Here is a 288,358-nt window from a genome sequence, read left to right on the forward strand (position 1 = left end):
GAGTCATTTTCTAATAGATAAATGGTCAAAGGATTTGAATACACATTTCTAAAGGAAGAAATCCAAAATATCAACAATCACGTGAAAAAATGATCTAAATCATTAATAATTGGAGAAATGCAAATTATTAAGGCAACATTGAGGTTGCTTCTCATACCTATCAGATAGGCAAAAATGACAAATGTTGGAGGGGCTGTGGGAAAACAGGTATAATCATTCATTGTCTGGGGATCAGTGAATTAGTCCAGGTGTTCTAGAAAGCGTTTTGGAACTAAGGCCAGAAAGTTACTATACCACGTATACCTTTTGTTCTAGTTATGCCACTGTTAGACTTCTCCCGCCCAAAGAAGTCAAAGATTGAAAGAAAGGATCTTTATGTACAAAAATATTTATGGCAACTCTCTTCATGGTAGCCAAAAACTGGAAACTATGAAGATGCCCTATTGCGGAATGGCTAAACAAATTATGGTATATGAATATAATGGAATATTATTGTGACATAAGAAATGATGAAATAGTTTCAGAGTAAACTGGGAAGACTTCTATGAAATGATGCAGAGAGAAGGGAATAGAACTAGAACAATTTCTACATTATAGAGAAAAACAACTCTGAAAGACCTTAGAACTTGCAATGATAAATCAAGAGTACAAAAGAATGAAGATGTAACATGCTACTCATCTCCTGAGAGAAGTGATGAACTTAAAATGTAGGGCATGCTTTTCCAGAAATAGCTAACATGGGAATTTGTTTTTGCCGAACTATGTAGCTATGTATTAAGGACTTTGTTTTTCAGAATTTTAAAAAAATTTGCCTCATGGGAAGAGGGTCATATTAATTTTTAATGTGCTTATTAATTGAAAAAACAAAATATTAAAAAGCAAAAAAAAAAAAGCTTTTGACATTGTCAATCACCCTCTTCTCCCTGATCCTCTGTTTTCATGAAACTACTCTCTCAGTTCTCCTCCTTTGTGTCTGATTGATCCTTCTCTTACTCCATTACTGGATCTTCTTCATCCATGTTACACCCTTTAACTGCTAACTTGAGCATCCCCCAAAGCTCTGTTCTAGGTACTCTTCTCCCTTTTTCTTTTTCAGTTGGTGAGCTCATCAACTCTCATGATTTTGATTATTATTTCTCTGCAGATGACCCTCAGATCTACTTGCCCATATGTAACCCCTCTCCTAACCTTTGGTCTTAGGTCTCCAACTGCCTATTAAACTTCCTAAACAGGATGTCCCCTCGATATCTTAAACTCAACATGTCCAAAACTGTACTCATTATCTTCCCCCCACAAACTCTGCCCCCTTTTCTAACTTCTTTGTTACTGTCAAAGGTACCACCATTCCTCCTAGTCTCCTAGACTCACAATCTAGTTGTTGTCCTATACTCCTTACTCTTCCTTACCTTCCATATCCAAACTGCTGCCAAGGTCTATTGATCTACATTTGTAACACCTCTTGTACTATACCTCTTTCTTTCCTCTGACACTGCAGACTTGTCCAACCCTCATCTCCTCACACCTAGAATATTACAATAGTCCATCAGTTAATTGTCTCCCTGCCTCAAGTCCCTTCCCCATGTCAATACAACCGTCAAAATGATCTTCCTAAAATGCAGGACTGACAATGTTTCCCTCCTTCCATAAACTCCAGTGGCTTTCTGTTGTCTCCAGGATCAAATGTAACATCTGTCTGACTTTTTTTTTTTTGCTTTTTGGTGAGGCAATCAGGGTTAAATGACTTGCCCAGGGTCACACAGCCAGTAAGTGTTAAATGCCTGAGGTCAGATTTGAACTCAGGTCCTTCTGGTTCCAAGGCCAGAGCTCTATTCACTGTGCTACCTAGCTGCCCCAATCTGTTTGACTTCTAAAGCCTTTTCATAACCTTGTACCTTCCTACCTTTCCAATCTCCTTACACCTTACATCCACCCCACCTCCTCCAACTCTGTACTCTGCAATTCAGGGAAAATGATGTCCTTGCTATTCCTCAAACTAGACACTCCATCTCCTAACTGAAATTTTTTCACTGACTTGTCTCCTAGGCCTGGAGCACTCTTCCTCCTCCTCTCTAACTCGATGATGTAGCTTCCCTGGCTTCCTTCAAATCTTAGCTCAAGTCCTACTTTCTGTCAGAAGCCCTTCCCAGTTCTTCTTCATTATATTGCCTTCCCTCTGAAAATAATATCCTTTACTTTATCCCATATATATCTTGTTTATATGTAGTTGCTTGCATATTATCTTCCCCATTAGACTGAGATCCTTGAGAACAAGGGCTGTCTTTTGCCTTTCTTTGTTTCTTCAGTCCTTAACATATTAGGTACTTAATAAATGCTAGTTCACTGACTGATTGCACTGGGATTAGGGATACAAAGGCAAAGGAAAAGGAAATTAGGCCAAGTGAATGTCACTTAGGTAACATCTCTAACCTAGAGAAACAATGAATATCAGTGCCCTATGTACCTATAGAAACATCCTCAAAAAGAGTAAAAATCTTGTCATCTCTTTCAAGAATCCATAATTTCATAGATGTAGGTTCACTCACTCCACATAGATCACAATCCCTCTATGACTTAATAGGCAGTCTCCAACAGTTGCTGTGACCAAAAAATAAAAATCTCCCTGCAGCCAACATAATGGCTTTCTGGATTTAGTTTAGGCTTTGGACAATAGATGTACAATTCCATCATCAGGCCTGTACAGTACTTGAAGGCTTTTCAGTTGCAAAGTACCTGCCAGCGTCTGACACCACTGACGGAGCCTTCTAGAATTCAGGATTATCTCCATGCCACCATGAAGCATGTGGAAACAAAGTGGATATCCACTGATTAGGGAATGGTTAAACAAATTGTGGTATATGAGTGTGATGGAATATTAGTATATTATAAGAAATAATGATATGTGATGGTTTCAGAGAAACATGGAAAGACTTGTAAAGCAAAGTGAAACAAGAACCGGGGAAAAAAATTTATATAGTTTCTCTTTTGGGCTCCCTATCTTTAATCATACTCATAAGCTGGGTTCTACTTATTACCAACCCAGGTTCAGGTGTACCGTAGGTCAGCTCATAAGTCCCCACTGATGTGTTTATCTTCCAGTAGTCATCCAGAGGAAATAATAAAGTCAAAGCAAATACCTTTACTGAAATGACATAGTAAGAAAAATAGCAATAAAGCATCTTCTCCCACAAACCTACAAATACACTCAACATCAGCAAGGAGAATGGACTCACGAGTAGGGAACATGTGTGGCCAAGGCATGTTTAAGGAGGGGCAACTTACTTCTGAGGACTGCAGAAGAAGTGATGTCTTTGAGCTGCTTTTGCTGCTTTTGGTTTCATATTCTCCATCAAACTCTTCTCTGCCAGATGCCGCTCTACTGGTTGCTGTTCAGTTGCAGTCTCCACCGTTTTCAGTTCCTGGCTCAGCTGAAATCCTGGGCTAGATTATTGCTATCCTTTTTAGGAAACAGCAGATATCCTTATTCTAGTACCAGCCTCATCAATTCTGCTGTCTAAAGTTACCATCTCCAGAGCAGAGGGAAGAGCCATGAGTTAAGGCCCTTAAGCTTTTCTTTTGACTGCTTTTCCTGATGTTAGCCATTGTCAGAGATTTCACTCTAGTTTGTGGTTACCTTCCTATACACTTTACAATTAATTGTTCATCTCTCTAGGCTAGGCCATAAAATAGATAATAATAATTTGCCTAATAATTATTAAACAGGGCTCTGAAGTTTGGGGTTCCCAAGTTTTTCAATTCTAAGTCTTTCCTATTGGTGCATATAATACAGTTATTGGAGAAGAGATAGAAGGATAATCTATGCCCATCATCTTCTCTATGAATTGTTCAACTGAATTCTTGGCCTTTTCAAATGTAAATGTGGCCAAAGTCTAAAATGGCTGTTTGTCCCCAGGCTCTTAGAAAATGTACATTAATCACTGGAAGTCTGAAAAGGGTATGCCCTAAAATCCATGATAATGCAATGACAATGTAAATGAAAAGATCAGTCAGTCTATTAAGTGCCTACTTCTAGGCACTATGCTAAATCCTGAAGATAAAAAGAAAGGGAAAAGATAGTCCCTGCCCTCAAGGAGCTCACAGTCTAATGGTGGGGGGGAGACAATATACAAATAATTACATGCAAAGATGAATTGGAGATGATCAACAGAGGGAAATCACTGGAATTAAAAGGGATCTGATCTGGAAAGGCTTCCTATTAAAGGTGGGATTTGAGTTAATACTTGAAGGGAGCCAGGAGGTGGTGAGGAGGCTTGGGGGACAGCCAATGAAATTGCCCAGAGTGAGGAGATGAACCCTCTTCATGGAACAGCAAGGAGGCCAGCGCTGCCAATGAGTGGAGGGCAGTAAAATGTGAGAAGACTGGAGAGCTGGCAGTCAGGTCACTTCACTTCTGTTTTTTCTTTTCCAAAGCAGAGGTTGGAATGTTGGCCTCTCTCACTAAGGCCTTTTTGAAGATTAATGGCACCTCATTTATGAAAGTCCCCAAACCAGCCCAAGTCCATTACATAGGAGGGAGTTGGTTTTCATGGTAGTGCAAAACTATAAAAAACCCAAAACATAGACCACATCCTCAGTGCTAACCACTGATGGGCAGATAAATAAATAGTATATTTCTCCATTTTAAATGGCAGAATAAAATCAGTGATGGGGGAAAGACCTGCATTAGGAGTTAGGAGAACTAAGTTTGGGCCTCTGATTACTTATATGACCTTGAACTTGTCACTCCTCTTTCTGGGCCTTGGTTTTCTCATCTATAAAATGAAGGGATTGGGCTATTTCACTTATAGCTTTATGAGTCTGTGGTTCTCTGTCTTATTCTTAAGGTCTCATCCTTTGGAGCAACTTTAGGAAGATATTCATAAGTAGTATGGGAACCAAGCTAGAATCACACATTCCCAGAGATGGAAGGGACCTCAGATCTAATGAGGTCAACTCTTTATTTAATGTATGAATCGTTTCTATAATATCCCCCATAAGTGATCATTCAGCTTCTTTTCGAAGATTTTCACTGAAGGAGAATTCACTATGGGCATAATCCGTTCTATTTTGGGGAAGCTTTAATTCACTTCTTCCTGAGGCAAATTTTCACTGTCTACAGTGCCTGGAATTCTCTCCCTCCTTGTCTTTGCCTCCTGTATTCCTTGGCTTTTTCAGGCCTCAGCTAAAATCTCATCTTCTAGGACTCATTAATGCTAATAGCTTTCCTCTGAGATCATCTTCAATTGATCCTGTACATATCTTGTTTGTACATAGCTGTTTACATATTATCTCCCCTATTAGATTATATACTCTTTGAGAGCAGAGATTGTTTTTGTTTTTTAATAAATGTTTGTTGAGTTGACTCCTTTAGACTAAGCTGAAATCTGGCTCCCAGGAACATCAGTCCCTTATTCCTAAATCTTTCTAAAGTGGAGGAGAAAAATTCTAATCCCTCTTCTATGCAACAACCTTTCAAATTCTTGAAGATAGTAATCATATTCTCCCTAAATTTTCTCTTCTTCAGGCTAAACATTTCCACTTCTTTCAACTTATCCGGAAGAAAAGATGACATGATTTCTGGCTTCATCATTACGGTCACTCTCCTCTGCTCCAATTTGTCAATGTCATTCCTAAAATGGAGTGCCCAGGACTGAATACCACACTCAAGATTTGATCTTCCCAGGGCAAAGGACAGAGAAGCTATCACCTCCCTTCAACTGGATAACCTACTTCTATTAATGCAGCCCCAAACTGCAACCAGGTCTGAGGATTCTTATGAACTGAAATCCATCAAGTTCCCAGGTCTTCATATGAACTGTTATCTGGCTTTGTATCCTCATTCCCTCCTGGAGCAATTTATTCTCCTAAACTTGAGTGTAGGACTTTAAAGTTTCACGTTCTTAGATTCTACCCATTGTTCTAGCTTGTCCAAACTTTTCTAAGTCCCACTCTTATTAGCATCTCTTCCAGATTAGTATCATGTACAAATTTGATAAGCACATCATCGATGCTTTCATCCAGGTCATCGATTTTTTTTGGGGGGGCACTAGGCAATGGGGTTAAATGACTTGCTCAAGGTCACACAGCTAGTAAGTGTTATGTGTCTGAAGCCGGATTTGAAGCTCAGGTCCTCCTGAATCCAGCACTGGTGCTCTATCCACTGTGCCACCTAGCTGCCCCTAAGGTCATCTATTTTAAAAAATATACTGAACAGAAAGGACCAAGGATCCAGCTCTACCTGGGGTTCCATTTAGACCAGAAGTGGCATTGCAAGTAGAGACAGGGTTGTGACAGTTAGAAAGAAACTTTCTAGAAAAAATTTGTCTTGAAACAGCAGTATGGTTTAGTTGGAAGAATATTAGGTGGGATTTCTAATTCTGTCTCACCCAGTGAAGAACTGTGTTAACCTAGGGTCAATCATCTCCCCTCTCCAGACCTTCTTTGTAGGGCTTCATTTCTAAGGTCCCTTCCAGCTGTAACGTTCTTTGATTGGGCAGTAAGGCCAGTATGTTTTGCATGTGCAGGGAATCAGACAATACTCTTCTGATTCCAGGAGAGGGCAGTGGAACCCTTGCAATTCACACTCCATGACATCAGTGGTCAATTACACTAGAAGAAAAAAGACACAGTGTGCCACCAGGGATGATGTGAGTTACACACGTGATTCGATGAACAAACATCTTCCCCTCTGGCTGCAGAAGACAAGCCAACAAAGCAACAAACAATTAAGTAAATTATTCTGGCAAAACACCAGGTCCTCTTGCTCTTTGGCTATTCTCTGCACAAGGTAACTGAATTGGGAAGCCCATGTCTACGTCTTTTCTACTCCTCACAGTTTTCACTATTCTAAGTTCAGTATGATCACAGCAGAAAACTGGAATTAGGGTGCCAAAGAAAAGTCAGTGCCCCATTCTATAGGTGTTCTAGAATATCCTGGGAAGGAACTGAAAAGCAGTGTGTGTGAAGCACTGGGGAAGCAGATAGGAAACAGTCCCTGTTCTCAAGGAGCTCACATTTTAATTGGGAGAGACTAAACATAAAGTACAGTTCATACTTACGTTTATTTTATGACAGAAAGAACTTAGGCAGGGAAAGTAAGAGGTCAAATGAGAAGGCCCCTAGGAACCTTGAAGAGTCCTAATAGGAGCTGATGATTTCCTACAAAGATTATAGTGGACCCTGGGATAACTCTAGCAGAAATAGGCATGTGGGGAAGTCAGTGTCCCCCTGACAGTGGGCATCCTGTGCCTGGGGGTAGTCAGGCAATAGGAAAATGAAGGGGTTGGTTGGGAAAGGAGAAGTCTTAGGCTCTCTTCGGTGGCAGCAGGTGGTGCTGCTCTGTCTCCAGGCAAACTGGATGCTAGTGGGCTGGGGTGAGGGAGAGGAATGTCTCTAGCTCCTATGGCAATAGAGGTGGCTGGTCCCTGTATTCAGGCTGAGTCAATCATGAGGCCTGGGCTCTAGTTCCATCCTTACTCACTGACTTGCCATGTAATCCTGGACAAGTTCTCGACTGCTATTTCTTATCTGTGTGGTATAGAAACCACTGAACTTGAAGTCAGGAGACCTGCATTCAAATCCTGACTCTCACACTTACTACCTCTTTGACCTTGGGCAAATAAAGCTCTTTGAGTTTCAGTTTCCTTGTCTGTAAAATAGCTATAGTGATCCTTGAAAAACATTGGAATTGGAATGAGGAAAGAGGTTTATAAAACTTAGAGTACTTATATAAAGCTGTTATTATATTAAGCTAATATTTATGTAATGGAGCTTGGCTGATGAACTCCTCACATAGAAGAAACACAGACACTCTTTAACTACTAACCATGTGATGAAGAGACAGGCTATTGATTGACAGCTGAGCTAGAACTGGGGAGCATTCAAAAGGTACTAACCAGCCAAAGCAAGTCTCTTAGTTTGGCTCTTTCCTGCCCAGCTAGAGTTCAAGAAAGAGAAAGCCTCTGAGTACAACAAAGCTCAGAGGCCATCTCTCGTCTAGACTCTGTGTGAAGTCAAGGGTGCGTTGCCCTGCTGTTGCGTCTCTCTCTTTTGTATCTGGTCTTTCCCAATTTTAGGTGAGATAATATGGAGATGGCTACGACATTGTGAATTTTGAAAGTCAGGAGAGTAAGCCACCAGAAGACCAGAAACTGGAGTCCAAGCCAGGATTTTCCAGAAGGCAGTCAGTGAGGAATATATTATCTAGAGCCCCACTTGACCCATCCCAATAGTATCAGCTATATCATATTTATGGGTGAAGTAGGTGGGATGAATGCTACATAGAAACTGCTTTAAGTTTGGGCCTACTCTTCCTAAGGATAAAGATAGCATAAGGGGAGAGTGTGCCCCTAGGTGTTGGGGGCAGGGAGAAGGGAAGGATGCTTTTAAACTTTTGGTCTTATTATATCTTCGCAATAAGTTTTCTTTTGTAAAAGCTAACTGATGTTAATTGGATAATGGAAACTAGCATGCTAATCACAGGAAGTTGACACTGGAGAGAACACACCAGAATGGGGGCTCAAGCTAATAGACTTAGAGAAAAATCACTTCCATAGTCACCTCAGAGGTACCCCTAGAGCCTTCAGGGGAGAAAGTGTCACTATATACATTATTGTATATTACCCCCAAATCTCACATGGAAACAAAAGTCCATCTTTTATTGGTGGTGCTAGATGTCAGTGAGAGGTGGAACACTACCGTGAAGAATTAAAGATGAATGAGTATACCCAGAGGGCAATGGAAAAGCACATCATGTGCTGCAGGCTGCTACACGTGACCAAAAAGGAACTCTGCAGAACAAAAATTGTATGGTGGGAAGAGAAGATCAATAGGTCACATGGGAAAAGTAAGAGAGATGGAATATCAGAGGACTTGTGCCCTTGGGATATCCAGAGAAAGTGAGAAAGGCCGCTAGGATGATGGGTAGAGCCTCTAAGGTAAATGTTTGGGAGAACAAGGACAAGAATGACAGGGGCTGGTCGATGGATGGGATATTTCACTGGAGGACATTCCAAAATTTATGAGATCACAAATCCACTTGAATATTTGAATTGAGAGTATTATTATTTATAAAACGGTGGGGCTGAACTGGATATCCAATTTTTAAGGTTTAAGATTCAATCTTTAGGATTAGAAATAAACCAGCCAGGAAAAGATTGTACATGAAACTGAGACTTTCTATTATGTAAAACTTGCTCTTCTTTTAAAATCTATGATATATTTTATATAATCCCTCTGAATTCCCTTCTCATTTTTTGTTACCTTATTCCTACCCATCCTGTATCCTAACTTCCTCCCTTTAAAAAAAAAATAGAAAACTCCTTTAACAAATATGCCTAGTCAGGCAAAATAAAACCCCATGCTGATTATATTAAAAAATGTCATTGTGCATATCGAATTCATCATCACTCTGACACATGTTTCATCATCAAAAGTCTAGAATTGTGTTTGGTCATTTCATTGATCAGAATTCTTGTTTTTCTGAGTTATTTCTCTTTACGAAGTTGTGATGCCATAAAGTATTTTTCTGGTTTTGCTCACTTCATTCTGCACCAGTTTATACAAGTGCCCCCAGGTTTCTCTGATGTTGTCCCTTTCAATGTTTCTTATAGCACAATAATATTTCATTACATTCATACATCATAATTCATTTAATCATTTCCCTACTAATGGGAAGTTTCCACTTCTCTGCTACAAGAAAAAGAATGTTACAATAAATCTTTTTGTACAGATAAGTCCTGTTCCTCTTTCTTTAATCTCTTTGGGGTATGGGCCTAAGAGTGATACAACTAAATAATTTCAGTGACTTTTTGAGCATAGTTCCAAATCGGTTTCCAGTAGACTGATTCACCAATCTACAACACTTAATGTGCCTGCTTTTGCGTGTCATTTTCTTCTTCTCTCTCTTTTTTTTTTTTGGCTTATCCTGGCAGATGTAATAGGTATGAGAGTTGTCAGAGTTGAATGTCAGAGTTGCTTCAATTTTCAATTTTCTAATTATTAGTAATTTAGAGCATCTTTTCATGTTTGTTGATAGTTAATATTTCTTCTTTTGAAAACTGCCTGCTTATATCCTAGACCATTTGTCTATTGGGGAATGACTCTTGCTCTTATAAATTTGAATCAGTTCCTGATATATCTTGGAAATGAGTCCATTATCAGAGAAGTGCTGCAAAGCGCTACGTTTTTCCATTAAACCTTTCCTGACCTCCTACTCCCTTATACTCCACTGAGCCCTTCACACTCCCCAGCTTGAAAGTGATGTTTGTCACCTCAAATTTTTCACAGCACTTTCCTCTACTTTCAACTTATCTCACTTTCCTTCTACCATACTTAAGGAACAAAAATATAGATTTAGAGCTGGAAAATACATTGGACGTCATTGGATGTCCAACCCTTTCATTTTGCAAATGAGTCCCTCAGAGGCTAAGTGACTTGGCCAAGCACACAGAAGGCTGAAAAGCCAGTATTCAAACTCATCTTTTGACTATTTTCCCTTCCACTCCATCACATCTCATTTATAGATGAATATTTTCTCCCATTAGACTGTAAATTCCTCGAGAGCAGTGTTTGGATCACATCAATCAACAAACATTTGAAAAGCACCTACTAAGCTTAATTCTGCACTGTGCTAGGCACTGAGACTTATACAAAAAATTAAATTGTACATTTTTGGTGTCCCCAGTGTTGAGCGCAAAAGCTTAAAAGACGTTTGGTCTGAATAGGCCACGATTTACTGACAGATCTTAAAGTCTAAGCTGATAGATCTCCAAGCCAGTTTTCTATTGCTCTGGGCTCTTTTTTTGGTTTGACAGGATTCCTAGTTCAGAAAGGATGGCAGCTTCTACCAGCATATCTCATGGTACAGCAGAAAGAATATTGGACTTGGCATTAAAAGAAGGCCTGAGGGGCAGCTAAGTGGCACAGTAGAGAGAGCATGGGCCCTGGAGTTAAGAAGACTTGAGTTCAGATTCAGACTCGAGAGCATGGGCCCTGGAGTTAAGAAGACTTGAGTTCAGATTCAGACACAATAGATGTGTGAGCCTGGGTAAGTATTTAACCCCAATTGCCTCTAAAAAAAATGGTGGCCTGGGTTTGGAATCCTGGTCCCAACTAATAGGTGTTAGCTGTATGTCCTTTGATACGTCAGTTTCCATCTCTGACCTTGGACTCTTCATCTAGAAAAATATTAGATGACTGGAGTAGATCACCTCTGGGTCACTTTTTACTTCTAAAGTTCCATGCCTCTGTGATTTTCTTGGGGTCTTTAGCATCATCCCTTTTTCCCTAGGGACTTTCCTGTTAGTACCCACTCTTTTAACCCCTTACTCAGTCATTAAAAAGTTTTTTTGGCAAAATTTTTAAAAGCTCATAAAATATTGGAGGCTTCTGGTTTATCATATGGAATATGAGCCTTCAGTGTCATTTTAAATCTGATCTTTGAGTTTTCTTTTTGTTTCAAATGAGCGTTTCTCTCTCTGCCATGGACAGACATGAGCTAGATTTGAGTCCTATCTCTGCCACTTATTAGCTTATGCAATCTTGAGCAAGTCATAGCTCCTGTCTGAGCTTTATTTTCTTCATCTATAAAATAGAGGTAATTTTATTTGTCATAATGCTGTGGTGAGGAAAGTCTACAAAGGACTTGTGTGTATGTAAGCCTTCAAGCACTATAGAAATATAAGTTGTTATTATTGTTATTTTCTACCTCACAGGGCTGTTGTGAGGAAAGAACCTCGAAAGGCAGTGGATGTGCTAGGAGGAGCACAAGAGTGGGTGTTAGGAGACCCGTGTCTGCATTTCAGCTCAGACATTTAGCAGCTGTGTGGTCTTTACAAGCCATTCAGTGTATTTGAGCCTCATTTTCCTTCTCTGTAAAAAAAGATATCAATACTTGCGCTAAAGTACTACATCAGCATGATTTGTGGTGATAGTGATTTCCCCTTGAGAAGAACTGATGAAGTTCATCCAATCCTATCCAATCCAAGAAACATTTATTTAGTGTTTGCTAGTAGCTAGCAATGTGCTATGCACTGAGGTTACTGCCTTAATGGGAAATTCTGCCTGGCTTAGGGAGGGAGGGAGGGAGGAAAGAGATTCAATGTGTAAACAGATAGGTATATACATGATCATGAATCAGGCCAAGTTTAGTGTGGAAAGTTAAATGAATAGATGGAAGGTTTGGATTGACTCTGAAGTTGAATACTCATGTAAGCCTGAGAAAATTCTGTGCTTAAGCATGTGTGGGTTTTAGCCAAGGCTACTACTATGTAATATGCAGGAAAAATTGTGTTCTCAATATTCATATTTATAAACTTTAGCTCTAATGATGTTCTGAACTATTAAAGTTTAACATAATTGGATGAGGATGAATTGGGATGTGTGGCTTTGCTTAAACAGAATTTAAAGTGCCAGCTGTTTATCCTTTCATGACTCTAACTTAACCTCTTTTTAAATCTTAATCTATACTGTGGAAAGACCAGCTTTCTGTTCAGGTAAGGGTTTGACTAGATAACCTTTGAAAATTCTTTGAACTCAGGGATTCTTTGATTTTTGTGGAGCATTTTACATGGATTATTATCCATTTTAGAAAAAAAAAGCACCAAGTAGAGCTATAATTCTTCTCTCCCCAGCCTCTCACTGAAGCCCCAGGCCAACCCCCTTGAGGATCAATGACTATCTTGCTGCCCTAGGGCTAGCCTCTCCTACCCACCTTCCTTCACCTGTTGCCTCATCCTTCCCTCTCTTTTGCAGGTGAGAGTGTTGGGCTTCATCAGATCAGCCTTGAAGGCACAAACCAGACTCTTTGACCTTCTCTGACACAAATGAATTTAACTTATCAGGATTGTCCTCCATACCTTTAATGCATCTGATCACCAGCCTTAGAGACCCATACCAGATTTTCAATGGAGGGAATGAAGGGGCAGTAATTATAGTGATGACATTTTACCACTTGGGTTCAAATCCCTGCCTCAGATATATACTAGTTGTGTGACCCTGGGCAAGTCACTTATCTTTCCTGGGACTCAGTTTCCTCATCTGAAAATAAGAGGGTTGAATTCAATGACCTCTAAAATCCCTTCCAGCCCTACACTTATGATCAAATGATCCTCTGTATCCCCAGAGGCTCTCAATAAACACCATTGGTGTGACATTATCTTATCGGTTTTTACAGCATCCCTGGGAAGTAAGCATCTCATCTTCCACTGAGTTACAGCAAGCAGATAAACCATAAATTACAAGCTGGTTATTTCTATGATATTCTCAAGCACATAGCCTTTCAATGAAATATTTATTTATTGAAGAGAAGTAACAATGTTATATAAAGTTCACTAATTTTGGATTCCATCTATTCATATTATATGACCCCAGATGTTAACTTTTCACTATTTAGAAAGAAAAAGTGTATTAAGCAAATTAATGAAGAATGACTTTAGGCAAGGTACTTCCCTTCTCTGTATCTCAATCTCCTCATCTTTAAAATCAGGATAATACTTACTTATCTGATGAGGCTGTTGTGAGAAAATGCTTTGGAAAACTATATGTAGACTTAAGTTTTTATTTTTACTTACTGTGCTGAAAAGCATATTCTACCATAATATAGTAGGAGTGGACCTTGTATTATACAATAGCTGTCTTCCCGAAAAGTTGTGTAAATTGAATTTCTGTAATTAGAATCCTATTTTAAATGCAGTAAGGATACAGCAACATATTGAGCGGTAGCATAAAGTAGTGAACAGAGCAATGAACTTAGAAACAGGAGACACTTGGGTTCAAATCCCTGCTGTTTGGTCATTCAGTTACATTCGACTCTTCATGACCTCATGGATCATATCCTCCACTATCTCTTGAAGTCTGTCCAAATTAATTTTCATTATTTCCATGATACTATCTATCTATCCCATCCTTTGCTATTCCCTTTTCCATTTGCCTTCAATCTTTTACAACATCTAAGTCTTTTCCAATGAATCCAGCCTTCTTGTTATGTGACCAAAGTAATTAAGTTTTGGCTTCAGTTTTTGACCTTCCAGTGAACAGCCTGAATTAATTCCCTTAAGTATTGACTGATTTGACCTCCTTGCTGTCCAAGGGACTCTCAAAAGTCTCCTCTAGCACCATAATTAGAAAGCATCTATTCTTCGGCACTCAGCTTTCCTTTATAGTTCAACTGTCACAGCACATATTGCTATTGGAAAAACCAGAGCTTTGACTATACAGACCTTTGTTGGCAAGGTAATGTCTCTGCTTTTTATTATGCTGTCCAGATTTGCTATAGCTTGCATTCCAAAGAGCAATCGTCTTTTAACTTCATAGCTTCAGTCACTGTGTACAGTGATCTTTGAGTCCAAGAATATAAAATCTGACACTATTTCCATTTCTTCTCCCTCTACATTTGCTAGGAAGTGATGGGACCAGTTGCCAAGATCTTCGTTTATTTGATGTTAAGTGTCAAGCCAGCTGTTCCACTCTCCTCTCTCACCCTCATCAAGAAGCATCTTAATTCCTCTTCACTTTCTGCCATCAGAGTGGTATCATTTGCATATCTGAGATTATTGACATTTCTTTCAGCAACCTTAATTCTAATTTCTGATTCTTCTGATTCCCAATGTTAAACCAATCAGTTGTTCCATGCTCTTTTTTTTTTTTTAGGCAATTGGGATTAAGTGACTTGCCCAGGGTCACACAGCTAGTAAGTGCTGGTCTGAGGTCGGCCTTGAACTCACATCCTCTGACTTCAGGGCCAGTAGTTTATCCACTGCGCCACCTAGCTGCCCCTCATGTTCAATTCTAACTGTTGCTTCTTGGCCCGCATAGTGGTTCCTCGGGAGACAAAAAAAGATGATCTGGTACTTCCATCTCGTTGAAGACTTGCCAATTTTGTTGTGATCTATACAATCAAAGGTTTTGGTGTAGTCAATGAAGCAGAGGTAAATGTTTTTCTGGAACTCCCTTGCTTTCTCCATAATCCAACGAATGTTGGCAGTTTAGTCTCTAGTTCCTCTATGTCTTTGAAAACTACCTTGCTCTTCTGGTATTTCTTGGTTCTCATATTGTTGAAGCCTGGCTTGCAGAATCTTAAGCATAACCTTGCTGGTGCGTGAAATGAGTGCAATTGTTCGGTTATTTGAACATTCCTTGGCATTGTCCTTCTTTAGAATTGGGAAGTAAAGTGATCTAGCTTAGCTAGATTTCCATCACCTCCATTGGACTTATTGTTAGCAATACTTCCTAAGGCCCACTTGACTTCCGTCTCCAGGATGTCTGGCTCTAGATCTGTAACCATACCATTGTGGTTATCAGTGATGTTAAGATATTTCTTGTATAGTTCTTTTATGTATGCTTGCCACCTCTTCTTAATCTCTTCTGCTTCTGTTAAGTCTATTTTTGTCTTTTATCACACCCATTTTTGCATGACACTTTTCCTTGAGAGTTCTAAATTTCTTGAAAAGATCTTTTGTTTTTCCCAGTCTATTGTTTTCTTCCATTTCTTTGCATTGCTCTTTTAAGAAAACCTTATCTTTCCTTGCTATTCTCTGCAATTCTGTATTATTGGGTATATATTTCCCTTTTTCCTTTCCCTTTTGCTTTCCTTCTCTGAACTCAGCCATTTTCCTGACCATTAAAAGGAAAGATCGGGGCAGCTAGGTGGTGCAGTGGATGGAGCTGTGGTCTTGGAGTCGGGAAGACCTGAGTTCAAATATAGCCTCAGATACTTGACACTTTCTAGCTGTGTGACCCTGGGCAAATCACTTAACCTCAATTGCCTCACCCCCCCCCAAAAAAAAAAGAAAGATCGAGCTGTAGTGGAAAGAAGGCAGAATTTGGAATTAGGAGAACTTGTGTTCAAGTTTAGGTTTTGTTACTTATTAAATGTATGCACAAGTCATTTTGCTTTGGGGGAGCCTCGGTATCCTTACCCGTAAAAAAAGAGGTTTAGACTACACGATTTCTAAAGTTTTTTCCAGATCTAAAAAAACCCCAAACCAAAACTACCCACATCAGTGCTATGATCATTATGTTCACTTATTACTTCAAGCAAGTTTGGGTATTTCAAGGAAATTTTTTTGCAAAACAAAGGGTCTTGCTTCCTTGTCCACCTTCTGTATGTTCTGTTGGTTTGGATTTCGTACATCTGGTTTTCTTAAAGCGAGGCTGTCCCCTGATCTAACCTAAGGTCAGTGCCAGATTGTTGCATATGCTGCCATTTGGAATAAGTTACACCCATTTTCCAGAAGCTAAGACTCTTCAACCTAGCGTAGCTCAGAACAAATTTTGCGCCGGGAAGACTAAGTTTGTCAGAGCGCGGGCTCCTTTCGTCGTTTTGAAACGAGCAGAATTGGGAAGCCTGACTGCCCTTAAGTAACATGGCAGCCCCACATTGTCCGCGGCGGAATCTGCCCTCAGCTATGATGGCGGCTGCCCTAACCTTGCCTGGACCTCGGCCGCTTGCCCTCAGTCAATATGGCGCCCTCCGTGATTTCCTTGGGTCAGCCTCCATTGTGGCCCCGCCCCTTTGGCTTCATGGGAAGCGCGGGAGCCCCGCCTCATTTCCGGAGAAAGCCGTCAAAAAGAAAAAAAAAGATTGAAAAAAGGCCCAAGAAGATGGCGGTGCTGGCGGGGCGGGGGCGGTGGCTTGGGGTTTGAATTCTAGCGGCGCCAGAGGAGTCGGAACGATCGGCTCCGCGGGGCCGGAGAGGGGGAAGGTCCCTCCCGGCCCGGGGAGCTGCAGCCAGCCGCTGCCATCGCCATGGACTCGGTGCTGGGGGAGGACGCCACCCTGCCAGTGGGGCTCAACGGCAGCAGGTGGGCCTTGGCGGGCGGGGAGGGGGCGGCCTCCGGCCTGACCCGCTTCGGCCCGGGGCGCGAGCTTGGCGGCCACCCGGGGTCGGCTTGGGGCGGCCGGGGGCGCCGGCTTGGGGGTTACCCGCGTAAAGGGTGTGGGTTAGGGGCTTAGGACACAGAAGTACTCTGGGGTGAGCCGTTTTGGGAGGGTCCCTGGGGATGGTTTATAGGGAGGATGCGGGGTGCAGAATAGTTTGAATTGGGGGGCATGGAGGGGGATGGGGGTCGTTGATATGAGGGTAATTTTTGGGGTGGTTCATTTGGGGTGTAGGTTATGCAGTGGGGTGCAGGGGTGCTTTAGGGCCAGGTGACATTTGGAGGTGCTGAGATACTTTAGGGAAGGGGGTGTTTTGCGTATGTAGGTGTATTTTAAGGGGAGGAGGAATGATTTGGGGGTGTAGAGGTAGCTTTGTGTGAAGGAATGGTTTGGAAGGGTTCCAGGGTAATTGCAAGCGTGGAGATAGTTAAGGATGATGGGGTGATATGTGGGTGTACAGGTAATTTAGGACAAAAACATTGGTGTTTAGGAGTAGTATAGGGTGAAGGGATGATTTGGGGGATGGGATAGTCTAGGGTAAAGGAATGAATTGGAGATGTAGGGGTAATATGGGTTAAGGGGTGTTTGGTGGTGTAGTGGTAGTATAGGGTGAAGAGATTATTTAGGGGTGTAAGCAGTTTAGGGGTGATTTAGGGGTGTATGAGGTAGTTTGGGAAGAGGGGAGATACTTTGGGCGTGTAGGAGTTTATGGTGGAGTGATGAATCCAGGGTCTTAGGGGTAGTTTAGGGTGAGGAGGTGGTTTGAGTGCATGTGATAGCTTCTGGTTGGAGTGATTTGAGTAGGGGGTGTCCTTTAGGGCAAGGGATTTGTGTGTGTAATAGTACTCTAGGGCCAGGTGATGATTTTGAGGGGCAAATGTACTTTAGGAGGAGAGCAAATTACGGGTACAGAGATGAAGAGTTAGACTGTTCCTGGAAAACGAGCAGAGTGAGGAGATGGAGGGTCATCTGAGAAAAATCACAAGGAGGCCATGTCAGTGGATTGCAAGTGGTGGGTGTGTAAGATGTAAGAAGACTGGATAGATAGGAAGAGGCCAGGTTATGAGGCCTTTAAAAAGCCAAACAGGATTTTATATTTGATCCTGGAGGCAATAGAGAGATTATTGGGGGGGTGGGATGGGTGGGGGCTCTGCAGGAAGGTCACTGAGACAGTTGAGTGGTGTATTTGTGTGGGGAAGACTGGAGGCATGCAGCCAGCAGGCTATTGCAATAGTCGAGGCATGAATGAGGTCTTGAGATGGTAGGGATGTAGTTGGGGTATATGGGTAGTTGAGGTCAAAGGAATGTTTTAGGGATATTCAAGACTGAGTGATTAGGGTTTGTAGGGGTTAGCGTTTAGGGTGGAGTGAATTTGAGGGTATAGAAAAGTACTCTTAGTATGTGGGGGTATAGTGGGGTAAAGTGACTTGGAATTAAAGAATAGTTTGTGTATACAGTAGACTTTGGCAAAGTGATTTCGTGTGTAGGGATAATTTGAATGGGAGGATAGTTTATGTGAGGGTATGTTGGGAGATTCATGTAGGTATATAGTGGGATGTATAGAGGGGTGTTGGAAATAGTTTAAGGTACACTGAAAGGCAAGATATAGGAGTTGGTGTGGTTTAGGTCGAAGGAAATAGTTTTGGGTTCATTGTTATCACAAGGTGAGAGATGATGAGTACCAGAACTGAAGTGATAGTTACGTGAGTGGAGAGAGGGGTCTGATGTGAGAGATGTTTCTGAACGTAGAATGGCATAAAATGGCAACTGAATGAATGTTGGGTGAGGGGGGATAAGAGGGTGAGTTGAGGATGAACACAGGTTACAAATCTGGGAGATTAGAAGGATGGTGGTATCTTTGACAGAAATAGGGAAGTTTGGAAAAAGAAGATTTGGTGGGGGGGTAAAGACAATAAGTTCAGTTTTGGACTCAGTTGTTTGAGATATCTCAACTTATGTGGCACTGATGCTCAGAGACACGGGGGCTTGTTATATAGATCTGAGAGTAATTTGCAGAGGGATGATAGTTGTGGAAGATAAAGTGTAGAGGGGAAAAAAGTGATCCTACTTTAGGAAATACCTACAATTGGGGGGAAGCCGGAGTAGATGATAAATCACTAAATGAGACCAAGAAGGAGTGATCAGACAGAGAAAAACCAGGAGAAAGTGTCACAAAAAGACTGGAAAGATCATCACATTTGGCAATTGAAAGGTCATTGATGGAGCAGGTAGGTGGCACAGTGGATAGAGCACCAGCTCTAGAGTCAGAAGGACATCAGTTCAAATCTGGCCTCAGACACATAACACTTATTTAGATGTGTGCTGGGCCTGGAAACAGGAAGACTCATCTTTCTGAGTTTAAATTTGGCACTTCCTAGCTCTGTGAGTCTGGGCAAGTCGCTTAACCCTGTTTGCCTCAGTTTCCTCATCTGTAAAATGAGCTGGAGAAGGAAATGGCAAATTGTTCCTTTATCTTTGCCAAGAAAACCCCAGATAGGGTTTGTAGAGTTGGGCACAACTGAAAAACGACTTAACAAAAACAAACTTTTGAGGGGACATTTTTAATTGAATGATGAGGTTAGAAGCCAGAATACAAAGATTGAGGAGTAAGAGGAGAGGGAGAATTTGGCTGACAAATGGAGGAGATAAAGGACCGTAGCTTGGGGTGGGGTGGAGGGATTGGTAGGATCCAGTAAAAGTTTTTTTTAAGTGTAGAGGGAGAATTGGACATGTTTGCAGGCAGTGGAGAAGTAACTAATAGATAGGGAAAGGCTAAGGAGGGAGTTGACTAAAGGTTCACTGAGCTGGAGGAGACAAAGATGGGATGATATCAAGGGTTCACAGGTAGGAGGGTTGGCCTTGATAAACAATGAGGCTACATGTACGTGGGAGGGGAAGATGAGGTCAGATCTGTAGACTGAATATAAAAGACTGTGACAAAAAAAAAAATCAAGCAGAAAAATCTGATAACAGTGACTGAATTTGACAATGTATATAGTAGTCACTGCCAATTCCTGCTATACTGGAGGAGATATGTTTCATTATCCCTTCTCTAGGGTGTTTGTTGGTTTTTTCTATTATTTAGAGTTAACTTTTAGTTATCTTTTCATTTGTATTGTAATTGGATATATTATTCTTTTGCTTCTATTTATTTTTTTAAATTATTGTTTATTTTTAATTGTTTTCTCTTTAAATTTTTAGTTTCAGATTCTCTCTTCCTCTCATCCCTCCCCCACACACTGAGAAGGCAAACAATGTGATATCAATTATACGTGTGAAATAATGCAAAACATATTTCCACATTAGTCATATCATAAAAAAACCCCCAAAAATTAAAGCAAGAAAATTATATTTCACTTTGCACTCAGAATACATCAGTTCTGTCCCTGGAGGTGGGTAGCATTTTTTCATCTTGAGTACTTTGGAATTGTCTTGGATCACAGTATTGATCAGCGTAAACCATGTCTTTCACAGTTTATTGTCATTACAACATTGCATTTACTATGTACAGGATCTCCCAGTTCTTCTCACTTCACTTTGAGTCAGTTCATGTAGGTCTTGCTGTGATTTTCTGAAACTGCTCCCCCCATTTCTTATAGTATTCCATCACAATCATGTGCCACAACTTGTTCATCTGTTCCCCAATTGATGAGCATACCCTTTATTTCCAATTCTTTGCCACCACAAAAAGAACTGCTATAAATATTTTTGTACATAGAGTTCTTTTTTCCTTTTTCTTTAGAGTACAGAGCTAGTAGTGGTATTGCTGGATCAAAGGGTATGCAGTTTTATTGCCTTGTGGGCATAGTTTCAGATTATTTTCCAGAATGGTTGGACTTGTTCCCCACAGTGACTGTTCTGAACCTTTTTTCAGACAAGACAGTCTACTTATATCTGCTAAGTTTAGTGTCCTAATTCACTGAAAAGATGGCTATCATATAACATGAGATTACCCCTTCTGTTCCTTGAAACTTTTTGTCATCATTGCCCACTTTATCTTCTGTTCTGGTCACAGAAGGGGTATTTTTATTCTTGATTAAGACTCTCTACCTATTTTCTTGGTCCTATTTCCTCTTGCTTTCTTTAGGACCTTGTTCCAACAGTCTTTAAAATTTTCAGTTCTCTCTTTTATTTGATTCCTTTCCATATGTTAATACATATGCATTCTGCCTTCCAAGTCCTAATAAACATTTCCCTTAAAAATTTTATTCCATCTATATCCCCCCTTTTACAGTTAAACTTTTTAAATCAATTGCCTTAGCACACACTCTCTTAACCAGGTATCAGTTTAGCTTCTATACTCATCAATTTATCAGAAAGGCTTTCCATGGTCCCCAGTGACCTATTTGTGAAACATATTGACCTTTTTTTCCCCCTCTTTGTCTCTCTTGGCCTCTGCAGCATTTGGCACTGTTAGCTATCTCTACTGTTGAATATACTTTCCTCATTGGCCTCAGAGATACTATACTTTTTTAGATCTCTTATCTCTCAGCAATCCTAGGATCTTAGCTGTAGAGGTGGAAGGGTCCTAAGGGGTTAGCTAGTCTAGTCCCCTTATTTTATAGATGAGGGACCTAAAGTCCGGGGAACTCAAGTGACTTGCTGAATGTCACAGAAATCGTGAGCACCAGAGACAGGATTTAAGCTTAGGACAAGGGTTGTGAACCTGCGGCCTCGAGGCCATGTATGGCCTTCTAGGTACTTGGGTGTGGCCTTTTGACTGAGTCCAAGTTTTACAGAACAAATCCTTTTGTTCCCCACCCGTGGCTAGGACATCTGATTCTAAAGCCATTGTTTTTTATAATGGTACCATACTGTCTCCCCCATCCACTGGCTTGTCAGAAAATTGCTCTCAACAGACAGCCTGTCTTTGATGGAGCCCAGAATTGTCCCAGGGGCTCATACTATGAAGGGTTAACTATATTTCAGCTTTTTATACCTGTTAATTGAAATTGAAGCTACCAGTGCCCCAAGGAAACAGCCAGACATTATCTTACCTGGTTTCCAACTTGGATTTTCATTAATAGGTTGGTTATTACTTTTCTGAAATTTTATGAGAGCTTTGACCTTCATAGTGATTTGGCTTCTTGTTTCCTCTCACCTTGACTTTCCCCAAGTGACTTGCCATCTCCTTCCTACCATACTTGGTAAGGAAGATCACGATTCTACTCTAACACATGAAGGAAGCCTCTGTGGCACCCATGGTAGCTGCTTCAGTGAGATCTTTGGCTGGGGGGAGAGGGACAGGCGACTGAGCTCCTCAAACAACTTTGAGTGAAAGTTAGTAACTTTTGGCAGTCTATAAGAGCACCACCCATTTGAGAGGATAGGAGGAGGAAAGGACAGACTAGTCTTTGTCAGGATTTTAGTGGCAGAGGAGAGGAGATGGGGAAATGGTGACAGTCATAGCTCGTGAGCATAAGGTTTCTTTGTTCAAGGGAGACATATCTGAGTGTCCAGAGTGGTTTCTTCTGTTCATTTGAATTAGAGAGATTGAATCCAACCACTTCATTTTACAGATGAGGAGACTTTGGCCCGGGAAAAGAAAGTCTCTTGTCTGAATCACACAATAGTGGCAGAGCTTAGACAAGAACTCCAGCATTTAAGCCTGGCACATAGTAGGCACTTGATACATGCTTATTGACTGTGTGGCCTGCCCCTTATTACAACAGTGCTCTTGAACGTGGGGGCTATGGAATGACCATTATCCCAAGGGGTCCATGCCTTGACCCTAAGAAATGGCTGATCAGCTATTCAAAAAGTGGAAGATGGGTTGCATTTCACTCTGTTATCTGCTTCTTCACTCTACTCCTCCTCCCCCCCCTCCCCCTGGCCTTCACCATCTCCTTCAAAATTCCTCCGCTTTTAACTATGGCTGTATTTCAGGGCACTGGCCTCTTCTCTGTGTACTCTCTCATTGATGCCTTTATCAGTTCCTATGGTTTTATTGTCATTTCTAATGCTGTTAACTCTCAGATCTTTATATCTAGCCCTAATCTCTCTCCTCACCTCCAATCCACATCACCAACTGCCTACTGAGCATGTAGAACTAGGTGTCCCATAAAAGTCTCAAACTCATCCTGTCCAAAGCAGAACTCATCTCTTGTACCAAACTTATCTCTCTTTTGAACTTGTCTGTTTCTGCTTAGTGTGCCAACTTCCTTCTAGTAACCTTGGTGTTCTCCTCAACTCCTCATTTACCCTCAGCTCACATATTCAGCCTTGTCCTTTCTGCCTCCACAGTATCTCTTCAACATGTTCCATTCTGTCTGTTCACATGATCACCACCCTAGTTAAGGGCCTTAGCTGGACTTTTATAGTAGCCCCCAGTTGGGTTTTCTGCCTCTAACCTTCTCTGTCAAATCCATTTTCCACACAGCTGCCAAAGTGATTGTTCTAAAGCTCAGGTTTGGCCAGGTCTTGGCCAGGTCGCTGTTCTACTCAGTAAACTTCAATAGCTCCTTAGCTCTAAGTTCAAATATTATTTTATCTTTATCTCATTTTAAAAATTTGTTTTGTGTACATTTTTAAATTATGAAATTGTCACCATGATTCACAGTATAATTTATGAATAAAAAATTTAAAAACCGTCTGTTTTGGGAGTCTGTGTGTAAAAATGTTCTACTGTTGGGGCACAGGATAAAAAAAAGTTTGGCAACCACTGCACAGCACTACACTGCCCTTCTTTAATTTCTTTCAAACAAAACTGACGTGAAGGGAGCCAATTTTAAATGCTGAGAATTGATAAAGTTGGGAAGATATCCAATTTCTCCATGGTATCCTTCCCTGCCCCCAAAATCAGTTTTTCCCCAATACCTGCTCTGAATTGTTACTACTTTTTTTTTTGTTTTGTTTTTTGGTTTTAGGCAGTTGGGGTTAAGTGACTTGCCCAGGGTCACACAGCTAGTACGAGTCAAGTGTTTGGTCTGAGGGCAGATTTGAACTCAGGTCTTCCTGACTTCAGGGCCAGTGCTCTATCCACTGCGCCACCTAGCTGCCCCTATTGTTACTACTTTGAATGACCTTTCAGGCTGATGAAATTCAACCCAAGTAGAAGTGGCCCAGAGGGCTCGAGGTTAAATGTGTCTGCTTCATATAGCTTCTCTGCAGAGGGTGCTGGGGAGGGGACGAGCTAAATAGCAAGCAACAATAAACACGAGGTTCAGGTGTTAACCTGAGCTAATTAAGTGTAGTGAATGCTACCTGCCAAACTTGAAGATATAAGGCAGGAGTTAATTAACTATATGAGTTGGTAATAATAATAGTTGACATTTATATAGCTTCCATGTGTTATCTCATTTATTCATCAGGACAACCCAGTGAGGTAGTTAACATTTTTTATCCCCGCTTACAGATGAAGAAAAAGACTTGTCCATAGTTGCTCAGCTAGTAAAATGTTGGAGGTGGGATTCAACTCCACGTCTCTCCTGACTCCAAGCCCAGCTTGGTCAAAAGATATACTTACACACATTCTTTAAAATCTACCTCAGTTGCCACTTGTTGAAGGGGACTTCCTTGTTTCTTCCCATTTAACAGTCTTTCCTAGACCAACATCCAAAACTGAACACTGTGTAATTATGACACAAACATTAGCCCTTGAGAAGAGTCAAGATAATATATCTCTTTCCCCACTTTGCATTGGTGGGGGACTGTGGGTATAGAAGATTATACATATTGTTAGATAATTGGTTTTGCTGAATTGTTTTCTCCTTTTTTATGTTAGAAACAATAACTCTGGAAAATTGAGGGGGCAGTTATATATTTGGAAATAATATCAACAAAACTAAGCTAAGAAGACAAGAAAATTACCTTTTCTTTCTCATATAGTGTTTTGTACCTGTCTTAATTGCTTATATTTGATTGTTTTATATTGTATGCTTACTATATACTTGTGGATGTATCATGGCACTCCAGCTAGACTATAAACTCCATATGGACAGTCTGTCTTAACTATCTTTTTAGGTTTCCTCTCTCCCAATCTCCTACAGTGCTCTGCTGTGGAATGACCCCAAAGGGTTCATGGCTTGACTATAAGAAATTGTTGACTGATCATTTAGAGGGTTGGAAAATGGGCTGCATCTGCTTCCCCTCCCTCCCTTCTCCAGCTAGTCCTCTTCAACATTATAAAGTAGGCACTTTAACTGTTGAATGAATGATTGAATGGGTATTCTCACTAAACCTATAGGAAATAGTAAAGCTCTAGAGTCTAACTTGAAAATTAAACATTGTAACTGAGAATGTCACACAAAGAACCTGAGTTTAAGATATGGCTACCAAATAACAAAACAAAACAAAACAAAACTTGCTGCAGGGATTATATTTTGGTCCATATTAAATTATAGGAGGAAAACATTAAAGGCTGAGGACCAGTTTACTCCTTAATTCTTGATGCTGAAATCACTGTAGTTTCTTATATTCCTATTTCTCCATTTTGTAGCATCTTTTAGTGATTAGTTTACTTTTTTTTTTCCAATTTCTGGTGGGTATCAGGCCTTTTTGTTCTTAAACTCTCTTGACTTTTTTGTCTTTTCATTTTGGAGGCAGTTGGGGTTACACAGCTAGTATATGTCTGAGGCTGGGATTTGAACTCAAGTCCTCCTGACTCCAGGGCTGGTGTTTTCTCCACTGCACTAGCTGGCTGCCCGACTTTTCCAAGTCTTTCAGATATTTTTACCTTTAAATACCATCTCTGTCTCCTTTGCTATTTCCACATCCATTTCTGAATACTTGGTATTGTGGAGTCAGAGAACTTAGGTTCAGATCCCACTTGTGATACATATTCCTATATAACCTCAGGCTTGTCACTTAACCTCTCAGTATCTCATTGTCATCACCTGAAAAAAAGGGAGAGAGCTGGACTATATGGAAGAGGTGTCTTCCAACTTTTAGGTCTTTGATTCCTTAGTGAGGGTGTTTGTCAAGGTTTTGTCTTTGGCTCTTCTCTCTTTGCAATCTCATTCATTTACACATTTTAGCCACTGCCTCTCTAGACAACTCTTAAATATCTCTCTCTAGGCTTGACCTCTTCTTTTGCTCACTAGATCCATAACCCTTCAGCATCTTCCTCCTTCTTTCCCCTTTGCTTCAGTATCTGATATAAGGGTAGTTTTCCTTGACAAGGCCAAGCCACCATTCTAGTTGTACCTTGATTCCATCCCTTCTTTTCTCTTCTTGGAGCTTGTCTTCATTAACCTCTCTTTATTCCCTGACTTCTTCTCTGCTGCCTGTAAGCATACTTAAATCTCTCTCATCCTTAAAAAACCTTCACTTGACACTGTCATCCCCTCTCTCTGAAAGGCTGTCTCAGATTTCTCATATCCTAATAATGCCTTGTCTTCAAATCTGGTTTTTAATCCTGCCATTTCTCCAAGTTTACCATCTGTCTCTTAATTGTTGAATCCAATGGTCTTTTCTATATTGTCGTTCATCTTAGTCTCTGCTGTATTTGACATTGTAGACTATTGCTGTTTCCTGGATATTCTTTATTTCCTCAGTTGTTTTGTGACACTGTTTTCTTGTCTGCCGTAACATTTCTTTTCTTCATTACTGAATCATCATTCATGTACCATTCCATATATATATGTTGGTATACCTCATGCTCTACCCAGGTGATCTTGTTACATCTATGGGTTTAGTTAGTCAGTCAACACCATGTTTTAAGCTGAGAGTACAAAGAAAAGCAAAAGCAGTCTGTGCCTTTAAGGAACTCAAATTCTAATGGGGGAGACAAAACTGAAAAGAAATTGGTATGTATAAGCTATATAGAATACAAGAGGGGAAGACCCCTGAAGTTAGGGGTTGAAGGGTGGAGGGGGACCAGGAAAGGCCTCTTTCAGAAGTTGGAATTTGAACTGAGATGTAAAGGAAGACAGGGAAACTGAGGTGCAGAGGTGAGAAGGGAGAGTATTTTAGGAGTGGGGGAGAACCAGTTGAAAAATATGGAGGTAAGGGGATAAGAGTATCCTTTGTGATCCTTGTGACCTTGATGACTCTGGAAGAAAAAGTAAGGCTGATAACTTTGCCCAACTCTGCCTCACTTAAATCCAATTTACACAGTAGTCAAGACATCACCCTATGGTATCATTAGTCCTCTTCAAAAATGAAGGATGAACAACATTAACAACATTAACATTATACATTTTACTACCCATAACTGAGATGTGCCCCTTCTGTCTTAGGACTTCTTTTCTCCCTACATTCTGTCACCTCATGAGCTTCCAAGGGTTTAATTGTTATCTTATGCAGATGATTCCTAGATCCAGATATACAGCCTTAGTCTCTCTCCTGAACCCCAGACTCAAATCACCAGTGGTTTACTGGGCATTTCAGCTGGATGTCCCATAGGCATTTCAAAGTCAACATTTCCTAAACAGAACCCATTTTCCCCTCCCCAAACCCATCTCTTTTCTGTTAAAGGTACAACCAGGTTCTAGTTTTGTAACCTGAGAGGTATTGACTTTCACTTGCCAAACCTTGTCCATTCTGTCTCCATGACGTGTCTAGAATTGGTCACATCTTGACTCACATATCTACCACCCTATTTAAGGGTCTCATTATTTCTTATCTGTACTACAGCAATAGCCTCCTTATTGGCCTCACCATCCCATTTCTTCTCTGTCAAGGCCATCTTCCACACAGCTGCCCAGGTGATTTTCATCATAATAATGATAAACAGCATTTATGTAGAGTTTTATAGTGTGCAGAGTGCTTTATGTATGTTAACTCAGTTGATTCTCATGATATATCCTCTATGAGGTATGTGCTATTGTTATCCCCCATCTTACAGATGAGGAAACTGAGACACAGAGAAGTTATGTGACTTGCCCAGAGTCATGTAGCTAGTAAGTGGCTGAGGACTGATTTAAACTTTGCTCTCTCTGACTCCAAGTCTCATGCTGTATTCACTGTGCAAACTAGCTGCCCAGATTTGACCATTTCATTTGCCTGCTCAGTAAACTCTCATAGTTCTCTATTATCTCTAGGGTCAGATACAATTTTCTGTGTTTAGCATTTAAAGTCCTTTACAATTGAATTAGATTCTACCTTTCTAGGCTTATTATTTATTACTCTATTTCACATACTCTGTGGTCCAACCAAATTGGCCTTTTTACTCTTTTTCACAAATAATCCTCCATCACTATGCCTTTGTACAAGTTATCTCCCAACTTGGAATGCACTCTCTCTTTACCCCTGACTCTTAGAATCCCTAGTTTCCTTCAAAACTCAGTTTAAGGCTGATGCTACAGCTTCCATGAAAACTTTTCTGATCCAACTGGCTGCTTATATTCCTTCTTCCCCCCCATTGCTTTATATTTTATTTTGTGTTTGTATGTATCTATACAGAGATATAGATCCTCTGTCTGTCTGTCTCTCTATATATATACACACACACATATACATATATACATATTCATGTATATATGTACACACATTTCTCTTAATATGATATAATCTCCTTAAATACAAAGACTGTTTTATTTCTGTCTTTCAATGGCCAGTCCCAGCACTGTACCTGTCACATAATAGGTACTTGATAAATACTTATTGATTAATTTCTCCCCCCCAATGGAATTAATTCCTTACTTATGAATCTTCCACTGGGACATGCAAGTGACTACTTTTTTTTCCTCTTCTGTGGAATTCCTTCATGGGAATGCAGGCATCACTACTTCCCATTTCATGTTTCTTTGGATACATTATAGTCATATTTTTTCTGGTACAATAGTATTCAGTTACATTAATATACTATAATTTATTTAGCCATTTTCTGATCATTGGACATAGAGATTAGTTCCATTCTTGCTATTACAAATAAAATAGCCTTGAATATTTTTGTACAAGTAGGTCCTTTTATCCTTTTATGGTGTCTGTGGGATACTGTCCTTGCAATGGATTCACTGGGTCAAAAGGTATGATTGTTTAATGACTCTTATATTGCCCTCTAAAATATTTGTATGTGTTTTCAGCCCTACCCACAGTGTAATAAGGGCTTTTTCTGCTATCACTCTGCTAATATTGAAATTTTTACATTTTTTACTATCAATTTTTTCCATTTTGGTGGATGTGAGGTGGTATCTTAAGGTTGTCTTGATTTGTATTTCTCTGATTTTTTGAGGAATATAAGCATCTTTTCACATGATTATTAACAGTGTGATGCCCTCTGTGATGTCCACTTCAAAAGTCAGGAAAGTCCTTTGAGCGCTTCTAGTTTAATTTAGTAAGTCGTTACAGTTCTATTTGTGTGTATTTCTACCCCTTCTTCTCCAGCCTATTTCTTTTTTTTTCTTTTTGAGGCATTACAACCTCTTAGGATAATGAGTTCTCTGTGTTTATGTTTGGTCTTTATGATGTCCTTGAAGCACCTGAATTGACCATTATTTTCCCGAGTCACATTCTAAAGATTTGTTAGTAGTGTCATTCCCTAGTTGTATCATGGGCACATTTTCTTGATTTGTTGTTAGCTGAGGCTAGTGTTGTTTAATGTGTTATTAGTAGCCCTAGGCAGTCTTAGTATTGTCTGTTGTTAAAATTCTGTCTAATCTTTTGCTTTGTTGTGCATGTTTTCTCCTAGTGTTCTTATTTCACATTTACCGGATGGGTCAGACATTGATCCTAATTTTGGTCTGGTATGCACTGGTAAGTACAGCAAATGATGTGCTTTGTTCATTAAGAAGTACTCTAGATTGGCCGTTCTTAGGTTTATGGGGATGTCTAAGTGATAGGTCAGAAAATTAGGTTGAAATGGCCCTTGCTAAAGGGGTGGTTGGTGGCTCAGTAAAAACTGTGCCTTGGTTTTTTACTCTGCCAAATCCTTTTTGTGAAACTGCCTAACTCTTGTCTGCCAGCTGCATTCCAGTCACTTTGAGATGGGACACTTTGGATCATGTAGCAGACTAGACCACAGGGAATGGCTCTTAGTAAAAAATGACTGTGTCATGCCTAAACCAGATTATTTGGCACAAAATTCTTTTGCAGTTTGTGTTTTGCTGTCATTATCAGCAGTTTCAGTTTTGTGGAAAATAAATGTAATACCAGGAGAAAGAAAACTGATCTTGGGGTCAGAAGACTTGGGTTTGAATTCTCATTGTAGCCTATAGCAGTATGTGATCCTGGGCAAGTCATTAACCTTTCTGAGCCTCAGTTTCCTGATCTCTAAATTGTTGATGGTGATGCTTGCACTGTCCCCCTCATTCCACCCTGTGCGCCACCCAAAGTGGCCTACTTCTATTTCATGTAAATAGTATTTGATCTCCCATCTTTGTACATTTGCACAGGCCATTCCCCAAGTCTGAAATGCTTTCCCTTCTCATCTCCTCACTTTCAGCACTTGGAACTCTAAGTTTTCATCAAGCCTCATTGCTATTCCCCTTCAATTTATTTTGTATATACCCTTCGTTCACTTACTTATGAACGTGCTTAATCCCTCTCATAGGATGTAGTTCCTCAAAGGCAGGAACAATTTCACTTTCACATTTGAATTCCCAGCACCAAGCACAGTGCCTGCATGTATTAAATGCTTAATAAGTGCTTGTTGTTGAACTGTTGATTGAAAGGGTTGTTCTGAAGAAAGCACTTTGTAAACTTTAAAGTACTTTAGAAATGGGAGCTTTTATTTATGTGTCTTCTTTGGAAAAAAACAGTTTACTTTCTTGAAATATCTTACAATAACAACATGTTGGATTTGGAATTGCTTATGGAGATCACTTGGCCCAATCCCTTAATTTTTTTTTTTAAATTTTAATTTAAGACAATCAGGGTTTAGAGACTTGCCCAGGGTCACACAGCTAGTAAGTGTCAAGTGTCTGAGGCTGAATTTGCGCTCAGGTCATCCTGACTCCAAGGCCAGAGCTCTATCCACTGCACCACCTAGTTGTCCCTCCTTAATTTTATTAAGGAGGAAATAGGTCTAGAAAAGGTAAGTGACTTGCCCTAGATCATACAGTTCCTAACTAGAACATAACATCTAGAACTCCAGTTTCTTAATTTTCAGCTAGGTGCTGTTTGTACTTTACCAAACTCCCTAAAGAAGAGTTTTTAACCTGAGCTCCACAGACCCACAATAGATAGATTTAAAGGGGTCTGTGAACTCTTTTTTTTTTTTAACATTTTGGCAACTTCATTTCATTATTATTGGTTTCCTTTGTAATCCCATGTATTTTATTTTATGTATTTAAAAATGTTATTCTGAAAAGGGGTCCATAGATTTCCAAAGTGGTCCATGGCACAAAAAAAGGCTAAGAACCTTCTTGGCCTAAAGTTAATTTAGGCCTTGTGCCTTTAAATTTTTGTCTTTTGTACTTTGTCAGAATAGTGTATAATCACATATCTGAAATTTACTTGAACATGAATGCATCTGTAAAATTTTTATTTAGTAACGTTTCACTTCCTCTGATGGACGCTTATTTAGAAATTTCAACTATTTAGTGAAAAACTCACTAAATGAACAAAAGTCTCTGAGTAGTTGAAACAGACTACCCCTACCTCCACCAACAGGAGATCCCTAGAGACCCTCTTTTATCATCCATTTACTTTTACTTTTCACATTATTTTAACTAGCTTTGTTGTTTTCCTTATCAATTGGCAGCTGATTAGAAATATTATATTAGGAGAGTTAATTCTGAGTTGCTTGAAGCAAACTGTTGCCATGGCAATGGAAGAGATAGGATGAGTAGTAGACATAGGAACTTGAAAAGCAAAGTATTATGGGATTATTTAGTATGGAAGTGAACAGCCCTGTAGTGCTTCAGTAACTCCTTTGGGCAACATAGCATGTTGCAGTACAATAATTGATGTTCATAATGACCCTGAATCTTTAATGAAAGGTACAATGATTGGTTATATAGGTCAGAGAATTGGAAGGGACATTAGTGATTATAAATTTTTAAAGTTGAAACGGACCTCATAGGTGAACTGGTCTCACCTCATTTTACAGATATGGAAACTGAGGCCCAGGGAGATTAAGTGACCTGCCCAATATCATCCAGGTACTATGTTTTAAGCCTAACCCTTTTTCCATTTTCCCATTTGCCATTTTATGTAGGAGGAAAGTGAGGCCCAGAGAGGAATTTAGAGTTAGGTAGTAGAGTGATGAGAACCTTAGTCTCTTGTCAAGAAGTTAGTGCTCTGTGATATTGTGCTCCTTCTTTTCATCTGATCATTATGCTCTTTTTTTTTGGGGGGGGCTAGGCAATGGGATTAAGTGACTTGCCCAGGGTGACACAGCTGGTGATCATTATACTCTTGTTTAACAAGTCAGAAATGTATAATTAAAAAATACTGGAACCAGAAATAAGAGTTTCTGGATTCAAGTCTTGATTCTGTCATTTACTAGCTGTGTGATTTTGGGAGAAAGTCACAACCTCTGAGCCTTTGTTTCCTTATTTATGAAATGGGAATAATGATACTTGAATCACCTAAATAATTGGCATGTTGTGAGGAAGTATGTTGTAAATTTAAAAACACTGTATCAATGTGATTATTATACTACTATTATTTTATATTTCTGTGAGAAATGGTTAAAACACCCTCCTAAAGTTTTAGCATTTAGAAGGATAAGCTTCACTTATTTTGAAAACTATCCTTTTAGGTGCTTTATAAATGTCTATTTAATTGAATTGAATGTGGAACATTTTCTTCCAAAATGTATAGAACTTGGGGTACATATTTATTCAGCAGATGTTTACAATGTTCTGTGGACAATACAAAGATAAATAAAATATATTCCCTGTTCTCACTGATCTTATGGGAGGAAGAAATGAGACAGGCATATGGATAAATAGAATACAGATTAGAATATAAGTGCCCATAAAAGGAGCATAAAGTACAAACCTCTAATGCAAAATTGGGTTCTGTCATGTGCCTTCCTTTTTCCAATTTCCTAGTTCACAGTGAACAGTTCAGGAAGTAGTTTTCTCTCAGTGAGTCCATGAGATTTTTGTTGAGGAGGTAAAACTCATCAGTGTCAGATTGTTGGAAAGATACGAGCAATTAGGGTGGCACAATGGGTAGATCACTGGCTCTGGAGTCAGGAGGACCTGAGTTCAAATCCAGTTTCAGATACATAACACTCACTAGCTGTATGACTCTGGGCAAGTCACTTAATCCCAAATGCCTCACCAAAAAAAAAAAGAAAGAAAAGAAAAGAAAAAGATATGAGCAATTATCTGTAGGTAATTCTGGAATCCAACTATATCCCCATTATCTTCAGATCTCATTTGACATTATATACATTGACTGTATTTTCCAGCCAAACAGAAAGTGTGCTGTTTCCAAAACTTGACATCCTATCCCCTACCTCCATGAATTTATATCATCTGTCTCTCCTACCCTTCATGCTTAGAATGAATTTCCCCTCATCCTCACCTTTCAGAAACCTTGTCTTCCTTCAAATAGACTGGGTTTGAATCTTGGCTGTGTTTCTTACCACTTGTATGACCTTGTCCCTCTCTGGACTCTATTTCTTTACCTGCAAAATAGAGAGGTTGAACTAGCCTAGATTATCCTGAAAGGTTTCCTCTAGCCCTATGAGCCTAATTGCTACCATATTACCATGTGTATAGAACATTTTGTTTGGAGGTTGTTAGTTTGTGTTCTATCATCCGTTTACACTTGGGTTAAGTTTATACAGTTTAAAAATATTAAATATGATATTTTGGGGATTTAGTTAGATTCAAATTAGTAAATTTTAGCTAAAAAAAGTCATGGGGCTTAGCACAATGTGCATTTCTTTCCATTTTGTTTTCCTCAGGCCCTTTCCAATATGAATTTTGGGTAATTTGCATATTGTGCTTTTTTTCAAGTGTCTCTCTTCTAATTTTTAGTGTTCCCAAATGCTTCAGAAGAAACTGCGTCTCCCACCAGAGTTCGAAACATGAAAGACTTTGAAAATGTAAGTGGAGCTATCTCTGTTACCCTAGTTAACAAATCAAGCTTGTTACCTCCTGCAATCCAGAACCCAGAGGGAGCTGTATTTTCAGAGAACTATTAAGGCTAAATACCAGCAGAGAAGAAACATTTTCCTGGTGGTACCTTAAGATTGATGTTAAATCTTTTTGGCCTCTATTGTGAGACCGTAGTATGACATGTTTTGCGTTAACTGTCAGATAAGCGGGATGCTAAATGAGATTTGGAATTGCTAGTTTAAAAAAAATTATTGTTGCCTTTTTAAAATTATTGTTGTTGTAGTTCAATTGTTTTTAAATCGTGTCCCATTCTCTGTGACCCCATTTGGGGTTTTCTTGGCAAAGATAACTGGAGTGGTTTGCCATTTCCTTCTCCAGCTTATTGTACAGATGAGGAATTGAGGCAAACAGGGTTAAGTGACTTGGCTACGATCATACAACTAAGTGTCTGAGATTAGATTTGAATTTACAAAGATGAGTTTTCCTTACTCCAAGCCTGGCACTCTATCAACTGTATCATCTAGCTGCTCCCTCCCCCTTTTATATTACAGTAATTTCCCAATATCTCTCTCTTTCCCACATCCATCTTCCTCTCTTTCCATTGACCTTTTGCTTTTGTAACAAAGAAAAACTATCAAAGCCACCCTGCAAAGTAACAATATCTAACAGCAAATACAGGGTTTCATACCTATAGTCTCCCATTTCTCTAATGAGAGAGGGTGTTTTATTTCATCATCTAGCTGTCTTTTGCTGGTGTTTTATAGTGTAATCAGCATGGTATGGTGGATAGTGAACTAGCCTTGAAGCCAGGAAGAGCTGAGTTCAACTGTTATCTCTGACAGATACTGGCCACATGACCCTGGGCAAGTCAGTAGACCTCCCCTTTCTACAGGCCTCTCTCTATGACTAAAAATAGCAGAGAAGACCAACCTGCCTTAGTAGAAGTTGCTCACCAGGAGTTCCCTCACTGCTGAAAACCATAGGGCAGGGGTGGGGAACCTGTGGCCTTTTAGGTCCTCAAGTATGACCCTTTGACTGAATCCAAACTTCACAGAATGATTTGTTCTGTAAAACTTAGACTCAGTCAAAAGGCAGCAGGTTCCCTATCCCTGGCATAGGGAGTCTATTTAAAAACAAAAACCAGCTGGTTGTAATTGTGTCTATTGTTGTCCTAGTTTTGCTTACTTCCCTCTACATTTGTCTCTACAGGTATACCCATGTGCCTTTGAATTTTTACATTCATTCTTCTTCCACTGAAGAACAGTATTCTATTACAAAATAGCAGTTTAGCCATTCTCTAATTGACAGACACTCCACTTTGTTTGCAGGTTTTTGGCCACTATCCAAGGTGCTGCTATTCATCTTTTGTTATATATGGGGCTTTTCTTCCTGTGATTGAACTCCTTGGTGTATATGTTCGATAGTGGATAGCATTTATTTCATATCCTGTTTCTAATTAGTGTATTACAACTTTCAAGTTTGTATTTGAGGATTTTCCCCATTTAGTAGGGGAGGTCATGACTATATTGTAAGCTAACAGGAAAATAGGCCTTTTTTCCCCAACTCTAGTTCCTCTGAACAAGTTAACTGTAAGATTCACTCATTCATCACAGGATGAATTAGAACCTTCTTCATTTGTATCCAACTGAAATCCATAGTGTAGAAGATAGAATAGATATTTATCAAAGAAGGACTGGAGGAAACAAATGGGATAATGCTTTGCAATTATATTTCTTTATCCTTGATTGTCTTTCTGGAATGGAGCAGTGCTGTCTTTGGATTTAATTTAGAATACTCATTACCTCTAATAGTTATCTGCAAACCACCAGTGACCAATTGAAGAAATTACTTGTCAGATCTGTAATGGAAACAAGTAATTTCTGAGCTTTGAGCAGTGGTAATTTCAACTGTACAAACTATATGTTGTGGGGTTTGAGTCCTCAAATGGATAAGATTTGATTATCATGTGTTGCATATAATTAAAATGTGCTTTACTATTAAATGATCTTTCTTGTTTCTTGTTCATTTTTCATTTGACTCAAGTTTTCCTGAGTCAAAGTGGGCTTAAAGACCTAATAACTTGCAAGGCTAGTGAACTTATGAAGGCAGCCTACTGCCTATAGTGCCAATATCTTTAAAGATTTATGTTTTTTTCTTTATGACTGGAGTCCTTTGGCTGCTGTTAGGTTTTATGACATTAATGTTTTTTATTATAGCATTTGCAGGAGCAAATACCATAGTTGAAATTGAAATGGCCACTCTGTTTTAGATGTGCCCCTCACAGCTCTTTTTTGAAGCCACTCAAATATTTCTTTTGGGCTGAACCATTAAATGTTTGATTTCTTCCCCAAGATGGCTTCAGCATTTCCTTGGAAAGCTTGTAAACGATGCATTTTTTTGGTTTCTTGAATTGTACACATACTTCTGGATAGGGATGACTTCTTTTAATGGTAGCAATAGCTTCACATATTCTGTGTTCTACAGTTTGCAGTGGGCTTTCATGCACATTATGTCATTCTAAGAAAGATAGTTATAAACCCCATTTTGCAGTGGATGAAACTGAGTCTCAGAGAGGAGAAAGCTCATATAAACTGACAGATCTAGGATAAGAACTCAGTGTGTTTATCCTACTCATAGAATCATGGAATTTCAGATTTGGAAAGGATGTTGCACTGCTGAAGCTCTCATTTTGTAGAGGAGACACAGAGTGGCAAAAGGAGTTGCTCAAAGTTTGAAAAGATAGTCAATGGAAAAAACAGGAGTCAGTCTTGGGTCTTATGACTCAAAGCCTTATCCTTTCCCCTCTCCCCCTACTTTGCTTTCTGAGGGTCCCTAGATCATGGATTTAGAGCTGGGAAGCCTTAGAGGTGAGTGAGTTTAGGTCCCTCACTTTACACATTCCAGTGATTGATGTAATCATATAGGTGGCATATGCTTTTGGTTCAGCCAGGAATAGTTGTGCTTCTAAATGATGTCCAAATTAAACATACACATTTGTATTTAGGTGATTTACAATTATAAATGGCTCACTTTGGGATGAGAGCATATTTTCCTTTTAGGCCATTCTGTTCCTGGCAGCAGAGGTGTGTATCCAATTGTTGGATGAGCCTCCGATTCAGAAAGAAGTTGTTCATTCGGTCTTCCAGTCATTACAAGTCTTCCTGTTCAGCCCTTTAATGTTATTGCACTCTTCTGGGTGTCTTACAGTCATTTCTGCCGTTCTGTATAGCTGTATAATATATTAGAGGATATTATCCATTTCCTCAGTTCCTTGGGAATTGAGACAGAGATATTATACATTACTGAGTCATGTGATGCACTTGTTACAGAGCAAGAAAGTATTGGGTATTAGCTCATTTACAAGTTCATGTTCTTTTTGTAATGCAACCAGCCTTTTCATTAGTTTGGGTACAGGGGAATGTTACTTTAAGGCCTTATGAAGTGGAAGTTAGTATCAAGTGCAGATCTTTGGTATTTAATATGAGTTTGGTTCATTCTTAGGTGGGCACCCCTGGTAAGCCAGAGTTGTTAGCCTGTATTGGGAGGCAGTATTTTCTAGTGGAGAGAAATGAATGTAATGGTAGCCTTTTTTTTAATGCCCCTATACTTGCCTGCTTATCCATCTGTATACTACACTATATGAAGCCGTGAATGAATGTTAATTTACTTACTATACTTTCACAGCATTTTTTAAGGTTTAGAGATTAATTTGTTGAATTGTAGAATTAAATCATGCATTTTCTTGTTTATTCTGGTTTGTTTTGTTATTTGCCACCTTTCATATCTCAGTTAAGCCCCTTGTCTAAACTTTTGAGAAAGTAAAACTTGCTGGTAATGACTGTACAGGGCAGGGGGGTCCCCTCTAACCTTTGGGGATGTCCACATAAAGGGGTTTCCAAGGCTTTAGGCCCAAGGTCTGTGAAAACATGGAGTTAAATTGAAAAGTTAAATGGAAGCCTGGCCTCTGACCCCCTGAATCAAACATGGACTCTTGAAAGCAATAAGGTCTTAGGAACAGCATGGCCTATGTGGGGGAAGTGAAGTTTCTTCTTTATATAAGAGAATGCCAGGAGCTTCCATATTTGGATTGTTTCTTTCTTAATTGATCTGTATCCCATTTGTTGGTACTTACATTAGTGGGATCAGCAGATTGTTTTAAGCCTAGAACATTCCCTTCTTTCAGTTAGAAGTACCTTGAGGGCCTTTTCAGCAGCTGTCTTCCTGTACCTTGCCATGAGCCTAAAGGCTGCTGACTATACTCCATAATTTTAAAAATATTTTTGAGTATCATTTTTTTAAACAGCATCTTAATTTCTGGAAATATCCCCCTCTCTTTTCAGCAAGCCACTCCTTGAAACAAAGAATAAAAAAGGAGAGGAGAAAAAAAGAGCATTTGAGCAAAGCCTCCTTAACTACATCAACTGAGTCTGACCATGGATGCAGGTTTTTACATCCCTTATCCTTCATTGCTGCAAAGAAGGGTGGAATATATTCCATAATTTTATTCTAGTAAATTTTGTTTCAGATTCTTAAGTTTTGTGTATGGGCTGACTTTTTATTTTTCTCACATAGCCACTGACATACCAAAAAACCACTTATTTAGAAAGTATTCACTGCCTAGTGCTAGGGAAAACAGGAGAATCTGGTGATCATCTTTCATACCTTTAACAAACCCTTTAAATGCCAATTGCATAAACAAGTGGATTTGGAAACACAAAACTTAAGATTATGAGTCCCTGAGATAATGAGATAATACTTATAAAGCACTTAGCACAATGCCTTGCACATTTCAGTCATGTCCAACTCTTGGTGACCCCATTTGGGGTTTTCTTGGTGACCCCATTTGGGGTTTTCTTGGCAAAGATACTGGAGTGATTTGCCTTTTCCTTTTCCAGCTCATTTTACGGATAAGGAACTGAGGCAAACAGGGTTAAATGACTTGTCTAAGGTCACACAGATAGTGAATTGCTGAGGATAGATTTGAACTCAGGAAAATGAGACTTTCTGACTCCAGACCCAGCACTCTGTCTACTTCATCAACTAATTGCCCCACCTGGCACATAGTAGGTACTTAATAAATGCTTATTCCTTCCCCCCACTACATTACCTGGTTAAGTTACTTCCCCCCAAATGCAGAGAGTTTCTGTCCTATCTACCTTGCAAGTTTGTTAAAAGAAAACCACCTTGTGAAAGCTTTGGAGTTATAAATGTGAGCTACTTTATTCAGGACACTGGGAAGACAGTTTTTTACATGCTTGTTTGACTGTCGCTGGTTACCACAGACCCATTTAACATTAACCACACAAAACAGAAGGTCAGGAAATAGCGTAAGAACAGTTTTCTTAATGAATCATGGTGCACTGGAGTGAAGATTGAAACCTGTAGCTAGTCTTGACACTTTCCTTTTCATTAATGTTTCATTTAACTACCTTTAGCAAGACCCTGTTATTAGGTAGTGTCATTTATCAGAGATTAACCTGAGCCAACTGGCTTTCATCCATATCCGTACCTCAGTTAGAAGTTGGCATTTGTAATTTCTATATTGGGCATGCCTTAGGTGTTGAACATGAATACCATATAGTGAGCTGAAGGCTTTGACACTGTAGGTAGTCCTGTGATGTGGCATCACCCAGCCTTAGTCATTGGCCTTTTGAGTGTATGACTTGAATGTAATGGCTTAACAGCCTTTGGATGTTCTTTTATGTGGTCTTCTAAGATTGGATTTGAAGAGCAACTGTTTAGCCAGATGTCTGAGAGATTGTTTTTCTTAATGAATGGTGGCTCCCAGGGACTTCTCTGTATTCTAAATAGGGGCTTTAAATGGGTTAATGGGATTTTATGTTTGAATTTATTGAAAGTAGCTCAAGCCGTACCATCATCATCTGGTTTTGCCCAGGCCGTGATGATATTGTTTCCTGCTCCTAGATTTCATTTTTGATTATGTTGAGTGAGGGTCCCTCTGATGGGTAGGTACCATGGTACAGTAGAAAGATATGGAGTCACAGTTTGTAGGTTTGAGTCCTGGCTCAGATGTTTACTACCTCAGATATTAACTTCTTGGAGCCTCAAGCTCCTCATCTGTAAAATGAAGGAATTGGACTAGAAGATGTCTAAGGGCTTGTAAGTTCCAAATCTATAATCCTCTTCTTTACTTGTCTGCCTCTTTATACTTCCCCCTGACCTCATTCAGTCTCTCTCCATAGCAGTATAATGTAAGAGATATTTATGAAGCATCTACTTTGTGCATAAGCTCTTACTTTGATGGGATGGATCAGCTGGAAAGTAGAGGAGTCCGTGTTCTAGAGAATAGACAAAGGTTAATGAGACATTGTGCCTATTGGGAAGGAACAGTTGTGTAGGGGGTATGAGGTTCTAAGGAGAGGTAGCAGAGCATAATAGTTAAAGAGTGGTCCTTAACAAGAAGGGCTCAGTTCCTGCCTTTGAGACCTCCTAACTGTAAGATACTGGGTAAGTTATATAACCAGCCTCTGAGTGCTCTAGGGCATATATCAGGTTGAGACCCACAGTTTAAGAAGTGCCAAAAGGGTCACAAGTGGAAAAAGTTTAAGAAACCCTGCTCTAGGTAACTCTGAAGACTGTAAGTTGCAGAGGAAGTACCTACCTACATTGGTAGAGGGAGTTTCCTATACTTACGAAATTATACGTCTAGCCCCCAGTTAGACTGGATCCCAACAAGTTCACAGCAGAGACAGCTCTAGGATATAGTATTACCTGAGAAATACATTAGATAATTGGAAAACAAAATGTTTATGTGAGATCTGGAGTTTTGAGGAGGTGGCATTTGTGTTGGGCTTCAAGCAGGGTTTCTTTTTTTTAAAATAGTATTTAATTTTTTCCCAGTTAGTGTAAAGTTTTCAACATTCACTTTTATAAGATTTTGAGTTTCAAACTTTTTTCTCCCTCTTCCCTTGCTTCCTCTCCCCCCCAAGATAGCAAGCAATTTGATGTAGGATATACATATACAATCATATTAAACATTTCCACATTAGTCATGTTATGAAAGAAGAATCAGAGCAAAAAGGAAAAACCAAGAGAAAGAAAGAAACAAACAAACAAAAAAAGGTGAAAATAATATGCTTCGATCTGCATTCAGACTCCATAGTTCTTTCTCTGGATGTGGATAGCATTTTTCATCATGAGTGTTTTGGAATTGTCTTGGGATCATTGTACTGCTGAGAAGAGCCAAGTCTATCAAAGTTGATCATCCAAGCAGGGATTGTTTACTGTTCTTGGTGTCTGCCGTTTGATAGGCAGCTGAGGCCTACAGATATCTTCTCAGATTAATATTTGTAAATACACAAAATTCATAGGCTTATGTATAGAAAGGAAATCCAATTATATTGAAACAGTTAACAATATATTTTTAAAAAGTCGTGGACCTTGGATTAAGAATCCCTAGTTAAATTGTGGTTAGAGATTCATCAGGTTAATAGAGGGAAGGAAAACATTAAGGGACCTAGAGAAACAGCCTAGCAAAGTAAGGAAGTAACTGTTATATGAGTCCAGGAAGCAAGAGGTGCCCTTTGCATAGAGTTGTCTGGAGTCTAGGGTGCATGGAGGCGAGCAAAATGTGATGAGATTCTGCAGCTTTATTGAAAGCATTATAAAACAGATAAAGGAGCTGAAATATTATTTAGGAGAGAGTAGGGAGCTACCAGAACATTTCTAAACAGAGAAATGACAAGATCAAATTTATGTTTATTTTGAAGGACAGATTGAAGGGTAGAGAGAATGGAGGCAGGAAGACCTGTTAGGGGGCTGTTGTAATAGCCGAGGTGGGTGGTGTTGAAAGCCAGTATCAACTGTGAGTGGGTAATAGTATTACAGAGGAAGGGATGGAGATAAAATTGTTTAAGTTAGCAGGAAGATTGGTTTAACACAACTTTTGGCTGTGTGAGGTATATGGTAGAGAATGGCCATGGAATAGTTAGGCCAGTGATTAATTTCCTTACTGTTTGTCATGAAGGTAGAGTATTTTTTCTAGCCTTGATAAATATTCACCCATTTTAATTTTCTGATGTTCTTCATTCTAGGTGGTTGACATAAAAAAAAAATGAGCACTTGTACAAAGTGACATGAATTTAAAAACTTTAGCTATGACATTATCTTACTTTTCTATGTTAAATTCCTAAGTATAATGTAGTTTGCATGTTTTTGTGTGTGTGTGTCTGTGGAAAGCAATATGTTATAGTAGAAAGAACACTGTACTGAGGATCTGGAGCCCTGAATTTGATCCCATTAACTAGTTCTGTGACTGTGTGTGTGTGTGTGTGTGTGTGTGTGTGTGTGTGTGTGTGTGTGTGTAATGATTTCAACTCTGTTTTCTCATCTGTAAAATAGGGGTGATAATTCTTCAACTCCCTAGCTTACAGGAGTCTTGTGAGAAAAGTGTTTTGTAAACTGTGAAGAGATATAGAAATGTGAGCTATTGTCATTTTTACTGGTAGAGGAGGTACTCTCACTGATAAGATATTTTCAATTTTGTCAAAGTGTTTTGAGCACAACCTTTCTTTTTACAGAAATGGTGACAGTTGTCTTTATGGAACTTGATTGTCAGTTTATAGAGAAAAGCTAGTACCCATTTTTCTGAGTATTCACTGTGGTTTCACTTGAACAACTTGCAAAAAAAATGAGAATGTATTTGGTTTTTGGTGTCCCGTTTTATTGTGGTGACCAACCTAAATCTCTTTTAGCTTGAGGACATAAACTGAAGGCCTCCTGACTACTTTAGCTCAAATAGGACAAAGTCTTTGAAGTGTTGCTGAGAATTTTAACTCACCACACAAAACAACAGGCATTCTAAAGCAAACCTACATAAATATTTTATTGGTAGCTGAGTAATGTTTCTCTTTACAGCAAGCATCTGGCTGGGAACACGTTTTTATTTCGATAAATGTTTCATGCTCTGTCTCCTTAAAACATTTAAAAGGAGGTTCTTAATGAAGCCAACAAACATTTCCTTTACTATTCTTGTTACCCAGAAAATTGAAACAGCAAGTGTTAAAGGGAGGGCAAAATGCTGAGAGTTTGAAAAATACATTTAATGTGCTATACGTTTACTGGATTCTTCATAGTGACTAAGGGGAGTTGAATCATAAATTCATAGACTTACATAATGTTATAGCTAGAAGAGACTTTGAGATCATGTAGTCTAATTTCTCATTTTACGGATTAGGAAATTGAGGTCCAAAGTTATAAATAGCTGGCTAGTCAGTCAGTGGCAGAGAACCCAATCACCTCGACTCTGCTGCTGCTCTTTCTTTATATACCCCACTGAATTCTTTGGTCAGTTTGAAATGGAAATGGAATTGGTTAGAGCCATGTACAAATGGGAAACCAGTAAAAGAAAAGGAAGGGAAAGATAGTCAACAAGCCAGCCATTTGAGGTGGCCCAGAGAGCTATATAAACCAATATATTCTGGGTACCATTTAAATAATAATATGGTCCTGATCTTGGAGGAATTTTTTGTTGTACAAAAAAAGTTACAGAAGTACAAGAAATCAGCTTTTAGCATATTAACTGACATCTGTGCCACTGGAGGGGCATATTCCTTCTGTTTGGCAAGATCGTCTTGTAGGAGAAACAAACTAGATATTTTCAATTTAGTGTAAATATTGTGCCAAGTATTAAGTCAGTGTAAGTGAGTAGTCCCAGAGAGATCAAATGTTTCCCCAAATGTTTCTAGCTCTTTAGCTGAGGCTTTTTTGACGTTGTCTTAATCCACTTTCCCAGCCACCACATTCTTCCCCCTGAGGCCTTTTTACTGTCTCTGTTTCTGCTTACCTATCATTAAGTTATAAAGAAATGATGATGTTTTAACTTTCAGTCATAGTTTGGGCATCTGTCTGGACAAATTTATGTTCCTCACTTGAGTAGGCTTCAAATTTAAACCTATTAGTTTTCTTTTTTTCCTCTTCATATCATTTTATAGCAGAACTTGCAGCCCTTCATTATTAGAAGGATTCCCACCAACATACCTAGAAGTATTGGCCTTGGAGAATTTATCTTACCCTTGGTATTAATTGCCTAGGTGACTTTAGGCAAGAAATTCCCCTGCTCTGGGCCACAGTTTTCTTCTCAGTAAAATGAGAGAGGTTCGTTGGATTAATCTGGTCCCCAAGATCCTTTCCTAATAGAACATTTTGCAAGTCTGTTTTCTTAGCATTGACTCTTAGTAGTCTGAGAACCAGCTATTAGTGATTTATTTTAGTGATATAATAATATATTAGTATTATATAATGAGTAAGGTAAGAAGTTGAGAGAGGAGAGTTTAAATTTTCCTTTGTTGGGTGTCAGTGGCTCTTATAAAATGAGGCTTTTCGATTCTGTTCATTAGTGTTCTTCTAGCTCATTAATGTTTAGTTGACAGAACAAGAAGTGAAATTAAGAATGATGTACAAGTTATAAAGCTATAAACACTTAAAAAAGAATACAGGACCACCTCTCAGTCAGCCAGCATTTATTAAGTGCTTAGTATGTTTCAGGCTCTGTGCTGCCATTTTAGCTTTAAGTTCACAATCCTATGGGCTGGTTGTTAATTTTAAAAATTCTTTTATTATAAACTTATTTATCATCAGAGAGCCCCCCAAACATTCAAATAAAGTACAAAAAAGATTGTATGTAATGCCAAATTTCTGATTATTTATAATTTTTTAAAAGTATATAAACTTTAATAATCTGATTTGTTTCCTTCTGTTTAAGAACTTTTTTTTTTTTTGACTAGGCATTGGGGTTAAGTGACTTGCCCAGGGTCACAGAGCTAGTAAGTGTCAAGTGTCTGAGGCTGTATTTGATCTCAGATCCTCCTGACTCCAGGGCTGGTGTTCTATCCACTGTGCCACTTAACTGCCCCCAAGAACTGTCTTTTCTGTGTATTTCTTTCAAGTTTTGTTTCTACTATTATTTATTTTTAATACTAATAATATAGGTGTGTATTATATTGATTCTCTTTTTTCCCTTATGTATAGCTTCCATTATTTTTTGGTAGACTTTTTTAGGTGAGATGAGGAATTTGACCTGTAATTTTATTAAGGTGGGCAACCCCCTCAGAGGAGGAGGTGCCTCCTCTACCAGTGCAGATAGGCGACTGTTTTTTAATTTATAGGCTTAGAGTTGTTTGGAGGAAACTGAGAGGTTAAAAAATTTGAGGGTCACATGGTCAGTATGTATCAAAGACCAGAATGAGAATGTAGGTCTGGCTGGCTCTCTATCCAATACACCCTCTTTTGTGTACTTGATACACAATCCCTTCTCTTTTGGCAGTGGATTGTGGGGTGAGGGCGAGTGAGGAGTCAAGGATAAAACCAAGGTTGAGAACCTGGGTGACTGGGAGGATATTGGTATCTTTAGCAGAAATAGGTAAGCTTAGAATAGGGGAAGGATTGAGAGGAATGAATTCTATTTTGGACATGTTGAATTTGAGATGTCTATAGGGCATCTAGTTTGAGAGGTTTTAAACAGGCAGTTGGTTAATTGGAACTGGAGCTTCAGAGAAGAACTAAGGCTGTTTATTTCAATCTGGAAATCATCAGCATAGAACTGATTGTTGAAACCATGGGAACTGATGAGATCACAAAATGACATAGTGAAGAGCAGGGGATCTTAACCTTTTTTGTGTAGTCTGATGAAGCCTATAGACAGACCCCTTCTCAGAATGATATTTTTAAATGAATAAAATACAATATATAGAAATAGAAAGGAAGCTAGTAATATTAAAATAGTTATTTTTAAAAAATAGTTCATAAACACCAAGAATCCCTTGTATAGAGGGAAAAGAGAAGAGGACCCAGGATAGATTTTTGGAGAAACCCATGGTTAGTGGGCTTGACCTGGATGAAAAACTAGCACATAAGATTTAGGGGTAGTCATGTCATTAGTAGAAGAACCCAGAGAAAGCAGTGTCATGAAAAAATAGAGAGGAAAGAGTGGCCTGGAGAAGAGGATGATTGATAGTGTCAAAGGCTACAGAGAGCTCAGGAAGGATGAGGTTTGAGAAAAGTCTATTGGATTTGGCAATTAAGTGCTTATAGGTAACTTTAGAGAGTAGTTTCACTTGAATTGTGAAGTTGGAAGCCAGATTGCAAAGGGTTTAGAATTGAGTGAGAAGAGAAGTAAAGAGACACTTGGTGTAGTTAGTTTTCTCGAATTTAGCCAGGACAATAGCTAGCCTGGAATCTTCAGATAAAGGGAAGCTTTGTTAAGGATGGGGAGATAGGGGGCATGTTTGTAGGCATCAGGGAAGCAGCCAGTATATAAAGACTTTGGATTAGGATGAGATAGAATGAGAGATAGGATGTTAGAGGGGGCTGTCTGCTGGAGAAGATGAGATGGAATGGTATCAGCTACATGTAAAGGGGATTGTCTTGTCAAGGAGAAGGACTGTCTCTTCATGTGATTTAGGGGAAGGAGGAAATAGTAGAGGAAGAGCTCTGAGTGAGAACATGGGGAGGAGGGGAGAAGATGGAGCCCTCAATAAATAGCCTTAAGTGAAGGGAGAGGGTGCCATAGGAGGTTTGAGGAGGCATGAAAAGGTTGTTAATTGCTGTGGTGAGTGAGATAGTGAATTGTTTATGGAGGTGTAACAGGATTGGCTTGCTGCAGTGAGGGCCCAGTTAAGATTTCTTAACATAAATTTGTAATGGATCCATTCAGCTTAGTTTTGTGATTTTTCTTGAGGTCTATTTAGAAGTACATGAATAGTGGTAGACAGTGGGAATAATCCAAGGGTTTGGGATTTGACAGAGCATGATAGATAAAGGATCCTATTGTAAAGAGTAATATAGAGTTGAACTGGTTCAAAAAATGGTCAAGATAGGGAAGGGAGAAGAGTATACCCTGGGAAAGAATTGGGGGTAGAGTGATGGGAGGTTATTCTGAGAATGAAGAACAGGGTTAGGGATTGTAAGGCAGAGGGTAAGAGTATGATCATAGAAAGGAATTTTGGAGTTCAGAAGTGGGACACTTATGGGTAATTTAAAGCAAGGGTAAAATTATGTCTGGGTGTGGGTCAGGGTGAGATGGAGTGGAGGAGTAGTAGGTCATAGAAATTGAGTAGAATGACGGATCTGGAAGAGAGGAGAGGGGAGGGGTGGTGGTGGGAGAGATTCGGGTCACCTAGTTACCTCTTTTTTCCTTTATTTCTGTTAAAATAATTTCATAGTTGTCTTCCTATAAAGCTGGTTTGTGTTTTGGTAAGTTAAAGTTCTAGTATTTGAAATAATCTGTCATTGTAAATGCGGATTGAAGTTAAAACTACTTTTAAAAAATGTATCCATTTATTTATTTTTGCATTTTATTTTATTATATCCCCCCTCCCCCCACTGAACAATAAAACAAAACAAAACAAAACTCTCATAACAAACATACATAGTTCAGCAAAACCAGTTCCCACATTGGTCATATCCAAAAATGGTTGTCTCATTCTGTATTTTAGGTCAATTACCTTGCTGGCAGGAGGTAGGTGGTGTAGTTCATCTTCAGTCCTTTAGACTCATGGCTTATGATTGTATTAATCAGAGTTCTCAAGTCTTTCAAAGTTGTTTTTCTCTATGATGTTATTCTTTAAATTTGTCTTCTAGTCTTGCTTACTTTACTCTGTTTCAGATCTTCCCAGTTTCCTCTGAAACTGTCCATTTTGTCATTTTTATGCATAGTAATATTCCATCATATTCACATACCATGATTTGTTTAGCCATGCCCCAGTAGGTGGGCATTCTATTAGTTTCTAGTTTTTGGCTATTACAAAAAGAGCTGCTATATTTTTGTACACGCTCATATCTTATATGCTACCTAATTGTCTCAAAAAGGATCCAAGGTTTGTTAAATTGTCAGACATAATTTCAGATTGCTTTTCAGAATGGCTGGACCAGTTCACTGCTCCTCTATGTCTGTTTTCTTGTAATCCTTCTGATATTTGTAATTTTCTTCCTTCTTCCATTTTTGCTAGCTGATGGTTTTGAAGCGGAAACTAAGAGTTGCTTTAATTTGCATTTCTCTGAGTATTAGTGATTTGGAACATTTTTTCATATTGCTATTGATAGCTTGGATTTGTTCCTTTGAAAATTTCTTGTTTGTATCCTTTTACCATTTATTTATTGGGGAATGACTCTTAGCCTTATAAATTTGAATCAGTCCTTTATGTATCTTGGATATGAGGTCTTTATAAGAGAAATTTACTGCAAAGATATTTTTCAGTTTGTGTAAAATTTTTTCAATTTTATATTATCAGGATTTTCCATTTTATTTTCTGTGGTCTTCTGTTTAGTCACAAATTCGAACTCTTCTATCCATTTATCTAAAAGGTAATTTCTTCCTTTTTCCTTTAATTTGCTTCTGATGTCACTTCTAAATCTGTTTTGTATCCCTTTGAAGTTTATTGTGGTATGCAGATGAGATGTTGGTTTATACCAATTTCCACCAAACTGCTTTCCATAAAACTACTTTTGCAATATTGCAACACAAGACATTTCTATTAGTAAAACTTGATTCACAGAAAATGTACTCCTAATCTCTTCAGCTGGAGTGAATGGAACACTTATCCTTTGAACTGATTAGGCACCTTTTAAGCTGGATCTAATCATTTAACTATCTAATGCAGTCATCAGGACCTCCCCCTTCTCTCTCCCTTGATATAAATACCCTGCCTAGATTTACCTACCCAAGAAAAAAACATTTAAATTTCTGTTGCAGCAAATCACTGACTTGAAGAAAGAAAATTTCAACTTAAAGCTTCGCATCTATTTCCTTGAGGAACGGATACAGCAGAAATTTGACAGCCCCAATGAAGATGTCTATAAAATTGTAAGCATTTGAAATGGAGAATTCTTATCTGTTTTTTCTCATAGTTAATTTTAAGCAGACATTTCTGCTTGGTTAATATTTGTTCCCTGGATTAGTATGATTCATACAATGATTCTCATTTTATTTTAATTGATTATGGGCAGTTTGAAGAGATTAGCATGATCCTAATATTAAATAGCCATATGGAAGATTAATTTTAATTTAAGGAAGGCTTTTTGTGCAAAGTAAAATAAAACAAAGACTGGTAAGTTATAGAAGTGCCTTCTGATCCCAATTCCTTATCTAGTATGTCTTTCTCTAATTATTGTCTACATTTTATTGAGGCTTCCTGCAGAAGCCTGAAGTTAAGATTGTGACAGTGGCAGTTTTTCCATTATGCAACACTTCTCTATTCCTTGTGCACTTATAACTGTCGTAGAAATTGGCTCTTGTCTGAAAGTTTGACCCTGAGGTCTCTAGCTGAGGACAAACTTCTGTTATAGGATCTGAAAAAAAACTCTTGAAAAGAAACAAGTACAAACAGTATTTCAGGGTACATTTCTTTGTCTTTTTCTAGCAGAGTTAGCCTTATGTCTGGGAATTATTCCATCTTTTCACTGTAGAAGTTAGTATTGGTAGAAATTTTTGAAGGAGGAAAAAAACCCTATTATTGAGTTTCAGCCAATCAATTATAAATTGATCTCTTGAAGAGTGAGTACACTTACTATGGTTCTAGTCCTCCCCCCCCTTTTTTCTTTTTTAAAAGAATGAAAAGCACCCTTGTTTTTGACAGCCTTTCCACCCCTTCCTTATTATGGAGTTAGTAAGTAATGACTTTGCTTCTGTCTGGTAACTTTGTTAATACATTATAACTTAACCTCATTGTCATGGGCGTTAACAGTTATTTAGGGCAGTGTTATTTAGGGGCATCCTCAAATGTTTAAATGACTGTCTCCTGTAACATTTTGTCGCTATCCTGTTTTTGTGAAATAATAATAAATCAGATTTTTGAGGTACGTTAGGTTTACATGGCAATTTTCTCACAAGAGCTCTGTGAAATAGGGAGTGCAAATATTACTATCTTACTTTGACATGAATGATTGAAAAATAATTTATTAAGTGCTTTCTGTGTACTAAGTATTATGCAATGTGTTGGGGATATAGATATAAAAATACCCATATAAACCTACAGGGCCTTCCCCCAAGGAACTTACATTCTAATGAGGGAAGACAATGTGCATGAGGGGGGTGGTAGCTAGGGATGAGTGTTTTAGAAGGGAGAGTCTACAGGCATAGAGAGTGGAGCCATATTGATTGACATGTCTTTCAGGAATGGTAATGTTGATTTGATTATTATTCTGTGAACTAGATCTGGAAAGGGGTGAGGGTAGGATGAAGCTGGCCAGACAAACACATACTGTGGGATGTGTCTGGGTTTTGTAAGTTATAGGCAACTTTCATTATTAATCTGGAGCTTTGGACTCAGTATAGGTGTGGTGGGTCTGGGTTGATCTAATTATGGGGTCTTCTTATTATTCTGAAACTCCTGGCCCCAGGGTGGGAACTGGAGAGCCTGAGCTGGTGACAGGGTGTGAAGGTGTCTGGAGAGCAGCTAGCTCAGAGAGGGTATGACCTTCCAAATATCACAGAGTTAACATGTATCAGTTCCAGTACTTGAACCATCCTTTGAATTAAAGACCAACTCTTTATCCACTATATATTTAAAGCAGGTTAGGGCTGTAATAAAATTGTATTTTGAAGGAAAATAGTAATTTTAATAAATATAGAATAAAATGTCTGTTTTTTGACGTTGTTGAACTATACATCTTCTCAGTCAGTCATTAAACATTTATTAAGAACTTATTATGTAAGGGCAGCTAGGTGGTGCAGTGGATAGAGCACCAGCCCTGGATTCAGGAGGACCTAAGTTCAAATCCAGCCTCAGACAACATAACACTAGCTGTGTGACGCTGGGCAAGTCAGGTAACCCCATTGCCTAGCCCCCCCCCTCCAAAAAAGAACTTATTATGTGCTAGGTATCTCTGAGAATACAAAGAAAGGCAAAAGACAGTTGATGCTGTCAAGGTGGAGGAGACAACGTGGAAACGACTATGTTGTACAAACAAGATCTGTACAGGAAAATTTGGAGCTGATCAATATAAGGAAGGCTCTAGAATTAAGGGGAATTGGGAAAGATTTCCTGTAGAAGGTGGGATCTGAACTGGGACTTGAAGAAAGCCAGGAGTTAAAGATGCATTTCAGGCATGAGAGACAGCTAATGAAAATGCCTGGAGTCAGGAGATGGAGCATCTTTGTGCAAAGAACATCAAGGAGGCCAATGTCACCAGGTCAGAATATATGTGGTAGAGTGTAGGACTAAGAAGTTCATCCATTGGTGGTAGTGGAGCAGGTTGTGCAGAGTTTTGAATGCCAAAAAGATTTTATATTTGATCCTGGAGATGATAGGGAGCCACCAGAGTTTATTAAGGGAGGCGGGGCACACTGGACTGGGTGACATGGACCTGCACTTGAAGAAGATCGCTTTGACAGCTGAGTGAAGGACAGACAAGAATGTGCAGAGATGTGTGCCAGGGAGATCAACCAGCAGGCTTTTGTAATAATCTAGGAGTGAGGTGATGAGGGCCTATGGCAGTGTTGAAGGACAGGAGGAGGCATATGCAAGGGATATTATGAAGGTAAAATTGATAGCTAGATCTTGTCAAGAGTTTGGATATGGAGAATGAGAGAGAGTGAGAGATTGGGGATGACACCTAGGATTTGAGCCTGGGCGACTGGAATGTGGTAGCTTTGGCAGAATACAAGTTGGGGAAAGAAGGTTTAGGGGTGGGGGAAATAACAAGTTTATCTAGATTTAGCATGTTCTATTTCCGTGTTAAGCTAGAGCAGTGATTCACAGTGTGATCTGAGTCCCTGAGACCCTTTCAGAGAGTCCATGAGGTAAAAACAATTTTCATAATAATAGGTTTTAATTTCTAATGTCTTGTTGTTCAGTTGTTTCAGTCTTGTCTGACTTTTTGTGACCCCATTTGGGATTTTCTTGGCAAAGATACTGGAAGTCATTTGCCATTTCCTTCTCCAGCTCATTTTACAAATGAGGGGCAGAGGCAAACAGGGTCAAGTAACTTGCCCAGGGTCACACAGCAAATAAGTGTCTGAGGCCAGATTTGAATTCAGGAAGATGAGTCTTCCAATTTCTAATATGGTAAATATCAATAGATAAAACCTACACAAGCAAAACCCCTCCGGGGGGGGAGGGTTCCAGTACCAAAAACTTGGAGAATGGGTGAATTATAGCATCAGAAAGCAAAATACCTGCCATTATTATGTGAAAAGGTCTTCCTGTTTTATCTTCCTGGCTTTTCCTGAGTTATGATTTAATATTATGCTTTCTGCCTTTTTTAGAGGGTCAATACAAGAATCCGATCTTAAACAGTGTTTCTGTGTCATATAAAACTTTGTTGAAGATAATGACCACCATGCTCCTTAGTATTTTCTGTACAAGTACTACATGATAAATTCTTTTGAGTTAGGTTCCTGAGGAGAACAGGGACTTGCCCATGAGGGCAAGGATCATGTTGTATCTTTCCCAGGACCTAGGATAGTAGTTCTGTACATAGTTTTTACACAGATCACGCCTTAACCAGTATTTGAAAAGTTAAACATCAAACGAGGGCCTATATTGTATTATCCCTATGTGTCTTATTTTTCATTGTGTTTTAATATAAGTTACCTCGAATCCTCATGAGGGATATTCAGAGTCTAAATTGTAAGTCATTAGGACTGAATTAACTCAAAATTTTAAAACTGGAAGTGACCGTAGACATTATTCAGTACAGTCCCCTTATTTTACAGATGAGGGAACTGAGGCCCAGAGAAGGGAAGTAACTTGTCCAGTGTCCCAGTTTAGTGGTATACCTGAGACTGTGAGAGAGCTATGCAGATTCTTTTTTTTTTTTTAAGTTAGGCAGTGGGGTTAAGTGACTTGCCCAGGGTCACACAGCTAGTAAGTGTTACGTTGTCTGAGGCCAGATTTGAACTCAGGTCCTCCTGAATCCATGGCCAGTGCTCTATCCATTGTGCCCACCTAGCTGCCCCTGTGCAGATTCTTAATGTAGTATTCTGGTCATGCTACAGTCAGTGATTCCTAACTGCTAGAGAATCATGGCATTGTAGATTCTGCTTCTTGGGTTGTGTCTTACATCACCTGTGTGGTTCTCTCCAAAACTTTATTTATGAAATTGGGTGTTACTTAGCGGTGGAATTGGTTCAGCTTTACACAGCTTTACATAGTTCTTTGGAAAAAAAGGGTTGAATTTCTTCATTTGTTGGTATGAACTTATTTTCACCATTTCAAGTTGTAGCTATTTTTAGGTCATACCTTGGAAGTAAGTTCCATTTCAGTACTAAGAGTTGCATGTTCCTAAATGCTTAAATTTCAGATCACATCTACAGGGTCAGAAATTTATTTCTTCCGACCTCTTGAGCAGTTTGAAAAGATGTAGGCTCATAAGAACAAAGGCTATATAGAGTGAGATAACAAATGTAAAGTGCTTTGAAAACTTTAAAGCTGGCTATTGTTATTATGATATTATAATATAGAACTGGAAGAGACCTTAGGTAGGTCATGTGCTCCAGTCTCTTTATTTTATAGGTCAGGAAACTGAGGCCGAGAGAAGTTATCTGACTTCCATGGTCTTAGGAATTGTGAAGAATCAAATTTGAATTCCAGTCCTCTGACTTAAGAACCATGCTTCTCATAGGGACACTATGGCATTGTAGGAAAGTTCTGGAAGTTAGGACACTGTGATTCTAGTCCTAACCATTGTGGGACCTTGGGCAAGGCATTTAACTTTTAGTTTTCTGATCTTTAAAATGAAGGGGGCCAGATTAGGTGGTTTCAAGTTCATTTTCAACTTGAGGGTTTCATGTTCTAATATTATACATTTTAGGGCTCCTCCTCAATGTGATAGCCTTTGTTCTGTGATTCCTTTGTGCTATAGTATTCCATTTCCCAAGACTTGGTCATTGCCTTGGAGGTTGGACTTAAATCCTTTCACAAAGAAGCTTTTGTCTTTGACTCCAAGGACAGTGAAAGACACAAAACTTGTCATGTTCAACACCATGTCAGCTGTTGCTTTTCCAGTCATACTATCATTGATCTCTGCCACTTTCAGTCCATATCGTCCTCTTCAGTGTCTTGGGGTTTGCTTTTGGGCCTAATAGGATTTATTTTGCTCTTAAATCAATTCTTTTCTTCTATATCAAGGCAACTTTGGAAACTTTGCAGGTCAAGGTTGCCTTTCCCTATGCTTTTATCTCAGTCTGGAGCACTTTATAGGCCATCTCTCATTTGTACTTGTAGCTCATTTTACAGGTAGAGAAAATAGAAATGCTGAAGGGTGATGTAACTTACCTATGAAATCAGTGGCAGATCCAAGCATCACAAGTGCAAATTTCTTGTTTTTCCAAAATGTTCTCTGTCCAGTTGATAACACCATAATAATAGCCTACATTTACCTCTAGCTTTATAGTTTGCGAAGGAGTTTTCTCATGAAAGCTCTGTGAGGTGGGTGCTACAAATAGGAGTATTTTCATTTTACCACTTGAAAAATTAACTCATATCCATTAGCTAAACTTGCCTAAGTCACAAGACTGGTTAAGTGGCTGAGCTAGGCACTTGAGCACAGATTTGGGGATGGAGGGAAAGAGCGCTTAATTTTGGAGTCGAAGGATTTGGGTTTGAGTTCCAGTTCTGTAGCTTCTTGTTTGACTTGTTATTTTATTCCCCTCTCTGGGCCTCAGTTTCCTGGTAAAATAAAGGAAGTGGACTAGAGGATTCCTTCTTCCCTCCCTCCCTTCCTTCCCATGTTTCCTGATTATATGTAAATTTTTTTAAACATTCATTTAAAAAAATTTTGAGTTCCAAAGTCTCTTCCTCCTGCCTGCCCCTCCCCTCATACCTTGAGAAGGCTTAATTGTACATTATCACATATGAAGTCATGTAAAACATATTTCTGTGTTAGCCATTTTAAAAAAGAAAATGTACACACAAAAACAAGAAAAATAAAGTAAAAAAAAAGTATGTTTTAATCTGCAGTCAGAGATTATGAATTCTCTCTCTGGATAGCATTTTTCATCATGGGTCTTTTGGAATTGTCTTGGCTCATTGGACAAGATGATTTCTAAGGTTCCTTCCAACTCCAAATCTAATGTTTCTCTGATTCCAGATCAATGTTCTTTCCACTGAACAATACAGATATCCATATGTTTCTTGTAGTATCATGCTGTACTGGGGAAAAGAAAAAGAACTTTCAGATGCCCTTAAAGAGACTCTATTCCCCAAAAGTAAATGGCAACCAATATGCATATGTTAAGGGATATTCTTGAATTGTTCAAGATTTTCTTGAGTATTTCATTGTAGGCAGCTGCTTAAGACTTCTGGCACAAGACAAGGGGGAAGGAAGAACAAGCATTTATAAAGTGCCTGCTATGTAGCAGCTACTTTGCTGAGTGCTTTACAAATATTATCTCACTTGATCCTTGCAATAATCCTGAGAGGTAGGAAGAGAGAGAGAGGTTTAGGGAGATGGGAGGATGGTTGATAATTGTTTGAGGAATAAAAACCCCACAGGTGGAAGAGAGAGGGTAAGAAGAGGGTTCTGATGGAGGGAACAGAGAAAAAGCCCTTGAAACAAGGTGGCAAGGTGGCATGAAGTGGCAATCTTGTGAAAATTCTCTTTGGTAATTTTATGTCATCAAATTTACAAATAGATTGTATAATTATATAATATTATATATAATGTATTATGTAATATATTAATATAATACATAACATTACATAATAGAAACAAGATTACATAGTTGGATTGGGAATTATAGAGGTCTTTCAGGTCAGGGTTTGTTAATTAATCTATTAACGATGTTATAATGTGAATGGAGCAAAATAGTCATCTTTTTCCTAACAAGTCAAACCATTTTTTGGTGGGGAGAACTCACTAGAAGTGGATAAGGTTTAGATTTTTTTTTTCATTTAAAAAAAGTGTCAGCTATTCAGAGGAATTGTGCAATATGATAGCTACATAGAGTCTTAGAGTTAGAAGGAGACTTAATAGTCATCTAGTCCATTCCCACCTTGAAGCATGCTTCTCCTGTAACAGCATCCTTGCCAAGTGGCCACCTAGTTTACGTTTCTCTTGGTAAGGATCCCACTATCTCAAGAAGCCATTTTGTTAAGCCATCATTTTTAATGCTACAGGTGTGATACCTAAGGCTATATATATTATCAGTAGGGTACATTGCCATATTTCCTATTTGCCCAGCTTATTAAAATTTCCAGATATTCCTGTATTCATCTCATTTGCTGAGAGTTGTAGGTCTCATGCCACATTTGAATCAGGACATTTTGATTTACTAATGAGCAAGGAAAACTGGGTAGAGAGCTTGTGTTCCTTGCTGATGGATCATATTGTACCATTGTATCTTCTTGTGTTTGCATTGTGTAATGTGATTTGTTAAAAGTAGTAGTTAGAGTTCGCTATTTTTCTCCCCTCCTCCTGAATTTTTTTTAAAGCTTAAACACATTCCGGCTGTGACAACCATATGCAGGATTGTAAACAACCAGAAGTAATTGCTTCAGAATGGTAAAAACAAACTGCAGAATTGCCCATAAATTTGGTTGGCAAAGGGCAAACAATTTTTAAATCAACTTCACTTGAATGACATTTATATGGTGATGTTTAAATGCTTTGGTTTTTTAGAAGCTTGGAAAATTTACATGATTATTCTGAGACATGAGAAATTCCAATCTTCCTTTTTTCTCGATAGAATCTTTAATAAATTCCCTTTCTAGTGTGCCCTAAGGCTAATGAGGTTTTGAGTATACCTTCTGCCTACCATAAGCAAAGCATAGTGAATATGTACTTGAAACATCGCTTGGTGGATGGATTTTGTGTACTTTCTTGTATTTTTACAATGTACCCTTTCTTTCTGATATTTGACTTAAGAATATTGAGCTGAAGGTGGAGCTGGAAAGCCTGAAACGTGAACTGCTAGAGAGGGAGCATCTCCTCATCAAAGCCTCGTAAGTGGTGCCTCTTATATAAAGTTTTGTAACCTTTTCAAGTGATTTTGGCAATGAAGTCTTGGTCAAGCAGATGAATAAAGCCTCTTGTTTTGATAACTTTTTTCATGTAGCATATTAGCCACTGTGTATACATAAGCTTGTGTATATGAAAAGACATCATTTGCCTTTGAAATGCAATCCTCTCTGGTGTAAAATGTGGCAATTAATGGTGGAAAGCCCCCTTTAATAGAAGAGGCTAGAAGTTCTGAGTTAGTACTCTGTGGTGTCAAGAGTTGGCCCTGGGGTTTGATCTAGACTGGAACCAACTCCTCTTTGCTTTCAGAGGCGTGCTCCTTCGATGCCCGGGGTCCAAGTTTCCCCATTTTTGAAGTGAGGGGATGTATAGGGTAGTTGATCTCTAAGGTCCTATATGACCATAAAGTCTTGTTCTTCTATAATTTTAAAACTATCAGATCATATCAATTAATCAGTCAATCAGCAAGTATTTATTAAAAATACCTACCATGTGCCAGGTACTCTGAATGACTAGTAATGCAAAAGATGAATAGGCCCTGCTGTCAAGGAACTTCCATGCTCTGGGGTTAGGGAAGACAATTATAAAGAGGAAGACAGCGGTAAAGAAATAAAGAGTGGTGCAGATGGACCAGTATTTATAGAAGAAATGAAGGTATTCCTGCATTGGGTGCAGTTTGGATTAGATAACAATAGCTTATTTAATTAGTACTTTAAAGTTTACAAAACAGTGTATTCAAACATTGCTATTATGTCAGTGAACAAATATTTTTATTCTCATTTTATAGATGAGGAAACTAAGGGACTGGGTGGAATCAGTTGATTGTAGTTAACATGGCCAGTAATGACAGCCATGAGTAGTACTCATTTTCCTGATTTCCTGACTCCTAAGGTTGTATACTTCTGTGAGTTAAGATTATGTTTTTTTTTTAAATTCAGGCATTAGGGCATAGGAAACAGGCATCATAAAAAATTCAGATACATTTCTTTCATTATTATGTTTGCCATAAACCTAAGTTTTGGTGTGTGTGGGGGAATTTTTAAGAAATGTTCAGAATATATTTCTCATGTATTCATAATCAGTATCATTTTTCTTAAAAAGAAATAAGGATTTGGGTTTGGAATCACAGCAGCATGGCTTTGGTGCACAAGTCTCATTTGCTTTTAATCAAGCAGAGAACATACATTCCTAGTGTTCTAGAAGTAATAACTTTGGCATTTTGTATTTTGAATGACACGTAGCTATGGGGTGTGTAGGCAGAGACTGATTTTGTTTTGCTTGCACAATCTCCTATCTCAAATAGATCGATTGTGCTGTGTTTAAAATTCTTTTCCTATGAGTTGGCACAATATGCTGCATTAAACCTCCCTTAATTTCTCCGGATTTATTTTTATTAGTTTTGGCTCAGTCACCCTCTCTTCCAGTTACAAAAGAAGCTGTATCTCTGTTAGGTTGGAAAGGTGGTTGTCAATATGTCATGTCTTCAGTCTACTTGTTCATGGTCAGAATTAGACCCACCTTCTCCTCAATGTTCTTGCTTTCCCTACATCTCTGCAGCAAAGCAGTTGAAAGCCTGGCTGAAGGGGGTGGCTCAGAAATTCAGCGTGTGAAAGAAGATGCTCGAAAAAAGATGCAGCAAGTTGAAGACCATCTAACAAGGAAAATCTTCCATTTAGAAGAGGCAAGTGTAAACCCTGGAGGAATAATGGCAGCTTTCCCAGAGCCTTTGAGGAGGGGGAAAAGGCTAGGATTATTCTGTAACTTTTGCTTAGATGCTCATTTTTAGGCAATGGCTGGGACTTGAAGATGATCTGTAATGAGTTTCCTCATCTATGGGCTAGATTATTTCCAAAGGTTTCTTCCATCTGCAAATTCAGTTTTTATTATTTGATAGAAAATTACTGTGTCACAGACTTTTAAATATTTATTCCATTTTAAATAAAATGTTATACTATCAAGTTCTTGAAGTCATTTGTTTTTCCTATTGTTTACGCTGCCAGTCTCTTTTTAAGTGTGTGAGAAGACAGTACGGGTAATGATAATGGTTTATTTAGAATTATAATACATGTTCACATATGTCATCTCATTTGATCATTGAAATAATCTGCTTAGCTAGGAACGACAAATATTATTAAGCCTGTTTAATAGGAAACCAAGGCCCAGAGGGCAGAAGTGACTTGCTCAGTGTTATACAACTGGTAGGTGGCAAGAGCCTTGATTTACACACAAGTCCTCTGACTTCGGGTTTTAGATGCGTTCCACATGGCTTCTTAACAGTATAACCCAGTTAAAATACTGGGCTTGTACTGGAATGGGAGGAGGTAGTCCTTCTTTTTACTCAGAGTTAGCAGTATAGTTCTCAGTATAGATTTAAAAATGGTTTTACATAGGCATCATTGTCTTAATGATCATGAGGCAAAACCAAATTTGGGCAGACCGTAATGTGATATATTATAGAGAATAACACTACATCTTTCATTGTTGTATATATAGAAATAGCAAAGAACATTGCATAGAACTTTGCATAATCAGCTCTGAGATCTAATTCACTTCCAAGTCATTTTGATTAACACTGATGTGTATTCCCGTGTTATAGATTTAGGCTTAGAGTTTTTTCCTTTGGTGATACAAATAATTTCCCTATTGGCTTCCTTGAGCTTTCAGGGGGAATATGTTGCATTTATCACCACCTAAATCACTGCAGAGATTTAGAAAATGTGAGTTCAGATTTTCTAGTTCCTAGTTACTATGAGGGGATGAAATTTGTAGGTGAATTACTGTATGGTTCTTGTTTGGAATTTATTTATAAATATGCAGTATTGTAGGGAGCATTTCATTTTCATTGAAATTGTAAATATTGATTTGATTCAGAAAAAAATTAGGAAAAGAGCTCTTTGTGAGTTAATTGAGTCTTTTCCTTTGGAAATGCTTATAACTCTTCAATATATAAGAGGTAATGGAAAAAAATGACTGGCAAATGTATTTATTACCAATTCACACCATGTATATAGTACAATTCAGGGAGGGAGAACTGCTGGAGAAGAAGTCATAAATATTTATATTTTAATTCAATTTCCTTTCAAAATGTTCCCAATTGTATTGAAAAATCACATTGGATGCATTTAATTTAACTCCAGGACGTGAAAGCAGCCCAAGCAGAAGTGGAAAAGGCCTTTGCAATGGCAGAGAAGGAAAAGGTTCTCAGAATGAGTTTGGAAGAAAAACTTTCATCTCTCAAGATAGCGCAGCAGGGAGAACTGGAGGAGTCCTTAGATGAGGAAGAAAAAGACAGGTCTGACCTTTATCACTCTAATATAGTGACACTTCATTTATCCAGCATCAGTAGGGAAGGAGGCATCGTACACTAATGATTTCCCTGATAACTGATGCTTTCCGGTGCCAAAACTTTGTTATTTGTAACAGCTTTAGTTGGAAAGCTTTTGGAAGCAGATGCCATTTCCCTGGAGCATTCTTAAAGTACAGTGAGCATCCTTTACCTTTTATGGAGTCCTTATTCCTTCCAGTAATCGCATGGGGCTATAATTCTCTGATGCCTTGAGGGTTAGCAAGCTGCCAAGCAGTTCTAATAAAGCTTTGGCACTGGAAACTCTGGTTATCTTGGTAATTCATTTACATATAATGTCTCTTTCATTAAAATCTGCCTTTATGCTAGATGTTCTCAGATTGCTGTGCTTGGTGAGTTCTTGTCTGCTTTTTGTAGTTTATCTGTCTCTTCTGTTGCTGACATCTGTCATTTCTTTCTGACTTAAGTATATCTGCTTTTAGCAGCATCCACCTCCCTTTTAATTGCTGTTCCTAATCTGTGGGTTAGGAGACTATGTAACCAAGCTTATTTGAAATGTGTTATATTTTAGCCTAATAAGTTCTGAACGTCTTGTGGGCCTGAGGATTTTGTGTGTGAGCTGTGCTAAGTGGACTTTGTGATATCTGTATTAATTTCTCTCTCTCTCTCTCTCTCTCTCTCTCTTTGCTTCTGGGTTATTAACTGTTTTCTAGATATTTGGAATTGTGGTTGCTGAATATTAAAAGTAATTGATTACTATTAAGTAAAGAACTTCAGAAGCTTGGCTACTCTCATTTTTTATCATGGGGGTAGTTTTTGCTTCCTTCCAGTTTCTTTATATCCTTGCTGGTAAGGTGAGCAGTTCCAGCTTTCCTATGGCTAGAATATAATAATATTTTTTGGCATTTATATAGAGGACTTTACATTTAGAAAGTACTTTGCACATATCAGCTCATTTTATTCCCATGACATCCCTGTGAACTAAGTTGTATGAGTATTTTCCCCATTTTACAGATGAAAAAAACTGAGGGTCAAGGTGGTCGAAGGACCTTCTTCAAGGTCACCCAGTTAGAATATGGCAAAAGTAGGACTTGAATCCAGCTCTTCTGACTCCTTTCCCATTATATTTTGCTATTTTCCTGTGGTGGCCTTGTGTGACTAAGGAACAGCCAAATGTTGAACCAAAGGCAGGATGTTCAGATTGTGAACGTCGTGCCCATCCCTGTTCTAACATGCTTGTTCTGCATTTTTTTGAGGTTTATTTTAACTGCTTAATGTGGTGGCTTTCTTTTGTTCCATTTAAGAAATTCCATGTATGTATAAGGAGGTCAATCTTATGATTACTCTGGAAATGGAACCCTTTTGTGGAGCCTCTCCAGGTGCTTGTGGTGCCTGGCTTGTGATCTCTTCTTATTTGTGAATGTAGATGATGGTGCCCAAACTGGGGGAATTGTCCTTAATGAGATCCTTGAGCTTAATAGTCTGGGGATCTCAATAATAAGGCAAGCAGAGTGCTGCAACTTTGTTTTATTAGGAGTGCTTGATTAAGGTGTCAGAGCTATAACTTTTTGCATGCAAAGTAGTCCAAGGCTGCATGTACTATCCTGTAAACAAGAGATAGTTGCTTTGTAACCTTGAGTAAATCACTTCACCTCTGTGGGCCTTGGTTTTTTCATCTGCACAATATTGGGATTGGACTGAATATTACCTAAAAGTCCTTAGTGACTCTAGCATCCTGTGTTCTATAGGTCTCTTCCCGCTCTAATATTTTATATTCTGAAATTCTCTGTGGTATTTGTGAGAAAAGCAGTATGCCACAGTGGTAGAGAGCTTGCCTCTAAGCCAGGAAGGCCTGAGTTCAAGTCCTACTACTGACAAACACTGGCCATGTGACCCTGGGCAAGTCACTGAACCTCTCAGTTCTCTTAAGTTGCCAAGAAGATGCTGACCTGTATTGGCAGAAGGAGTTTTCTCACCTTGCCGTTCCCCATAGCAATGAAATCCGAGGTCTAGGCTCTGTCCTTTTCGAACATCATGGTAAAGAATGGGTGTCCTTTCTTTGCTGTTTAAAGATACAGTGTCATGGTTAACATGGGCTTTTGTGCCATCCTCTTTTCCCAGTGTATTTGTCCTAAATGGAGCATATTCCGGTTATTGACCTTGTTACTGTAGAAAATGATTCCTTTTGTTCTGGTGTATAAGGATTGTCCACTTGGAAGACTTTGTCTGGCCCTGTTTATTTCTTAGTTACTTTTGTCCCACTGGGCTGAGTATAATATAAAATTAATATTTACATCTTGTTCTGTTTTAGACTGATAGAGGACTTGAAGCTGACTTTGAAGAAAAAAGATGCTTTAATTCAGGAACTTGAAGAGGCGAAAACTCAAATGGGATCTCCTGATGAGAACTTATCATCTGGAAAACTCAGAGAACTTACTGCTGCTTTCAGGGAAGAAAAGGAATTAGAGATAGAGGTGAGGCAGTGGTCCACAAATGGAAACTTCAGTTAGTATTAGTGGTTCTTCTATGGAGGGTGCATATACATTTCCCATATTTTGTGTGTACACACAGATAAACATATATGGTATCTAACTACTCACAGCTACCTGTCAGCTGAAGGGTGGTTGAAATGGCCACTGTCATGGCATTCTGGGAATTGTTAAAAATAAAGTTTATTTGTATTACGTGTCTGTGAGAACAGGCAGCCTTAATATTAATTGTTGAATTACCTATTATTAATGAATTAACATGGAGAAGTTTTTCCAGTTTTCTCTCTTCCTTCTACTCTCTGATTTCCTATAATAAACATGTGGTCTGTTCTTGACTATTCCAAAATTACAGTTAGAAGCATATAGCCTTTATCTGAAGCTTTAGAAGTATTAGTACAAAAATAGCTCATAAAAAAGAGTGACTTGGAAAGTTCAAGTGTTAGCTGTGACCTTCCATTCTTGTACAATGGAGGCTCTTCATACAAGTTTCAATATATTGGATGACATTTAGAGTTGATTGATTATTTGTAATATTTATTTAGATTCTCTGTTTCTATATTAAGAAAGACCATTGACATAGCTAACAATTGTACATTTTTAGTATTATAGGTTAGGTTTAGTCTGGAATTTTAAAGGTTTAGAATATTGTTCCATGATTAGTTACTTTTAATTTTTTTCTTTTAACTCGCATTTCTCACAATCTTTCTTCTTTTTATTTATTTATTATTTATCTTCTGTCTTTTATTTATTCAACCCCTGTGGGGCTGAATAAGCCATGATCAATAATTGCTTCATGTCGTGCGTGGCTCTTTTTTCCCCTCACTTTTCCCCTGCTTTGTTTTTAAGCTTTGTTAACTTGACTGGGAGAACTGGGTATATTAGGGTGAGGAGAAACATACTTTTGTTTTAATGAATCCAAATAAAATGTTGTAAATTAAGTATATGAAGCTTTGTTCTAATTGATTATGATACTTAATGAGAGTACTTCTGGGGAAGTATTTTTAGTGCATTTTTCTTTGGAGTTAACATTTATTTTGTTTTGTTAGGCTATTCAAATGGAACTTAGAAATGAGAGAAATTGCTTTGAAAAGAGAATTCTGGTATGTTTAAATCATATTTTAATTAATCTAAGATTTATAAACTTGTTAGTGCCTTATTTCTCATTCTAAACATAAGTGACTGAGTTCAAATTTGACCAAACCCATTGTACTTTGCCATAGCCAGACTATATCTGGAGTGTTGTAGTTGTTTTTAGGTACTGTGTTTTAGAAGAGATATTGACAAGCTAGAGTATATCTAGGATTGTGGTGAGGGGATTTGAAATCTTGTCATAAGGATTGACTGAAGAAAATGAAGATGTTTTGTTAAAAGAAGACTGAGGTCGGGGATGGGAAAGAGGGACTTATTATGTGCCTAATATGTGCCAGGCAAAGTTTTGTGAATATTATCTCATTTGTTTCTCACAACAGCCCTGTGAGATTAAGTGACTTGCTCAGGTTCACATTGACAGTAAGCATCTGAGGCCATATTTGGATTCAGATCAGGCCTAAGCACTCTCTGCCTTCTAGCTGCCTTGATGATATGTTGTCCTTAAATATAATAAGGAGGATCATGGGATCAGAGATTTAGAGTTGAAAGAGACCTTAGAATTAAATCAGTAAACGAACATTTGTTAGCACCTATATGCTAGGCATTATGCTATGCACTGGAAATCAGTGGGCCAGTCCCCTCATGTTAGAGATGAGGAAACTTGAGGTCCAAAGAAATTTAGCAAACTTCTACAAGTAGTAGGGAGCCCAGATTTGAACCTACATCCATGCTTCCAAATCTAATACTCTTTGTACTATCCCCATAGACTTACATTCCACGGCTCCAGAGGGAAGAATCAGGCAGACAGAAGAGGTAGAAGGAGAGACAGGGAGGCAAATTTGAATTTATTATAAGAACTTCTTAAAAGTTTGAGCTGCTCAGTAGTGCGATGGAATGTCTGGGAGGCTGATTTTTTAGCATTTCAGGTATTCAGGTGGAAGCTGGATGACCATTTTATAGGCGTGTTGTGGAGAGCATTCATGTTTCAGAGAGGAGTTTTGCTGGATGCACTTGCTTCGAGATCCCTTCCAGCACAAGAGTCTAGCATCCTATGAAATCAAATCCTTTGGAAATTTCTGTGGCATTCCAGGATTCAATTGGCAGTATGCTTTCCACTGCTTGGATGTGACACATGCAAATTCAAGAAGGCGTTGGTGTTCTTCTCATGGGAATGACTACTTTTGTAGCAGGTCTCCTTTCCTTTCATTGTGTCCTTTTGCTGTGAGATGTAGTATTGTGACTGGAGCTGGTTCCTTTATGTTTATTTTCACGTGAAGCATTAAACACAGTTTGACATGAATAAAATAGCATTTAAATAAATAAAACAGCATTTAAATGTATATTTAAAGATGTATTAACAGTGCATTACAGTTAAGACTGGTCAACTTAGGAATCCTCTTATCTAATTTAGTCTTTTCAGGAGGACATAAAAGAAAAGGAAAAAGAAATTGCTCTTGAAAAGAAAAATGGTTTGAAGAGGGATAAAACAATTCAGGGTCTAACTATGGCCTTAAAAACAAAAGATAAAGAGGTATGTCTTTCTACTTTAATTTAGAGTTATTTAGGATAGATACTATAAGTTAAAATGATTGCTTTTAGCCTATTCCTTCTTGAATTTTCGGCCTTATATAAAAAGTGCATGACAGAACTAAAGTGTTGAGTATAGCGATATGAGAACTTTTGTCCATGGGTACCTTCTATACAAGTATGTGACTGGTTAAGCCATCAGGGGTCTGACATAAAGGAATTAGCATGTGGGCTAGGCCATATCTGTGTGATACTCATTGTGGTATGCTTGAAAACAGAAATTCATTTTATTTACCAGAGGATATTTCACTGCCTCTGGGGTTTAGGATGGTATATTGCTGGTGTCATTTTCTCTTCCCATTATGTGGGGCTTGATCTGTGGATTGTCTTTCTAATTCAAATCATTGATTACTCTTTGTGTAGCTTACGTTATAAAGGACCCATGTTGTAGATAGGGAAATTTTTAAGTTTCTTTAAAGAAATATAACTTATTATTTACCACTAAGTGCCATATTTTGGGGGTGTGACAGTCAACTTGGCTTACATAGAATAACATCTAATACAATCACAGAAGACTATTCAGGGAAGAATTTGTTGTAGGTAGAATATAATTGGATTCTTAGCTTAGTTTTTTTTTCTGTCTTGTTTTCTGAAAGACTGAAGAACTTAAATCCAGAATTGAAGAGTTGACTACTTCCTTGGCTAAAGCAAGAGAAGCTACCCACGGTACCCAGATAGAAAAAATCAAGGTAAGCCATTGAAGAAAGCTCTCTCACTGGTTGGGTTAGATTGATTTTCAATTTATACACAGGCAGGCAATATTTTGTAGCACAAGAGTTGTCAAAGCCGCTGCCTGAGGAGCTCACCACACCCCCCCATGCTGCCAGAACAAAATTAAAATGTAATTGGGAAATATTTAACAAAATTAAAATACAATAAACTATAGATAACATTACATTTTAAAAGTCATTGTGTGGCCCACAGGGATCCTTATATACAGATTTCTGGCCCATGTTTCTATTTGGTTTGACTGAGTTGTACTTGGAGCCAGTGGGGATGATAATATTTATACCACTTCATAAGAGTAATGAGACTCAAATTCAAATGAGAGAATGTATGTAAAACATCTTGCAAATTGTAAAGTGCTTTATTAATTAAAGCTATTTATGGTGTAGTGGAAAGAGCCCTGGGTTTACTGCCAGAGGACCTGGGTTTGAATTCTAGCTGTGTTTGCTTGTGTAACCTTAGCCAGGTTACTGCAAAAGGAAGAAGTCAGATTAGACGATAGCTAAGGTGATTTCTAGTTTGAAATCCTTTGATTCTTTGATTATTAATACCTGAGGTTTATCTTGCAAAGTTGTTGACATCTGTGCTTGCTCGTATTCCTTGGTACCACTGTCAGACAGACAGGTAACTTGAACCAGGCTAGTTCACACAAATATAGTATATTCTGTGTTCTTACCATCACTGAGACCAACTAGGTAGAGAAAGTGATTTCAGATATATATGAATACTTTTTAAAGCATTTGTATATTCCGAAAAGCAAATGAGGTACAGTCATTATAAGGTTAACAAAGTTGACTCTCTTCTGTATTTTTTTTTGAAACAAACTCCTTAAAAAGAGCTATTTGAAGTGTTTTAGAGACAGATTAATAATTGGTACAACACATTTCACGTAAGTTGCTTTCCTTTTACTAATAGTCTCCTCTAGTTTAGGCCATTATTACCTCTAATCTAGATTATTGGCAGCCTCCTAATTGGTCTCCACCCTGTCCCTCTCTGTGGTCTCCTATCCCTGCAGTCTCTCTTCTATACAATATACCGTTCACACAGCCACCAACTGATATTCCTAAAGAACAGATCTGATCCTTCCCTTCCCCCCTAAACAGTCTTTTATACCTCCCTGTTACCTCCATGATAAAGAACTGCTCAACCTTGTATTTAAAGCTCTCTGCAACTGAATCCCACCCACCTTTCTTAATTTTCTAAGTCTATTTTTTGTGCCTTATTGATTCCAGTCACACTGGCCTGCTAGCTATTACCCTTAGACCAGGGGGTGGGGAACCTGCGGTCTTGAGGCCACTGAATTGAAACTTCACAGAACAAATCCCCTTAATAAAAGGATTTGTTCTGTAAAACTTGGACTGAGTCAGAAGGCTTCACCCAAGGACCTAGAAGGTGACATGTGACTTCCAGGTCACAAGTTCCCCACTCCTGCCTTAGACCACATTCCATGCCTTGCCCCCCACTCTGCTTTCAGAAATGGTTCTCCTTGTCTAGGATATATTCCCTACCTTCCTTCAGAGTCCATCTTAGGTACCATCTTCTGTAGGAGATCTTTCCTTATCCTCTTAGCCCTCTCTCTTTTGAAATTACTTCATGTTTAACAACTTGTCAAGAGATTTTTTTTTTAAATTAAAAAAAATTTTTTTCCCCCCAACTTGTCTACTTGTATATTCCCCTGTCTCCTGGAATGTAAATTCCTTGAGGGCAAAGGTGGTTTTATTTTTTGGCTTATAAACACAGACACCTGTACATGTGTACATCCATATACGCCTGCAGATCTATATGTAAATATGTCTATGTGCATGTTTACAGGTGTCTGTATGAAATGTGAGTGCATAGTGCCTTGAATGGAGGAGAGACTGAATACCCAGTATAACCAGCAGATGTCTGAGGAGCTCCACTGTAGTTCATGATTGAGGATTAAGTCCCCCCAAAAAAGGGAAATATAATAATTGCTATTTAAAAAAATGATGAAATTAATAAACCTTTGTGACAAATCTCAGTAAGCATTCTCATTTATAGTCTTTTCCTTCTTCTACAACCCAATTTAAGAAGGAAAAAAAAACAGTCACAAGAATACCTCATCCCTTTCAGTTATAACTTTAACAAGTTGATTGTTTGCTTTCCTGTGCAAGGTGAAATATGCCGCTTCAGCCTTAAACATACTACATTTTGTCCAGAAAAAGTAAAATTCAAGTACTAAGTGTAATCAAAGCTTTCTGACCAATCTGTTTGAAAAAAAAAAAAAGGAAAAACAAGTCAGAGAATCCAAAGGTAAAATGGATTTACACTTCCAAAGCCCTGTGATCTTGACCCATTACTTTTAATATGAACTAAATTTGGAGGCTGGATTTCATTTTTACCTCTTAATATACACAGTAAAAATCATTGGATGAGTTGCAACGCAATTGTTCTCATAGCAAGGAATTATGTATTCATTTATAAAGTTAGTCTCCGTGCTACTCTCCTGCTCAACAAACTTCAGCAGCTCACTGGTGCTTCCTCAGGTAGGAACACCCCAATTAAGCATTTAGAGCCCTTCACAATCTAATTCAAGCCTATTTTTCCAGACTTGATAAGACTTCATTCTTCCTCACACAATTCTCCATTCCAGCAAACATAGACTATTTGATGTTTTCTATCATTCTATCTCTCATGTCTGTGCTTCCACACAAGGGATCTCTAATACCTGGGATGCTCGCCCTCCTTACCTCCATGTCTTGAAACCCCTAACTTCATTGCTGGTCTCCAGTGCCTCCTTCTAGAAGAGGCCTTTCCTGATGCCCCTAATTGTTACTGCCCCCTTCCCCACCCCCAATTACTCTGAATTATTTTATATTTACTTATTTGAGTCATCTGTGTTGCCCTTCCTCCCCTTATCCCCATTTCCCAAAGAAACTTTCTCATTTTTGTATTAGTATTTCCAGCATCTAGCCCAGAGTCTGGTACATAGGAAGAACTTAATAAATATAAATTTAACGAATGAGCTTGAACTTGTAGATAGACTATGTAGTTTTTTATAGATAGACTATGAATGTGAAATTATAACACTGCAGTTTACTTCCCTGTAAAATGGGAATACAACTATTTAATTCAATTCAACAAACATTTATTAAGCTTTAACTTTGTGCAAGGTACTATCCTAGATGGAATATGGTTTAAGGGCAATAATAGCTAGCTGGCCTAGTAACTAGACTTGAGTGCATGAAGGACAGATATGAAATTGGGAAAGGTAGGTGGGATTCAGCTTCAGAGGGCTTTAAATGCAAGGTTGAGCAGTTTATCTTTAGAGGATGAATGTGTGTGAGTGAGTGTGTTGTGACATTGATAGATGTATCTTGCCACAGATGCTTGCAGATGTTTCCATAAAACTTGGTATTCACCTTTAAAAGGGTTAATAAACTCTCCACTGATGCATTCTAAATTATGGCTCAAGTGAACATATGACAAGATTTTTGTGCCTGTTGATAGCAGGCCTGTACAGTAGATCTCCCTTTTTAGATTATAGTCCTTTAAAGAGTTAACTGTAAATTAACCTTTTTCTGGGGAAAACTGACAGCTTAATATTGATGGAGGCTGAGGTCAGCTACTCACATAGCCTGTGTATGTAGCCCAGACCACTGTCTTAGCTTTCCTGTCTGTCACCATAGTGACCCTGAGGTCTTGGTGCTTTTTCGTCTCCTATGAGTATATAGAATCCCAAGTGTCAGTCTGGTTTCTCAAGGACAGGTGTTCTTAGCACACTTAGCCCTCATACATACCTTCTTTGCTGAAGCTGTCATCTTTTCATTTCACTTAGGCCCTTTGATGTTGATAGCTGCTCTCTTCTGAACCTTTGACCTTTGCTGGCTTGCCCCAAGCTCATCACAAAGTGATCTTAATCCATCTCTACTCTTTGGAAGACAGTCATTTTATTTCCACTCTATGAATAACAATACATGGCGTTTTTGTTAGCACCTTTTGATTTACTTACAAAGTGCTTTATGTATTTCTTGATCCTTTCAACAATCAGCACAGTGTTTTGTATATAATAGGTACTTAATTTAATACATGTTAGTGAGATTGATTTGAAAATCCCCGTATAGTGGCCAGTATAAGGAGCATCCCTATTTTATAAACGTGGAGACTGGAGTGGAGAAAGTGGGTTGTTCAGGTCACATAGGGCTGCCTCACATGTGGAAGGGACTTGTGCAAATTTAGTACTTTTCCCACTCTTTCCGCTTAAACTCTGTGGAGGATAAAGCTAACCTTACAGCTCCTCTGTTCCCTTTTCCCTGCTAGACACTAGATTTGTAGTCAGAGGACCTAGCTTCAGATTTCTGCTCAGATACTTATAACTGCATCAGCTTAGGTGAGTCATTTACCTGTTCTGAGCCTCAGGTGGTAAAATTGAGGGTGTTGAACCAGATGTCTCTAAGTTTGTCCCTTTAATCCCTAAATCCTTTGAAATAACATAAAGTAGGAGCTTAGATTGGTTTGTCTAATACTGATTGTAGATATTTCTTTGCCTCTTTCAGGGGAGTGAAGATTTTGAGACCATTTTGCTGGAAAAAGAAACCCTTTTAGCACAGCTGCATGCTGAAAATCGGAGGAAAGATACTGAGAACCATAAATTACAAAGAACTATCGAAAAACTCACCCAAGACATAGACGATTTTCAGCATGAGAGGGAGAAATTGGAGAAGGAGTTGGATGAAGCCCGACGACAGAAGAGTCATGGAGACAAAACCATCAATGTGGTTATCACTCCTACTTGCCTTTTAGTGGGGTTTTTAGATGGGAGCGCAATCACGAGGGGGTTTTCATGTTGTTTCATGTTTGTACGTTATTTTAAAGAATCTCCTAACAGGCTTCTTGATCACCAACAAATGATAACTTCGTTGTTTTCTTTACAACAACCATTTGAGATAGGTAGTATAAGCAGTATTAATTTTTTACCCTGCAGATGAAGTTTCAGAGGCTTCAGGGCATGAAATGACTTGACCATGGTCACATAGCGAGAAATTGTTAGAGCGGATCGTTGAGCCATTTTAACTTCAGTGATTTTTCATATTGTCAAGTGGTATATGATTGCACTAAGAATTATCAGTAACATTGTCTTTTGTTGTATGTCTCTTCACTTCAGTGGCTCTTAAAAGGTGTGCTATAAAATTTTGGAAACATGTTATTGCAGATAAAAGGAAATTTGTAAAAAATTTAATATAAATTTTACTTACTGAGTATGTATAGTATGGTGAGTATAATATTAAAAAAAATATAAATGAAAAACCTTTTACACTTGAGCACCTAAAAATCCATCGCATCTTAAACTCATGAAGAGCTCAACAAAAGTTGCTATTATTATTGAAGGGAAGCTGTACCCATGCAAGTCTCCATACTCTGGTAGTGTGGCCAGCTTCACCATTTAGTGTGCATCCATTCCTTGTGGCTGCTATGTTAGAAGTTCTGGAGGGAATCAGTAAAGTGCAAATGGCTTGGTTGGCAGCTAGATGCTGTGAAAGAGCATGCCAGTAACATCTGGGAGACTTGAGGTTAAGTCTTGGATTTGACTGTAGAACCTTGAGCAAAAGCTGTGTTCTAAGTCTCAGTTTCCTCATTTGTGAAATGAATTGGTTGGACTAGATCGGGCTTCGGCAAATTATGGCAGCCAGTTTTTCTGTGGCTCACAAGCTAAGAATCGTTTTTGCATTTTAAAATACAGTAAGAGTATATTAAAATACATATTTCTCAGGCTGAACAAAAACAGGCCAAAGGCTGGATTTGGCTTATGGACTGTAGTTTACCGACCCCTGTACTCGATGTCTGCAGGCTATTTTGATCTCTCTTCTTTATGTTTGACTCTTTTGTATTCTGTGAACCTTTCCAGCTCTAGGAGTCTATAATTCTCAAGAATCAAAAAAGTACTAATAATTTCTGGTATTTTTTATTGGCAATGGTTCACATGTATCTAATTTGAAATAATGTCAGACCAAAAAAGAAACAATCTGAATGCAAATATCTACATCCTTTTAAAATGGTTATTCTTGATTATCTGTGTTTCAGTTAGTAGTTAAGCTCCCTGAGCCTCAGTTTCCTCGTCTATAAATTGAGTATTAGAATATTTACGCTCTCACTTAGAGGGATGTTGTAAGGGACAGATGAGAACACATGTGAAAGTGCTTTGTGATAAATAGAAAAATGCCACCTAAATTTCAGCTGTTATCAGGAGAGAGTTTGTGAGCCTGTGAGGTTAAGGGGCCCATTATTATTTGACTTTCTAAGGACAGGTGTATATGGTGCAAAACAGTGTGTAAAATAAAGTCATTATTTGGTGCTATAAAAGTTGAGAAAGGCAAGACCACTGTGGGCTAGAGTAGTTGGGGAATGTGTGTTCTGCACTAGTCCTAGGGGGTGGAAGACATTGGTACATATTGGTACATTGCTGGCCTAGGTAGAGAAATGCAAAAATACTTTATCAGAGCATCCAATAGTTGTTGCTTGACTTCTATATCGTATTGTTTTGGTGAAAGGCCTTCTGGTTTAGTGGAAAGAGTACTTGCCAGGAGCCAGGATAGCTGTTCTACACCTAGCTCTGCCATGAACGTGTGTAACTCTATGGGAAACACTTTTCTTTGGTTCTCAGTTCCCTTATCTGTAAAGTGAAGAATTGGGTTAGGTGGCTTCCAGGGTCTCTTTCAGCTGTAAGTTTTTGTCTTTTTGTTGTTCTAAAACTCTGTATTTTAAGGTTGCTTTAAGCAACGATTTCTGTATTCTAAGGTTCCTTCTAGCCCTACAAATCTGAAAGCTTTTTAGAATGCTGTTTTTACAGGAAGATGGAATTTGGCATTTTATTTTCCCTTTTGCATAAAGTTTTCTTACAGTGTAGGTTAATACTAAGATTTTTACTTAACTTCTGCTGACCTAGTATTTTCTGAATTTGCTCATGTCTAGAACAGTTCAGTATTTCATCCCATTTCAGCATTTCTGCATCTGTCTGCAGCATAACTGCTTAGCCTTTTTGTCAATCTGGTAAACCTTATGGACTCCTTCTCAGACTACTTTTAAATTCATAAAACAAAGGACATAAGATTACCAAGGAAACCAATTACATTGAACTAGTTATCGTATTAAAAGAACAAGTAAGTTCATGAACCTGAGGTTAAGAATCTCTGTAGTGTCCAGGAATCTTATGCTGACCAAGCTGAGAATTGAGGCCCAGCGATTTGTGCTTGGGAAGTGGTACAGAATCTTTCCATGTAGCCACGGTTTTTGTTTTGCATGCTGAATGCAGCAGGAGAACACAGTTCTTTAGATTTATCTGTTTTATCAGCTTGTTTCAGTTAACTAGGCACTTTAATTAACTAAAGAGCCTCCTACTCACCAGATGTTGCTGCATGTGGATTAAAGGCAAGACCTTTCAGTGACCTGTCCTGTTGTAGGCAAGGGAGAAGAGGGATTTGTTTCTTTCATATGCCAAGAAAGGCCTTATAGACTCTTCTTGGAGTGATGTCTGTGACTCTTGCACTGTAATGACATTCTTGTCTACTTGTCCACTAATATAGAAATAAGGAGAAAAGGAGAGGAGAGGCCCAATAATGCATGTATTCCTATGTTTACTTCAGTATAGGTTATGAGAACATCCAAAAGCTAGAATTAGAGCATAGGTCTCCTGATTTCCAGTGCTTCTTACTTTCCACTCCACCGTGCTGTTGCATATGATGCAGTAAGACCCTCTGTTAACAGTTTCTCTTCCTTGTAACACATTCCCACAGAGGCAAGTGATAAGGAAGCAAGTCAAATAGCAATTCCTTGAATGTGCCCTAGATTCAGTACACATGCATTGTCAGTGCACACAGCCATGGGCAGTGCACGTGTTTAGAAGTTAGGGAGCCCAGATTCTGGTGCTAGCTTTGCAACTAACTAGCTGTGCCCGTTACTTTTCTTTCATCTGTTAAATGAGGAGGTTGTATTCAGTAATTTTGAAGGACCCTTCTAAGTAGTCTATGTTCTAAGATCCTCCCCACTTTCACCACTTTCTGTGCTCTAACATTCAATGTTATGAGGTTTTTAATTCTAATGGTTTATATTCTTATATTCTAACATTCTGTGTTCAAAGGTCCCATCTAGATCTCACATTCTCTGATTCTCCTTTGATTTTTACATGTAGTCTTGGATATTGTGATCTAATTTTCATTACAGTGACCTTAGAGCTCCCCAATGTGTGTGCGGTGTTCAAGAAGAAAAATGAAGTTACGTGCTTTAGGATGATTTTCAGTAGCTCAAAGTTTAAAAAAAAAAACAAACCACAACAATAAAACTTGAACCAATTTATGTAAGGTAAATTTGATTTTATCAAGCTGGAGATTTCTAGCCATTAGGTCAATATATGATCATCTTTCCTTATGGTCTCTTTTTTGAACCAACCTGAAAAATAATATGGGAGTATCTCTCTATTGAAAACTTTTTTTTTTGTGCTTTTTGGTGAGGCTATCGGGGTTAAGTGACTTGCCCAGGGTTACACAGCTGACAAGTATTAAGTGTCTGAGTCTGGATTTGAACTCTGGTCCTCCTGACTCCAAGGCCAGAGCTCTATTCACTGTACCACCTAGCTGCCCCTAAATATTTTTTTTGTTTTCAAAACAAACAAACAAAAACAATCTTCTTAAAAAGAGAATTTAAAGCATTGTTGTTATGTTATTTTATACCACCAGAGGGACCCAAATCCCCATAAGCACGTTCAGGAGCCTTTTCATTCATTCATCCCAATCTGTTTCTTAGCTTCACTTAATGTCACAGCTTCTTTGTGCTGGAAATGGGGAGCTGACAGAAATCACACATCCTTGGCTCCCTCTGAAACTTCCACTTGCCTCTTTGCTCTGATGTCTGGAACGAGAGAGCAAGGACGAATGATGCTTATCCTGTGTGAGTGAAAGGGAGGGCCTCAGCTCTCTCAGATGTGTGATCTTTTACTGTGACTCTCAGTATTTGGTGCTGGATGGGAGCAAGTCACATTGTTTTTCTTCTTCCTTTTAAGCAGCATTTATTAGAAATAAGTTTAGAGAGTATTCCCTTGACTGTCTTATAATGCCCTCATCTGTCACTGGAGCTTTTGTCATCTTACCTGACAAGTGTGTTCTTCAATACTTGGCTGTTTTTGCTCTGGAGAGGCATATCTGCTGGCTGAAGACCAACAATCTAATTAAAGTTGTACCCTTCACCCGGCTGGCTAATCTAGTGTACTTTGACGGGGAGCAGTTTTAATTTTAGGGCAGTTAGACTCAGAACACCTCTAGTGTGCATTTCTCACACTCCTGCTGGTTGATGGATTTCTGGAAATAAGATCGTGACAACATTAGGAGCATCTTTTGGCAAATAATCATCTAAACATGCCACCTTAAAAAACGTTTTTGCATTTCTTTCAACTATGTATCAGACCACAAACCTGAGGAAATGAGCTTTAACAAAGGTTAAAATCTTACTTGGCTATTTGCATCAGGTGTGTACCTAGGGCAATCAGTATTTTTCTAGAATAAGGTGGTTTTTAATGATAAATTGGAGGAATTTCAGTCATAGCAAATCATAGCCTCTTTTAAGAGACACCCAGCCCCTTCTAAGTTTCTGGGTACCAGGTTAGGTAGTAGTTGCTAACTCAAAAACTACTACTACTACTACTACTACTACTACTACTACTACTACTACTACTACTACTACTACTACTACTACCACCAGCAACAACAATAATGATAGCAAGCAACATTTCTGTAGTGCTTTAATGTTTACAAAACATTTTCTTCACAATAGCCTCGTAATTTAGATACTGTATTATTATCCTTGTTTTTCAGGTGAGGAAATTGAGGGTCATAAAGGTGAAGTGCCTTGCTTGTGGTCATATGTACCATGAGAGTCAATGTCATAGCAGAAACTTGAATCTACTGTATCTCTTAAAGCCTAATTCCAGTGGAAGTGCAGAGTTGTCTTTCTTGTGTCAAGTCACCAGTCAGTCAATCAGTGCCATGCTCGGTGCTAAAAGCTGGAGTTACAAGGCAAAAGCATGAAACCAATTCCTGTTCTTAAGGAGGGCACCAGTCTACCATCATGTAGTCAGCACATCTAATTAATAAGTAAGATTTCCTGAGGTCCGCATTCACTAGTCAAGGCAAGAAAAAGTAAGTTTCCTGTCCCAGCATCCATAGTAACCTCTGTTTTTCACAAAAGGGACTGTCTGTGCCTTTCAGGCTGTTTTTTTTTTTTCCCTCCCAGACTGAGCTAGTCAAAAGCACTCTTCTCTGGAGTAATGCTGAAGTGTTTCATTGGCCTGTGAGAAGGAATCAGCAGGCACTTCAGATGCCAATAACATCTTTGAAGAGTCTCCCATCAGCTAATGCCATCTCAAGTTGGAACAGCATCTTTTGGGGTATAGAGGGACGCTGAAGGCTAGAATCTTGTGTTCTGTTTCAGGTTTTTGTTTCTGAATTTTTTATAATGGAGCTTCAGAATAACCAGTGTAGGTTTATTGGACTGTGGATTTTTTTTTAAAGTTAGAAGATACCTCAGAGACCATTTGTTCCAACCTTCTGCTTTTATAAATCAATAAACTGCGGTCCAGAAATGTTAAGTGACTTGCCTAGGGTCACACCGGTATTAGAGAATCTAAGAATTATAGGAGACCTCAGAATCTTTCTAGTCTAAACTTGATCCAGCATTCCCCCTTTATAGCATTGTTAACAATTGCTTATTTAGCCACTGCTTAAAGATCTCCATCAGAGGTAATAAGTAGTAGAGCCATGATTCAGGCCCATGTTAGTCTAGGGCACATTCCTTTACACCACTTTTCCTCTTTATCAGCCTTGCTGGTCTCCCTTTTCTCTACCTCTATCATATTTATGGTCTTTCTCATACAGTTGGTTTTGTTCTAGCCTGTGTACCACTGAAGTACTGGGATTTCTCATAGTGGTGTGCAGGTGGACTTACGTTTTAAGATGCTATCCAAGTGGAATAGAAGCTCTGGCAGGTTCTATAAACTGGAAGGGCTTTGGATATAGACCAGTGATGGGCTAATGGTCTATAAGTCACCTGAGTACCAGCTTAGCTCAGTTCAGAGCAGCTCATCACAAAGGTGGTTGCAGGATGATGAATTTTTCAATCATAGCTATTCTTGAAGTCATGCTACTACTACTAAGTCTACTAAGTCATAATGGGGTTGTAGTCTGTATTGGAGGACTTTTGGGGTTACTCACACTGAAGAAATCTTTTATCTTTGAAGAATTCTGTCTGTTTTTGTTTTTTTTGTGTTAGTCTTCTCTCCCAAATCACTTTGTAAGCTTCTTGAGGACAGGAGCCATATCTGACAGTTCTTCCCATGTAATAGTTCACATTTTAGTGCTGTCTGCAGATTGCTTTCTTCATTTCGGTTTTGTGTGGTCAGTGATGTTTTATTATTCCCATTTTACAAATGATGAAACTGAGGGTGGGGAGGGGGTTATAATTGGCCCACAGAAACATTGCTAGTAAGTGGCAGAATTGTGATTTGAACTCTAGGTCTATTGCTCTTTCCCTTTCACAGTTCTGCCTTTCCTTGTCTTCTACAGACCTAGTGCAGGGCCAGGTACTTAGGAGATGTTCACTTATGGACAGACTGATTTATTTCCTACTAGTTAGATGGGGATAATTTCAGAGAATATCTTAAAATTAATGATAGTTCTGCAGAGTGAATTTATGTGCAAATATTTGAAGGTACTCCCTGAGAAAAATGGCCAACTTTCTGACAAGAGAAACTTGATAAGATAAAATTTGATGGATGAAAAACTTTCTGTTCTTTACCTGACCAAAGATAAAGTTTAACAAATTCAGTTTAGAAAGAAATCAAGTATATGGCCTTTTATTTCTTATGTAAATATACAAAACTCCAGGATCCCATATGTAGGTATGGTCTCTTCAAATTCTGTCTACAGTGTTAATTTTGTTAAGAGACAGATGTAGCATTCAAAACTTTCCTCTCTTTTGGTCTAGAGTTTTCTAACAGTGTATTGAAATGGAATTTCTAGGACACATGGGAAATTTCAATTGTTCACTCAATGCTATTTTCCTGAACTCTTAGTATAACATGCGTTGCTCTACAGTGGAATTTAGGAATGAAATCCTCTTGGATAGGATCCAAAATAGGCCAGCTTTACATCAAAGTATCAGAAGGTCTTGTTTCATGTTGGATGGACCAATTTTCAAAGACCAGGCTAGTTTTCATTTATCTCCCAGAATTTCACTTTGTAAATCAAATAGGTATTTATTAACAACTTATTATGTACTCAGCCCTAAGTTTGCTGCTGTTGGGGTGAAGAGGATGACACATAGAAAAAGTGAAAGACATGCTCTTAGCCTTCAATTAAGCACAGCTGAAGAAGTAAAACTAAGAGACATTGAAACAGTGAACTATAGAAGACACTGTAATTAAGTATTGAAGAGCAGAAGTCCTGAAGAAAGGAAAATCAGTGAAAGGCAGAATAGTTAGAGAAAATTTCCTGGGAGAAGTGGGACATGAATTGGATCTTAAAGGATGATAAAGATTTGAATGGATAAGAAAAGAGGTGAGAGGGCATTCTGAGAAAAGAGAATGGATTATAAACGAAAGCACAGAGGTGGGAGGCACATCATGGTATGGCATTTGTGTTAATTTTATAGCCATTGTAGGAAAATATGTTGAGAGGAGTACTCATAACATTTCAGTGTTTTGGTATAACTAGAGTTTGTGAGAATAGTGGCTCACATTTTTCTAGTGCATTACAGTCACCATACAACTTTCTTGTCAGCACCTTTAGGAGATTGGCAGTACAAAAATTTTCCCCCCATTTTACTGGTAAGGCAACTGAGTCCCAAAGAGGTGAAGGGACTTTTCCAAGTTCACTTAGCTAGTAAGTGGTAGAAGTAAACCTTGGACCCAGGTGCTCAGACTTGCTATCCAGTGTGCTTAATTCAACATCGTGCTGCCTCTGATCATGAGAGCTGAAAGAGACTCTTGACATCATTTAACCTGTTTCTCCTTCCCCCCACCTATTTCATAGATTAGGAAACTCTAGTAGGAGAGGAAATAACTTGATTAGGGTCATAGATCTGGCAGAGCTTAGATTCAAATGTAGATTTCCTGCTTCCTAGTCCAGCTTTCTTTCCACTGTACCTCACGAAAGAGAACATTTGATAGTAATCTGGGATTATCACCTTTTGGGAGAAATGAGTCTGATTATTGCTTTACATTTATTGAATGTGATTTTTCTTTTCTTTATCCATTGAGCAAATACTTATTAAGTTCCTATTTTGTACAGAGCATTGTGTTAGCCATTGGAGGAGATACAGAGGTTAAATAAAAAATGATTCCTGTCTTAATGGAATGTATTGTCTAGTAAGGGATCCCATTTTAAAGGAATTCTTTCCTGTATTCAAAAATATTTATTAAGTATCTACTATATTTTTTCCCCAGTGATATCTTTTGTTTTTATATCACTTTTATATCTGAATCTGTCTCCTCCACTTTCATGTAGTGAGTCATCTCATGTAATTAAAAATAAAAAAAAGGGAAAAAAGAGTAGTTCAATAAAGTTTATCAACACATCAGCTGAGACTGACAGCACATGTAATATTCCATACCCCATGGTCCTAACCTGTGCAAAGAAGGGAAAGAAGAAGCACCTACTGTATTAATAATTTGGTGGGATACAAAGATAAAATAATTTGTTTTTAGGGGCAGCTGACAGTACAGTGGATGGAGGGCTCTTCTCAGAGTCAGGAAGCTGTGTGACCTTGGGCAAATCACTTTACCTTTACTTGTCTCAGTTTCCTTATCTGTAAAATGTGGATAATAGCAGCACCTACCTCCCAAAGGGTTGTTGTGAGGATCAAATGAAACAGTGCTTAGCACAATGCCTGGCATATAGTAAGCACTATTTAAATACATACCTTCCACTGACACATCACTTATTATAACTCCACTTGTGCAAAGTAGAAGAGGTGAGGCAAGGCAGGCAGTATTAGTGTTACCATGGTAGCTGTTCTTTCTCTTCTGAGGCAGTTTTCAGTGACATACTTAAGCCATATTTACCTTCTCTTTATCATGTCGATGGGTTGCTAGGCCCAAAGGAATTTGTAGAAAAAGCCTAGGTCTCAGGTTTGGCAGTCCAAACTTTTCTAATCTGCTTTTATATCAGGCCACTGTTGTACCCCTTTTTAAGCACAGATATTATGAAGCATAACGAAGATAAATCTATGAATGAAAAACAAAAGAAAACAATTGGACTTGATTTTAAACCTCTTTAGAAGAGGGGTCAAGAGAATAGTGACCAAACCATCTGAAGCACAAATGGTGTAGTGGAAGAACCCTGGATTTGGAGTCAGAAGACTTGAGTTCAAATGAGAGCTCTGTCAACTTCCTATATGAACTGGAGCAAGGTACTTAACTTCTGTGGGTTCCACTTTCCTCACCTATTAAATGAGGGGATTGGACATGAAATCTCAGTATGGTTTTGGGTATGGTTCTTGTGAGAAAATTATAATTTTTTTTGACATTGGTTATTCTTATTAGTCAATGAGCTCAGTTGTGATGGTGGTACTAATGAATCCAAGGTCATAGTAGGGAGGAATAAGAACTACAGTACATATCTAGCAATTTTTAAAAAATTAATTTATTTTTAATTTTCAACATTCACTTCCATAAACTTTTGAGTTTTAGATTTTCTTCCTTTCCCTTCCCTCCTTCTTCCCCAAGAGATGTAGGAATTATTTTAAAAACTTTTAATTATCCTTTTTTTTTTTTTGCTTATTGATAAAGTGGAATCTCTAGAATATCAATATTCACATTGATTACTAGGAGCCTCAGTTTAATTAAAAGTTTTTTATATAAAAAGTTTGAGATTGTGAAGACAGTATGGTATAATGGAAAGAATACTGACCGGGGAATCAGGAGACTTAAGTAGACATCTAGCTCTTTATTAATTTATGTGGCCTTGGATAAATCAGTTTTCCTCCGTGGGCCTTAGTTTTCCCATTTGTAATGAAGAGGTTAGTCTGTTAGATCTCAAAGACCTTTTCTAGCTCTAACATGCTGTGATTCTAGGTTTGATTAATTTTTCCCAGAAAAATCTTTTGTTAGACAATTATAGATTCCCCCTTTGACCTAGACAGCATTACTCATATAAATGTCTTTGTTCTATACATGTGACAGGAAAAGAAAACATGAATATCTCATTGTAGTCCACATTCTCATTACTAGAAACAGAAACTCAAAATGCAGTCTTTGTATCCAGTGGACAGTGTGTTGATCTATTATTAACAGCTGGAAGAAGAAAACTTGTATGTCTCTGTTTTGAAAATTCTGATGTTGTGTTAATGAGAAAAATGTAGCACTACATTAATGCATTTTATTTAAAATGGATGAAATTCCTTAATCTAAGTGGTTGAATTAAAATTTTAAAAATCAAATGAAAACGAAGGAGGAACAAATTGATGCTGAATACCCACACAATAGGAGTTGAACCAGCCATCTAAAATGAGGTACTGATGTAAGTTTGCATAAAGAAAGGAATCGAGTCCAGAAAATTATTTAAGTGGATTTGTAATTACTGCACACATGAAGAGCACACATTCTTTATTTAATGTGTTATATAAACATTTTTTAAAATTAAAAGGCAAAAATTGAATGATCTTTCAAGGACAGCATACAAATTTATTGCAAATATAAAGAGCAATGTAAATTGCTTAATAAAGTATTTTGCATTCCTTTCAGTTCTTCCTAACACCTTAGGTAGATGTGAATGATTTCCAGTCTATTGCTAAACAAATTGGGGTCATGCTGCAAGTTGGTGACACAATGAAGAATTGAACCCATACTCTTCTGACTTCTACCCTTTTAGGTTATTGAATCTATCTGCATTACTCTCTTGGTTTTCAGTCAGAACAGTGGCCATTGGGATATGGCATATTTTGAAGGGTTTGTGGTATTATGGATTTAAGAACGTATGTCCTAATTACAAAAGAATTTCTAGCTTAGACATTTTGAGCACTCATTACAGAGCATCCCTAGCTTTGAAGTATATGTATCAAAAAGACATCTGTTTATGGAAAGAAGTATATTTTTTTCAGTAGGAAAGAATTATTATTAGACAAATTTGTTCATGAATTCCTTGCTGTTCATTCAACATTTATTGAGCATCAAAACAACACCTTGTACTGTAGGTACTGAGGCTAACACAAAGATAAATACTCACCCTAGTGGGTAAAATAGACTACAGTCTTGTGTGCAAATGACTTGTGTGCAAAAAGTGACATAAAAGAGAGCATACCAAAAATGTCTGTTTGGAAAAGAAAATGGGCCATGTGGGGAGAGCGAGGAATAGCCAACAGCTTAATGCTTCTCAGCTTCTTGTAGAATGTTGAAGGATGTAGAGGAAAGCCTTCAGTGGTTTGGGTGGCTGCTTTAGAGGATGTGTGAAAGAGTATATGGGCAGGAATCTCACAGGAGGAGACAAGGTAGATGGATGGTGATCTACCTTTTGAGTGAGTGCTCGCATCAGGGACATTGTGGATATGCTTGCTGTAAAACTGCTAGATTCCAATGTTTGATTGATAGCCTTCCAAAATCGTTAGAGTGTTAGAGATACATGGTTTGCTGAGTATTGTGCTAGTTTTTTTTTCTTTTTAACCTTGCACATAACAAGTATTCTTTGGCCTTGTCGTTTTTAGGCCCTTTTGTAGCATAAATAGCATATGTGATGTAAAAACGTTTGAAAAAAAAAGCCTTTTTTTAAATATTTGACTAGGCAGTGGGGTTAAGTGACTTGCCCAGAGTCATACAGCTAATAAGTTTTATGTGTCTGAGGCTGAATTTGAACTCAGGTCCTCCTGAATCCAGGGCCGGTGCTCTATAAAAAAAAAACTTTTTGAGAAAAAAATATATGGTAATAAAATCTGGAGGTGGTCAAGAACAGAAATTTTCATGGTTAAATCAATAGGAAAAAATTTATTTGGCAGAGTTTCTCTTAACATTGCATAGATACCAGTCAAGCATGCATGCTAATATACTTACTATTTATCTCTTGCTCTTGCCACATAACCAGTCCACCTTCTTTTCCAATCACATATCTCTCTGATGACATCTTTTATGTTACTTATTTTGTATTGTTCTTAGTTGGTAATATTTTGGCCTATTCTCATCCACCTGGTGCCTCTCTGTTTCTCTTTACATTAACTTTTCAGTTTAATTCTTCAGAGACTATAGTATTTCATGATACACTGCTTTACAGTATCATGGGAAGAATATTGTTAAAGAATTGGGACTTTATTTTAGGGAGAAATTTGGAGTGATTAAAAGTGCATTACAATTTCCCAAAATTAATACAGCTCACTCTTCTGTTTAATTCTGGGCCTGTCTTGCTAAGCACAATGTCTGTTGGTTAAACTCACTGGGTTGCCCATCTATCTGAATATTGTAGACTAGACCTGTAGTGTCAAATTCAAATAGAAACAGAACCCTGAGGGCTGCATGTTGTAGTGTATTTTAATTTTTTTTTCTGGTTAAACATTTCCCAATTACATTTTAATGTGGTCCAGCCTTATTAGATTGACATCTCTGGTCTGGATAACAGGTCTTCTTCATCTACTTGGTTTTTTTTTTTTCAGTATGGAAGAACTATGTCCACTTCTTTTGAGAGAATATGGATTTCTGCAGTGTTCTAGGACTTGATACATCCAGTATCATGTCATTTGAAGACGAGTTTCTAGAGGACCTTGTCATCTATATGGAATCCTTCATTAATTTGGGCTCCATGTTTGGTCATGTCACTGGCACATACTTTTGGCATGTGCACATCTCTTGTTTTATGCCTCATTTGATTTGAATGATCAGAAGGTTGACGAACAAAGTGATCAGTGTTAAATTTTTAACAATTTTTTAAATTTTGATATATGCATGGGATGTAATTTGTTGGAGGAAGGCTGTGACTTTTCAACTCAAACACCTTTTAAAAATAGGCAATAAGCAGTAAGTGTAGTGGGCTTTTATATCCTCTACACTTCCGTTTCATTTATGTGACTACAGAACGTATGGCCACACATTGTAAAGAGAAGTAGAAGGTCCCTAGCATATTGCATTGATACCTTTCCCCCCCAGGATTTATGAGAAGATGTAAGATTCTAGCAGAATGAGGGTGTGTGGATGTGTTGTACTCTGCATTATTGGAGAGAGTACTCATATAGATGAGATCACAAATGCTTTGAAGTGTTGTATAATATACATTTCAAGAAACTGGGGATAACTTCATCAGCTAAGGTGAAAGTCAGCTTAGTAGTTTGGCACTGTTATTTTTTTCTTCATTTTTAAATTTTATTTTCAGTTCTAAATTCTCTGTTTTCCCCCTCCACACCTATTGAAAAGGCAAGAAAAACAAAGCCCCTTACAAATATGTATAGTCATACAAAATAAATCCATGCATTAGCCATGTTCCAAAAAACCCCAAAAACCAAAACAAAAAAAAGAAACCAAACCTCCCCCAAAATCCAAACCAAATGAAAAGATAGAAAGAAGAAAATGTGCTTCACTTTGCCCTCTGAGTTCATCAGTTCTCTTTGGAGTTGATCATCTGGACCATGATCATCCTGAGTCCTTCAGAATTGTGGTTGGTCATTATGTTGATCAGTTACTAAGTTTTTCAAAGTTTATTATCTTTACAATATTTGTTATTGTGTAGATTGTTCTTGTAGTTCTGCTCACTTCACTTTGCTTCAGTTCATGCAACTCTCATCAAGTTCTTCTGAAATCATCCTCTTCATTTCTTATATAGCACAGTAGTATCCCATCACAGTCATATACCATAACTTATGCAACCATTCCCCAATTTATGGACATCCTCTCCGTTTCCAATTCTTTGCCACAGCAAAAAGAGTTACTATAAATATTTTTATGCATATGGGTCCTTTTCCTCTTTTTTCCCTTCTGGTTTGTTTTTTTAATAGTATTTTATTTTTTCCCTCAGTTGCATGTCAAGAAAATTTTTGGCATTCATTTTTTACAAGATTTTGAATTCCAATTTTTTCTCCCTCTCTCTCCTCTCTCCCCTCCTCTGAAAATGGTAGGCAGTTTGATATAGTTTATACATGTGCTGTCATGTAAAAAATATTTCCATATTAGTCACAGTTGTGAAAGAAGAAACAGATTAAAAAATGTGAGAAAGAATAAAGTAAGTGGAAAAAAATGTGCTTTGATCTGCATTCAGAATCCATCGGCTCTGTATCTGGATATGGATAACATTTTCCTTTGTGAGTCCTTTGTGCTTGTCTTGGATCATTGTGTTGCTGAGAAGAGCCAAGTCATTCATAGTTGATCATCATACGATGTTGTGGTACAGTGTAAAGTGTTTTCTGAGTTCTGCTCATTTCACTTTGCAACAGTTCGTACAAATCTTTCCAGGATTTTCTGAAATCTGCCTGTTCATCATTTCTTATTGTGCAATAGTATTCCATTACATTCACATACCACAGCTTGTTCAGCCATTTCCCAATTGATGGGCATCCCTTCAATTTTTAGTATTTTACCACCATGAAAAGGGCTGCTATAAATATTTTTTGCACATGTAAGTCCTTTCCCCTTTTTTATGATCTCTTTGGGATACAGATCTACTAGTGGTATTTCTGGATCAAAGGGTATGCACATTTTGGTTGTCCTTTGGGCATAGTTCCCAATTGCTTTCCAGAATGGTTGGATCAGTTAACAACTCCACCAACAGTGAATCAGTGTCCCAGTTTTCCCATATCCCCTCCCACATTTATCCTCCCTTTTCTTTTTGATCTCTTTGGGTTATAGAGTATGCACAGTTTAATAACTTTTAGTGCATAGTTCCAAGAATAGTTAGAGTTGTTCATAGCTGCACCATTGCATTAGTGTAACTTTCCCTATAGCCCCTCTAACATTTGTCATTTTTCCTTTTTGTCATCTTAGTCAGTCTGATGGGTGTGTGGTACCACAGCGTTGTTTTAATTTACGTTTCTCTAATTATTAGTAATTTAGAAATTTTTTTTTCATGTGGCTATTGATAGCTTGTGCTTTTCCTCTGAAAACTGATAGGCAGTGTTTTTAACTGGTTAGTCTTCATTATGTGAAGGGTTCTAAGAATACTTTTGTAGAGGAAGATATTATTGCCCTTTGTTCTGTTTGCTAGATTGGGAATTTAGGCCTTGAGTATGCTCTGTTGTTAGTTTACTAATTCGTGGAAAGCTGATTTAACCTCTGTGGTTGTAGAGGGGTCAGATCTAGGATGAGAGTACATTGAGGTAGTGGCCTTCATTATATTGTATTGCTTTTGACATCGTTTGTGATTGTAAGACTGGGAGAGAACTATAATTGTGGGGTGAAGGAAGAGAGGAGAAGGAAGAAAGGTGAAGGGAGAAAGAGAGTGAGAGATTTTCCTTTGCTTCTTATTGCTTGTTATATTGTTCTCTGGGACTGATAGAACTCTAGTCCTAGAAGGAGTTGCAGAGTATGAATTGTGGGGGGTCACCATCCCCAGTTTCACCTCTTAGAGTGGGAGGGTAGAGAAGTAGATACCTTCATTCCAGTTTGAATGGGCATTTATTACGTATTTGCTGTGTATAAGGCACTATGCCAAGTGCTAGAGATACAAAGTCAAAAGTGAGGCATGATTCCTGCCCTTGAGGAGCTTACATTCTGTTGGGGAATACATCTTAGAAAGAATGAAGTAAATTCAAGATAATTTCAGGAGGTAGAAGACAGGGACTGTGGAGAATCAGGAAAGGCAGGGCTGGTTTCCAGCAGATAATACACATCCACTTATGAGAACTTATTTTGAGAAATGTTTTTTTTTTAGGCAGTTGGGGTTAAGTGACTTGCCCAAGGTCACATAGCTAGCAAGTATCAAGTGCTTGGTCTGAGGACAGATTTGAATTCAGGTCCTCCTGACTTCAGGGCTGGTGTTCTATCCACTGCGCCACCTAGCTGCCCCACTGCACCACCTAGATGCCCTGAGAAATGATTTTTAAGATGATTTGTGAAATAATATGACATTCATAGTGTTTTATATTTAGAAAGCACTTTCATCGATATTATATCATTTGATTCTTGTTACAGTTATTAATGCGATGTTCAGAAATTATGTTGCCCATTTTACATGGTCAGTATCAGTAATACATGTTGGACTGAGTGATCTCAAACTGTTGCAATATAAAATATGATGATGATGATGATGATGATGATGATAATGATGATGATACCTGGCATTTGTGTTATTTATGCCTGGTGCTTTATGGTTTGAAAACACTTTACAAATATCATCTCATCTTATCCTCACAACCACCCTGGGAGGGAGGTGCTATTATTATCCCCATTTTACAAATGAAGAAACTGAGGCTGAGACGTTAAGTGACTAGCCTAGTGTCATACAACTAATAAATGTCTGGAGGAAGGTTTGAACTCAAATCTTCTTGACTGTGGGCCCAGTGCTTTATCCATTATACCATCTATGGAAGCATTTTCTATTCATAGATGGAGAAAAATGTTAGGCCTAGAAGCAGACTTTAGCAATCATCTAATCTAGGTATCAGCATGGCTAAATCCAGCTACCGCTAAGAAGGGTTTTTTACATTAAAAAATACAATATAACTTTATTTAAAAATGAAAAAAAATGTTCTAGCTCACTGGTATATAAAAGCAGGCTTCAGGGTAGCAGTCCAAATTTGGCTGTCCTGGGAAAACCATTCTTAGCCCATTCTTAGTTCCTGGATCATCCATGCAAAAACATGTGGAAGGCCAAATTTGGCCCTTTCTAACTCCTGATCTTTTTTAATCCTTTAATTGTTTTTTTTTGTGTGTGTGTGAAGGCAGTCGGGCTTAAGTGACTTGTGCAGAGTCACATAACCAGTAAATTTCTGAGGCAGGCTTTGAACTCAGGCCCTCCTGACTCTAGGGCCAGAACTCTATTCACTGCTCCACCTAGTTGCCCCCAGTCCTTTTGTTTTATAGGCAATGAAACTGAGGCCCAGAAAGGGGAGATAACTGTTCATCATCACGTAACTGGCAGGTGGTAGGATAGTAACTCAAAGCCGACTCAAAACCCCTGGTCCAGTGGCACTTTCTGTTGTAGCGTGCTGCCTCCCATGAATACCTTGTAAGTATCAGGAGTATCAACAGTTCCTCCATGGAGGCAGTGTGACCTAGTAGGGAGAGAACTTTCCTTGGAATTAGGAAGACCTGAGTTCAAGGGATGCCTCTGACATACTGGCTGTATGACATTGGGCAAATTACTTAACCTCTGAGTCCTCCTCCTGCCCACTTTTCTTCTGAAACTCTTTAAAATGAAATTGTAGAACAGTTGTTGAACCAACCAGTGGTTGGTTGAAGAAGTTTGAGAGACAGGGGTGGTTCCTTCCACCAAAGAAATCACAGATCTAGAAAAAAGCAGTTCTTTGGTACTAGTATCAGTGAGTACTTTTTTCCTTGGAATTTGGTTCTAACATAATAAAGCCTTTTGACCCTAGTGTTGGGTTTCTGTTTATCAAATATGAGACATGTGTGACAAAGAGGTGGTAGTCGATGCATTTCTCCAGTTTGTTTTTAGTGGAAAGCGTTGATACTGATTTATTAACATTCTTTTTCTTAAAATTTTAAGTAAAAAAAAAGAACAATTTTCCAAATACATTCTTTAGACTGCTAATTGAAAGTGTAGAAAGTTAAACTAATGCAGATTGTCACCTTGAAATTTTTGTGAAGTTAATTCCAGTTTTTTTTTTTGATAGGACCTTAGAAATCAAGTAGAGAAATTACATGGTGAAATGACTGAGAAAGAGAAGTCAGTGGAGCAACGTTACAATATCCTTTTGAGTGAAAGTAATCAGAAATTGCAGAGCCAGGAACAAGTTATGAAATGCTTAACAGACAGTGTCAATCAGAAGGATATCTTGCTGCAGGTACAGTGATTTGCTTGTATATTTTATCTAATCTTTTTGTTTGTATAAGGAATGTATTTGAAGATCAGAGTACTGGGATGGGAGGTGAGATGGAGAAACTGTCCTTACTCTCTGTTTTCTTTAAGAGAAATAAGTTTTGATTTCTTTGGCCTCACATGGTACTTAGAAGAGTTTTCCATACACATATTTGTGTTTTGTTTTTTATGATAGTTATATATTTTGTCTATATGCCTTATTCTTGTTACTGTGGTTATGTTTCCTTGTATTGCCTCAACCACTGTTGTTGCAGTATTGTCTTTATCTCACTATACACAAACCTCACCATAACATCGGAAAACTGTACTATTCCGTCATTGAGCTGGTCTCAGACCCAAGTCAGAATATTTTTACCATGGATTTTTAGCCACTGTAAGATGGTATGGCTAATCAAAAATTTTTGACTTTTATAGTGTTGTTCCTTTGCCCTATAATGTAATTGTGCTTAATGATCTTTTCTTCTTGTTGAAGCAATTTGCAATGTCAGGATATATCTATAAATTATAAGATCCAAAATGGTAGGAACTGGATCATCTTTCTTTTTCTGTCACTCTCAGTGCCTAATCCAGTGCTGTGCAAAGTGCTTGTTTAATTAATACCTGTTTGCTGAATTTGAATTTAACATTTTACATTACATTATATTCCAAAGGGTTAGAGCCAGAAAGGGTTTCATCCGGTTGATTAAATCCATGTTCACATTAATGTAACTTTTTTTTGAATTCTGTTTTATGTGATGCATCTGTAAGAATCAGCTCACTCAAGGAACTAATTTTTGGGACCTAAGACATTTTGGGGCAGGGACAGAGGAAATTTATTGCACATGCTTACAAAGAATCATTCCTGCTATGACCAGAGTGATCTGTGCAACCTTGGGTTTTCCCAGCTGGATCTCAGATCTTCTCAGCAGATAGGGAAAAATTTAAGATAGTTTTTAATGTTCATAGACACATTTTTCTAGTTTGAGTCAGGGTTTGTAGTCTTCCAAAAGGACATTTGGATTTGCAGCTTGCAAGGAGTAAATCACAGATTTATCTTATGAGAAGCAGATATGACAGGGAATGAGTTTCTTGAAAACAGAGTAAGGCTGCATTGGTAATATGGTGCAAAGGAGGTTTATGTCTGTCACTCTGACCTTTTCTATAAGTTATGGCATACCACCATAGCCAGAGCTGTCCTTAGGGAAACCTTCACATAATTTGGTGAACATAATTTAGGTAAAATAGAATTATGTTCATGTAATCATCTCACATTATTTGGTGAAAGGGAATTATTTTTAGAAGTGTATCATTTAAAAAAGCAAAATATCATGTTCTTATGACAGTTGCTTCGTGTTTTTGCTGTGGTAAATACTTGAATTTGCATTCCTTGGTTTTCTTAGCGACTCGATGGGAAGATCAAAGAAAAAGATGTAGAACTTGAACAGCTTTTTAATAGGCTAAATCATCTTTTAAAAGCTAAGGAGGATCTTGAATTGAAGAACGGAGACTTAACAGAAAAGTATACTTCTCAACAGGTAGCATTCAAAGAGGCCCTATTCTCAGAGGTAAGCTCCGCTGAATTTTACTTCTGAATTTGTTCGTATTTTTGTAGGGAATGTGTGGAAGCCGCTGTGATCCAAGGAGATGTCTGAGTGCTTTCTTGCCACTAATTAAACTTTCCAATGTGGTAGTGAATTAGGTGGCATTATTTTCTCCGTACAGATTAATCAATCCAAGGCATTAGGACTTTGACTACATAACCTAAAAGCTGGAAAATCACCTCCTGATTAAAGAATGAGGATACTACTTGTTCTCCACAGGCACCCATCTTGAGAACTAAATAAACTTAAGGGTTAATGGGCCCTTAGGCCAAGTTTTTAAGCCATGGTGTGAAAGGGTACCTATACAAAGAATATTTAGGATGTATTGGTTACTCTGATAAATCACTGCAAAGGTTGTGATCCTATGTCTGAAGTCTATTTTAACTCAAATATGCATTTTTGTGCTTGTCTGTCGTTCCATAGTAATTTTAATATAACCTGGCTGGTTTTGATTAAATTGGGTCAAACTCCACAGAAAAGTATTAAGACATTTCTTGATTGGTATGGGCGAGTCTGCCTCCTTGAAATAAAAATGTAGCTGATGACAGTTTTCAAATGGCATGTCTTTTGGTCTAACAACAACCTGAATTTGATTCCTGGAACTAACACTGATTCTTCATTAAAAACAAAAACAGATATATGCAACCCAAAACAAATGTTTTATTGATGTCTTCTATTTTTACTTTATGGTCATTTCTGTATTTTCCCTATCCTGGAATTTGAAACCGTTCCTGTAACAAAGAAAAACAATAATTGCTAAATAATAATATATATAATAATAATAATTGCCAAAATAATTGCTAAAGTGACTTCTGAAAGCTTATGCTGCATTTTCTAGAGCTCTACCTTTCTGCAAAGGAAAGGGAGATAGGTATTTGGGGCCACACATTGGTCAATACAGTTATTCAGAATTGGGCTTCCTTTTAGTATTCTCTTCATTTACATTATTGTAGTCACTGTGATTGTTTTTCCGGTTCTGCTTACTTCACTCTGTAGCAGTTCATACAAGATGAATTCTTTATTTTGCAGGCTGGTTTGGATCAGAGGTGGAATCAGATTAAAATTTCATTGGGAATTGTTTAACAAAATAAATGAATATAATACACATGGATAATCTAAATTTGTGGTTTTCAAAGTCAGTGTGCCCCCCCCATTTCTGTTTGACACCGCTGTGGTAGAGGATTGCCAAGGTCTCTTTCAGCTAAAGCCCAGGATACTACTGGTGGGAGGGGAAAAGGGAAGTTGGAGGGGGACTTTGATTCTGGAGGCAGATGGAAGAATGAAATGGAGATGGCTTCAAAGTGGCATGGTGGGCCCATATCTGGACATGGATAAAGAGGGATGTTTACTATAGCCATCTTGAAACAAAATAAGTTTAATCACAAACTTGATGAACAATTTTGACTTATAGTTAATCCCATTTTTATTAGTTGTGTTTATGATGTCTGCAAAATTCTTTTAATTTTTGTGTGATTGTGCTACCTTCCCTCTGACAGCTACATTTCCTACATTGTGGAAGTGACCCTGCTTAATAGTTAATGCTAGCAGAGTGCTGGCTCTGGTGAACCCTAAGTTGGAAAGGCTTTAAGTGCAGACCTGGTAACAGACTGTGTCTCTTAGGCGAGAGCCAGACTCAACTAAATTCAGAGAGGCTCATCATTAGATGTTTGACTACCAGATGATCAATTGTTTTTGGCTGTAGCAACTCATGAACTGTTTGTCAAGTTGTAGAGTTGGAATATGAGAATGGAAAGGGAGTGCCCATCCCAGTGAAATTCACAGATCCTTGAAGTATTGAAGGAAGTTATGCTATGAGGTCTATATAACTAGTTTAATGTCATATTTTATGCTGTTCTATGTGAAACTTGGTGACATTTAGCTTTTTTGTCTTTTTCTTGTTTTTTGTTTCTATGTCACTCTAATTTCTATATATATATATTCCTTCCCCTAGCCTTACCCAATAACCTATCCCTTGTAACAAAAATTTTAAAAAATGGAAAAAAATTCTGCTAAACCAGCTAACACATTGACCATACCTAATAATCTATTCAGTATTGTATACTGTTAAACCTCGTTCCCAAACTCTGTAATGAGAGAGATGCATTAACTCTTCTTTGGGGCTGAGCTTGGTTATTAGTTACATAGTATACAGTTTTGTCTGACTGTTCTTTCATTTGATACTGTTCTAGACATCATGTATATTGTTTTTGTGATTCTGCGGTTATCTGCTTATGTTTTATGTTTCTCTGAATTCTTCATATTTGCTGTTTTTTTTATTAGTGCGGTAATATTCTGTTATGTTAATATGCCACACTTTGCCATTCGCAAATCTCTGTACACTTACTTTGTTTCCAGTTCTTTGCTACCACAAGAAGTATAGCTATGAATAGATTTGTGTATATGGAACCTTTCCTTTTGTCTTGCTCCTCCTTGGGATATGCATGTACCTAGCAGTAGGATCACTTGGGTCAAAGGGTACTTTACTAACTTTTTTTTCATAACTCTAGATTGCTTTCCAGAAGAGGTGGACCATTTCATGGCTTTATGAGCTATTTGTAATTATGCTTTTCTTTGTATTATCCCTCCAGTGTAGACTATTTTTCTCTTATCATATTTATTGATTTGCTGGTTGTGAGGTGAAACTGAATAGTTTTAATTTTTATTTCTATTATGTGATTTGGACCAGTCTTTCATATGACTTTTACTATATTGTTGTTGTTCAGGCATGTCTGATTCTTTATGATCCCCGTGATACTGGAGTGGTTTGCCATTTCCTTCTCCAGTAGATTAAGGCACAGGTTAAATGACTTGCCCAGGGTTCTAGAGCTAGTAGGTGTCTGAGCATGGTTTTGAACTCAGGTCTTCCTGACTCCAGGACCAGTGCTCTATCTGATGTTCTACCTAGATGCCTCCTGTTAACTTGATAGCAATTGTTTATTCATATCTATTGACCACATGTTTTCTGGGGTCATGACTCTTGGTCCATTTTATATTTGTGTTAATTCTCTTTTTGTCTTGAATTTCAGACCCTTATCAGAGATAATTGATGCAAACTTTTCCTAATCAACAGTTTCCCACCATGTCCTAGCTGTATTGATTTTATTTGTGTCAGAGCTTTCTCAATTTTATGAAATCCAAATTACATTTTTTTAATCTCTTCTAGCTCTTATTTGGTTAAGAACTTTTTCCCTAAAAATCATTATTGTGAAAGATACTTACATCTATAATCCTCTAGTTTTGTTTTTTTTTTTTGATATGATCTTTCATACTTGAGTTGAGTATTCATTTTGATGTTACTGTGTTTTATAATTTAAAGTCATGGTCTACCAGGGTAGGGAACCTGCAGCCTCAAGGCCACATGTGGCCCTCTAGGTCCTCAAGTGCAGCCCTTGATGACCTAGAGGGCCACATGTGGCCTTGAGGCCGAAGGTTCCCCACTGCTCTGGTTCTAGGCCTGTGTTTGGGAAAACTGCTTTTCAGTTTTCCTAACATTTCTTGTCATATAGGGATTTCCTTAAGTGGTATCTGTATATTCTTGGCCATATTTAATTTTTTTAAAATGTATGAAGTGTGTGAGATTTATAGTAAAAAATTCATGATCAGACTAATTTTTTTTCAAATTCTAATTTTACAGAATCCTGATTTGTTACATTGTAGGGTTTTTGTTTTTTTTTTGTGTATTTATTTTCCTTCCTCCAAAAACGTTTTATTTCAGCTTGTTACAGGGAATGTTTGATATCCTAAATGATATAAAATATAAGGCAATTTGCAAACCTTTAAGTGCCATATAAGTATTTCTTATTGTTTTTATTATCATTAGGAAGGACATCTATGCAGACTCAGGCCATATTATAATTAGTGTCATTTGTCCTTCGTTTATCTTTATGTTAATTATTGTAGAAGCTTGGGCAAATGTTGAGTGACAAGCAATTGAAGAACAAGGAGCAAATATTTTTGTGATATTTAATTTGTTGTAGTCAGAGTCATTGGTGCAGCAGTTGTTTTTATGGTTGAAACATTGTAGCTGATACATCCTCAGGAATGGAATTAATGCAGTTGTCACAAGGCTGCTTTAAATTTATTTTTTAAATTGATAACATTCTTACTTATTGACTGTCTTCACTTCTGGGAAGTAATTCCCCTTTCTACTTGAGCTTTGTTTTTTAAGATTATGGTGAACACATTGTAGTGGTTTCATTTGGGCCATTGAAGTTTGTGTTGATGACAGACACTTGTCTTTTGGACTGGTTCATTTCCTGATTTTGATGAGGTATAAATTCATCATCTCTTGTTCTTGCCTAAGCGTCTTGGCACTTGAATCCTATCGAGATGAGACCTTTGGTTTAATCAGCTGTTCTGAAGAAGCCAAGTGAATTTATTCTAATGGGGTATGATTTAGTGTGTTAAAATAGGGTAATTTATGAAATGGCATCCTAAATCTCTGCAGTTAATTTAGCTAACATGGGTGAGCAATTTTCTCCTAGCAAGAGGTTTACTCATTTTGGCTTACCTTAGGCTAGGCAGAATATTCTCAGGAATTCCTCTTGTAAGCTTTCATATCATCAATATTTTTTTAGACCAGACTTGTTATGAGATTTCATCAGTCTACTTATCTTCACAGTGAACAACTCCCTTTTTCAGTGCAGATCAACACCTACTCTCAAACTTGAAGTCTTAGAGAGTTATTCTTTGTAAGGCCTGAGGCCCAAGAGTGTAAAATGCTTATAGCCATGATGTCCTTGGGGGGTGGGAGTAGAGGGAATGGGACTCGAACCAATGTTTTCCTGACTTCAAGACCCACTTCTCTGTCTGTTTTGTATTGTTAATTTTCATATAATCAATTTATTCATAGAATCTGAATTTTAGACTTGGAAATAAACTTAGAAATCATTTAGCCTATTCTCTTCATTTTGCAAATGGAGAAATTGAGGCCTAGAAAGGGGAAATGACTTGCTTCTACATTTGTCTCTTTTAGTCACACAATTGCCATCTTTGGTTTGGACCCTCATCACCTCTTATCTGGACTATTGCAATAGACTCTTGTTTGGTCCCCCTTACTGAAATTACTCTTCCTCACTCCAGTCCATCCATTACTCAGGCACCTAACTGATTTTCCTAAAGCGTAAGTCTGACTGTGTCCACCCATTTCCCCCCAGTAAATGGCTCCCTTTTAGGTATCTAATGCTTTTTCAACATGACCTCTTTCTACTTTTCAGTCTTCTTATATATTACTCCCCTCTACACATTTGATGATCCCAGCCATTCCTATCTAATTAAGTTACTCTTCCTCAATTGTGGGATCCCATCTTCTTTCTTTACCTTTTCACTTCCTGTTCCTGAAGTCTGGAATGCTCCATCTCCTCACCTTTGCTTCTTGGAATCTCTGGTTTCTCTCAAAGATTCAACTTAAGTGCAGCTTGATAAGGGAAGCCTTTCCTGATCCCATGATCCTAGTGCTTTACTTTCCAAAATTACCTTGAATTTATTTTGTTTATATATGCTTATATATGTGCTAGGTTTTCCTAGTATTTGAGCCCTTAGAATTTTCTGAGGAGCACCATCCACTTTTTGTCTCCCTGAAGGCTTTAGATCACAGAGAATGATTGTTGATCGTCAAACCCTGGAGTGGATCAGGAGAGGGGACTCCAGGGCCAACTCTGGTTTTCTGCCTCTCCTTACAGATAACTTACAGATTGTGGAGAGGAAGGTGCAGTAGCAACAATCGATTTGGTCTACCTGGTCAGTCTTTAGGATCTGCTTATTGACTCTTGCCTTGGTTATGTATATGGTACACTAAAGCAGAAGTGTGCAGGTGGAAGATTGCAGAACACCATATGAAATGGAATTATTGAATGTAGAGGCGCTTAGAAGTACTGAATTCCAGTTAGGAACTCTGGCATTCAGCATGATTTCCATAAGACTGTGACGTTTCTAGTAGTTAGGTAAGTCACTTATTATGATGAAGCTGGTAGTTTAGCATTCTCAACACATAATTGGCAGCCAGTGCCTTCATTTTATCATGTAATCTTTTTGGACTAGAAATCAAATAGCATTTTCTCCTGGAATATCTTGATTCTAGAAAAGCAGTAGTTTAGCAGACATCCAAAGAGCATTTTCAGAGCTTTTCCCCCTAGCGAACTAATGCTTTACATAAGGCCCTCAAAAATACTTGTCTTGCCATATCACTTTGGTTGGGTCGTTAATTTCCACACTTTCAAGAGTGAGGGGGCTGATAAAAAGCACTTTTTGTACTGTTGTAAAAATGATGAACAACTGCTCAGATGGGTGAATGTTTCGTGACAGCCAAATAACAGAACTATTAGTCTTCTTTAATAACAGCTGTTTATACGTTGGATGAATAGCTTTCAGCTTCAGCTATGTACTAGATGATAGACAACTGTTCCTTACTCCTCCTGCAGATGGTGGTCTCTTACTGTTACTTAGTGAAAGATTGCCATAGTTGTTTTTCTAAATATGTATTTTTCAAATCCTACATCTATATATGTTTGCATGAATATTGTATACAGAGAAATACTTTTAATGATCCTACCTAATATCATATGTCCATTGTTTCCAGGAAAAGCAAGGATCTGAGTATGAAGAGCTGATTTGTGCTTTAAAGAAAGAGCAGCACATTTATTCTGATTTAGTAAAAGCCCTGAAAGACTCAGACAGGTAAGTATTTTAAAATCTCACACACAAAAGAATATCCTGGAAAAATCTTGTAGCTTTGGTAATAGCAGCAAATCTATACCATTTGACATAGAAAGAGGACATGGAAAGTGATGGAAGTGGTTGGACAATTACTACTTTTATCAGTTTATTTAGCAATCTGATTTATTCTCTTTCTACCAAGAAGACTGTGTTCTGAATAGGACATCTTGTAGCTTACAATAAAGCTATCATGCACTCTTAATTTTTACATGAGATTACTTCTTTCTCAGTTGTGGAATTTATACCTTTTAGTACAGTGTCAGGGCAGTTATACTGGCTCTGGAGTTGAGAGGCCCTGGTTCTCTGTCTCTCCCATTAATTAATGGTAGGCCCTTGGACAAGTTCCTTTTTGTCTGTTGGCCTCCTTAGAAATAGAAGGTTGAACTAGATTATTCTTTGGGTTCCAATATTCTGTGCTCTAAGGTTCCTTCCATCTCTGAAAAATTCTAGGGATTTATGTCTCCTAATCTATAGTAGAAGTACATTCTGGACAACTTTAAAACTTCAAGTTTGGAGGAAATGAAAATATGAAAATATTCAGTTTAAATTGTGTTCATGCTCAATGTGGTCAACATTAAGTATATCTTCCTGGATGGGGCCTCTCTTAAAAGCCTTGGATACCGTGGAGTTACCCCATCACAGATTAAGGCAGTCTTCAGGAATGTTAAGAGAAAGAGGACAAATTTGATTTTAATTGTACAGTTTTTTCAACTAGTAGTTCAAATATACTTTAGCGGGCTACCAGACCATATACACAGTTCTGTCCACTACTGTGCTTGATCAGAATCACTTAAGCTTTGGATTTTACTTCCAGTTTTATGAAAATAAAAAACAGGTCTAGGTTAGCTGGTGGGATTGTTTCTTAAATTGTAATTGAATGCTGCCAGGGTAATTTACCAGGGGAATAACTACCAAGGATTCTTAAAAGCTTTTATGTTTATTGAATGTGTGTCTTGTGGTGCAGTGTATAGTGTCTGCTGCAGTGCCCTATTATGCTTTATAGTTTATGCTTTATATCTTGAATCACAAATATGGATGGGTCCAGTTTGATAGAAACTACCTCAGTTATTTCTTCTTGGGCTATATAAAGAAGTGTAGAAGAATCTCTTCCTCAGCTTGGCACTGGTTCTCTTTGGGAAAACAACTGCTGAGAAAATGACTAATTTTTCAGTTCATGCCTTTTAGTAAAAAGAATATTACTAATAATAGCTAACATTTATATAGTGCTTTAACATTTGCAAAACACTTTACAGAGATCATTGTATTTGATCCTCAAAACAGTCTTGTGGAAGAGGCACTGTTGTTCTTGTTTTATAGCTGAGGAGATAGGAACTGAGAAAAGTTACATGATTTGCCCAGAATTAGACAGCCAGGGAGTGTCTGGGCTTCAGAACCAGATCTTCTGGACTCAGGGGTTTCTCTCTACTTACTACCAATCCTTATGCTTTTTAATTGAAGAAAAACTTTTCACCCTCTTAGGACTGAAGAAGTTCCTATCCCCTTAAGTCATCAAAATATGATCCTTTTAGAATAGAGTGAGCTTGAAGGGACTTTAGAATGTAGGATATTAGAAAAGAGAAGCTGTTAGAGCTCTTTCTTTTAGAGATCGTTTAGCTCACCCTCTTCATTTTCAAGTGAAAAAATAAGCCTGGAGAGGGGAGAGGTCTTGCCCCAGGTTTCATAACCAGTTAGTGGTCATGAAGAATCACTTTCCCTAGAGAAGAGAAAGGGGACCTTTGTATAACTTTCAAAAAAGCATTGCTCTTTTTGTTTGGGGGAACATTAATGTTAGATCCAGATGTGTATACTTTTCACTTGTCAAAAAGTAGAAGAGAGAATGAAGCAATTGTTTCTCCCAGTGCCTAATAGCAAGAGTTTAGCTAAAGCACTCTTTCTTTTTTTCTGGTAAAATTCCTCCTCAGTTCTGTGCTGTGACATGATGGTTAGATTTTCTCTCTGCCCTCCAAATTGATCATTATTATTGTCATGAGATGGAACCAGGGAAAAGTTCTGAAGAGTTCCTTCCCTTGTAGGGAAGACTGCTTTACAACATCCAGTTCTTCAAGCAGTCAGCATAGAAGATTAGATATAATGGTTTATTTTCATCTCAATAGACGTTGATTTATGTGTGTAACTATGGATGAAGAAGAGAGAAATGTCTGAAGGGGGAAGTAGCAATTGCTTCTGTGGAATGCATCCTTGAGAGAAACCTTCATGTCAGACTATGGGCTATGGCATAAGGGTAAATTCATTTTCTCTGTTTAGAAGGAAGACTTTCTAGGTCTTTTAATGTATAGTATATGTTATAATCATGAGGTAACAAAATGTGTTTGGTTTTATAATTTTTTGTATCTTGCTTTTGCAAAGTATCAACAGTGTGCAGGCCGAATTAAACAACATTTTTTCACTGCGAAAGCAGCTAGAAGATGATGTCCTGTCTTACCAGACTTTGCGCAAGACCCTAGAGGATCAAATTAATGAAATTAAGAGGCAAGAAGGTACAGTGACTTGTAAATTCATGCTTAATTAGATCTTTTCCTGTGCTCTGTCCCTTTCACTTTGACTGCTTTGCATGAACTTTGAGGTGGTGGGGACAGTTCAACACAGGATCTACGAAAATTTTATTAATAGCCCTTTCTGCTGGCCTCCATTTTATTTTTAGTACAAATACCCAGCTGCTTCAGCAGGCAAGGTACATGCACAGGGAGCCTCTTTTTTTTTTTTCCTCTTGCAGCAAATTTTAGTAATTCTGTGGCACTTCAGCTGCAGTGATGATTTCAAGCTGCCTACAGTTCCTATCATCAGAATTTACCCGTTTTCTGCATAAGTTAAGGATCCCTGGCTTGTTGTAATCTTGTGACTGGAGGGTCACTTTCCAGCTGGGGAATTTCATGTTTTTACTGTGATCTGATTGACAGCCCTTGTTGAGAGGCACAGACTCTGTATACCATGATACACACTTACAACAGCTGATAGAGCCATGTCAGGCAGATCTTTTGTCAGTTCAAATTAAGCACGTTGAAGACATTTCATGGTTCTTTTGCCTAAGAGCAGAGTGTCATCAGAGATTTAATTCTCTTGGGGTGGGGGGAGGATATGATTTGACTTTAATTAAAATTAAATTCCAAATGTAGCTGTGTTTGTCCACATTCCTTTAAGGGTTTGAGGTACCTGCTAGTTAGACTATAACCTATTTGGAACCAATAGTTATGCGATTGCTGCTGTGTATAGATTTACCTTAATCTTAAACTCATACTTAAGTCATTTGTGGTCTCACTCCTCTGGGAAAGTGTAAGTTCAGCAATGCAATTTAAGTGCTGTAACTTGGTTTACCTAGCATCTTCCCCTTGAGGTTTGCAGCTAATATTCTCATTATCTTAACTAAATTAGAATAACTTTAGGTCTTGGTTGTAGTGCATATTTCCAAGCACAACAATTATTATGTAAGTTATAATTCCATTAGAAAACTGGTAAGCCCAATAGAATATGGCAAATGCCCCAAAGTAAAAGAGGGAAAAACAATCTTCCACTCTAAAGGTAACAGTCTCTTTCAAAGTGCCTCTGCTTGCCTTTCCAGACTTAAGTCAAAGGTTGGCTTTGTTAGAAGGCTTAACTTTGTTTGTATCATTCATCAATAATATTTCTGACAATCTTTTTTTCTCTTTTGACAGAAGAATCCATTTCATTTTATAGTGATCAGACGTCCTATTTGAGTATTTGCATTGGTGATCATGATCGTTTCCAGACAGAACATTTGTCTCTAGAAGAACTTAAACAAAGGGTATTAACTAGTGGGCTAATTTGTTCCCTATTAGATCTAAGTTTTTTGATTATTATTTCTAGCAGCAGTCCCAGAAAAAAGGCCCTGGTTTTGGGAAATATTTTTACCTTTCCCCCTCCTATTAAATAATTTTACTAAAGCAGTAAAGGTTTACATCATCTTTAAACTGGAGGTAATCATGTTAGTTTGCCAATCAGTGTTAGTATTTCTGGAACTCCTTAATTGGAAATGCCCTCAAAGTCTGACATTAAATTGTACTATTAAATTGGCATGGTTTATGTGATTTCAGTGTTTTGGAATCCATAGGTAACTGGGGGTAAGTGTAAGTATATTGAGCACTGGTCTCAGTTGAGTTCATACTGTGACAGTCAGTTCCAGTAAACTAAAAACGTCCATATATAGTATATGTTTATTAAGTGCTGCTTGTATGCCCAGCACTGTGGTAGGTACTGTGGATAATATAAAAGAGATAGAAATACCACTCAGGCAGACAATGTGGGTAATACTTATGAGGAACTTAGTTTTGTTGGGATAGACAAGATGAACATACAACGCACAGAAGAACAGTGAAGAGTAGAAGCTAGTACTTGATAACTAGTGGTTCGTTCTGTGAGTTCATTGAGTTCAGCAAAAGGATAGATGAGTCCATTTCTCTTCTGAATAGTGAGACCAACCTCTTGCATTCCTGGATAACCTGGTATGTGTGACTGATTTTTATGCCCCTATAACTTCTTTTCTCTGGATCATTGTTTTTTTTTTCCTTCAAAATGCCAGAAAACAAAACAAAACAAGTTCTTAATGAAAATGTACAAAATGGAGGAAGGAACAGTTTCCCAATTCAAATGTACTTATTTTCCCAGACCCCTCACTTCTTTTGTGAAAGAAGGCTTTTCATTCTTGTTTGTTTCCATTTTCTAGATTTTGCCCATACCCTTTTCCTCAAGTTTCATGTCACTCTCATTTTCTACCTGTTGAGAAGCTGCTCATTCTTCAAGTCCTAATTTTAGTGCCATTTTGTCCATGAAGTGTCCTTGAACATTTTATTTTAGCCTTACAGTGAGCTTCCCTCTCTCTGACTTCCTTTAGCACTTATTGTTTAAGCCACTTATTGGCCCATCAGTGTCTAAAGATGTGATAAGGTAATGAGATTGAATTCTTAACAAGCAGATGAGAGGGAAGAAAGAGGAGGAAAGGAGAAAGGGAGGGCGGAATGGGGGGAGGGTTTGGGGAGAGACAAGAGACAGAGAGAAGTGGTGGGTGTGTTTCCAGAATCTCCTGTTCATCATCCACACTATTAATTCTTTCTGTTTAGTCATGGTAGAGGAAAGGCTCAATTCCCATTTCAGCATTCTTGGGGAGCTAGACAGGCCCCTGTTATTCCCTTTATTTTTCTGATTTTCCTGCCACTTGGTGGAGCAGGAAGATGAAGCAGTTATGTGATAGTTTGATGTGGTCTGAGTATATGAGGAAGATAAAGCAGCTCTTAATAATGATGGCACTGTATAACTCGTCCTACTTAAAAAAATTGATGTGTTAAAATGAAGTCTTTAGCTCTTCTTTCTTTCTGTGTATTTAGGTTAATGAACTAGTGATGGTTGTAAAGGCATTGCATTCGGATAACCAAGACCTCAGGAAAACCCTTTTTGAACGCTCCTGTTTGGGTGCACAGGAAAGTGGTACATTAGCCCAAAGTGAGGTAAGCAGTAAGGTCTTTGTGTGTTTAAAGTTAAAAACTTTTTTCATTTTTAAAAAAGTCTTGGTCTTTCTATCTGCCCCACCTGGGAGTTTTTCTCAGGCCCGATTCCAGTCAGCTCAGGAGCATTGATCTCCATTTTTCTGACCTGGGTGTGCTTACTCCTCCTTAAGTAGCCTGGTAGTTCTCTGTTCTTGGGGCTCACTATATAGGTGATAAACTTAGGGGGAACACTAGATAGGCTTAGCCCACTGCAGTTCAGAACTTCTGAGCTCAAGTGATCCACCAGTTTCAGCCTTTCAAGTAGTTGGGATTGCAGGTGTGAACCATTATTATCTGGTTATTAGAGCATTTGGTTTTTTTTCTTTTCAAAAGGCTGAATCTGTGTTGAGGGCTTCAGGAATTTAGCTCTTAAGTGGTAGTAGAATCAGCTTTTCAAACAGGCACTTTGCCTTTGAAGTTGTTCGATGAGCCTAGTTTTGTATTCCTGTGTCTCTTGCATAGAAACCAAAGCCCTCAGAATTTGAATCGTACTTATGTATGGTGGTCACAGAAATGAGGAATATCCACCTTCATAGCGCAGCCTTAGCAAAATGATATGGAGTTATTGAGATACTTTGGTAGTATGAATGTAGCCTTTATCAATTGCCAGTTAAAAATAAATAATTTATTTTTAGTTTTGGAATGAAGTCTTCGTTGAATCATTCATTTGAGCTTATTTACTTTGTGGGCTTATTTTCTCATTAAAGGCACTGAAGGCCATTCATCTCACCTCAGGTTTAGTGAATGAATGTCTCATTTACCTCTGGGACTCACCCTTATAAGATGTTGTCAATTTGAATGCTCATTCTGATGACCTTTTGTCTTTTTGATTTTTTTTTCCCTAGCATGTGATGAAGGTGGAGGTGAGGAAGACCATTAATTCCTTCCCTTTCATCTCTATACCTTAACCTAAGTTCCTACAGAAGTATTCTGTAGTATGAACCGGTTGTGTTGTTACAAATACAGCTGATCTGCAGAATGTGGCTGGCTCTTTTGTTAGCTGGTATTGTTACAGAAGACAGCTCTCTTCCCTGTAGAGTGTGTGACAGGATACAATAGGAACTTCTCTTACCCCTGTCCCTTGGGATGCTATAAAATCTGTTCAGTTTGATGTCACCTTTAAGCAAGTCTAGACTGGAAAATAAATGAATGTAGACCATGGCTGCATTGCCTCAAATTTTGCTTCTTTTCCTTGGCTACAAGATCAAGAGAAGCTCAAAGGTAGTTTATGTCACTCTTGACCATCTGCTTTCTTTGAGGAAGAGAACATTATTGATTCTAACCTCCAGGGCACCAGATAATTTTGAAAACTAAGCATATTCTCAGTTTGTGGAGGAAAAAAGCAGTCTCTAGGTTTGTTTCCTCCAAGGAAATGTTTTTAATAATGAGGTTATTCTCAGAGTTCATTTGATCTTGAAATTGTGGGATTTTATTTTTTTGGTTGTTGCCCTTTAAAAAAATAACTGTTAAATGTGATTCTGTCTCTCTTTAGAGAGCATCATCTTTCTCTTCCTGTTCTGAAATCTTACTACTAAAATAATTCAAATTAGAGAGATTTGTCATAATGCTATTTTAGGTCCTTATCACCTCTCACTGAGATTATTACAGTAGCTTAATTGGTTTCCTTACTTCTAGTTCCTACTCTCTCCCATTTGTCCTTCATAGAGATGTTAAATTAATATTCCTAAAGCACAGGTCTGACCATTGTGTTCCTCAACAAACTTCAGTGGCTCCCTCCTACTGCTAAGATAAAATACAAACTCTTTTGGCATCTAAATCCCTTCACAATTTGGCTTTATCCCATCTTTCCCGTCACATTTCACATTTATACTCCCTGTCATACCTTCTGTGTTCCACCCAAACTAGTCTATTTCCTATTTTCTGTTCTTAGCATTCCATTTTCTTTGTCTGTGTGCTTTTCCACTGGCCTGTGATGATGTGATCCTCTTCCTTGCCTTCATTAAGAATTCCAAGCTCTCTTTAGGGCTCAGCTTGAGTGCCTTTCCCGCACAAGACCTTTTTTGAAACCACTACTTGTTAGTGTTGTTCCCCAATCATCTTTTTATTTGCTTTGTACTTTCTCATCTACATTATAATATAAACTCTTTGAGGTCTGGAATTGTTTTATTTTTGTTTTTCTGTTCCAGCATCTAGTAAAATGCCAGGCACATTGCATTAATAAATGCTTGTTGAATTAAATTTTCAGTATATGCTTCAATTTGATATTCTTTGTGAATTGCTATGTCATTTGTAGCCCTACTTTCAAGTAGAAATCCCTTCGTTCCTCCAAAAATGGAATTTGAAGATTAGTGTGGAAAGGATGTGGCACCAGAGAGTGATGCCATATTGATGATTATCTTTGGGGGGGGGGAAGAAAAACTTCCATATACTTGCTTACCAGTATAAGAGAATTCTGTTTAGATGTGATGGTTACAGGCTAATCAGACTGGTAGAAACATACCTCTCAAGGGCTCAGTAGCATTTTTTTTTTAACTCAAGTGCTAACCACTTGAGCATTTTGAGAACCTGTGTACAATCCTTCCCTTCAGGTGACTTATAGTCAGAAACTTTTTTTAAGTTTTAGAAAGATTTTGAATAGCTAGCTATAAAGCAAAATGGAACCTGTTCCCAGAGGAGGCAACCAGTATGGTGACAATATTCCAAGTGTGATGCCATGAGAAATATTCAAGCAGAAGCTGAATGACCACCATCCCAAATATTTCAGAAGGAATTCCTACTTGGTTTGGACTGGATGATTCTTTCCATCCTGAGATGCTATAATTCTTTTGAGTTTGTGAACTGGCCAGATAGTTTAGTCCACTGGATTAGACTGCCTCCATGGATAAGCTAATCCATTACAAATTTTCATAAACATGAATGGGAAGGATACTTACATATGCCTATAGTTGAAAACCTCACTTAATCAGAATATCTTAGAAATGGCTTACCCTCTGTGAACCACGAACCTCAATTTGAAACATTCTTCTAAGAAACAAATGGAATTGGGGTACATGTGTCCACCATTTAATTTCTCTCAAGGTGGCTTAACATGCATTGCATGGGAGTTCAGTCCACAACTGGGCCCCCCTAAGAGGGCCAGTTCAGAACTGTCTCAGTTTGGGATTTTGGGGGTGCAGCTGTATATACTCTTTCAGCAGGGGCTCATGTCAACAGGCCATCATTGCAGACCACTCCCAGACTCTGTCAGGGCAGTAGTATCAGTCCCTACCCAAGCCTGAGTAGGATAAAATCAATTCAGGTTTGGGTTGGGTTTGACCAAGATAAGAAGATTTAATACAATCTCATTATCAGAGATGTCCTTCTGAACAACTTTGGACTGAAGGCTGGTAGGGTGGAACTCTGAGTCTCCAAAAAACAGATTACCAAGAAAAGTCATTTTTCACACCTAGCATATGGAGTATCATGGCCAACAATTATATTGAAAAACATTTTTGTTTAATAGCTCATATTTTTAGAGTGATTTAAAATATGTGATGAGTTTTCCTCTAAAACAGCTTTCTGGGGTAGCTAGTGCAAGTATAAGTATCTCTGTTTGATAAATAGGGTCACTGAGACTCAAAAGTTAAGTGACCAGTCCATAGTCATGTATCTGTTATGGGATAGAGCCATATCTTGAACCAGGTCTTCCTGCTTCAGGTCCAGTGTTCTTTTTTCTACTCCTTACTTTAAAAAAATTTTAAATTAAATTTAATTTCTTAAATTACACACTCTTCTGACCTAAAAGGTCAAAGGGTTTCCACATGAGTTGAGTTCTAGGTTGTCTAAGATTGCTTTGTACTGGTCCTGTCTAAAGTTCAAAATGTTGTATTCTGAGGTTTTACTTATCAGATGAGATTCACTTAATCTCACTGAGTCTCTCACTCTTTTTTCATCTGTGAAGTGGAAATAATACTCATTAACTGTAAAGTTGCTACTAATATGTCCTAAATATTAGTTTGTTTTCTTCTATCATGCCGCTTTTGGAAGTGGAATTCCAAAAACAAAATTCAATTCATTTGGGATTCCAGTGAGTTGCCTTCCAGTCAAGGTTTCTTCATGGTAAATAGGGAATAATATGTGGAAGATGAAAGCTGGATTTAGAGAATCATAGAAATGACTGACTGACCAATGGCAGGGTTTCACTAAGTAAATTGTAGGGGTATATTTGCAGAGCTCTGAAAGTCTGTCTTTCTCTGGGAATGGCCAATTCTATTTTTTACTTGGAAGAGCCAAGCCCAGGTAGCTTGTGAATACAACTGTAACTCCCTTGGAGAAGCCAAGAGATTACCACAGCCCTCTAAAGAATCATTTTCTAATCTCTTACATGATTAGCATAGAAACTTCCTAAATTTGACTTTTTAAAAAAGTATTAGACCTTACTACTGTCTTTTTAAATAAAATGCCCTTCATTCTAAAACTAGACATATTCTTCTGGTTTTTGTGCATTCATTAGTGATCATAAGTCTTTCTCAGCAAAGTGGCAGTATAACTGGTACTGTCCCTTTCTCCTTTTGGATGTATGACAGTTGAGAAAAGTGGTTTGTTTGTTCTCAATAAGTAGAAATGATGCATCCATTTGGCATGTTGTAAATTTCCTTTAATACCTTCTCAGGACTTTATGTTTTCAATTCCATCAGTAGTGATCTCCTTAATTCTCTATACTTTTGTGTAATTTGTGAGTGAATTTAGCCTGCATAGAGTGAAGAAATATCAGGAAAGCAAGAGACAAAATACTCAATTTCAGACAATTTGATGAAAACATAGAGAGGTGGTAAGAAAATGTTTCTGACTTATTTCCTAAGGAAAGGGGTCTCTAAATTATTCTTGGTTCTAGGTAGCCTTTTGTGGTTTTGTTGGAATTAATGAGTCTCACTTTGGTTAATTTTTATTTTAGCAGTTTGGCTTCTTTAAAACTTTGCTTTTTATATGCTATCAACTCAAAATTTTCATGCATCACAACTTCTTTTGTTTCATTTTCACATCATTTTATCCTCTATAGATCCTGGGGAATAAACAAGATGAGGACGATGCTACAAAAGCTGAAGATGTAGATGATGATGAGAAGAATTTACTGAGTAGTCCCCAGTCAGTGTGGAGCAGTGAGGTAGGGTTGTGTTTGCAAGTCTGAAAGTTAACACCCTCTCCCCTCCCTCCTCTTACCCTTCCAACATCTTTATTTATGGCAGTATTTTCCAGTTTTGGTTTGCCCATAAACTGTTATTATGTAGAATATTAGCAGTTGAGGAGAACTTAGAAATGGGGAAACTGAGACTCAGAGAAATGAAGAGATTTACCCAAAGTCACACAACACTGTTAAGTTGTTGAGTAGGGTCCAGATCCTTGCCCTCTGCCTCCTAGCCTTGGGTTCTTTTCCTTGGTCTCACTGCCTTCCTAAATGGAGCTTATTTCAGTGACAAAACTGGGCATCCCCAGGACTTTCACCAGAATGTATACTATTTGTAGGGTTAGAAAAGATAATTTTAATCACATGAAAGTTAGTCCTTCAGGATCACCATGAACTTCTAGGTACAGCATTTTTCTGTATTTCTTTGAAACAGAACCCAAAAGATATTTAGCTTTTCTGTGCCTGATCTCTGGAATGTTGGTTTTGAACTGGATCTTGAAAGTCCCTGCTAGTTCTAACATTCTACATTCTGAGGTTCCTTCCAAATGTTAGGTTCTTTGATTGTTCTACATTTGGAGCAACGGATAGAGGGATAGGGGAAGAGAAAGGCGAGCCTTTAGGTTTGTTTTTCATGGATGGTACAAATAAATGTACAATTTTATTGAAGAGGTGGAGGGAAGTGACATTAAAATTAAAATACTTGTGCTCAGCTAGAGTCTCTGGCTTCTGCTTTGTATTAACTTTCCTAATCAGGAGTCTTTAAAACTAGATAGTGATAAATAATTCATTATAAATAAGGGAATATGTTTCTGAGAGGCTTGTGTTCGATTAAAAAAAAACCCCTTAGTATCAGGAGCAGTGAAGTAGGAGGAAAATTATTTATAGGAAATTTACAACTTTACAATAGGAGAAAGAATATTAATTGCTGCACATCAAGGCATGCCTAGTATAAGTCTTAACTAGATTCAACTTCATGCATTTCCCAGGGGGACTCCAGTGACCTAGGAAGGTGGATTCATAAATAACATCTTCATGAGATTTATGAACTATCCACCTTCCAAATTAGACAAATCAAAGTGAAGTTAATTAGTATGTGTATGTAAGGAATGTAAAATAAGGGTGAATTATGAAATATAATGAAAGTCTAGATAAAATATTTAGTGGCTTAGTTATACTGCTCTCTTTTGTGGTTTTCATAATACCTATAAAAATCCAAAGCATATGCAGTCCCATTCATATAGAAAACACTTAATAAGTGCCTGCTGTATTCAGTGCACTGTACTGGATATTGGAGGGAAGATAGAAAGATTAGGAGACATTCTCTGTGTTTCAGGAGCATACCCTCCAGTAGGGGAAGTAAAATACTTATACAAATAAATATACAAATTAGAACACAGGAGTATAAAGTGCTCTCACCTGGAGCCTTTCCTGATCTAATTAGTTATTAGTACTCTCTTCTTTCTCAAATTAGCATGTGTGTATATATTCATTGATAGTATGGCTAAATCCCCCAGCAGAATGTAAGCCACTTGAGAAAGGGGACTATTTTTAAATTTTGTCTTTCTCCAGAGGGTAACATAGGACCTTGCGCTTATGGCCTTAGTGAATGTTTGTTGAATTAAATGAAATCAGATGAAGACAAAATCCCATTGGAGCTGATATCTTTAATTCACTGTCCCTGAGGTCTGCCTGGAATGGCCTTAAGTAAAATAACTGTTCTTTGTTCAACCTCCACAGAGATGTTAGTCACTCTGGATGAGGCTGACAAGGAACTTTTCCATGGTCACTGAGCCAATCTGTGAGAGAGTTGTTTGTGATAATATATGTAAGGAGCTATATTTGTAAAGTGGTATCATGTTTGTCAAGTGCTTTGAAAGCCTTAAAGTACTGGATAAATGTCAGCTATTATTGTTACTTCTCTTGTTAGAATTAGGAGACACACCAAGTCTCAGCACACCAGTTTGGGAGTCATCTAGTAGACAAAGGATTGGCATCTTCTCACAAGAGCTGTGCCAGAGCTGGGAGTTCTTTTCCTTCCAGGATCACGGAGTCAGTTTAGTGATAGAAGCAGACTTGAATGCATATGGAGATGCTGATGCTATTGGAAGGGAACACTAATTATGCTCTGAGAGCCCTTGTAGGTGGTCAGTCTAGAGATTCTCAAAATGAAAGCAACAGCTAAATGGTGCAGCCGTCAACCTTCATCATAATAAAAAGCCGTGCTTGGCACATGTGCTTGCAGGGTGCTGATATCTGTCAGTCAACTATGGAAGAATGTGTACTTTGGTTGATTGAATCATTTTTTCCCCTAGGTTACATTGGACTATTCTAAACCTTTCTATAAAAATGGATATTTAAGGAATCAGGATGCTTCCCAGCTAGATTTTGATGTAGTTGGTGACTCTTACAGCCCCAGAGACAAATGTCAACATGGAGGCGAGGAGATAAAGTTCTTCCCTTCACCTTTAAATGAAAATAGAACATTATTGCTGGAGCCCAGGTATGTATGAGGTTTGTGCTTTGCTTTTGACAGTGTTTCTAGTTGAAGGGAGAAAAAAGTAATTTTGTTGAAGTGAATTTAGATAATGGCACTGTCTAATTTACCTGAGAGAGAGACTGAAATGGTTCTGAAGGAATCTTGCCAATCATGCAATTAAGTAATTAGACTGCATGCTATCAGTTGTAAGGGAAAGACAAAAAACACATGTAAATCTATTACAGAGATAAAAAAAAAAAACCCCCTTCTCCTTGAGTATTGTCTAGCTTTTGGAGAGAAGAATTAGTAGTACTTAAATCTCTTTTTGCTTGTGGAACATCTTTTTAATTTAAAGCAGCTATGACTCTATGTTTAAAGTATGAATTGAACTATAAGTCTCTTCCTAGCAATTAGACCTGTCCAAGAATAGAATGTGCAGCCTCATAAGGTAGTGATGTCACCATAGGTATTCAAGTAGAGGCTGGGTAATCATGTGACAGAAGAAGACATTGTGGAGCTTATTAATGTGAAATGCTGTAGGGTGTTTTCTTCTAAATTTCAATAAGAAACATAATAAGCATATATTAAGTTTAAGGCACCCTGTTTAGGTGCTAGGGATACAAAGACAAAAACTGTAAGAGTCCTTGCCCTCAAGGAGCTTACATACCAGGAGGGGGATATAACATATATACAATTAAGGATAGTATAAGGATATCTGAGGAAGGAGAGAACAGTAGCTGGTGAAGGAAGGAATTAGGGAAGACTTCTGATAGGCCATGGCACCTGAGTTGAGCCTTGAAAGATGAGAAGGCTGCTGAGAAATGTAAATGAGGAAGGAATGAAGTACATTCTGGGCAAGAGGAGTGAGACTTCACAACTTTAGCAATATTTTGGAAGTTATCCCTTTAATACATGACTTAAAAAAATATTTCAGCATGACAACAGTAGCCAGGCAGTATTCTATCTCTTTTATAAATGTAGACAATGAGTACCTAGAAAATTGACTGAGGATACAAGGAAAATCACCCATGTCTCCTGGGATAAGGCAAACTGGGAATAGATCCCCAGAGTTTTCCTTGCTATTAGAGTGTGAAGATCTTCTTTCCTCTGTGGTTAATAAAGTCTTAGATTTTTGTGCATTAAGCAAAAATGTGATTCTGCTTTTTAGATTAGCATAAACATGAACTCATTTCAGTTTCCATCTTTTGGAGGGAGACCTCAGTCTTCCTCAGCTGTAAAATGAGCTGGTTGGATTGGATGAGACAGACAGCATGACATAGTAGATAGAGAACTGACCTCAGAGTCACAAAGACTTGAGCAAGTCGCGTCTCAGTGTTCGTGGGAAATCTAACAGTGCTAACCTGCATTGGTAGAAGGAGTTTCATCTGAGGGTTTTCTGTACCAATGAAGTCACAAGTCTAATCCCTTGTGTCTGTTTCCCTGATTTAGGTGACCTCTACAATCCCTTCTAATCTCTAGCATTCTGTGTTTCTAAAACCAAATCCCACACACTTACTATATCTTTTTGGTAAAAGATACATATTCTCAAGCATTGCCCCTATTGTTTTGTTAGAAGCCGATGACATGATTATATTTGTTAATTATTTTATAATTTGTAGTGTCTATCAAAACATGCCTGTTTTTCATTTATTTGAGAAAATAACTGTTAGGGCTGGAAAAAATGTCATTAACTTTATTCATAGTATAAATCTTTCTCATTTTTACCTTAAGAGTGTATATATTATGAAAAAAAATTCTGGCAAGTGATAATTTTTTTTTATTACAATAATCAGGAGCAACATCAGTAAATAGTGAAATATGTAATCAAACTGTATCTTAAAATGTATATTTTGCATAAGAGAGATATTCTTTGATCAATTATTGTTTGTGACTTTTGTGGTAACTGAAGCTAGTCTATTGCATGTCTCTTGAAGCTTTGTAGCTGAAACTGTTATAAGACTATTTCATCTTGTTGAATGAACATCTCCAGAATCTGTTAGTCACCCTGGGATCTTGGATATAAGGAGCTATCCAATGTCAAAAGTACATGCACAACCTTGGGGAAAACCAATGAAGTAACTAACTGAAATGAAGAATAAAGGGTAACTGAGCTTGGGATGCATTTGGATCCTATTAAAAACAAAATAGAAACAAAAACAAATCCTTTGTAGGAAAAACCTAGAACCTTGGAAACATAACTCTTAGAATTTGAAGGTACCTTTGCTGCTCACATTTGCACTTAAAGCAAGATTTTCTTCTTCTGTCACATGATCAGCCTTCACTTGAATACCTGAGGTGACATTACTACCTGATGAAACAGTGTGTTCCATTCTTGCATGGGTCTATTTGCTAGTGAATTTCTTATATAGATTTTCCTCTCTGGAATGTCTCTTCATTGGTCTGTTCTCTAGAACACAGCAGAATTAATCTAGTTCTTTGAAACACTGAATATGCTTCTTTCCTCCCTGCCCCTCCTCTCTTCCCCCTCCTCCCAGACTTTCACCGTCCTGATTGCCTTTCTGTGCACGCACACCAGTTTGTCAGCATTCCCCTTCAAATATGGTACCCAGAGAAGTGATCACAGTATTGCAGATTGGGTATGGCTAGGGCAGAATATAGTGAAATGATTTTTCCCGATGATTTAGCCACCATACTTAATTGTAGCCTAAGATTGTTAGTTTTTTTTTTAAGCATCCACATCACCCTGTTGGCTCATTCAATTTTGTGCCATTTCACTATATTTCCAGTTAGAAATATATCACCTAATTTTAGATCTGAAGCTAAGGATACCTGGCAGAAGGATAGGGTAAGCCAATTCCACACCTACTACAGAGAGCTCCCCGCTTTTGGATTCTTGAGCATGTTATCTTCCACCAAAGGCCGTGAGTGTGGTGTAGTGAAAAAGGGAATGCATTCCTAAACATAAAGGACCACTTGTGCAAAAACACACAGGGTCTGGAGATGACCGGTTTGATTAGAACAGAGAGTGGATGAAGGGGTTAATAATTTGAAATGATACTGCAATGGGAGATGGACGTCAGATTATAGGTGATTTTAAATATCAGGCTGAGGATTTTTTATTTTATCATAGAAGCAAATTGGAGGCATCGAATATTTTTGAATTGAGGTGTGACATGGTCAGATCTGTGTGGTAGGAATATCAATTTGGCAGCTATTTGGAGAAGATAGATTTGAAGGGGCTGAGACTGAGTGAGGGAAAAAAATAGGAGGCTGTTTCAGTGTTCAGATAAAATGTGATGAGGACCTGAAGGTAGAGTCTTGTGAAGACAGAGATGGGGATGGATGAGAGAAGTGTTATGGTTGAGTTTTACCACTCTGGCCATGGAGGTGGTATTTCCAGTATGGAACTATTACACATTTTATGTAGACCACAGTCCATCAAGCTTAATTTTTTCCCTATCTGTCCCTTGGAGTTGGCATGCTGCCTAAGCTTGTTATGCCCTCCTGCCTCATCTCCCTTTTTTCAGAATTTCCTAACATCAAGGCTTTTAACTCAAGGACCACCTTCTCCAGAAAGCTTTTTCTCAAACTTTCCCCAGAGAGCCTTGTTTGGCTCTCATTATTGTTTGTACCACATCTCACTTTGTGTCACACTTATTTTGTATAGCTTCTCCTTTCCCCCAGAAAAATGTAGCATCCTTGAGAACATAGGCTGTCATTGTAAAATCTATATCTGCAGTGTCTGGGACAGAACTATACATGAGGGGCTGTACAAACATTGGATAAATGAAGCATAGTCTAATGGCAAGAGTACTTACTAGTCTGGGAATCAGAAGACCTGGCTTTGAGTTCCCTCTGATCTAAATTAATTGTGTGACTTTAGGGAAGTCATTTTACTTGACTATAATATGAGTAGATGCTAGATCTCTGTGGTCCTTCCGGTTCTAAGGCTTATGTAGAAGAGGGATTAAATTTATTCTGTTTGGTCATAGGGCAGAACTAGGAGAAGTTCTGGATAGAAGTTACAGAGGCAGATTTCATTGGAAGGAAAACCTTCCTAGGAATGAAAGCTGTCAAAAATGGAATGGACTTTTTATAGGTGTTAGTGAGCACCCTATCACTGGAGCTGGAAAACATCATCTACATGCCTACTTTTTGGGGGTGTTGTGGAGGGAAGTCCTGTTCATGGATGAGTAAGAATAGGTGACTGCTGAGGTCCTCTGCGACTCTTCCATTCTGTGATCTGAACTTGAATCTCAGGCCCCTTCCATCTCTAGCTTTTTATGATTCTGTCACCACTGTAGAATATGTTGTGGCTGGAATGAGTGTACAGTACAATTTGTGTTCTAAAAAGCTAAACTCACCATTTTTCTCTCTTTTTGGCAATACAGACCAGAGCTTATGAAAGCTGTAAGTGAACTACTCCTGGAGCATCTGGGCATGACTGAACAGGAACTTTTTGGTTGTGATCTAGAGGATAAGAATGAAAAGGCTCTTAAGCAAATCATTATTCAGCTAAGAACTGAACTCCGACGTTTTAAACAGGTCAATACATTTTTAAGGCAGCGTGTAGACCTGAAATCGGTATTTGATGGAAAGGAAAGATTTTATCCTGCTGCAGCAGCACACCTTAATAAGGCAATTGAATTGTCCATGGTGGAAGTGAAAGATTCAGTTACACAAACAATGAACTTACAGGGCTATACCATGAAATTCAAACATGAAGAGAAGAAAGATGCTGCAGAAGAAAAACCAAAATATTCAGTCTTAAATGCAGAACATCAGCATGAACATGTGTATAAAATGTCAGAGCAGCAGAATGTTCTTCCTGTTCCAAGCATAATTCACAAAGTACGTTTTTCTTTACTTTCTTCTTCTTTTTTTTTTTTTAAGATACTCATTTGTATGTGTGTACCCACCTGGGGGTGGGTGGTGAAAATACATAAAGGGCCTCCCCTCCCCCCCAAAATGAATTTGAGCATTATTTGGTAGCACTTCCTGTTTTGGAATTGGATCTTCTGCGTGCAAAATCTCCTTAGGATCATTCAATTGGACGATTGAAATGAAATCAAATTTAAACATTGTGCCTTGGAAATGGTTTCATTACATGACATTCTCAATGTTGATTTTTAGTTAGTTCAGTACTAAGATGAATGGATGAGGATTTAGAATCCTGGGGTCCTATTCCTCCTGGGCTGGTTCTAGTCCTGGCTAAGCCATTAAAAAAACTCCCATGTGACTTTGGGTCTTTGACCTTTCCTTTTCTGAGCTTCATGGTCCTCATCTTTAAAATGATGGGGGTAGACTAGATCAGTGGCCCCCAATTCCAGTTGTTCATTTGTTTTTGGTTATATTACCAATCTGTTTTCAGTATTGCTATCTAATAACCATTTCTCTTTATAAGGATTTGTTAATAAAATTTCACACTCTTCTGACCTAAAAGGTCAAAGGGTTTTCCACTTGAGTTGAGTTCTAGGTTGTTTAAGATTGCTTTGCAGTGGTCCTATCTAAAGTTCAAAATGTTGTATTCTGAGGTTTTACTTATCAGATGAGATTCACTTAATCTCACTGAGTCTCTCCCTCTTTTTTCATCTGTGAAGTGGAAATAATGCTCATTAACTGTAGAGTTGTTGTAAGGACTTTGCTTTATAAAACTAAAGTACTAGAGAAACATAAACTCTTTTTTTGTAAAGGCCCCTCTCAGCCTTCAAGTTCTGATTATCTAAGTTGTATCAACAAGAGACTTTTATCCAAGTCCCAATTTTTACTAATTTTTTAATAGTGCAGAATGTAGCACTGTAGGAAGTTCTTGAATGCCTCCTGTTGGTTTAGTGTCACTACTTTCTGGTTTTCAAATTTTCCATTGTATTTTAAGAAAAAAGCTCATATGTAAGTCTTCCTGTGCAAGAGTGCTTATTTCTAAGTATGACGCTTTAGTGATGACTTTTCCTATTCTATCTCTGATGGCTGTTTTGGATCTGAAAAATGAACTGTAACAGTGCTTCATAACACAGAAATAGAGAATTAAGTTTATTTTCTGACCACCAAATTACTGCTTTTATCCATACCAAAGAGCGTTAGCTATATCATTAGCAAAATTGCTTTTGATTGTTTTAAATTATGCACCAAAACTATAATTTCTGGAAAAGGGTTTTCTAAAGATATCTGGGTAGACAATAAAAAGACATTGCTATGATATTAATGACAACTGAGATGAACATCTGTGTAATTTTGGCTGGTGCTTCAAATGTTCATTCTCGTTTATATAGGCAGCATGTATCCTTGGTTTCACACCTGTGTGTTAGGAAAAGTAATTCTTAACCCTATTTTTGAAGTATAACTTTTCCCCCAGCAAATGGAGCAGTAAGAGTATTACGCTTTCCCCCTCCCCCCAAGATACATAGTTCGGAATAATTTATGTTGTTGGTCATTTAAATGGGGAAAAAATGTCAACAAAGCTAGATCTCAGAATGCTCTTGATTTTATTTCAATCAAATTTGCCAGATAGAAAATTTGGAGGCCCATATAGATGTTGCAAAATTGTATATGGGCCAAAGGTGGTTGTTTTCTATTAAAAAAGAATGCATTCACAGTGGCAAAAGTAGAGTCACCTATTGGGAATGTGGATTCTAGACCAACCTGTGGGAAATGTTGGCATTCTGTGGCTACCTGGATCACCTGTGTGAGAGGGAAGGTTAGGAGAGTTTTGACCTTCTATTTGAATGTCTTTGTTATAATTACTAAGCTGTAATATGGTCATGCTTCCAGAAGCTATTTGTGTATACACTTGAGCTTTTGTCCCTTGTGCTTACTGGCCCCTTACTGCTACGGTTTGTGAGTTCTTATGTCTGTTTTCTTTGTTAGTCTCTTTTCTGTGTGTCTTTTCTTTGGTGTCAGCTCTCAGGTCTTCCTGCTGTCAGTGCACGTCTTGTAGCTCTCTGCCTTCTAATCTGCTTCCTCTAATCTCCTCTATTTCCTGGAAGAGCTTTTAGAAAGGGTGCTGGACTGCAATTTAGTAGAGATCTGAGTTTGAATCCTACCTCTTTCTTTATCCCCTGAGCTTCAGTTTCCTCATCTACAAAGTGAGGGTGATAATGCTATAGTACCTCAGAGTGATTTTGGGGGTCAAATGAAGTAATATATGTAAAGCACTTTGTAACTCTTTATAGCTTTATAAATGCTAGCTGTTATTAATATTAATATGATATGCTGCTGTTAGTAACTAGTGATATTACTAATATTAAGCAAACATTTCTAAAGCCTTCAGATTTAATAATATTAACAATAAGAGTAATAGAACTTAAGCAAGGGCCTGTGAACACAATGTTAGAGTTTTGATGTATTAATTTTATGATATCTCCTTGACTCCTCAGAGGCTTCCTCTGTTTAGTGTTGGATCCTAAATAATTGAGGTTTCCAGAGAAGTAATCTTCTAATAAGTGAGGCATGTGTTTTATATAGCTTCTTTTCCTTACTAAAGAATAAGTTCCTTGAAAGCAGGGATTTTGCCTTCTCTTTCCTTAGAAATGCCTCCTAATGCCTAATTAGGATAATACTGGGTATACAATGGTCATTTCATAAATGTTGACTGACAAAAGGAAATGATTTTAACTAGTATGTGTAAAATTTTACAATGTGTTTTTTTCAGAGCACTAAGAAATCCCGTTTACCCATTCCATTAAAATCATCTAGATCATTAGGAAGTGTAAACTTAAACTCTGCTACCCAGGAGACAGTGGTTTATCTGCAAAACCAGATAGCTGAGCTGCATGGAGATCTCAAGGAATGTAAAATTCAAAACAAACATCTTCAACAAAAGTTATCTTTGACTGAAGCTCTGAATGAAGAGAGACCAGTGCAAGACAAACTCTTGCTGAATGGTAAAATGAAAAAGAAAAATGTGTTTTAGAGAGCTAGGCAAATAACTGATAGAACTGATTGAAATGTCAGCTGTGTTGTTTAGAATTATAATAAGTTCACTTATAAATTCTCTGAATTGCCGTGATTAATCTTGATTCCTGCTTCTAACATGGTACAGAAAAGCACTAAGGGAAAACAAAATCTATTATTTTCATTTCCTTTGGAATTCTGTAAAGGGTGGGGTTGGTTTATGTCACACTAGCATTAAAATAAATGTCACTAGGATAGATGCCTTTTGGTGGGTAACTGGATAACCTTGGAAAACCTAATCAGACTTGGGTCTAGTTTACTTCCAGCTGGCCCCTTTTGAGCTCCAAGAACCTGCAGTTGGATATGGACTGAGGTGTGGTCTCAAGGGTTGAACTGTCCTGGTACTCTGCTCAATCCCCAGGAACAGTGTGGACTAGGTTCTGCCTGAGGAGAGCATAGTAGCCGACTGGAAGCCACAGTGCTTTCTGTCCCATATGACGTTTCCTAAGGATTTCAGGTGTCCCTCTGGGGGTTTTTACCCTTGGGCTGTGAAGGTGCCCTCTTTTTGATTTTGAGAGACTATGTGACCCAAAGAAAGTGTTAGTCCTGTGGTTCTCAGTCAAGAAGCCCATTAGAAGATTTCTCTTCTCATAGGAACAGTGGTCGTGACCCTGTAGAATTCATTTCCACGTGCTTCTTTTTTGAAAGCAGGGACTTAAACCATTTGAGACAAGCTGAAGTATATTTATGCTTTTTATTTTTTGTTATGGCAGTTCTGTAGATTAATTTTGTCGTATAAATTGCATCTTGCATCCCCAGCATTTTCATTTTCCCCATTGTGTCTTTGTGTTCTTCTCTGTTGCTTGGCTTGGTTTCAGTTTTGTGCTTTTATTTTTTCATTTTGTGGATTTCTCTAGCTGAGCCCTCATCGAAAGCAGTTTGCCAGGAGAGGAAGGTGGAATTAAAGGATCCTGAAGGTGATGCCGGTGGGAAGGAGGAAAGAAAGGAGGATGAGGATCAGAGAAAGAGTCCAGGTAGTTTGTGATTAGAAAATGAGAATGGGAGTGCTATAGCTTGAACATGAATTAATAATTAGAGAGAAGATTGTAAAAGTGATAAAGAAGAGTACAGTATGGTAAAGAAAGAACCCCAAATTGGCAGTTATGGAATCTTAGTTCTAGCCCCTTCTCTGAGCCTCAGTTTCCATATTTGTAAAACTCGAGGGCTTAGAATGTGTAATTTTAATGGGTCTTTCGGCTTTATCATTCTATTGTTAGATGATCATCACTAATGTCCTATAAGTCATTCACCTTCTCTGGGCCTCAATTTCCATATCTTTAAAGAGGGGAGGGTTGGACTAGATGATGTCTAATATCCAAGTCCTTTGAGTTACTTCTGTCTGTTATTCACACATTCAGGTGGCTTAAAGAAAGAGGAAGGGGTATACTTTATGATTTTTAAGTTCCCTTTTAGTTATAATATTTTGTGATCCTTTCTTTAAATGCTAATTATCCTTTGCAATCTAATTTAACTAGTGTAAACTTCAGTTAGTAAGAAGTGATTCTCCTCAGAAATCCCATGTTAGTATCCAGAGAAGCCCATTTTACAGAGGGACACAAGGATTTGTAAACACAGATCCTCATATGAATGGGTTGGGTGCTATCTTCTTTGTGCCAGAAACTTTGTTGGGGCCTCTGTGAAACTGGTCCTTTATCTGAATTGTGGAAAGGCATTTGACATGGTTTAAACTTAACTGAAGCATTGCTAAGAATGTAAATGATGCTGATAACAGGACAGCATGTGATTTCACATGCTTTATTGGTATTTGCAAGAAGGCTTAATGACTTCTGCCTTCTTGCTTATAGAATACTGAATAAATGTTTACTTTTTTCTTGAAGCAAGAGGTTCCAAATAAAGGCCCGAATATCCATGTGTACAAGCATGTACACCCACACCCACACACACACCCACACACACACACATGCAGATGTATTCAGCTTTTATCTCTGTGGCTAAAGACAAAATGTCAGGTAAGAGTTGCCTCAGGGATTCATAATTGTTCATGAATCATGCTTAAGTTTATATAGTTCTTTTTCCCTCATAATTATTTAACAAAGGGCTGCATGATTGCCTACGCTTGTGTGTCTCTACATTATGTGCTGTTACAAGAGGAGCTATGCTGGAAAGAGCATTGGCCTTGGGTTCAAGTCCTGGTCCTGTGACATCTGTGTGGTTTTGCTAAAGTCATTCTTCCTCCCTGGACCTCAGTTTTCTCCTGTGTGGAAGGAGCTGACTAGACCAGATGATTTTACTGTGCTTTCCAGCTATGGTACTATAAGTACAGTCTCACCAAAATTAACACAAGGATAACCCTTCCTAATGCTGTTACCAAGTTGCATGGAAACAGCATTATAGGGGGCCTTTAGTTCCATATAAATGATCAACTGACTGAATTATACTGTGTTGGAATTTACAGCTTTGCCACATGAGTCAGTGGTACTATTGTGGGACATTGGTCTGGGCAACCTTATGTAGAGTGTGGCTGTATATCTACAAACAGGTGAAGTGTGACAGAGCTGCTTCTCTTCAATTGAATGACTCACAGAAACCATCGCTTGTTGTTAGAATCTGGTTACAAAAGCCTGTCCCGTTACAGGGTTGTGCAAGTAGCAGTGGCTATTAATGACCTACCTGCCAAATCTAGTGGCCTTTTTTTAATCCTCATCCTTCTTGGCCTCTCTGCAGCATTTGACACTTTGGATTGCTCCCTACTGAACACTCCTTCCTATGTTTTCATACCACTGCCCTCCTGTTTCTTCTTATACCTATTAGCCCACTGCTATTCAGCCTTCTTTGCTGGATCATTATACATGCTGTCCCACACCCTGTTTGTGGCTGTGCCTAAGGCTCTGCCCCGTGCCCTCTTCTTATACTCTCTCTTGATCTCATCAGCCCCTAGGCACTCAGTTATTACCTCTATGTAGATGAATCTCAGGTCTGAATGTCCAGCTCCAATTCCAGTTTACCAGCTGCTTTTTGGATGTTTCCATTGACATGTCCTGTAGCCATCTCAGACTCAACAGAGCTAGTCTCCACTCTGTCCTCCAATTCTTCCTTCTCTTTTCTTTTTATGGCATCAGTGTTCTGGTTGCATGGGTTCAAAATTTTTGAGTTATCCTCAACTTTTCCTTCTCCCTCACCCTTCATCTTCATTCAGTTTCAGGTCTCGTCAAGTGTACCTCTACAGTATATCTCTTACCTATAGCCTACTTTCTACAGAGCCACACCATCCTAGCCCAGGCCCTCACTACTCCTTCTCCTGGACTAATACAGTAGCCTTTCAGTTCTCTTTATCTACATCAAGGATTTTTCCTCTCCAATTCATCCTCTAGTCAGCCACCATCTAGGTGGTGTAGTAGATAGAGCACAGAGTTCAAATATGACCTGAGATAACTTACTAGTTGTATGACTCTGGGAAAATCACTTAACCATTGCCTGCCTCAGTTTCCTCATCTGTAAAATGGGGATAATAGTAGCACCTATCTCCCAGGGTTGTTGTGAATTTATTTATTTATTTATAAAGCACCTTGCAAAACTTCAGTGGTATGCAAACGCTTCTTGTTATTCCCAAAACACTGATCACATGTTATTGTTTTGTTCAAAAACTTCTACAGGCCCATCTTGCCTCTAGTTTCTAATACAAACTTCTCTATTTGAAAAGTCCCTTACAACCTGGCTCCAGCATATATTTTGAGGCTTATTGAAAGTGACTCCCTTTTAGGCACTTATATGCCCTATTTACTATATCTCACATGTGACATTCCATCTCCTCTTTCCATGGCTGGCTGTCTCCCTTGCCTGTATTTATTGCACTCCTCACCTGTGCCTTCTAGATTTCCAGGCTTCCTTCAGAGCTCAGTATAGGTGTTAACTTTTGCAGGAATACTATCTTGATTTCCCCAGTTGCTAGTGCCTTCATCCCTGAAATTACTTTGTCTATATTTTGTACTTAGATATGTACCTCTTATTTCCCCTGCTAGAATGTTTGCCTCTTGAGGCTAGGTATTGTTTTGTTTTTGTCCTTTTATCTATCCTCAGTGCTTAGAACAGTGCTGGCACTTAGTAGATGCTCAGTAATGCTGTTTGAATGAATGAATGATGAATGAATGCTGTCTTGGGAATTTGGAGACCTTGGTTCAAGCCTTGGCTCTGGTACTTTACTAGTCCTGTATCCTTGGACAAATCACTTCGTCATCCTAAGTTTGAGTTTTTCTTCTGTAAAATAAGGGGGTTGGACTTAGATGATCTCTAAGGTACGTTCCAACCCCAAGAATTTGTGTTTCCAATTTCTTTTCACTGCTTCATGTGACAGTTCCTTAATAAAATGAAAGAATCTGATGTTAGGTTGTTTGTAATATAATCAAGGGAAGGATTGCTGGGTTTTTTTTGTTTCTTTTGTCCTAATTTCAGTTAGTAAAATGACCTTCGTATCTTTTTACCCATTCTTATTGCAGGTATATCAGCCACCTAAATCAAAGTGCATATAAATTCATACTCCAGCTGAGCACTATGTCAAAGTATCTACCACTCTGGAACCATGGCCTTGTTGCCTCATTTTTCCGGATCTCTATTTCCTCTGTTGTGAAATTGGGCTGTAGTCCTAAATGCTCCTTAAAATCTTTTCTTCCTGATCTAAAATTCTCTGTTGTATTCAATTCTGAACTAAGTGGATGAAAGGTGACTGGTGCTGTGTGTGTGGGTATGAGAGACATAGTCTTCCTTCCCTTCTTCTTTTCCTCTGGGCCTCCTTTCCTCCTAACTACTACATGCCACATATTTTGCTAAGTATGGGAAATAGAGTCAAAAATGAAACAGAACTATACTCAGTGTGTTTACGTGTATAATGATAAATATACACTCCCCCACTAGATTCAGTGCAATTGCTCATTCACTAATGATCTCCATTCCTGAAGACAACTAGCATTTCATTTTTAAAATTTTGAGAGTGTTTGATAAAAAAAAAAACTCATGAAAACAAATATGTACATAGGTAATATTTGTGACAGTTCAGACATTTATGATATGTTAATTTTTAAATTTCCTGGTGGCTTTAATCAATGCAAAGGGATTTTTCTAAAAAGTTTCCTATGTGAAGAGAAATGCATTGAAATCAGCATTGGTTTGTTTTTTTAGATCTAGACATATTACCAAGGGACTAAGATTTATCACTTTACTCATGTTCAGAGAGACATCTTAATATTTCTTTGTTGTAACAAGTTGGGGTTTTCAAGACAACCCTTTAATAGGTAGTTTATTTTCTTGTAATTGCTTGTATTTAGGGCATCCTATCATTAAATGGGAGACTTGACTTTGGTTATGACCTTGGAGTCTGAAAACTCAGGTTTTAATGTTTTGCTTAACTTGAGAGATAATTTAGAATAATTCTCCCCTTAGATTTATTAGTATTTTATTATTAATAGCAGGGGTAGGAACTAGACCTGTGATTTCAATGAAGTAGGACTACCAGTGCAGCTTGGCACCTTCTCTGCAAATTATAGTCTTAGAAGTTGCCTTGAGAGCTTAAATGCCTTGGTCAAGGTCACATAATTGGTATGTTTTAGAGATGAAACTTGAACCCACGTTTTCCTGATTCCAAATCTGGCTCTCCGTGCACACTGTCATGATATATCATTAATGATAATGGCAATAGATTAAAAAAAGAAGTGTTATGTAAATATGTATTTGTGTACATATATTTAGATAGATGCACATATATGTGCATATAGGTATCATATAGTTGGTGCCATTTTATCACACATTATTCATAGGTAAAGGTGAGCACTTAGATAAAAATAAAAGATTATTTAGCTCATCCTATTAAGGTAGGCCATATATTTCTTACTTTTCTGGTAATTTAAACTTATTATCTAAGTTAACTTCACCTGCCTCAGTTAATAAGAATAATACTTATGTCTCCCCATGCCCCTGGGCCTACAGGTATTATGAGGGTGATTATTGTTATCAACAACAGTAATAGTTCATTTCTGTAGTGTTTTTCACTTTGCAGAATGCTTTCCTCACAGTAACTCTATGAAGTAGATCATGCAAATAGTATTATTCACATCTTAAAGATGAGGAAACTGAACTTACATAAAGTGATATCTTCTTCTTGATCTTGAAGCAAGTAAATGGCATCAGGAGTTGAGGCCCAGCTTTCTGATTCTAAGTTGAGTGCTCTTTCCATAGGCTTTTGTTGCCTCTAAGATAATGTATGTGAAAATGCTTTGTAAATTGTCAAATGTTATTCAGATGTAATAGTTGTTTTTGTTACCTTGTGGGTAAGAGTATTGAGTACATGAACTCTCTTTTTGAAATTCTTGAAATTGGGCCATTAACTTAACCCAGCTTCTTCTGTTCTCCATCTCTGCTAAGACCTGAGCAGAAGCAAACAGATCAGAGATTTAGATTAGTTCTGAGAAAGTGCTTATTGACAGTGGTCACATTCTAGAACTACTTACTGAAGACCATGGTAGGGTCCCCTTCTGGAAATTTTGAAAAATGAGTGGGTTTTGACTGTTTCCGGGAGATTGGATAAAGTCTTGTCTTGAAGGAAAGGGGGATGTGTTAAAATAGATGATATATGAAGATCACTCATTTCAGTGATTCTGAAAAAAACAGATACTAATGTAAAAGCATTCAACTTTCAGAACCTGAACCTCAGCAGTTTAACAGCTTTGACATCTTGCCCTCAAACAAAGAGAGTCATTGGGAAGATTTTATAGATGCAGCTTCAACTACATCTTATGAAAGTTCCAAGAATCTTTCTCTTCAGGTAAATGGGACAGATCTTTCTGATGAATTTGACATGGATGACATTGAACATTTAAAACAACGAATTAAAGATTTGAAAACTGAACTTGAAGGATACCAGAGATTCATATTTCAGCTACGAGCTTCTCAGCAGTCCCAGTGCAGTAAGGCTGTTATCACAGTCTTGTGTGGGACTGAAGGGGTCCAGGAAGGACGGAGTAAATCAAATTATAGCACTAATGAAGAAGAAATGAAGACTTTCTCTAGTTTACATCAAGTTCATTATGTAAAACACACCAAAATCCTTCATCCATTGACTTCGGAGTTGGCTGATGGGATAGTGGAAGACCTAAAGCAACGACTGGAGGAGCAAGAATTTGAATTAAAGCGAGAGCAGCATGTGAATATGAACCTTCTTGAGGAAGTACATAATCTTCAAAACAAACTCAGAGAATCATCCCCTTCTAGGTGAGTTCTGCTATAGCTATAGCAGACCCTGCTTTTCATTACAGCACATTGCTGCTAACTGCAAACTGCGTGTCTCCTCCCCCCCCCGCCCCCGAACATTATTACTTTGTTCTGAGGAAATGCAGTGGTAGGCGAAAGAATGTTATATCAGAAAGTTAGTTCTATAGGGAAAGTGATATATAAACAAACTGACATGGTGTGAGGGTGGGGTTGTTCTAGGACTTTTAGATTTGATTTTAATGTATTTTAGAACTCACAGTTCCTACCCTACAGTTGCTAGGGACTTGAGAAGCCATCAGCTCCAATTCAGGGATAAATAAAAATCTCCTACAATATAACCCCAAAGTGGTCATCGAGCCATTTTTTGAAGATACCCATTGAGGCAGAATACACTGTTTCCAGAGGAAGGCTATTTTATTTTTATAAGATAGCTCTAAGCATTAGGAAATATTTCTTTATTTCAAGCATAAATTTGGTTCTTTGCGACTTTTACAGCTGTTGCTCCAACTTCTGCCCTTTGGGACAAAACAGAAAAAGTTGAATCCCTCTTTTTTTGTGGTAGCTCTGCAAATACTTGAACTTCTCTCAGGAGAGGTTTTGGAGAGGCGGTGACATTTGAATGTAGCATTTATAGAGCAGAATTTTGAAGAGCATTTTCTACACCCCAGGTTTGCCAGTAAAAACCTGCAATTACCCTCTCACACCATGAGTTGGTACTCACTCATTCCTTGAGTTCAGATGTTGATTTAACATTCTTCTATTTGTTCTCATGTTTCCAGACTAGTGGAAGTTGCTGAATCTTTTCAGCGATTTAGTAAATATTTATTTATTTATTTTTTGCTTAGGCAGTGGGGTTAAGTGACTTGCCCAGGGTCACACAGCTAGTAAGTGTTATGTGTCTGAGGTCGGATTTGAATTCAGGTCCTCCTGAATCCAGGGCCGGTACTCTATCCACTGCGCCACCTAGCTGCCCCTTAGTAAATATTTATTAACCCTCTAGTATATTCAGGGCACTGTGCAAGTACAAAAATGAAGAATAGTCTATATCTTCAAAGTGTTTGCATTCTATTTAGGATACAGTACAACATGCACACAGATGAGTAAATACCGGTTAATGTAATAGGGGAAGAGCACTGACAGCTATGTGTTTTAGGAAAGGTTTCTGTAAGAAGTAGAGCATAAGCTGAGCTCTGAAAAAAAAAGTTAAAGATTCTAAGAGGTAGAAATGTAATGGGTTAAGGCAGCAGGAAGTAAAGAATGGGTGTTTTTGAGATAGTCAGTTGACTGGGCAGAATCTGAAGTTCTCCAAATGGGAATTTTCTTTTAAACAATGATTAATGATCAGTAGTACCTCTTAAGAACCTTGTGGAGGAGATCTTCCTAGAACTTTGTCTTTTTCAAGTCCCATTTTGGTGACTGGAGAGTAAAAGTTATGGACTCCCCATCGAGTGAATTATGTCACTTTTACACGCCTGTGATGCTCACTTCCAGTCATGGTTGTTGGCCTTAGCATTTCTGTGTAAGCGGAAGTGATGGGAAAGTAGTGTAAGCATTTTCTGTGTCTATGCTTCAGGGTTGTTCTAGAAAAACTGGCTCATGTTGAAAGTGAAGAATTTCTGTTCACAGATGTTTTGTGAGTGTAAGTGTGCATAGTTTTGTTCTCTCAGATACATCAGAAATAGCAGTGATTATAAAGCGTTCTCTTCTTCGCTTGTCACTAATTGGTGATAACCCGTTGTTAACTTGATAGGGGCAGAATTGAATTTTCTGTGATTTCTCAAATGCTTGGATTATAGCTTTCAGGAAGTAGCATCACATCATTATGATAGGGTTTGTGCATTGGTTGAATTGTTTCAAATATTACCATCTTAAATGCATTCCAGTGTCACTTAAATCAAAAGATGACATGGCACAAGGAAGCATTAGAACTCATTGCTTATGCTGAGTACACATGAAATTGATTCCTATTTGAGATCTTTCATATTCAATTTTATTTTGAGTGGAATCTTGTGCCATCATCTGTATACCTTTGTACTGGGAATATAGCAGTGATATAATCCTGGATTTCAAGGAATTTACATTCAAGTAGGGAGAAGAAGGTATGGACACAAATGGCCATAATATCAAATAGAAATATGACTCGTGCAGAAGAGAGGTAACGTGTGAACTCTGTGGAAAGGCCTCAGTTGCCTCATCTATAAAATGGAAATAATGATCTCTTATACTTTTGTCCAGTGGGCTTAGCATATGCGTCCTTCTCTGCTCCCTGTAATGCTAGTGCTAAATGGGAGTGGGGGATGGGGTGGGGTGAGAGGGGAGGAGTAAGGCATCTTGCTTTTATATCCTTGCTTGCAAGTACAGGGCTATGACCCTGCTTTTTTTTTTTTTTTCTCCTAATTTTTACCATTTGTACTAATATTTGTGGATTAGCCTCCTCAGAACCACTCTTTTGAAAAGTACATGGGATAGTCATTTCCTTTAGTCTCTAATAATCTGTCTTTTAATAGGATATTTTGTAAGGATATATGAAAAATACTGCATGAAGTCCCTTGTTCCAGCATTTGTTAGCCATTTTGAAGTAGAAAAAAGTGACCTCGTATAGATGCCATTAAAAAATAGTATATATATACTTGTACAGCTTCAGGCTTTTGAAAAATGTGCTTGATCATATTTTCAATTAGTGTTAAGGTCAAAAAATTCAATTTGAAAATGATACCAGATTTTTTTCCCCCTTTTTTACCAGATACGATTCATTAGTTCAGTCCCAAGCTAGAGAGCTCTCCTCCCAACGGCAGCAGATTAAAGACAGCCACAGCATCTGTGTCATTTATCGTCAACATATGACCAGTCTTATTAAAGCTTTTGAGGAGTTGCTGCAGGCCAGTGATGTTGATTACTGTGTAGCTGAAGGCTTCCGGGAGCAGCTGAATCAAAGCATTCAGTTACTTGAGAAATTGGAAAAGATGTTTCTTAATGGTAAGTGGTAATATTTGCATTGTTTACTGTCTAAAATGTGTAAATATCTTAAGTCAGACTTTCTGAGTTGTGTGTGTCTTGGGAGACAGAGTGGAGGTGGAACAAAATGGCTTTCCCTTCCCCTGTTCTGACCTGATGTGGTTCACAGCAGGGCCCATCTTGCACCATTTTCATTTAGGAAGGCAGCCAGCAATTGTTGCCTCATGGCAGATTGGGTCCTGGTGTTTGGAAACTATCATAGAGCTACTTTTCTCTTTGTAGTGGCTGTGCCGCCAGCCATACCTGTGAGCTGTTCATTGCACATTGCTGTAAGAGCCCCTCAGACAGCTGGTTCAAGAGGACTTCCATGATGAACTATGTATATAGAGTGAGTTTGAAGTTGAAATGACCTGGTTTTTTTAGATCAGTGGAAAGGCCACTGGACCAAGAGCTGAGAGATGGAGGCTCTAGGCCTGGCTCTGATGTTTACTAATTGTGATCTTGGGTAAATCATTTCCTCTCTTTGCCTAGTGTCTTCTTCCTTAATAAAATGAGAGGCTTGGAGTTAATGACCCTCAAAGTACTTTCTAGCTGTGACATTTTGTGGTCAAGAGATGCTTATGACCTGTTTTTTGCCAGGCTTTTTAGAATCTTGTTTGACTCAGAATATAGTTGCAGCTTGTGAACAGAGCAGGAAGTGACGCATTACAGTTTACTTTTCAGCTTTTCTTTTTGGATGCATTTGTGGCAAGGTGGAAGTAGATGAAATATTTTCCCATTCCTTTTCTTATCCCAGAGTTATTGTTGGCTCAGTAGTGAGGTTTACAACATCTATCAGTCATCATTCTTTTATTTGAAGGATCAGCAATTTCATCACTATATGCTCCACAGATAATAGATTGCAACCCAATTCAGGCTTAGCATAGATGGTCTTTGAGAGTTGCTGTTGCCTAAAAATTCATAGAATCATGGTTATAGTGTTAAGGTTAGAGCTGGATGGGACATCAGAAGCCATCTAGTTCAGTTTCCTTCTTTTATTGATGAAGATCTGAGGGCAAAGAAAGTAAGTGATTTGCCCAAGTTCACCCATGTAGTGAGTAGCAGAGCTAAAATTAAAACCATGCCCTTGCGACTTCAGATCCAGTGTTCTCTCAGTTGCACTATGATGCCTCCATCCTTTGGCCAATTTGATTTTCATCCTTTCAGCTTAGCTAGACTTTTTCAGATAATTGGTGTATGGTCCATTTTCAAGGCCTGTCCAGTTTGTTGTGAGATCTGTTGTAGTTTGGAATCTGTTGGCATAGACTTTGAATATCTAGGGTAACATCTGTTTATGTCATTATGTGGCATTGGAGAAAGAATTTAATGGAGGAATTTTTAGTGTAATAATTAAAGGATTCAGTTCTGGAATAGATTTTATAAGTTTTTCTTCTTACTATTCTGTCCTTTCTTCTGCCTCTTCTCTTACTGTGGACTCAAGCTCAGTGAGGGGGACCTGGGATGAAAAAAGGGCCACTCATTCTAGTCATACCCTGTATCTTCTCAAGATGCCCACCTATAAGGACCTGTAAAGATCCCAAATCCTATTTTGTGTAGTTTTTTTCTGATCCTTTTCATTGACGACTGCCTGAACTTTAAATTATCTTGTATTTATTTTGTGTATACTTTTTTTTGTGTAATTAGAACCTGTTCTGGGGCTATACCCCAAATCACACTCTCAAGTTGGATAGAGACAACCACCCTCAGGTTCAACATACTCCATATGCGTGGCTCCATACTCTTAAAACTAAAGTGTACAAGCCCCTTCTAGTGCACTTACCTTTAATAGCTGGGAGATATAATTAACTGAAAGCAAATGCATTTACTAAGACAGCATCATGAGAACAATAGTAACAAAACATTCCATCCAGAAACCAGGTACACACATTCTCCCAGCCCACACATGGTATAAATAGGAAGAGCAGGGATTAGCACAAAAACACACACTTAGGGAAAACATTGGGTCAAGGCATCTCATACTTCCAATACTGACATCTTTTTTCTTCTCATGATTTCCTTATGCCGTGCTCCTTGGATGCAGTATCTCTGCTGGGCATATTTCTTATCTTGGCTTTCTAGACTCCTTTTCTTCTCTTCATCTCCTAGTGGTAAACTCCTGATGGCCAGGACTGGTTTTCTTCTAGACTCACAGAGGTCACATCTCAAATATTTCCTAATCTTTGACTGTCAGATACACTATCTCCTATTGGGTGATAGCCCTGCTGCAATTCATCATGACCAGTAATGGTGAAGAAGAAAGAGAAAATCTGCCCCCTCCCTTCCCCCCAAAGCAGAAATTATTCCTTCTCAAGGGCTAGGTTCTTTCATAGCTGGCACTCTTCTCTGCTTACCCCAGGGATTAGTTTCTCTCTTCAGACTTCTAGGTTGTTTGTCCTGATTGTTTTTTTTAAGGGCCGTCAATGGTGTAGCAGTTCCTTGGCCAGTCACTGATTATTTGCTGTCATTTTGATCAAAAAACATCATACTTTTTAAAAGGGTGATAGAATACAAACCCATATTTACATGTCATTTAAGACCATGATACCTTTTTTTTTTCTTTCTGTTATCTGCTCTTCTTTGATTTCATCAACTGGGCTGAGAAAATTATTGGATCAGGAGAGTCCTGATCAACCTAACCTCTTCTCCTCTCTTATCACATACATCTTGTCTCCCCAATAGAATGAAGTCTCCTTGAGGGCAGGGTCTAATTTTTTTGGGGGGTGAGGCAGGTGGGATTAAGTGACTTGCCCAGGGTCACACAGCTAGTATATGTTAAGTGTCTGAGGCCAGATTTGAACTCAGGTCCTCCTGACTCCAAGGCCAGAACTCTATCCACTGTGCTTAGCTGCCGCAGGGCACGGTCTATTTCATTTATGTCTTTTTATACTTGGCACCTGCTAATTTTATTAATGATTATTGATTAAATCATAGTCTCTCAGAAGGCATTCAGCAAACATTTATTAAGTGCCATTTATGTTCTATGCACCATAATAGGTTCTGGGGATACAAAGACAACACTAAAATAGCCCTTGCCCTTAAGGAAATTCCAGATGTGTCTATATCTGTATCTTATATTTGAATATATATAGCTTAAAACTGCACTAAGACTTTTGGATTTGTAGGTTTTTTTTTCTTTTTGGCAATTGGGGTTAAGTGACTTGCCCAGGGTCACACAGCTAGTATATGTTAAGTGTCTGAGGCCAGATTTGAACTCAGGTCCTCCTGACTCCAAGGCCAGAACTCTATCCACTGTGCTTAGCTGCCGCAGGGCACGGTCTATTTCATTTATGTCTTTTTATACTTGGCACCTGCTAATTTTATTAATGATTATTGATTAAATCATAGTCTCTCAGAAGGCATTCAGCAAACATTTATTAAGTGCTGTTTATGTTCTATGCACCATAATAGGTTCTGGGGATACAAAGACAACACTAAAATAGCCCTTGCCCTTAAGGAAATTCCAGATGTGTCTATATCTGTATCTTATATTTGAATATATATAGCTAAAAACTGCACTAAGACTTTTGGATTTGTAGGTTTTTTTTTCTTTTTGGCAACTGGGGTTAAGTGACTTGCCCAGGGTCACACAGCTAGTAAGTGTCAAGTGTTTGGTCTGAGGCTGGATTTGAACTCAGGTCCTCCCGACTTCAGGGCCGGTGCTCTATCCACTGCGCCACCTAGCTACCCCCAGCACTAAGACTTTTGGGATGGTGTGTGTTTGTGTGTGTGTGTAAATTGTGAAGAGTAGGAATAGGGCATTAATGGAAAGAGGAGGGAGAGGAGGAAAGAGAACTATGCCCCCAAAACCCAGAGAAGAGAGAGGGTATCTAGGAGGGAGGGTGTGGTTCACGGTTCAGATGTTACTTAGAGCTCAAGAAGAATGAGAATTAAGAAAGCCCATTATAGCTTATAATTACAAGCTCTTTGGTAACCTTGGAGAGAACAGTTTCAGTTGAGTGATGAGGTCAGAAGCCACACTGCAGAGTTTAGAAGTGAGTAAGATGAGGGGAAGTGGGTGCCACCAAGTGAAGGGGGCTTTTTCATGAAATCCCTCCCTTAGCTGAGGAAGGCAGGAGAGAAATAAGCCAATACCTTGCGAAGATGGTGTGATCTATTGAGAATTTTTAAGTACAGGAGAGACCTGCTGGTATGTGAAGGCCACAGAGAACCAGTAGATGAGAAAATATTGTAGAGTAGTAAAAGACAGGGAATAATAGTGGGGGCAAAGTCTGTTGGAAAAGATTGGGGAGAGGGGCAGCTAGGGGGCACAGTGGATAGAGTACTGGCCCTGAAGTCAGGAGGTCCTGAGTTCAAATCCGGCCTCAGACCAAACACTTGACACTAACTAGGTGTGTGACCCTGGGCAAGTCACTTAGCCCCAATTGCCTAAAAAACAAAACAAAACAAAAAAGAAAAGATTGGGGAGAGAGGATCACAATTACTTTAGTGTGAACAAGACAGTTTTCTAGGGGGTGTGGGGACCATAGAAGTATTAGAAATTGTTTCTCAAAGATTTTACAGTCTAATTCAGGGGATGAAGCTGCAAATTAACAATATTACTACTCAGAAATCTTCAGCAGCTCCCCACTGTTTACAGGATAGTCTAGATTCTTTATTCTGGCATTCATGACCCTCCTCCACAATCTTGTCATAACCTATCTCTTTCCAGGATCTTTCCAGGTTCACCTTCCACTGCTTCCTTTTAAATGGCAGCTGAGTGGCACAATGGATAGAACACTGGACCTAGAGTCAAGGAGACCTGAGTTCAAATTCTGCCTCAGATGCTGTCTAAGTAGGGCCCTGGGCAAGTCACTTAACTGTACTCTATTGTAAAACAGTGGTAATAAGAGCATCTTCTTTCCAGGGTTGTTGTGTGGAAAAAAATGAAATAATATTTGCGAACCTTAAAATACGATATTAAATTCAGGCTTTAATAGCCTGACTGAGAATTGAGAACAGGTAGGTAAAAGCATTTTGTAAACTATAAAATGCTACGTAGGTATCAAGTACTTTTATTAGTATTACATGAATCCACTATTCCAGGCAGATCAGTTGATGCCTTCTTTTGGGTCTATCTTGCATTTTCCTTATTCTAGATTGTAATTAATGATTTTTCCTTGCCTGAAAGATTCTCTTCGCCCTCTCCTCTTAAATTCTGCTTGTCCTAGCTCACATCCTACCTCTTCCATAAAGTCTTCCTTGTCTTTTGTTGTTCACAGGCCTTGATACAGTGATCTTTCCCTTCCTCTGAATAGCTATGACATTGTCTGCACTACTCATGATACTTAAAATGCTACCTTATATATTTTTTTCTTGTATGCATGGTTTATCTTCCCAACTACCATAGTGATTCAGTTATAGGCTGTCCTCTTTGAAAGGACAAAAGACAAGTATATGCTTAAAAATAATGGCAATTACAGGTGACATTTAGGTTTTAGTTAAATTAGATTTTTGGGGGGAATATGTATAAGAATTTATATAACGTTCTTGATAGGCAGACCATAATTTTTATTTCTTCTCAATGCTTTGCATGTAGTAAATACTCAAACTGTTGACAATACAAGGTAACTTGCCAAATTAATGGTAGATTATAGGATCATTCAGATGGGAAATCCTATAAAAACCTAGAGGAATTTCTCTCATGGAGCTAAAGGCTCCATGGATGAAGATAGGATTTGAGGTAGGCTCTGAAAGATAAAAAAATTCTGATATGCAGAGGAGAAATTTCAGTCAGGAGGGATGTATATGATATGTTTGTAATGTTGAGGAAATCATTTTGGCTGCTGGAGTATGTTAGGTTCAGATTGAGAAGAAGGTTGGAGTAAGACTGAATATGTATCACAGGTTATGGAGGACCTTGAATTCCAGCTAGGGAATTTGGATTTTGTCCTATAGAATTCAAAGTTTTCGTGGTTTTTTTAAATTCATGAAACTGATTTGATAAAAGTGGTGTTTTACTTTCTTAAATGGCAGCAGGATGCAGGATGGTTCAGAGGGTAAGGAAAGATACCATTTAGAAGTGTTCTGGTGTACTTGTGAGTGAAGCCAGAGAATCAGATATTTAAGAAAGACTTGGTTATATATATATTTTTAAACTTTTTGGGCTAGTATGACTTGCCTTGGTTCTGTAGCAGTTTAAATAGAGACTGAGTGGTTACAGAAATGCTTTTAATAGCTCATATCCTAACATGTTATAACAGCCCAGCAGATGGTAGCCTATCACCTGTGTGCAGGCAACTTCAACCAAAACAGTTCTGTTCATCAGTTGAAATGATCTTTTCCTTGAATAACGCTTTGTCACTTTGTTTTAAAGATCACTGTTATAGTAGAGAATTGGAATATAATTACTGCTAAATTATTGAAGTTCCTTCAAAGGCTTTTTACTAGAAGCAGTGGGAATAAACCAGTATAGTACCAAATTACCAAATTCATTGTGACATGGTTTCTTTGCTTTCTTGAACAGGGGACAACCTAACACCACCTTCTCCTTTTCAAAATCCCACCATATTATATATACTTGGGCCAGTCCTGTTATATATGTCTGCTAAACAGCATAGAGGTAGGCGCTTTGGTGTTTTCTTGCAAGTGGCAAGTTTTATGTTTTTCTTTGGCCAGTAGCCACTTAAAAAGAATTAATTCGTAGGTTGTTTTCTTAGCACCATCATCTTTCAATAAAACTTTGATGAAATATAACTTTGAACCTGATGCAAAATTCTCTCTCTCTTGGCTCTTAATTGGGTCGGGAGGAAAGATGTGGGAATAGGCCACATTACTATTTTGGAAATCATACAATCCAAGTCAGACTTGATAGTTTTTCCGTGAGGAAAGTGAAAAGGATACACCATAGCATAGGGGTCTCCTGACAGCAGATTAATTTACTTGTGGAATGGCATGCTCTGAAACTTTACTTGGTAGATAATGTAAGCTGTTTGTTGCCTGTAGTCAGTGGAAACTGCTTTAATTGTTCTTAACAATTTTCGGTGTCTAGCAGTAGAGTGTACTGCCTAGGGAAGTAGTGAATTTTCTCTTGGTGGAGGCTAGGTAGATTGTCATAAAGAGGATTCTAACTTTGGATAGAGCTTAGACTAGATGACCTGAGATACCTTTCAACTCTTTAGACTCTCGTAGGTTCTCACTAAATCCTCTTTGGTTGACTATGATGGACAGCTTACACAGTGGGTGGTCCCTCTCAGCTAACTTCATATGCTGCTGGTGGGTACTCATAGCAGTAAAGAAAACCTGACATCAGAGCATGTTCAACTCTTCAGGTTTTATTTCCACTCAGAAAAGTATGGAACACTTCCTTTTCTGAGTTTCATTAATTACCTTTGTGTGGGTGCTGTTTAGTCACAGTCCTGCTTACCAGTTATACCTCTAGATCTCTTTTTAAGGTTTTAAAGAACTCAGTTTGAATAGTTCTGAGTTATGCCAAAATAAAATATTGGTCTCTTTTAGATCTCACTACCTCAAAAATGGCAAATAAAAATATACAAAAAGAAAACAGCAAATCTTCCACCATTTTCATTTTAGAATCTCCTGCTACTGTCCTGCAGCCTGGACAAGATAAGCTTTAAAACCAACTCTAGAAATGCATTTTTTTGTGGATTTACCAATGCCATCCACCCCTGCAGGGAATAATTAAGAATTGGTAATAAAGCTGGCCCATCTGCAAGGGTTTTTGTTTTCTGTTGTATTTTTGGTAACTCTTAGATATATACATTAAAGACTTGAGATCTTAAAGAAAGAAGATTTTTAAATAAGTTGTTTAGCTTACTTAAAATTATCCACACGGGGAATGATTGTAGAACAGATGTTTTTATATGAAACATTTTTCTTCCACCTAATGGATTTTTTCTTCACAGGAAAATCATCTGATGCAGAAGTCAGTAAACATAATGAATTAATCAAAAGGTAAGCTTATAGCATTTATTAAAGAAAATCATTCAAAAACAGAAGCTTCATTTTAACTGTCAGCTTTTCAATGAATTGGTATATATGCCTTATTACCTTGTCCCAGGCAATGTCATTTCTTAATAGCAGCAGTAGTACATTCAAATGCAGCAAATGTTTAAGTATCTGTGTGCAGAATGCTGTGCTGTTTTGAAGGAGATATGACATGGTCCTTGTCCTCATGGGGCTTAGTCTAGTGGGAGATAGGATGGGATGGGGAGAATAGGAATAAGGGAAAAACATAGAGGTCACTTCCAAGATAGAGTGTTACATTGTACCTCTCTAACATATTTATCCACAAAACTCCACCGTTATGTTGTTAAAAACCCATCCTGATATTGTTCAACTAGTTGTGGAGATGCAGGTTGGATGAGAGGAGATGATCACACAACAAGCTCTTGGGCCCCAGTGGCTTTCACTCCTCTGAGGTCCAGACAACTTCCTGACTATCAGATACATGTTGCTTATCATATGTACATAAATCTGGAATCAAGATATGTAGATCTGTTAATTTATTTTGCTTGAAGGAATATTTTTGTAGAAGTTCATGGCATTAGGTGGTATGTGCCTGGTTTCCTGACATGCTTTTCCATGCTCAGAGTTAACTTTCATTTGGTAAATCAAGTGAAAAATAAAGTAGAAACTTAAACTAACATATCAAGAACAAAAGCCACACAACTTGTCTATCTGGTTCCCATTTTGTAGGCCCCTGTTTTTTCTCTATGATGAGTAATTATTTGGATTTCACATTCGTTATTTATCAACTTTCAGTGCAGTGGCCAATTGAAATTGCAAGATTTTCTTTTTCTATTTCTGAATGATTTTAGGAAAAGAGTGTTGAACTTTAAGTCAGGAGATCTTGATTCAAGTCCTGATTGTGTCACCCACTAGTTATGGGATTACTTATTTTGCTTCTTAATCTGGAAAATTGAGGAAAATAATACCTGCACTGTCTCCTTACAGGGTGCTTGTGTGAACAGTGCTTTAAAGCACTATAAAAATGTGGGTTGTTATTATAATAATTCCCCTGGTGTTCGCAGTACATTCCCTTTTTCTAATACATTGGATTGTATGATTGAGAATAGTTTGGTCTTTTCTAGCCTAGAGTTAGCCTGTATTCAGCCCTTTCTCTAAGCTGTATTTAGGTCTTTATTAGCTCAAGGGTTCTTAACCTGAGATCCATGAACTTGTTTAAAAGGTTTTTTTGATAACTGTATTTTGATATAAATTATTTCCTTTGAAATCCTATATATTTTATGCATTTAAAAATATTATTCTGAGAGGGGGTTAACAAGCTTCACCAGACTCCCCAAAAGTCTATGGCATATATAAGGTTAAGAACTCCTGCTAATTTAGCTAATTAAAGTGTTCCTTACCTTTACTGTATACCTCTGAAAACAAAAAACAAGCCTCAGTATTCAACGTACTTTTTTGGATATAACATTTATGTTATGCTAAGGAATGCAACACAACTTTATTCTGATCGCATAGGTAGTGACTGTCACTGTGAAGAGTAGTTTCAAGAAGATAATGGGGAGAGGTAAAGACTTAAGGAACTTCTCCCCAGGGGAGATTGTGATGGTCGTCTGATGTGGGCATGTCTCTTTACCTCTCTCAGTCCATTCTCTAGTGTCAAAAATGGGAATAGTTATATGTGATGTACCTATCTCACCACATTATTGTAAGGCTGTAGATGCTGGAGAAGCAGCAGTGTGCTGACCCCATAAGGAGACAAAACAAATATAAGTTGCTACTACTGTGATTAATCATAGTGAACTGAAACATTAAGAACCATGTTGTAAAATGTGATTTATCTGCTTCCAGTGAATGTTGATTTACATTTGAAATTATCTGATTAAAAAATTGGTATTTTTTAGTCACTAATCATTTTGTTTTTAATACTTAAGGGCTTCAGAGGATGCCTCAGTATACCCGAGTCTTGTTGATAAACCACTTATGCTACCAGCTAGTCAAGTGCTGTCAGATTATGAAATATCAGAAAAGTCCTCCTTTGATTCTGGAGAACATAAGCAAGATAGTGAAGATCTAGACAAGAGTTCTGTTGTGCCTAACAATTTTTCTCAAGGTAATTTTATTATGGTAAATTACATAATAATTTAAAGAAAAAATTGATTTTCAAGTATATTTTTGAGTAACAGACTCACAAGTATAAAAACACTTCATTTTGATGGGCTGTTGGCCTCTTTTCAGCCTGAAAACTTTTTTTGTTTTAGGTCTTTATTGTTGTAGTTATTTAAAAAAAGTATCTGTTTTACTTAGTATATTTACTTTATTATATTTTACATATATTAAGTATACTTTATTATATCCTAATATAATATATATTATATGCAATATAATTATGTTATTATAATAAATAAGATAATATAATTATAATAAACATATCATATTATAATAATGATATGATAAAGTATATTATAGAAATACTTTTAAGTATCTTATATAATGTACATTTTTGAGTATATTATACTTACTGCTTTAGTAAGTATAATTCATGAGTGAATGAGGTAAAGTGAACATAATTCTTTGGTCACTGAGTATCATTTAGTGTCTGAAGTTATCTATAGATACAGAAGTAGGAGATTATAACATCTATGTGTAGATACAGGGAGGTTCCCTTTAAAACTACAATTTAAAAGTCATAGCATTGGTTGGTGTTAATTTATTTTCTAAAAATGGAGTATCCTAAATCATTCTAGTTAGTTAAAATTTTTGATTATATGAGTTTGTGATGGATTCTTCAGGAACTGCAGAAGCCACTGTTTCCATATATGTATTTTGAGTTATGCAGTTGACCTGTCCGAGTAATCAGAGCCCAGGGCTATCAAATTCCTGTTCTCTCATCCATTGTCTTTTCAGCATAGACATAGTGGATAGAGAATGGTTTTTTCATATATGAAATGAAGAGGTTGGTCAAAATAAATGATTACAAAAGTTCTTTGGAGGCAGCTAGGTAATGTAGTGGATGGAATGTTAGGCCTTGAGTCAGAAAAACCAGGGTTAAAAGCCAGCCTTAGATACTTACTAGCTGTGTGATCCTCAGCAATCCACTTAATCTCTGTTTGCCTTAGTTTCCTCAACTGTAAAATTGGAATAATAATAATGGAATTTACTTCTAAGGGTTGTTGTGATGAACAAATGAAATAATATTTGTAAATTTTTAAGCACAATGCCTGGCACAAAGCAGGGTGCTCAGTAAATCCTCTCTCCCTCCCATTCTGTATTCTGAGGGTCCCTTCTGGCTCTTGCATTTTAAATTGTAATGTCCTTTTTGTGTCTTAACGTTGAATTCTTCTCATGATGGAGTCTTTTGCAAATCAAATGATAATAATAGGTAGCATTTATGTAGTACCTGCCACAATGCCATATATTTCATAGCATCCCCCAAATATTCAGTTTTTTGATGGTATTGAAATGTTTGGAGAATTTTGCCCTTCTGCCCCATCCTGTATTTTTATTTATTTATTTTTTTTTGTGGGGAGAGTTAAGTTCTTGTTTTATTTATAAAATGTTTGCTAGTGAAATTGGCCTTCACTACTCCTGTTTCACAAATATTATTTTATTCATTCAGCATTAACCTATTAGGTTCCTACTGTGTACTGGGCATTGGGGGAAATACAAAGACAAATTAGATACAGTTCCCACTCCCAAGGAACTAATAAGAGGCTATTTCAGTGCTCAGTGTTGCATCTTCATTCAGATCAGATTCTTATCTCTCAGTCGCTTTTTTTTTTTTAGATAATTGGGGTTAAGTGACTTTCTCAGGGTCACACAGCTAGTAAGTGTCAAGTGTTTGGTCTGAGGCCGGATTTGAACTGAGGTCCTCCTGACTTCAGGGCCAGTGTTCTATCCGCTGTGCCACCTAGCTGCCCCTCTCAATAGCATTTGTACAGTTTATGGACCAGAGGGATGAGGATGATCATAGTATTTCAGAGCTGGAAGAAACCTCAGATATCATCCACTCTGGCCTCCATTTTATAGCTGAAGAAGCAGAGAGGGAGAGTGACCTCCATCATTATGTGATATTAGTCCAGAGAATAGTGAAGCCAAAGCAGGACAGATTTTTCTCCTTTTCTAAAGTCCAGTGTAATCTTTCCCTCTCTGCTGTTAAGGCTACATAATTAATAAGTGGTGTCTAATTTGATCTAGAGAGCTTTTCCTTAAGGCCAAGGGATGATTACAATTCGTGGCTGAAAAGTCCCACTGGAAGGTGACTTATAGTAATGACTACCAAAAATGTATTACCCCCAAAGCCAGTGGTGTATGACATGGATAAACTGGCAGATAAAGTAGCAGTTAAAGCTGATAAGTTCCTGACTTGTGCTGAACTGAATAGCAGATGGAAGAAAAATTGTAGAGCGGCCAAGCAAGGAGGGAAAGGTATTGTACTGAGATGGAATTGGCCCTTTTATTAAAGGCAGAGTGCTTAGGTTTTGAACACATCACATCCTTATATATTTTGTACCAAATTGCTTGGAACTTTTCTAGTGTTAATGGAAGATGGTTGCAGATCTGGGAATTAAGTAATCTCGTGACCATTCAAATTCATATTAAAATTACTATTTAATTAGGAAAAGATATGTAACATTGTGCTACTTTTAAATGAAAGTAATTTTGAGAGAATTAAACTGGGTCATAACATTAGTGTAATACTTTAAAACAAACATTACTAAGACATACTGAATATAACCTAATGGATATATTAAATACATTAGTGCTTCTTTTGGATACTTAGTGTGATTGTACTTAAAAAAGTTGATTCCAGAAATCTACCTACAGACAACAATGTTCACTTTCTTAGGGTCTTTGGAAATATTTGACTTCATTATGAGAGTCCTGCAATCGACTGTGATGCATCCCAGGCCATCTTGAAGGTGAAATATTTCCTTCATCATCAGGAAAAATTCGAATTAATATTTGATATGTTAGAAGAATAAAAGGCTACATTAACATTTGCATTAAAAATGTAGCTAATATAATTTTTCCATATGGTGTTAAATGGCTTCCTGGTGGATTGCACTAGGGTACCATTAAAGAAACATGTCAATTGAAATATGCCAAGTATGGGATCTGCACAAAAGAACAGAGTAAATGCCAGTTGCTGACTGTCTTTAAGTTGTAGGATATTGTTTAGATTTTGAAGTTAGCACTTACTGCATAGTCCATAAATTATTCAATTTGTTAGGGTCTTCAGTCTTTAAATAAAAAATGCCCTTCCTTCCTTTAGACTTATTAATGGAACATCTGCAAGAAATTCGAACTTTGAGACGACGTTTAGAAGAGTCCATTAAAACAAATGACAGGCTGCGGAAACAGCTTGAACAGCAAGGGGGTGAACTTGAACAAGGTAAAGGAGGACGGTCTCACTTGGTAATGCTACTCTTCAGATGACTCTTTGGGGAAATAGTCTTAACAGAGAATTTAGGTACCGAGTCAGCAGGGTACAGTGCAAATGATACTGGACCAGGAGTCAATAAATTGGATGAATTTCTGGTTCATTCTCTGCTCCACATGCCATGTGACCAGAGGAAAATTGTCTCCTTCTCTTTGGGCCTCAGTGTCCTTACCTGTAAAATGATATGGTTTGATTTAATAATCTCTGACGACCCTTTTAGCTTCAGGAGTCTATGACTCTATTTTCTGAATTTCCCTATCCAGTTTTGGCTGGAGAAATTGGCAGACAAATAGGATCTTAAGTTATAGTTAGCTTAAAATTCTACATTTGAATCTAGACTAGGACAGATGAATTTTATTTCAAAAACAAATTAAATATTCTTAGACATCTGCCACAATGGATTGAAAAACCTCAGCACTACTCAGTGCCTTCAGAGTCTTCAGCCTTTACAGAGGCGAGGAGCAATTTTGGCTGACCTGCCAAATGGCGATAAGTATTCCACTCAAGCAAAATTATATCTGAGCAAGATGTTTTTCAGTGTTTTCCTCGCCAGTGGCCTTTCTTTAACTAGGTAGGTTTTAATAGCAGGGAGTGTTGTGCAACATGCAATTATTTATAATGTTTTCTTCTTAGGCCGCTCTGCAGTTTCTCTTTTGAGTGGTTGATTGATCTGTACTATTAGTCATAACAGACCTAGGAAATAAATATGTGTGTGCTCATTTATATTAATTTTCAATAATACCTGAATAAGATTCATCAAGTTTTATATATTTCTTTAAAATGTAGTTTTGGAGGGTGTAGTGGATAGAGCTCTGGACTTGGAGTCAGGAGGATCTGAGTTCAAATCTGGTCTCAGACACTTGACACTTACTAACTGTGTGACACTGGGCAAGTCACTAAATCCTGATTGCCTCACCAAAAAAGCAAAAAAAAAAGCAAAAAATCTAGTAATAGAAGTATTATTGTCATTATTATTCTTGGCCTAAGGAGCCACAAGCTTAAAATAGAGCTGACATGTTTTTGAGAGTAATTCATTATGTCCAAAAGATTGACGAAAGGCATTCATTTAGTATTTATCTTGGTGGAAGGACCTGCTAAAATTGTTGGGGGGCAGCTAGATGGCTCCATGGATAGAGTGCTGAGCCTAAAGTCAGGAAGACCTGAGTTCAGATTTGACCTTGGGCACTCAGTAGCTTGTGATCCTGGGCAAGTCACTTAGCCTCTGTTTGCCTTAATCCATTAGAGAAAGAAATGGCAAACTACTCCAGTGTCTTTTCCAAGAAAACTGCTTTGGACAGTACTAATCCGGGGTCACAAAAAGTTGGACATGACTATGTTGACTGAACAAAAAAATTTCTGGAGAGACAAAGAAATACAAATGCATATACATCCAGTGCAACTTCTTACCTTGAGTATAGGTTTGGCAAAGTCCTAGATCTCTCTAATGTTGATTAATAATAATAATAACAACACTGTTTATAGATGCTTTTACTTACCAAGGGAAAGTTTGGAAAGTCTGACTCCTATTTATGAGCTCTGCCCCAAAGTGGAATGAGCTGCCTGGGGAAGTCAGCAGGTCTTCCTCTTTTGGTTTTCAAGTAGAGATTGAATGACTCCTCAGGGATGTTGTAGAAGGGATTCTCTTTCAGACATAGGGTGGACCAGATAATAACCTCTGGCGGCTCTTCCAATGCTGATATCCTTTGATTCAGCGAACTAGTTGACTCCTTTAACATGCCTCCTTCAACTCTTTAATGCATAGATTCATTCTAACCTCTGTGGAACATGCCTGTGTGTCTAGCATAGCTCTAAGCAATGTGGGAAATGACAACTGTACTATATAATAATAATATCAGGGGACATTTGGATAGTGCTTTTGGTTTACAAAGTCATTTTACATGTAAAGCTCACTTGAGCCTCATAATAGTGCTGTGAGGTAAACAGTGCAAGAATTATCTAATGATATAATATATGTAAAGCACTTGGTAAGACATGAGGTACTATGTAAGTATTAGTAGTTATTGTCCTCATTTTATAGTTGAGGAAATCGAAGCTTGAGAAGGAGGTTGTGAGTTATGTAAGGTCCATTGTTGGGTTGGGGTGACTGGATATTTATTTACAAATAGAATGGCTACAAGGTGAATATGAACAAGACAAAATAATGTTTGCACGAAGCAGCACAAAACAGAATAATCAGATATTTGCTAAGTATGCTTTGTATGCCATGTCATGTACATTGGATGGTTTTCAGAGAAGCAAGCACAGGACATAATCTGCACCCTCAAGAAGCTAATAGTTTAATTGGGGGGATAAGACATACACATGTTGAAAGATAACATCAAGTTGATATATATGTTACCCTTACTTTGTAGTTCTTTATGTGTCTTATCTCTGCTACATGCACCCCATAACTAGACTATAAGCTACTTGAGATCATGTTGTTTTTCTGGATCTGCTATACACCAAGTGCCAAAGATGGTGGGTGACCATGTATTCTTGAGTAAGTCACTTTACTCTCTGAGCCTGTTTCACAATCCATAAAAGAAGGATAACAGTACTTATACTACCTACCTCGCTGGATTTTTGTAGGTAGTGATAGACCTTGAAAACTGTCAAGCAGGTATAATAATATGAGAAATGATGGTCATTATCATCTTCCCAAGGACCTATGTAGAACAAGACCTTGCACACAGTAGGGACTCAATCAATACTGAAAGGAATTTTAAGCAGTAAGTTCTATGGGAGTTGAGTATTATATATAGTGTCTTGTCTATAGGAGGTGATTAATAAATATTGAATTGAATTGTGAAGAGGGAGGGATCACTTAGAGATGAGGTCATTGGGAAAGGCTTTATTAAATAGAGCAGAACATCTGCTGAACTTTGAAGATAGGACTCAGGCATGGATAATGATGAATGAAAAAGCATTTGTTAGGCACTTTCTATGTGCCAAGCATTGTACTAGGTCTTGGAGGTACAAACTAAATTGAATTGGGATTGTTCCTGCTCTTAAGGAGCTCTTGGCCCTCTGATGGGGAGAAACAAAAGAAAATTCAGCTGTTGGACAAATGGAAAGTCCTGAAATTCTCAAGATAGTGGCAGTAGCAAGGGGGCAGATAGGAAAGCTCAAGAGTCCTTAGGTTTAGTCAGGTAGGTTAGATGACAGCATCAGGGTTCTGTATTGTGTAGAGGCAGGGTAGGTGGTAAGGTCAGGAGGACCTTAGTAGGCAACAGTAGGGTAAATGGATAAGGCCTGTTGGGTTTCCTCACTGTAAGGAATAGAGTTTGTAACTTCTGTCTCATCTAAACTATGGGAGCAGTGAAATAACCCAGATGGGATCTGGATGGCCCAGTGAAGACAAGTGAAGAAGGCACCTTTAGTGTTGGCAAATCTTCATGCCTCCCAGGATCTCAGATGGATTCTGGAGTCGCCAAGGCCAGTGAGGAGACAAAGGCTTGGATGGAGTAGTTTGGCAGTGGAATAGAGAGTGTACATGTGTGTTGAAAAGACATAGTATAAAAATTGTTCTATGCCAGGTCCATTAGCAGGAAGTAGATGCCTAATATGGTATACTGTATCTAAGATTTCAGTAGACTAAATTTCCTAGAAATGGGGATAGGGGTGAGAGATTGGGGATAATGAGTGCATCCCATTGAATATTTTAGAAATGAAAAAAATGGCCCTTATTTTAAGAATCTGTGGTGTGGTGTCCCAAACAGAACTCAGCCTAACTGCCTACTTCTCTAATTATTTTGCTGTCTTAGTTCTTAATGGTCAAGAGTATTGCCAGAGCCTTCATGAAGGTCATTAAAATCCACAATATTATCATATATTCAGTGTGGCATTTTTCATTTGACAGCTAACCTATTCCTTTCCAGGAGAGTGACTGACACGTTTGGGGAGACTGAAAGTGGCACCTAGGATTAGGCATAGGAGTAGGTGCAGTGTGTTGCAGCAGCACATTTATCCAGTCTGGAGAGGTAGCATTCAGGGCCCACTTAGCATATCTGCTTGTCAGTCACTGCTGAAGGTGGTACAGCCAGAATGTAGTGCATCTTGAATAAGCAAGCCTGACTGGTTTGTAAAGTAAGTATTAATCTAAAGAACAGTTTACAACACGATAATTTTCCAAGTGCTAGGGCAGTCATAGTCACACTTTGTCCTGTAGGATTCGTTGCTTATACTGCTGGTTGCCTTGTAGTTCTGTAAGATGTCAGTGCATAAATCTGTAGCTACTTTCTTCTCAATTCTAAGGGAGGCCATGGAGGAGCTTTAGGATTCCCATCAGCCTTCTGGTTGAAGTTTTCTTGAAATGTCCTTTGAACTGTAGGGATTATAACCTTCAGAATATACAGAAGATAAAATATATTTCAGAACATTATTTTTTTTCTCCCCCCGAATTGTTAAAATTATTCTTGTTTAGAAAGTTTAATCCTTACGGACCTGGGGATGATTCATAAATGACGATTTTATGTGTATATTTATAGGTTCTGCAAACATTTTTATCCATGGCTCAGAGCAACATAATTCCCTTACTTCAGAAATTCATTTCCTGAGGAAGCAAAATCAAGCCCTCAACATGATGCTTGCAAAAGGTTCACGAGGTAAAAATTAGACATTTTTCCTAAAGAAGTAATTGGTGGTCATGGACACCAATGTTTCTCTTGTATGTTGAACCGTATCATTTTATGAGTGAAAAAAAAACCCACTGGTATCTGAAGATAAGTAAGATGCTGCTCTGAGTAAGGCACACTGCTGGTATTTGAACACTTGGCTGATTCAGAATTGACTTGCCTTTCTGAACTGGAAGTTTGGCTGAGTTTGGATTCTGCCCCTGATAGAACATGTAAATGTGAGAAGAGTTTTCCTCATTTGCAATTGATTTTTGTTTCCCTTGATCTTGGTGTTTCTGTGGATTGTGAGCTTAATGTAAATTAACAGTGTGTCATGGCAGTCCAGAATCTGTTATCTTAGGCTGCTTTAGCAGAGACGTAATGGGTAGAATGATGGAAGTGCTGTTGTGCTGTCTTCTGCCCTGGTCAAACCATATCTTCAGTGTGGTGTTCAGCTCGAGGGGCCATATTTTAGGTTTAGGTTTGCTAAATCTAAAGAAAAGACTTCCTAATGATCAGAGTTCTCCAAAAATAAAGTGAGGTGAATCAGGAGGTAGTGGGTTCCCCTTGACTTGAAGTCTTCAGGTGGAAGCTGGATGACTTTTTGTTATGGATGCTTTAGAGGGGATTCTTGTTTTGATTAAATGACTGCTAAGCTTACCTTCAACTGTGGGAGGCATGGTCACATATCCAGGAGAGATTCTTAGTCTTGTTCATGTGAATTAGGGGATAGTTCTTTGCTTACATGTCTCTTATCAAAAGAAAGCATCATTGTTTTTCAGCTCAGTTGTCTTAAATTCACTAAAGTGACTTTACCATGGTTGTCATAAGTGATCAGTACTCAGTTTATCTATAAAATAACAAGTGAGAGTTCCTTTGGTTTAGTGGGAAGAGCCAGGGACACTGAGCCAGGAGTCCTGGATTTGAATCCCATCACTGCCACTAATGAGATACATGATGGACTCTTTGGGCTTCTGTTTCCTCCTCTGTAAAATGACAGAATTGGTCTTGGGACCCTTGCAGCTTTTAAATAAATGTGTGTGTGCATACGTGTGCTCTCTCTCTCTCTCTCTCTCTCTGTCTGTCTGTCTGTCTGTCTGTCTGTCTCTCTCTCTCTCTCTCTCTCTCTCTCTCTCTCTCTCTCTCTCTCTCTCTGTCTCTGTCTCTCTCTCGCTCTCTCTCTGTCTCTCTCTCTCTCTCTCTCTGTCTCTCTCTCTCTCTCTCTTCTCTCTCTCTCTCTCTCTCTCTCTCTCTTTTCTCTCTTCTGTCTCCTCTCTCCTCTCTTCTCTCTGTGTCTCACAGTGAGTATCTGAAGAAGGAATCTTGATTAGGTACAGGTTAGGCTGGCTGAAATATTTTCTTAATTCTGAAATTTCTTTGCTTCTCTTGACTTCAGCTAGAGCTCTTCTTGATCTTTTCTGGCCACTGAGGTCATTAGTCTCAAGCAGAGCAGCTTTGCAAGTCTGAGCTCTGCTGTCTTTGCAAGTCCCAGGTTTTTAAGTGGACACCATTCTGATAGCTCTAACCCTTAGCTCTAGCATCTTTTTTCTTCTCTATCTTAAACGTCAAATCTCTTTCCTCCTTATTGAACTGGGTCCCTAGCCCTCTTAAAGGAATCACTCCAATTTAATCACTCTGGAGAAATGACCTATACCAAACTGGTGCAGTATTTGCAAGAAAGCAATTTGCATAGAATGCTTGACGTAGACTTTTTTTTGTAGTGCAAAGGAGTATTCAAGAAAGGGCTTGGCTACACAAAGAGTTTAGCTGATACTATTACACCCAAATAAAAAGAGGAAATCACATCATAAAGGTCTGACTCTTCAGTTTCCCCATTTGGCCTAAGACTCTTGAATGTTAAGAGTCACAGCTAAGAAGATATAAAGCAAGCTGACTTATTTACCTCTCAGCTTTCCACAATGAATTTTAAATGTAGATGAGATCAATAACTTGTTTAATTCATGATGGCTGCTCTAAATCACATGAGTTAGACCCCTGTTGTATTTCTTCTTACTGACTTGTTTCTGCCACCTTTAAGCAGGAGGACTTGCTGCTTTCCCTGTTCTACTCTTCTATTCTGGAAATAGACTTCTTCACCTCCCAGGGTCCTCTGAAATGATCGAAAAATCAACTTTTAGCTGATCTGGACTTTTTTTTATCTCGTTCTCACTTCTCTGAAGTAATTGGGCTTAAGACCTGTCTTTAGAACCCTGATCCAAGGAAACATTTGTGTTCCCTACCCTCTTTATTACTGAACAGCACCTTTAAGAAGTGAACTCCTTCCTTGCCACAGGGTATCCTTTATGATGATAATATATTGCATTTCTGTAATGGGTTATAGTTTGTGAAGTACTTTTCTTACAACCCTAAGGGAGGGCTAGTATTTTTTATTCCCATTTTACAGAGGAGGAAATTGAGACTAAATGATATAGATCACTGGAAAAGGTAATTTATTGACCACTATCCTCATGGCCTTTGAAGAGGAAGCAAGCCAGCAGTTGTCAATGTAACAGTCTTCTAGAGTTGTTTGGGGTAAGCAGGCTTTCTGATCTCCATAGCATTGTCTTTTTCATGTAGCTGACTCTTTTAGTATACAGTCCATGTTCTCCAAATTTCTACTCATCATTTGCTTGTGAAGACAAGAAAATGAGATTTGCATGGCCCATTATTTAATAGAAAATTAAAAAGACCAATTTATTCCAGTAAAATTGAATCTGTAGGTTCGATGCTGACAGATTTATCTAGCCAAAATGCAGAAGATAATTAGAATACTAAAATCCTAAAAACCAGATTAAATTTCTCTCTATTTTTGCTCTTGGAGTACTTAAACTTAAGTGCTGTATTTGGGTAATTAGGTTTAAAAACAAATGGTCCCCATTATAAATGATATTGCTTGTGTTTGTAGATAAACAAAAGGAAAATGAAAAATTACGAGAATCCCTCTCCAGGAAGACCGTGATCATTGAACACCTTCAGAGGGATTATGAATGTGTCAAGCAAGATAATGAAAGGTTGCAGAAACAAGTCAGTGAGAAGGAAAAAGACAACAGGCATCTGACTCACGCGATTTACAGCAGCCACCATGAATTAAACAGGTATCGATTTCATCTCCACTTAAATTTTCATTGTGCAAAATTTAGGGGTAAATAAGTCGGCTTCCTCTGTATGTTTGTAGCTGAGAGTCTTCTGTTCCATGGAGACCAGACCCTTCCCTGAGTTCTCTACATGTTACAGTTCTCATTTAATTCAGGGATAATTGTAGACATGTCTAAGTGGTCCCATGAAATGGTAATTTGCATGTATTTTATCCTTGTGTTAAAATAAGCCAAATTTAACCATCTTTTAATTTAATCTACACTGAACTTTATAGGATTCAGGCAGAAATGAAGGTTCAGCAACGACAGTACGCAGAGAATGCCAAATTATTGCAGTCACTCCGAGTTGAACTCAAGGTATATGAAAAGCTGGAAGAAGCAAACAGAAGACAGATAGGTATTTGGAGCTATGAGCTCATCTGATTTTAAATTAAACCAGGTCATATTGGAAGCCGTACTGAGATGAGAGCCCACATAAGAGAAGGATGGCACTAATACCTTTTGGCATGAGATGCTGTAATAAAGCACTCTGATGCTGGTATTTAACTGTCTCTTTTAGGTAGCAAAAGAATGTCTTAAATTATTAATTTTCATTGGCCTCGCATGGTGCAGTATTTCATTTATTGTGGTTTTGTTTGTATCACGGTACTATCACAGGGTACACTGTTTTTACCCATTCCTCTAAAAGATACTAAATTGTTGAAATCACTGTCTAAGCCCTGATTCCCTCAGTTTAAAATTTGAGGTGTTGGGAATTTCCTAGAAAACTTCTTCCAGTTGAAAGTTTGTCTTACAGAGAGTCATATCATAATTGTCATTTTCTCCTACAGTTGCTTTCCTTACCCTCTCTGCTGTGACTTTTATGCTATACGGTGTCCTAAAAAATGTCTCTTTTGATTCACTAATTCTAGCCCACATAGATTTTATTACTACTAGACATAATTTCAGATTTTGGTGGGCAATTTGCTAGCTTTTATGGCATAAGTGAAAATTAATTTTCAGCTCTTATTAAGTGTTTGCAATAGCAGCAATTATATCTGCCAATATTTTTGGTTTTAAGTCAAGCCATTATTTTAGCTACAACTGGTTGTTAGTAAAGAGGATGTACAGGTAGCTATGTTCTTAACTATTACTGTTCCTGGAAGACTGACCTTTTAATTAGGAAAGATAAGTTTTTTTTCACAAAATTTCACAGAACCTGGACAAGATATGTCGGAGGAATGCAGAAAAGAGCAAAACCATCTTCTGGACTTGCATGAACTTCTAACAGAGATACAGAATTTGAGGGTTCAACTGGAAAGAAGCATCGAGACAAATAATGCGCTGAGGAACAAGTTAGAGGAGCAGCTTTCAAAGGGAGAGGACACTGTAGCTACAGTGTCTCCTACAGTCACTCCCAAAAAAGAGTGGCAGCTTTGTCCAGGAAACAAAGGTAGGGCATCATTTTTTTTAACCCATTTTTTAACCTATGAATGTTTGGGTCTAGTACTGTCTCTGCCATAAACTAGCCACTTGACCTCGGGAAAGCCCCATTACTTCTCTGATTCTTTGTTCATTAAGAGAGTTTTATTAGATTGTGTCTTCAGACCCCATTGGGTTATAACATTCTCCATTCTAATATTTTATGTTCTAAGGTTCTTACTTTTTTTTAGTTCCAACACTCTATGTTCTAAGGTCTTTATTTTACTCTAACATCATATGACTCATTAAGGTAGATAATAGAGCCTAAGAAAAGCATACTGAATCTAGGCTTAATCTTGTCGCTCTGACTTTGATCAAGTCATTCTAATCTCTCTGACTCCATTTCTTCATTTTAGAAAATTTGATTTCCAGTGAAGTTGAGCTTGGTTGTGTGATCAAAGCAAACAGTATAAATAAAGAAACTTTTAATAATCCCTTTCACTTATTAAGCGCTTTACATTTTTAAAAGTCCTTTGCCTCTGTTACCTCTTTTGATCTTCACAATCACTTTGTGTTATTACCCATCATTTTACAAATGAAGACACAGAGGCCTAGGGAGATTAAGTGACTAGTCGATTAGAACCCTCTCCTGATTACCAGGCAGCTGCTTTTCTTACTGTATCATGTTTGGAGTAAAGAATAATTTTAGAACAGAATTGTACAAATAGGGGAAAGTCCCTTGACCTCTCTCAGACTGGGATTCCTTAGTGAACTGTGCCTTGGCCAAGGGCCCGAATCTCTCTGTATCAGGTTTAATCTTCATGTGCTCTCAGTTTTGCCCTTTGGAAGTTGGCTTTCATGCTTTCTGCTCTCGCTATTTGAATTGGAGCGCTGGCAGTAGTGGGTTTCAGAGTTTCCAACTGTTAGCTGTGAAATACTACAAATTTTGCATGTGATGGAAACTAGGTTAAGCTTCCATAAATTTGGTTTAGCCAAAGGCTATTTACTCAAACATCTGTATATCAAGGGCAGCATTTGCTATAGTTGCCACTGTGTTTCCCAAGAACAATCAGTGAACACACTATGTAATCCATTTCTAGCCTTATGTCCTGGAGGCATATTTTATCTTTATTTGCATCACTGTCAGACAGTAATGGTGGAGCCATTCCAATTGGAGAGAAGTTTAGTAAATTGTTCACACACATACTGGGCCTATAGTACCCAACACACAGCTTTGTAGATTCCACATCAAACCCAGGGTTATATTCTTATGCCACTTAGTTGTCCTCTGTTATATGACAGGAGCTTTAAACTCAGATCTTATCTAGAGAAAGGCACCTTCTTAGCACTGCAGTTTTCTTGAACCAATATTAAGAATGGGAAGGGTTGGGCCACAGAATGTTAAAGGTGGCAGGAACCTTAGAACATGGAACACAATGTTAGAATATAGAATGTTAGAACTGAAAGAAAATCTAGAACACAACACTCCTAGAAAATAGCAGGCTAGTATTAGAAAGACAGTAGAGATCCTTTGTCTAACTTTTTTTTTTCCATAGAAGTACCTGAAGCCTAGAGTTAAATGGCCAGCTTTGTTATGCATTATTTGATTTTCATAGCAATCTTGGGAGGTAGATAGGACACATTATTTTCTCTTTTTCAAATGGCAAAATAAATTGAGAGAAGTAAGGTGATTTATTGAAGGTTGTATGACTGGTAATTGGTAGGGCAGGGTCGTCTTCTCTTTCTTATTAAAAGCTTTAGAGTTTTTTTTCTTGTTTTTGTTTTTGGGCAACACAGCCACTCACTATTTCACAGATCCCTTGATTATGACAGAGTCAGTTTAAGCAAAACTCACCCACACAGAGACTTATTTGTGACATTCTGAACACCTCAGTCTCCGTCTTCTATGAGGGAGGCAAGTGTATTTTGTCATTTGTCCTCTGGAACCAAGATTGGCTATTCCATTTAATAGGAGTTCAGAACCCTTTTAGTGTTGATTTAATTTATGCTTTTGTAGTCATTGTGCATTTTCTTCTTGTTCTGCTTTCCTCACTCTGCATTAGTTCATATAAGTCTTCTATGTTTTTCTCAATTCTTCATATTCATTTATTATGGCATAGTAATTTTCCATTATAGTCAGACAACATAATTAGTTTATCCACTTCTCAGTCAATGGGCATCTGCTTTGTTTTCTTTTCTTTTCTTTCTTTCTTTCTTTCTTTCTTTCTTTCTTTCTTTCTTTCTTTCTTTCTTTCTTTCTTTCTTTCTTTCTTTCTTTCTTTTTTTAATATCACAGTAAGTGCTGCTATGAGTATCTTGGTATCTATAAATATTAGATGAGTTGCTGGATCTGAATTGGCAGAAGGAAACCTGAGGCCTTGCAGACTACTTCCTTTTCCCACTCTTTACAATGAAATTAGAGTTCTGGACCAAAAAAATAAACCTCAGTCATTTTAATTTGGTTTTATTTTAATGATTTGGAGCATTTTTTAATGGTTGTTGTTAGTTTACATTTCTTTTTTTAAGCTGTTGGTATTACTTGACAACTTTGATGAATGGCTCTTTGGCCTTATAACTTTGTCTCAGTTCCCAGTATATCTTAGCTGTGAGGCTTTTATCAAAGATATTTCATGTAAAGATTTTATTTCTCCTACAGTTTCTCTTCTAGCTGTTTTCATTTTAGTTGTGCAAAAGCTTTTAAATTTTATACAAAATATTCCCAAAAACTTATTGCAGTTTTAAGCAATTAAAGCTTAAGACTGCACTAAGACTTTTGGCATACCTTGTATTTCATTATACGAGTAGTCTTTTTTTTTTTTTGGTCTTTTCTGATTAGAATTATGTATTCCTTTTTAGTTTGTGAATTCTTACCCAACCATATTTCTGAAAAGCACTTCCTTCTGTTCTCTTATAATTTTATTTTTTTGTGAAGTGACCTTTTATTTTTAGATTGCTCATCCATTTGGAGTATTATGCTGGTGTGTGGTATAAGATGTTGGCCTAAAGCTGTTTTCTGTCAGTCTACTTTCTAGTCTTCAGGGGATCATAGGTTTAGAGTTAGAAGGAATCTTAGAAGCCATCAAGTCCAAACCTTCATTTTACCGATGAAGAAACTGAGGCCCAGAGAGGTTAAATGACGTGCCCAGGGTCACACAACTAGTAAGTGTCTGAAGTGGGATTTGAACCCAGATCTTCTGACTCCAAATATAGTACTGCTTTCCATTGTACTGTGCTGGCGCTCAGTAATTCTTGTGGAATCAAGAAACTTTGTGACTTCTTGTTGGGCTATTCTGTTAGTTTGTTTCTATAGATCTTACTCATTTGGTCCTAAAATGCCTTCTCTTCTCATCCCTCTGCCTCTTCTCAAGGCTGAGTTAACCATTTTTGGAATCAGAGGTATTGATAAGCAGAACTTTTGATTCTTTCCTGCCTGTTTGCCTTTAAACAAGTTACTTCTTTGTCAGTCTCAGTATCCTCATCTGTAAAAATGAGAGGGGTATTTGTGAGATGATTGGTGAGCTCCTATATGTGATCATGAGGAAAATATCACCTACTTTTCAGTTTTGCTAAGGCCTGGATTTAGGCTTTACTAGTGAGAAATTTATTAAGAATATCTTTAAAAACCAATGTGACTAAGGTATCCTCCTTCTAAAACATGGAAGTAAAATTTGAGCAACTGTGGATTAGAATAATAGTATTGTCAGGCAGAGTGTTTCTTCTTTTAGAGATATTTTTGAGATCCATATTTAAGTATGCTGCTTTTTAAAGATCAAATTTAAAGGCAACTGACTGCCCAGCCTTCTCAACAGCTGCCATGTGTTTTCCAAAAAAGCAAATGACTTCTTTAAAAGGCTGGCACCATGTAATTCTGACATCTTAGTAAGGCTATTCAACTGGGGCAGTATAGCTCATTTTTAAAATTTTCTAATCAATCAGTCCTTCCACTCCTGAGCTAGAGTGGAAAGGGTGGGTGGCATCATACTAGGAGGCAGAATATTTGGGTTACAGATCCAAATTCTGCTACTTCATGGCTATCTACCTTCGTGCAAGTCATTTTACTTTTCTAGTCCTTAGTGTTTTCATCTTTAAAATGGGAATGAGAATAATGATCCCTATTTCCTAGAGTTGTTAGGAAGAACAAATGGATCAATGGCCTCTTCTCAGGCCTCCTCCTTGACATTTCTATAGCATTTGACACTGTGGATCATTATCTCCTCTGGAACACAGTCTTCTCATAGGTTCTTGTGTCTCTACTCTCTCTTAGTTTCATCCTACCTGTCTGACCCCTTTTGAATCTCCTTTGCTGAATCTTCATCCAGGTTATGCCTATTAATTATGGTATGCCCTAAAGCTCTTTCCGGGGTTCTCTTCTCTCTCTCTCCTCTATACTGTATTGCTTGGTAACCATATTAGTTTCCATGGGTTCATTTACCATGCAGAGGAATCTCAGATCTAAATATTCAGCCCTAATCTCTCTTCTAAGCTCTAGTCCCACATCAGTAAATACCTTTTGAACATCTAGAACTGGTTGTTCTGTAAGCTTATCAAATGAAACATGTCCAAAACAGACATCATTAATTTTCCTTCCAAATCTTTCCCTCTGTCAAACTTTCCTGTTATTGTTAGGGGTGCTACCATCCACACAAGCTTGCAGCCTTGGTCTCCTTATTCTCATTGAACCCACATATCCAGTGTGTTGCTAAATCTTGTTGTGTCTAACTTTGCAAAATCTTTTGTGTATGCCCCCTTCTTTCTGCTGACATAGCTATCACTCTAATGGTGACTCCTAATTACTTCTCGCCTGGACTATTGAAATAGCTTTTTAATTGGTCACCCCACTTCAAGTCTCTTCACTCTATATTTCTTACCTAGCTGCCAAAATGATTTTCTTTTAAAATGATTTTTTTTTCAAATAACAAACAGCAGTTCTCCTTTTTAGCTCTCTCTTTCTTTCAGACCCTTATAACAGATATGCACAGTCAAGCAAAACAAGTTCTCTTATTGGCCATGTCCAAAAATATATATATATTTCATTTTGCTTCTTGATTTCATCACATCTTTGTCAGGAAATGGGTAGCATGTTTCATAACAGATCTTCTGGGGTCATGCTTTATCATTGTGCTGATCAGAATTTTTAAGACTTTTAAAGTTGTTTGCCTTTCCAGGATTGTTGTTATTGTATATGTTGTTTTCCTGATTCTTCTGCTCACTTCACTTTGCATTAGGTCATACACTTCTTTCCAAGTTTCTCTGAAACTACCTCTTTCATCATTTCTTGTGGCACAGTAGTATTCATTACATTCATATGCATAATTTATTCACCTATTTCCCAGCTGGTAAACACTCCCGTAGTTTTCAGTTCTTTACTATAAAAATGAGCTGGCATAACTATTTTTGTACACATAGGTACTTTTCCTCTTTTATCTCTTTGTGGTGTAGGCCTAGCAATGGTACTGTCGGGCCAAAGGACATGCAAAGTTTGGTAACTTTTTGGGCATGGTTCCAGACTGTTTTCCAGAATGGCTGGACTAGTTCGTAGCTCCTTAAACAGTATGTTGATATGCCTGTTCCCTTCAGCATTTGTCAAAGCAGTTATCCTAAATCAGGTTTGACCATGTGCTTTAGGATATTCCATAAATTCCAGTGGCTTCCTGTTATCTCTAGATGTGGCTGCTGCCTTCCTACTTTCCTAGTCTTACTCCTTAGACACTACTGTATGTTAGACCCAGCACACAGTATACTTGCTAGTCCCCACACAGGATATTCCATCGCTGGTATTCATGCTTTTTCAAGGGTTGTCTTTTCTTCCTGGAATGCTTTCCTTCCTCTTCCCTGTCTCCTAGTTAGCCTGGGATCCTTCAAAACTCAGCTCAAATCCTTCCTGCTTTCGGGCCTTTCCCTGTTGCCTTATTGTTAGTGCATTCCATTTGAGATTGCTTTGCATATGCTTTACATATATTTTGTATATTACTGGTTATTGTCATGTTTGTCTCTATCTTCAGAATATGAGCTCCTTGAGAGCAAGGACAGGTTTTGTTTTCCTTTATTCCTAGTGCTTAGCAGTGTCTCACACACACACAGTAAGCACTTAAATTCTTGCTTATGAAAACTGCACTGTAAACTCGAAAGCCCAATATAAATGTTAAGTATTAGATTAAGTATTCGCACTTAAGTCTTACAGGTGGCTTGTTGGGATCAAAATGTCATCTTTGAATTTGTTTGTTTTCCCTCTTATTTTGGGCTTCACAGAAGACAAGGAACAATGTGAGCTGTCAGATCATAGTTTGGCACTGCTGCCAAAATCAGGTACTTCCCTAATTCACACATTTGTTGAGCACTTATTATGTTCAGGACCCTGTTTTAGGGAATATACACAGATGAATAATACACACTTCCTTCCCTCAAGGAGCCAATAGCCTAGTAGGGAAAATAAGATTTGTACACAAATAATTAAGGGCAGCTAGGTGGCACAGTGGACAGAGTACCAGGCCTGAATTTAGAAAGACTTATTTTCCTGAGTTCAAATCTGGCCTCAGACTCTTACTAGCTGTGCGACCCTGGGCAAGTCATTTAACCCTGTTTGCCTCAGTTCTTCATCTGTAAAATGAGTTGGAGAAGGAAATGGCAAACTGCTCTAGTATCTTTGTCAAGAAAACCCCAAATGGGGTCATGAAGAGTTGGACATGGCTGAAAAAATGACTAAAGAATAACAGCATAAATAATTATAAATACAAGGCAGAATAATAAATGTTGTGGGGATTGAGAAGAGAATGGTAGCACATTTAGCTGGAAAATCAAGAAGAACTTCATGGAGTTAGGTTCTGTTAGAGCCTGGTAGGATGTCAGCTAATGGACACAGGGAAAGGGAGTCATCCTAGAGAAATAGTATAATCAGAAGTTGAAAAGCACTGGGTTTTTTCATGTTCTGGTGGGAAACAAGCAAATCCTAAATCTCAGAATACCCAGAATTCCCTTTTTGCTCTAGGAGGTTAAAAGTGCTAGGTAAAGTCGTTGGCAAAAAATGTACACCTTCCTGAAGGCAAGATATTATAATAAACATTTCCCTATTTCAGAAAAGCCACAAGTGTCTTCTGGAGGGGATGTGGACAACTCTTCATGCTGTAGCAGCAGCTCAGCACACAGTATACAGTGCATTCCCCGTCTAGTTCCTGGGCATCGAATGTGGGCCAACAAGAGTGGACGTCACATTCTGGGGCTGATTGAGGATTATAATGCTTTACGTAAGCAAATTAGTGAAGGCCAGAAGCTACTTTCAGAAATGGAAGTTCATCTTCAAGCCATTTCTGGCCCCAAGAACCAGGAAGCTGGATTAAAGGTAAAAAAAAAAAATTAGATATGCTGGAGGGGAAAAAAAAACCCAACGCTCATTTGGTTAGATTTAGAACATTTATGGATTCTATATGAAATACCTAAGAAATCATAGTCACTGGCTCAGGATCAAAGTCTGATGCTAGATATGTGTAGACTTCCTTTTGAAATCTGTACACCAAATTACAGTAATCCTTTTTAACAGTACTCAAATGATTTGCCTTTTTAGCCATTGTGTTTATTGAATAGAACCTCATTGCATCAGACTGAATTTTTCTCCTCAAATCACCACAAACATTGCTCTGTGGCCTTAAAATCTTAATCTCTTCTGTTTCTTATTTCTTCTCTTGTAAGATGGGGTCAGTCCTGTTTGCCTCCAAGGGAGAAGTACATATGCCAGACGCATACTATGTAACTTGTGTTTCTGGAAGACAGACCCAGTATAAACCAGCCTTGCAGATAGATTAAAAACAAAACCTCTTAAGTGTTTACTGTGCTAACTGGAGGTGATAGACTTAATCTGTCTTTGTACAGCACTACTTCTAGCTTTACATTTTTGGTTGATGTTAGCAAATGATTTTTGTTGCTCATAATATAGGTTCTCAAGGGCTCTGGGCTAGTATTAATTTGCCTAGGTGATATAAATAGAGGCTGTTTCCTAAGGTTATAATATAATGCTTCAGTAGCTTAGTGATTTTTTTTTTTTGCCTGCCTGTTCTCTGGGTATGCAAGCCCATTCAATGACTTGCTTACCAAAACCCCCTTAAGAGAAGTTGCACTATCTTACTTGTTTTTATTTTGAGTATTCATAGCACTTAACAGTTTTTGAAACACCTTTCCATGAATTTGTGCAAATCTAGACAGGTTCATATGATTTAGATGTAGAAAGGACATTAGAGATAATCTGGTCTAAATCTGTCACTTTTATGGATGAGAAAACTGAGGCGGAGTGGAAATAAATTGCCCAAGATCATATATAGGTATTAAGTAGCCAAGCCAGGATTTGAACCCATTTTTTAAATCTCTAAATCCATTGCCTTTTCTTCCATAATCTACTGCTTCCCCATTTTATAGATGAAAAAAACAGGCCTAAAGAGGGGAAATGACTCACTTCACACAGTGAAAAGGCAGGACTTAAAGCCACTCATTTTCAGTTGGCAGAAGGCATCTGGTTAACAAGACCTGTCCTGCTAGTGCAGGAGGGCTTCCCTGTGTGTCTTTTGCTGTCTCTTGAGCCTATTCACATTGAGGCCATTTTTTTTCCTGTTCTTGTCAGCAGAAGGAAATATATTTTATGGGTCCCTGATAGTCATTCCAGTATTAAATAAAACAGTTTAAAAGGGTCTGCTAAAGGAGGATACATCTACATTGCTTAAATTGATGTCTGGCATCATTTGACTTTCAAATTGCCTGCCATGAAATGCAAATGAAGAAGGCAAGTCTTGCCAAGCATTTTCCTCATGTCCTAGTAAATACAGTAAATGCAACCAGTTATTAATCACAATTATTGATTTGGTTTAAATCCCCCCAAATTCTTCTATAATGTATAATTCAGTAGTCTTTAAAACCCATAAATTAGGGAGCTTCTCCTGGCTCTATACTGTTCTTCATCATATTAAACAGGGATATCACAGCACAAGGATTTATACCACTAATTAAAGCTTACGTTTTCATAATCTTTTCAGGACAAAATATAACATGTTTCTAATCCTACAATATAGGTTCCAGACCAGGCACCTCTGAATGGTTTTTCTGACAGCGTTAACACAGCACGGCAGATATTAGAAGAGGCAGCTCGTTTATTGAAGCTTCTCTGGAGAGTTTCCCTTCCCATAAATGGCCACTGCCCTGTTCACTCTAATCAGGTATGAAATTTTATGCAGTGACAAAGACATACATTTTTAAAGAGGAAAGTGTCTCTTTTGAAAATAAGTTGGTCATCTGTGAAAATGCTTGCAGGGACTGAGCTCTGGTCAAGTTTCAGACTCGCTTGGTGAATAACAGATAAGGCAGAGATCCCTATATTCATTTGTTCAACTCTTTGCTAAGCACCATTAATATTAGGCTTTTGAGAGTGTACAGAGAAATAAAAGGCATTCTCTGTTGTCAAGCAGTTTCCCCTCTAGGGGCCATTAGGCATGTGCACAAATAAGTGTTGTACAGGGCAGTATATTTTAAATAGTAGAAACAAAAAGTACTTGTTTCTGGTGTGGTTTCAGGGAGGAGGCACTAAGCTAAGTCTTAAAGGATGGCTAAAATTCAAATAGGTGGGAATAGTAGGGCATCCTTAATATTTCTCATGTTCTCTTTACTACTCACTTGCCAGCCAGCTTTGTCCAGGGATTCTTCATAATGGTTAACAGTGGGCCCCTTCCCATAGGAGAACATAATTATCCTTTAGAATGTCAACCTGAAGGGTTGTCCCTAAGAAAATCTTCCTGTGACATTTAAGACTCCCCGTAATTTGCCCACAGCCTACTTTCCAGCTTTACCTCCAACTTCCAAAGTCGTTATCTTCAGGCACATCGGTCTACACTTTCTCCTTTGGACATATCCCCTCTCCTACCCTCATCAGACCTCTTCTGATGGACACCTGTAGTTCCTTCTTGTACAGACTATCCTGCAGAGCACCTGTCTTAGAGGTAGTACTAGGCACACATTGGTGATTAAGGATTATTTGTGGCATCGTGTGGTGTGGACCATCCATACGATGCAAGTAGTAGTGTTGATGGAAGGCCTGTATTGCTCGTTTAGTACTTATTTGCTGCCTGTGGTTATCTGTTCATGTATATCTACCCTCTGTCCCTCTGAAAGCATAGACCGTATCTGAGTCATCTTTGTGGTACACATACTAGGTATTCAGTAAATACGTGTTTAATTGAGTGATTTTTCCATTAAATCTGTCATCTGTGGATTTATCAGTCCTGTGATCTGTTTACATACTCATCTTGTATCATCTTTTTCCATAATGAGTTATTTACTACTCATTCTGTGAAGTGGGATCTCCTTTTATTCATTTAAAATTTTAACTTTCTTACATTTTAAGGGGACTCTTTGGCTACACTGGAATTTGACAAACAAATACATGGTTGCTGTAATCCTAGGCCTTTAGCCTGTTCTTATCATATTAGAGTCCTAGTTCTTTTAGTGTATCTTCCTTTTGTATCCTGTCCTCTCTGTAATACTGTTGACCATTTGAGTTACCCTTCTCTGTATTTTTTTTCTTTTCTATTCTGCTTTTTTTGTTTAGAATACACAGAAAATATGGTCCTAGTGTTGTTGGGTGGGATGACCTAGTACCTTAGATGGTAGATCCCTCCTTTTGTTGGACAATTTTAATCCCCACACTTTAAAAAAAGGAAGCTTCCTGAAGGAGGGGAGCATTAACATGAGGAAGAAGTAAATAGCTATCAGCTTTGTTGTTGTGAAAGATTTTGTTAGTCTTCTTTCTCAGGTTTTTGGATCTAGCCAAATTCTAGACAGAGAAGAATTTTGCCATGTTCGTAAACTTTTAGTGTAAAAATCTTTGGCTATCCCTCATACTTCTAAAATGTAGCAAAAACTGTAGTGAAGAAGATAGTTTTTCAAGGTGAGAGTTATCTATGGAGCCTTTAGCCATTCCTGCTGTGGTCTTGAGATTTCCCTAATGTCTTTGGAATCCCTTTCAAGGAAATATGAACTCTTTGAATTCAGGGCAGTACATAAGTGAGACTGTCTCCTCTCACAGTGCAGTTGTGTCCTTCAACAGAAGCAAAGCAGCCCATATTTTAAGTGGGTAGGGATGGACCTTAGGATCACCTTACAATAAACATCTTATCTCCATCCTTTCAAAGCTCTGCAAGGTACTTTGTGTGATAGTGAGCCACTGAGGGATTAACCTGTAATATTTCTTTGGAACTTTTAGACAGCAGCTTGCTTCTAACTTACATTTTTTGAAACCTCATAAAATATCGGTTTCTAGACTGATTATGAAGGAAAAAATAATTCTTCAAATCCTCCTACCTTTAATGATTTATTTACTGTTCTCTTAAAGAATGTATATTTAATTTCTTCAAAAAAAGCTGTTTCTGTCATAAATAAGATCAGAGCATTCTAGGTTTGGAAGGAACTAGAGAGAGCACCCCCCAACTTCAATGAACAAATTCATTTAAAGCATTTTGCTTAGATGCCTCCTTCCTTTCTCCTGGCCTCCACCCTTCCGACCCTTGGTGGGGAGGAGGGGGGCGGGGTGGAGTTTCACAGTCTGGCATTCCCAGCCATTGAACTTTTCATTTTCATCTCCTGGGAGCATAGTTTCCATGGACCATTGATATTTTTCTATACTTAGTGAAGATACCACTCACCATGAATCTACAGCCCCATTGGTCTTTAATTATTCCTTGTAGGTATCATTTTTAATTCTAACATAATCTCTCCATTTTTCTTCCCTAGATGGGAAACCATTTGCAAATAAGAAAACTCTTTGTGCTTCATACTATAGGATCTTGGCATACTTAGACCCCATACTTTATATTAAATTGACTTCTAATAGTAATGTTAGAAGGGAGGAAATACTGAGGGAACACTGGCTAAAAATGTGAAGAGCTCTGGCTTGCACATTGAGTCCAATGCCCTCTTTGAATAGAGGAGGATCCTGAAGCTTGAGGGGTAAAGTGACTTGCCTGGGGCCACACATTTAGTTAATGATGAAGGCAGGAGCAGAACAAAAGTCTTTTTTTGATCCCAGTGCTGTCTATACATGATAACTACTCTTATAGCCCACTGTGCAGCATAAAGCAGTCACAGATTTTAGTTTTCTTAAGAAACCTGAATATTTTTTTTTTGGACTGTGTAATGTTACATCCAAATATAACTAATTAGGTCTTTGTTCTTGGTGCATCTTAATCTTTATTTTCATGTGGCAAAATCATCCTTAGGATTGTGGAGGACTGCCTAAAATCCAATTCAGAACACAGCCCATATTTCAAACTTTGGGTGCCAGACAGGTACCTGCTTCTACAAGGAGAAGTTGTGTCCCCATTGAATAGGCCCCATGTTGGAATATTGACTTTGAATGTCCTGGGCCATCATTCATAAATGGATACCATCTGAAAAGGTAGCCAGGATGGTCACTTCCCTGTGCTGTGTTCAGCCTTGGGAACCACAGAAGTGATCTGATAAGGACATTCAGAGGTTAATGTGAAAATCATGCTAGATAAGGAACTCATGTTGTCATGAGGAGGGCCAAAAAAGGATAATTGCTATTGTAGTTAATACTCCTCATCAGATATCTTGCGCCATGCTGATGTTAACAGACCATTGGACCCCCAAAAAGAGGCCAACATCAGTATGTCTTTATTTCCTCTCTAGATTGCTGAAATGAAAGCTGAAATCACCCGACTGCGCAAGAAAATTTCTGAGCAAGAGAAGAAGCTGTACAGTACAGCTAGACATTTACAGCTGAGGAAACACGAGGAAAAAGTTATCTTTGATCAACGTATGTAAAAGTTTACACTCAGATTTGTGGTCTTTTCTGTTTATGTACTGTGTCTGTTCTGTGTACTTTGGGGCTTGCTGTTTTTGACTCCCGCTTTTGTTGAAATTCTATGAAGGCCTTTTAATCATCAAATCTTATACATCATGGTATTTGTAAAAGATTAGGTGCCATGTCAGTGGCGTTTATTATATTCATTCCTGTTGTCAGCACAATGGCCTCCTCTTGAAGCTGCTCCGAATTAACTGTGCCATTTCCCCTATCTTAGGGGAGTGCTGACTAAGGCATCTCTTTCCCCCACCCCCCCAACATTCCCCTCAGGCCATTATTTCAGCATTTTTCTCTGTTAGAGGTGTGATCCTGCCTCAAGCCTGAGTCCTGATAAAGCTGAAAGTTTCTGGGCCATTTCTGAGGAGCAGAGAGCTAAGTTTTTTTTGCTGAGTAGGAGTATACCTTGGCTGCCTCTGGGAAGCTGGATAAAAAGAACAGTCCATGAGCCTGGCAGGATTTGAAGCAGAAAAGGGGGAAGTTTGTAAAATGCCCAATTGTCAGTGACCCTTGTGAATATAAACATCAAGCAGAACTTCTTGGAGCAACCTGAGCCAGTCATTTTAGGCTAATGGGACAGTATATCTACAAGGACTCTGCATTTCTGCAATCTTTTCTAATCTGTTGTTTCAAGAACACCAGTGTAGACAAGCAGGTTTAGTGACTGGCACACAGCTCATTAAAGACTAGAATATAGGACTCATGTTTACTAGTCTACTGCTTTTTCCCTGAAGCCATATTGTAGTTCATGCAAATAATCTGTCTAAATGATCCAAGCCAGAATCTCTTCATCAGCTGCAAAATAGCTGGAAGGAACCTTAGAAATTTTCTAGTCAAACTTCCTTGTTTTACAGGTGAAGAAATGTAAAGCTAAGAGATACGGAGTGACTTGCTCAAGGCCATATATAGGTACATATAGCCAGGATTTGACTCCAAACAGAGTCCTCTGCATTTTGCCACAGTGTACCCTGATTTGACATATGACAAAACTGAGACCCACAGAGAGAAGGTGATTATTCAGAGTCACAGAATGAATAGATATTCCCCAAATACCTTACCCAAATAAAGAGATTGTGATGTATTCAGAGTTTGCTTTTTAATTTCCAAATTTATTCCACAAATGCCTTATGATAGAAAATAATAAATGGCAAGATTTGGCAATGAATATAATTAGCTCCATTAGGATGGTATTGGGGTCTGTACATCTGTATTTTAAAATCTGGCTTCTGATGACTATCTAGTTGAGTCATTACTCAAGTATACCTTGGCAGTCTCAAGAAACAATTAATCTAGAAATGGAAAATTGATAGACCCTAGCACTTGGTATAAAATACTACAATCAATCAAATCAGTAAGCATTTATTAAGCCCTTGCTATGTGCCAGGCACTATGCTAAGCACTAAAAGGTAACCATGTGAAGAAGTGCAAGTGAGAGATGTTTGTCAGAGCTTAAATTACACTTAAAATGTGACTTATTTCATCAGTTGCTCTAATTCTGTAGATTTGGGGGGAGTTGAGCCAAGCCTTTTGGGAATATGACTGTGTTGTGGGAAAAGTGCTGTATTTTGAGTCCTCACATTACCACTTATGTGTATGATTTTGGACAAGTTATTTAATAAGACTTGACATTTATGGAGTATTTTAAGGTTTTCTTCATACTAATCTTTGAGGTAGGTAGGGCAAGTACATCTTGTAGATGAGGAAACAGGATGGAAGAGGTTGTGACTTGTCCTAAGTTATATGGGAAGAAATGACAAGGCTGATGGGAGCTCAAATCTTCAAATTTCCAAGTCCAGTGCTCATTTAATTAGGCCACATTGTTCTAATTAACTTCATCTATGAAATAAGGTAACAGTACTTGTAATAATGATCTTATAAGTTTCTTATGAAGAAATGCTTTCTTTGTAAGCTATAAAACGACATAAAAATATGAACTATATAAAAAAGTAGGAGTAAAACATTTCAATCCACATTTTTTTTCCTCTTCCTGAAGTGCTCAGGGTTATCTAGATGTTTTAATTCTTTCTCTCTAGTTTTGATCATATGGTTTCCTGGGAGTGGCAAATTTCTGCCCCTATTTTTCCTCATTAGGGTTTCCTTGGATATTTACTGACATACATTTTGTGGTTTGCTATAATTAATTTTAACCTCTTCTGCATGTTGGTAGAGGGGTGGAGGAAAGGAGTGGGAAGCTTATCAAAAATGACTTTATTGCATTAAAATCTTATCTTGCTCAGTGAAAAAATGCCTATACCTTCCTCAAACACAGAATTCAAACAGGCTTTGAAATCATCTGATGAAAAGTGCTGTCGGGCAAGAAATAGCCACTCATATTTGTTTATCAAACTCGACATTCTGCCCTTGTACTGAATAAGCCATTTAAGGGGTGGAATTTAATTTGGTGAGTTCATTCCAACCTTGGGCTTTGTTAGCAGAGCATACAGTTACATTTAAGCCATATTCTGTGCCATGTTCAGCAATTGGTGGAATTCAAAGCAACGAGAGTTTTCCCAGGCCTTACCCAGCAGTTTTTGGAATTGCCTGTAAACTGCATCTCTACTTAAAAACTTTTTGATGAGGCTTGTAGCAGGATCAGTGAAGCACAGGAAACTGTTAATTGTAACATTCATGCTGATCATTTAATTTTGTTTTGACAAAGAAATGGAAAAAAAAGATCATTTAATATCCTTTCTTCCTACAAAATTCTTGTAGGCCCAGAGACTTTATTGGAATCCAGCTAATGATCTACATACACTCAAGAATATAGGAAGGCTCTTTGAAATCATGTGGTCCAACCCCCTCATTTTACAGAGGAGGAAATAAAGGCTAAGGTACAAAGGTCCCAAAGCTAATGAGTGGTAGCCCTAGAACCAAAACCTAAGTCTGACTCTCTTCAATCCAGTGCTCGTACAAGGCAGGACCTCTCTGTTTCTGGAGATGCATCATGGAATACTAAAAAGAGCATTGTTACCTAAAGAGTCAGAGGACAAATCTTGCCTCAGATACTTAGGGTCATGTGTTTTAAAACCTGAAGGGAACGTAGAGGTCACCTATTCCAACCTTCTTAGTTTACAAGCCAACAAATTGAGGCCCAGGGAGGTTAAGTGATTTGCCTCAGGTCATACATGTAGAATGGCATTTGAATTTGGGACCCTCAGTTGAGGGTCCCAAACTTACAATCGTAAGTTCAATACTCTACCCACAGGCAAGTTACTTATACCCTCTGAGAGCCTTAGTTAATTCATTTGTAAGTGGATAAAATAATATTTGTACTAATTACTTCACAAAATTGTTCTGAGGAAAGTACTTTACAACACCAAATAAATGTATAGAGTCGTTGTGCCTGGACTTTTTTCCATACAAGCATGTCATCAGAGATTCCCTCATTTCCCATGAAGGACGAAATGGCTCCGTTCCACATTGTCCAAGAGGGAAGGGGGAAAAGGCATTCATTCCAGAACTTAATGTGGCCCTTTCTTGGGTGGCAAAGTCTAGAAGCATCTTTTCAACCAGCTACTCTTATCACATGGTTAGGAGAGGGAGGGGACGTTAAGGGCATTTCTGAATAAGTATAAAATTAATTTTCCATTTTTCTCTTTCTAGTGGTTTTAACCCATGAAATCCTCAGGAAGGCTAGAGGAAACCTTGAGGTAAAGTAAAATTTCCAAATTATCCTATAATTAAAAGAGAATAAAAATGATGTTTTAAAGTGTGTGTGTGTGTGTGTGTGTGTGTGTGTGTGTGTGTGTGTATATACACACACACACACACACACATACATCTATCTATCTATAAATTAAATTGCAGCCACTGATCCTCTCCCACTCCCTTGAAAAAAGGCAGAAGGCATTTTCGATGCTAGTTTCTTTCTCGGCCATCCTGTTCTGTGCTTCTTATTCCCAGTGATGCTCTCTCCTTAGATTCCCACTCAGGAGTGTCAGAGCTTGACCCAACTTCTTCCTCCGTAATACTTTCCATCTCCTTCCTTTTCCCTCATGTCTCTCCATGGTGGCCACTGCTTGGGAGCAGAATAAGTTCATTGTTTTTTAAGCCTAACTGATCATTTTAATTTGGGGGAAGCTGAGCCTCTTTCTATTTACTTTTGTTTCATTTGGAATATCTGGAATTGTATGTTAAGGAATCTATTATAATCATAAGAAACTATGAAATCTATCTGGGTTCTTAACTGACGCACACTCAAAAGTTTCCTTTTCTTTTCAGCTTAAACCAGGGGGGCAGTCTCTGGGAACAGCTAGTTCCTGTGCATCAGAATCCTGAAGGACCAGCTTCTGCTAATAAATGCATTGACTCCTCACTGTGATCATTTGCAGACTGCTTGTCTTTGTTTTAATATAAGATCTCCCATATCAATGGAGAGGGTTTGAACAGTCCCTGAGAAGCAGATGTGTATACACACACACACACACACACACACACACACAGACACACCTGGTGTAGTGCAAAAGCACTAGATTTGGAGTCTGAGGACTTGGATTTAAATCCTGACTCTGCTGTTTACTACCTGTGTGACCTTAAACCTTCACTGCCTTTGTCTAGGCCCTTTTCCTCTGTAAAATAAGGGGAGTAGTTGAGATGATCTCTGAAGTCTCTTCCAATTCATAGTCCTTCTTGTTTTATGTATTGTAAAAAGTATACTTGATTTGGGGGAATAATTCATCGTTGATGGTACTGTAGAGTTTTGAACAGCTTCACTAGCTGAGGTACATGGACATTTTTCAGGTATCATCTGCTGGAGAGTAGCCACGAACTTGTAAAGCAAGTTCAAATTTCCAATCTGACTTTGTGGAGTCACCATTCTGGTGTGGCTACAGCTAGCCAGGGGCTTCTGTTAAAGTTCATGCAATATGGTTTTTCACAAAGCTTTTCCATCTCCTCAGCAATTTTCCATTGATATTATTTGCAGATGCTAATTAAATAATACCTTTATTTAAACCTGTTTATGTAGTTATTTGATATGAAACATCAAAGCCTTAAGCCAAAATCTGAGTTGCATGGTGTCAAATAGTTGTGTAATTTCATTAAGATAATATTCTTCATCTCTGCCATGAAATCACTTTTAAAATCGCTGTTTGAATGAGTTCTCTCATCTACTGTTTTAGTTGGAGTAGCTTTTAAATCCTGGAGAGAAAAAATCTGCCTTGCCCTTTTCTGGTTTTAGAAAAGCTGCATGGTATTGGGGTGAGGGCCCTGATGGTGACTGGCCAGGTTTATACTACAAAACCTTCTTTGCTTAGGGTGAGCTGGGATCTTATTTTTCTAATACACTTGAGGGAGATTCACTGACAAAAAAACAAAATAAAACAAAAAAAACAACCTGGGTGAGTTATATCCCAGGTAGGAGCTTCTATTTCCTCATCTACAAAAAGACAAGGATTGGCTCTGTGATCTGAGAGGTCCCATCCAGCTCTCATAGCAGCATGATATAAAAGTAGGAATCTACTAAGTATACTTACTTTACTAAATAAATCTACTTCAAATCCCTTCTGACACTTGAGAGCCTTCACTGGAGAAGGTCAATTAACCTCTTTGAGCCTGTTTCCCCAATCCATAATGAGGAAAGTCATCTTTGTGTACTTCTGTCACAGGGTTGTTGTGGGGAAATCACTTATAAATCTCAAACCATTATAGAAATGTGATTTGTCACAGTATAAGTTTTTTTCCTGAGGTCCAGTAATCCTATATTCAGCATGTAACAAAGAGATATGTTTGTTTCCAGAGGGAGAGAGAGAAGGAATACACAGCCAAACCTTGTCCCAATAATGAGCAAAAGAGTAGGATGAACTCCATTACCTGCCATTTGGGTCTTGGCTGAGGAGGCTGTTGGTTCAAGTTGGGCTGTTGGGTGTCTTGGGGCTCTGTGTCACACATAGCAGTGATTATTAGAACATATTCCTGTTTCAGGGCTGGTAGGGCGGGGCTGTCATCCACCAGGAGGGTAGTGGTTTTCTCCTGTGCTAGTTCTAGATTTTTCAGGCACTACATTTCTGTAATGAGAAATGTGACTCCTCAGCGTCATCACAAAGCCTTCGATTTATTGAATGATAGAGCTAGGAAGGACCTTAGGGAGGGAACTTCCAAAACCAATCTGTCATTATTTCCTTTTCAGAAGGATTGGCTGCTCTATAGGAAACCTTCAGTGAATCCTTTGGCAAACAAGAGTTCCCTGTTTATAGAAGTTGGAGGATCTTGAAAAAAACCTAAAACTAAAGACAGCTCTGAGATAATAACATAGTTAAGGAAAATAGAATTCAATTGAATAGCCATGTTTCCACTATAGAAAGAGCAGAGGATTGGAATGTCTTAAGTTCTAGTTCTTGTTCAACCACTTATTCCCTCAGTTACCCTGGGCAAGTCATTTTCCCTCTTTGGGCCTCAGTTCCTTCCTTTGTAAAGTAATTGGACTAGATGATGTCTGAGGCTCCTTCCAGCTCTAACATTCTATCCTATTCAAATTTTTAGGAATGCATCTACAAGTGTACTTCCCTTTAAGCAAAACCAGCATCAGAAAGTTCATATTTACATGAAAGATGACAAGTGATTATTTACTTTTTCAACAGAGGATTCATAGTAGGATTTCTTTAAGTAGTGAACTCTTCTGTAGTTTTGAAAATGAGTGAATTTATAAATAGTTCTCTTGTATAACATGAATCACACATCTACTCCATTTTCCTCCTCCTCTAGACCCAAATTATGTAAAAGCAGAAGAGTTCAAAACTTTGGGTTGTCTAAGGCTCTTCATTTGCCGAAAGATGGAGAGAATTTGTTTGTGCTGGATTAGAGCTGAGAACAAACTCTGTAAATGAGGGAAATTCAGCACTTTACAAAAGCATCATTGTCCTCACAGCCACTAAAAATGTCAAGTTAATTTTGCTAAGCAGCCAAATTATAGACATTCAAAAGTGGTAATCAGAAATGTTGTACATTTCCAGTTTTGAAATTAATCACTGTATGTCTTTGAGCTATAACACCTGAAAGAAACAGCTGTACATCTATATATAGAGCTACCGAGTCTTACAGTCTTTCTCCATCTTTTCTGCACTGAATACAAGTTTCTGTGGTTTGCTTTCATTTTTCTGAAGATGATCTGCTGTTGATTTGCAAGGTTAGCCTGCGTTGGCTCATTTTTCTAGGCTGCGACTGTAGACTCAGACGTCTTATTCAAGAACAAGGGAGGTAAAATTGCTAAATGGCTAAGATAAGGCCAAACTGAATGGACATTAACAAGAGATTTCTTAATAGTCTTAATTACTCTTTGTTTCCGTTACTCACTCTTCTGTCTCCTACCCCACAAATAGAACTGTATTCCTTCCGTGTGTCTCAGCTGTCTCCCTCGGAGACCTCATCGCATGACTTCAGATATCACCTTTATGCATATGATCAGTCAGCCAATAAGCATTTATTAAATACCTTCTATGTGCTTGGCCCTGTGCTAGGCATTGGGGGATACAGATGAGGAAAATGTCTAAGGTTCATAAAATGAAGACAGTGTCTGCCTTCCCCCCCCCCCCAAGGAGTTCACATTTCTGTGGGGAGGAGGGCTCACAATATGTTCACAGGTAATAAAAATACAGGATGGGAGAAAGGTATGGGCGTAGAATTGGTTGTGGCTGCAGCAGGGAAGGTCTCTGGAAAAACCTAAAGAGGAGCCCTGATTACCATCTCAAACTCCACTCACAATTTCTGCTCCTTGCTAGATATCTCTACAGATATTTCAGACTCAGGTACCAAACTAATTGTCTCTTTTGTTTCTGCTCTTGATTTACTTGTTTTAGTTAATTGTATTACCATTCATTCAACTTTGTGACTTCCTGTATGAACTTGGTCATGTCATTTTACCTCACTGATCTTCAGTTTCCTCATATGCCAAAAGGAATGGGCTTGGACTAGGTTCATTCTAAGATCCCTTCTAATTCTAAGGCTGTGATCTAAGATTTTGTTGCCAACACATACCCTTCTATCTCTGACTTTCAAGATCCTAAATCCAATGGCTTAACAACCCTAATATGCTCTTTTGTTTTTATTCCCACCCCTATCACCCCAGTTTAGGCCTCATGACCTCTCCCCTAGGTTGTAACCTAACAGATCACCATACAAGCATGTACTGAATAAGTACAGCTTAAAGCAGATATAGGGAGAAGGGGACGTGGTCTAATTGACAAAGTATTGGACGAGAAGATCTGAGTCTGAATTTACTAGCTGTTAGATGATATTGGACAAGTCATTTTAGTTCTCTGAGCTACAGATTCCTAAGCTATAAAATGGATGGGTTTGAATGATATATTTAAAGTCCTTTGTAGTTCAAGCATTCAGTGAATTGTGGGTGAATTTGTTACCCTTTTTGGTTATAACATACCCTCTTCTGCTCTTGCTGCCAGATTCATTTTTAATTAATTTTTATTTTCTAAATATTTATTTTCTAAAGCAAGTATGGTTCTGATTTTGTCTCAGCCTAATTTGAAAGTCTTTATTAGCTCCCTATTGCATCCCAAATAATGGCCAGATTCCTTAGTCTATTATTGAAGGTGCTCAGTAATCGGGCCCTTCCCTATTATTGGGGTCTACGTCTTTACTACATGTTTACTACATGATCCCTATGCTCTCGTAAAACTGTAATGATGTTTCTTGAATATGGCTTGTGCCATCCTGCCTCAGCGCATTTGCTCACATCATTTAATGTGCTTTTAATTCCTTCCTCCACATCCTTTTTCTGCCTATTGACATCTTAACTCTCTTTCACTTACTTATTTTGTTGCTGTTTTTTCATCCCCAGCCCATCCCCTGTGCCAATGTGGCAGCTTGTCGCTGATGTAGATTAGCAAGCTGAATTTGTAGTCTAAAGGGTTTCCTGACACATTAAGACGTTAAGTAACTTGTCCATGGTTACTCAGCCAGTATGTTTTAAGGTTAAGACCTGAGATTAATCATTCTTGATTCCAAGACCAGCCCTTTATTTGGACTCACACTTGATATATTTGTTCATCTGGGGAACCTCTGAAGATTCTTGAGAATAAGTGACATGATAAAGAGATTTTCTAGGTCTGGCAGTAAATGCAGGATGGATGGGAGGGGAAAGAGTAGAATCAGTTGTATTAATTTAGATGGTTAGGCAATGAATGAATGAGAATGAAGGAGACGAGATATTCAAAAAACGTTTTGAAGTAAAAATCAACAGGACTGATCATTCTTTCTCCCAATCTATGAAATTTGTAGTATTTTTTTTTCTGGTCTACACAAATTGGTACTGGGTGCTTGACTGACATTTTCTATTTGTCTCATGCCTTTTGTTTCCATAACAAAATTGTGAACTACTTGAGGGCAGGTTCTATGTTTTATACCATGCATATTTTTGAGCATGTGGTCACCATACAGAATCACAGAATTTCAGAGTTGGAAAAGCCCTCAGGGGAGGGTCATCTAGTCTAATTGATGCCTTCCTGAGAATCCCTTCTACAGTATCACCAACAAGTCATCCATTATTGACTTGGTGACCTCTTGTGATGATGGTGATGATGATGATGAGGAGGAGGAGGAGGAACCAACCCACAACCTCCTGAGGCAGAAACATCTCACTTTTGGACAGATCTGATGTTTAAGAATTTGTCCTCATGTCAAGCTTAAATCTTCCTTTCTGCCGACCATTTCTCATTGCCCTACATTCTGTTCTCTGGACCCAAGCAATCAAACTGAAATATTTTTTCTTGCCATCTCATCTTGGAGAGGCCTCACAACCATGCTGAGACCCTGTCTGGCAGGGTAGCTATAGTTGTATGTTCTGCTCTATTCAACTGAGGAAATGAAATCAGGAAGCCATGTAACAGGTTGGCTGTGACAGAGGGAATCACAACTGGTATTTATGTAGTGCTTTAAGGTTTGTGAAATGCTTTACATACAGTTTCATGTGGTTTTACAGTAATACTTTTAAGCAGGCATTTCAAGTAGTCATATCCCTATTTCACAGGTGAAGAAAAGGAGGCTTGAAGAAATTGTGACTTAACCTGTGGTCACTCAACTAGAAGGTGTCTCATTCCTCAAGATCTGTCTTTATTCCAAGTCCAGTGTTCTTTCCAGTATACTATATTGACTCCCAGAGAATCTATGTCAAAAGGCAGCTTGGGGACTCTGAAATCCTTAACTCCTAATAATTTGCTCAGATTATAAAGATAAAATCTCAGAGACTAGAAGATTGAGGCCTATCTTGGCTACTGATTATCAGCATTTAAAAAAAAAATCACAACCTATTTTGACTTCCAGGATCCAAGATGGTGGAGTAAGCAGTTAGTCACTCTTACCCTCCCTTATTGACCTCGAAAAACCCAGAGAATCTTGCCCCAGGAAAAATCTTAAAGCAGTGGAGTACTGAGGTACATCAGTCTTTTAGCTCAGGAGGCTAGTGGGATTAATGGGAAAGGTCCCTCTTGCCGTGGCTGAAGGGAACCAGTATAGGATGGGAGGCATCGCAGCAAGCCAGCAGCAAGCCCCACCTCAACAAACCAGTGGGAGGTCCTAAGCCTTAGGGTGGTGGAGCAGGCAAGCACCAACACCAGGCATACACCAGCCACCAGCTCCAGCTCAGCACCAGGTAAGCTACCAGATGCCTCCAAGCTGCCAACACCTGAGGCCCCAGCACACAAAACCAGTAACCAGTCCCCTAGCCCCCAGCACAAGAAGCCTGGGACAGTGCCCCCTCTGTTCCAGAAGCAGAGATCAACTTTAAAAACGAGAAAAAAAGGCAAACGACATGAGCAAGAAGTAATAAGGAAAAACGGTGACCATAGAGAAGTATTTGGTAACAGGGAAGATCAAAACACAAATTCAGGAGAGGACAACATTGTCAATACACCCACATCTGAAACCTCAAGGGGGAGTATGAACTGGTCTCAAGGCAAAAAAGCCTCCTTGGAAGAGCTCAAGAAGGATTTTAATAGTCAAATAAGAGAGGTAGAAGAAAAAAATCACAACACTGTAGTTTCCCCTTTCATAAACATTCAAAAGGAAGGTAAGTGCCTATCATGTATCCCCATACTATCCTTGGTGAGTGGCTAGAAGAGAAGTGTGTCATCCCTGCTCTTGAGGAGATTTCAGGCTAACTAGGAAGACTAATACAGAAAATAATTAGAGACTGATTGTAATAAAATACATAAACAAGTATGACATGATGTTTATGCTGATTGGGCTACGAAGGCTTAGAGACAAGAAAGCATCACGTGGACTAGAGTGCTTAGAGAAGGATTCCTCTGCAGGAGTGGGGAACCTGCAGTCTCGACGCCATATGTGGACCTTTAGGTCCTCAAGTGCCACCTTTTGACTGAGTCCCAGTTTTACAGAACAAATCCTTTTATTAAGGGATTTGTCCTGTGAGGTTTGGATTCAGTCCAAGGCCACACCTGAGGACCTAGAGGGTCACATGTGGCCTCGGGGCTGCAGGTTCCCCACCCCTGCCTGGGGGTTGGAATTTGGTAGAGAGGAGAAAAAAAAAACCCCAAATAACTACGAATGATGTGTGCTAGACTGAAATACATTTGAAAACCTGACATCTTACTCACTGGCAGCATAATGGACAGTGTTGAATGTCCCTCTTTGTTTGGGTAAGCGCCTTCCCAGAACTGCCAAGAAGACATGATAGAACTACATCGAATCCTACATTTTGTTCATTTATATCTACAGCACATACCTGGTAGATTTCTTCAGGAGGAATTCAACAATTACACTTTCTATAGGACCTAGATACTAAATACTTGCTGTTTGTGTAGTTAAGTCAACAAATAACTTCATACAACTGTCAAATCTCAGAGGCCATCTTTTCTGATCTTAGTTGAACCAGGAATCCCTTCTACAACATGCCTGACAGGTGATTAACTTCTGCTAGAAAACCTCCAGGAGGAGGTACTCGCCACCTCTTAAGGGAGCTCATTCTGCTTTTGGACTTCAATTCTAACAAGTTCTTCCTTGTGTGGATCCTGCATCTGTGTCTCTACAAATTCTACTCTTTGCTCCTATTTCTGTTTCTTGGGGTCAACTCGATCAAACCTAATCCCTCGGACTTAAGTCTGTTATATTTATCCTCCTTTTCTTATGTGCCTGCTTCTTTCTTAAGTGATACAGGAGAGAAAATTGTTTCTACCCTTGGGAAGCTTGTGTTCCACTGGGGAGGCAAACCTTAAACTAGAAACAGAATGGTGTAAGCTGTTATGCAGTCTAGCACTGAGGTATGCAGTTAATGCTGAAATTCAGTGAATGAAAGATCAACTGAAGAGGTCGTGGAGAAAGTAGTCTCTGAGCTGGGCCAGATGTAGATAAGAGGAAAAGGGAAAAGTCATTCTGTGTGGGTAGAAGGCTAACAAATGCTGAAACAGCTTCCAGAGTATAATCAGAGCACTGTATACAAGTTGAGCTTGATAACTAATGTGTGTATTTATGCTTTTTTTTTTTATTAAGGGGGTTAATAAGGTTTAGCTCTTAGCATAATGTCAGGCTAGATGAAGAAAAAAGTTATTCAAAAAATGTGATTTGGTGAGATTGCGTATGCCAGCTGCAAATTTGAATTGATATTCTGCCGCATAAACCTGAACTGCTAAAATGATTCCATTATGTGTATTTACATATGCATAAGGTAAAAGGGCTATACACAGAGACATAAGTGGTATTATGGGCCTTTGATTGAAATCTTCCTTATTCCTGGAATGCCCTTCACATCTCTTGAATGCTTAGCTCTTCTTTAAGACACACATCAAATGCTAGTTCTCTGGTTCCCTCTCAAACTCCAACGCCAAGTTGCCTCTCATACTTTCTGTAGTGCTTTGTCCTATAAACTCTTGCCATATTCTGTTCTGACTTATAGTTATTGAATAGCTGCTAAATATTTGTACATATCCTATTCCCTCTGGCCTAGCAATAGTCATGAGCTATGCTTCTGCTGACATTCAGCTAACCTTGACTAGATGAAATGCAACTGAACTGGTTTCATCACCTTTAATTCTCTGATTTTTGAAAGTGGATATTAGCACAAAAGAAATATGCAGAAGTGGTTCTTAAAGAGCGCACTTAAGGGACTGTTAGAGATATTGCATTGGGCCACTTCTCAGTTGATAAATGGTCAAAGGACACGAATAGACAGTTTTATAAGGAAAAAAATATATGCCATCAAAAGCATATGAAAAAATGCTTCAAATCACTAATAATTTAGAGAAATGTAAATTAAACCAACTCTGAGGTTTTACTTTATCAGACTGACAGAAGTATCAAAAAAAAAGAAAATGACAAGATGTTGGAGGGACTATCAGAAAACAGATATGTTAATGTATTGTTGGAGCTATGAACAGGTTTTGCCATTCTGGAAAGCCATTTGGAACTGTGCCCCCCAGATTACTAAACTGCATATCCTTTGAGCCAGCAATGCCACTACTAGATCTGTATCATAAAGATATCATGAAAGAAGAGAGGGATATATGTAAAAATATAGCATATGTAAAAATTATGTTGTAGCTCTTTTTGTGGTGGCAAAGAACTAAGAGGGTACCTATTAATTTGGGAACGCCTGAACACATTTTGCTGTATGGATGTAATTGAATATCTTTTTGCTGTAAGAAATGACAAAAGGAACAGTTTGAGAGAAAACTGAGGAGAGTAGTACGAACTGATGCAGAGTGAAGTGAGTAAACCCCGGGAAACAATGTACTTAATAATAACAATATTGTAAAGACAAATAATTTTGAATGACATAAGAACACTTATCTGTGCATTTTGAAACCATGATTCCAGAGGACCTATGATGGAAAGTTAACCACTTCCTGACAGAGAAAGGCCACGGACTGAGGTGCAGAAGAACTTTATTTTTGTTATGGTACATATGGAAATTTGTTTTTGCTTGACTATTCATATTTATTACAAGGAATTTGTTTTTCATTTTTTTTAATGGGGGTGAGTGGGAAGGAAAGAAAATAGATTTTTATTAATTGAAAAAAATAAAATTAAACATTAATAAGAGATAGTGCCATGGTATGGGAGTAGTTAAACAATTTAAGGATCATTCAAGCTCATGGTGAAAGAGGATCAGTCTCAACGAAGGATAAAGTGCTTTAAAAAATGAAAACAACACCAAGACCTTAAATTATTAGTGCAAAATGGCCTAATTAATCTGTAGGGGGAAAAAAATCACAGAAGTTCAGAGATGCTTGGCAGCTGGAGGGGCTGTTATTTATTCCTTTACAGTGTGGGGTAAGCTTCTTGAAGTTGTAAGAAGAGTTAAAAAAAAAAAAGAATTGTCATCTTTTACTATGAAGGAAAAATACTTGTCATGGGCAAGAACATACAAAGACTAGAGTAGTGAAGATTAGGAAAAAGTAACTTATTGATGAATAGTTTAAACTTACCCAAGCCTATACTAAAAATGTAAGAAGTCTAAGTAAGTTTGTCAGATCTGAGCATCTTTATCAGACTGCAAAGCATCCACTCCAAAGAAAATGTTATGGGGGAAGGGAAGGAGAAAGGAACAAACATTAAATGCCTACTATGTGCCAGGCACTGTGCTAAGTGCTTTACAAATATTATCTTATTTTAGGGATTTTTTTTTTTTACTTTCAGTGGGCCTTGCAATCTTGTTCCCATTGGAGTGGTGATGAACTTTGGAAAACACAGTGATAGACTGAGAAGCAGAATTGTTTTAGAGTTACAGAAATTCTCAAGCGGAGAGTGAATGCTACAACACAATCTTAACTTTGTTCTTCCTATTTACATTGTTGCTACAGTTTTCTAGGTTCTGCTCACTTTCAGTCTGTATCAGTTTATAAAAGTCTTTCCATGTTTCTCTGAATTCTTTATGCTCATTGATCTTTTTTTAATTTTTTCCCTTTTACTTTTTATAACATTAATATGTATTTATGGAACAAAGCAAGCATTTCCATAACATAGTACAATAAAAAAAATTATACCTGAAACTGCAAATCTGCTATGCACAGCTTACTATTCCTTTCAGATATTATTTTTTCTCCTTTTTTTCTACCCTCCTCCCATCCCACTCTCAAGATGGCTATCATTAGATACAAATAGGTATGTGTTTATATATATATATATATATATATGTATATATGTGTGTATATATATATAATGTATGTATATAAACACACATATATGTAAAATTATTCTATACATACTCCTGTTTATTAGTTCTTTCTCTGGAAGCAGATAGTGTCTTCATACATTCTTTATAGTTAATTTGGGTATTTTTGATAGTTTTAACTATCAAATAATTTCTCTCAAAATCATTCTTAAAACAATATTGCTGTTACTGTATACAGTGTTCTCTTGGTTCTGTTCATTTTGCTCTTCTATATTTCATGCAGGTCTTTCCATATTTTTCTAAGATCATTGAGCTCATTATTTCTTATAGCACAGTAGTATTCCATCACAATCATATACCACAACTTGTTCAGCCATTCCCCAATTGATGGGCAATTTCCAATTCTTTGCCACCACAAAGAGGGCTGCTTTTTTCCCTAATCATCTTTGGAAATAGACTTAATAGTGGTATTATTGCTGGATTAAAGGGAATAGGTAGTTTAATAACTCTTTGGGCATAATTCTAGTACAGTAATATTCCATTACATTCATAATCCATGATTTGTTTAGACATTTGCCAACTGATGGGCATCTACCTTGTTTACATTTCTTTGTTAGTATAAAAAATACATCAGTACACTTGCTCAACTATTCTCTGGGACCATGGTGAAAAGGAGCTGGCATGATTCCTCCCTTAGCAACTCAGCACAACAGAAGACTAGTTGATATTTTTGTCTCCCAGACACTGGTTTCTTACCTGGCAGGGAGCTTTAATGGTGTATTCAGCTAAATGGTGTTAATGTGTTTTTATGGAACCCCTTAGGGCATTTGCAGTGATAAATGATGAAAAGCAGACCACAAACCTCTGGGTCTATTTTCTGGTTTGTCACAGGACAAGAATAACACATTCAGAATTGTAATTGTAAATGGAAATCCATGCTGCACAAATGGAATAGGAATGTGCCATTGCGACTGGCTTATAAAACATGCGTATTTTGATCGTTGAATAATTGACCACAGGAATCAAGGTGAAAGTAGATTTAAGTAAGAAGTGTGTGAATATGTTGGTTGTATGGCATTTGTGAGGATTCCATTCAGCACACATTTTTAAGTGCCTTTGAATGTGTATAAGGCCTTGAGGATAGTCCCCGTGCTTAAGGCCATTATAGTCCTTTACCTAGTAGTTGACTTACCAGGAAATTGATGAGGGGCTGAAGACTGATATCAGGATGTGACATCAGATAAGGAAAACCAAGAAGACCAGTAGCTTGGAGACAAAGATCTATTGATGTAGGCACCCATTCCACTGGTGTAGATTACAACCTATCCATTATTTCTCATTCCTTGTCATTCTTTGTCCATTTCTATAAATCCGCCATAGGGATCTATATAATCTTGAAGAGTGCTTCTTTTTCAGTATTTCACAGATACCAAGACAGTCCTACACAGCCCAGTGCAGATTGGCCATTTCTTATCCCTTGTTCTTAATTTACAGCCACCCTACCTACTTTTCCAGCCGTGTGTGTTTATGTCGTCTCTTAAGTCACTTCTTGCTTATGAGTTGTCACTGGTAATGTAGCAGCCTATTCACATGGATCACATACCATTCTGTTGCTCCTTAGGTCCAATTGGAGGAGTTATCTCCAAGGTCCCTTTTTCCCTCATATACTGAGGCCCAGAGTGGTGAAGTGCTTTATTTAACTTAACAGGTAGAAAGGTGCAAAGTTAGTTTTCTGCATCTGGACACTGGGATCTTCCAACTACAGCCAGGTCCCAATGAGTGCAAATAATGATCCTGTGAAGTAGTTAATTTATTCACATTTGTACTGCACATTTCCACTGGGAAATGACCAAATTTTACATAATTATAACTGAATAGTGCAAATTGAATACATGCGGCTACTTCACAAGATTCATTATTTGCACCAATTGAGACCCAGCTGTAGACCATGCAGGAACAGATGAGAATCATGGGGTTTGGTATGAAAGGTTACCTTTATAGGGAAATTGACAACTATGAGGTCATCCTTAAAAAAAGTGATAGAAAACTCACGCAAGAGGAACTAGAATAGAACAACACATGTTAGTATGTGCCTTAGATAGAAGATGACTTGCTGGCATGTGCAGGAGAACCCAGTAAATTTCTTGCACATTGTGTTGTCATAAGGGCTGTGACCTCATTGATCCACCATTTACGTGATACCAGCATGGTGTAAAGGATAGAAAGCTGAGCTTGAATCCAGAACACCCGAGCTCAAGTCTAGCCTCTGACACATATTGGCTCTGTGACTGGGCAAGTTAGTTGCTTCAACCTTACAGTGTCCCTGGCAATTTTCTAAGACTATCTTGGCATAAGAGTTGCTGATTGACGTCAGTAGAGGGAGTTTCCATATTTGGAGTTCCCTAACCAATCAGATAATAAGTCTGGACCAAAAAAGTATACATAGTGTGTTATGATATCAATTAGTTTCATGAATAGGCTTTTCCTAGTTGAAATGGATGATCCTACCCCAGTTAGGAAGTCCAACGATGATGTATGCTTAAGGCACTCATGGGAACACACCTGGGCCCATTTAGCTTTTGCAGAGAGCTTTATCATTTTAAAATAAGTTTTGGCAAAGTTTTTGAGTCTACTTGAGAGAATATTCCAGCGGTTGATGTATTGCGGTTCTGGCATGTAAGCTGCTGCCTCTGCCGGCTTTCAATTCTACCCACTTTCCCAGGCCTATTTCAGGTCCCGTGTCCCTAGGAAGATTTCCTCAACAGCAACTCTTCTGGAACTTACAATTTGTGTACATAGTTGAGCCTTGATTCCCATGATTTCATGATCAGGAATAACATCTGCCTTGATCAGGGGCTTTAGAACCAGAAAGGGATCTCAGAAGACATCTCATCTAACCTCCATATTTTACAGATGAGGAGGAAATAGATGTGCACAGAAGTTGTGACCTACCCAAGGTCACACTGGTAGGCGCAGAGCTGGGATTTGGACCCAGGTCTCTGTCACCAGACATCATATACTTTAAGTATGTGAGCTTGATCATTACAGCCAGACTGTGAGTTCCTTGATGGCAGAGACAGTGTTTTCTTTTGGGTTCTCTCCAGTGCCTAACATAGAGGTGCATAAGATGAAGCAAACACATAGAAATGAATCTTAATCTCGTAAGGACTATGCCAGCATAGGTTTTAAGTCCTTTTGTAGAGTCATGGAATTTCAGAATTGGAATGGATTACAGACATTATCTATTCCAACCCTTACTTAAATAAGTTCCTCATTTTATAGAATGCTTTATACTTTTCAAATCAGGTTGACCCCTGGTGTTTCATTTGATCCATTTGAAGGCCACAGGAATTGGGATTTTTATTTTCTTTTCACATAAGAGGAAGCCAAGGCCTAAAACAGGAAGTGACTTATCCAAGGTCACAATAAATAGCAGAGCCAGGACTAGAACTCAGGCTTTCTGACAAGTAGTCAAAGGTTCTTTCTTGGAGGATAATAGAAGAGGGAACTACATTTTGTTTTCTTTTTTTTTTTTTGTGGCAATTGGGGTTAAGTGACTTGCCCAGGGTTACGCAGCTAGTAAGTGTCAAGTGTTTGCTCTGAGGCCAGATTTGAACTCAGGTCCTCCTGACTTCAGGTCCTGTGCTCTATCCACTGTGCCACCTAGCTGCCCCTGGGAACCACATTTTGTGCGCAGGACCTGAGGTCAAATCCTGAGATCAAGTCACTGAACCTCTCCAGGCCTCAGTTTTTTTATCTGTAAAATTATGGATTTGGACCAGATGACTAATTAGGTCCCTTTCTGTCCTAAATCTTTGTCCCTCTTATCCAATTGTTGTCTGCCAATGTTGCTGCCTACTCCAAAGCAGTCGTGACTATGCCTGGTAGGGAAATTGTCACAGCTGCCTCTGCATTGATGCTCACCCACTACACAGACTAACCACTAGATGGCAGCACACTGCTTCCCTTTTGTAGCAGCTCCCCCCCCCCCCAACCCCCTTCTCAGCCACAATATTAATAAAACTACAAGGCCGTTACTAATTCATCCAACATATAAATTCCTCTTTGAAACACTTTAATCATATAATCATTAAAAGGTACTCAGACTAGTACTTAATTACATATTTTTGGTCTTAAAAATTCTCTATTTATATTAATGTCATTTCTTTGGACTGAATATAACAATGAAACTTCTCAACATAGGCATCAGGTTACAAACTACGATGAGAGAGATGTCTACCTTTGCCGTCTTATCCCCCCGCTTTCCTCTCTTCGTGGACCCTAGGTTGCAGTCATACTGGGCGCCTCCCTCATCTTAAGACATGTTCCCTTTTCCTCTGTCTGAAATGTTTACTTACACTATTTACTCATTCAATGCTTTCCACACACACTTTTCCTTCAAGGACCATTTCAGGGACCATCTCTTTCAGAAAGTCTTCCCTGATCTCAGATGCCACAAAGTAATGGAGATTCAGTATATTATAAAGGCAATACTGTATAGTTCAGATTCTGAGTTTCATAAGAAGGGAAGACTTCCTGGAAGAGGACAGAACTGAGCTGGGCCTCAATGATTAGGTAATAGATCAGGTCAATAGGTTTCATGAATAAGCTCCTAATCTAGAAGTGACTCCTCCTGCCCATGAATTCCTATGGCATTTTGTACTTTTCCTAGATTTTTACACCATCTTGTATTATCCCTATTTATATTTTAGTCTCTTTTTATGTGTTCCATGAGGTTAGGAACCAGGACTTTTTTCCCCCTAACCTTTGTAGCTCAGTAGAATAGACAATCAATAAATATTTGTTTAACTGAATATAATCTTTATTGTTGTTTGGCTGTTCAATCATGTCCATCTCTTTTCTTTGGGTCCCCATTTGGGGTTTTCTTGGCAAAGATACTGGAGTGGTTTGCCATTTCCTTCTCCAGCTCATTTTACATGTAACTCAGGTAAACAGGGTTAAGTGACTTGCCCAGGGTCACACAGCTAGTAAGAGTCTGAGGTTGGATTTGAACTCAGGAAGAGGAGTCTTTCTGACTCCAGCCCTGGCACTCTATCCACTGTGCCATCTAGCCAAATATCATAGTCCAAGCTTTTTCATAAGTTTTGTAGGAGTTAGAGCTTGAAGGGTTCTTAGCCTTATTTACAGAGGAAGAAAATGAAACCCAGAGAGAGCAATCAACTTTCCCAAGGGCACAGAAGTGGCTGAGATGGTAGCTAAGACTGGGGCTTTTGACTCCAAAGTCAGTGAACGTTTTGCTATGTCTTCTGCCCTGTGTCCCTATCTTATCTCCACAACATTCAGAGTCATAAGCTCCTAGGATTTAAAACTGGAAGGGACCTCAAGGGGCATCTAATGTAACCCCTTTATGATGCAGATGTGGAAACCAAACCCAGAAAGGGAAAGTAATTCCCCTGATTAGATTATGAAGTCCACGAGGACGGAACCAAGTTTTGTTCACCCCTTATGTTTCAAAACTTCATTGCCCAGCCTAGAAATGTGATAGGTCTTTAATAAATTTTTGCTTAATTGCATCAAAATCATTCCAGGCTCATTCACTCTGTGTTCTGGCTCTTCTTTAGAAAAGGAGACCTTAGTGGAACTGAATCGTATTTATTTCTAAGTTGACATCAGATTTTTAAAACTGCCTGTCCCTGATTGAATATTTCTTAAAGGGCACCTGCTTTATGAATAGAGATTTTTCATTTTAGAATTACAGGTTTTGGACCTAGAAGGAACTTAGAGATCATCTAATCCAACATGGTAGGGTAGAAAGAGTCTTGCATTGGGAATCAGAGGACCTGGGTTCTAACCCCACTTCTGCTCCTTACTACCTGGGTGACCTTGGATAAGTCACTTGACTTCTTTAGTCCCCAGTTTCTTGTTCTGCAAAATGAGGGAGTTGGACGAGATAATCTATAAGATACAAAGCCTATATGCCTTATGAGATTAGGAAACTAGCATCTTTGCCCAAGGTCACACCGTTTGTAAGCAGTAGAACCAGAATTTGAACCCAGATTTTCTGATTCCAAGTCCAGTATTCTCTCCACTGTGCCACATTCAGAGCAGGAAAGGATTGTCCTAAGCTCATACATTTAGAGCTAAAAGGAACCTTAGAAGCCACCTGTCCAATTCCCTCATTTTACAGAGGAGGAAACTGAGGCTCAGAGAGATAAATGACTTTCCCAAGGTGACACAGGTGGTGGGAACTGACTCCAAATCCTGTGTGCTTCCCACTCTACCACACTGCCTCGTTGATGTTCAATGCCTTGCCCAGGCTAAGTTGCAAAAGTGGAAATCAAACCTAAGTTCTCTGACTTTAAATTCAACGCTCTTCCGATAAAGTACGCTGCATTGTCACTATGTCTTCACCAGTTTCTGCCATGGCTTAGACAGAGGCTTCTCTATGTTATGTCCCCACACTGGGACATTATTCCATTTAGGAGTCTATCACCCCCTGTCCCCTGAATCTTACTTCTTCTCTATATCCCCCAAGCTGTTTATAGTTCATGTGCCCATAGTTATTTCAGGGTACTCGTCAGTACAAAATTCCCCTTCCAATCCTAGTTAAATGAGAGGTAATGCTAGGCTCAAAATCATTGAAAACTGAAGCTGGAAGAGACCTTAGACACCACCTAACAAAAGTCTGGAAAAGGGAAAGGACACCCAGAGTTGCCTGGCCAAGTCCTTGGCAAGCCTAGGGCTGGACCTCAGGACTCCTGGGTCCCTCTCTGGCTGGGCACCTTCCCCCATGCCAGGCTCAGCAGATGGGCAGGGAAGGAGGTTTCCTGGGTGGGTGGGGTAGAGCTTAAGCTGAGCTGCTTCTCCCCCGGATTTTCTCTAGGGCTTCATGTAGGTTTATGACAAGAGAGGACCCCGGCATATTTGCATATGGTTTGCATATTCCTTGCTTACAATATACATATGCCGCCATGGGATGGGCCATCTGTTTATTCTTCTGTTCCTTCTCTAGCAGCCACCCTGTTGCAGGTGCCCTATGCAGGTAGTAGGACTCCTGGGAATGGGGAACAGGATGCAGGGACCTAGAAAAGGATGGAAACTCACCAAGTTCCCCTCATCTCACCCTTGTATTCAGGGGATTTAGGGCTAGAAGGAACCTTAGAGGTTGTATAGTCACATGACCATAGATCTAGAGCTTAAGGGACCTCAGAGGTCATCTAGTCTAACCCCCTGATTTGACAAATGAGGAAACTGAGGCCCAAGCAGTTCAGTGACTTGCCTAGGGTCAGGCATCTGAAGTGCATTTTGACCCCAGATACTCTGACTCCAGAACAAGTACCTTTTTTAAATCTAAGCTTTAAATCTAAGATCCTATGATCTTCCTAGCTCTAGATCTATAGTCCCATGGTTCCAAGCTACCCCAAAATAGGCGACAGAGCTGAGCTCTGAATCTCTGTCTTTTGACTGTGAATGACTTCCTTTAATTTAGAAACCAGGTTCCTGGAGCCTGGCTGAGCCAGTGAGAGGCAGTATGGTATGGTATTCAATTCAATAATGAACAGTTATTAAGAACCAGCTATGGGCAAGGCACTAGGGATGCAAATATTAAAAAATGGAACAGTCCATGTCCTTAAGAAACACATGTTTTCCTACAGTTTATGACATGTACCCAGATAAATAGCTAAAGTGCTCTAGGAAAATTTGAGTAGGGAGAGAACACTTAGCATTAGACTGACAGTCTAGTCCAATACCAGGCAACTACTGGCTAAAAAGAGGGCTTTTGACTAGTTGACCTCTAAGGTTCTTTTGAGCTTTTTCTAAGTTATAGCAGCACCAGTAATATAGTATATATATTCATATCATATACCCCATGCTCAAGAACCACAGGTATGGCTTTATACAGACCATGTCCTGTCTCAGGGGCCTTCTCAATCATCATACTCTTTGCTGCATGCCATCACCAGAGTTTTTTCTGGGAACAACAGAATTCAGCTCATTTTAAGGTGGTTCACCACAAAAGGAAAAGGACCCTCAGTTCCTATGCAAGTACTCAGTTTAGCAAGGGAGTAAATATAAGGCAGGTTTTATTTTGCCTAATAGGAAAGAGTAAAGGATGCACACCTAGGCTCCTAACTGGTCTCCCAGCATAAGGCCACTCCCTATTTAGCTCGTCTTCCACACAGCCGTCAAATTGTTTTTCTTAAAGATCTGACCATGGAACTATCCTCCTCAAAAATCTTCAGTGTCCCCCAATTACATCAAGGATAAAATATAGCATCTTCAGCCTGGTATTTAAATCATTCCATGATATGGCTCCCAGCCACCCTTTGTGCTTTTATTTCATGTGTTACCCTTTCATGTACTCTCTGTCTCAGTCTGATCAGTCTACTAGCTGTTCCCTGTACATGATCTTCCCTGTCTGAAATGCACTGTCTCTTCACCTCTGCCTCCCAGAACACCCCTTTTCTTTCAAAGTACAGCTTTAGGTACTCTCCCTCTACTAACCCTTTTCTGACTCCCTCATTGTTAGTATTTGCTCTTTTTTGTTGTCTGTGCCTGTAATTTCATCTGTGCAGGAAAATTTCTTTACTGACGCAGAATGGCAGTTGTTTATACCTACGGGCGATGCCTTGTGCATTGAGGAAATAGTGACTTACCTATGGTCGCACAGCTAGTACATGTCTGAGGCAGAATTTGAACCTACATCTTCTCAGCTTCAAGGTTAGCTCCCTCTCTGCTATGCCTCTCTGCCTCTACCTCTTAAGATTGCTTTGTATTCCTTTTTGTGTGCTTTGTCTTCACTTGTCTGGGTACACATGGAAACTCCTACTCTGATTAATATAACCCCAGAGGATACAGATTCAATTGAATCAGTTGAGCAATCAAAAGTATAAACTTGGTATGAACATGCACTTGATCAATATGATCATTAGGTAAAGAGAAATGATACCACATAGGAAACATTTTGTGATTGGATAAAGCAATCAGTCATACCTGTGGGTTTAGCTATAAAACAGCAAACCAGTTCAGAATCGTTAAGTGCAGTGACATGCCAGTCTTGTCGAGGAGGAACTCCAGCCAAGCCTTTGCCAGAGAATCACTTGGGGAAGGAGAAAGAGAGTTTCTCCCCAGAGAACTGTGTGAGTTCAGGAAAGCAGTGGTCAGTGACAGAGAAAAGGTCTGCAGATAGATGTGGAAACAAAGTCACCCATGAACAATGGCAACTTTTATTTATTTATTTATTTGTTTTTGAGGCAATTGGGATTAAGTGATTTTGCCCAGAGTCACACAGCTAGTAAGTGTTATGTGTTTGAGGCTGGATTTGAATTCAGGTCCTCTTGCCTCCAGGGCCAGTGCTATCTATAATGGCAACTTTTAAGATTGTGATTCCTTGTGATGGAGGAGAATGCTGGCTAGAAACTCTACAAAACCACTAAATTTCAGAGCCTATCAGAGCAATGACTGAGGGGAACCTTAGGAGAACTCTAGAAAGGGAGAAAAAGACTTCCAGTAACCAGGAGCTTTGAGGCAACCCTTTGCCACACATGTTCTTTAAACCTGCGCCTCATTACCATTTTACAAGTTTGAACTTACTCTCCCCAGGGACCTTGGGTGTGAAAGGGGGAGAATCTGCCCCAGTTTGGGAGGAATTACTTACATCCACTATTCTTGTAATACTACCTGCTTTGTAAATGCCCTTTGCTAAAAGCTAAACGAGGCTACTGGATGATTATCAGTGGGAAGTACACCAGTAGGGGCTCATGAATGGTGACTGGGCAATTTAGGGTTATCTCTGGAATCTCAAGGAGAAAGAATCATTACCCTCTGGGGTCCCATTCTACCAGTGTGAGTGCCAGTTCGGGGAATGACCCCAGAGGGGGTTTTACTCATGTTTTCTATCTTTGCAAAATTTTTATAAGAATACTCTACACATGCAGTGAGAGCATCTTTGACGAGGTTACAAGAAAAGGACAAGCAGGCTTTTACAAACTATATCCTGTAGTTTACAGTCACACAAAGGCCCCATCTTTTCAACATCATTATTCTCCCAGTGACGTTGTAAGCCTACAGGCCACTGGAATACCGTAGTCTCCAAAGAATCAAAGCTGAGGCTTGCCCCAAAGAGCCATAGAGAGGTGCATGCTGGGAATGCACTGACTGCAGCACATCACAAATGAAGGATAGTGCAGGAGAAGCAAAGCAAAAGATGTCATCAGAAAAAGACAGGTCAGTCCACGTGTAGTGAGAGCGAGGGATGACCAGTTGCTAACTCTCATGCTTCAACATTATTCAGAAGAAAATAAAAGGAAGGCCATATGAATATTTGTGTAGATCCCCTTGATCCTATTTACAGGAGGCTATTGACAAGAGTCATAGAGGAGGCAGAGGTACGAATAGAAGAGAGGGAATAAGCATTTATTAAGTGCTTACTATGTGCCAGGCAGCGTGCTAAGTACTTTACAAATACTGTCTCATTTGATCTTCACAACAGGTGTAGGTAGGTGCTGTAATCACCCACATCTGACAGGTGAGGAAACTGAAGCAAACAGTGATTAAGTGACTTGTCACACAGCTAGTAAGAGTCTGGATCTGGATTTGAATTCAGGTCTTCTGGACTCTGGGCCCAGTGCTCTATGTACAGAGCCACCTAACTGCCTTACCAGTTAAGATTTACATTGTTCGAAAGTATTCCCACATGAATGAGAGAACAGCTCTACGTTATCAGAGCATGAATTTTGTATCCTGGACGGCATGGATTATTTTTCTTTTGGGCATCTTAGTACCTAATATAGTGCCTGGCATTTGGTCAGAGCTTCATAAATGTTTGTTGAATTGAGATATTTTGGAGGCAGAGATCTTCCTGTTCCCCTAGGAATCACACTAACTACTCTCTGCATATTATCATTCAAGGACGGAAAAAGTATTGAGTTGCCCTTCCCCTACTTCTCACTCTTTCATGTCCTGTGGTGAAGGCAACAGGTGGGTTTTAGGACTATTGAAAGAAATGACTTCCAAGAAGTAAGCCCTAATCCAGGGTCTGCAGCTCCCTTTAAATCCAAGCCTTAGTCCCTTCCTTTGGGGAAGGTATGTCTGTAATGCTTCCCTGCCCCAGGGAAGGACTCTTAGAATTTATTGAGGTGGTTTGCCAGGGATGTATTATTCATCAGCTCACTCTCTCTCTGTCTCTCTCTGTCTCTCTCTGTCTCTCTCTCTCTCCTCTTCTCCCTCTCTGTCTCCCTCTCTCTCTCTTTCTCCCTCCCTCCCTTCCTTCCTCCCTCTCCCCCACACTCAGCTGGTGCCTATGCTAAAGAAGGGATGGAGTAGGGGGAATACTTAGTATCACAAAAATCTGTGCTGTGTTTGTTGTTTTTTTTTTTTATTTAAAGGAAGGAAGAGCAAAAAGTTGACAAGGCCAACTAGTCTTTGGAGGATTAATTCCACAAACTCCCAGGCTTCTCGAGGACATCAAAAGGTCATCAGGTCATAGGAACATAACATTCAGAGCTGGGAGAGACCTGAGAAGTCCAATTACCTTTGAGTCTAACCCTGTCATTTAAGATGTAGAGAGATTGAAGCTGGGAGAGAGAGGAAATAATTTGCTCAAGGTCACACAGGGAATAAGAAGCAGTGCTGGGATTCAAACCCAGGTTGCCTAAATCCCTAATGCTCTACTCTTTCCACAGCCTCTGTCCCTTCTACAGCTTGTCCTCTCTCTCTCCCCCTCTCCCTCTTCACCCCAAACCATCAGTCCAGAGCGGATTACTAAGGCCAGTGGACATTCCTGACCCTCCCTGTTCTATGAGCACCTGCTCCCTGGTTGTGGGAATCAGCAGGAATTGGCCTCTTTCAGTCTCCTGGGAGCCTTTAGTAAAACTACCAACTACGTACCTAAAAGGCAAGGCCAAAGCAGCAAACAGCACATTCTGCTGAATGATCCCCAGTCACTTGTTTTAAGCCAGCTATCTCTCTTCCCTGAGCCTCTTTTTTTCCTAACTATATAATAAGGATAACCTTGCAGTTCCTCATCTTTGCAGGCGGATTGTAGGGTGTTAATGTCAGAGCTTAGCTTGGCCAGCATTAGTTGTGCTGAGGGCCAGCTTGGCCGGGGCTCTAGTTATGAAGATGATCTTGATGGCGATAAGAGTAATATTTGCATTCATTTAATGCTTTGGGGTTTACAGAATAATTTCCTCACAACAGCCCTGTGAGGTAGGTAGTACAAATATCATTATCTTCATTTCAAAGATGAAGAAATTGAAGCCCACACAGCTAGCAAGGATTTGCTAATAATCACACAGCTAATAAGTATTAATGCTGGGATCTCTTTCTTGGCCCTGGTTCCATCTCTGTAGATGACAGGGACCATGGGCTTAGGCTGTGAGCCCTTAGTCCATCTAAGTGAAGGCAAAGCCAATTGAAACTTTCCTTGGATCCCTAGGAGTGGGGCAAAGGTAGAGATAGGGCAGTGCTGGCTAAAGGATGTACAGGGCAGAGGGGCAAGACCTGAACATTCAGGACACCAGACTTAGAAGACAGATAGACAAAGCATTTATTAAGTGCTGACTCTGTGGCAGGCATTTTAGTAAGCACAACAACAACGAAAACCAAAATGAGACAGTTCTTGCCCATAAGTAGTTTACATTCTAACGGGGAACACAATACATGAAAGGAAGCTGAAAAGTTGGCGGGGGCTTGGAGGGTGGAGGGGAAAGGTCTCTGGTGGCAAGGTGGAAAAGTCCAGGAGAGTGAGGAATGGACCCAAGAGAGGAGTCAGTGTAATTGGCTTGGGAACTTTCTCAAATAGAGGATTCAGGAAGGAACTCACCAACTGGAGGAGGGGGCTACAAGAGTGGGGGGCACCTTCCAGGGTGAGAAGGGAAAAGAACAGACATGGATGGGAAGCAAATATTATTTTACAATTCATCCGTCAAGCTATTTGGATTTTGAGACAAGGTAATAGGGACTTGGAACTTGGCTTTACAAAAAGCCAGATTGTTCAGGAAAGGGAGGCTAGCTGCCCCTGGACCTTGATAGCATTTCCTGGACCAACAGAGGTTTGTGGATGGGGAAAGAAGGTGGGGAGTCCTACACATAACAGGTAGGGTATGGAGAGCCTTGACTATGACCTCTAGAGCTGGAACAGTCACCAAAAACCCACAGAGACTCAGAGTTTGAAGGGATCTCTGAGTTCTTGTCCAATGTATGCTTGAACAAGGATTCCCCTGCCTCCCTTCCTTCCTCTCCTCCCTCCCTCCCTTCCTTCCTTCTTCCCTCTCTTCTTGCACTTGGCATTAAGTGACTTGCCCAGTGTCACACAGCTAGTAAGTGTCTGATGCCAGATTTGAACTCAAGTTCTCCTGACAACAGGGCCAGTGCTCTCTATGCAGCACCAGCTGCCCTAGGGATCCTTTTTTACAACATTATCATTAAGCTATCACTGGGCCTCTGCTGGAAGATTTCTAATAAAGGGGAATGTGTTACCTTTAAAAAAAAGTGATTGATGCTCTTTTTTTTTATCAGGCATACCTCCGCCATCCTTCCTGAAGCATCATAGTTAAATAAAAAGACTGACCCAGCGAAATGATCTGACAGCATATGAAACACTCCACCCCCATAGTCCTCCACTTCTATTCTCAGAGGAGGGAATCCCTACATTTACAATCAGCTTATTCCCCTTGGGGAAGGCAACTTCTTCCCATGGCTCCTGGTTTTCCCCTCAGGATCAAGCAGAGACACGCTCATTTCTCTTTCCCTCTTTCACATGATAGCTTTGCAAATGCTTGAAAGACAACTCAGCAGCATCCTATTGCCTTATATCTTAATCTTACCATTTATTCATTTGTTCGTTCATTTGTTCCACCATCAGACATTTATGAGTTTTATTCACCTAACTCTGCACTCTGTATTGTGGGGGATAAAATTATCCAACCCTTGCTCTTAGGAGGGAGCTAAGATATGGCTATAATACGAGGTAGGGTGTGAGAACTGCATAGGAGAAATATAGATATCATGAGTGACCTGAGGGAGAGATCACTTCTGGCTTTGGGGTAAGGGGTGGGATGAGGAGGAGGATGATCAGGAATGCTACATGGAAGAAGTTGGCTTGAGTAATATTTGGAGAGGCAAAGAAGGGGTAGGCAAACGGAGGGAATGGCATGAGCAGGAATTACCATCATAAGCATTTTCCAGCTGAAGAAACTGAGAAGGCCCTGGAAGGGGAAGTCACTTGCCCAAGGTCGCAAAAGAGGTCCAAGCAAAGACTAGAATTCAGGGCACCTCATAGTTAGCTCAACTCTTTCTTTATGTTCTACCTCTCTCCGTTCTGTCCACAAAGAAAATTTTCTGTTCTTGATAAAAGATCAAAACTCTGTCTCCTCCTTGGCCTCCTCCCATTCCAGCAGATGGGCATATTCTCAGGATGCCAGGCCACTGACGAGAGTCTTAAGGCAATGAGGCTTCCATCTATCAAGAGTAAGGAAAGGAAACAGAATTTAGAGGCAGCCTGCTGCTCCTATTTCATAGTGCCCTTCTTGGAAAAAGCAGAAACAGCCCTCAGTTCTCTGGGTAAGCATTCTTGCTCCCTCCTTAGAGATGGACTTTGAAGCCTAGACAGTGACTTGCTCAAAGTCACCCAGAGCAAGCCAGTTGGCAGAGCTCTCCTCCATCCTGGTCCAGTGCTTTTCCTGCCACACTGAACGGCTTCAGCTCCTCCGCCCTCTGCTGTGTAAAAAATATCACAAATGACTGCAATGGGTTTCTTTAAAAAACGGGAGCCAATTTCTCTCGGTGATCAGATGTGTAATAGCCAGAATGGAGGAGAGCCTCAGCGCTAGCTGCGATTTCACTTTGGGGAGATAGACATTGAAATGCACTCCAGAGTCTGTATTTATTGAAGGCAAGAGGCAAAAACTCAAAAGGAAAAAGGGAAGAGAGAAAGGGGGAGGGGAGAATGGTAAGGCGAGAGAGAAGGGGGGTGACAGGGGGAAGGGAGGGAGGGGGAGGAGGGAGACAGGGGAGAGGAGGGGGGGGAGAGGGAAGGAGAGAGAGAACAGAGTGAATTTTTTTCCCCGAGTTATTTCCCCGTCTCCAGCACAATCTTTTATGGTTATTGAACTCAGCAGGTTGGAGGACCCAGGTGGGCAGGCCCGATAAAGACAAAGCTTTTTAATATATTTTGTCGTGGACAATTATGTTCTCTCTCAGTATGTATTGCCAAGGTCTATATTGTTGCTTTCTGTGTGGAAGAGAAGAAAAGATGGCAAGGAGGAGACAGTGGGATGGATGAGATGACCTCCTTTAGTCCCTCCTGTGCCTTTTGAGGAATAAAGAACAGTGAAATGTTCTAGAAAGATTTGTTTAAATCTCAGGCCTTTGGTAGGGCTCATCTTAGTCTCTGGTTCAAGTTTTCAACACCTCCAAGAAGCCTCCCCTGATTAACTCTGCCCCACACTGATACACACCTTACACTGGCAATGTGGTGTAAGTGGAATACCACTAGTGGAGTCAGGAGAGGTGTGGGTTCAAACCCTCTCATACTCACTACTTAAGTGGGCATATTGCTTAGTTTCTCTGAACTCTAGGTTCCTTATCTGTAAATTGGAGTAATAATAATACCTGTAGAACCTATATGACAGGGTTATTGTGAGTATCAAATGAGATAATATATGTAAATCATTTAAAAATTTTAAATCACATCCTGCCTGAGGCCAGTTGGATTTTTTTTGGAGGGGGAAGGTTCATTCCATGTGTGTGGGAGAATCTTAAATCATTATACAAATTACAGTTATTATTGTCGCTGCCATGTTTTTTATTTTCGGGGGTGTGGAGATTGGACCTATGATTTTGTTAGTGTAAGGAACTCCTGCCAATGCAAATCAGCTTCTGCTACAACTTACAGTTCAAGAGAATTGCTGGGGGCACTGAGCATTTGAATGACGTGCCCAGGATCCAGAAGCATAGGTATGTGTTTGCCGTAAGGCATTCTTGACTCTGAGACTGACTAGCCACCTTGCCACCCTCTTGCCTTCTTTTTGTCCTTGCTTTTGTTCTGTAAAATGGGAAGAGCGAGGTTGATTGGACTAGATAGACCCTAAGCTTCCTCTAAGTTTTGGCAGTGAGGCAGTGTGGTACAGTGGGTAATGTTGTATTGGGAGTCAGGAAGACCTAGATTTACACCCACCTTCTGTGCTTACTAGCCTTTGGACTGTGGGTGTGTCACTTTGCCTTTCTGGGTCTTGGTATCTCATATATAAAATGGGTGAGTTGAACTTGATAACCTTTCCAGCTCTCAATTTATGCTCCAGGGAGCCTGCGAGCCTGTAACATTCTGGGATTTGTGTGATGTGGTAGAAGGAACACTAGACTCTGAGACAGAGGACTTGGAATGGGGTCCTGGCTCTGATACTACCTGTTTGACCAAGACTGCTTGTTTGGTCTTATTTGACCAAGAACTAACTACCTTTCTGGGCTTTAGTCTCCCCATCTATAAAAGGGGGGATAATGGTATTTTTATTTCCTACCTAGAGAAGAAGGGAATTATATGAAGAAATTGCTTTGTGAACTGCAGGATTCTGTAACTATGAGTTATTATTACTCTTGTGGCAGCTGGTGGCGCAGTGGATAGAGTTCTGGGCCTGGAGTCAGAAAGACTCTTCTGAGTTCAAATCTGGCCTTAGATACTTTCTAGCTGTGTGACCCTGGGCAAGTTGCTTAACCCTGTTTGCCTCAGTTTTCTCATCTGTAAAACGAGCTGGAGAAGAAAATGGCAAACCACTACTGTATCTTTGCCAAGAAGAGTTGGACATGACTGAAAAATGACTGAACAACAATTATTATTCTGCTTTGGCATCTCCCCCAAAGAATAGGAGATGGGTTTATGTCGCCTTCCTGCTCAGAAACCTTCAATTCCCTAGTAACCTATAGAATCAAGTCTAAACTTTCTAGCCTAGAATTCAAAGCCTTACATAACCTGGCTGCACATTTCCTTGACATCCTATGTCTTATTTTTCCTCTACAGACACCTGAGGCTCCAGACAGGCTGGTTTCATAGATCTTTGCACAAACTCTGTTCCCATCCTGCCCCCATTTTGCTCATAATCTTCCTCTTCACCATAAAGACAACAGGAATATTACTATCATTTGGCTTTTGCCCTCCTCAATCCAGGAAACCTCTAAATGGTGCCTTTATTGACACCACTCTTTTTAATTTTATGACTTTTTTAGCTGTCATCATTAAAGGATGACTAGTTTATTCAATGGGGTATTTAATCCTCCCCCCCCAACAATTAGCTGGGTAATCAGAAAAATACACATAAATACAGTAATCATTCACTTTGCAGGCTGAGGCACCGAGGCACACAGAGATGGTAACGGCTTGCAAAGAACAGGGGAACCATCAGTTAAACAAATAATGGTGGTAACATGTGCATTGCATCTTTTTTCAAGGGCCAAGCTCAAAAGATGCGTTCTCCAGTATCCCTGGATATTAAATGGTGCCTTTATTATCTCTCCTTTTCCTTGCCCCCACAGCCCTGATGGCCCTGCACCTGGTGACTCAGAAAGCAGAACAGGGATGGCTTCTCCAAAGAAAGACTCCTTCAGAGGCCATCTGGGAATTTTCTCAGGACTTTTCCTATGGGGAAAGTAAAGCCATATCCAGCTGCCAAACTCAGCTTCTGTATTGTATCCAACCACTCCCCGTTTCTCCCTACCTCTATCCCCCAGGAAAAAGCACATAGGATAGTCTCAATGTGCAGACATCTGTCCCCTGGTAAAATGCACCGCGTCTGTCTACCTAACGTAGAATCACAGAGTTGGAAAGGACGTCAGAGGTCGTTCAGTCCAATCAATACTTGAATAGGAATTGCTGCCACAATGAGTACAATCTTTATTTGAAGACCTTCCCAATGAGGTGAACTTGCTATTTTCTGAGGAAGCCTGCTTCATTTGGGACTACTCTTATTGTTCAAAAGTTTTACTTTGTGTGAAGCTGAAACTTGTCTCTTTGCTACCCTCTTTCCCTCTCCTGTAGCTGCTAGTTATGCCCTCCGGAGTCATAGTTTGTCCTATCTTTTTCAGCTCAACTTCTTACCTGGCAAAGTCTCTCAAGGTGAGTAGATGACACCTTCCAGGATAGATGAAGGAAATAGCCAATTGTGGTAGCGTCCAAGAAGAGGTCTTGGACCTGCTCGTTTGGCACTGGGGTCATAGGCTAAAGTCAAGCACACCACCATTGAACCATGTAGCCAAGTGGACTCTCATGAGTTAATGCCCAACACACAGAGATCAGAGTCTAGGCAGGAAGGAGATATGGAAAAGAGGTCTTAATGGTCAGTATAGGCTTCTTGACACAGGCAAGAGTTGCCCTCTAAACTCTAGGGTTATGTGATTTTGTGAAAGCTAGAGGAAAAAGCCAGGAGGGGAGATTGCATGAGAGAGTCTCATGGCTGCTACATGGCAAGGACAGGGCAAAATCTCATTCAGGGAAGGAGGAGGATCTTACATCCCCAGCTTAAAAGCTCTCCTGCTTCCTGTAAGTAACAAGTAGTAACATAGGATTGAGGATCTGGGATGATGGCTATCCTGTCCCCATTTCTAAATGTATAATGCCTTAATGCTATCCTATGGATGCTCTGGCCCTGCCATCACTGTGATTCCCCATGTTTGTATGGGGAACAATGTATACAAAGGCACCAACTGAGAATATATATGGCATGTCATGGATAGGGTAGGATTGTATCGTATATGAGGAGGTGTAAGGTAAACTAAGTCTGGAAAGAGAGGTTGGATTGTAATGGGCTTTATTGCCAAAGAGAAGTGTTTATATTTTATCTTAGATGCACCCTTCAAAATATATCTCTTCTTTGACTCATTCTTTCAGGGTCCTGTTCTTTGTTAGTGATAATCTAATAAACTAATTCAAACCATGGCATTAATGGGTGTGATAGGATAACTTTTACATTTTAAAAGGGGGTTTCAGTCCTGAATGAGGAGAATTCTAGACACTGTGCCAGGCTGGCAATGGAGGTAATTTAGGGCAAGGCAAGCCTTTCCATGTTTATTGTAAGGCTAGTCATATAGGAGAGGTTGATTAGATGTTTACCTGTGGAATGAAGATGCCATAAGATCTAGGGAAACATAGTAAAGACTTATTCCCTTCGCCAAGTATCAAAATTAGGGCAATACCAACATATTCAAAGGCAGACGTGTTAAGATGAGTTAAAAGCTTTGCCAATTTGCCCAAATGGGAGTAGCCAGAGCTGTGAGTAGTGGAAAGAATACTGGCCTGGGAATCAGAAGACTTAGGAACTATACTTGGCATTGACATTAACAAGCCACATGACCTGGAAAAGTCACTTCTACTCAATAGACCTCAGTTTTTTTTTTTTTGTCAAGTGAAGAGTTTTGAGGATGGTGCTTCCCCTTCTTATATGGCATTTTATTTGCTGAAGCCTGGGTAGGTAGGTGGCACAGAAGATAGAGCATCAGGCCTGGAATCAGGAAGACCTGAATTCAAATTTGGCCTCAGACACTTAGTAGTTGTGACTCTGGGTAAGTCATCTAACCCTGTTTGCCTCAGCTTCCTCATCTATAAAATGAGCTGGGGAAGGAAATGGCAAACCACTCTAGTATCCTTGCCAAGAAAACCCTAAATGGGGTCATGAGGAGTCAGACACAACTGAAATGACTGAACAACAAATTTGCTGAAGGGGACAGAAAAAGAACGTTGTCATGAGAAACACAGAGAAAAGCAACTTGAAAAGAAATAAAGACAATTCTGAGTACCTGACAGCAAGCCTCTCAGATAAAAATGCTGAGAGAACTTGAGAGAAAGCTGCACCTTTCAGAGATAAAAGTATTGACTGATGGCTGCAGTGTACTGTTTCCCAGAAGCTAATTGGAATGTGGCTGTTTTCAGGACATTAGAGTTTATTGCTTGGAAACCGCATCAAAGAGCCGTTTTGGGACTATGGGGCTATTGTATAATAACTATTTGTGTCATATCTGACAGAAATGTGGATTTGGGTTGATCAACTTAAATTAGAAATGGGTCACTACACATAAGGAAGATCTGATTTCAGTCAGGGGAGATAGTGAGAAGTTATACATCAGAAGGTTAAGAGTCATTAACCAAAGAAGCCAAGATGTCAGAAGCTGAAAGCCAGAGCACAGAGCTTCAGAGCTGAGAAGCTAAGGGGATGACACAAACTGAGATCAGCTGACTCCAGACAAGTTATTCAGTTGATGAAGGAACTAATCTGATTACAGCAGGACTCTGCTGGTTTGAAAGAGCAGATGGAAGGAAAGGAGAATTCTGTGCTGTGGATGAAGAACAGGCTGAGGGAAAGCCTGTCCTACTCTCCTGTATTGTCTACTGCTTAGGAGAGAAGAACCCATCAAAGGCTTAGCTATATTACCTGTTATTGTTCTCTCCCGATCAAGAGGGGAAAATTCCTCAAAATCTAAAGAGAGCAAAATTTAAACAACTTTGAAGATCCCAAGATTATAGAGAATTGCTTTTCACTAAATGGATGTCATACTGTTTCAATGCTTAGCCAAGGGAGCAGATCTGAGACTTAAGGCTGCTGTTAGATAAAAGAGATTGACATTGGCCCAAGGGTTAACATTAGTCCAAGAATAGCAGAGAAAAAGCTTTGTCCAGTAGGAAAGGCTCAGAAGAGGAACAATTTTACTCATTAAGTGCTGTGTGTGTGGTGCAGACCATTCCCTAAAGAGGCCACAGACATCCAGGTTTGAAGTCCAGAATTGTGAGTTGGCCCAGATACTTGAGTTTCCCTACTCAGGTTTAGACTCTCTTTCCTATGGACACTGTGTATTGGTGGGAGAATGTGACCCAAAGTTTATCAGTGGACTATTATGTTTTGATTATTCTTGCCTTTGCCTACTATTTAGCAAATGTTTCATGTTTAACAATTAATGATGTCATTGTAAATGATTTATGCAAATGTAAAACACACTGGTGGGGGCTTAGGAGCTATAGTTTTGAGCATAAGTACATGTTTTCTTGTTGAAAAAAAATTTTATTTTTTTTTCAATTAAAAACATTTATTTTCACTCCCTTTTACTTTTCCCCCACTTACAAGCAAAGCAAACAAGCAAAAAACAAAACAAACAAAAAACCCAAGACAAAACAAAACAAAAAAACTATGCCAAAACCCAAAACTGAAACCTCACAATGAATATGCGTGGTTAAATGATGAAATTTCCCTTATTGACCATTTACAAAAACCATGCCTCATTCTGAATTTAAAGTCTATCACCTCTCTGTCAGGAGGTGGATATCATGGTTCACCTCTAGTCCACTAGAATTGTGGTTTGTTATTAGAATTCTAACTCTTTTAAAATTGTCTTTCTTTATAAAAAGTTGTTGCCATTATATAGTATGTTCTCCTGGTTCTGGCCACTTCATTCTGCATCAGTTCTTTCAGGCCTTTCATTTTCTCTGAAACTTTCTATTTCATTATTTCTTGTGGTGAAATAATATTCTTGTAAATTCATATATCTTAATTTGTTCAGTCATTCCCCAATATATGAACGCCTTCTTGGTTTCTACAATTTTTCAACTACAGAAGGAACTGCTATAAGTATTTTGTATATATGGGTCCTTTTCTTCTTTCTTTGATCTCTTTGGGTTGTAGGCCTAGTAATGATACTGCTGGGTCAAAGGATATGCACATTTTAGTGACTTTGGGAACATAGTCCTAAATTGCTTTCCAAAATGGCTATTATTTCACATCTCCACTAAGAATGCATTGATATGTGTGTTTTCTCAGAGCCTCTCCAAGATTTGTTACTTTCATCTTTCTGGGGTCAATTTTGCCAGTCTGATGGGAATGAAGTAGAAATTCAGAATTGATTTAATTAATAGTGATTTGTAATATTTATTTTAAAAAGTTAGTTGATAGTTTGGATTTCTTTCTTTGAAATCTACCTACTATATATTACTATCAGCAGCAAGAGATAGAAAGAAAAATTCCACTTAAAATAGCTGTAGACAATATAAAATATTTGGGAGTTTACCAGCCAAGACAAATACAGGAACTATATGAACACAATTACAATTACAATGAACACTTTTCACACAAATAAAGTCAGATCTAAACAGCTAGAAAAATATCAATTGCTCATGAGTAGGCCAAACTAACATAATAAAGATAACAATTGTACCTAAATTAGTTTACTTAGTCAGTGTCAATTTTATAGAGCTAGAAAAATAATAATAAAATTAATCTAGAAGAAGAAAAAAAGGTCAAGAATATCAAGGGAATTAATAGAAAAAATGCAAAGGAAGGTGGCCTAGCCGTATTATATCTAAAGCTATATTATAAAGTAGAAATCATCAAAATGATTTGGTACTGGCTAAGAAATAGAGTAGTAGAGCAGTGGGGTAGGTTAGGTACACAGCACACAGTAGTCAATGACTATAGTAATCTACTGTTTGATAAACCCAAAACTCTCACTTCTGGGATAAGAACTCACTATTTGACAAAAACTGCTGGGAAAACTGGAAAAGAGTATGGCAGAAACTAGGCATAGACTAACATCTCACACCCTATACCAAGATAAGTTTGAAATGGGCATATGATTTAGACATAAGGAATGATACCATAAGCAAATTAGGAAAGCAAGGAACGGTTTACCTGTCAGATCTATGGAGGAGGGAAGAATTTATGATGAAACAAAAGATAGAGAACATTATGAAATGCAAAATGGATAATTTTGATTACATTAAATTAAAAGGGTTTTTTTGCACAAACAAAACCAATGCAACCAAGATCAGAAGAAAAGCAGAAAGCTGGGAAACAATTTTTACAACCAATGTTTCTGATAAAAGCCTCATTTCTTTTCTTTTCTTTTTTTTTTTAACTAGGCAGTGGGGTTAAGTGACTTGCCCAGGGTCACACAGCTAGTAAGTGTTATGTGTCTGAGGCCAGATTTGAACTCAGGTCCTCCTGAATCCAGGCCCAGTTCTCTATCCACTGTGCCACCTAGCTGCCCCACATTTCTAAAATATATAGATAACTAAGTCAAATTTATAAGAATACAAGTCATTCCCCAATTGACAAATGGTTAAAGGATATGAACAGGCAGTTTTTAGATGAAGAAATGAAAGCTATATATAATCATATGAAAAAATGCTCTAAATCACTATTGATTAGTGAAATGCAAATTAAAACAACTCTGAGGTAGCCCCTCACACATATAAGATTGGCTAATATGACAGAAAAGAAAAATGACAAATGTTGGAGAAGATGTGGGAAAATTGGAAACACTAATGCATTGCTGGTGGTGTTGTGAAGTGATCCAACCATTCTGGAGAGCAATTTGTAACTATGCCCGAAGGGCAACCAAACTATACATACCCTTTGATCCAGCAATACTTGCAACTAAGTCTGCATCCCAAAAAGATCATAAAAAAGGGAAAAGGACCCACATGTATAAAAAAATTTATAGCAGCTCTTTTTGTGGTGGGAAAAAAATTGGGGGATGCCCATCAATAGGGGAATGGCTGAACAAGTTGTGGTATATAAATGTGATGGAATATTATCGTGCTGTAAGAAATGATGAGCAAGCGGACTTCAGAAAAACCTGGAAAGATTTACATGAACTTATGCTGAGTGAAGTGAGCAGAACCAAGAGAATATTGTACACAGCAACAGTGACACTGTGCGATGATTAACTGTGATAAACTTAGCTCTTCTCAGCAATACAATGATCCAAAACAGTTCCAAGACTCGTGATGGAAAATGCTAACCACATCCAAAGAAAGAATTATAGAGTCTGAATGCAAATTGAAGCATACTATTTTCACTTTTTTTGTTTTTTCTTTGTCGTGATTTGTCCCTTTTGTTCTGATTCTTCTTTTACAACATGACTAATGTGGAAATATGTTTAACATGATTGTACATGTATAACCTATATTAGATTGCTTGCTGTCTTGGGGAGGGGATGGAAGGAGGGAGAAAAATTTGGAACTCAGAATTTCACAGAAATGAATGTTGAAAACTATCTTTACATGTAATTGGAAAAAAAAATACTATTAAGGAAAACTACCTGCTTATGTCTTTCTACTTTTATCTACAGGGGACTGCCTCTAATTCTAATAAATTTAAATCAGTTCCCTATACATCTTGGATATGAAATCTTTATCAGAGAAAATATCTGCAAATGTTCTTCACTTCTTATTTTAGCTGAATTAGTTTTGTTTGTGCAAAACCTTCAAAATTTTATATAACCAAATTGTCCATATTACTTTGTAGGATTCTTTCAATCCCTTGTTTGGTCATTAATAACAACAATAATAACAATAATAATGAGCAAAGCTTTCAAAAGTACTTTTAAAATATCATCTCATTTGATCCTCACAACAACCCTGAGAGGTAGGGGCTATTATTATCATCCCCATTTTAGACTGAGGAAACTGAGATAGATAACAGTTAAGTAGCTTGCTTAGGGTCACACAGGTAGTAAATGTCAGAGGCAAGATTTGAACTTGAGTCTTTCTGACTCTACATCCAGTGGTCTATTCAGTGTACCACTGAACTCTTTCCCTATCCAAAGTCGCAAAAAGTAATTTCTACCTTACTCCTCTAATTTGCTTATGATGTTACATTTTATGTCTAAGTCATGTATCTATTTGCTGTTTATTTTGGTATACAATGTGAGATGTTAGCCTATACCTAATTTTTGCCAGACCATTTTGTTTACCTAGCAATTTTGGCCAAACGGTGAGTGTAGGTGTATATTTCCACAACATTAGATTTCTCCTACTAGGACTATTCTACCCCCTGCCCCCAGTGGATGTTAGCTATGTTGTGCCTGTCCATACCCAGTCCTTCTTTGAAATCTCCCTACCCTGACCTGCCAAAGTGAGTTCGGGCTGGGATGAATGAGTCAGTGCAGAGAGAAAAAAGAAGTAGATCATAGGTACTATGTCAATTTTGCCATGCCGAATATACCTGTTGCTATGTGATCATTCAGGTGCCTTCCAGCTCTAATGTTTGATAGTCTAAAGTCCCTCCTATCTCTAACATTATATAGTTTATTAATCAGTCACAGACAGTTATTAAACATCTACTATGTGCTCAGGCAACATGCTAGGTATTCAAAGACAAAAATGAAATAGTCCCTGCCTGTGAGGCAGGTAGTGAGGAGAGACAATGTGCACACACAAGCACTTACACAATAGATATGGGCTAAGTTTTGGGAGGAAGTTACTGCTAAAAAGAGAATCAGGAAAGGCTTCACGTACCAGGTAGCAACCAGGGCATCTAAGAAGCAGAGGTGAGGAACACATCATAGGCATGGAGGATAGCAGTACAAAGGCATGGAAAGAGAGATGGAGGGTCATGTCTGACCAGCAGCAAGAAGGCAAGTGTGGGTAGATGAGAGAATGCTGGAGTGGGACGAATGTGTGATGAAGCTGGAAAGGTGAAAGAGGGCCAAGTTGTGAGGGACTTCAAGTGCCAGAGCTCCCTACAAACTCTAAAACTCTGAATCTCTGCGATCTGGTCTACCTGATGAAAAGTCTAGTGTGACTGTCATAGCTTAGTTCTGCATACTGGGACTTAATTTAAGTCTAAGATCACATTGGCTTTTTGACTGCTATGTCACATTATTGAGCTGGCAGTCAATTAAAGCCCTAGTCTTTCACATGAACTGGACATCTTCCTCTTTCTGAACCGTGCAGTTGATTTTTTTTTAAAACTTAAAATGCAAGACTTTATTTATATCCTTATTACATTCCATCTCATTATATTCAGCCCATCCTTCCAGCCTGTCAAAATCTTTTTGAACACTGATTCTCACATCTAGCATATTAGCTCTTTCTCCCAGCTTTGTGCCATCCGCAAATTTGATAAAGCGTTCCATCTATGCCTTCAGCTAAGCCATTGATAAAAATGTTATACAGAACAAGGCTGATGGCAGAGCCCTGTAACATGTACTAGAGACCTTCTTCCAGGTTGAAATTGTTCCATTAACCAGCTCTTTGTAGGTTTGGTTGTTTGAACAGCAATGAATCTACCTAACTCTACAAACTTTGGGCCCACACCTTCCCAGCTTAGACCTAAAAGGAGAGCATGAGAGACTTTGCCAATGTACCTGAAACCCCAATATTCTGTTTTTTCAGTATTCTCCTAAGTGATTTGTTCTTCTCTAGTTTTTCATGGGTTGCTCTGGTTGAACATATTACCACCCTATTGCCAACCTTGTAATGTGCCTCTGTAGCTAAGTTGGTCATCCGATGATAGACTCAGTCTGTTACTAGACCCAAGCTCCCCTTCACATTACTCATCCTCACACAGTCTATGTTCCAGAAAAAGTGGCCTACATACTGTTCCTAATACTTGACATTCAATCTCCAGTCCCTCAACCTTCACAGATGCTATGCCTCATTCCTGAACTCTCTCTCTATTCTCTGAATCCCTCTACTCTCCTCTGCCTCATGAATCATTATCTCCCTTCAAGGCCTAACTCAGGTACCACATCCTACTTGAGGCCTTTCTCCATCCCCCACCCCCAGTTATTAGTATTCAAAAATCCAGGGTTACTTCAGTGCCACAAGATGGCATCAAAGAAAGACATCAGAAATACTAATTTAGTAACCCTACTTAAGAAAAGAAAATGAGTTTAGTTTGGTACATTGCCATAAGATTAGCCTTCCTAAAGCCTGGCTCATATCAATCTAATCTCCTTTTCAGAAACTTTCAATAGCTTCCTGTTGCCCAATGGGACAATCTTAATCTGAGAAGAGGATGTGCATCATCTGGCTTCAGCTGACCTTTAGAGCCTTATCACACAGAATTCAATCTAACAAGAATTTATTAAGTATTTACTGAGTGTAAGGTACTATCCTAGGTGCTGAAGACACAAAACCAAAAATGAAACAATCCTTTCCCTCATGGAGCTTATAGATCTATGGGGTTGGGGGTGGGATGGGTAACAACACTACAAAGATAAGTAAATCCAAATTAAGCACATATCAAATACGGAGTAATTTTGGGGAGGAGAATACTAATAACTGGGGGTGGGGGATGGAGAAAGGCCTCAAGTAGGATGTGGTACCTGAGTTAAGCCTTGAAGGGAGATAATGATTCAAGAGGCAGAGGAGAGTAGAGGGATTCAGAGAATAGAGAGAGAGTTCAGGAATGAGGTATAGCATCTGTGAAGGTTGAGGGACTGGAGATGGAATGTCAAGTATTAGGAACAGTATGTAGGCCACTTTTTCTGGAACACAGACTGTGTGAGGAGGAGTAATGTGAAATCATTTTGGATAGATAGGTTGGAGTTTGATTTTGAAGAGATTTAAATGCCAAGGGAATTTATAATTGATTCTAGATGTAATTGGGGCTGCTAAAGCTTTTTTTTTTTTTCAGAAAGTAAGTGAAATAGTTATATCTGTGCTATAAGAATATCATCAATTTGGAATCTGTACAGATAAGAGATGAAGAGGGGAAGGGTTGAAGGCATAGAGATCAATTAAGAAGATATTTCAATAGTCTGGGAAGGGGTGATAAAGGCCTCAACTAAAATAGAGAATTTGTGAATAGAGAGAAGGGGATGGGAATAAGAGATGTTGTGGAGGTAATACCGACAAAAGTTGGTAATTGTTTAGATATAGAGGGTGAAATGGATAGAAGGCTCAAGGATGACTCTGGGTTTATTAACTTGATTGACTGGAAGGATGGTAGTGTTTTCAACAGAAATCAGAAAGTTTATAGGATGAATTTTGTGGAAATACAATGATCTTTGTTTTGAACATGTTGAGTTGGAGATAACTAAAGAATATCTGGGCAGAAATATTCAGAAGGCATCTGAGACTGGAATTTAGGAAAAGATCAGGACTGTGTATATAGAGTAGGATTCATCTGTATAAAAGATATTCTTAGAACCCATGGGAACTGAGGAGTTAACCAAGGTAGAGTGGATCTATATGCATATATATGTATATGGAGGGGGGGGCTAGCAAAGGATGGTCAGACACGTAGGTAGACACCAGAATAAGGCAGTTTCATGGAAGCCAGGTGGAAGGAGTATCCTGGAAGAAGTGCTAATCAGCAGAGATCAAATAAGATGATATTTGTAAAGTGTTTAGCATGCCTCACACATAGTAGGCTCTTACTAAATGCCCATTCCTTTCTGCTCCCTCAATAGTGTCAAAAGCTAGAGAAGAGAAGTAAAATTAGGGCTAAAAATTTGATTTTATACTTTTTTTTGAGAGGGGAGGAAGAGGTCTTAATGGTCAATAGATGACAGATTAGTTAGTATTTATAAAACTATCTAAGTTTTACTGTCCCCTTCCAAAAAAAAGAGAAAATGCAACCAATTTAGAATGATAGCTAAATCCATAAGAAAGGAAACAACCTGGAAAAGGGTAAAATTATTATGAATGGATGTCTGAAAACTCTTAATACTTGGAGAACTCACTTCACAGCCCTCTCCCACCAGCCTCTGGGTACCCATAGCAGAGAAGAAAGGCAAACTCACAGGATTCTGCCTGGGGACCCATGTCTTGGATCCTACAGCTTCTGAAATATGACTCTGGTCAAATCCAACCTCACCTCCATCCTATAAGAAGGCAAAGATGCTGATTATATAATATATTCTGATACAGTATAAGGGAAGGAAAAGAAGAGAGTAGAAATAGGAATTGGGAAGGATGCCCGCGAAGGTTTATCTGCTGTGCTTGAAGGAAAGGTGACAAACTCAGCTGGGAAAAGTCCTGTTTACAAGTGATCACTGAGGACAATCAGGTAAACCCTCTATCCTCCAACAAAAGGAAGCTGAGGCAGCCTTGGGAAATCTGCTCACCAGCAAAGGGGAAGGGACCTGAAAGTGAAAGATAGGAAATATAAGAAAAAAGTAGAAGTGCCAAAAATACTGAGAGAGAAACACCTATGAAAGCCCAGAGCACAAGCAAATGTTAAATCAACAGAGAGGATCTGAAAAGCAAAAGAGAGAATGAGTAAAACTTCAAATAGAATATAGAATTGTTTTAGAAAATATTAGAGTGTAAAGAAAAGTGAGGCAATAATAGTGCCTGAGGAAAGGCAGAATTCTATGGACTCCCAGGAGAACATTAAACATCAAGAAACTACAGAATGGTTCAAAAGAGAAATCAATCAATCCAATATTTATTAAGTATGCACTATGTGCCAGGCTCTGGGACTGGGGATACAAATAATGAAACAATACTTACTTTTAAGGACTTTATATTCTATTGGAATTAATAAAAGAGAAAATTAGGAATGAGTGTAGGTCAGAAATTAAAGCTCTGAAAATAGAATTAAAATGCAAAATTAGAGACTTTAAGACATTGAATCCATGACAGAGAATTTCTATAAAGAAATAAGAGATTCCTCTTCCAGATTTGCTTTCAATTCTCCAGATTTTGATGCCACGTCTCAGTTGCCTTCTCACCCTGGAAGTTCCTTCAGCCCTTTGACCTTCTCATCTTGAAACACCCCTCTGCCCTTTTAGCCCACTTCTCGCATTGGTGAGTTCCTCCCAGAACTTCTATTTTGAGGGAGAACCCAGGCATTCCTTTCCTAACTCTGTTTCTGACTCCTTAAACTTTGTCATCATGGTTCTTTCCCTCCCCTCTTCCTTTTCAGCTTCTTTTTTATGTGTTGTCTTCCCCCATTAAAATGTAATGTTCTTGAGGGTAGGAACTTTTTTTTTTGGTATTTATTTCTATTTATATTTGTATCCCCAGTGCTTAGCACAGTGCTTGGTACACAGTTAAATAGTAAATGCTTGTTGATTTGACTTGAATAGTAGAGTTGGAACACAAAAATATTAGAGCAGAGGAAAATATGGCAGGAGCGAAATGGAAGACAATATCCTGAAAAGAGCATATGCATTCTATATAAGCCCAAACAACTGGCCTTGAAGGTAGAATGCACAGAGATAATTTAAGAATTATAGGTCTCAGACAAGCATGGCAAATTAAAAAAATCAACTCTGTATATAATAATGCAGAAAATAATATAAGACAGCTGTCCAGAACTTCTGAACATAGGTCACAAACATAAATCAGGAGAATTCGTAGACCACTTGCAGAAAAAAAAATCGTCATGATCTAAATTCCAACATATATAGTAATCAAATTTAACAATTTCAGTAACAAAAACAAGTTTTGTAAGCGGTTTAGTGAAAGACCTCTAAACATGAAAGTAAGAAAATTAAAATGGGATTATTCCACAGTCAAGAGAAATTGCAGAAAGGAATGGAATAGTGTATTGCAAAAAAGTAAAGGAGTTGCAACAGAAAATGACATAACCTGAAAAAAAACAATGAAAAATATGAATGTTCAACAAAAGAGAAACATCCCTTAAACAAAAACAATCTGAGCAGAATATTTGACTTCCAAGCATCCGAGACAGAAACACAAGAAAAGTAAATACATACAGCAATCAAGAAAATAATAAATAATGAAGTCATTTATCTCATGTTTTGTAGTTATTGTTTTAAAAAATGAAGATTGATTTATGGGATAAAAATAAAAAACAGAGATAGACCAAAAGATTAAAAAGGGACATAAGGTAATACAGTTTTAATTAAAATTTAAAGAATCAGAAGTAGCTAAGGTAGAACTCAAGTATCTTTGACTAAATGCCTTGACCCCCTGTAAGTGAATTACTTTCTTTTATGGAAAGAAGTTGCAAAGAGGAGGTTGCCTAAATGGGGAGGGGAGAGGTGAGAAACAAGAAACCACCTAACACGTCTTTGAGCAGACACTGAAAGGATGCTGATTTTATAACCTCCCAACCAAAGGGAGGCTGTGGGAAAATGATAGAGGCAGCATAAGGAAAAGGGTGGGGAGAGGAGAAAAAAGTCTGACTTTGGGGATGTATACCTATTATGGAATATAGGGACCTCATGTTGTGTTTTGACTGAATTTATGCATTGGGAGGCCACCTTCTCTGAAAAAGTGTAATGCCTATGGGCAGCATCCCAACCCACAAGAAAGGAAATGTGAATTCCTAGGGACAGGAGACACTCAGAATTGTTGAGGGGATAGTGAGCTAGATATGAGATAGTACTACTAATGAGGGTAGGGGTTGGGATTGGGACACATAATTCAAAACACGGGTTAACTTCTGCCACATAGTGCTATTCAACATTATTCTCACACCAACTGATATTTCTAAGATCGAACTATAGCAGGAATAAAAGGGGAAGATGGGGCAAGCTCTACAAAGGCAATAATACCAAAATTAGTTGGAATAGAGAACTTTTAAACCTCATTCTTCAAAAGCTTTAACCCCACGAGGGACCCAGAGAGCCTAAAGCAAGAAATAAAGGTATCACTTACAAAAACAAAATTTTAAAAAAATTTTTATTAATTTATTTTGATTTATCAACAATCACTTCCATATGCTTTTGAGTTAAAAATTTTTCTCCCCCCTACCCTCCCCCCAGGTGGCGCACAATCTGATATAGGCTTTACGTTTACATTCCTATTAAACATATTTTCACATTAATGAAGTTGTAAGTAAAAATTAAAACCAATAGGAGGAACCATCAGAAAGATGAAACAAAACTCAACAGAAGGTAAAAATAAGTGATAGCAATTTGACTTCCATAGTTCTTTCTTTGGATGTGGACAGCATTTTCCATCCCGAGGCCTCTGGAGCTGTCTTAGATCCGTGTAATGCTGAGAAGTGTTCAGTTTAACAATATTAGTCATTGCATAATGTGGCTGTTATTGTGTACAAAGTCCTCTTGGTTCTGCTCAATTCACTCAGCATCAGACCATGTAAGTCTTTCCAGGTTTTTCTGAAGTCAGCCTGTTCATCATTTCTTATAGCACAATAGTATTCCATTACATTCATACACCACAACTTGCTCAGCCATCCTCCAATTGATGGGCATCCTCTCAATTTCCAACTCCTTGCCACCACAAAAAGAGCTGCTATGAATATTTTTGTACATGTGGGTCCTTTTCCCATTTGTTTGATCTCTTTGGGATATAGCCCTAGAAGTGCTATTGCTGGATCAAAGGGCATGCACATTTTTGTAGCCCTTTGGGCATAGTTCCAAACTGTTCTCCAAAATGGTTGGATCATTTCACAACTCCACCAACAATGTATTAGTGTTCCAATTTTCCCACATCTTCTCCAACATTTATCATTTTCCTTTTTTGTCATGTTGGCCAATCTGATAGGTGTGATGTGGTACCTCAGAGTTGTTTTGATTTGCATTTCTCTAATTAATAAAGATTTAGAGCATTTTTTCATATGACTATAGATGGCTTTAACTACAAAAACAAAATTGAGAACAGACTAGAAAGATTAAAAAAAGATAATGAGAACAAAGTAAAAACAAACTTTTTTGATAAAGGAACAATAAAAGAAAATAAAAATAAGAGGTCAAATGTGAGGGGAAGGTTTTGAAGTAAATTTTTAACTGAATGGGGAAAAAGAACAAAAGTATGGAAGAAATAGCTAACTAAATAAAAAATTAAAAAATTCGTTATTTAAGCAAATTTGAAGAACTTGAGGAATGATAGGCAAATGAGAGTGGGGGAGGGGGAGAGAGCCTATAGAATCATATTACCATCAAAGTAGTTTAAGCAAGATTGTTGGGAGAAAGTATTAGCTTAAGAGAGAATGAAAATTAAAAAAAAAACATTAAAGAAATAAGTGGAAGAAAACACATGCCTGACAGCCATAACTTTAAAAGCAAATGGTTTAAACCATCTAAGAAAAAAGTGACAGACTAAATAAGAAAACAAAACCCATCAATCTGATACACACACACACACACACACACACACACACACGAGAGACACATATAAAAATTAAAGACATATGTAGAATGAAAATGAGATACTTGAACAAAATTCATGATTCAACAAGTGAAAAAACCACACCAGAAATTGCAATCTTGCTATAAGCCAAAGCAAAAAAAAAAAAAAGTTTGCAATATTGCTAGAGATAAATGGAAAACCATTATATTTTAAAGAATTATAAACAATGAACTGGTATCAATATTAAACAAATATGCATAAAATAGTTTAATTTTTAAATTAAAAAAAGAAAAATGATTCATCTACTGTATATGCATATATACATATATATGTGTGTATTTGTGTATATATGTAAAGAATACATGCAATAGTAGTAGGAGACTTTAATGTTTCTCTCTCAGAGTTGAACAAATTTAAAAGAAAGAAATAAAAGGGAAACCGCAGGATGGAGCAATTATCAGATAATTTATCCTGAAAGAATTAAGAGAATGTTGGTAAACCTGAAGAAAACAGTTTCAGTTGAGTGATAGGGTCACAAACTAGATTGCAAGGGATTGAGAAGAGACCAAATTAAAGAAACAAGTACCGACAATGAATTTGGTTGTGAAAGAAAAGAGATATAGGGCAACAGCTTGAGAGGATGGCAGGGCCAAATGAAGGACTTGCTTTTTTAAACATAGGTAAGACCTGGGCCTATTTGTAGGTACCAGGAAAAGAACCAGTGGATGAAGACTATTAAAGTAAGAAAAAGGAAGGAGTTAATAAAGGTAAAGTTCTTAGAGGAGATTGGATGAGATCAAATGAGAAGCACAGGGGGACTCCACTTTGCTACACTCAGGATGAGCTCATCACATCTAAACTCACTACTATGTTGTTGACTGAACACTTGATTGACTCCACCTCCCTTAGCCTTCCCTTCCCACTGACTGAAGGGCTAGAGGGCAGAGTATCAAAATCCTCCCAATTCCTTTTTTTATAGAGGGCAGAAATTGGACTTTCAGATCACCCCACTTTGCATCTGCTATCCTGTCTGGTTTCAATCATATGGAATAAGATACCCTCATGCCAGTTACTCCCTGGTATTCTGCCCCCTTCCCCTTTCCTACATCCTTTTGTATATTGTCTCTCCTTTTAGATTGTAAACTCATTGAGGGCAGAGACTGTTTTTATTAATTGTATCCTCTGCACTTAGCACAGTGTCTGGCACATCTTAGGCACTTAATAAATGTTTATTGGATCAGATTGATTGGTCTTAGCAAAGAGAAGGCCTACCTCTCCCTTAGAGACTGAAGCAAAATAAAAGAGAATGAGGGATAAACAAGAGAGGTTTTGAAGAATGGAGTTGGGGAATAGAGGGTCATCTGCAGAGAGGAGAGTTGGGGGGTGGGGAGTAAGTAATCCAGGACTTCTGAGGAGAAAGGAGGTAATTTTGCTGTGGAAAATCAGGGAAGAAGAAAAAGGATTGGCATGTAGCAGTGTGGGCTTCGTTGAGATTAGATAATAAATTTGTAACAAACATAGTAAGTCTGATTGTATGGCTTTGTCCAGGAATTTTAGCAACATGTGAGTAGAAACAGAGGAGAAGGGTGGTAATCTAAGTTTAGGGTTTGGTGAGGTGTGATTTCAATGGGATAAAGGGACAAAAGTTGTTGAACTGGCCATTCATAGTATCAAGACTAAAGGGAAGGAAGTGACATAAAAGTAGACTTTTTCCTTTTCAAGTGAGAACAGGAAAGATGGAAGGTTTGTAGGTCATCGAAAGAACAACTCTTCTTATGAGGAATGATTGAGAAGAGATTGAAAAATAAAAGGTTGTGACTGGAAAAAAACATTCTCCAAAACTATTGTTCTGGAGTATGGAAGTTTGGGGGTGATGATTGGATCAAGGATATCGCTGTCTTTTCCCCTCCTGGCCTTGTTCCTGGCTCAAGGACTTCCAAACCATCCTAGCTTATCCTGAAACTTCCCTTAGTGCATGGAGTTTCATTCTAGAACATCCATCTACTTCTGCAACCTTCTCAATTTGGAATATCCCTCAATAAAGCCTGTCCTCTTCTCCCGTTAGCGAATTTTTTTTTTCTTTTGGAGTCTCCATTTTGTGGAGGAGCCCAAGCTGATCTCCTTCCAGCACTGTTCTTGGCTCTCAGACTTAAAAACTATGTTTCTGTGCCAAGTTTCTTCACTCCAGTCCACCCCCTTTTCAGCTCCCTTCTCTGTGTTATGTTCCCCTATTAGATTGTAAGGCAGTTCTGTCTTTATGTTTGTATCCCCAGTGGTTAGTATAATACCTAGCACATAGCAAGTACTTCATAAGTCCATCTGTCCATCTTTCCTTCTTTCCTTCCTTCCTTCTCTTCTTCTCTACCTCCCTCCTTTCCCTTTCTCCTTCCTTCCTTCCTTCCTTCCTTCCTTCCTTCCTTCCTTCCTTCCTTCCTTCCTTCCTTCCTTCCTTCCTTCCTTCCTTCCTTCCTTCCTCCTTCCTTCCTTCCTTCCTTCCTTCTTTCCTTCCTTCCTTCCTTTCTTCCTTCTCTTCTTCTCTACCTCCCTTCTTTCCCTCCTTCCTTCTTCCCTCCTTTCCTCCTTTTTTCCTTCTTTTCATCTTTCCTTCCTTCACTGGTAGAGGTTGTTGTTTGTCCTTCATTCTTGAAGAGGACCATGATATCAGGAGCTGATGCCATGATATGCAAGTGAATTGGATTTAAGAAAGGGAATGCTGTGCAAAGTCACCAGCCTCACTTTCTCCCCTGGAGCCATATGGGTCCAGTGTCCAGATATAGATCAGGACAACTGAAGATGGCCCTCTGTGGTAGAGGTGGAGTGGAGATGAAATTCATGGGAGTTTACACATAGCCTAACTACAAGGCAAGCTCATCTGGCTAAGCTGCTCACCTACTAGGTTCATTCCTACCTTTGCATACACTTTGACTTTGAGTCTATCCCTTTTTTTCTCATTCTCTGGGAAGATGAAAATAAAATTTCACCGAGCCCTTAAGACCAGACTCAAATTCTTCTATGAAGCCCTTATTGATCACCCCAGCCCACATGGATCTCCTGCTTGGAACACCAATTCATTTGACTTTTATTATATGCCAAGTTACATTACTGGCTTCCTTGTCATGTGTCTATGTCTCAACTCCCCTACTCAACAATCAAGTTTATAGAGAAAGAGACTTATTCATTATTTTTTATAACCTCTCTTCCACCCACCCCTCTCCCCATAATCCTTTGCACATAAGCAGATGCTCTATGAACCTATTTGGCCATTCAAAGCCATTTTTTGAGGCACCAGTGTTTATTGGGCCCTGGGTTATAAAGAATAAATAAAATACAATCCCTGCTCTCAAGTTGCTTACAATCTAGCAGGGGAGATGAAACATGTATAAAAATAACCAATACAAAGCAAGATGTGATTTACTACCATAAAAGAAGTATAAACAAACATGGATTAAAATGAAAGACATCTGGGTTTTTAGCTGCAGCTTTCCAAGAAATCCTCAGCATCTCCAAGTATTCATTTCAGTAAACTTCAACATGGTTTAGTAGAAAGAGTACTGGAATTAGAATCAAGGTCTTAGGCTGAGATACTGGCTCTATTGATTATGTGGGAAGCCACTCTGTGGGCTACAGCTTCCTCATTAAAATAGACATAGGACTGGCTGACCTTTATGGCTCTTTCTAGGACTAGAGTCCATGACTCCATTGATATAAGGCACATTATGAAATGTGGTCCAACCAGTATAGAATACAATGGAACTATTGTTTCCCTTCCAATGGACATTATGATGAATTTGAGAATTTTGTTGTTGGAAAGGACTTTAAAACACAGAATGTCAGAGCACAGAATATCACAGCAGGAAGAACTCTTAGGGATCTAGTCCAGCATTTTCCAAATTAATTTGGCCATAGAATACATTGATTAATGTTATTATTAATGCAATCCAACATTACATTAGCTCTTTTGGCTTACACTTTACACTACTGACCCAAGTTGAGCTTGTAGTCTATAAAACCCTCAGTTCTTTTCTATTTGAATTGTCTTTATGCCCTATGATTCTCACATTCTATACTTGCACAGTTGTTTTTCTCCACTATATTATCCCACTGGGAGTCAGGAGACTGACTTGAACCAGCTTCAGAGGTTTGATGTGAGGAGCAAAAATATATAGTGCAAGGAGCAAAGAATTTAATTTAATTATAACATATTATATGTTGTGAAGGATAGCTAGGTGCTGTAGTAGATAGAGTGCCAGGCTTGGAGTCAGGAAGACCCAACTTCAAATCTGGCGGCACATAGCTGTGTGACTCTGGGTAAGTCACTTAATCCTGTTTGCCTCAGTTTCCTCATCTATAAGATGAGCTGCAAAAAAATGACAACCACTCTAGTATCTTTGCCAAGAAAACCCAAATGGGATGATAAAGAGTCAGACTCCACCAAAACAATTGAATGACAAAAATATATTGTGAAAATGAAATAAGATTACATGTAAAATGCTTTGTGAACTACAAAGTATTACATAAACATAAGCTATCATGATAGCTTATTATATTATTATTATGATAATGATTTTTATAGGAAAATTGTTTTATAAACTTTAAAGCACTAAATAAATGTCAATAAGTATTTACTAAGTCAGGATTTATTAAGCAACTACTATGGCCCAGGCACTGTGGTAGGACTTTGGTAGACTGGTTCCACCCAAGTAGAAAGTACTGTCTGATCTTGGGCAAGTTTCTTCCCTTCTGCTTTCAAACAGTAAGCTTCTTTATCAGTGAAAAAAGGGGGATTGGACTGAAAGGCCTGTCAGACAGCTTCCAGCTCTTATAGGGAGATGTCAGGGAAAAGAAGGCAAGCAAGAGAGAGGGGTGTTGGTGGGAGAATGGCAAGGCAAGGATGCATAGGAAAAATTTCCCAATTTTTATCTTCAAATTCATTCTCATAGTAGGTAAACTTTGGGGTTTTCATTTCCTTTAAACTCTGGCAGAGGGACTGATGGCAAGAGATAAATTTAGGTTCCAGATCAGATGGGGGCAAACAGCAAGAACTACCAGACTGTGAAATAGCTTCCCCAAGGGAAGTGGCGGCCACTTAAATCAAAGTCTAAAACATTCCCTCACCTATTATTTCATCTGTTAACTTCCCGCTGGGCCACCTCTGACCCATCCAGGCAAGGCTGCTTTTTCCTCATAGAAATAGTTATGCCTTTGCTGTCTCAATAAGGGCTAGGCCACCATCCCCAAACAACAAACCGGTCTTGCTTCAATGAGAAATTAATTCCTCATATAGGCTGGCCTAATGGAAAGAACATTGGATTTAAAGTCAGCAGCCTTCTGTTTAAATACCAGCTCTGCTATTTACTAGTTATATGACCCTGAATATGTTATTTCTTCTTTCTGAGCCTCACTTTCCTCATCTGTAAAATGAAGGAGTTGGATTAAACTGTCTGTAGAGTCACTCCTTTTTCCAAATTCCATGATTCTGTGTTTAGTCTAGGAAAGATGGGTGGAGGTAGAAAGAACAGATGGGTGTAGTCAGAAAGGGAATCAGTCAGACGAAGTATTTTAGTGCCTTCCATTTGTGATTTTCTCCAATTTATCTTATGTACATTTTCTTTGTATGTAGTTGTCTGAACTGTCATCTTCCCCATTAGACTGTGAGCTCCTTGAGGGCAGGGACTGGTCTTTGCCTTTCTTTGTGTCCTCAGTGCTTAGCTCAGTGCCTGGCACAGAGTGGTTTCTTAATAAATGCTTACTGACATTTATACAGTGCTTTATAGTTTATAAAATACTTTTCCCATAACAACCTTGTTACTATTATAATACTAGTAATAGCTTATGTTTGAATAATGCTTTGTAATTCATAAAACATATTTTTTTGCTTTAATTGGTATTTCATTTTTTCCAATTACATGTTAAGACAATTTTAACATTCATTTTTAGAATAAGATTTTGCGTTCCAAATTTTTCTCCCTTCCTCCTTCCCCTCTTTCTTCCTAAGATAGTAAATAAGCGATTTGATATAGGTTATAGATGTACAATCATGTAAAACGTTTTCCATCATAAAGCATCTTATATATGATCTTATTTCATTCTCACAATATGTAATATTTCATAAATATGTCATATTCATTGCACCTTATGCCATATTCTTTGTTCCTCAAATTCAGTCTCTGAAGCTAGTTCAGAGATGATTATCCCATTTTTACAGAGGAGGAAACTGAGGTCCCTAGAGGGTAAAATGACCTGCCCAAGTTTTCATAGATAACAAGTGGCACAACCAGGACTGAGCCCCAAATTTACAACTTCAAATAGCAGCTCTACTTACTCCACACTCCTTATATCACTGTCTTCAGGCCAAGATTCCTCAAGACATTTAGAACCATTGAATTCTAGAGTTCAAAGAGCCTTTAGAGATCATAGGATCTTAGAATCAAAAACTGAGAGCTGGGCATAACATGGGATCATAGACCTAGGGCTGGAAGGGACCTAAGAGACCACCTAGTCAATCCTCTCAATTTTACAAATAAAGAAACTAAGTCCCAGAGAGGCTGTGACTTGTCTAAGGAAGTATTAGAGGTGAGGTCTGAACCCAGGTCATCTGCCTCCAGAACTGGTGTCCTTTCCACTCTTCTTTGAGATCCTTCAGTCCATTTTACAGATGAGGGAACCAAGGCCTAGAGAAGGCTGATGAATTCCTCAAGATCAAGGTCAGAGTCAATGGCAGAGCCTGGACTAGAGCCTGACCTTAACACCAGGGCTTTTTCCACATTCTCCACTGGATGTGTGGGCAAGTCACTAAGCAGGAACGGATCTGCTGCCCTTTTGTTGTTTCCACCTTCACACCATTCCTGTGATACATTTTCTTCTTTCCCCTTACACAGCCACCATGCTGGCAGCTCATCCTCTCTTACCTGGACTGTTCCAATGGCCTGCTGGTGGGTCTGCCTGCCAGAAGTCTCTCCTTACTCCAACCCATCCTCCACTTAGTTGCCTAAGTGATTTTTCTAAAGCGTAGGTTTGACCACGTCACCCCTCCTATACAGTAAACTTCAATAGCTCCCTATTACTTCCAGGATCAGGTATAAAATGCTCTGCTTGGCATTAAATTCCTTTACTAGTTGTCCCCTCCTTACTCTTCCAGTCATTTTACACCTTACTCCTCTCCAAATACTCTATAATCTAGCAGTGTTAGCCTATGTGCTGTTCCTCAGGCAGAACGCTCTATTTCACTCTATATGCCTTTTCACTAGCTGTCCCCCAGAGCTGGCATGCTCTTCTTCACCTCTGCCACGTGGCTCCCTTGCTCTCCAAGACCCAATTCAAATCCCATCTTCTTCAAGAAATCCCACCCCAAACTGCTAGTGCCTTCCCCAAGATTACATTCTATTTACACTGCATGTATATATCTATCTTGTATGGACATAGTTATTTGAATGTTATCTCCCTTATTAGAATGCGAGTACCTTGAGGACAGGGGCACTGTTTTTGTTTTTCCTTGTGTCCTCAGTGCTTGGCATGGGGCGTGGTACATAATTAGTACTTCATAAATGCTTATTGGCTGACAGATTTCCAGACTTGCCTTGGTAACCAAGAGTATACCCAAGCAGGTGCTCTTAGGAAATATTGTAAGTGAAACAGTTTGGGGGGGGTGGGCCTGAGGTATTACTGAGAAACAGATCCAGGAAATATTAAGCAGATCAAAACATTTTCAATCATGGAAAGGAATCTTGGCAACCATATTGGACTAGACTAGCAGTTTGTTCCTACCGGGTCCAAATAGTGCCTGCCCACCTCTGCCGGGAAGCCCTCCTGAGCCTTCCACAGCTGGTGACTTCTAAACCACATTCAAAATAATGCCAGAATCAGGAGTCTGCAATCTTTAAATTATATTCCAAAAAGCTGCTCAAAGCATAGATCACTGAATTATGAACAACTCTGGCGTCTTTATTGATGATGTGGAATCTGGCTGACAGATACATTTACACTGCATAAGCATTTGAGATGCTAGAGTAATTGCTTATTAGTCCTGTTGTGAGGCAAAACACCAGATTGAAATAAATAGGAACTCATGAGCGCAGGATTCTGCTGCCTCTTGGATTAGCTGTTCATGCTAACCATCTGCTGAGCATCTGGGACCCTTAGATTCCAAAATCCGTGTCCCTGCAGTACAGGTGGGAATAAGAAAAAAATAGAAATACTGTTTTTAAAACACAACCATAATCTACCCATGAAATAATTTAAGAGATGGAAGGCATTTACTCCATAATTTATTGCTGAAAACTGCTCTTTAAAGGTACCTGCAATGCCAATTGTTTTAAATGTCACAGCTCCATTGACTATTTGAGCTGGAAAGGACTTAAAACCCTACAATATTAGAACACAGAACAGGGAGTTTTAGAAGTGGGAAGGACCTTTGGTCCCAGGATGCTGGAGCTAGAGATAAGCTGTACAGCTGATCTAGTTGAACCTCTTCATTTTCCAGAGAAGTAAACTGAGACTCACAGGAGAATAGGGACTTGCCCAAGGATTCATAATTACTTCCAGAGCAGAGTCTTCTGATCGCTTGTTTGGGGCTCTTTATACTGCACTGTCCAAAGTTAACCTAACAAGGATCATAATCAGGACCAAATAGACAGGCGATGTGGGGCAGGTCCTGCAGACCTAACTCTTTGGGAGTCTCTTATTTCTTTTAGAGTATTTCCCCTCCCCCTTCCCATCTTCTTTTTTTTGGGTGAGACTCAGGAAGAAGAACAAGCAGTGATTAATTGTGTGCAGCAAACCTATTAATAATGCTAAATACTTTGTGGCTATTTACATCTTTTAAGATGCAAACATTAACTAAACCAATCTGGTTGAACATCAAGGCAAATTAGTTGGGGATGAGGCAGTGATAGCAATAGTCAGGGAGGGGACTTACTTTCCCTTCTTAGCTCTGTCTTAGGCATTATGGAACAATCACAAAGGGATGGATGGATAGAAGGAAGGAAGAAAACAAGCATTTATATGGCACCTACTACACTGTACTAAGTGCTTTACAAATATCATCTTGTTTTACCCTCAAAAATAATCATGGGATATAGGTACTATTATTACCCTTATTTTATGGATGAGGAAACAGAGGTTAAGTGACTTGTCCAAGGTTACATGGCTACTAAGTTTCTGAGGCTAGATTTGAACTCAGATCTTCCTGACTCCAGGCCAAGTGCTTTATCCACTGTGCAATCTAGCTACCTTAGGTATTTGAGTTTTTCTAATTTTATTTGACTCCTTGTAAGGAGTATATAGAAGGGCTTCATGCTATACTTTCTGGAGAAAAACAAATTAAGGGCAGTGTAATTTTAATCAAATTTAGAACACTATGGAAGACCCCTTGAAGTTACCTTAAATCTTATTGATGGGGCAGTTCCTCATCTGGGAACAAGATGGCAGACAATTTTTAAATGGCAGTATTTCTGTACTTGTTCAGTGATTTTGGTCAAGTTTGGCCAATGAAGAGGCATTGCAAAGATGTGACTACTTTGAAGGATGGGCTGTAGGTTCTAGAACCCCTATCATCATCACCATCATCAGATTGTTCCTTTAATTAATTTGGTCTTCCTAATTTGTAACTGCAGTATAGGCACTAGCCAAATACCCATCATATTGAAAGAAACATTTTATTATTTTAACAGGTTACTCCTTACGACCTTTGGGTTGAGTGTTCCAATTTGGATTGGCTCCTAGGACAAGCATAGTCTTTGTAATGTCTGGGCTCCAAGATGCCTTCCATCACAGAAGATTCCCACCTAATTCTAAAATTTTAGGATTCTAAATATTGAGCATATATCATGTTCCCAGCCCTGTGGGTAAGGCAAGAGAAGGAGAAGTGCAGGGCAGTGGCCCTAGATATATTGTTGGAGTTCAACCCAAACTCTTCACGTTTCTAAAGAGCTTTAGAGTTCACAGAGCAGTTTCCTCACATTTCAACTCTTTCCATGCCATTCCCTTCCTCAATCTATTCTTTGTCCTTATCATGATTTCTAGTCCTTCCACTCCTCAGTGCTTTTCTAGGCTTACCTTTGTTTGGCTTCACTGTCCTTCCCAATCTTGACCCTACAGCACCATCCTCTTCCTTGTATATATATGCCATCCTCTTTCTTTTGAATCCATTGTTTCAAGCATTCCTTGACAAACCTCAGTCCTAGATTACTCCTACCGACTACAGTTACCCCTTCCATATCATGGAGGTTAGAGGTACAGCACTCTCGTGACCTGGAAAATCCATGTAAAATTTTTTGGCCCTCCCTTTGTACCAGTAAAGAAGTCTGAATTTTTCTTTTTCTTTTATGGGGTGTTTATAGTACCTTTGTGTAAAATTTGGGTTAAGTATTTTTCTTTGTTGTCTTCAAGCTTTCATATGTCGTCTGTGGCTTGCACAAAACTCCCCTCAAATTCCCATTTAATTTCTTATGCCAACCTGCGATATATTGAAACTGCAGCGGGGAAAGCCATGATGTAAAGGTACAGTTGTACCTTCTTCACTCCTACTCACATGCTGCTGAACAGTGTTGGAGGAAGTCATGTAACTGTGCTGAATTACTTAATCTCACATGTACTTAATCTCAACTGTGCCCTCATTGCTGCAAGGCGATCTTTTTATTTTTCTCTGATTGACTCTCTGTCTTACCACAGAGGTTATGATGAACTTTCCTTTCTCTCCACAAATCTTGCGTACCAACCCTCTCTTCCCCATCTCTCAGGTAAGGACTTTGCTTCATACTTTACTGTGAAAATAGAGGCCATTTCTGTGGTCTTTCTCTTTGTCCCTTCTCTACATTTCAAAATCCTTTTCCTTTATCTATTATTGTCTCTCCTTCTTTACTCCAACCTGTGAAGAAAGGGCCTTTCTCCTCACCAAGGCCAACTCCTCTACTTTGACGCTTGATTCCATACCTCTGTGTCTTCAGACAGATTGCTCACACAATTATCTCTGTTTTAAAAATGTCTGTCTCTGTCTCCTAGATCCTTCTTTGCTGTCTACCAATATACCTGGTCTCCCCATCCTTAAAAAGTCCCTCCCTTGGGCTATATTTATTATGGGGATAGTAGGAGAGACGTTAATTTAAAAAAGAAACACAAGAAAATGAAGAAGAGGACAAAGTCAGCCAAATTTATTAATATAAACCTGACAATATTATTTGCAAATCTTTTTTTTTTGAGCACTTTAAAAATTCCAGGTCACCATTACTTTAAAAAATATCATTGGGGGTAAAAACTAACAAAAAATTCTCTTCTGACTTAACTGTCTCCATAAGTTATTGTCTTATAATCTCTCCCCCCTTTCACAGCCAAATACCTAGGAAAAAATATCTGCTCTCATTGCCTCAATTTCCTCTCATTCACTTCTGAATACTCTGTATTCTGGTTTTCAGCCTGCTAGCTCAACCCCAAGTCACCAAAGATCTTGACTGCCAATTCTAGTGGCATTTCTGGGGCCCTCTTTTTTCTTGACCTCTGGAGCAATCGACACTGCTAGCCACCCTCTCCTTCCAGGCACTCTCTTCCTTCTGAACATTGCTTTTCATGATACTGCTTGCTCCTGCTTCTCCTATCTGTCTGACTGCTCTTTCTCAATATTCTTTGCTGGATCATCATTCATGTTCTGAAGCCTAGCTGTGGATTTAACTTCCATACCTCTGTCCTGGAGCCCTGGTCTTCTTTATCTATACTTGCTCAGGGACCTCTTTAACCTCCATGGATTCAGTGATCTCTATGAAGATTATTCTCAGCTATCCAGGTCACAGAGTTGGTAAGTGTCAGAACTAGGCCATGAACTCAGATTTTCTGACTTCATTATCATCAAAATATGATCTTGCACATAAAAGATATAATTTAAGAAGATCCAGCACAAGTCTCTTTGCTGAGTTCTAGACCTCCATCACCAACTACCTATTAGATATTTTCAGCTGGGTGTCCCATAGACAACAGGTAGGGTACAGGTAGGCTTTTGTAATCAATATTCAGCAATGGGTCATGTCTTTGTCTTTACAATTTTAATAATAATAGCTAGTATTTACATAGGGACTTAAAATTTGCAAAGTGCTTTACAAATACCTCCTTTGATCTTCACAACAATCCTGTAAGGTGGGTGTTATTATTATCCCTGTTTTACCAATGACGAAACTGAGACAGAGAGGTTAAGTGACTTGCCAAGGGTGTCTGGGGCAGGATTTGAACTCAGCTCTTCCTGACTCTACCCACTGTGCCACCTAGCTCCCTCCATTTCACGATTAATGGAAATCTGTGGAAAATATAAGGTTTCACTGCCCTTGTTGTTTGTTGATTCCTTTAGGAGATGGGGAATTTGGGGAAGACATTGTATAGCAAGGCAGGGTGAACAAAGGTTTTTTTCTTGGTTCTAGCTGTCTGATCATGTCCTGAGGAATTATATGGAACACCTGCTGAGCCAGGTAGTGACCTCAGTGTGAATTTGGCTAGTTTGAAACCACCTGCCTGGAAGAAACCTACCGTATCTCTCATTGTGCTTTCTACCTACAGGCTGTCTGAATGAAACGAGCCACCATAATTGGCTTTTTACAACGTCCAGACCAAGTTAGCTTGGATTAAGCTTCCCATAACAACCAAGGCCCATCTTTTTAACACAAACATTTTGGTGGTGTTGCTAGATGGCATAAAAGCACAGCTGACCACTGCCTCTGAGGAGCTAAGGGCAAGTCCCAAACAGAGGGTGGGGGAAAGATACATGGTGAGTGAGAGCAGCAACATGGGACCAATGAGGCAGTCTGAGAAAGAGTAGCGAAGGGCATTACCGAGGAAGGGTATTAAAGGAGGAGAGGATGGGCCAGTCGTGTGCAAGAGCGAGAGATGACAGTACTCCCCAGTGCTCTTGGAATGTCAGGAGAAAGAAGGGAAAGCCTCCAGCATATGGGGTTGATGCAACGAGGCCAGCTTTTGGGGAGGCCGTGGGTGAGAGTCACAAAGGCTGGGCTGCATGGATAGACTGCAATCTGCATCACTGGACAGAATATCCAAGTGAATGAGATCATAGAGACCCACGGTGTCCCAAACTCCACACATCTAAAAAGAGATTCGATGATTTGTCCTACTCCCAACCCACCCACTTCTCTTCCTAACCTCCCTATTTTTGATAAGGGCAGCATCATTCTTTTAGTTTCCCAGACTTGTAACCCATCATTCTTTACTTCTCACTTTCACCTTCTAAAGCTAATCATTTGCTGAATCATGTTGATTTTTACCTCAACAAAGTTTCTTGTGTTCACCTCTTTTCTCTATATTCATGTAGCCTTGACCCTTGTTCAGGCTTTCCTACCTCTCACCTAGCCGGAGGCAAAGTCCTCTTAATTGGGTCTCCCTGAATCAAGCCTCTCACTTCTCCAACTCATCTCCCACATAGCTGCCAAAGTGGTATTCCTAAAAGACAGGCCTGACCATGTCCCTTCCCTGTTCCACCCTGCTTCAACCCCTCCTCCCACCAAAAGAAAGTACTACACATTTTTCTGTTTAGCATTGAAGGCCCTTCAATGTCTGATTCCAACTTACTTTTCCAGGTACTCACACACACACACACACACACACACACACACACACACACACACACACGTATATATGTATATATAAATGTATATATGTATGTATACATGAATATGTATATATACAGATGTGTGTGTGTTAATCATTTTTAAGCACTCTCTAGTTCAGTCAAATTGATCTCCTCCTTATCCCTCACACATAACACTCTATTTCCAAGCTTTTGCATTGTCTGTTTCCTGTGCCTGGAATGCTTTTCACCCTCATCTCTGGAGCTTCCTTTAAAACTTAAGTCAAAGGGCATCTCCTATATTGAGGTCTCTTCTGATCTTCCCAGTTGATATTACCTCATCCTATCCCACAAATTACTTTGTATTTACTCTGAATACATTTCGTATTTGCTTATTGTGTATATATTTTTCCTCTATAAGATCTGTGATTGTGGGATGATTTCATTTCTGTCTTTGAATCCTCAGCACCTAATGGTGCCTGGTATGTAGTAGATATTAAATAGATACTTGTTGATTGATTCAACAACTTTGTAGGCAATACAGTTAATATTGTCCCCATTTTACAGATGGGGAAACTGAGGCTCAGATAGATTGTCAAACTTTTTAGTCCCAGGACTCTGTTAGACTCTTAAAAATTATTGAAGACCCCAAAGAATGTTTATGTGTGTGTGTATGTAAAGGGTTATATTCAGAGGTGTGCTGTTAATGTTTAACAACTCATGGTACACCTTTAAGTTTAATCTACATTGTTAACACATTCTCCATTACTTTCTTAAGTCTAAACAATCAACAATAAATAAAGGTCTGACTTGTAGTGTTTACCAATTTCTCAGATGTAAATGCTCATACTGAAAGTTGCACAATTGGTTCTCTGAGTCAGCACAATCTAGTTCCTGAATACTTTTGTGTATCTATAAATATTTACCATATTAGAAACTAAAATGTGAATGGGGGCAGAGCCAAGATGAGAGAAGAAAAGCTGAGAAAAGCAGAGAAAAGTCAGGGACTCACTTGTGCTCTCCCAAATTCCTCTCCAAACAACTTTAAATAATGCTTCAAAATGAATTCTGGAGCATCAGAACCTACAAAAGGACAGGGTGAAATAAATTTTTAGCCCAAGACAACTTAGAAGGTTATCAAGAAATATTTGTTGCACCAAGGTGAGAGTAGAGGGAAGTCCAATACTGGCAATATCCCAGCAAGCCAGCAGCAGGCCTTGGGGGCAACTGAATTGGCAGCAGGGACTTCCACAGCTCTAAGCCCGCACATGGTAATGGGCTTGGACAACTGGTCAGAAGGAGATTACAGGGGTCTCTTTGCTGGCACAGGGTGCAGGACTTTCTTGCATTGCTCATACTCAGATTTGGGTCACCATCATAAATTACAATATGAGGGCAAGGAGGAGCACTAGCACACCGGAACTTGCAGCCTTATGGGAACAGGGACTCTACTCACAGTTTCAGGGTGGAAAAGAGTGCTTGTGGTCATTCACAGTACAGGCCAGAAGAGTAGTAAACATACTTTTTAGATCATACCACCATGGAAGAACTGAAAACTTACAGATCCCCAGAACTAGCTGTGAAAAAAGCTACATGAAAATTAAGACTCTTGGGACAGTTTCTCTTCCACCTTGTGAGTAAAACCCAACTTTAACCTAAAGTTAAAAGTCAAGAAATAGGCTGGAAAAATGAGCAAACAACAACAAAAAAGAATTTGACCATAGAAAGTTACTATGATGACAGGGAAGATCAAAACAAACTCAGAAAAAGACAACAAAGTCAAAAGCATTACATCCAAATGTGAATTGATCTCAAACCTAAGAAGAGTTCCTAGACATGCTCAAAAAAGATTTTAAAAATCAAATAAGAGAGGTAGAAGAAAAATTGGGAAAAGAAATGAGAGTGATGCAAGAAAATAATGAAAAAAAGTTACTGGTTTGTTAAAAGTGGCACAAAAATACTGAAGAAAACAACATCTTAAGAAACAGAATAGGCCAAATGGTAAAATAGGCACAAAAATTCAATGAAGAAAAGAATTCCTTAAAAAGTAGAATTGACCAAATGGAAAAGGAGGGACAAAAGCTCACTGAAGAAAATAATTTTCTTTTCTTTTCTTTTCTTTTCTTTTCTTTTCTTTTCTTTTCTTTTCTTTTCTTTTCTTTTCTTTTCTTTTCTTTTCTTTTCTTTTCTTTTCTTTTCTTTTCTGGCTAGGCAAGGGGGTTAAGTGACTTACCCAGGGTCACACAGCTAGTAAGTGTCATGTGTCTGAGGCCAGATTTGAACTCAGGTCCTCCTGAATCCAGGGCCGGTACTCTATCCACTGCGCCACCTAGTTGCCCCCTGAAGAAAATAATTCTTAAAAAAATTAGAAGTGGGCAAGTGGAAGCTAATGACTCCATGAGACATCAAGAAACAATAAACAAAATTAAAAGAAAGAAACATTAGAAGAAAATATGAACTATCTCATCGGAAAAACAACTGACTTGGAAAATAGATTAAGGAGAGATAATTTTAAAATAATTGGACCACCTGAAAGCCATGATCCAAAAAAAGAGCTTAGATATCATCTTCAAGAAATTCTCAAAGAAAATTGCCCAGATATTCTAGAACCAGATGGCAAAATGGGAGTTGAAAGAATCCACTGATCACCTCCTTAAAGAGATCCCCAAATGAAAACTGCTAGGAACATTACAGCCAAATTCCAGAGCTCCCAAGTCAAGGAGAAAATATTGCAACTAGCCAGAATGAAAAAAATCAAATATTATGGAGCCACAGTCAGGATTATATAAGATTTAGCAGATTCCTCATTAAAGGATCAGAGGGTTTGTAGTATGATATTCTGGAGGGCAAAGGAACTAGGATTACAACCAAGAATTACCTACACAGCAAAACTAAGTATAATCCTTCAGGGGCAAAGTGTATATTCAATGAAATAGAGGACTTTCAAGCATTCCTGATGAAAAGACCATAGCTGAATAGAAAATTTGACTTTCAAATATGAGACTCAAGAAGAGAATAAAAAAGTAAACAGGAAAAAAATCATAAGAGATTCAATAAGGTTAAAGTATTTATATTTCTAAATGGGAAGATGATTCTTGTAACTTCTGAGAATTTTCTCATTCTTAAGGCAGTTAGAAGGACTATACATAGAGGGCATGAGTGTAACTTTAATATGATGCTATGATACCTAAAAACATAAAATTAAGGGTGAAAAAAAGGAATGCACTGGAAGAAGGAGAAAGAGAGAAGTAGAATGGGGTAGATTATCTCACATAAAAAATCATGGAAGAGCTTGCAGAGTGGAGAAAATGGGGGAGGTGGTGGAGAGCACTTGAACCTTACTCTTGTGAGAACTGGCTCAAGGAGGGAATAATATACGTACTCTTTTTGGTATAGAACTCTATCTTAACCTTCAGGAAAGTAGGAAGGGAAAAGGATACATGAAGATGAGAGGGAGCTGATAGAAGGGAGAGAGGATTAGGGGAGGTGGTAGTCAGAAGTTAAAACACTGTTGAGGATGGACAGGGTGAAAGGAGAGTGTAGGATGAACAGGGAGAACATAGGATGTAGGGAAATATATAGTAATCATAACTGTGAAAAAATTTACAGCAAGTTTCTCTGATAAAGGCCTCATTTCTCGAATACATAGAAAACTCAGTCAAATTTATAAAAATAAGAGCCATTTCCCAATTGACAAATAGTCAAAGGATATGAACAGGCAGTAATCAAAGCTACCTACAGTCATATGAAAAAATGCTCTAAATCACTATTGATTAGATAAATTCAAATTAAAACGTGTCTGAGGTACTACTTCGTACCTATGAGACTGGCTAATATGACAGAAAGGGATAAATGTTGGAAGGGATGTGGGAAAATTGAGAAACTAATGCACTGTTGGAGGAATTGTGAACTGATTTAACCATTCTGGTGAGCAATTTGGAATTGTGCCCAAAGGCCTATAAAATCATGCATACCCTTTGACCCAGCAATACACCACTAGGTCTGTATCCCAAAGAGATAAAAACAAAAAGGAAAAGGACCTATACATACAAAAAATTTATAGCAGTTCTTTTATGGTGACAAAGAATTGTAAATTGAGAGGATGTCCATCAATTGGGGAATGACTGAACAAGTTGTGGCATATAATTGTAATGGAATACTTTTGTACCGTAAAAAATGATGAGCAAGATGCTCTCAGAAAACCCTGGAAAGATTTACATGAATTGGTGCAAAGTGGAATGAGCAAGACCGGGAGAGCATTGTACACAGTAATAGCAATGTTGTACAATAATCAACTGTGAATAACTGAGCTATTCTCAGCAATACAAAGATCCAGGACAATTGAAGGATTTCTGAAAAATGCTATCCACTTCCAGAGAAAGAACTGATGGAGTCTGAAGGCAGATTAAGGCATACTTCTTAAAAACTTTATTTTTCTTGCTTTTGTTTTTGTGGTTTGGGTCTGTGTTTTGTTTACAACATGACTAACTTGGAAATAACCAGTTCTCTTCATTAGACTACCCACCTCAGAGGATTGCTGTGAGAAGTATATTTTGTAAATGTTAAAGTGTTACATTTATACAAATAAAAATAATAATCCTTAACAGCCCACCTTTAGGTTACATTTTAAGGCTCACAAAGCCCTTTACCCAACTGTGAGTTAGGCTTTCCAACTGCCTTTTCCTGAGCTCTAGTTTCTTCATCTATAAAATAAGGGAGTGGTTCTAAATGATCTCTGATGCACCTATGATTCTTGGAATGAAAAATAAAACACCTTAATTGCATAACATAAGCATTATTATATTCCAACTATGTGCAGCATTATATTATAATGGACAGGTAATCCAAAGACTTAATCTCATGGTCTGGCTCTAATGCTTATTAGTTGTATGATTTTGGGCAAATCAGTTAACCCGTTCGTTCTCAAACTATGGTCTGAGTACTCCTGGCCCCTCCTAGACCTTTTCCTGAGGACTCTCTCAGAAGGGTCAAAGCTATTTTCATAATAATAGTAAGATATCATTTGCCTATTAAAATGTTCTTCCCTTTCTAACTACATATCTACATAAGGCCAGATTTTCTTCATCTACTTCAACCAAAACAACAACTCATAACAGATTTAATGCAGAAGCAAATATGAGAATCTAGCTGTCTTCTATTATGCCAGATATTAAAAGAGTTTTACAAAAATATGTAAACCAATGCCACTCTTTTCACTGTGTTGTCCTGGAAAATACAGTTTTCATCTAAAATGCTCTTTATGTTAATATGTGATGGGTTTTTTATTATTATTTTAATGACTTAATAAATATTTTAAAGTTTACACATTCTAATTTCTTTTTTTAATATTTTATTTTTCCCAATTAGATGTAAAAACAACTTCCTATGTCTGTTCAGGGCACCTCTATTCTCAGAGTCTCCCAGACTTGTAACCTTGGGGTCATGCTCAGCTCTTCCCTCTCTCTCATGTGCCATGCACATTTAGTTGCCAAGATTTGTTTATTCTTTCTACACATCTTTTGTATCCATCTACTTCAATCTACTTAACACAACCACCGAACTAGTTTAAGTCCTCATCACATCTTCTCTGAGCTCCTGGAATGACCTTATAATTCATCTCCCTGTTTTTTGTCTTCCTTCTCTAATCCATCTTTCACACAACAGTTAAAATAATGTTCCAACAGGGCGTAGGTCTGACCATGTCCCTGTCTTGCACTGGTAACTTCCTGTTACTCCTAGGACAAAATGCAAATAGCTCAGGCTGGAATTTGAAGCCTTCCACAAACTGATTCTCAAATGAATCATTTTTATATTACATATGAGGTATATGGGTGTCAGGGAAGACTAGTATCTTTGGTATGAGGGCTGCTTTCCATCTTTGCTGTCTACCTGACACCCAACCTGTGGCTCTAAGAAACTGTGGCATGTGCAGCAGCCACACCTGTTAAACTGCTTTGGCAGATGGGCTAAACCAGGTTGAAAGTAACCATTGGACCTTAAATCCATCAGTGAGTTAGGGGGTGCATATCCCAAGTGATGTGAACAGTTTATTCCAATGGGCAGGGAAGGTGGTGGAAGTAGATGCTGTGGAATGCTTAGAACTTGGTCAGACATGGAGGACTCCAAGGTCATCCACTGCATCTCAAGCCATTGCCAGTCATCTTGACTTTTGTCTTGCTCTGGGCTCCAGTGACTCTGGAATAGAGAGTGAAGCCAATGACTTCACACAATTTTGCCTCACTTAAATCCAATTTATGGGTGAGTCAAAAGACATCACCTATACCATTTTACTATTTCCAGAGCTAGCTCAGTGTTTGGGAGGCTCTGAAGGAAAATGTGGGAGAGAAGAGGATTAGACTCCCAACCAAACTGAAGTTCTAAAGAGCTGTTTTGCTGACTTCACTGTTTTATGTCTCTGAAACACGGACAGTATACCAGCACCATGCCAGGAAACTAAATCACTTCTATTTGAATTGTTTTAGGAAGATTCTGAAGATCACCTGGCAGGATAAGGTACCAGATACAGAGATCCTTTCTTGAGCTGAACTGCCAAGCAGAAAGCGCAACTCTAGTGGGATGGCCACATTGTTCAAATGCCAAACACAGACTATTTTACAGACAACTCCCATAAGGCGAGTCCTCATGATAGATGTCAAAAGAAATGATACAAGGGTACTCCCAAAGTCTCTCTGAAGAACTCAATTGTGAGACATGGAAGATATTGGTACGGGACCACTCAGCATGATGTGCCTGCATCAAAGAAGGTGCTGTACTTTATGAGCAAAGCAGAATTGCAGTAGCCCAAAAGACATGTGAGATGCACAGATTTTGAGACATTTTCACCCCAAATGTTCATATAGACTATTTGTGCCCAACCTGTGGTAGATTCTTCTGAGCTTGCATTGGTCAGATATGCCACAGTTGGACACATTGTACCTTGACCATGATTCACACAGTGATGCCATTTTGGTCCTCTTCAAACAGGAAGGACAACAACCAATAATCACATATATTAATATATAATGAATGGATGTGAAAGGATGGGCAAGTGGTGTGGATGTCATTCCTTACATGGAAATGCCTTACTCCCTGATTTGCAGTATGCACAGAAATTGTAAACGTGGTTTTGGTCTGCTAGCCATGTGATGAAGAGCAGCCTTTTTGATCGACTGCATAGCCAGAGCAAAAGTTTCTAGCCAGCCAGGGTAAGGCCCTTAGTCTGCATCTTCCTTCCCTAGCTGCCTTCCAATAAGAGAGATGTGCTATAAGCTTCTGGATAAGGTTCTAGGGATACCCATTAGGGTTTGGGGTATCTTTCTCTAATGTTATTGGCTCAATCCTCCATTCTGATGTGTTCCCTGATCCTTCCTCCACCTGTCAATTGCAAATAATTAATGCCCCAGTTCCATTTAACCAATAACCATCAGTTAACTTTCACAAAGGGATATTTACTATAAAGATGTAACAAGAATAGAAGGATAACCATTTTCTCCTGTATACCTGGGGCACACACTCTTCCCCATTCTACATTGGTCCATGGAGAGAGTAGGCTCAGACTTAATGAAATTTCTTTGTAGTGTTTACCTCACCAAGTTCACTTCCAAATATGGTATGGCTGATAAAGAAATTTATATCTTTGCTACTGCTGGGCCAGGTCAAGCAAATCATTTAGGCCTTACCTTCTTACTCTGTTTTTTTTTTTTTTGCAAATTCCACTGTGGATTTTAGCTCCCATACCCTGGTGGTCCACCCTCCTGACTTTTTGAAGGCCACAAGGAAATAGCCATCTCTAATCTTTTTTATACAAAACATGGAAGAGAATAAATACAAAGAAGCAAATAAACTCTAGGGCAGGGGTGGGGCATTTGTAAGCCTTGTGTGGGTAGGGCATGAAGCCCCATCCAGAGCCTAAAGCATTCCTCTCTTACCAAAAGTCAGCCATGGAGGGAAGAGCCAGAGCAGGGGCGAGGCCCTGGCTCACTAATGACTTTTGAATTCACCCCAATTCTGATTATGAAGCCAATCAAAAAGCTTGATCTTCATCATATAGCCAGCGGTTTGGGAGGAGTTTCAGAATGTCTGCGTGTGCTCCAAATCAGAGAGTTGGGCATTTCCATTATGTCATCATGCCTTCCCAGAAGCATGATCCCCCACCTCTTCTGTGTGGGTAATTGCATCAGCCCTGTCCACTCTCCCCCATCCTCACATTCCCCTTTACGCAATCTTCTTTCTAGCAAAGCTGGACTCAGCTATTTCCTGAGCATGGTGTTCCTTCTTCTCCATTTACGTGGATCATCTCTCATGCCTAGAAAGCATTTTCTCCTTTCTTTTCTCCACCTCTCAGTCCCCCTATCTTCCTTTGGCACCCAGATCACGTATTTCCACCTCTTTGAAGCTTTCTTTGATTCCAGCTACTCCTCATCCTCACTTACTAGTTTCTTCCCATTTCAGTTACCTTGAATTATATTCATCTGTGTACAATGCTATGTTCCTGATTGACAATAAATTCTTTGAGAACAGGGATAAACTTTTTTGCACGTATATGTGTTTTGATATCCCTTAGTGCTTTGCATAGTACCTTCCAAATAAGTGGTATTTGATAATTTATTTTTGTTAGATGTAATTTGACTATGCTCATTATACAGATGAGGAGACTGAGACTCATGTAAGAGTGATGATTTGCTGGCAGTCACACAGTTATTAAACATCAGAGGACTCACACCCAGATCTTTTAGCTCTAAAGCTGATACTCTCTCTACTTTAACAATTGTACTATATAGCAAGTATTTATATTGTAAATCAATTTACAAGACTTTATGATGACTCTGCTTCTTATTAACTATGCAAAATTGGGCAAGTCACTTCCCTTATAACATCCCCATTGTACCCTTCATTGTAAAAAGAAAAACATTTAAGCAAAGCCAACCAAAGAGGCAACTGAATCTGATGGGATATTCCACACCGGGAGCCTTTTCCTGTCTCTTCTGAAGAGGAAAGTGTCTTTCCTTCTCACTTCAAGGTTGTTCTGTGGGCTATTTTATTAATGTAGATGATGATTGCTTATATATTATCCTGCTCAAAGTTGTATCTAGAAGTTGCATCCTGATATGTTTACATACAATCTTTCTTTTTCTTAAAAAAATAGAGGTGGGGGAGGGAATTTCACTTGCTCAGTGAAATGTCTAAGAGTCAGACTTAAAAAAAAACATGCACAAAGATAGGAGGATAGAGAGGAAGGTCGTCTTTTGAAACATGGAACAAAAAGGTGCTATTGACTTAGCAGGAGCCGCAAGATGCTGCTTTAATATGTACACAACTGGCCTGGGAATTTTAATTTTAATTTCTGCAGCTGCTAATGTGCTTGTCGCTGGAAGAAGAGACACTAATTGACAACCAACTAAATAAATATGTGGAAAATGAAAGCAAACACAGTCATAAAAGGAAAATCCGTAAAAAAAATAAATTATGAATGTGGGAAGAAGAATTTCTTCTCCCTTCCCGTCATCGTTCCTCTTTTCCATCCCCCCACTCCCAATAAAAGTGCAATCCCAAAGATTTTCAAAATATTTGTTTTATGAGGAAGTTACAGTTTAGAAACACAGAAGCTCTCCTCTCCTCCTGTTTGTCTGAGCAGGTACCAGGGACAGAGACGAAGAGGCTTTCACAGAAAGAAAGGAGCACAGCGTGTCGTTGGGAGCTCTCCCAGAGCCCGCGGCAATGGCGTTGCTAGTATTTATGCCCCTCTCCCTCCCCACCCCCAAGGGAGCTTCTGTGACCAACTGAGAGAAAGCAGGCTCCCCTACAAAGTGAAATTGCTTATCAGAGAAATCATATTACACGCAAAATAAATTAGAATCCGCACTGACGCCGTAATTTTAAAAATTAATTAAGGATAAAAAGAAGATGCATCTCAGAGGATGGGGGTGAGGAGTCTAATTTCGACAGGCAGTAATTAATTCCTCCGTTCAGAAATTCATTAACATGTCATAAGTACAAATTACTCCTTTGCTCAGCCTGAAATCCCCCTGAGCCATTGGCTCTACAGCCAGGGTGATATAGGGTGCCTGGGTGAAGGAACACTCACTAGACAGTGTTCTAGCAGCCAGACTTTTATTCTGTTTTCTGCTGATGAGAAACTGCTTGATTAACTCCGGTCATGTGATGTGGTCTGGCTGTAGGAGGAGATGCCTATAGGATAATCCATGTTTCTGCTGCATTTTAAGATACATCAAGTTCTTTCCTCACAATAACGTTGGGATATGGGGATGGGATGGGGTACAATTAATATGATCCTCCTTTTATAGGCAGAAAACTGGTGCTCAAGAAGTTTAATTAATCTCGTGTACCCAGGGTCACACATTTAAATCTAGGCATTCTAACTTCAAATTTGGCCCAAATTCCGTGAAATGCTATGTATAATGCATGGTACATTGAGTTATTCAGCGATTGCTTATGTATGAGCCATTACAGTTGACTCTTTTGTGTGTGCCTACATAGTGTGATGTCAGTGACACCAGGCACTTCTCTACTTTACCTACACAATACCTGAGCATCATCCCTTTGTATCTTATTTTTGTGCTTCCCCTTAAAGTGTGCCCATTCATGGGAAAGGTTGCACTTCATTTTATTTTTTTATTTTTATTTTTTGGTAAGGCAATCGGGGTTAAGTGACTTGCCCAGGGTCACACAGCTAGTAAGTGTCTGAGGCTGGATTTGAACTCAGGTCCTCCTGACTCCAGGGCTGGCACTCTATGTACTGTGCCACCTAGCTGCCCCAAAGGTTGCATTTTAAAGCAGGGTACTGTATGTGTGGATGGTGGTGGTGGTGGTGGTGGGTGGGTAGGAGCATTGGAATGACAATGTTAAGAAGAAGGGCTTTGCAAGAGAATAGTAAGTTATAAGATTTAGAACAGCAGGTGACTTTTAGAGTTTATAGAGTCCAACCCCTTCACTTTACAAATGAGGAACCTGAAACTCAAAGGGTTTAAGTGACTTGTCCAAAGTATGAGTTGTAAGGCTGGACTTTGAACCCAGGTCCTTGACTTGAAACCTAGTGTTCTCTCCCCTGTACTATGCTGTCTCATGTGAGGGTAGATGCTGAACCAAATTTCACTGACTACACTTAAGCAGAAGATTTACTCTGGGCAAGGATGTCTCTGCTGCTTACCTAAGTAATTCACCTAGTCTTTGGAGACTTTGGTTTCCTCACTTGTAAAAATGAGGGTGTTGAACTAGATCATCTCTAAGGTGCTATCCAGTAGGATTCCAAGGGGCACAGAGCTTTGCGAACACTCTGGAAGTCGGGATGTCAGAACCAGGTTACGAGCATAATGGGATACCTGTTGGATCTTATTATGCCTTGCCAGCTGAGAAAGGCGAATCTTGACCATGGATGAGCGAACACAAGGTGCACGAAACAGCCCCTAAGAGGCGATAGATGCTGATGATAGAAACAAGGTTAAGGGGGTAGCTCCATGGATGGCAGACTTGTCGTTAAGAGGAAGTCAAGGACTCTCAGCCTTTGAATATGACCCCACCGAACAGCAACACACAGATTTACCTGTACACTAGATCTGGAGCTGGAAGAGACCTGAGGGATATTCTTGTTCAACTCCCTCATCTTATAGATTTTAGAATGGGCCTAAGTGACTTAAGTTCTCACAGGTAGTAAGTAGCAAAACTTGTATTTGAACTCAGGTCCTCAACAAACATTTATTACGCACCTACAATATGCACAGCAACAGGTAATGGGGAAACAAAGATGAAACACAGATGTTTCTGACTTTCTTCCTTCTGGCCCCCTGTTATTTGTTGTTTACTCCCATTGGAACATAAGCTCTTTGAGGGTAACCACTATCTTGCCTGCTTGTATTTGTATCCCCAGCACTAAACATAGTGCCAGGCATCTATCAGGGCCTTAGTAAATGCTTCATAAGGCAGCTAGGAGGCAGAGTGGGTAGAACACCAGCCCTGGAGTCAAGAAGACCTGAGTTCAAATCCGGCATCAGACACTCACTAGTTGTGTGACCCTGGGCCAGTCACTTAACTCTGTTTGCCTCAGTTTCTTCCTCTGTAAAATGATCTGGAGAAGGAAATGGCAAACCATTTCAATATCTTTGCCAAGAAAACCCCATATGGGTCACAAAGGTTTGGACATGACTGAACAACAACATGTTTTATAATTTATCTATGTACCTATTTATCTAGCTACTCACATCAGAAGCACTCACATGCTACTGGGAACAAACAACATATGCTAAAACTCTGATGGATCAGTTAATTTGATGTGCATGTCTTCCCATCTTATGTAAATCTTGTTCATATCCTCCCCCCATATGCACCCCACGAGTTCATCTGGCACTACAGAGGCCTTCCTCAAGCTCTCTCACCATCATGCCATGCTATTACCGTGTGACCAGCCCATGTTTTTCCCCTGGTCATTTATTTCTCTGATGACATCATTTACACCACTTCTCCTGAATAATCCTCCTTTTGTAATGGTTCACAGCTTTCTTACTGCCCACTCTGCACCTCTCCATTTTCCTTTCATCCTTCAGAGACTGTAGCATTCCATGGCTCACAGCTATGCAACACCACCAGGACACTGTAGATGTTAAAGAAATGGGCCTTTCTTTCTGGGAGAAGCCTGGGGTGACCCAAGAAACTGGGCAATTTCACAAAAGCAATCCAGCCTGTTCTCTTTCTCCCATCCAAAATTGGGCCCTAGGTCCTTCTCCATTGTACTACAGATATGTGTAGGACAAATTCTATGGTTTGTCTCCCAAACCATATGTCATAATCTGGTCAAGAGGGCATTCTCCAGCCACTTGTTTTTTCCTGTTTGGATAATTAAGCCAAACTCTTTTGAGTGTTCATGGCCCTCATTTAGGAGGCTCTGAAATGCCCTGGTGCTTGTTATGCTGAACACAACACCCTTCACAAATAAGAGACTCTGTCAAATTTCACCAGATATAGGAATGCCTTTTTGATTTTTTACTCTACCCTGGACATCCTTAGTGACAGTGGCAAACATCTTTGTTTAGCATATATCTCCTTGTTTTCTGCTTTGCCAAATATGAATAAATAGAAGGTTGAACAAGGTAATTTCTTTTGCTATGTTTTTCAAGGAATCTTGTATCTTGTATGATTTTAATGTATGCCTGGGAGAAACCTTGTTAGATGAGAGTAAGGTGATGTTTTGCTCTCCTCAATCAACTTTTTTTAAAAAAAAGTCCATAAATAATTAGCACAGAAAAAGCTTGAATTCTTGACACCTTTTAGTCAGTTTCATGATTGTAAAAATGTGGTCTAATTTCTCCATAAGTCTTCATCAAGGATGCCAGTGACCTATATGTAAATATTTTCTCATAAAAATTTACATGGTGGACTGGTGCTGAGTGAAGCGAGCAGAACCAGAAGAACGTTATACACAGTAACAGCCACATTGTGCAATGACTAACTTTGATAGACTTAGCTCTTTTCAGCAAAGTAATGATCTAAGACATCTCCAAAAGACTCATGATGGAAAATGCTATCCACATCCAGAGAAAGAACTCTGGAGTCTGAATGCAAATCAAAGCATACTATTTGCTCTTTTTTTTCTCCTGTTTTGTTTCTTCTTTCTTGTTTCTGCTGTTGGTCCTAATTCTTCTTTACAACATCACTAATGTGAAAATATGTTTAATAAGAATGTATATGTACAGCCTGTATCAGATTGCATGCTGTCTTGGGGAGGGAGGAGGAGAGAGAGGGGGAGAAAACTGAAAACTCAAAAGCTTATGAAAATGAATGTTGAAAACTAAAAATAAATTAATTAAAAGATTATATGAATAGGAAAGTAGACATATAAGTTGGCAGTTATTGCTATTACTCTCTTGGTTGTCTTCTTTTATATTTGCCAGTAATGAAATTCAGGATTCTTTCTACACATTTAGTATCCTTCCCTTTTTAGGTACGTTGAGAGTTTATCCCTTAATACCTTCAAAATTATTTCACGTCCAGAATGGATCTTCTCTAGGTGTACTTGACTTAATCCAATTATTTTTCCTCATCCCTTTCAATTGCTGTTATTCAGTCACTTCATTTGTATCCAACTCTTTGTGACCCCATTTGGAGTTTTCTTGGCAAAGATACTAGAGTGGTTTGCCATTTTCTTCTCCAGCTCATTTTGCAGGGGAAGAAACTGAGGCAAACTGGGCTAAGTGGGTCACACAGCCAGTAAGTGTTTGAGGCCAGATTTGAGCTCAGGTCTTCCTGACTCAAGGCCCAGTGCTCTATCCACTGTGCCACCTAGCTACCCCTTTTCAATACCATTTGCATTTCTCCATGCAGCACACCTGGGCCTGTGATATTAGAATTGAAATGTGGTGGCTCCCCTGTCCTTGGTGGTAAAAAGTTTGTTATAAAAATCTTGACAGATCTTTTCTATTTTTCATCTGTTTGTGGTCCTTCCCTGTTTATCCTTAATGTCCTCAGGGTAACTTTACTTAGTTGGGTATTTTACAAACTTTCTCTATTTTTCCTTCCATTGCTTCTTGTTTTATGAGATGGTACTTTCTGCAGTATTCCAACATTCCTCTCAATTAGATTTTACAAATGAGTTTCTATTGCAAATTGGTATTACCCTTGGCTGTCATCTCTCTCTGCTTAGAAAGGAGAACAAGTGTTTTGTAGTTATCTAGGCTCTTTTGGCTTTCTTATTATCACAATTGATTTACAAGGATTTTTTCAGAAATGGCTACAATCTGTCATTATTTGTTCCTCCATCTATCCCCCCCTTTTGTTACTGATCACTCTTTTAAAGAGGCAAGATTGACATTTTAATTTCATACCATATCTTATTATCATTTTTATTTTCTTCTAGCATTGTATTAATTTTGATCTTTGCTCTGAGTTGGTGGTCTGACAATTTATTGAAAGGCCAATTTAGGAATGATGCACCTATCAATCAATGAACATTTATTAAGTCCCTACCGTGTGCCAGGCAATGTGATATGAACAAGGGATACACAGCTAATAATCAAATAGCCCTTGCTCTCAAGTAACTTACAATCTAACAGGGAAGATGACATGTATATAGATATATAGATAAATTGTTCTCCCTTTCCCTCTCCCCTTTTTTCTATCTCTCTCTGTCTCCCTGTCTCTTTCTCCTTTTTCCACCTCTCCCTCTCCATACATACATATATACAGACATATACAAAACAGGCCCAAAGTAACCTTGTATGGGAATATACTAGCAGTCGAGGGAACCAGAAGAGGTCTCCTATGGAAGCTAGTGCTTGAACTGAGTCCTAAAGGAGGCTAAGGACTCTAAGAGTAAGAAGTAAGGAGGGAGAGAATTCCAGGAATAGAGAACAGCCATTGCAAAGGCATGGCTATGAGAGATGGACCGTAAAATATGAGAAGCAGCAGGTAGGCCAGCATGGCTACACCACAGTGTACCAGGAGGGGAGTAATGTGTAAGGAGACTGGAGAGATAGGAAAAGGTCAGGTAGGTTGTGAAGGGCTTTAAATGCCAGGGGAGTTTCTATTTGATCCTTGAGGTAACAGGAAGGCATTGGAGGCAACATGGTCAGTTACACTTTTGTAGAATCACTTTGGAGGCTATGTGGTGGAGATATCTACATCTGTATCTATATCTATATGTATATATCTTTTTCTATCTATATATATTTATGGAGAGAGAGAGAGAGAGAGAGAGAGAGAGAGAGAGAGAGAGAGAGAGAGAGAGAGAGAGAGAGAGAGAGAGAGAGAGAGAGAGAGAGAGAAGAGATTTCAAGGAGGGAGATCAATTAGGATCATATTACAATATAGCCCAGGAGACAGGTGATGAGGGCTTGAACTGAGTGTGTGATATGAGAAAAGGGGACTATGTGATTAATGTCAAGACTGAAATAATGAGATTTTACAACTGGTTGGATGTTTAGGGTGAGGTGAGAATGAGGAGTTGAGGATGATTCCAAAGTTGTGAACCTGGATGACTGGAAGGTTGGTGTCGCTCCTGTCTATAAAAAAAAAAAAACCAAAAACAAAAACAAACAATGTGACATTATTTAGTCCTTGCCTAGAACTACACTTCCTGATTCTTTCTTGAAGAAAGAATTAAGGATATTTAGGTATGAGGCATCTCTATTTATAATAAGCTTTTGGTCCCCTCTTATTTCTTATACAAGAACCATATTTTCTAATTTTTTTTTTGGTTGTTGCTCTCTCCTATGACTCCATTTGCATTGAAATCACTGTCAACATGCTGATTGTTGATTTAACTTGGAAGGTCTTGAATATTTTGTAGAATCTTTTTACCTTCTCATCCTCTGCAACATATATTGATTCATGAGCTGTGATTATTTTCGCAGTCATATTTGTGCAAATGCTTATGAACCCTGCAATATGACATCACCAAATGTCCCATGAAATTGTGTTTCTCCTTACCTTTGGAGACCCAGTTAAACCACCTTCTTTATTTGCCTCTCCAGGGAGGAACTGTGAGCCATCCTTCCATTTAGCTCTAACTCTTTTTTTAGTTTCATCTGTAGTGGGAATGTTAAAATTGATATGATTTTTTTCTCTAGTACTGCGTTCACTCATTGGTCATTGTATAAAAATTTTACATTTAGAGTACTAATAGCTTAGTTAATGTCTACAGAAGATATAGAAATGGTATGATTCTTAGTATTCTCTGCTGCCTCTTTTGCCACCGGTATTGCATGTTCACAAATTTTTACAACATGTATACAAATACAAGGTAATCTGAGGAGAGAGGGAAGGCTAACAACTTAGGAGTTGGAGCAGAGAAGATTTCATGGAGAATGTGGGAATTGAGTTGAGCTTTGAAGGAAGGTATGGAGTCAGAGAGGTAGAGTTGTAGGCATGGAAATGCACAAAGGTGGGTTATAGTTTGTTTGGAAATGGAAAGGGAATAATGTGAAATCAGGCTGGTACGGTAGGTTGGAGTCAGATTGGGGTGAGGAGGCTATATTTCTTTCTGGAATTAATAGGGAGCCATTGAAGGTTTTTGATTGGGGGAGTTACACCAATACCTTAGGAAGATTATTGCAACAGTTCTACGAAGGACAGATTGGAGAGGGGAGATACTGGTGACAGATCAATTTTGAGGCTATAATAGTAGTTTAGGCAAGAGGTGATTAAGTTCCAGACTAAGTTAGTGGCCTTTTAAACTAGAGAAGAGGAGGACGATAGGGAAGATATAGTGGAGGGAGAATTGACAAGACTCGAAAATTGATTTAATGTGAGGGATGAGAGGGAAGAGTCAGAGATGATGCTGAGGTTGTGAACCTGGGTGCTTGGAGGATAGAGGTGTCCTCAAAAGTAATAAGGGAATTTAGAGGATGTAAAAGTGTAGAGGAAAGGCATGAGTAGTTCAGTTTTAGAGATGTTGAGTTTGAGATGCCAACAGGATACTCCCTAATGACTGATGTTTTATATATAACTTCTCTTTTTATAATGCACTTTTTCCAAAAGAACACTGCAGAAATGGATAGAAAAATTATCATTATCTCTGTATCAGAGGTGAGGAAACTGATGCTCAGAGAGGTTCAATGACTTGTTCACTGTTATATCACCAGAAAGTATAAGAGCAGGGCTTTTAACTCAGGGCTTTTTCCTGCCCATGTCTAGGTAATTTCCTAAATTTAGACCATGTGGTTGTTAGAGATGGAAAGTACCTTAAACTCACATGTCCACCCAAATGTCCCTTAGAGTTATGGATCTTCTTGGCTGGGACCACATACAGCCTGGTTTGAATCTCAGGTCCTTTAATTCAATATTATTTCCCTCAGCACACCAACATATACTTGGCACTCTACTCAGTCAGGGTGGACTATCCACTGTCTCATGGTCAATCATCCCGTCCCACTCTTACTCGAAGCAGGAATCCTTTCTCTACTATCCCTTATAAGTACGCATGCAGCCTGCACTTGAAGACCATTCCTACCTTTGCCCACAATATGCTTTTCAACTAGAATGCTCTTCCCTTGGCCCATGCCGTGTGAGGAGAGGGCCTTTGAATCACAGTTATATGGCTGCATTTTACAAACCTCTTCCCCAATCCAAAATCAATTTCCCCATTCCTAAGGGATAGTGGGCAGGAATAGTTTCAATAATTGTACACTTAGCCTAAAAGACTGATACACACAGTGTATAAGGGCTGGAAAGGACCTTAGAACATAGAACACAGCATTTCACAGCTAAAGGGGATCTTAGGTCATAGATTAAAAGAAAATTGATGTCTTTGTTTTTACATCACAGTTATTGCTAGACAGGCCTCTTTCCCAAGTAAAGTTTCTCTTTTAAAACAAAAAATAGATATGCAAAACCAAGTGATTCATTCCGTACCGGTCAGATTGGCAAAGATGACAAAACCTGAAAATGACAATTGATGAAGGGATTGTGGGAGTACAGGAACACTAATATACTATTCATGGAGCTGGAAAATAATTTGAAAAAATAACCAAAAAGTCACTAAATTGTACATAATGGGAATGCCTGATTATAAATCTATTTAGATATAAAAGAAAGTGGAAAAGGGCTTATATGTACATATGTATTTCTAGCTGCACTTTTTTTTTGTTGTAGCAAAGAGCTATAAATAAAATGAATGTTCAGTACCTGGGGAATGGCTGAACAAACTGTGGTATATGAATGCAATGCAATATTATTGTGCTATATGAAATGATGAACATGAAGGATTCTGAGAAATTTTGGAAGATTTATATGAACTGATGTGGAGTGAAGTGAGTGGAACCAGGAGAGTAATTTATATAATGACCAATAATTTAAGGAAAAAAAACTTTGAAAGATTTCAGAATTCTGATGGATATAATCATTACTTTGGAAGACTGATGATGAAATGGGACTCCTGCTTCTTGGCAGCAGAGGGAGGGACCAGAGACACAAGAAGAGACATACATTTTCAACATGGCTGATGGGTTGATCTATTTTTGCTTGACACTACTTATTTGTTACAGGAGGAGGGGTCACTTTTGTTGGAGGAAACATTTAATAGGTATTAATAAAGACATACAAAAAAGAGAGAAAAATCAATAAGACATTTTAAAAATACACAGAAGAAAAAGAATTCTAGAACTCGACAGAAACAGGGTAATTTAAATGTGATATACACTTAAAAAGCAAACTGTGACAAAAGATCACAGACCCATATACAGTCCTATTTTTTGTTCTTCTTATATTGAAATGTTTATGTTTGTTGATTATTGTCAATAGTAAAAAAAATTTTTAAAGGACACATCCACTATGTCTGACAACGTATGCATCATTCGACACCAATAGCTCCCCATCTCTCCAAGGAAAGCATCTCTTCTTCCAGTTCTCTCTGATCTGTTCCATATCCACCCCCCTGACTTGCTAGACTAAAGATGACTCCACCCTCAGGTGTATGTCTCTAGCCCAGGGTTGAGAAGCCCCAGCCTTGTTGCTCACTTCCCTCTCTGGTCTCCTCTCTTTTATGCATGCCTCCCATCTCAGCTCCCTACTATGTTTTATTGACCTTTATTAGAATATAAGCTCTTTGAGAGCAGGAACTGTTGTGTTGTTTTTGTATCACCCACATTTAGCAGGGTGCTGGGCACACAGTAAGTGTTTAAAAAGTTCTCCCCTTTTTTCTCTCCTCTCTCAGCAAGGGGCCAACATTTGCCATGATTACATAGCACTTTGTGTATGTCATTTTCTTGGTTCTGTTTATTTCACTCTGCAACATTTCATATAAATCTTCTCATATTTCTCAGAGTTCCTCATAGTCATGCTTTCTTATAGCAGAGTAATATTCCATTTTGGTGTTATAATGCAACCTTTTTAGCCATTCCCCAATCAATAAGCGTCCACTTTGTTTCCAGTTCTGTGCTGCCTCTCAAACTGTTGTTGTGAATATTTTTTTTTATTTGGGACTTTACTTTTTGCCTATGACTTTTTCATGGTAAATGCTTAGCTTTTCTCTGAGTGAAATGATATTGACAATTTGGTGATTTTTCTCATGTAATTCCAAATTGTAGGACATAGAACAATAGTGCTACAAGGAACCTTAGTAGATAAAATATTGGTGCTCAGAGACCTGCAGGAACATCATAGGACAATAGATTTATAGATGGAAGGAACTTAGAAGTTACCTAGTGTAACCCTAAATTTATAGGTGAAGAAATTGAGGACCAGAGAGTTTAAATGACATTGAGATCATCTAGTCTAATACTTTTAATTCATAGATGAGGAAACTGAGGTCGAGAGGCTAATCAACTTCTCCAAAGTTAGCCAGTGAGAATAGCAGAGCCAAGAGTAGAACCAAGGTTTCTCAATGCCCATCCTACTTTTCAAGGTAGTAGCAAAGCATTACTGTAGGCAGGAACGTATGAATGGACTTTAAGGGATGGGGGATAAAAAGCAAATGCACCTGCTATTCTGCTATGTGAGTTCTCCCAGGAGAGGGCTAGGGGTGAGGTTGAGATGTGTATTTAATTGGGTACTTTGGGTCAGGATGAGGTGGGTTCCCTCCCCTCCTACAAAAAGCTTCCTGTTTTAATTCACTTCAAGCTGGGCATGAGAGGTCATTGGCTGACAACAAGGTAAGTAAACAAAATTAGCAACTGCTTTCAGACTGTATTCCCTTCTGTGGAAATTAGTGTAGAAATGAGTCAGGCTTTCAGTTCCTATGTGAAAGAGACCCTGGTGTTTGTGTCCAACTAGAAAAGCTCATGGTTTATTCATTTTGGTATCTCTACACCGGCCCCTCCTGCTGATATGATAGGAGGGGGCTGAAACCAGCAGGAGTGGGAGCTAAGTGGTAGTATTCTGGTATTTCTCTGGGAAGAATAGTGGCTGAAAGTCCTTGGTTTCAGGAGAGAAGGAGGAATGGGGGAGGGAGGGAAAAAGGGAAGGAAAGAGGGAGAGGGAGAATGAAAGAGAGAGGGACTGAGAGATTGTCCTATTTTCTGGGGCAAGCACTAGGTTATCATCCAGGGTTGTGGTGAGCAGATAGCAGAGATGGCTGGTTTGCTCCATCCACATACTCCTGCCTGCATCCTATTGAGCCCAATAACATACAACAGAAGTAAGGAAACACAAGGAACAAGGGTCAGGAAGAGCCTCCAGCAGTTAACTGCAGAATATTTCAGATTGGTAATAAAACAGTGTAACTAGTCAGTGCTTGGTGCCAGTTGGAAGAATTCCTTCATGATGCCTTTTCCAGTTGGACTTCTGTTAGAGCTAGAAGGAACCTTAGAGGCAAGCTTATTGTGAGCAGAGATTGTTTCATTCGTTTCACTTGTATCTCCACTGTCTAGCACAGTGCCTGGCACATGGTAGGTGCTTAATAAATATTTGTTGGTTGATTGATTGCACTTCATTTTTGCATTTTACAGATAAGGAAATTGAGGTCCGAAGAAAGGAGATTACTTGCCCAAGCAGGAGGGCTGGGTTACAGTCCTGGATCTTCCACTAATTAACTGTGTGACCTTTGGCAACTCATTTCCCCTCTCTCCTCCTCAGTTTTTTCATTTATAAAATAAGGGGAGTTGGACTTGATGGTCTCTAATGAATCTTCGAGCTCTAACATACAATAGATATTAGACATAGCATGGGCAAAGGCAGGAAAGCAAAAGGACAGTGAGCTAGTCTAGTTTAGCTTAAGGAGGTCAGTAAATTATACATACCCCAGCAATGCCCCTCCTAGGCATGTGCCTTAAAGATGCCAAAGAAAGTAGGAAAGGACTTATATGTACATATGAGTGAGGGAGGGGGAAATAATGCCCCCAAGGCAGGTAGGAGCCAGATCACGTGTTCCTGAATGCAAGCCTACGATACTTGGGCTTCATTCTGAAGGGAAGGAAGAATCATCAGAGATGGTCATGCCTGGATTGTCAATCTCTGCATTGTCTGCACCAAGGGATGTCTCCCCATTTGGCAAGCTTGTTCTGTGGAAAGTACTTTGTAAATCATAAAGTGCTCTATTAATTTGAATTATTATTATTGTTCCTGTCAAAATCCTAACTATCAAGGTCACCCCAATGGATGTAATCTCTCCTTCCCCTAAAGAACTTCCCTTGATATTTCTCATTGCATTTGTCAGTCTTGGATTAATTATTTTCTTGTCTGCCTTCTCTTCCTTAATAGATAATTAATTTCTATAGTGCAAGAACTGTGCTACATCATCTGCATCTTCCCATAGAGCTTTACACATAGTAGATATGTGTCCATAGACATTTGTTGAAGGAGAGAATAGTTGAATGGTGAGTGCTTAACGAATACATGTTGATGTGATGTATCGATTTCTCAAACAAGACTACCTCTCCTACTTAACTAATTCCTCTAGTGGCAATAGGACATATGTTGCTTTTTTCGAGGTTGTACTTCTAGGAATGATAATATGCTTGGTGTTTACACTGCCTCTTTCTCCAAGACAATCAGAGGATTGTGCATATATTAGGGCTAAATCAAACATTGGCTACTATAGCAGGGAAGGAATAATTAGCTAACTTGTTACTGCTGCAGAGTTGGAAAATTTGTGCAGCAGTGTCCATTACAAGTGTCCTGGCACTCCACAGTTTATGAACCGCTTTCTATATGGCAAACCAGTGAGGGAGGTAGACCAAGTATTGTCTCTGTCTTCCAGATGGAGAAAACTGTGGTTCACAAGGCCATGTAGTGTATGTAACAGAAAGAGGACCAGAGTCTCAGTTTTCTGATTCCATATCTAGAGACTGTGCTTTCCCACATTGGCATGAAGTTAATTGTGGGTAAGGGACAGAGTTCAATCCCTCAGTGTTGAGGAAGACCTAGGTTCTAGTCTTACCTATGACACATACTAACAATATGACCCTGGGCGAGTTGCTTGACCAATCTCACAGTGCCACCAGGCATCACTCTAATGTACTTTCCACACACACTATATGATATAGTGACCATATGATATATGATACAACCTGAGGCACAATATATAGCATATTTTAAGATGCGCACACACGCACGCACGCACACACACACACACACACACACACACACAAGTTAGTTGCTATATTATAAAACCTAAAGCTTTCTCTGTTGGTGGGCAAAATTGTTGTCAGAGTTTGTATTGCATTGAAACGTGGAATCTGCCATCTCTGAAGGGATTGAAGATGACCCCTAGGTAGGGTAGCTGAAAAGAGGATTCCTTTATTGGTTGAGAAACTGGATCAGCTAGCTTCTAAGGTCTTTTCTGTTACTTGAAATTTAAAAAAAAATTTTTTGGGGGGATATATTTGGAAGTGAAGGTGATATAAAATATAAATATGAATTTAAAAAAATACAAAAGTGGAAAAAAAGAAGTTCCATAAAACTAATCAACACATCAATTATTTATGACAGTATATGCAAAGGTCCATGCTTATCGTCCCCCACCTCTGAAAAGCAAGGAGGGAGGTACATTTTCTCGTCTCTTTGAAGCTGTGCTTGGTCATTATACTTACATAGCCTCAATTTATTCTCTTTTTGGGTTGTTATTCTCTTCATTTCCATTGTTGGAGTTGTGTGTATGTTTCTATTTGCTTCACTCTGCATCAGTTTGTACAAGTCTTCCTGCGCTTCTCTGAATTTTTCATATTCGGCATTTCTTATGAACTGTAATATTCCACTCACATTTATGTGGTCCAACTTTTCATCTATCACTAATCCCTGAGCACATACTTTATCGCCAGCTGTTTCCTACTATAAAAAGTGCTAACATGAATATTTTGGTGTATGTGGTATATATCTATGTCTAAGAGGCTATGTACCATGCACCATGCTAACATGGGCTTATGTAAAGCTTTTATACACATCCTTAGGTCTTCTCTCTCCTTAGTTAGGTTCTTTCCTCAGCAGTACAGAACTATTCAGACAATGAACATTTAGCCACTGTGGCTGATTAGCGAGGTTTCTACCATTTGTTTCCCATGACCAAGGACTGGTCTTGAGCAGGCAACTTGGTGATGCTTCAAAAGCACCAGGTGTGGAAGGAGAGAACCTGAGGTAGACTCCTGCGTGGACTTGGGCAAGTAGCTTCCCTTCTCTGGGCCTTCGTCATCTCATCTATTTCATATGGGGTTGAACTAGAGGATCTCTTCCAACTCTAAATCCTATTATTCTAATATTAGATAGTAGGTGACATTTGTCATCCACACCCTCTCTACATCACCTGGCTTGTGTACTTTTCCAGGCAGGAATCCTGACGTTAGACCTTTTCCTTTTTTTTCCCCCCTCTTCAAAATGTACACACGTTTCCCAGTGTCCTGAGACTCCAGGATACATCTAATCTGACAGACTACCTCAAGTCTAAGAGTTAATGTCTGACAGTGGAATAATGTATTAGTCCTCCTAGAAAACACAAGGATCCTAATAGAGGGTCTTCAATTCCTTACCTCCAAGAGGCAGAACTATAGAAACTATTGCAGGCTGGCGGGGGAGGAAGCGTTTTATGCAATCAGGGTTTTTCAGTACTCTTCAGATCACCTCCTTTGGCAACTACTACACCTCTTATAATTGAGAGGAGTGGGTCTAGTTATGGAAAGAAATTTATCTGATGTGACAACCTAGAAGTAAAGGCTTTAGAGCAGGATGAGATATTTGAGGTCATTTAGCGCTCTTCCTCATTTTACAGATGAGAAAAATGAGGCCCAAGGAGTTCAAGTAGTAAATGGCATAGCCAGGAATTGATTTTGCCACTATCATACTCCTCCTTCTCATTCTCCTTCTTTCTGTTAGATGATATTTCTGCCCACCAAAAGGCTTCCTATTGTTTTTTTTCCCCTTGGGAGATAGAACAACTTATTTCTACTCTTATGAGGGGAAGCTGGGATCCCTAAGTCTCAGCCATGAAAAGCTTCTCAGCCCAGCTCATCATTTTTGAAGAGGCTAACCATTCACTCATTAGTGCAAAAGATGTGAAATGGGGGTGTAGCTGTAAAAAAGTAATAGCTTGATTAGGAGCCGCCACCTCTCTCTTGTGAGCTAAGCAGGGGGATCATTTCTGTCTTGGCTGCCAAGGAAGGACCTGGGGGCCTAAAGCAATTTCTGTCTTTGCCCTTATTCCATATGCTTCTAGCAAAGACTGCTCTTTGCCTGCTAAGACTGGGCAAACACTGAGAAGGCTGAATAGCTGTGGTTAGAATGCAGAATTAGTTGTGGTAGGAGGGGAGAGGAATTGAATATCAGAATGGACACAGATCCTACAGAACGTCTTGCCCTCCCTCCTTATTTTTCACATGCAAAAACTGAGGCTTAAGGAGGGAATGGTGATTTGCCTGAGGTCATGTAGCTAGTTAAATAATGGAGTCAGGACAAAAACCCTGGTCATAGAATCATAGAATTAGACCCAACCTAGAGGTCCTGTCCAACTCACTCATTTTTCAGATAAGGAAAATGAGGCTTGGAGAGGTTAATTGGTTATACAGAAGTAAAGATTATGAGATTTGCCCAAGGTTGCACAGGAAGTAAATGACAGAGGCATGATTTGAACCCAGGTCCTCTGCCTCCACTGTTCTTTCCATTGTACTCAAGTGCAGTGTTCTTTCTGGCATGCCATGCACATTCAGCCCTTTTTGTTGTTAGGCAGAACTATCAGGATGAGTCCCTTGAACCACTTTCACCTCTATTAGCACATTTAATCTTCCCAACAGTCCTGTGAGAGAGGGAGGGCAGGGATTACTATTCCTGTTATGTAGATGGGGAAACTGAGGATCAGAGCTCAGCAAAATCCTTGAGATGGGGGTCTCTGTGTAACTGTCTATTCTCAGAGCCCAACATGGGGGCTTTGCTCATGGCAGGCACTTTGCCTGTCCCAAGATCAGTTAGAGTCACAATGGAGCTAATGCCTAACTTTACAGATGAGGAAACTGAGGCCCATGGAACTTCCCTTCACACCCCCCAAAAATCATCTTTTATACAACTGTCAAAATAATATTAAGGCACAGGTTTGACCATATCACTTTCCTACTTAGAAAACTTCAGTGGCTGTTTATTGCCTTACCTCTAGGAAAACAAAACAAAACAAAACAAAACTAACTCTTTAGTCTGGCATTTAAAACCTTCTGCGACCTGGCTGGAGACTGCCTTTCTAGGCTTGTTTCACTTCATTCCTTTCCAAGCCCTGTATTCTGGCCAAAGTAGTTGTCTCTTAAATATTGCAGCTCTTGCCTGCATGAATTTGCACAGAAGTCCTCTGTTGCTAGACTGAACCCTCTCCTCATCTGTACCACTAGGAAGCTTCACCTTTCTTCAGGACTAAATTCAGCTGACCCTTTCTTCTCCACCAAGTTGCTCCTCTTTCTCCTTGTCCTGGTTCGTCTTTGTTTTATTCGTTAGCCAGTGCCTTATCTGGAACACCACACCTCATAAAACTAAGCATAGGGCCTGGCGCATCATTATTGTTGTTGGTCATTCATTCATGTCCGACTCTATGTGACCTCATGGACTCTATCCATGGAGTTTTCATGGCAAAGATACTGGAGTGATTTGTTATTTCCTTTTCCAGTGTGTCCCCATTTTACAGATGGGGACTGACACAAATAGGGGTTAAGGGACTTGCCCAAGAGCAAATTTGAACCCAGATCTTCCTGACTCCAGGCCTGGTGCTTAATGTACTACCTAGCTACCCCCCCCAAAAAAAAACCCCAACCCAATTATTTCTACCTGGCATATGTTAATAATTAATTAATCAAAATTAATTAATAAATATTAAGCACCACCTGGTACTTAATAAATACTTCTTCACATCCTCCCCTTCCTGCCACGCACCCCCTTCCTCCCCCCTCCCCTGCCACTGATATATGAATTTCTACCTGTAGAAGTAAGGCTAAATGATCAATCAGCTCGATGGGATTGTTTACATGTTGTCTACTGTAAGCGCAACTCTCATTTTAGAAGACATTTTCCTAAGAAGAAGAAACATTTTTAAAAGCATGTTTTTATAGCTATCCTTTTTTTTTTTTGCTTGCATGTTAAGAATTAATCGTTTTCTTGGAATTATGGCTTCTCGTAGCCTTGTAAATTTGCTTGTCAAAAGTGCAACAGATTTGTTTTTATTTTCTCTGTCTACAAAAGATTCTCCTCCCCAAGCTTGTGTCAAGGTCATTGTCGGGATATTTATTAGCATCCAAGCTGAGCAGACTACCCATCCCTGAGATAACAGTCACCTCCTGGTGGCACTGATAGCACATCATCCTCAGGTTAATTATGGGAAGCAGTCCAATATAGGTTTTCTCTCAGACAATAGGTACTGGTATTTGAGAATGCTGGGAGTCAAAGACCAATTATAAGGATAGAAAAGACAGTCCATAAGTTAGGCAAGTGTGTCCTGGCCAACTAGCACTTAGAAGAAACTGTCTATAAGCTCAGTCATACTTCTCCTGGCCAATTAACTTTTTTTGCCTTTTTTTTTTTTGGTGAGGCAATTGGGGTTAAGTGACTTGCCCAGGGTCACACAGAGAGGAAGTGTTAAGTGTCTGAGGCTGGATTTGAACTCAGATCCTCTTGACTCCAAGGCCACAGCTCTATTCACTGCGCCACCTAGCTGCCCCCAATTAACTCTTATAAACCTTCAAGGACACTTGAAGAGTGAGGGCCTTACCTATAGGGCCTAATGTCATAAGTGAGTTTTTTCACTACATAAGTATGAACAATCCACTCTCAAATCTTACTGCTGCTGCAGAATCATCATGAGACCAATATTGTGAGATATGGGTACTTGTCTTGGCATGGAAGAGCTTGGCATCAGGAAGTCTATCAGCTTGGAGAGTCACGCTGTTCCTATGGAAGTGCTGCAAGGGGACATAGCAGCAATCTGCTCTAAGCATTCACTCTTCACCTGAGAGCTAACTACAACTCATCCCTACAATAACTCATGCCCGTTAATAAATCTCACCAGAATATACGTGGGTTGTGCATTGGCTTTTGCTTTCACTTTTAGTAGCATGAGGATAATGTTTACCACATAATTCATTTAGAGGGCACTGGCTGTTAAATGTTGGAAACCAGGCATGGGATCCTGATCACTTTTCTGGCCCTTAGAATTAGTTCCATAAATCTTGAACATCTCTAGAATCATGTTGCACTATGTGATTACTTTAATCCAGATCTTTCATTTGATTGGCATTGGAAGCTCCCCATAAGGAAATTCAATCTGACTGTTCTACATCTTTGAGTCTTAGAGATTTACCTAGGGTCATGTAACTGGGATGGATTAGAGGTGATTCTCAAAACCAGGGCATCTTGACTGTATGGCTTGTTCTCTGTACCTTATAATATGATGCCTTTCATTCTTTTTATTGTAGTATTTATTAGTATTTTCTATTTCTTACATTATCAGATTTATGCCAACTATCCTTTCCTCTCCCTTTTCCAGAGAGCTATTCCATATAACAGAGATATCTTTAGGGAGGAAAAAAATAGCACAACTAATCAATATCTTAAAGAAGTCCAAAAACAGAAGCCTTTTGTGAAGTAAACAGAGAATTAATCATTCATTGTCATTCAGTTGTTTTTCAGTCATATCTGACTCTTTGATCCCTTTTGGGGTTTTCTTGGCAATGATACTGGAGTGGTTTGCCATTTCCTTCTCCAGTTCATTTTATAGATGAGGAAATTGAGGCAAATAGGGTTAAGTAATTTGCTCAGAGTCACACAGCTAATAAGTGTCTGAGGCCAGATTTGAACTCAGGTCTTCCTAATTCTAGGCTCTATCATTTATAGATAGATTAAATTGTAGGCATTCAATAAATGTTTATCATGTTGAGAAGTAGGGGAAGACAGAGACAGTGTGGGACTGTGGAGTCAGGAGCCCTGCGTTTGAGCTGAAATTCTGACACTTACTGGCTATATAGCACCTTAGTTAAATCATTCTATTTCCTCATTTTTAAAACTCAAAATCCCACAAGCTGGTAGATTGTGAGACAGATGATGAAATGGCGGCCTAGCAAAGATGAAGTGACTTGTCCAAGGCCATACAGTTAATGTGTGGTACAGTCACAATTTTAACCTGGTTCACTATCCTTTCTTTTCAGCTTTTCACTACAGTACTTACAGGATCCTTGATTATTAGTATGGACACTTCCTCTGTGACTCAGTAGATGGTATTTGAGAGTTGTAGTGGCCAATAAATTTATCATCTTAGACAGGAGTTCTGTGCCTTGGGTTTCTGGAGTTTTTTAAAAAATATTTTTGGGGGCAGCTAGGTGGTGCAGTGGATAGAGCACCGACCCTGAAGTCGGGAGGAGCTGAGTTCAAATCCGGCCTCAGACAAAACACTTGACACTTACTAGCTGTGTGACCCTGGGCGAGTCACTTAACCCCAATTGTCTAAAAAAAAATTTGGATTTCAATATAATTTTATTTATTTTATTTTTAAAATTACTTGTAATAAAATATTTTATAATATGATTTTCCATTTTGATACAGCTGATTTCCTTTGCAAAACTAATTTTTTTTTTTTTGGTGAGGCGATTGGGGTTAAGTGACTTGCCCAGGGTCACACAACTATTAAGTGTCAAGTGTCTTGAGTCCAGATTTGTTTGTTTGTTTGTTTTTTTAAGGCAATTGGGATTAAGTGACTTGCCCAGGGTCACACAGCTAGTAAGTGTCAAGTGTTTGGTCTGAGGCCGGATTTGAACTCAGGTCCTCCTGACTTCAAGGCCAGAGCTTTATCCACTGCTCCATGTACCTGCCCCTGCAATACTATTTTAAGATGCATTTTAAAACATTATCTGAGTTGAGGTCCATAGGCTTCATCAGACTGCCAAAATGGTCCATGACCAAGAGAAAAATATGGCGGGGTGTGGGGGGGAGCGGTTTAGAATTTCTGTCTTAGGGCCAATCTACTAAACCTATGAGAATTCTTCTAGGCTGGTCCTTAGATGACAGAAACACAGCCTCTCCCTGGACCTGTGGCTTGAAGATTTTCAAGCTTGGTAAGCTCAACCATATCTTGTACCGTCCTGATATAACCTTTAACGATCTAGTGTTACCTCCATCCATAATAAGGCATATGAGAATTTAAGTTGGAAGTGTAAGATCATTTAACCTATAATAATGGAGAGAGTTTATTCACTGGAAGGGATCTGTGAGTTCAAAAAGTCCAAAGCTTTCATTTTAAGGATGAGGAAACTGAGGTCTAGAGACAGAGCAAAGACTGCCCCAAGATCACACAAGGAAGTAGCAGGGTTGGGATTCAAATCCAGGTCTTCTAATCCCACATCCAATGCTCTTTCTGTTATACTATGGATATGATTCTTATTCTCAGCCAACAGTCTCTTCTCTGATGTATTTTTTTTTCCCCTCCCCCATGACTTTCATGTCTGCATTCTTCCTGACAAGCCACTTGGAGCTAGGATGGTATTTGCTATTTCATTATTGGGCAGCACAAAGCAAACAGCTAAAAGGAAAGCCATGAATAAAACATGCAGGGATAGATCCACTCCTGGGCTCCTCCTTCCCAGTCCTGACCCAGCCCAGCCCTGTCCTTGGGTCCTCCTGCAGCCTGCAGACTTCTTTGCTTAATTCTATAGTCTTATTCCATGTACCTGGACTCTCTCTCTCTGTGGTATTTAATAACACTACTGGCCCTGGACAGCATTAAGAATCAGAGAAGGGAGAGGTGTAAGAAAACTTAGGGATCATTGAGCCTAAGCCCTGACTTTTACAAATAAGGAACTGAGGTTCAGAGGATTGTTGTGACTTGTCTTGGGTCCCATAGGTGACAAACAGCACAGCCAGGATTCCCACAAACGTCCTCTGATTCTAAATGTTGCCTTCTTTTTAAAAATTATGATTACCCAGGTTCTACAGGGAAGCTAACTGAAGCCCAGAAAAGGGAGGTGACCTAGTTAAGACAACACAGAGCATTTTTGGTAGAATTAATACAAGAATTCTGACCTTTTGAAACTATCCTGGGATCTTTCCACGAATCACTTCTGCCCTGACACCTTAGAGATTCTGGGTCTGGTTTGTGGATTTTCTTGGGCCTCTCTTGCTTTTCTTTGTCTTTCTCTAACTCCCCTCCTCCCTTTCCTTTCGATATTCTATTCTTTGTTAAAACTGCTACTTTCCATGCATGAGAGGCCATGTAGAAGGAATTTGGCCTTCCCTAAACTGGCTGGGCCCACCGTTAGCTGCAGCTGTGCACCTGAGATAGAAGGCCCAGAGGCTTCAGCCTCCCTTGGAAAGGAAGATCTTTCTCTCTCAAACCCTAGGGCAGATTCCCCTCAGTTATCCACCTTTGTCCTTCATGGGGGCTGGCCTAATCATAGGCAGAGAAGGTAGCTCCTCTACCAGTAAGGATGGTGAGAGGTAAATCTCCCTCCTCAGATTTCTCAGGGTATTTCATATGGATCTTTCTTTTGTATTTATCTCACTCTACCTTGTATGAAAATTCTTGTTTGTACCAATATTTCCCCCCCATTGATTGTAAACTCTATCAGAGCAGGAACTGAGCCTTGTTTGTATTTGTAGAATAGAGAAACTGCTAAGTAGCTGAAAAGTCAGCCTTGCCTGGTCACCACGTGACTTTCTTCTTAGGTGTAGGGGGCAGAAGAACTGGGTTCAAATCCTTGCTCTATCACTACCACTATGATCCTAGGCAAGCCACTTAACTACCTTGCATTTCAGTTTCTATAATTGCAAAATGAAAAGGTTGGGATGGCCTAGAAGATCCTTTGTAGCTCTGAATCTAGGATGTATTTTTGTGCCCAGGGAATGTATATAAACTATGCCTAGGGCGGATGGCATGAAGCATGTCTTCAGTAAAGGGGAGGGATGGAAGGCAGAAATCCTGGGCACCGTGTGAAGCCAGTGCTATGGAGGCCCTTGGCACTAGGGGGATCAGGGCAGGATGGAGGAAGACTTTGCTCCAGCCCTCCATCTGGCAGCTTCCCATTTTAATTAACTATTCTTATGAAGTAAATGTGGTGAATGTTGTTGAAGGTCTCTGAATGCTGTTCCCTGGAACAAGGCCCCATTCACTCTACCCTGCTTATGGCTCAGTTTTTTGGGAGGCAATTGGGGTTAAGTGACTTGGCCAGGGTCACAGAGCTAGTGTCTGAGGCCAGATTGAACTCAAGTCCTCCTGACTCCAGGGCTAGTGCTCCATCCTCTGCACCACCTAGCTGCCTCTATGGCTCAGTTTTGAGAATTTTCCTCAGCAATGAACTGAACACAAGTCAGGGAAGCAGACAACCAGGCAATCTTGGGAAATGCTCATTGCTCACAGCCCTAACATCAATCAGGGGTTGTGACTACTTGATATGGAGCAATTACCTAAGCTCCTAGTACAATTGAATAAATGAATCTGGAATGATAGAGACTGGGTTCAAATAATAGTTCTGCCACTTAACACCTATGTAACATTGAGTAAGTCACTTGACTTCTCTTTCACCTTAGTTTCCTCACCTGTAAAATGAAGAGGCTGGCCTCCAAGGTCCAATCCAGCCCCAAGTCTGTGATCTGATGATCCCAGAGACCCTTCTCACTATTCTTCTCTCCTTTCCACTAAATACACACACACACACACACACACACACACACACACACAATCCTTTTAACCCATGGACTCAAAAGAAAGCTGGTCCCTGGGGACCAAGGTACCATTTATTTATGTAAATAAAGTGCATTTATATATGCAAAATACATTGTAGATATTTAGAGCTACGAAGGACTTTCTAGGCCATCTGTATCCCCATTTAAGCCATGGTTTAAAAAGAGATCTGTAGCTCATAAGAATCATAGGAATATAGCTCTGGAGGACCTTAAAGGCCATTGAGCCTAGCCTTCCTTTCACAAATAAAGAATTGAGGCCCAGAAAGACTAAATGACTTGTTTAAGGTCACATTGGGGCAGGTAAGTGGCACAGTGGATAGAGCACTGCCCTTGGAATCAGAAAGACCCAAGTTTAAATATGGCCTCAGACATTTACTAGCTATGTGATTCTGGGCAAACCACTTAAAACTGTTTGCCTCAGTTACCTCCTCTGTAAAGTGAGCCAAAGGAAATAGCAAATCACTCCACTTTCTTTGCCAAGAAAACCTCCGATGGGGTCACAGAGAGTCAGACACAACTGAAAAACGACTGAACAAGGATCACATAGATAATAAATGGGAGAATCAGGATTTGAACTCAGGCCTTCTGATTCTCAATTTCAGTGCTCTTCCCACAGTACAACAGTGCTTTTGTATAGAATATGTAGTGTATTTTACATAGTTCTTCTCCACCCCACCTATTAACCTCTGCAAAGAATTGTCCCTGCACTGGCTACTCTGTATGTTCTTTCTTAGAACTGATTCTTAATTTACTCCTCATTAATTTGTGTTAAATTAGAGGAAAGGTGAGCTGAGGCAGATAATTGCTCAGGGCTGTCGCCTTCTTACAAACCTTATTTAAAGGGCACAAGTGAATTTAGAGGCAGTATGATGTAGAAGGAAGCACCTGGTCCAATAGTTAGTGGACCTTGATTCTAGGACTGGCTTTGCAACTTATTTATGGTGTGACCTTAGTCAAATCTTTTTTTCTGCTCTCATCCTCAGTTTCCTCATGTGTAAAATTAGGGTGTTTCTCAAACTTTCTTCTATGTAATTTGAAGGGGAGCTCTGTGAGAAAATTTTAAAGGTAGTATTTCTCTCTTTAAAATGTTAAATATAAAATAATGCATTTATAAAATATTATGTGGTGTAACACAAAGTAGGAAATTCAAATTAATTTTTAAATTTCCCCCCAAATTTCTGTGAATCATTTGGAATTTAAAAACTATTGATATCATTTTTTTTTTAGGCAATTGGGGTTAAGTGACTTGCCCAGGGTCACATAGCTAGTAAGTGTCAAGTGTTTGGTCTGAGGTGAGATTTGAACTCAGGTCTTCCTGACTTCAGGGTTGGTGCTCTATCCACTGGGCCACCTAGCTGCCCCATATTGATATCATTTTTAAATACCACCTTCACTTCTGAACACATCCCTTCCATTACCCTTAACCAAGAAGCCCTCCTTTGTAATAAAAAATGAAACAGAAAGAAAGGGGGGAAAAGCATGTTGGCAAACTAAACAACATTTCTGCAAAGAAAGGAATGGGGAAGGCTTTTTCTCATCTCTTCTTTGGGGATAAGCTTTTCCAAACCCATTTTTTCTCCATTATTGTAATAATAATCCTAATGATGATGATGATGATGATGATTATAGTAATAATAATAACAAAAATAACTAGCATTTATAAAGCACTTTAAGATTTGCAAAGTGCTTATAAAAATTACTCATTTCATCTTCATGATATTCCTGGGAGGTAGGTGCTATTATTATTCCCATTTTATAGAGGAGGAAACTGAGCCAGTCAGAAGTTAAGTGACTTACCCAGGACCACACAACTAGTAAACAGCTGAGGCTTCATTCAAAGTCAAATCCCTTACAAGCCCAACACTCTGTGCACTATACCACCTAGATACCTTATACTCCTACACTTTCCAGACCAGTATTTATGGATTTCATCAATACATTTGAAGCCCCCAAACAATTTCACCATCATATTAATTTGGAAAACACGGGACTAAATAAAAATTTTTAGGGTCTCTTGCAGCGTTGACATTCTAAGATTCTGGTATTCACTGGGCCCATTGTAGACAGTGGGGACCTTAGGTTACAGACAGAAGGTAGTCCATATGGCAGATACTCAGCTGTAAAGAGTGCTGGAATCAAGGACATTTCGCTATGGGAACAATGCTATCATTTGGCATTGTTAAATACCACCAGGAATATGACGTTTCAGAGTGACTCCTTAACTCAGCACTGAGCATGATGACTTGAGCATTTGCATTAAATATTTAATGCACAGAGAAAAAGCAAATCACCATTTAATTAACTCATCCCATAAAATATGATCATTTTGCCAAATGAGTGCTAATTCCTTAGCATTATTTATTGGTGGGTGCCTATAGTCTAGTGTTCTGCGGAATTTACCATCGGCCTGCCTCAGACAGAAAGAAGCCACAGGCGATCTTTTCTGAATTCAGTTACCCCTCATTTATCCGACATAGCTCGACCTCCTGGAATTTTAATACCTTAAACCCTAAATGATAAAAATGATAGTTAAGACATTGGAAACGAAATAAGAAAAACTTACAGGTCAAAGACGGGAGTGTAGAGTGGGCTAGATGGGACATTAGAACAGAGAAGGTTGGAGTTGGCTGTGACCTTAAACAGCATGTGGTTCTCAACCCCCTCATTTTACAGATGGGAAAATGGAAGCTCTGTCCTGAAGCCCCTGCCCTCTTCCCTCTCTACACCCTCTCTCAGTGGTCTTCTCAGCTACCTATGGATTCAATGATCATCTCTAGGCACATGACTCCCAAATTCACATTTCCAGCCCTAATCTCTTTTCTGAGTTTTAGTCCCAGGCCTTCAACTGCCTGATGGATCACCTCAGACTTAAGTCAAACTGAAACAGGTGCAAAATGGAAGTTGAATTCCCCCAAACATATTGCACTTCTCTATTTCTCTTGAAGGGGTCACCATCTTTCTAGTCATCCAGGTTCACGTTCTTGGAGTCTTCCTTGACTTCTTTGCTCTCCCTCCTTCCCATATCCAATCAATTGGCAAGTTTAGCCAATTCTACCTCCCTCATCTCGCTCACATCTCTCCCTTTCTCTCCCCTCACACAACCAACACTCTGGTCCACCCCTTGGGTTATAGTACGTTACCCTCTTAACTGGTCTTCTTCTTCAATTCATTTTACAGCTGCCAAAATAGTTTTCTTCAAGCTTAGTTCTACTTAATCTTCTGGGGCTTCCTCTTGCCTCTAGGATGAAATAAAAATTCCTTAGTTTGGCATTTAAAGTCCTTCACAATCTGGTGCCAGCCCACCTTTCCAGACTTATTTCATATAATTTCCCTTTGTGCATTCTGTATTCAAGTCAGATGGGCTTACTTGCTGCTCCTTAAACTCTATATACCTGCCTCCATGCCCTTTGTACAGGCTGCTCTGGACACCTGGGTTTACTTCCTCTTCACTTCTACTCTTGGAATACTTAGCTTCCTCAAGGGCTCTGCCAGATACTTCCTTCTGTAGGAAACCCATCTTGATTACTTTAATTGGCAATGCTTTTTCCCTTCTCAAATTATATCGTAACCATCTGTTTTAAAAATGTTGTACCCCTCTAACATAATATAATCTTCTTGAGAGCAGGTACTGTTTTTTTTTTATTTCATTTTTATCAGCGGTACCTAGCATAGGGCCTTGTACATTTAATAAATGAGTTTTGGATTGAAGTGATTTCCCCAAGGTCACACAGATAGTTTGTGACGTAAGTATCACTAGACCTTCCCTTCCCTATAGGACTATAAATCTAAGGTCAGATGGGACCTCAGAAAGAATACAACTTCCTCATTTTACAAACAAGGAAATTGAGATTCAGGAAGATTAGGTGACTCGTCCAAGGTCACACAAATCATCAGAAATGACGTTTGAACCCAAGCCCTCTGGCTGTAGAGCAAGTATACTTTCAACCTTACCATATTGCCTCCTGGACTCTGTTTATTGCACCACAGTAAGGAAGTCTTCATAGAGGAGGTAGAACTTAAGACAGGTAGGATTTGGACAGGCAGAGAGGAGAACAGGCCCTGGGGAGCAGCAAAAGTAAAGGGGTGTAGGCAGGGATAACCATGACAAATTCAGAGGCTGGTGAGGGCAAACCATGTCACCAGCAGCAGCCGGCACCACTGGATGGGCAGTTCTCAATAACCAAGAAGATGGAAATAAGTTTGATAAGTTAGTTAGGAAATGGGGAGCCATTGTAGTTTCTTGAACAGGAGAGTGACACGATCATAACTTCATTTTGGGAAGGTTAATTTGGTGGCAAAGTACGGAATGGGTTACAAGGAGGAGAGGAAGAAACTGAGGAGAGATTGAGGCAATATAATAAAGTGGAAAGATCCTGGACTTGGAATTTAACTTCTAATTTCACTGGGCAAATCCTACCTGTACAACTGGCAAGTAATTCAACCTGTTTGAGAACTAGTTTCCTCATCTGCAAAATGGAGAGAAAATATTCTTACACTACACACCCCAAAGCAATGAGAGATTGCCCGAGACCTTGGGTTTGTAACCATAAATTGCTCTGTGAATGTGTGTAACACTGTGGGGTGCTGTGCACCATGCCTTCTCCCATTGTGTAGGAGGTGTGAGCTGTCTCTGCTGAGCACTCCCCCTCAGTTCTTACGTACACCTCCCAACACCAGAGGGTAGCGCTCTAGAGCAACTGCTGAGCCCCTCTCAGGCTCTCTAGCAGAGGCTATGATTTTCCACTCTACCCTTACCTCTTCTAGGTGGTGGCCCTGATTCTCTTAGTCTAGGAAGGTTGGTGCGGGTTTATCCAGTCAGATTCCTGGCTCGCTGTACATTCACCAATTTAGGAGAACTGAGCCTCCCCTTTTCCATTAACCGTATTGCACCCAAGGTTATTAACAAAGCACAACTAGATACAGACCTTTAATGAAAATACTAGAAATAAATAAAAGGTGAATTCATTAATGCACTACACAAGGCATCTCTCCCTCCCCATACCGAGGATTCTTCTCAGGCTAAGTACACCCTCACCTCCACTCCACTTTCTTTTTAGCAGGCAAATAAAAAGTCTAGAAACTCAAAGAAATATTGTTCAGGTGCTCAGAGTCAAACCTCCCAACTCCTCATTCTGCACGGAGGGAGAGGTATCAGCTGGTCATAGAGTCCCATAGAACACGGAACCCGGCCCTAGGGCCCCTCACTGGATCCTGTGATTCACCTCCATGCAGATACTTGCTTTTCTCACTGCCACAACAATGGCTCCCATTTTCTGCCTATCAATCATTCCTGTGTGCTTGGTTTTTAAGAATGAACAGTTCAGTGAAGTCTGCTGCTATTCCCCAATTCACACCATCCACCCTGGTGACTGCTAAGGTTGTCATTTGCTTCTCACTCACATAATTCACTGTTTCAACCTCAGCCTGGCTCCTGCCCAGAGATGGCCACAACCTCATTATGATAATCTTATTAGAAAAAATAGTTAGAAGCCAAATGCCAGGCTGGCTCCATGGTGGTCACCATTTTTATTTCTCTCTATTCACCTTCACCAAAGTTTGCAATGACCTGCATTCTGTGTCATTCCCTGTGCTTGAAGAGGGTAGCCCTGGTTGGGAAAGCACCCCAGACCATGCATATTGGAGGAGCTGGACCCTCAGGATTTCTTTCTCTACCATTTCTGAGCAGCCTTCTCACACCCTTTCCTTTTTCATCCTCTTCACCCTCAGCATATACACAATCCCTTCCTCAAATGAGCATCTTGTGGCTATCCTTTCAAGTTAACAAAATTTTATTAAGTGCTCACTATGTGCTAAGTGCTGGGAATACAAATACAACATATTTACATTCTGAAGGGGAAGGCGACACATACAAGGAAGGTGAAAAGAAGAGTGGAGAAGAAGGAACCCTTGCAGATGCATGGTGGATAAAGATGTCCAGAGGGTCAACAGTAGAATCTGGAGAGAGATGTACTGGATATAGCTGTCCTGGCCACTTCCTTAAAAAGGAGGTTCTGGGAAGAACCAACTAATCAAAGGAAGTGGTTATCTGTATGTTGGGAGGGGGAAGGGATCTTCCAGTGTGAAAAGGCTGCTTGGAAAAAGAAATCTAGACAATCCGACTCCTCCTTCAGTGTGTGTGGCCGTGGCTATTTTCTTAACGATGGTCACCCTGTTTAGGCAGGGAGAGGAGGAGTGATATACAAGTTATTATTCTAGTTAAGAATCTGTCACAGTAACCAGGGCATGAGCTGATAAGTTCCAGGATGAGGATGATAGCAGTGGAAACATAGTGTTAGAGAGAGATATAGGAGGTCCTTTTTGATAAAATTTCTTTCACTCTCCCATTCCCCTAACACTTCCTCCTCTCCCCACTCTGCCCTATTGCAGTCTGGTCCTTATGCCTATGGTCATAATCCATTATCATAATGTCCTTATTCTGAGGTCTTGAGACAGGTATTCTGATACCATATGAGGAAAGGGGTACTTCAGGTGCAGAGGTTACCCATACTCAAATCTTACCCAGAACTTTGGTATATATCCTCTTTCATACTCCTATACTTCCACACCTAGGTGGCGAAGTGGAACTGGAGTTGGGAAGGCCTGAATTCAAATCCAGCCCCAGACATTTACTAGTTGTGTGACCTTGGGCAAGTCACTTAACCTCTGCTTGCTTCAGTTTCCTCATCTGTAAAATCAGAATAATAATACCTACTTCCTAAGGTTGTTGTGAGGATCAAATGCGACAATATTTGTAAAGCACTTTGCAAACCCTAAAGTGCTATATAAATGCTAGCTGTAATTATAGGATTTTACTACTCTGAGCTTAATTGTTACCCTCTGGCATCCCAGCCCCTTCTTATGTATCTTTCTTGCTGCCACTGGGCCATAGCTGTCCAGGATCTGGAGCTCTAACAAAGAACTTTTGCTCCTGGGACATGCCCAGGGCAAGCAGCATGAAATACACTCATAGCTGAAGGGGGGAAAGGATAAGGTAGGATGCAGTTTCCTATTATTCTTATTAACTAGATGGTAAGACTATTGAAGGACTAGAAGTATGATCACTACTCTTTAAATTTGGCACCTGGGGAAAATGTTCCAGTGGCCATGTCCTAGTTATGGCTCTGCCAGAATCATATGACTTAGATTAAGAAGTACTCTAGTGACCTAATGGAACAAGAATATGATCCCAAGTTCTCTGACTTCAAATCCAGTGCTCTTTCTACTGTACACAAAGACCTCCCATTTCTTTGGCCAAGATCATATTTTTTAAAAAAAAAGTCTTTTCTGGGACTTAAGGTAATACATAGACATACATAAGTTAACACATGAACAACAAATATGTTGATAATGTAGTATCATGTTTAATATTGTGAATCAAAGGATTAGAATTGTTTTAATTTGCCTTTTCCTACTTAATAGTGACTTGGGGCATTTTTTTTATATGGTTGTTCATAGTTTGCATTTCTTTATTTGAGAAACAGGCAATTTTTATCCTTTGACCATTCATCTATTGGGGAATGGCTCCTGTCCTTATATATTTGTATTAATTATTTATATATCTTGGTTACTAGACCTTTATCAGAAAAAGTAGAATGTAAGCAAGGAAGGCAAGGATTATCTTTTTTAAAATTGTATTATTGTATTTGTAACCCCAGAGCTTAGCACAATACCTACCACATAGTAAGCACTTAATAAATGCTAATTGACTTGGCTGCATACCACAAACCTCAAATGGATACATGACCTAAATATAAGAGATCATATCTTTTAAAAATTAGAGAAGAAAGGAAAGAGATATCTTCCATAACTATAGAAAGGAGAGAAATTCTTTGCTACAGAAAAGGGATAGAGACCAAGGTGGTATAGGGGAGATATGCCCCTGAGGTACTGGGAGGAAATATTTGTACTTCTGTTGCTATATTTTAGAAGTAAATATCCTCATTAATTGTTTAAGTGAAGCTGCAGTGCTAGTCACTGAAGGCTAATAGGGGGGATAACATACCTGGAGTTGATGACAGTAGGGAAAGAAAAAAGCCCAACCCTTCAAAGCTACCCACGGAACACTTAGGGGAAGATGTAGCCAGATTCACTCTGGGAGAATGAGCCCAGAGAGATACTTGCTACATACTCAGAGCAACAAAACATTAAAAGACCCAGAGGAAGTGCATTAAGCAGGTCTTCTGTAGAGGATTTATGAAAAGAGATGGGCAAGAATTCATAGGAAGAAAAGAGTTGGCATCCTGCACCATCAACCAATCAACAAATATTTATTATTTCTGCTGTGTTCCAGGCGCTATACTCCTATTGGAGGGAATGCCATACTGATGACACAATGGGTCCATTAAAGCTTCAAAAGATAGGATCATAAGGCTAAAGAGTATGGGAATCTAATTTCAAGATATAAGAACAAGAATGATAGTTAGCATTTATACAGTGCTTTAAGTTTTACAAAGCACTTTATAAATACTGTCTCTTTTTATCCTCACAATACCCCCAGGAAATAGGTGCTATTGTTACGTCCATTTTCCAGATGAGGAAACTGAGGCAAACAGAGGTTAAGTGTCATGCAGCCAGTAAGTGTCTGAGGCTGGATTTGAACCCAGGTCTTCCTGACTCCAAGCCCAGTGCTCCATCCACTATACCACCTAGCTGTCCTAATATGACCTAATATCCCTAATCTGATCTAAACTTCATTGAGCTAATGAGCCTCATCTCTCATTCCTTTCTAAGCCGTACTTGCTGCTCCACTCCTCCAGGACACAAAGAACTAGTTGCTGCCTTGAGAAGAGTAGTGAAAAGAGCAATTTTGGAGCCAGAGGACCCACGTTCAAATTCTGCCTCTGCTACTTGCTACTTGTGTGATACCAAGTGAATCCTTTTATTTCCCTTGGTCTGTTAGCTTTCTTATATACAAAATGAAAGGGCTAGATAAAATCTTTAAGGTCCCTTTAACTTTTAAACCGCCTGATACTGTGACCTACTTTTCTTCCATTTGGAAGCTGGTACCTCTTCCAACCCTATGCCTCCAACTTCCAAAGCTTTGGGTTGACTATAAGGGTATGTTGGAGCTTCTCACACCTTGGAGATTAACAAATGCTACAAATCAGGGCTTGACCTTGTGTTATTGATTGTCCAGATTTATGAAAGGAATGAAGAAAATTTAATAATGCAGATTAAATTAGAAACTGTGTCATATATACAATTTCCCCCCAGAGAGCTGGTTGTTAAACATTTACCAGCACATCCCTGGTTCATCAGCAAAATTCCTCCACGGCATTTCATATTTCTCTAGAGAAAGAGACGTATTGTAGCACATGTTCCCTCGATCAGGGAACATTTAGCTAAGGCCTCACAGCTTTACAACTCATGAAATAATAGACATGAAGTCTCTGTTCTCTGCTGCCAGAAGGATCACAGGGGTTAGAGGCCAAATAACTAGGATATGGGCAACAGAATTGGCAAACCTTCCTAAATCACCGGTTTCCTGGAGGTCATATATAAGGTGGTCACTTGAGAAGGAATCTAAATGTTTATTTAGGACCCAACTTATCAATTAGTGATTACGTTTATTGTCAAGTTCCCATCGCCATGCCTGTTGATAGGGATGTCTCCATAGGTTCATCTAGATCAGGACAAAGTAATTGGTACTAGAAAGTTCAGTGTTTGAAGATTGTATGATTAGGGAAATGTACAAATTCAATTTCTGTGAGCTAGATTCAATTCTAATCTAATCAGAGAGATAGAAAACTCCAATGTAATAATGACAGAGAAAATGACTTTGTTTCAGGCCATTTAAATGTCTCTTACTGCAAACACTTCCAATCTAGCCATTGCTGTTTGGAGACAGAGAGCCAGGCCTTTCAACAATGAATGGATAATATTTGGTGGGGGTTTCGTTATCTAATTTCGGTAAATTAACATCCTCCTTTTCAAGAGAGCCCATCTATGCAAAATGGGCACGAGAGACCTTTGAATAATACAATTGCTTCACAGACTGAGCTGAACTTGGAACACAACCCAGAATGTCGTTAACAGAATGCATCTCACTGGGCCCGGGCTGCTTTTTGCTGATTTTCCCCTGATTTCGAATGCGTTGGTTCCCTCAGCTTGGGAGCTTTGAGGGGAGGCACCTGTTGCTTGTCCTCGGAGCCCTTCTAGGAGATTAGGGGGAAGAGGGAGAAATGAGAACAAAAATGTGTTTCTAGAACAAAATTCTCTTATAAAAAAGTTAAGTTTTATTTTTATTGGTTTCATTAACAAGAATCTATTTTCGCTCCCTCACAGCTCTCTCCCCCCTCTACCCATTGAGAAGGGGGAAAAAAAGACGAAACCATTGTAACAAAAATCTGCCTTGGCCATATCCCAAAATTCTCTTTCTGTCCCTTGAGCCTCTGTCAGGGCGTGCTACTCTTATCAAATAACACTGATCATCATCAGCCCTCTGGTGCTGTGGCTGGTCTTCACGTATTGATCAGAGTTCTGAAGTCTTTCAAAATTGTTTTTACATTGTTGTTGTCGTACAAATTAATAAAACTCCTTATTACTAATGCAGGAAGGGGACTGGATGAGGGAGCTTCTGCTAGTTGCATTCAGAGAAGTGGAGGCTGGTCTGCCACACAAACCTATGAGGAGGGGGGGCAGAGGAAGAGCCACACTGTTGGGATTAATATCAGGACCATCACTAAAAATTCTGGCCTTGTGGGGCAAGTTTTACACCTGAGGTGAGCAGGAAGACACTTTAGGATGCAATGCCCTGTTGGGGGAGAGAATTTGTGATGTCTTGAGGACACTGATCACCAAGGGAGAGTAGGACAGAGCTTAGATGAAGGAATACAAGTATGGTTGGTGCGCTCTGAATTTTGACATCCTAGTTGTGGTTCTGCTCAAGGAATCAACTGATCTGGGAGCTGAGGAGACATTTCTGGAGCCAGGATCCTATTTAGCTTCCCTATTACTAGGTAAGAGATAATTCTGAGAGAGTTGGAAACATTTCCAGTGTGAGCCATGAAGTCTAGGGAGCTCTTGCCTGCCTTCCCAAGAGGAGAAAACTGGAGAGAGGATAGAAGTGTGCCCAGCAAAAAAAAATACATATCCTGTTAATGCATTTCTGGACTGTAGTGGGAAGAGCTCTGGGTTTAGGGCTAGGGTCGAAGTAAAGAAAAACCAGAGATTGAACCCGGCTCTACTGCTTACAATGGGATGTTGAGCAAGTCATAAGCTCTCTTTTAACTAAATTTGTAAAGTCCTTTCTCCCTCTAAATCCTATGATCCTTCTTCATTATTTCTACCAGTAGTAACAACGATTCTGACAACAAATTCACCTCCTTGTTAATATTGTCTAAAAAACAACCTACTAGTGATGAGCCTACTAGAACTTAGGTGGGCTAGTCCTCAGGGAGCAGTCATAATCTGTTACTGGTACTGTACATGAAGCCTTTGCATCATGGTACAATCTATCAATCTTGTTCTTTGTAGGGATAATCTTCAAGCAGCCAGTGTCATCTCAATGCCACCATGAGGCATTAGAGCAGAACTTTGCAGAGAATTCATCCTCAGTGAGACCCATAATCACTCAAAAGAGCTTGACCTAACTATCCACTTGGGAATAATCAAGTGGATGAAGAATGCTTATCATTTAGAATAATGTATATATAGTTCACTGTGTAGTAGGTGGGAGCTGATCCCTTGATCAATTGATTTCTTCTCAGTTCAGGTTATGAAACTGTAGAATGTAAGAGGACAGGTAAGAAAGACAATGAGGGATTATGTTCTTAAATGAAATGTAGAGAAGTAGCTACACTCTGTTAGCCCTTTATGGAGGGACTCCCTGATCAAATTGGATGACATTAGAGGATAACAGAGCACCTAGGCGGCTCAGTGGACAGAGTGCCTGGCCTGGAGTCAGGAAGACTCAGCTTTGTAAGCTCAAATCTGGTCTAGACACTTACTGGCTGGGTGACTCTGAATAAGTCACTTGAGCCTGTTTGCCTCAGTTTCCTCCTCTGTAAAATGAGCTGGAGAAGGAAATGGCAAACCACTGTAGCATCTTTGCCAAGGAAATCCCAAATGGGGTCAGGGAGAGTCAAACACAACTGAGTAACAAGAAGATGACTAGTTATTGACTAACTGAAGGCTCAGCTAAAATCCCTGGTGCCTGGGCCACACGTGTATTCCCTCTGTGTTCCTTTACCAGTGTTCTCTATTTGTGTGCCTGCTCTTCACACTAACACTGTTGTGGAGCAATTTATCCCGGGTTGACTTAGGTGGGGGGCTGGGAGGGAGGTTTTCTTTATGATTCCATCTCAGTAAATGACTTTTCTGTATGTCTTCTATCTGATTCTTAAAATTGAAAATACCTGATGGGACTTGTGAGCTATAGTTCTAGGAATGCAGACCTGCAGAAAGCTTTGAACCTGCAATCGTTGCCCTCCCCTGACCCCCATCCTGGGGACCCAACCCGTGAGTATGAATTGGGGGAAGTAATTCAGAGGGTGTGCTATAGATGGACAGTCCGTAAAGTCTGTACACACACACACACACACGCACACACACACACACACACACACTGGACACTACAAATAGAAAATGAAATGGGGCCAAAATTGAGGGAAAGAATGGCAATTGCCTTTAGGAAAATTCAAAGATCTTTTAAGGATTCCAAGTTTCTTCCTGAAACAAAGGTCCATCCTTTTTGATCACTCATGCTCATATAAAAGTATTCAGATCATTTGTTTTCACTTTATCATCATTTCCTAATATATTCCTCTCCCAGAGAGTCTCTCCATGTAACAAAGAATAAAAGGAGGAAAAAAGAATTTGGCAAACTAACCAATATACCAACTGAGAGCTGCCAACACAAGCAATATTCCTCACCAATAGTCCCCAACCTCAAAGAAGAGGAGGTGCATTTACATGTTTCTTCTTTAAGGCCAAGTCTGGTCATAATTACGAAGCATTCAGCTTTGATTTTTTTGGGGGTTCCTTCCATTTACTTTGTTGTTTCCATTGTTATTTATTGCTAGTTCTTCATACTACATTTTGCATCAGTTACCATTTTCTCTGCATTCTTCATAGTTACTGTTTCTTATGACATAGCAATATTACATTATATTCGCGTACCACAATTTGTTTGGTTTTATCTAAATTGTGTATCTCTCCCAGTGCCATCCCTCAGTCATTGAGCATCTAATTTGTTTCCAGTTTCTTTGTTATTACAAAAAATGCTGCTATAAACATTTTGGTATATGTGGGGCCCTTTTGGTTTTTGGCCTCTTTGCTTATTAACAGGATTTTTTGAATCAAACATTTCAGTAGATTTCTTAGCATAATTCCAAATTATTTTCCAGAATGTCTGGATAAACCTATTAAGTCCACTAACAGTATGTCTCTCTTATCACAAGACTTCGCACATTGACTATTTCCATCTTTTGTCATCTTTGTCAATTTCTGGGGCACAAAAGACATGGTATAATAGTAAGAGGGGACTTCGATTATCTGGACATCTGCTGGGGCTCTCTTTTTGCAAAAAAATATCCAGTGGTTTTGTACCATACCCTCCAGTATCTCCCCTAATGTCATTTCTTCAAGCCTCAGGGTCATTTGCATGTCCTTGTGCTAGTCATTGGGTGAGGGATTGACAATGGGTTTTTGAAAGACAATGGAAAGGGGTTTCAAAAAGGCACCATAGGAGGTACTGTGAGAAGCACACTGCCTTGTCAGGGAAGAGAATTCAGTAGCCCTTGTGTGTCTAAATATGACTTTTGGTTGAAATGAGCAGTTCAGCAGTTTTCAGTTCTGCACAGCTACTCGATGAACTCATTTGTAGAGTGCCTGACTAACTAAAGAGTTGAAGATGTATTAATTAACCTAGAGGCATATTGGCCCTGGCTATTTCATTCGAAGAGTTGTAACACTTTCCCGAGGCAAGAGCTGCAACACTTTTCTGAGGTAGGGAAAGTTGGCCAGAGCATGCTGGATGGTGGTGTGTGGTGGAGGGGACTCAGGCAGTGGCTGTTGCAAGGAAAAGCAGCAGTTTCATAATCAATTCCTGATGGCAAGAGAGATTTGAGTTGGTAGCAATAGAGTGATAGAGGAGCTCATGGCCAAAGGAGAGGAAGTCTGATCCTTGGAGTCCAAATCCAGCTATCTTTCCATTATACTACACAGCCTCGCATCAATTATTAAGCTGGAAGGGATCTTTAGAGAACATCTACACTATCTACAGGGAGCTGCTGGTAATTCAGTGAATAGAACACTGGGTTTGGAGTTAGCAAGACCAGAGTTCAAATCCAGCATTAGATACTTACTAGCTGTGTGACCCTAGGCAAGTCACTTAACCTCTGTTTGTTTCCTTATCTGGAAAATAGGGATAATAACACCTACCTCTCAAGGTTGTTGTGAGGATCAAATGAGATAATATTTGTAAAAAGTACTTAGCACAGTGCCTGAGACATTGTAGGTGCTATATAAATGCTAGTTCTCCACCTTATCTAGCCCAACATTCTCATATTCTCTCTCTCTCTCTCTCTCTCTCTCTCTCTCTCTCTCTCTCTCTCTCTCTCTCTCTCTGTCTCCTGTTTTTGGTTGTTCAGTTGTTTTCAGTTGTGTTCGACTCTTTGTGATCCCATTTGGGGTTTTCTTGGCAAAGATACTGGAGTGGTTTGTCATTTCCTTTTCCAGCTCGTTTTACAGATGAGGAAACTTTAGCAAACAAAGTTAAGTGACTTGTCCAGGGTCACACAGCTAGTAAGTATCAAGGCTGGATTTGAACTCAGGTCTTCCTCAGTCTAGGCCAGCATTCTATCATGCACTGTGCCACCTCTTTTTACAGAGGAGAAAACTTGGTGGGGTGGGTGAGAAAGAAATGACTTGACCAAGATCATGTGACTAATTAGTACAAGAGGTGAGATTAGAATTCAGGTTTCTAGACCTCAATCTAGTTCAATTTCTATCACTAATCCTTGATATTCGCTTTCTGGGTTGCTAAAACACTGTGTCATTCAAGTTCTCTTCATGACCTACAATAGCTCCCCAAACCCAGTCTTCCTCATGGGCTCTTATTACTGTGGAATTTGGAACTAGAAGCCGCTTTAGAGATCACCAGGCCCAATTTCTTTTGCAAGTGAGCAAAATAAAGCCACAAACAGAGAAAGGGGATTGTCCAGGGTCATAAAGCTAGTAAACTGGGAATTCAGGATTCACACCAGGGTCCTCTCACACCAAATCCAGTGCTCTCAACATAATACTATGTTTTCACCCAGAATCACAGTGGGAAAGGACTACAGTAGTCATAGACCAAAGGAATCTTCACTTTAACATACCCAACAATTGGCCATGCCCCTCTACTCTGCCCTCTTTGAATGATCTTTGAGAAAATACAGACTTTCTCTGTATGGGGAGGCCTTCCCTGAAACTTGACTCTTCCATGCCAGTTCTCTGATCTGGCTCTGCTACCAAGATTCCCACCTTAACTTCTTAATCTAACCTTGGTCACCTCCCATCCACCACCCTTCTTCCACCTTGCTTCTGACCAAGACCAAAAGCTCCCAAATCTACCTGAGACAGTGAGTATATCTTGGTGCAGAACTCTCCTTCACGTCCCTAATGGTGTTGAGCTTGTCTACCTTTGGGTAAGGTTCCTCTTTAGTTCTCTTTTGCCCTGGTCAGTCTTTCCTTGGGGTTTCCTCAGCACACACCTGGTTTTAGCTCACAATCAGTTAGGCAACACCTGTCCCTAGTTCTTAGTTTCTCCTGTGTGGTCACTTGTAGTAATTAACCAATGGGGACCCAAGTTAACTCCTTGTTTGCTTGGAGTATTCCCACACCACCATCCTGGTCTCTTTCTTCATTACTCCTCCCTGGACTACAGTAATAGCCACCGAGAGGTTTCCCCCTCCTCAGTTTCTTCCCTTCCATTCTAGATTCCTAAATGAGGTTATGTTCAGTCGGGCATGACTGAAATGACTAAATGACAATACTTCACTTCAAGTCCAGGGTCCTGTCCCCTGTACCATGAAGCTTCCTCTTTCCAGTCGGTCAACTGGTCAATAAACATTTATTAAGCATGTACTATGTGCCAGGCACTGTGCTAAGTGCCTGGGGATACGAAGAAAAGCAAAAGACAGCTTTTGCCCTCAAGGAGCTTACAATCTAATGGGGTAGACAACACAGAAAAAAGCTGAAAAGTAAAGGCTCTTGTGGTGTGGGGGCTTGATGAAGAGCAGAGGAGTACAACCAGGTGGGAAATGATGGAATGGCTCCTCTGGGTGCCCTTTTTAAATAGAAGATCTGGGAGAAACTCTCTGATGTCCATCTTCCACTCTGGATGGAGGGTATCGACAGCAGTACTGATATGTTACAGTTACAGTTCCCAAGCTGGAAAGGGGAAGGAGGTGGTACATGGGAGGTAGCAAGGTAAATAGCAAGAGATGGCGAGAGTGGAATGTGAAGCTTGGTTGTATTGGCTTGATAGCGTGAACTATGGGACTCACTCATCAGAACAGCGTGGGTCCCTAGGCGGGAGATGATCTCTAAAATTCCTTCCAGTTCTAAATCCAGTGTGATCCTACTGCATGTAACTCCTCTGCTCAAAATTTTTCAATGGCTCTCCCTTACCTACTAGATAAAGCTTACACTTCTTAACCTATAACACTGCCTAGCCTGGTCCTCACTGCCTAAAGGCCAGGTATGTTATATCTCACCTCTCCCCTACGGTTCTCTGGGAGAGGTCTCCTAAGGTTCTTTTAAGAGTCTGGTCCCCCTTAAGGGGAGTTGAGGAATGTCTAGGTTCCCTGCCAATGGTTCTATTTTCCACTGGTGATGGTAATAATGATGAAGTATAGGGGGTGGGTTTCCTGCACTCTAGTTCCATTTAACAACTTGACAGTCATATTTGCTTTTATGAAGGAATATTTGCCTCAAAAGCATATTAATAAATATAAAAATATAGTCCACAGCATATGGAACGTGTAATCACTCTTCTCTCCCCCAATATCACTTCAGTCTCTAGGGAGGGGAAGGGGATTAATTTACAGCTGAGCTCAATACCTATAGAGCACAGTCCCAAGTTCCAAGTACAAAGCTTCTCTTGGCTTGTATCCCAGGCACCCTGGCTTCTCCAGGCTTCTCTGCCAGGTTGGCTGCAAAATCCCAACTGTTATCCTGGCTTCAAGGTTGCCATGGCTCAAAACTCCTGGTCCAATGCTGATTATCACTTGCACCTGCAACTGAGGACAAATGAAGCAAAACAGAAACAAACATCTGAGGGAAAAGAGAGCTATGGAGGGGGAAGGTATCTCTTCTTCCTGATTTGGATGATGGCACCCATGCTATGGGTAAACTGTGTGTGCTCTTCAGTCTTCTGGACTCAGTAGGACAGAGTCTTCAGGAAAGAGAGATTATCCCAGTATGGTCAGCTTTGTGGATGAGACTTATTCTAGCAATACAGCTGATCAAAGGAGGCCACTCCCACCCACATGGCAAGAGAATGCAGAGAAGTACAGTGCCTCCATGTTAGGTGATCTGTGTATACTTCAAGACCCCGTAACACCAGCATCCTAAGGCCTTCACAGTCTACCTTCAACTTGTTTCCCAACCTCATCTTATATTTCTCTAAATTCCAGCTAAAAATTGATTTACTTGCTATTCCTTGACTATATTCCTCCCTCCTTTCCCTACCTATGTTCCTTCGTTCATATTTTTGCTCCCTGATGCCTTTCTCCTTCACCTCCCCCTTACTTCCTGTTGAAATCTTATCTGTTGTTCAAAGCCCATCTCCATGAAATCTTCCCTGATGCATCCCAAGCTAGAAGTGGTCCCTCCTGTGAATGCCCAAGGCACTCTGTACTGTTCTCCAGCACTCTTTCTGATTTCATTATTTCTTCTAGTGGCACCGTCATTCACTTAGTCTCCCACATTTGCAGCCTCTGTCTTTGGCTTCTCCCTCTCTCTTATCTTTCATAGCCAATGTTGCCAAATCCTATTAATTCCATCTCCAAAATGGCTCTCTTGTACCTATCCCTTCTGCTCTACTATTGTCATGCTAGTACAACAGTCCTTCATTACCATCTACCTAGACTATTTCAATAGTCCCCCCACCTCCATTCTTTCCCCCTCTAACCCATTTTTTATTCTGTGGCCAGAATAATCTTTCCTATTGATAGATCTGGTTGCTCCTCTTCTTTTGTCCAAAGATCATCAGAGGCTCCTATTGCTTCCTGAATGAAATTCAAAATCCTCTGCCTGGCATTCAAGGCCCTCCACAATATGGCACCCGCCTCCTTTTCCAATATTATCTTATATAACCATTCCATTCTACCTATTCTATATTCCAGGTAAACCAGAAATGAAACTGTTTCCTGAAAACATGCTGCTCACTCTCCCTCTGTGTCTGTGCTTTGCACTTTTCCCTATTTCTGGAGTGTATTCCTTCTCCATCACCTGTTGAATTCCTGCCTACCTTGCAAAGTCTAACTCAAAAGTCCTTCTTCCCAGTAGGTTTTTCTTGATCCTTATCTACCTTTCTACATTCCAAATGAAAATAAACTATGTTTTATATTTCTTGCATGAACTAATCATATAATATTATGTCATTTTCTTCCTGTGTTTGTATTTTATTCTTGAATAAACTTTAAGCTCCATAAAGGCAAGGACTTTGTATTATCTAAATTTCATATCTCCCCTAGTGCCTTACAATGTTCTGCACACAGTAGGTGTTTAATAAATGTTATGGCTCTATTATTATCTGTGTGACCCTGGGCTAGTTATTTTACGTCTCTGGGCCTTAGTTTTCTCAAGGAAAAGGGAATCAATAAAACATGAAAAACTACACAGATAGCAACAAATGAAAAAACATTCAGGAAAAAGACAAAGCTCAGCAAGGCAATCTTGTTACTACTCTGTAAAATGTAACATACACTTAAAAACCTGTTATGTAATAGAAATTCAAGTTTTCATATCTAGTTCTTTTTGTTCTTTGTATATGGAAATATTCATGTTCACTGATGATTATCGAGTTCATAGTAAAAAAACAAAAATGAAAAATAAAAGAGAGGGAGTTGGGCTCCCTAGTTAACCTCTAAAGACCCTTCCAGGTCTAAATCTATGACCCTATGAAACCACTGTATTACCATCCTGAAACAATCCCTGTGCTCCCACATTCATGCCTTGGCACACCCTTTTCTTCAGGTCTAGAACAGCATTTTTGTCCCTTTTTATTTTGATTGTTGAATGTTTACCCATCTTTTGAAGTACAGTTAAAATGTTGGTTTTCCATGAAGCTTTCCCTAATCACCTCAGTTAATAATGACCTTTCCCTTGAGACTTCAGACGGCACTTTGTTTTCTACCTTTCTGATGTAATTGTTGTGTATTACATTGTTTCTAGCTCTTGATGTTGGATTTTTATGTCCTTATTGGACAGTAAGTTCCATGAGGGTAGAGATTATGTCTTAGCTAAGTTTTGTGTATCCCTTGGTGTCAAGCTCAGTGCTCTGCTCACAATAGGTGCTTAAGAAGAGTTAAACTGAACTGAATATGCTTTCATACTCTACTTTGAATTATATTTATATTTGTTTCATTTCCCCTACTAAACTGTAACCTCTAAGAAAACAGGAATTCAGGGTAAATCTCTCCTCCTGCTTTGCCTCCCCCACCCCTATCTAGAATGGTGTGTTGCGCATAGAAAAGAAATAATTGACGCGTAGTTCTCTCAGTTTTATAAAGTGCTTTACATATAGTGTCCCATTTAACTGTCTCTAAATCCCTGTGAGATAGGAACTATAGGGATTTTTATTTCCATTGTACAGATTAGAAAAACTGAAGCTTATAGAGGAAGTGTCAGAGGTAGCTGATTCCAAGTCTAGTTCTCTTTCTACCATACCATGCTTTCTGTTAAGTGATAGTGTTCAATAAATACTCCAGTACTCCTTGGATCTGTGACCACACTGGTGTGGGAATCCTCTTCAGGGATCCAGAGCACAGCACGACCAGGTTTGCTCATCTTGTAGCACTCTGGTCCGTATGATCTCATGAGTTCCCTACCGGGAGTCTACTCAATGTATTGAGTACCTACTTTGAGCTGAGTTCTCCTGACATTTCAAAATACCAGTGGAGCCCATCAGCTGACCATCAGTTCTCCTTGGCCTTTGCCACGTGACCAGCTCATCTGCCTTTCAATTATACATTTGATGCAATTTTCTAGATTCCGTGCCTGTGCTGCATAGTGCTCATAACCACCATGTGCTTCTCCGTCGCCCTTTAGGTGACCCTGAACTTCAATTTTTCAGAGACTGTAGTATTCCATGACACAGCCATGCAATATCACAAGGAATGTTGGTATGAAAAATGATGGCTCTTTTTCAGGGATAAGTTTGCAATTTCACAATCAGTCAACAAACATTTATTGAGCATTCACCATGTGCTAGGCACTCTACTAAGGGATAAAGGTACGGAGGGGAAAAATATTCCCTGCCCTCAAGGGGCTTACATTCTGAGGGAGATATATACAAGATAAATGAAGAATGAAAGGAAGGTGATCTTAGAGAGGAAGGCATCTGGAAAGACTATCTGAAGTACGTGGTGTCTAAGCTGAGTACTGAAAGAGGTGAAGAAGAGGAGGGAGATTATCCCTGGTGTGGGGGAAAAACTCATGTAAAGACATGAAAGATAGAGCATTCTGTGTGAGGAGAGGCAAGTTGTCTAATTTGTAATACAATAGTGTGTGTGTAAGAAGTCTGAAAAAGATAGGAAGAAGACAGGTTGTGAAGAACTTTAAATGTCAAATAGAATTTATATTTTATCCTAAAGCTGGCTTGCTCTCTTGTTCCTGCTTGGTTCTGGGTCCAACTCTTTCATTTGTAGTATTTAATCAAGATATATATGAATTTATGTGTATATATGTCTATATATTCACACATACACATATGTACATGTATATGTATCTATAGATGTGGTATAAATATACCACATGTGGTATATTTATACACTGTGTGGTTGCTGCCTAAATATATAAAGACAGCTGGCTCATGTGTGTCATTGATAGATATGATCTGGGATCTGGTCCACCCTTTCTAAGAGAGATTTTGATTTATACCTTTAAGGGAGTGGAAGGAGGGCCACGGCTGGGTGCTTGCTCCTTCCCTCATGTGTTTCTAAGAGCGGTTTTGGACTAGAATTGTATCTGTCTACCATACCTCAAATATTGATAGTCTAAGGGGCATAATACTTGGGGGCTCGAGATAAATGCCATTTTCCCTAATTGCTTTCAAGACCAATATTTAGCTTAATGTTGCCGGTTTAGTTCCCTCCTACCAAATACTATTTACAAAAATAACCATCATACTAGAGAATAGCAAGAAAACCTATTTTTCCAAACAAAACAGTAAACATAAGTCAAGAAAACTATACAGATTAGAATAGAACAAGTAATATATAATAGTAAGTGGAGTCGTTGGCTCAGAACACTATAAAACACCTCCACTCAACCAAGGAAGGAGGGAATGATCTTACCAAGGAGAGTCTGCTTTCTTTAGTAGAAGTCAAGAAATGTGACTCCAAGGATCCCAGTAGCCAATTAAAAATTGGTGCTTGCTTCTCTCTACCAGTTCTTTCAAAGTCCTTTCTAAAGGGTCCTGCAACAATTTCTCCGAGTGTGCATTTAGCATTCTCTCAGCTTGTTAGGAGTCATATCTCCCTCTCAGTTCTCAACATACAAAAAAGACCCCATGCTTGGGCTGAAGTGGGATCACATTCATATATGTGCTCATGGATGAGCTCTATAGGTGCTCAATTCAACTTCACATTGGAATCTAGATAATAGGCCTTTTTAATAGGCCTTTCCTGTTTGGATAGATAGGCCAGATTCTTTTGAGTTATGACTCTCACTTAGGAAGATCTACAATGGATCTAGGGCTTGAAGTAATCAGTGTAATCTTGTCTGAAAAAGAGAGCAACTGGAGGACTTTACCTACTTTAGGGAACCCCTCTGTGCTGGATTTGGATTTGAACTCTTATTTGGGTTTTGGACTCTGCGTTGGATATCTCCCAGGAGAGTATATTTGATGAACATTCATCTCCCTACTCTATGACTTACTTGATATGATGAATCAGAGGGTCCAGCAAGGCTATCTCTATGAAATCTTTCAAGGGATTTTGTAAAATTTTGACCTATGTATGCAAGAACCTTAAAGGTAGCATTTTGCTTTACTGAATCAAATGCTTTTATATTATAGTCAACAAACAATAATCACAGCGAGATTCTATGCATCTTTACATCGATTGTGTGATGGTGAAGATGTGGTCTACAGTGGATTATGCAAAAGTCTCCCTGTTGCCTTCTAATATCTTGTCAAGGATCCTCTTAGAGCATTTATAGATTATTTGCATAAACATTTTATATAGATGGGAAAGTAGGTATGTGGGTCACTAGTTTTTTTTTTTTTTGGCTTTTAGGCAATTGGGGTTAAGTGACTTGCCCAAGGTCACACAGCTAGTAAGCGCCAAGTGTTGGGTCTGAGGCTGGATTTGAACTCAGGTCCTCCTGACTTCAGGGCCAGTGCTCTATCCACTGCACCACCTAGCTGCCCCTGGGTCACTAGTTTTTGAAGTTCTTTTTGGGAGATATTAAAATCTGGTTTTCCCCATACCTTTGGTATCTCTCCTTTCTTCAGATGTTTGAGAATTGATCCTTGATTATTCCCCAAATTTTGTGTCCTCCAGCAATGTCCTCCTCTAAATTTGTTGTTGTTCAGTCATTTTTCACTCGTGTCTGACTCTTTGTGACCCCATTTGTGGTTTTCTTGGCAAACATACTGGAGTGGTTTGCCACTTCCTTCTCTAGCTCATTTCTAAGGCCTATTTGAACTCTGGAAGATGAGTCTTTCTGATACCAGGCACAGCACTCTATCCTTTGCACCACCTAGATGTCCATGTGGTATGTTTATACAATATGTGGTTGCTGCCTAAATGTATAGACAGCTGTCTCATGTGTGTCATTTCTCTGAATAGGCTTGATCTAGTCCAGTTGCTTTTCCTATCTTTGCCTCTTTTAGTGTTCTTTCTACCACTTCTCTAAGCACATCTTAATAGAAAATAAATGATTGTTCAATAGAATGGAATTGAAAGTTTTTTAGTGTGATTAACTTAACCCAAAGATCCCATTGCTAGACACATAATCCCCAAGGGTCAAAGGGCAGTCCCGTAGATACCAAAATATTCATAGCAGCAATTTTTTTGTGGTGGCAAAGATCTGGATACAAAATAGAAGCCCATTGATTGGGGGATGGCAAAGTAAGCTTTTGTACCTCGATTTAATGAAATATTACTGCGATGTAAGAAACAGTTGTAACATCTCGTCTGGGCTTAATCCCACCAACTCATACTTGCACTAGAAGGTTAGGACTTTAGAGAGCTGAATTCTACTTTGGGTTCTATGGAACTTGTAGGTGATTACTCTTGACCCTGTAGCTCATGAACTCCTATGTTCTTTGCTTTTTCATATTTATTCTTTCTTGTTTTAGGTGAAGGAGCTTGGAGATGGCTAGAATCTTGTGAGCTTCAAAAGTTTGGTAAAGTGATCTACCAGGAGGTCTGAGAGCAGAAGTCTATTGTGAGGAATGAAAAGTCTGAGAGAGATGGTCTGGGGTGGTTGAATTCTTTGGGCAGGGTCAGAAATGCCCTTGAGAAGCTGGACTTTGAATGAGAAAATAGAAAGGAAAAAACCCTGAATCCCTCCTCCCTGGTATTAATTGGTTGTTAATAATTATTTCTCTCATCATGCTAGGTTTTGTGGCTAATTAGGATAGCACCAAGGTCTAAAGGAATAACTGTGGGGACCAGCTCAGCAGTAGCTGAGACATGGACTCATCCAGAGGCTGTGCCACATATGGATATGGACATGGTAGGACCAAAGCAAGATAAAAAAGGGCATTCAGTGTGAGGCCACTCTTCCCAGGGACCAAGGCAGTATAGGGGAGAGTGTACCCTTAGATGCTATGGGTATTTTTATACTGCTGTCCTTACTATATCTCCACAGTAAAGAACTCTTTATAAAAACTGATTAATGTTAATTCTTCAGTGGAACTGGGGCACTAATCACTGGTTGATTTTTTTGGCTAGGTCAGCCATTCTTTGCTTCATTCCTTGCCTAGGCTTAATCACTGGGTGGACATTGCCTTAGCCAAAGTGAGCCCTGGGAAAAACCATAGCTTGAAAAGGCCGAGGTCTTCCACTGCATCTGGGGCCATCTCTAATCGTCCTGATCTATATCTTTCCACTGGACCCAGATGGCTGTGGAGGAGAAAGGAAGGCTGATGACTTTGCATGGCTCTCTCTCACTTAAATCCAATTCACTTGCAAGTCATGGCGTCAGCTTCTTAATGTCACCGTCCTCTTCAAAAATGAAAGACAAACAACGACAACAACAGGAACCTACTAGGATGGTGACTTGAACTGAAGAGTTAGAGAAAGACACCCTCAGCCACTCAGAAGTACCTATAGAGCACTGTGGGTGAGACATGGCTGGCCTATCTCTGAAAGAGTAAGTCCAGGGCCACTGACAGACAAACAAAAAAGAAATTGTCATTTGAATGTAATACTCCAGTAATAGAAGTATAGCCTCATACAGCTTAAAAATTAGCTATGTATAGGAGGATTTGTACAATCCCCTCAGTTACCTCATCTAAAAACTATCTTCAGTTTATCAAGATCATAAGAGACAGCAAGGAATTAGCTATAGAATAGGTACAGCCAAAGTGAGAGAGGTTGTGGACCCAGAAGAATTCACATGGAAATGGAAAATGCTGCCAACTTCTCGTTATCTGAATATCTGCATGGAGTGTACTGTTGTTCAGTCATTCAGTCACGTTTGACTCTTTGTGACCCCATGGACCATAGCACACTGATTGTGACCGTGGGGTTTTCTTGGCAAAGATAATGGAGTAGTTTGCCATTTCCTTTTCCAGTGGATTAAGGCAAACAGAGGTCAAGTGACTTGCTCAGAATCACACAGCTAGTAAGTGTCTGAGGCCAGATTTGAACTGATTCCAGGGCTGGTGCTCTATCTACTGAGCCACCTGTCTGCCCTTCAATGCTTTTTCCAATAAACCATTCAAAATTCTTGGGACTATTGTCCTGTGCAAAGCATAATGAGAAAACCATGGTGTTGCTTTGAATAGTTTGATGTCTATGGGACCTTTCATTTTATATTTGACCTTTTTGGGGTATATGCCTAGTAGTGGGGTCAAATAGTATAGATATTTTACTCTGAGTGACACATTTTTAATTCCATTATGTTCAATAAATATTTATTAAGCATTTACTATTTATTAAGACATGCTTAGGGGGCAGTTAGGTGGTACAGCAAATAGAACACCAGGACTGGAGTCAGGAAGACCTAAGTTCAAATCTGGCCTCAGACACCAGCTATGTGACCCTGGGAAAGTCACTTAACCCTGATTGCCTCCTCCTTTCCCCTCAAAAAACATATTGCTTAGAGAGGAAGTGGAAACGGTACTGAAGAAAACAAAGATGGGGAATGCAGTGTGGCACAGTGGGTAGAGGACTGGGCTTGAAGTCAAGAAGACATGAGTTCAAGTCTGGCCTCTGCCCCACACTGGTTGTGTGACTCTGGACAAATCACTAAGCTCTCAGTGGGCCAGGCAAATCTTGAAGACTATAAGCTTCGGTGAAGGTGACAATCAGCACCAACAGCAGAGATTCCTCATTGGGGCCTCCTCACACCTAATATCTTAGGTCAGGCAAAAAAAAAAGATAATCTGATACTTAACAACAAACAAAACCTCCCAACTCACGAAAATAATAACAATAAAACAACCAAATTAGTCTTATCATTCTGAAGTGAACCAGAAATGATTTGGGAGTGTTATCTGCTCTTTGGTGTGATTCATGCCCTAGCTCCCCAGAGGTTCAGTGGTGAATGATATTATCCACAAGTTAAGAAACTACTTGTATTATGATGTTCTAGTAAGCTGGGAACAGATGGGGGTGGGGCAGGATGGAAGGATTTGGAGATTTCTCTCTAAAACTGAAGTTGGGGGGCAGAGTGGCTGGCAGATTTCTGGGTACTTTGGATATCCCTTTCTTAGATTCATAGCATTGGAAGGGGTCAGAGTTCATCTAGTTCACTCTCTTCTCCTTGGGGAGCAGCTCATTTCCCACAGATCTTGAGTCTACTTCCTTCCTCTGGAGTAGAAGAATCCTGCCTGAGCCATTGGTCTCCGGGCCCACTCTTGCCCTTTCAGAGGGGGATAGAAAGGTAGTGGGCATGTACCTTACCATACTTAACTCCTTGGCAAGATATTTGAGGCACGTATGGCTCAGACAGCAATCATAACTGTGGTGAGAAATTCCCTTTGGGGGGTGGCTGACGTTGGCTGACTCATTCTGCAGGCTGAGCAATTTAATACATGGGCAAAATGTGCAAATGTGCCTATTTCCTAAAACTTCTGTTAGAGACTGCATCAAAAATACTCAGTGCCAGAGTATCAATGACAAGCAAGAGCACTTCTAGGCTGCTATAGGGGAGAAGGATCAAACTTGTTCTGATAGGCCCCAGAGGGCAGCTAGGAATGATGGGAAAAAATGATAATGAGGTAGATTTTGTCTAAATAGAAGGAAGTGGCTAGCAGCCAGAGCTATCCAAAAATGGAATGGGATACCCTGTAAGGTAGTGCTCTCCCCATCATTGGGGGTATTCAAGTAGAGGCTGGATGTCCATCTTCCGGTGGATTATATGAGAACATGCTTCAGGTATGACTTGTGCTGGATTCTCTGCTAGAACTCAAAATTCTCTACTAATTGTAGGAGTCTAGATCAATCAACAAGCATTTTAAAAGTATTTACTAGGTTCTGCTGAATGCAAATGCAAAGAATGAAACTGTCCACACACTCAGAGCTTTCATTCTCACATCATTTTGCTCATTCTGTTCTCAGAGCTGGCGTACTTTAAAATGAAGACAAATGCCTTGAAAATGCACGTGTAGCACTCCTATCCTTTGGAGTCCTGGGGATACTGTATTTAGTTCAGACGCATTTTAGGAAGGACATTGATAAAACTAAGGAGGGCAGCAAGGATGGTGGAGACACTGGTGGCCATGCCTGAGGAGGATTGGTTGAAGAAATTGGGAATATTTATTCTGGAGAAGAAAAGATTGAAGGGAGACCTGACAGCTATGGAGAAAAGAGATTATCCTTTTGTTGTCTTCACTGGCTATCCCCTCAGGCCTGGAATCCTCTCCCTCCTCATCTCAGCCTTCTGTCTTCCCTGGTTTCCATCAAGTTACAGCCAAAGTTCTACCTTCTGCAAGAAGCCTTTCTTAGTCCTCTTCAATCTTAATGCCTTCTCTCTGAGAATACCCCTGATAGATCCTGTTTGTTTCTTGTTTGTAAATAGTCGTTTGCATGTTGTCTCTCTCATGAGACTGTTAGCTCTTTGAGAACAGAGGCTGGTTTTGGTTTTTTTTGTATTCTCAGAGTTTAGCACAGTGCCTGGAACATAGAAGGTACATAAAAATGCTAACTGACTGATGGATTGATATAATAAGACGTTTCCTGACAATTAGAACTATCCTCCCCCCAAAATGGGCTTCCTTAGGAGGTAGTGAGTTTCGCATCATTGGAGGCCTTCGATTAGGATCTGGATGACCACTTGGTAGGGCTGTTGGAGAAGGGATTCTTAGATTCCCATTCCTATTGGTAGAATTAGATTCCTTTCCCCTCTTAACTCAGAGATTCTGATATAGAGGAAATCTCTGTTTATATGAGTTGGACTAGATCACCTTAGAAGTCTCTTTCATTGTATAATTCTGTGACTAAGATAGTAACTTTCTTTAAGGAGCTCTTAATACACACCTTGGTCAATATTGGAGAATTCACAGCAGAGAGAAACTTTATGAATGTAAGAAAAAAGGGAGACGTCTCCAGTCACTTTTCATTCCTGACATACCATGGAGGTACTAGCTTAAGAATTTAAAGAAGCACTGGTTTTGGAGTCAGATGACTTGGGTTAGAATTCCCTCTTCGTGACAATGGACAGGTCACTTAGTTTCTCTGAGCCTCAGTTTCCCCATTCACTATGAGGGAATTGGGATAATTCAGGGGTGGGTAACCTGCAGCCCCGAGGCCGCATGTGGCCTTCTAGGTCCTTGAGTGTGGCCTTTTGATTGAGTCCAAGTTTTACAGAATAAATCCTTTTATTAAGGGGGTTTGTTCTGTGAAGTTTGGATTCAGTCAAAGGGCTGCACTTGAGGACCTAGAAGGTCACATATGGCCCTAAAGCCACAGGTTCCCCACCCCTAGGCTAGATAAGCTCTAAAGCCCCATCTAGATCTAAATCCATTACCCTATCCTTCCTTTCTGCACCCCTGGGATCATCTATAACCCCACAGAACAGAGTAAGACACTTCAGGTACATTAAGAGGAATGTGACTAGACAGAGCTCCCATTCATGAACTTGCAGTCATGGTTACTTAGCTGGACAATCTATATTTCTCTTCTCACTGAGCCTTCCCAAGTGTGAGAGAATACCCTGTGGCTCAACTTCAGGCCTTGGGGAATCTTTGGAGGGCATCTGATTTGGCCTTCATAAATTAAAATGAAAAATAAAAGGATCACAGAATTTTAGAATTGGAGATCACTACGTGGTCAATCTATTGTCAGCATTTGGTGATAATTTATTGTTAAAATCAAGCTTAATTAGTGGCTGGGGTTAGGAGTTCAGTGTGGGACCAGTGTTAGGGGTTCAGTCTGGTGCCAGGGTCAGGGCTCAGCCTATGGATAGGGTCAGGGTTCAATGTGAGGTCAGTATTGGTACTCTAGGCTGAATAGGGATTAGGGGGTAGCAGGATTAGGGGTATAGTAAATGGCCAAGGTTAAGTCAGGGGCTTGGGCTAGGCTTTCATCTGGAGCTGGGAACAGAACCATGTTAACCCATGACCTTGACAGCTCAGATATTTTCCATTCCCTTCCATATGAAAATTTTGTTTTTAGCCAGTGCTAAGGGATACTGAAAGGTCATTTGAAGCCACCAGCTTAGCCCATGAATCTCCAAAGTGAAATCCACTGGCTTGGAAGGGGCAGATAAAGGGGATGGGGATGGGAATTGCCCCCAAAAAAGTGTAACACCAACATAGGAAAACTTTCTAACCAGGTGGAGTAATTTAGTTCAATAAACATTAACATCACATAATGACAGCAAAACAACCATTTCTACAGAGAAGACACATTCATTGCTTGCCTTCTCTTCAATTTAATGACCTATAAATGATAACAGATAATTTGAAAACTGGAGATAATCAACTCTACCCAATTCCATTCAATTATTTGTTAATAAACATGAGACCCACTGCTGGAGTTTGGGGCTTCCAAGTTATAAAGGAGAGCTTGGAGGCTGAATGGGGCTGGGAATCCCTACCTGGGAAGTCACTGAATATTTATAAAGAATTTCATTACCCCCCTTGCCAGTCTCAGGCTCAAGGTTTACATGGCTCTCATTTGCATTGTGGGCTTTTTCCCCCCTAATAGTAATTATCTGTAAAAGGTCAAATATTTGCTTTATCTATATAATTCAATTTTCAAAATGCCTTTGGGATTCAAATTAACTCCCTTGTAATATCTTCATTGAAAAAGAAGATTAATTATGCTTACAAGAAACCTAATTTGGCTTATCAGACCTTTAATGTTGCAGGGATCGCTAATGCATTTAAATTTAGGATTAGGCGGTCGATCTGGTTCCATTATTTGGGTGACTTTAATATTTGTCATTATTTTTATGCATATCATTTCCCCCCCACATGGTGAAATTAAAATGTCGGTTCTGAAAGAAATAAACATTATGTATTGACATTGGTAATTATGTTTTGGTATTTAAGAATGCATAAAAATCTTTGCACAGTGACTCCAATATATAAATTCATAGCTAATGTCCTGAGAGTTAAAGTGGAACGCTAAGACCCCCCAACTTACCAAATTAGTGATGCATGGTCCCTCTAGTCAGGAAACTCTGGTGGAGCTAGAGAACTGAAGTGGGCAACCCAACCAGCAGTGCAATTACCCATGTCACTCAGGCATGGATGAAGGCACTAGTGGGTCCTTCTACTGGGATCCCTGTTGCAGTGCTGCAATGATTGCTACACTTTTAACATGTTCCCAATGCTACCATTAGAGTCTGGCATTAACAGTGAGGCCAAACTAATATGAACATAGAATATTAGAATAGGAAAAGACTTTACAACACAGAATATATGAACATGGTATATAGAGTGTGAGAGCTGGAACTTTAGAAAGAGAATATTAGAATTGGAAAGGTCATTAGAATATAGAGTATTAGAATACAGAATATAGAGTGTGAGAGATGGAAGGAACCTTAGAACATAGACTTTTAGCATATAGACCATAGAAAGACATTGGAACAAAGAATGTTAACATTGGGAAGGAACTTAAGGATCATATCTTCCATACTGTCTCCCAATTTTGAAACTCTTTTCATAGCATCTTTGCTGTGTGGTTATGGAAGGCTTTGTTTGAACACTTCCAGTGATGGGGAGCTCACTATCTCATTATGGAACCTATTTCATGGTTGGAAAGTTCTGGATATTAGAAAGTTCATCCTTGCTCTAAGAGTATTGGATTTGACTCTTGGCTTTGACTGAGGTCTTATATGAGGGCATGGGAAGGGTAGTGACTGGGACTTCATTT

The 288,358-nt window shown here is 39.0% G+C and overlaps 1 protein-coding gene across 10 annotated transcripts; it reads left to right on the forward strand.

Annotated features, from left to right (window-relative positions):
• Positions 1-16,579: 16,579 nt before the first annotated feature.
• On the forward strand, positions 16,580-168,036 carry CDK5RAP2 (CDK5 regulatory subunit associated protein 2). Of its 10 annotated transcripts, none has more exons than XM_020990595.2 (38): positions 16,581-16,800; positions 29,448-29,512; positions 33,697-33,764; positions 48,488-48,598; positions 56,602-56,678; positions 58,252-58,375; positions 59,832-59,986; positions 62,310-62,472; positions 63,534-63,587; positions 64,988-65,107; positions 65,760-65,852; positions 70,407-70,625; positions 88,651-88,821; positions 90,236-90,400; positions 97,014-97,111; positions 99,518-99,648; positions 100,822-100,931; positions 102,508-102,627; positions 107,666-107,770; positions 110,104-110,291; positions 114,620-115,079; positions 117,877-118,108; positions 119,036-119,152; positions 124,826-125,396; positions 128,140-128,372; positions 136,253-136,301; positions 138,248-138,426; positions 141,589-141,708; positions 146,244-146,360; positions 149,275-149,464; positions 149,740-149,861; positions 150,660-150,896; positions 157,115-157,171; positions 157,939-158,201; positions 159,916-160,059; positions 163,544-163,670; positions 167,319-167,365; positions 167,937-168,036. In XM_020990595.2, exons 1-38 carry the CDS (start codon positions 16,745-16,747, stop codon positions 167,991-167,993), a joined length of 5,715 nt encoding a protein of 1,904 aa, XP_020846254.1. In that variant the 5' UTR covers positions 16,581-16,744; the 3' UTR covers positions 167,994-168,036. The 10 variants fall into 10 exon arrangements, with proteins under 10 accessions (XP_078006302.1, XP_078006301.1, XP_020846254.1 ...); XM_078150180.1 differs by having other exon boundaries at positions 114,620-114,773; XM_078150177.1 differs by lacking the exon at positions 16,581-16,800 and adding an exon at positions 31,809-31,860.
• Positions 168,037-288,358: the final 120,322 nt, after the last annotated feature.

This window comes from Phascolarctos cinereus, unplaced genomic scaffold (genome assembly GCF_003287225.1).
Source record: "Phascolarctos cinereus isolate Bilbo 61053 unplaced genomic scaffold, phaCin_HiC Scaffold_2;HRSCAF=192, whole genome shotgun sequence".
NCBI classification, from domain to species: domain Eukaryota; kingdom Metazoa; phylum Chordata; class Mammalia; order Diprotodontia; family Phascolarctidae; genus Phascolarctos; species Phascolarctos cinereus.

What these genes read in the sequence shown, in the direction of transcription:
- CDK5RAP2 (XM_020990595.2), top strand. Translation starts at nt 16,745, where the DNA reads ATGGACTCGGTGCTGGGGGAGGACGCCACCCTGCCAGTGGGGCTCAAC. An exon ending in ATGAAGATGTCTATAAAATT is followed by an intron (nt 48,599 to 56,601) that starts GTAAGCATTTGA and finishes ATTTGACTTAAG; the next exon opens with AATATTGAGCTGAAGGTGGA. An exon ending in AGCCACCATGAATTAAACAG is followed by an intron (nt 149,465 to 149,739) that starts GTATCGATTTCA and finishes TGAACTTTATAG; the next exon opens with GATTCAGGCAGAAATGAAGG.